At 37.5% G+C, this 288,358-nt stretch overlaps 1 protein-coding gene across 4 annotated transcripts; it reads right to left on the minus strand.

Annotated features, from left to right (window-relative positions):
* Nucleotides 1–24,456: 24,456 nt before the first annotated feature.
* Nucleotides 24,457–189,602, minus strand: LOC150091771 (uncharacterized). 4 transcript variants are annotated; one of them, XM_090376864.1, is made up of 7 exons: nucleotides 189,470–189,590; nucleotides 116,179–116,342; nucleotides 90,875–91,048; nucleotides 78,187–78,236; nucleotides 63,192–63,236; nucleotides 40,108–40,257; nucleotides 24,457–24,924 (listed from the first exon to the last, which is right to left on the minus strand). In XM_090376864.1, the coding sequence occupies exons 2-7, from the start codon at nucleotides 116,186–116,188 to the stop codon at nucleotides 24,796–24,798; spliced, it is 558 nt and encodes a 185-aa protein (XP_090232990.1). In that variant the 5' UTR covers nucleotides 116,189–116,342; nucleotides 189,470–189,590; the 3' UTR covers nucleotides 24,457–24,795. The 4 variants fall into 4 exon arrangements, with proteins under 4 accessions (XP_090232990.1, XP_090233000.1, XP_090233008.1 ...); XM_090376874.1 differs by having other exon boundaries at nucleotides 116,179–116,306; nucleotides 189,470–189,585; XM_090376882.1 differs by lacking the exon at nucleotides 116,179–116,342 and having other exon boundaries at nucleotides 90,887–91,048; nucleotides 189,470–189,602.
* Between the last annotated feature and the right edge of the window lie 98,756 nt (nucleotides 189,603–288,358).

The following is a 288,358-nucleotide window of genomic DNA, read 5'->3' on the forward strand; positions in this document are numbered from 1 at the left end:
TAAAATAATTTTATTTTTAGAAGCTCTAAATAAATTGATTCTAAAAAATTTAACTTTTAGAAATTTTTTAGAATCTAGACAAGAATCTTATTGCTGCACTCAGTTATATACAAGGTGTGTCAATTAAGTTCCCGAACTGGTGCAATAAAAAGAACACAAAGTGAAGGAGCTCAAAAATGGTTTTATTTTTTTTAAAGTAATTACTATCTGATTAAATGGTGTTTAGTAGAGTGGTTATGTTTTCTTTATGTCCTCAACACATCCCGAAATCTCTTTCCTTTAAGGGCAGTTTTCACCTTGGATAAGAGGAAGAAGTTTGTTAGTGATTGGTCAGAAGAGAAGGGTGGATAGTTGATCTGTACGATGCCATGTTCCTCAGAAATGTCTTCACAAGTGCAGAATGGGTAGGGGCATTGTTGTGTAACAAGAACCAGCTGCCTTTGTCTCGAAATTGGCTCACCTGGGAAATGCACTTCAATAGCCTTTGAAGCACTTGTATGTAGAATACAGCATTGGCTCTCTCTCCTCTTCAGGCACAAATTCCTTGTGAATCACACAATCAAAAAACATGATCAGCATCATCCTGATCTTGGACTTCTTGTAAATGAAACCTTTTGGGCTTTAGTGATGATTTTAAAGTCCACTGCATGTTCTGGGGTTTCATCTCTAGGTTGTACAGAAACACCCAATGCTCATAAAATTAGGATTGTCGTAACAAGTCTGGATGAAGTCTTTGCCTGATGACACCCTTTGTTGCTTCTGTTCATCCACGAGGCTGTGCAGCACAAATTTTGCACAGAGCTTCCTTTTCCCCAAATCTTCATATAGAATTTGATGAATCATCTTATTCATATCCAACTCATCAGCCGTCATTCTGAGGGTCAAACAACAATCTCTTGTCACTGTTTCCTGAACTTTTGCAACTGTCCACATTTTGAGAGGTTGATGATTCCCACTTCTTGGGTCACTGCAAACATCTTCACATCCACATTTGAACCACTTTATACCATTCACACACACACACACACACACACACACACACACACACACACACACACACACACACACACACACACACACACACACACACACACACACACACACACACACACACACAGGTATGACTTAATGCCTCATCACCATAAACAATTTTTAACATGTCATTTTTTTTTTTTTTTTTCATGTCATGTTTTTTTTTAACATGTCATATGTTTCTGTTACAGATTTTCTAATTTAAAGATCAAAATTTAATATTCATTTGTTGTCCTCATTGAAAAATCGTGACACAGAACATTAATGCTGCTAATGAAACTAGTTGTTACTTGCAACTTGTCAGCCTACTGGACAATCTGTACCATCTTTTGGAGGAAGTTTGAATTACGTATTACTTCCATTTATTTTCAGTCACTGAACAAAACTGCAACAGCACCAGTCAGGGAACTTTATTGCCACACCTCATATATTCCTTCTAAAAAAAATTCTTTTGACTATTCACAGAATTATCCTTCAATTTCAATGGTTGTTTAGACTTCAGTATCTAAATTTAATGTACTTTATTAAGACTTTTTTTTTTTTTTTTTAAATGGACCAGAAACGACTCACATGGTGACAAATCTGGATGATATGTAAGATATCTGAGTTAACATTGGTCAGGTTCTATCAAGTTTAACAGCAAAAGCTCACAGTGGTCAAAGAAACCATGGCATACCATAGCTTTTCCTGCGCAGATATGGATTCGGCTTTATTTTTGCTCTTGCAGTGAAGATGCTTCTACTGTAAACGGAAAACTTTCTTAACAAGTCATATGTTTTCACCAGCTTTTTAATTCTTCATTCTACTGCCTTCATTATACTGTTATGAAATTGTTAATTTTTTGTTGTTTGTATCTTTCATGTTAAAGTTTACACTGTATATTTATCTGTTTTAGATGCGTCATCTGTGTGAAATGCCATGCAAAAGTTTGCACACACAAAGTCATGATACATGGCAAATGAAATAAAGGAAGCAGAAGCAGGTCTCATTAATCTGTTACTTTAATCCATTCAGTAGAGTTAAAATGTGTGTAAAGTTTTTTTTTCATAGAATTTTCAAATTTTTTAAATTTTTTTATGAAAACTTATTTTGACTTGATTACCTAACAGAATGAAATTATTGGCAAACAAAATGAACCAGAATTTTTAAAAAATTATAAAACAGATTTGTATAAAAAAAACTCACCATCACTTTTTTTTGATATAATGTCCACCACATCTGTTTATCACTTGATTCAATGTCATCAACTTCTGCTTCTAAATTACAGAGAATTTCGGTTTTATAAATTCCAAATTAGATGACTGAGGTGATCTCTTCCTCTTATTTTCAGTTATTTTTGTGCTGCCATCTATTAGAACTGTATCCACTATTAGTTCAAAACAGATATAAGAGATAGCAGTATAGAGCACATAAAAAATGCAAATATACATACTCTCGAAAGGGTTTGTTGCATACGTGCATCCCCCAACTTTCCGAGAGCTGCTATGTGCCAAACATAGTAATATGAAATATTTTAAATAATCTTCTTCTATGACTTTGGTTTGGCACATTATAGCCTTAGTTGCTAATATGCCAATAAAACCTAAACTGAAACTAAGAGCAAAGCAGCAGTCATCATAACAATCCATTTGAGTCCTTGTAGGTGAAACTGTGATAAGATATTTTTAACAGCAGTCTGTAAGAAGCATTCAAGTGTTAAAGGATATTTTTGCCTAGACTGTGAAGGCATTGTAACATATGAGTTAGAGCAATTTGCATCATTTTAATTATATCTTATATTGTAAATACCTTTGCAAGTTCCCATGGTATTGTACTACCTTAAATAAGTAATGCTTCACCAATGGAAAAGACTATTGTTACTTATTCTTGGTGGATACCACCACCCAAATGGCACTGTTTCAAGGCTTTTTGCCTTCTTGGTGGGTGGGCAGGTACCCTGGTGTTGCAATAGTGACAACCCAGTTATGAAGTCTAACTCCACAATATGAGATGCCTGATGGTGTGCACTGATTTAGACCAGTTTACTGACATATGGGTTAGTGCAATTTGCATAATTTTTATATGTGTAGGTATAAAATTATCATCTACCTGGGTAGATGAATTGGCATCATTTTAGTTAATTATAACTTTTTTTAAAAGTAATTACCTGACTGAATGGTGTCTGCTATTATAATTGTTTAATCATATCTAAAAAAAAAATCTAAAGGAGTCTAAATCAGTGCACACCATCAGGCGTCTCTCATATTGTAGTTATACTTCATAACTGGCTTGTCACTATTGCAACACCAGTGTACCTGCCCACCCACCCACCGACGAGGAGCCAAGAAGCTCCAAAACGGTGCCATCTGGGGGGATTTGATGGGCCCTCATTACCACGAATAGGTAACAAGTCTTCCCTAATGGGGAAGCGTTGCCTATTCAGGAGATTTATGAGTGGTTTAGTTCAGTGAGTTGAGGAGTAACTGTCCCTTTCCTCTTTCGACAGCATTTCTTCTTCTTCCTCTCCTAATATCACGTTCCTATGCCTTTTTGCTTTCCTAAGTCTAAAAGGGACTGTATGTGGATAACACAGTGTTTTATCCCATACCATATTTCAAATGGTGCCATCTGGGTTGTGGCACCATTTGAAATATGGTATGGTGATATCCACTGAGAATAAGTAACCATAGTCTTCTCCAGTGGTGAAGCGTTTTTGTGAAATTTTACCAGGATTCAAACAATATTTTCAGCCAGTCAGTGACCATAAATGAAACTTGGATTTCTTAAGATGATTCAGAAGTAGACAACAGTATGGCATGGTTATCACAAAGGATGTCCTTTTCACAAGAAATGTCAGAGGGTTCCATCAGCTATTAAGGTGATTTTTTGGGACAGAGGAGTGACATTCATTATCTTCAAAAGGATTAATTTATTAGTATAAATGTTATTTTTTCTTGCTATGGGAATTTCATCAGGAATAAAAGGCCAGAAGTCATGGGAAAACTCTCCAGAGGAATCTTCTTCCTGCATAACTTGCTCCCAGTAACAAGGCTCAGATGACCATGGACAGTTATTTAGGTTATGGATTGTCACATCCACCTTATTCTTCAGAAATACTCCCTTTGGATTACTATTCCTGTACTGAAAAAAATATTTTAAAGATGACATTTAGGGATAAATGGTATTATTCATGTGGTCAAGGAGTGGGTAGAAGACTTAAGATAGTGGGGGGGGGGTATACATAAAGGGTCTAGAAAATATGAGGGAACATTTCATCTAATATGTAGCCCTTACAGGTCAATATGTGGAATAAAAGTTGATTATTTTCTAGATTGCCTCATTCTTTAGTATAAACACTTCAAATACATTCCATACGTACAAGGTTTAAAGGTTAAGGCAACCAATCTTGTTGACTTGCTCATAAGAATCCAGCATTTTGAAGAACTATTGATATTTGGTAACATATTTTTGTATGTGAAAGATTCAGTTCTGTAATTTTAACAAATTACAGAATTGAATTCTTTAACTTGTGATGTGTACAATCAAGAGATTGTAATCAATTCATTTTAATGATGTGTAATGTTCTTGTTTATACTTCAGCATGTCAGAGAAATTTACAATAAATTATCAATACAAACATTAATTGTATTCAGTGGTCACGGGCCTGAACCCTGGTCCACTTAAAGAGTGCGTGCTATTGCACTCTCGCTCCTGACCACTCAGCTACGTCATACAGTTCAATGATTAATAGTTACAGTAAATTACATCTAATGAAGTAATTTATTTACTAAGTATTCGACAGAATACTTAGTATTCCCTTGCTAAGAACATTCTGAATGACCGTTAGTATTTCTTCATGTTTTGGGGGATTTTTTTGAATAATTTGATTATTTTTGCTCCCTTTCATAATTTATTTATGATTATTTCATAATCATGATTATCTTTGCTCCCTTTCTTTTAAATGTTTTTATTGTGACATTTTATTATACTGCACAGTACCTGTAAAGAGAGCAGTTATTCCTTGTAACTCTTTAGTAGCAAGTCACAAAACTAAATATGGAGGCACAGATAATGTGGCATTGCTCTTATTGATGCTGTATATATGTGTACATGAGAGGCTTTGATGTAGTTGAGACATTCCTTGTTATCCATTTAGTACTGTACTGCCTAATCGGTCTCTCTGTAAAAAAAAAAAATGCCTCAATACGAAAGCTTTGCTTCTATAATAACTGCTCAGTATGAGCAGAGTTAATTTTTTTGTTTTATTTTTAAAAACTCTTATTCTATACTGATATTAATTTTAAAGAATTTATTCACACTAAGAATTGCTTAACAAATTAAGGTACAGCACTAAACAAACTGCACACACAAAACACTTCCACCCTGATGCTTAGATATTCATCACCGATGAATATATATGAACAAAATATGAGGGTTGCACTTAAACTTAAAAATATTCATAGTTCCTGGCACACTGAAGACATTTATGAAATCAAATCAATGGGCATTTCCACACATAATGTCCACACTGCACCCCTTAATCTTCCTGATCATCTGCAAAAACCATGTTTTTGCTGGAGTAGAAAACATTCCAATTCGCTGTTTATCCTTGATGCTTGTTTCTCTTTGTTTAAATTTCTTCATCACCCATATTTGGATATCATTGATATCAACTAACTTTGCTGTACGTTATAGTAAAAATCCAAATTGTATAGTAAATCCTATGATTTACCAGTTTGTTTTGGTAAAAGCCAGAAATTCTGACTTTCAAAGGTAAAAGTCCAAAATATCAAAATATGTTCCAAATCATTGGCTTAGTCCATTCACTTTTCTGATTTGTAAATAAGAGCACGGGGGATATATCTTCTACCCCTGTAAAGTTGCCCAGGAAACATATACACTATATTTGGAATGGTAATGATCTGAAATATTAAAAATGTTCCACATCAAATTCATTCTCTTCTGATTTTTAAACAAGGGCATGGGAGTGGTAGAATGATGAATCTCCACAAAGTTGTTTGGGTAACATATTCACAAAATAAACATATTTAATACAGTGAATATGTAAATACAGACAACCTTGTGGGAATAGATGTTTAAAAATCATTGCTAATATCTAATAATTATTGTTTCCCATTTTTGCACCATTGCCAACAATCTTTCAGGGATAGGGAATATGTATTCTCCCACTACCCTTGTTTAAAAATTGGTACAACAAAAAGGTAAAGTGATAATCACAGAGTGTGTATAAAGTGAAGCAATGGTAATTTCCTTATTCACTTTTTGATTTTTAAACAAGGGTATATCTTCTTCCCCTCTATTGCTGCCAAGCAAAATCTCTTTTGCAGCATCTCGAGTGTACCTTCTGCTCTCTTTAAAAGTCACGAACTGCACTCTTCAAAGTCACACAATTATTTTTTATGGTCTCAAACAAGCACAAGTTCAATAGCACAGAACCTAACCCAGGAATCTCCCAACAACATATCATGGACCCCTGCTTTAAATGATACGTGAAAATCGGAAGAATATTTTACAGATAGCAAATTAAAAATAAATTTATGCTTACATACATTAGTATGTATATACTAATTGATATTTCTGTTCACTTGACGTTTTTTTTTTGGTTGTAAAATTTAAAAGAGTAAAAATGATAAGCAATTAATAACAAAGAACATGGCATGCACAAGTTGCAACAAACAGAATACTGAGTAATGAGTTTATGAAAATTTGTTTTTTTATATGATTGAATATTTCATTGAAGGGGAAACACATTTCACCATAATAATGTGAAAAACTCACAGAATTCCAGCTATTGGTACTATAGCAAATGCAAGATCAGGTTTACTACCTGTTTATAATTGATTACACTAACAGAAAAGACCAATAAACTGGAAACTGCAAATTGTTTTATGGTAGCGACCTCCAGAAATGTGCTTTAGAAAAATATCACAAAGGTGATAACAACTAGTGAGTCCACAGCAGGGATTCACAAAATAGAATGGAAACATTGACAATTACATCTAACATAATAGCAGGGTTTCCACGGCACAAAAATACCGTGTTATGTGAGATTTCCAATTCTCAAACTGTGTTAGAGCGAAACTTTGTTGTAGAAGTACCATGTTATACTTGGATTGTCTGTACAATATTTCAGTTGGATGATGGAAATTTCAGACTATTACCAAAGTGTATTTGTAAATGTCTAAATTTTGGGCTTTTACAGCAACATACATGTTACTCAGCCTGTTACAGTATCAATAGTAGCACATTCTTCCTCTAAATGTGCCACCATTGCCTGTTATTAAATCCTCCTTGGAATTCAGTAGCAGTTTGTTTAGTTTAATATCCATGGTTAGTTTTCAAATTGTTTGCAAATCTGCAAATAAAAATACACATTATAAAGAAAGACTAATTTTTATGTACTCAAATGCATGGGTTGCACTGAAAGTAATGCATGTTAGCTCATTAATAAAATAATGATTTTCATAAAAAAAAAAAATCATTAATGTATGATTAATAAATAAATGTTCTTGTTTATACTCCGACACAACCGCCAGGTCAGTGGAGTTTACAATAAATCAATCAATACAAATGTTAATCGTATTTAGCAGTCACAGGCTTGAACCCCGGTCCATTCAAAGAGCGTGTACTACTGCACTCCCACTCCTGACCACTCAGCTACGAGAGACAGGCATTTTCAATACAACTCCTGTATTGCACTCACCAAAACAATTGTTATAATATGTTGGTTTAATAAAATATGGGCTTAACGTTTAAAATAATTGAAAACATTACCACAGGATTTCAACAGTATGCTTTTAAGAAGCATAAGTGAATGGTTATGGTCCCCTAAATTACTATTAAGGCACTGTAAATGTATCAAGCCATTGATTAATTAAAAATGCAATCATTGCTTTTTACATTTTGAATTTAAAAATTCATAAAATATTTTTATTTACATAATATAAGGCGGATGTCTTGTAATTTGTTTGGAAAACCAATGTTTGTAGCTGATATTTATCATACTTATTACCAAACAACAAGGAATAATAATAATAACTGAAATCATAAAATTTTTGCTCGCCAGAACATTTTAAAGATATAACGGGAAACAGAAATCTATGTTAAAATGACACTGCATTAATTTGTTTGAATATGTGTTAATAAAATGTTTAAAAATTTCTTCTAAATATTGAAATTTTTATCACAGAATAAAAAAAAAAAAAAAAAGCATTGAACCAACTTTTCTTCTTCTTCCTCATTTATTCATTCATCTTCCATTTTCTGGAACAACTTCCCTTCATACATATTTCTTGAAAATTACAATCTACAGAAATTATCCCCTCCAACGTACCTGGTTGCCATGCTCCATACCCCCACATATTCAAAGTACTGGGTCATCAAAAAGGGTGTCCATGATTTCATGATAAAATAACAATGCAAATACTTACATCAATCGATTTATTTGTTAATATCTACAGGAATATCTCAAGTTTTACCTCATACCTTAGTATGTTTCAATATGAGCATCATTTGTAGCTCAGCAAATATCTAAGCGACAGTCGATCTCTGTCCATGTATGTGTGCTCAATCATTTCCGGCGTAACAGTTGCTATTGCAGCTGTGATCCTCTCTCTTAAATGGTGCAGATCGCGAATCTTTTCTGCGTAGATGATGTTCTTTAGGTAGCCCCACAAGAAAAAGTCTAATTGGGTCAGGTCAGGACTTCTTGGTGGCCATCTTACTGACACTGACTGAGGCGGCACATAGGAGTCATTCTGCACACTCAGGTGCAGTCAAGATCATTGTTGAGGTGTTTGTTTGTTTCTTATTTGGTTTTTAGGAGTATTAGCAACTAAGGCCATATTGCTCCGGGGATATGCGGCGGTCATTCCTTGATCTTTCAGCATCCTTTGTATTTGGTGGTCACGGGCTTGAACCCCGTTCTAATCAAGAAGCGTGTGCTACGCACTGCTGCTCCTGCCCACCTGGCCATGGAGGCACCTTGTTGAGATGTCAAATAAAACTTAGTGAGTTTCCACGCTGTTTGCTACTATGATCACAGCAATCAATCAAATATTTTGAAAGAAAATTAAAAGGGAAATCACGGACACCTTTTTTGCTGACCCTGTATTTCATATGAGCACTCTTCTGCAGATTTCACAAGCAGGTTGCCCATATTTGGATCCCCACTTGTATATACTGCAATCCCACTTTCTTCCTCTATTGTTTTTAATTATAACTCATAATCTTGTATTTTGCTGCATTAAAACACTGCTGCCACTTTACTGACCATCAAAGAGAAGCCTATCCAAATCATCTTTGAGAGATCGCTACTTGTTGCTGATAATTAATTACATCTCCTCCAAATTTTGATATCACACCATCTATCCTTTTGTTAATGTCATTTAAGAAAATTGGAAACAGTGGTCCCAGAAACAATCCTTGGGAGATTAATGTTAGTCCAATTCGAAACGTAACTATTAATCACAACATTCTACCTCCTGCCTTGTGATCCATCTTAGAATATGACCCATGATCTCAACATATTCTAGCTTATGCAATGGCCTCTTGTGATGGACAAAATGAAAGCTTTGCTAAAATCAAAAAACTATGTTGTGATATATCATAATTTAAACCATTACTGTATCCAAAATTATCCAAGCTTTGTGACTGTCATACAGGAAGAGGATATCTATGGATTACTTGAATATTCCAGATAGTAAAATGCCAGCTAACCAAGCTCTTTCTGTTTGGTAATAAACCAATCTTCAGATAAATGTGTAGTTTACCTGAGGATTGGTTTATTTTCTGTGGGTATTATTTTCTTAAAATATATCAAGTGTTAAGCACCTATTCTGAAATAAAAAAAAAATTGTCAATTTGATATGTGAAAAAGGTGTTACTTATGTTTTAATCAGTGTTCTTCACAACATAATGACCTACAAATTATTCTTTAGCATTTTTGTGTGTGATTGGTAGCAATTCTCTTGAAATCGGTGATAATGAAGTTGTTTAATGTGAGTTACCATGCTAGTCTGAAGTCAGAACTTCAAAACAGCTAATGTTCTTTTTAATGTTCGAAACAGCTAATGTTCTTCAAAACAGCTAATGGTTTTCAGGAAATGGGACATCATGTCTCAAGTTCAAATAATGGCAGATTAACTTTATGGTTAATCTGCTACCTATTTACAGGCTGACACTGCTACAACAGTTTATTTAAAAGGTTTTTTTTTTTTTTTTTTATAACAATTCTATAAATGGAACTTGTTTTGTATATACTGTATGTATGTATGTGTATAGTACACCCTTGCTAATCTGGTTACAGTTAATCTGCATGTCGGACAATCTAGATCGAAATATGAAAAATTCAGTTCACAGTCGAACAGAATTTTTCAAATTCTGGAAAGACATACAGGATTTAGAAAGGTAGACGAGTCACTGACTACGCAGAGAGAGATGGAACGTACATCACATTGTCTTGGGTGTTGTTCAATCTTCTTCTTGACTCCAAGTCAGGTGGGTTATTGGTTATATCACTTCATTTGCATTCTTCTTTATATGCATATATGTACATAAGTTAACATATTTTAGATATTACAGATTTATATAATTGTTGGCTAAACCACAACACCATTACCTTGTATGTAGATTGTTTCCTCATTTTTCGGATAGTAATGCCTTTAACACTATTAGATGTGCCCACAAAATCTAAGTTTCCCTTTTATTTTTTACGATGTCATTTATGGTCTGGTTACCAACATTATAATGTTTCATTAAAGGTTTAACGGATGTGCTGTTTTCAAACTTAAATAATCTCAAATTTTTGTTCAATTAAAAACAACTCTTGCGTTTACCCATCATTTTCGCGATTTGAAACAAACAAACAAAAAAAAACACACTCAACATAAGGAAACAAAATTTTTCTTTTTTACGGTGCAATGGAACAATCCACACGACAAACTAAACATTTCTCTTTCCATTTGTTTTTTGAGTGGCAGATGTGAAGACAGCGGGGGTTGTGGGATAATAAGAACATTCATCTCCCAATCAGGACTTATGCCACTTGTTATCGCCTATTTACGACTTGAAAAACAACTGTTTATATCCATTCTATTTATCACTTGAATTTTATGATTTCCGGTGGATATATATATTTTTACTTTGGAGTCTAAGTGTCCCAGTAAATTGAGAGTTTGCTGTACAACTTCTGAGTCTTCTATTGACAGATAAATGTATTGTCTTTTTATAGTTATTTATTTTCTTCAGCATTACCTATATCATTAAATTTTCTATTTATTCGTGTTCTAAGTTTTTTTTTTGTCTTTTAGGGATAGCTTTTGCTTCACTAATCTGGATTATCACCTAACCAGATGACCTCTCCCCCAATTAATACAGATTATCAATAATTTACTGTGTGTATATATATATATATATATATATATAGCGACAAACAACTGATTAAAATGTTTTGTTAAAAATGTAGTGAAAAATCTGCATTAAAAAAATAAATTTGGATAAATTTACATTGTACTGAAAATTTAAATAGCCACATTTCAAGGCAAATTTTTTTGCACTTGCTTAGCTTTTTAATAAATCATTTACATAATTATCACATTTACATTTATTTCAGTTTTGATACTAGAGAGCTATTACGTGCTCGATAATTCCTATATTCTATTATATTATGAATCAACAGGGCTTACCTTTATTTTTTGATATAGGAAGCTTCTTTGCCAACTCTCCTTGTCCAACTCGCTAATAATTCATGGGGAAGGCGATGTCAATTTTGCAAAACATTGTCATAAAGTTAGATTTTGGAGGTCTAAACGGGCTAATAATTAAGGATCGATTTTACTTTTTGGTCCTGTGGCTGGAATTTTGAGTTAAATTTAGGGGTCTAATAATTGGGTAAGGGGCGGGGGTGGGGGTAGGGTTTGGGGTTATTCTCTACATTCCTTAAGTTGGACTAGAACTTTTCGGGGCATCATGTTCACAGGAAGAGAGTTACTCACAATTAATCCGAAACTTTTTTTCTTTCCTTATGTTGTAGTATTTGTTCTTCACGCATGCGTATAAGTGACCAATCGTTGGACAATAGGAATGGCCTACGGATATTGATTGAAGTTTCATGTAGTTTCATTTCTAAGGTTTCTGCAATGAGTAGTTTGTAGTAGTTGTGTTGAATATTTATAATTTTTGTTTCCGTAAAGCCGAAAGTATGTCTTTCATTTATTGCGTGGAACGAAAGTTCCGATGCATTTGAACCACCCGCCCGCACCGAAGCTTCGTGTTGTTTTGCTCGAAGCTGTGCCACTCCCATGGTGGATCCTACGTAGACAGTGTCACAATTTTTGCATGGTATACTGTATACGAGGTCATGCTGTGATTGGAATGTGGTGTTTGAAGGCCGATTTCTGAAGAATGTGTATAGTTTGTTCATGGGTTTTGCTATGATTTTCATGTCGGTTCCCTTGCATATTTGGTTAAGTTTATTGTACCAGTGCTCGATATATGGGACGGTGATGAAATATATTTTTTTTGGTCTTGTCGGATTTTTTTGCTATGTTTGTTGCGAGGTTGTTGTTATTTATTTTATCACGGGCTATTTTTTTGACTTTGTTTATATAGGTTAGAGGGTAACCCCTATTTGAGAATCTTCTTGTTAGTTCATTTATTTCAGTGGTTAGAGAAATCTGGGTGGAAGAATATTTATAGGCATTTTGAAATTGGTTCAGCATGACCGATTTTTTGTATGGTTGGGGGTGGTAACTGTGGAAATGTAGAAGCATCCCTTTATTAGTGGGATTAATTCTAATTCTATTCAGAATTAGAATTAGAAATTCTAATTCTGAATTAGAATTTCTAATTCTGAATTAGAAACTGAAGCAGAATCCCACTCCATAAATTTCCTTAATTTTACCATACACAGATTAGACCAAAACTAAATTTCAGCATATACAGAAAACCCACTAATAAAGGGATGCTTCTACATTTCCACAGTTACCACCCCCAACCATACAAAAAATCGGTCATGCTGAACCAATTTCAAAATGCCTATAAATATTCTTCCACCCAGATTTCTCTAACCACTGAAATAAATGAACTAACAAGAAGATTCTCAAATAGGGGTTACCCTCTAACCTATATAAACAAAGTCAAAAAAATAGCCCGTGATAAAATAAATAACAACAACCTCGCAACAAACATAGCAAAAAAATCCGACAAGACCAAAAAAAATATATTTCATCACCGTCCCATATATCGAGCACTGGTACAATAAACTTAACCAAATATGCAAGGGAACCGACATGAAAATCATAGCAAAACCCATGAACAAACTATACACATTCTTCAGAAATCGGCCTTCAAACACCACATTCCAATCACAGCATGACCTCGTATACAGTATACCATGCAAAAATTGTGACACTGTCTACGTAGGATCCACCATGGGAGTGGCACAGCTTCGAGCAAAACAACACGAAGCTTCGGTGCGGGCGGGTCGTTCAAATGCATCGGAACTTTCGTTCCACGCAATAAATGAAAGACATACTTTCAGCTTTACGGAAACAAAAATTATAAATATTCAACACAACTACTACAAACTACTCACTGCAGAAACCTTAGAAATGAAACTACATGAAACTTCAATCAATATCCGTAGGCCATTCCTATTGTCCGACGATTGGTCACTTATACGCATGCGTGAAGAACAAATACTACAACATAAGGAAAGAAAAAAAGTTTCGGATTAATTGTGAGTAACTCTCTTCCTGTGAACATGATGCCCCGAAAAGTTCTAGTCCAACTTAAGGAATGTAGAGAATAACCCCAAACCCTACCCCCACCCCCGCCCCTTACCCAATTATTAGACCCCTAAATTTAACTCAAAATTCCAGCCACAGGACCAAAAAGTAAAATCGATCCTTAATTATTAGCCCGTTTAGACCTCCAAAATCTAACTTTATGACAATGTTTTGCAAAATTGACATCGCCTTCCCCATGAATTATTAGCGAGTTGGACAAGGAGAGTTGGCAAAGAAGCTTCCTATATCAAAAAATAAAGGTAAGCCCTGTTGATTCATAATTTATTTCAGTAAATCCTCTATTTCAAGTATCTTGTACTATGCTTTCTTTACTGAAAAATATAATGGTGCACTTTCAAGTTTTATTCTGACACTATACTAGATAATAAGGAATAAATATTTTTAGTAACAGCAGCAAGTCTTCCTATGCAAAAATAATATTTCCAGGCTGCATTATACAGCTAAACTCAGGCCTTAACAATTTTGTAGTTTTACTCCAATGAAAAAATGACAGATCATATTGGAGGAATACTTATTCACTACAGTACATTTGGCAAAAGATGAAAAGCACATGATATCTAAAAACACTAAAGAGGGATCATGCCATGCTGATTGATTAGTTCAGTTAGGTCAAGTTCATATGATTTACATTTGGTCAAGTTGCAATTTGTATCAACAGTAACACTATAATTATATCGCCCTCATTAACATCTATGTGGTAGAGCTCATACATATATTACTGAAAAGTAATTAATGACTTTTCTGGTTAAGTAATATCTTGATTTAGTGAGAGAGGCATTTGCCACTCTACCCATGTGATAATTCTCCAAACTGTTGACGCAAAAGTGCCTGATATTTTGGCTGTTAAAGTCCATAAAAATTCCATTTCAATTTCTGAATCGCTTGCTTTTAAACAGTAAAAGTTTTACCTTGTATACCAACATTTGACAGAGTAATATTCTTCTTTCTCTAAGCCAAAAACTGTAAGCAGTCAGCTTTCCCATATAAGGAATATACCTCTTTCATCTTTTGCTAAACAAAGTTATGGAATAGATGATTAAAGTTCATGTTAAAATTAACTGCTAATAAAATATCACAATATGCAGAGCTTGTTTCTGGGTTGGAAATTCCAGGCCGGCGTTATCATTTATACTTGTCGTGCTTATATGATTGATTACACCCTCAGTTTTTTGAAACCAACTAATTTCTTTTAAATATATGTGTTTTGAATGCTATTTTTATTTATTATTTAATTTATTTTTTCTTCATTTTATATGCCTAAACCTATATGTTAGATTTATATAATAATCATTATTATTGTCCTAGTGTACCTTAGCCTATCCTAAGGTACACACTCTTATACTGTACTTTTTATACTGTATGTTTGTTTTATATGTGACTATGTTGTAGTTTTTGGCCAATTAAAGTGCCAACTGGGGTTAAAATCACAGCTCAACTAAGCATGCTCTTAAATAGTCTTTTAGTGACATGGTGCACGGGTATATCAAGAGAGGAAATTGGTGAAATAATGAGCACTTCAACCTGTGTGGAGTGTAATTTCCATTAATTTCTTAAAGAATTACAGGTTATTCTCACATGTTTTGTGGTACTTCCTGTACCACTTCTTCAGTGATTGAAGAAAGCAGAACTGATAAATTATGGTGACTTCATTTACACAGAGCTATTAATTTGATTACAATTCTTACTTGCTAATATATTAGCCTTTTGTAATTATATGCATAATAGATCCTAAATTAGGCAACAGACAGCTATTAGTAAAGATTAATTTTAGTCATTGAAATAATTTTTAATTCAGTTAAGAATTAAATTTAATAAAATTAAACCTTTAAGTAAAGAGAGACAGCCATGAATATATACATTCCTGTAATGCTGTCCTTATGGCATCAGCTTCACATAACAAGATGTATACATTAACCACATGCATATTTGCAAAAGAGTATTAGAACACATTGAAAAAAAAAAAATAAATAATAATAATAATAAATAAAAACAGAAACCACAATAATTATACCTTGAAAAAAGAATCTCCTGTTACCTTCTAACATAATTTTGAATCCACCCACACAATTAAGATGCTCACAAAGATTAGCCACCAAATAGATGACTACATCATCCAAGCCCCTATTATCTCTGAATATCCTCATCCCCAGTTAAACTACGAGTGGCTCAAGGAGACCTTAATTTGAGTTTTGATTCCGAAATTCTCAGTTTGAGAGTACAGAACGTAAATATAACTGTAAACCACTGTCTCAGTATGTGAGGTTGATGACATTGTAAGGATAGCATTACAAGAATGTAAGTATTCATTGCTATCTATTTATTTAATTTTAATTTTATTAAATTTAATTTTTATTCACTAAATTATTAACTGATTTAAAAATTATTTAAACTGCTAAAATTAATCTTTACCTGTCATCACAAATCATGTACAGGGTTTCTGGGACCGTAAATGGCTTGAGAGCTTACGTATTGGGGCAGCTAGCAATACTATTAATAGGGATAAGGGTGTACGTCTACACCCCCTCCTGGAAACCGTCGTTCTTGGACGTGATGAACGGTTTCAGCTAGTGCGCTCCCGAGCCATTTCCGGTTCGGGTGCGCAAATGGGGAAAAAAAAAAAAAAATCCAACCGTGGAACCACATGACATGGATCTGCTATTTAAGGATGTGCCGCACAGTAGACATATGCTGCTGAGGAAGGAGACTGCTGCCTCCGAAAGCTACAGCAAATTTTATTGCTTTTAATTTCTAGGTTTTTAGTATATTTTATCAGTGTCGGCTGGTGTGAAGTTTAATCATCAACATGAATGGTCCCAGCCTTTTAGGCTTATTTAGCGATAATCTTTACCTGATGTTTACTAATAGCTGTCTGTTGACTTATTCAGGATTTATCTATGGTGCAAGAGTTTTTGCCAGTATTATTGAGGATGCCTTAAAGGTTCAGGGGAAACTGCTAGTTTGTGGGGGGGGGGGCAAGGGTAATATAGATATGCATTTACCTGATAATATTGGTCAAAGCAATGCTTGCACATATCTCAAGAGTTGTCTGTTACCACAACAGAACATACTAAAAAGATGTTATGAGAGCAGAAATGTTTCAAATAAGCAGGTAATAAATTCCAGGAAAGCGAGCTTAAATAGGTTTAAGGGGTGTGTCAGGGTAGTTAACTATAATAAGAACACTAAGTCTTAATTGTTTATACAGTAATGTCAGAAGTGTTGTCGATAAAATGAGTGAATTCGAACTGCTGGTTAGGAAAAGTAACACTGACATAATAGGGCTTACAGAAATATGGTGCCACCCAGAGATAGGGGATGATGAGTTTAAGTACAGTATATATGATATATTTAGGAAGGATAGGGAAAATAGAAGGGGAGGTGGGGTCATGCTTCTTATCAAAAGCAGCCTGGGTGCAATGAAAGCTTTCCAGGATTCAGACGTTTCACACACTAGTATAGAATCTGTATGGTGTGAGGTATTGGAAGCAAAGGTGCAATGAGAGTGGGAGTAATCTACAGGCCAGGTGATTGTGAAGATTATGATGAAAGCCTCTACATGCAAATGGAATGGGTGAGTAAGCGTGAATGTCTTATTATGAGTGATTTTAATTGGGGCAAATGGGAGGGAAACTCCACATGGGGGACAAAATTTTTAAATCAACTAGATGATTGTTATTTGTATCAACATGTCAGGGAAAGTACTAGGGAAAAGAATACTCTAGACCTCATCACCACCCACAATAGGGGCTGACAGTACAGGAACCAGTAGCAGGAAGTGATCATAGAGTTCTATGGTGGATGATGAAGAGAGAGGTAGCAGTAGTTAAAGGCAAAAGAATGGGTTATAATTTCAGGAAAGGAAATTTCAGAGAGATGTTTAGACTGGATTGCAGGAAGTTTTATTTTAGCCAGAAAGTTATAAATTACTGGAATAATTTACCTACATGGGTGGTAGAGGTTGACAGTTTAGGGAAATTTAAAGGTCAGCTGGATTACCTAAGGGAGGAGGGAAATGCATAGGTCGTCTATCTCCTTTACTCATTAATTATTATTATTTTCATTTATTTTTAAAATTTTCTTATTATGATAAATTTTTTTTTTTTTTGGCTGTTGCAGCATAAGCCATAGGCTTCCTTGCATCATGTGGCCATTGCCAATACTAATAATGCATATAATTACAAAATCTAAATATTAACAAGAAATGTGTATTAAAATTAACAACTATGTAAATGAAGTCGCCATAATTTACTAGTTCTGCTGTCGTTACAGCCACTGAAGTAGTAAGAAACTACTTCATGGATTGAATGGATTATTCTTAGACATTTCTTAGTAACTACTAAGAAATGTCTAAGAATAATCCATAATTCTTTAAGGAATTAAATTTAATAAAAAAATATAATTTTTAATTATAATTATTAAAATTCATAAAAAATTAACTTTTAATAAATATTAAATAAAAATTAAATTCTTTAAGAAATTCCATGCAGGTTGAAGCGCTCATTATTTCATCAATTTCCATAAGCATGCTCATCCATTCAACTTTACATAGTAGTGAAATTATTAACGAAGTGTTGAACAACACAGTACAATGAGCACAATTTTTAGACAAATATTTAATTTGTCTGACACGAACAGGTATTCCGTGTGTTATCAGACACTCAGTCTAAAACATTGATGGATCCAATATCTTTCTATGATGGTAAGATGGTAAGCCCTGTTACGTTACTTAGGTGGCAATGAACGTGTAGAGTAGTTCTCTTCAAGACGCTTGGTCAGTGTGAAGAGGAAAAGACCAAACCCTCCAGCATATGACAGCACGATGAAACAAATGGCCCTCAGTCCCCAGCAGCTTTTACTCCCCCTCTTACAGCAGCGAGAGGATCAGAGTGGAAGCAGAGGGTGCTAAGAATCTCTGGGTATGACCAGGCTGCCATGCACAGAAACTGAGCTTGGCCTGTTACAACGTAAGATCGCTCATCGGTGAAGACAGGATATTAGAGCTGGAAAAGGAATTAGAAAATGTGAATTGGAATATCATCGGTTTGGCTGAAAGAAGAAGAAATGAATAACTTATAAGTTTATCAAGTGGAAATCTGCTGTACACCAATGGAAACAGTGAAAGGAGCGAAGGTGAAGTTGGGTTTCTGGTCCATAAAGATATAAAAAACAATATTTTGGAATTCAAAAGTACATCGCCAAGGGTGTCAAGACTAATACTGAAGATTTCTAAGAGGATGAAGAAATGTACACCAAAATTGAGTCATCTAGATGAGCAGAAAACCCACTACACTATTATTATGGGGGACTTCAATGCTAAGGTTGGAAAAAGACAAAACAGCGCAGAAAGGGGAATTATAGGAAATTTTGGAATTGGTGAAAGAAATGAAAGAGGTGAAAGACTTGTGGAATTTGCAGAATCTCAAGGATTGTCAGTAATGAACGCTTTTTTCAAGAAAAGGGTGAACAGAAAGTGGAACAGACCAAATGGATTAACAACTAATGAAATCGACTTCATCCCCACTAACAGAAGATATATCGTGAATGATGTTACTGTCTTGAATAAAGTAAATGTTGGAAGTGATCACAGAATGGTAAGATGTACACTTGATATAGATGTAGGAAAGGAAAGGGAAGGGAAAAACTGACTTCGAGTAAATAATACAAAGGTCTTTGAGATAACAGAAGAGGAGAAAAAGCAGTATGTACTGGAACTTAACAAGTTTGAGCTTTTGCAGACTGCTCAGGACCAAGATATCGACGAGGAATATTACAACTTTCTGAAAGTCACAAAGCCCAAGAAACCTATAGGGAAAAAGAAATCCAAAGAAGAAAAAACTAGTCAAGAAACACTAACGATGAACCGAAGGCGACAAATGAAGAGCAAGATAAACATTGAAAAGGGGAAAATTGAGTTATGCAAAGACATTAGAAAGAGATTCGGAGAGGACATAAGAAAAGTAGAACAAGCATTAAGGGAAAACAAAGGACTTAAATCAACAGCCATGAGCAGTAATACAGAAAGACAAATGATACTGAAACTGAAGAATGGTGTATTTATAAATAGCAGAGAAGGCATAATTCAAATAGCAGAAGACTAATATAGAGAATTATACAAGGAGCGAGGGAATGATGCCAGCAGCGGGGAAGATGGATCGCAAATTAATAACACATATGACATACCCAATATCCTTCCTGATGAGGTAGAACATGCGTTGAAGAAAATGAAGAATCAGAAAGCCCCGGGGGAAAGATGAAGTTCCTGTAGAGTTGTTAAAATTGGGAGGAAGAGACATGACACAAAAACTGGCAAGACTATTCACAAAATGCATTAGAAAAGGTGTGATGCCTAAGGAGTGAAATGATGCAATCATAGTTTTGCTCCGTGACAAAGGAGATAAATCAGAAACTGGAAATTATAGACCAATTAGCTTGTTATCCGACATCTAAAAGATGTTCACAAGGATCATTACTAGCAGATTAGAAAGAATAGTTGATGAGAATCAACTGAAAGAGCAAGCTGGCTTTAGGACAGGATTCTCAACTATGGATCACCTTCATGTAATATCACAGCTAATGGAGAAAGCAAATGAATATAAAACACCATTATGTCTTGCATTTGCAGATTATGAAAAGGCATTTGACTCCATACAGCATAAAGCAATGTTTCGGACACTGGAAAGACAAGACATAGATACCCCATATATTATGATTTAAGAAAATATATGAGAATGATATCTACTTTATTAGACTAGACAAAGACCGTAGGAAATTTAAAATCGAGGAGTTCGACAAGGAGACAATATCTCCGAAGCCGTTTACTGCTGCCCTTGAGGAAGCTTTCAGAAGATTAGACTGGTCGCAGAAAGGAGTCAATGTGAACGGAGAGTACCTAAACCATTTACGATTTGCAGATGACATTGTGGTCATAAGCCACGATCCCAAAGAATTAGAGGAAAATCTTAATCAGTTATGCAGAGTTAGTAAGGATTTTGGACTAAAGAAGAATATGGCTAAAACAAAAGTAATGATGAACAAGTATGCGACAGAAAGGGACATAATGATTGAAGGAGCAGTAACTGAAAAGGTGGAGTCATACTTATCTGGGACAAGTTATTAGCTGTAATAATGATAAATGGCTGGAAGTCAAAGAGAAGAATAAATTTCGGATAGATAGCATTCAGGAAATATAGTCACATACTGAAGAGCAATATCCCAGTTTGTCTGAAACGTAAAATAATGAACCAATGTATACTCCCCACCATGACTTATGGAAGTGAAACTTGGGCACTCACCAAAAGAATGGAAGAGAAGCCGAGAACTCCACAGCAAAGAATGGAACGGATTATATTGGGAATCAGACTGTTAGATAAGAAGAGAAACACATGGATTAGGCAGCAAACTCAAGTAAAGGACATTCTTATCAAAACTAAAGAACTAAAATGGTCTTGGACAGGACACATAGCTTGAAGACATGATGAAAGATGGACTAAGAAAATAACAGAATGGTACTCAAGAGGAGCTAGAAGAAAATCTGGAAGACAATGGCAGAGATGGACAGATGAAATTCATGAGTTTGTGGGTAGTAAATGGATGGCCATGGCACAAAACAGAAGGAACTGGAAAGTTGCTGGAGTGGCCTTCATCCTGCATTGGAATTGAAAATGGCTGATGATGATGATGCAGCTAACAGGTAAAGAGTGAATAAAATACTAATAAAATCAATGTGAATACACTAAATTAAAGCGTCATACCTTCTTTCTAGAAAGTTATGTAATTAAGAAAGGTAATTTAAAAAAGCACTTCAAATGTCTGTTATAAAAAATACTTCTTCGTAATTTGTAACCATATATATATATATACCCCCCCCCCCCTTTTAATACATATGTGGAGTTCTAGGTTGTCCAAGAACCTATTTTATTAGGACAATATCCACAAGCACATTTAGCTTATGGGATGGTTTCAGTAATATTATAAAAATTGCTAGTAAATGAATCAACACTATACAAAATAGCATATTATAATATACAGGTCAGAACAGTTTTAAAAGTAACTTCTTATTGGTTATCTGACCCCAATTTAAATCAAATTACTGGAATTATAAACTTTGCTGCTGCTTGACCAAGACTTGATACTCTGATTTTGCTATTTGAAAGATATCCATTTTTAAGTTGTATTAAAAGTGGAAAATATTTAACAGTTCAGATAAGATCTATACTACAATCAAATTCCTGTTGAGCCAGGAATTTAATTAACTATTCTACAATAGAACTTGTACTGATCAAGGGATTGCCAAAAGCAGAAAATAGATTTTAAGTACAGGGAAATTCAAAATTCATGCAACCGTTAATAAACTGCAAGTGTTAATTTATCATTAACAACTTAATGGAAGTTGATTATAGAAACCAGTGTTTTCCCCAGAAAATTTTGCCAGCTGGGTGGCATTATGAAGTAGCCAGGTGGGGAAGTGTAATACTTTGCAATATTATAAAATTTTCTGTTATTTATAAATGTGACTTAAGTGATACAGGGCAAAAATTAATTGCATAATTTAACATTATATGATCCTGTCGCATTGACCTCGATCGCATAGTATGTTCGAATTGCTTAAATTTTAGCTGGGCAGTGGGCCCATTCAATAGGTCCTGGGGAAAACATTGGGCACATGTCATGACCTGATATCCAGCATTTTTTGCCACTATTATATGTTAGATTTCAGTCATTAACCAATAGTGTTTTGTTTACAACAAAAGCAGCACTTCATTTTCCCAGGCACAGCGTATGTTCATAAATGAACATCAGAAATCCTCAGATTTCTATTTTTTTTTCTGGATTACTTAAAGGAAGTGGGCCTGTATACAAACAACTTTCATGTACTGGAAGAATTCAGTCAATGTTGAATCAGAAATTTCAACAATAACTGTTCAAACACAATTTCAAGTCTTTTCTAACACAGCAAAAAAAAAAAAAAAAAAAAAAAAGTGTGCTTGCATTTGGGAAGGACATTTTTTGTTTGCTTTATTGCAATTTCTATTATAACTGAAATAACTCTGTATTTAGTAGTAACATGATTTAATTTGACCAGCATATTGTTATTACAAAAAAAAGAAAGAAAAAAAAAAAAAAAAAAGGAACCTGTTATACAATTTTTAAAGTTTAGCAGAATATTGCAAACATTTTTATATGAATTAGCACATTTTCCCTTATGATTGCTTATATCACCCATTTATATACTCTCCATTACTGCTGTCAGAACTATACAGAATGGGATCTTGGAACATGGGTGCAATTAATAATTTAAACTGGAAGTTTAAGCTTCCCCTTATATGACGAGATCCAATAGTTTTGACTATTTAATAATGGTTCTTTTTACACATTATTAAATAATCAAGTTTAAATATTTGCACACCTTTTTCCAAGCCCTAACTGCTGTTCTGTTATTTATGTTAGTGCTATGTAGTATTAAATTGTAGTTGATACACTGCTAATTAGCTATTTATGATTTTTGTATGCATAAAGATTTGTATTGATTGATGATGAGAAAACTACCACACTTAGTTAAATGGAGTGTCTCCTCCAAACAATGATCCAGAACGGTTCCAAGTTTTGACATGTATTGTGTTTTTCTTGTATTCCAGCAAAACAAATCTTGCCCCACTGATTGTCAGTGTAATATTAGCTGATCCAAATTTGAGTAGTTAGATTTTTTTCACTCTAAAATAATTTATTTCAGAATAAAGTACAATTTTATTAAATTATCCAGATTTTTATTAAAAAAAAAAAAAAAACTTGTTTTGTTCATGCAGGCTTAATAATGAATGCTTAAGAATACACAGTAGTGTTTTTACATTTGCACTTGAATTTTCAAAAATGAGACTATTTTGTATTATTTCATTTGAAACAATTAAATGGAGTGGAAAAATTAAATAGTATAAAAAATACAAAAGGATACATCAGATTTTAGTACTGAATTCCTTTAATCACCTTTCTATGTTTATTTTTTTGCCATCTAAAATGCAGTTTCACTCAAAGTTTTCAAGTTTTAACAGAAAAGATGCGTTAATTTTTACATTACAATTTACAAATTTTTGTTGAAGTGTTTTACATCCTTATGCAGTATATCATTTTAAAAGTTTTAATTAAAACTTTTGCCTATTAACCAATTAACAATTACAGCCTGAATGAATAATAAAAAAAAGTTTTTCTAATGGCACATGCATTTTGTAAAAATACCTCCACTTTAAATGCTTGTATAATTTGCTAATTACAAGCTTTCAGAAAATTTTTTACTTCAAAATCAGTACTGTTTTGTAGTTTTTTAAAATCATTATTTACAGTACTTATATTCTCTAAGATAAAAAGAACAACTTAATAAAGTAGTCGAAAACTTAATTAAACCATGATTTTTTTTTTTTTAAATTTTTATTTTTTACAGAGCAACAAACTACATATTATATGCTAAAAACTTCCATTCAATATGATTAATAAATTAAATTAACAAATTCTTGTCTTTGGGCAACATGGTTTAAATGGTCTGTACGAATTTTTCTGTGGTATACGAAATGAAGATTATGTGCAACTCTTAATGCTTATGTACAATTATTAAAACACTACAACCTTTTAACTACACTTTACATATTTTATTGTTTAGCCCTTTCCTGCATATCCTTTACAATGTAAATAAAAATGTTCCAAAGTATATACTTTAAGCCTCTACAGAGTATATGTTTACAGGTATCACCAGTTCTGTTCACAATTAAAACAGGGGGGGTCAATGAGACAAAAGAAAATCAAGGTTCTAGTCTCCGGACAGATCTTAGATTTAAAATAAAAAAGGCTTTGCATAAGTGCATGCCTCAGGCTCCACAAGTGAACCATCTTCTCATCATGAATGGAAAAAAATGAGCTCTCAGCTTGATGTGTTCATAGCTGAAGCACTTTCCATTACTCCTCCATCCTACCAGAAGGTATAGCCTCCACTACTGCCCCCAGACAGAAAGCTGGACTTCTGCTGGCCTAGAACCACAGAATTCCCCTGCATCATGGCAAGCTGAGCTGCATTTGGTGCAACACCAGGTGGTGGTGGCTAGAATAAATATATTTATCAGTTACAAACTTTGAAAATCTGAAGTTTACTCTGAACAATGTCACAATAATTATAATAATGTTAAAATAACTTTAGCTATCACAGACTGTCATGTTAATATTATTAAGGTCAAATTAATGCGAATAAGCTAGGTTTATTTGGCATTAGCCTTAAAAAAATAACCCGGTTTCATCTCTACTCCTACAAGATAATTTATAATTTGTTCAAACAGCTTTTGGTCCTTTGACTAAAAGAAATTTCTTATATCCAGTTTATAACTATCCTATTTTAATTTAAATACTCTAAAGACACATGGTTATGTCTCCAAGATCACTGCAGAAAAAAAAGAACACTAATATACCACAAAACTAATGTGGTTGGCCCTGGAAGTGATCACTGTCTGGTCAAGTCCCAACCCTGTCAATGAGCCATGTCACTTAACTAGAACTTGAACTAATAAATATTAACAGTAGTCTTGGCAACAAAGCAAGATTAATATGCTTTCCATCAAAAATTGTAACTACTACTATGAAATGACCATCTTAAGTTTTTCAAAACTTTTTTCCGGGATGTCGAACAACCAGGTTCTTTTCCCTTAATTTCAAAAAAAAAAAAAAAAAAAAAAAAAACTTACCAACTGGTGCATTTAAAACTGTTTTTAAATGGTTTTATTAAATGCTGTAAAATAATAAAAGTACAACTTTATTAATTTAGTGACAGCTATATACTGTATATTTTATACACACAGCTGTATTTGTACTAAATTTTATTTAATAAAAACTTTTTTAAAATTGTGGTTATGTAAATAATAAATATTAACTACCTGAGTAGTGTAAAGGCATCTGATTTTATCTCATATGGTGGCTAACATCATGAGATACCAGGTATTACACTACTTTGAATAAATAACGCTTCTCCAGTAGAGGAGACTTATTTATTCTCAGTAGGCACTCCCACCACCCAGATGGCACCGTTTTGGAGCTTGTTGGCTCATTCATCGGGAGGCAGGTAGGTACTCCGATAATGGAAACATGGCATTGCAGTTGTGAAGTTAATTCCACAATATGAGATGCCAAATGGTGAAGATAATATTTTGAAGACTAAATGCACAAGGCATAATGCATTATGGGTTAAAATCAACTATATAATATCGGTGTAAATACACCACAGTTTTACCCACAAATTTAACTACCCGAATAGTGTAAAGGCATTGTTTGATTTCATCTCATATTGTGGCTATCTTCATGAGGTACCAGGTATTGCACTACTTTGAATGAATAATGCTTCTCTAGTAGAGGAGACTACTAGTATTTATTCCCACTATGGGTAAACTATGGTGTATTTACACCAATATTATATAATATTTATGGGTGCAAATACACTATAGTTTACCCATAGTGCAAATACACTATGGGTAAACTATAGTGTATTTGCACCAATATTATATAGTTAATTTCAACCCATAACACATTATGCCTTGTGCATTTGGTCTTCAAAATATTATCGAATTTTGCATCTCTCATTGTGGAATTAACTTCACAACCGCAATGGCATGTTTGCATTATCAGGGTACCTGCCAGCCCACCGAGGATAAATAACAGTAGTCTCCTCTACTAGAAGCGTTATTTATTCAAAATAGTGCAATACCTGGTATCTTGTTGTGAAGGTAGACAGAATATGAGATAAAATCAAACAATGTTTACACTACTCAGTTAAATTTATGGGTAAACTATGGTATATTTACACCAATATTATATAGTTAATTTCAACCCATAACACATTATGCCTTGTGCATTTAGTCTTCAAAATAATAAATATTGTACACATACAAGATATACAATAAACAAATCTCAAACCTATGAAACAAGTTGATTTTTATTATCCAAGGTTTCCATTATTTAAGCTAGTCTCAGTTCCATTCACCTCAGATATATGACATCCTGCTGTATACTCAGTCTGATATGAAATTCTACAATGTTCTTTAGAATTTTGTGGTATACAGTTTTCATAATACTCTTGTTCACTGACAAAAAAAAAAAAAAAAATCCTTGGGGGGGAGGGGGGCTGCTTCCCCTGCCTGACATCAGCTAATTGCAGCCTTGATTGAAGAGATTCAAGAATCCTCCAGATGTCTCATATAAGAGGAATTCCTAAGGCCTTGAATTTTGCGATTCTGTAATGTGACCAATGTATTCCCATTACTATGCACACTATTATGCAGTAATGTTGCAAGTGAAATGGACATTGCATGAAATACAAGTAATATTACAAAGTATGACCCAAAAGTTCTAGAACCAACCTTTTATGTGAAGTTGATTCAGTTCCCTACCTCAACATAATTCTTGTTCATTCCTCAAGGAATGCTCAGCACACTTTCCTATTGAAGTCTTCATGCCAGCTTGTTTTAGTCAGTATTAGTTTAATACTGTGCCGAGATAGAAAAGCACGAGTGGACATCTGCTTTTGCTTAACACTGGGTAAAAGTGCCATACTAACAAAAATCGTTAGAAGAAGCTTACAGTGACAAAGCTCTATCATGTTCTCATGTTTTTGAGTGTTATGTAAGAGTTACAGTATGAAATTTTTTTTTGAAATTTGAACTGAGAATATTGATTGTATCATAATTCTGTAAACTGGAAAAAAACAACGAAAAGAATTAAACCAGGGAGGGAGGGATGGAAGAACATGTTTGTATTATGATTATAATTCATTAATTTATTTTTAAACTTTTGTAATTTAAAGCAAGGTTTTCAAAATGTGCAGGTACTAGGGCTTACAAAACAGAGATCCTGGTAATTTTTTTTTACAGTATTTAAATACTGGTATTGATACAAAAATAACAGTTTCTCAGTACTGATTTAAAAAAATATTGGTTATGATTTAATCATATAAAGCATTTGGTTTGTGGTTATAAAGGTGATTTTATAACCACCAACCAAAAATGATAATTATTTACACAAAAGTAAACTGCAACAGAATTTGGCAAATAAATTGTCATGCAATTAGATTCCAAAGCTCATTGGAACAGGTTATCATCCATGCTTGAAAGCTTTATGAGTTGAGAGATATTGTGTGCAGAAAGCTTTAATTGATTTAGATTCAAGCACTTATTTTTGTGATTATTTATAAAATAAATAATTAATAAAAAAAAGAAAGAAAATCAAACAGACAACCTATGCATTTCAAAGGTCATCCAGCTGACCTTTGAATTTCCCCAAATTGTCAGCCTCAACCACCGACATAGGTAACTTATTCGAGTAATTTATAACTCGCTGGTTAAAATAAAACCTCATGCAATCCAGTCTAAACTTCTTCTCCCCCCACCCTAATAACTTAATTTATGGCTCCTAGTTCTAGAATCATTTATAACTGAAAATTTCGTGCTCATTCACTTTTAATTTTTCCAATCAGAGACTTAATACCTCAATCAAGTCTCCTCTAAGGTGCCCAGTTTCCAAGTGTGAAACCCACATATTCGAAGTCTTTTCTCATATGGTCGTCCCTTTTCCAATCTCATCAGGCGAGTTACCAGTTCTTTGGACCCTTTCAAGAAGCTTGATGGCAGTCTCCATACTTGAACACATTATTCCAAGTGTGGTGTAACAATAGCCTTACATGATGAGATTATGACGTCCTTATCTCTACTAGCAAACGTTCGTAAATCATCGATAAGACACCATGTACCTTCCTTGCAACCTGCCCACAATGCTCTGAGAACTACATGTCTTTCTGTATCGTAAACTCCCAAGTCCCTTTCTTCCACTACTCACTTTAATTCAACTCCACCAAATGTAAAAGATATTTTGGGGTTGCTCTTCCCTAGGTGTAAGACCTCGTATTTTGCTGAATCAAATCATAGCTGCCACTTTTCTGACCATTCCTGAAGTCTATCTAGGTCACTCTGAAGAAGCTCTGCTTGGCGATGATCATTAACTACTCTACCAATCTTTATATCATCTGCATATTTAGCATCACCGCCTCTATCCCTTCATCGATGTCATTTAAGAAAATCAAAAACAACACTGGTCCCAATACTGTTGTTGTTGTTATTTGGTTTTTAGGAGCATTAGCAACTAAGGCCATATTGCTCCGGGAATAGGCGGTGGTCATTCCCTGACCTTTCCGCATCCTCTGTATTTGGTGGTGACGGGCTCGAGCCCCGGTCTAATCAAGAAGCGTGTGCTACGCACTGCTGCTCCTTCCCACCTGGCTACGGAGATGCCGTCCCAATACTGATGGGACCATATTCCTCAGATTGGGTTAATATAAGTGGGGTCCTTGGGGAATTCCCAATCTGAGGAATAACCATTTATCTCAACCCTCTGCCTGATGCCATCCATCTAAGGATTTTTCCTGTGATTCCAACGTCTTCCAGTTTATAAAGTAACCGCTCATGTGGGACTGAGTCAAATGCTTTGCTGAAATCTAAATACACAAGGTTGAAATTATTCCCTAACTCTAGCTCACGAGTGATTAACCTTCCAAAATAGCTAACCAGATTAGTTAAACATGATTTTTCCCTTTACAAAACCATGCTGTGTATCCTTCAAAATTCCATTTCTATCTAAATGACCCCGAATTCCACCCTTGATCATAGACTCCATGATTTTCCATACTACTGAAGTTAGATTGGCTGGTCGGTAATTTTCCACTTCACTCTTAGAGCCACCTTTATGTATTGGCAATACATTCGCAGCTTTCCAATCCAATGGAATCTCTCTGAGCCCAAGGATGCTCTCATTATTAGTCTTAATGGTTCAATACCCACTTGCCACCTCCCTTAAGATTATAGGGTATATGTCATCAACCCCAGGAGCCTTACTCGCCTGTAGGCATGAAAGGTTTTTCATTAAATAATCATGTGAAATTTCAATATCATTAATTACATATTTTTCCACTTCATTCCCATATGTGATCATTGACATAAAGGCTTTTTCTTCTGTAAATATGGATGCGAAGTAACTGTTGAGTTCATCTGCAATGTAAGTTGTAGTATCTAATACTACCCCATGCAACTACATAGGACTGATCTAATTTGTCCTTCTCTTCTTTACATTTATATATATGAAGAATTCCTTAACAGCACTTTTTGCTCTCTCCCAGACTCAGTAAAGATACTACAGTGAAAATTATACTTTGCTTAATAAAACGTATTTCTCTTTCAGAAAATGACGAACAGAATTCAACCTTGGAAGTCCAACAATACACTAATAGTTCAATACCCACTTGCCGCCTCCCTTAAAATTAGAGGGTATATGCCATCAACCCCAGGAGCCAGTAAGGCTCCTGGGGTTGATGGCATATGATGGTGAAACACTGATGGAACAGAACATCAGTGTTTCGCAAATTCTTTCCAATATAAGAAATTGCTCGACTCTAATGAAATTTTAAAACAAACTGGAGTCAGTAATTAATGAAATACTTTTAACTATTCCTGCTAAAAAAGGTCAAAGCCTAGAAAATATGGACTGAGATTGTCTACAACTATTTCAGTACATCATCCAGCATAGAACCCGAAAGGGTGTTTTCTGCCGCTAATGACATATGTATCAAAATTAGACCCAGTTTAAATGATAACTCTACTGATTGCTTGTTTCTTAAGAGCTCACTTTATTCGGACTGATAGTATGGATGCTTAAACATAACAAAACTTTGTAGTATCAAAATGTATTTTTGATGTGTAAACATATTTGGCAGCACCTACTAAATTTTGGACGGTAGTAAAATCAATTTGTCACGATTTTGCAATGCAGAAATGACGTCATTTCCGTTTCAAAACAAAGAAAAACTGAGTTGGGGGAAAGGCAATCGTGCAAAGGATCATGGGAGGTGATTTTGAATGTTCTCAGAACTGGCATAAACCAGCTGGTTGTGGAAAAACGTTTATGATTTGGGGCATACAACTTAGGTGGCTTTGGGCTAACCATTGCTACCCATGGCAGAAACCTTTTGGTAACCAGAGAAATGGATATCTTGAGGGCAGTGATCTTTGATCATGAACTAGCAGTGAGCTAGTTCATGCCAACTCTGAGCACATCCAAGATCATTACATTACATGCGCTTCAGCTTTACCAGTTGAAGCGCATGTAATGTAGATGTTACAGTACCAGTCTGTATTATTGAAGCGGTTGTAAAGTTTGAGGCGAAAACGTTTTTCTGCAACCAGCTGGGTCGGTCAAGAATATTTTAATCAGTTCGCAATTGAGAGATAACAGACTCCAAATTACATGTATGAGTAGAATCTTTTGTTTCAAGTAACTGTTTATCATTGACCATTCTCATTAAGTTGCAGAAGTCCTTGTTGGTCATCAAGTTTTCGCCTTTCTTTGCAATTGATTTGAGCATGGCAAGCTTTAGATCCTCATTCATCTCGCTGTTTGGGTGATTTTTAGTTTTGAAAGGGTTTTTCTTCTCGCAGTTGCTTTACAAGGCTATGCAAGTCATTACTGCATGTTTTGGCAGGGTCACCTGACATTGTCTTGATATGTTATCTTAGATATTTCAATCGTTTTGCGAATGTCCAAGTTCGATTCATGCAATTTACGATCTAGTATGAGCTCTTCATTGTCGTCGTAGATCTTGACATATTTCATCTCTGACAGATCTCTGTTTCCTTGCTGCGAAATGGAATGTGCAGAGTTACCATCTCGCACTTGTGCTCGTTGAGATCCTGAGCAAAGTCAGACTTGATAGCGTATTATGCGTGGATACTGTTGTTCCTTGTAGTGCTGCATGTGTAATTTGCAACAAAGCATGACAAAGTAACATGATAGTATGATTGTAACAATACAAATACTTGTATTGTTGCAATCATACTATTCAACAAATGGCTACAACCAAATGGGTAATTAGGCTACTGGCCTAATCCCTTCCAAACGTTGAATCAGTAGAGTAAGCAGCAGGCGTGTGTATCCTATTTATCACTAACATTGATTCGGTAGAGTAAGTAGCGGGTGTGAGCATAAATTGCATTGTTCATGATTTCAGTTCTAGCTGTTCAAAATTTAGTGGTGTCGTCAAAGATGTTTTACCCGTACAACACCATTCGTGTGTATAGGGTACACATGCGATTTTTTTTGTTTTTAGATTGACTGTTTTTAATAATTTTTTTCAGAATATTTATTATTGTAATAAAAGTTTTAAATAAATATGAATTCAAGTAATTACAGTACTTGTTTTTTTTTTCACACTTTATTGCACCTAACTCATCAAAATTTACGGAGAAAAATGTTTGTCTTTGGAATACCAGTATTGTAAGCCCTAGCAGGTACTGAAGCTCATATTTCAGCCCCTGACTACTATCCAGCCAAATTTCAATGGATGTCCCAATAAGATCTGAACACAGAAAGAAACTAACAACCTTCTTGGATTTCTCCGTTGTATTAACAGTTATATATATATATATATATATATAAGTTTAGATCTAGGATAATTTAATTTTTTCCCTCTACTCTTTTCTGTCCTCCCAGTCTCCATTCTTCAATTTCCTCTTTTCCATAGCTGCTCTCAGTCCCTCCATCCATGTGCTTCTAGGTCTTTCTCTCCTTTTCCTTCTAAAGGGGAGGTGTACATTCCATTCTTTTTTTTTTTTTTTTTTTTTAAGGTAATCTCTCTCGTCCCCCATTCTCATAACATGTCCATACCATTCTAATCTTTTTTGTTCTTTCTAGTTTAGGTCTTCGGGCTCATCTTCTACAAAAATCCATCTCGACAGCTAGCAATTTCTTCCTTTGCCTTTCCTTTATAGTCCAAATCTTAGATCCATATTTTTTTTTTTTTTTATGAAAACCCCAAACACGAAAGGTATCAAAACCTATAGTACTTAGTACTGTGCATGGGTTGAAGGAGAAGTATGGGGGGAGGGGGATGCTGGAAACTTTGCTCTAGAGACTGAACATGGGTTTCACCACTTCAAGCCTCCAATAAGCAAAGTGGTGGTATTTCACCGGTTGATGAAGATACTCTGAAAAATTGCATTATATAGTAATCGTTTGGTATTTGGGAGAATGTTATTGTTCCATATGGATTCAACATTCCCAAGACCTTTCTTTCCTCATTAATTCTCCTTGTAACCTCACCTTCAGATGAACCATCCATCTGCACCAATAGCTCCCAGATATTTAAAATGCTTCACATTCTTTATCTCTGCTCCATTTGCCTTCTGATGTTTTGATTTTCCTTGATATTCCTGACCCAATTTTAATGCCACAAGTGTTATTTTTGTATATTTTTCTAATTATATTGATCAGTGGTTGCTGTATTGATATTTTTTCTATGGCACTCCACTACATCTTCCTTGGGACACTGTCATAAGCTTTTTCCAAGTCAATAAACATTAATCCTATATCCTGTCCAGTAGCTTGGCATTTTTACAGAATCTGCTTGACCATGAATAAATGGTCAATACAGGACAGTCTAGCTGTAAATTCACACTGCTCGTCCGAAATCCTTATTTCTTTCTCTAGTTTAGTTTAGTTTTCAGTATCCCATTAAAAAGCTTTGCAATTGGGTTTAAAACACAGATTCCTCTGTAGTTTGAGCAATTTCTTCTATCCCCTTTCTTAAACACAGAAGTGACGTATCCCAGCGTCATCTCTGATGGTATTTCTTCTTCTTTACATATTTTGTTAAATATTATTATTAGCCATATGGTGCAAGGAAGCCTGAGGCTTATGCTGTACCAGCCAAAAAAAAGATTTACCCTAGGACAGAGAGAGAGAGAGAGAAGTAGAAGGAAATCACCAAGAAATATGTCTTGTGAGCAGTGAGATGATTTTTCCTCCTCCATATTTTAGCAGCTCCATGTTCATTCCTCCAGTTCCAGATGCCTTTCCATTTTTTCCTTCTATTTCCCCCCTCCTCAAAGCTAATCCTTACTTCTGTCCAGGAAGTTTCAACTTAGTTATCTCTAAATTCCTCTCTGTTTTCACTCAGTAGTTCTCCATAATATCTATACCATTCTTCTAATTTTATTACACCCAGATTAGCCTTTTGTTTATGTGACTGTCACAAGCTATTTAGTACCTTCCATGCTGCAGCAGATCTCTCACATTCTATCTTGCTGTTTGCTTTCACGCAGGTTCTCTCCTTTGCCTCATTTTTTGCTTTATCACTTTTAGTCCTCACTTCTTTATTTTTCTCCCTATAGATGCTCCTATGTTCATTGCTTTTAGAGCTAAGCCATCTGAGGTATTCATCTTTTTTTCCTTTATCAATTCTTTTAACTCTGAATTCATCCAGGTACTTGGTGTCTTTTTATCCATTCTGTGATCTTCATTACTGTTGTTTTTAAGTGCTCATAAATGTCACTGGTATTCTTTCCGTAGCTGTCCTAATTCATGGTTTAGTCTTCTTCTGTAGAGAACCTGCAATACTCTATTCCTCCTTTAGGGATTCAACATTAAACATATCATTTCTTTCCTTTCTGGTAAATCCATGGGAACGCCAATGTGGCCTTCACCAAAAAGTGATCCGACTTGCAGTTTGCTCCTCTTTGGAATCTAACATCTTTAACCTGGATTGTACTTCGCTGCTTAAAAATTACGAAGTCTATCATCGATTTCAGTTTCCCTGTTTCTTGTATCCATGTATACTTATGTATCTCTCGGTGTTGGAAAAAGCATTACCAATCTTCAGTTTGAGCTGTTCACACAATTCAATCAACCTCTCTCCATTGTCGTTCTTTACATTTTCTCCAAATCTTCCTACAACTTTTACTATCTTCGGCCTCTCCGACTCTTGAGTTCAGGTCTCCCATCAGAAAGATTTCTCTAGTGCTTGGTATGTATTCCATTACTTCTCTCAGTTCTTTCCAAAACCCTTCTTTACACTCTGTAGGGATGTCATTGGCAGGCATGTAAACTCCAACAATCGTGATTCCTCTTCCAAATATCTTGAATTCCACAGTTAAAATTAGTGTATCAAAAAGATCCTGTTTTGTCATAAATTTTCTGATTCTTTTATGTATGAGTATGAAAACTCCTGCCTTGGCTCTCCTATGTCTATCAATACCACTCCACAGATGGATGTACTCTCCGATCATTTCGTCACCCTTTCCTTTCTTCTTTGTTTCCAACAAAACAATCGCATCCATTTCCTCATTCATTTGATTCCGATAAAATTGACAAACTAAACTCAAAATTGTAGGGTATGCCACAGCCACACCACCCTCTACACATTAAATAAACAAACAAAATGTAAACAAGTATGTTGACTCAGCCAGCCGGCAGGTTTAAAACAAATGAAAATTAACACTGAGAATTAAATCATAATAAACAGAATTAACATAAATCAATTACAGGTAGTTCCCAATTTTACAAGTTAATTCGTTCCTCTTGACATGGGAATTTATTTCCCATAGACAATGTTCAAAACAGGGGTTACATTCACAACAATGAGATTTCACCATAGTATCGTTAAATAAAGGACAACAAAACAATGGTTTATGCATAAACAATGACTTATTTATCAAAAGAAATGAAAACATAGCTTTTAAAATCAAGCAAATTATAATAATAAAGAAATTATTTATATCACGCAAATGTTAAAGAATGTTTATTCTTCATCATCATTGACTAAATGCACACTCATTGATGGTCGAGCACTTGGTTTGTTAGAAGTGCAAGGAGTCTTCATCTTCTTCAGAAATGCTTCATGAGTTGCTTGCTTCCTAGACAGTCTTCTCTTTTCTTTTTAAATTTCAAGATAGCATACATAAGCATTTTTAAAATCTGTAGCAACTATTCTAGTGCTCTCGAAATTTGTATATGTTAGTTTATAGATTATATATATGTTATTATTTCTTAAGAAAAACAGTAATTTTTATCCTCCAATTTGAAAATATTTTATGTGAAGTACATTCACTGATATTCTCTCTGATACTACTGCATATAAAACTGACAATATGATACACAAAAAAACATTTACTGTGACTTTATTGGTTTTTTTTTTTATTTTATTTACATTTAACAATATGAACTTTTATGTTTGTAACCACTAACACTACTTTTTAGTCATTATAAATGTTTACAGATAAGCTTTTTTAGTGCTTAATATTTGCTGCAATGTGCTTTTCCTAAACAGTTCAACTACAGTATCTCTCTGTATCTTTCCTACAGTATCTTTCCTAAACAGTTCAACTACAGTATCTACAGTATCTAAGAGAATTATACAAGGAGCGAGGGAATGATACCAGCAGTGGGGAAGATGGATTGCAAAGTAGCAACACATACGACATACCCGATATTCTTCCTGATGAAGTAGAACATGCATTGAAGAAAATGAAGAATCGGAAAGCCCCGGGGGAAGATGAAGTTACTGTAGAGTTGTTAAAATTGGGAGGAAGAGAGACATAACACAAAAACTGGCAAGGCTCTTCACAAAGTGCATTAGAAAAGGTGTGATGCCTAAGCAGTGGAATAATGCAATCATAGTTTTGCTGCATAAGAAAGGAGATAAATCAGAAATTGGAAATTATAGACCAATTAGCTTGTTATCCCATACCTACAAGTTGTTCACAAGGGTCATTACTAACAGATTAGAAAGAATACTTGATGAGAATCAACCGAAAGAGCAAGCTGGCTTTAGGACAGGATTCTCAACTATGGATCACCTTCACGTAATATCACAGCTAATGGAGAAAGCAAATGAATATAAAACACCATTATGCCTGGCATTTGTGGATTATGAAAAGGCATTTGACTCCATACAGCATAAGGCAATGTTTCGGGCACTGGAAAGACAAGGCATAGATACTCCATATATTATGATTTTGAAGAAAATATATGAGAGTGCTACATCCTTTATTAGACTAGACAAAGACAGTAGCAAATTTAAAATCGAGAAAGGAGTTCGACAAGGAGACACAATATCTCTGAAGCTGTTTACTGCTGCCCTTGAGGAAGCTTTCAGAAGATTAGACTGGTCGCAGAAAGGAGTCAATGTGAATGGAGAGTACCTAAACCATTTACGATTTGCAGATGACATTGTGGTCATAAGCCACGATCCCAAAGAATTAGAGGAAAATCTTAATCAGTTATGCACAGTTAGTAAGGATTTTGGACTAAAGATGAATATGTCTAAAACAAAAGTAATGATGAACAAGTATGCCACGGAAAGGGAAATAACGATTGAAGGAGCAGTAATTGAAAAGGTGGAGTCATATACTTATCTGGGACAAGTTATTAGCTGTAATAATGATAAATGGCTGGAAGTCAAGAGAAGAATAAATTTTGGATGGATAGCATTCAGGAAATATAGTCACATACTGAAGAGCAATATCCCAGTTTGTCTGAAACGTAAAATAATGAATCAATGTATACTCCCCACCATGACTTATGGAAGTGAAACTTGGGCACTCACCAAAAGAATGGAAGAGAAGCTAAGAACTACACAGCGAAGAATGGAACGAATTATATTGGGAATCAGACTGTTAGATAAGAAGAGAAACACATGGATTAGGCAGCAAACTCAAGTAAAGGACATTCTTATCAAAACTAAAGAACTAAAATGGTCTTGGGCAGGACACATAGCTCGAAGACATGATGACAGATGGACTAAGAAAATAACAGAATGGTACCCAAGAGGAGCTAGAAGAAAACCTGGAAGACAAAGGCGGAGATGGATAGATGAAATTCATGAGTTTTTGAGTAGTAAATGGATGGCCAGTGCTCAAAACAGAAGGAACTGGAAAGTTGCTGGAGAGGCCTTCATCCTGCAGTGGATTGAAAATGGCTGATGATGATGATTTCTCTCTCTCTTTCTCTCTCAAGTCCAGAAAATTTTAAATCTGCCATTTCCAAATCCTTGAGGGTGTCAGATTTTAAAAAGATTGTCTTTATTTCTTCTCGGCTAATGAGATGAATTTAGTCCCCCAACGCTGTTGGTTATTTTCATAATGGAAGAGATCATAGTTAAATCTTTTTTACATGAAAGTTATCACTCAATGTAATACAGTAAACCCACGCTATTAGCGGGGGTTACGTTCCTGAGAAATTCCGCGAATACGGAAAACGCGAATACTGAGTTATGGCTCCCATAGTAATAAAGGGGTTCCGTTCCAAAGTATGAAATATATAAGAAAAACTAGTCTAAAATTTGGTCTATGTATGTATTATATGTACCTTCATAATATGACTATGTACATAGACAGTACATAGTAATGTTTATTTTCATTTCGATGCCATATGCAAGCATATGGCATCGAAATGAAAATAAAAAACAATTTAATATTAAATGTAATATTTATTAGAAATTTCAAACAAATCTTTCAAACCAGCGTCTTTGCTAGCAAAAAAACTTATCCCACCAGTGCTATCACCAGTTTCGCTAAAGTGTTGATAAAGGAGTTTTGCCTTTTCACGAATGATGAGTGAACTTAACGGAATTATATTTTGAGTTCAGTCTTCTATCCACAGATTTAAAGCCTTTTCCATATTTTCTAATTTAACTTCACGAGTTACAGAGCAAATTTTTGAAGCAATTAGCGCGTTTTCACGGACACTACGGCGGATTTTTCCTTCCGATTTTTGGATTGATCGTACCATTGACTCAGTGATTTTATAATGTTTTGCTACTGAGGAGACACTTTCACCATTAGAAATTTTGTCTAATAACTCAATTTTATTCGCTAATGTCATCGCCTTCTTTGATCTTTTAACACTTCCCTTGTTATTCGTAGCCATATTTTTTATGGATTAGAAAGAACTTGTCCACAATAAAGTCACTTTCTTCCGTTAACACACTCGAAAAAGTCTGTTTTACACTGCAAATGGTAGATTTAACACTTTTGCAAGCATATCAATTTATAAATTGATAAATTTATTCAATTTATAAACATATAAATTAAAAGCAAACACGAAACCTTCCATGACAAGCGCATAACACATACTGAACAAGGATTAGCGAGAAACATCCACGCTCGCGATTTTGGCACCCCTCTCCCCCCACCCACCGAGCGCTGTTTTGACCGGGAAAGATAATTTTAGCCATGACCATGTTTTTTTATGGTGGAAAATGTTCACGGCGCTTTAAAATTCACATTTTTTTAGGCTTCATTTTATATTAAATCAGCGACCGCGAATACAGATACCGCAAATAGCGGGGGGTTACTGTATTTGTGGTTCTTAAAAGAATTAGTTTGTTGAGCTAAAGGCCTGAGATCATGAATATTTCTGAAGCACACATCTGAAGATGTTCACAACAATCTGTAATAAACTGATAATCCACTGGCAATTTTTAGGAAGCAGATCTAATCCTAGTCAACAATCACTTTGTATGTTGTAAGGCAATACCAATTATAGTCACTAAGTGTTAGAACCATTTGGAATTTTTTTACATTTCAGTGGTGTCCAACCTATGGCCCACATGGAAAGTGAACTAAAACGGCATTCTAAATTTTATTAATTATCAAAAATTTTTTTTCTCATTAAATGTTTTGTTCAGTAAATGTAATTGTGTATTGTACTTAATAAAATTTTTGAATATTTTCAATTTTAGGTGTATTGTTATTTTTTATTCATTCACCTTAATACTGAAAAGCATTGATTGATCCTTTTCAGGTTGTAAATTTTCTTAAGTTAACATTTAAAAGCAAAAGTAAGGTTTTTTTTTAAAAAAATAAGTCATATTTTTATAATTTTAATAAAATCTAAAAAAATAAATCATTGACATAGATTTGTTGCACATAAAAGTGATGGGAATTTGCATTTTTTATATATAGCCTGAAAATTAAAAATGTGCAAACAAACATCCTTTTACATGTAACAAGATATGGAAAATGTAATGCACTAATTTTTCTGAAATCAGTCAGTGCGGCCTGTGAAACAAATCTAACTTTGAATATGGCCCCTGTATGGGAAAAGGCTGGACACCACTGCCACATTTAATAAAATAACGTGGGCTTGTTACATTATAACGGGCCTCATTTATGAGAATGCTTACTTCTGTATAGTGAGAACATTTTCCTACTTTTCAAAATAAGTTAAAAATTAATAAGCAACACAAAAAGTATTTTTTTTTTTTTAAATATCATTAATAGAATTGTGAAAAAATGCTATCTGACATAAAATTCTGCAACAATAAGGTGCAATATCTTTCTCATAATACAATAAAACATTTTCTCAATTCAAATTTTGCAAAAAGTAATTATCAGCAATTAAAAATGGTAAAAGAAAATCAACTTACTGGGACAACTGACATAGCATGACCATCAAAGCGAGCACCTGCATCATAACCTGCAGGTAAATAGACAGTGGCAGGTCGAGGAGAATACATAGGAGTGACAGGTGGTAGGTATGTAGGTGGAACACCATATGCAGTAACACTTGGAGTTACCTGTAATAATGAAATATCATTCCAAAAAAATCAAATCAAATAAATCAAATTCAAAGTTGATCTTTGAATTTATTCAAACTGTCAGCCTCAAGGGCAACTTGTTCCAGCAATCAATGACTCGACTCACAGGCTAAAAGAAAAATTCCTACAATCTAATTTAAACCCTAACCCCTGTAATTTGAATTTATAACTCCCTAGTTTTGGAATTCTTTATAACAGTGAGAATTCTATCTTCATTCATTTTACTAATCCCTCTCAGAGCCTTATAAACCTCAATCAGGTTACCTCTGAAGTGCCGTTTCCAAGCTCTGTACCCCACATAATCGTAGTCTTTTCTCATATGGTTGTTCTTTTTGCCAATTTCGCCATTCAAGTTGCCTGTCTTTGGACTCTTTTGAAAAAAGCTCAATGTCTTTTTTCAGATGAGTCTCCATACCTCAGCACAGTATTCCAATTGTGGTCTTACAATTGTCTTATACAGTGGGATTATGACCTCCCATCTCTATTGGATACTGTTCGATAAATCAATTGGACACCATTGGCTTTCTTGGCTGCCTGTTTGCACTGTTCAGAAAACTTCATATCTGCCCATATTGTAACTCCCAGATCCCTTTCCTCTTCCACTGTTTTTAATTCAATCCCATCAAGTGTATAATTTATTTGGGGGGTTGCTATTTCCCAAGTGTAAGACCTTGCATTTAGCAGCATTAAAACATAACTGCCACTTCTCTGACCATTTTTGAAGCCTGTCCAAGTCATCCTGAAGGAGCAATGCTTGGCACTGATCATTAACGACTCTGCCAACCTTTTACGTCATCTACAAATTGACATAAAGCCTTCTACTCCTTCGTTGATGTAATTTATGAAAATGAGAAACAACAGTGGTCCAAGAACCAATACTTGAGGGGACCCCACTCCTGACATTACATCAATTTGAACATCCATTAATCACAACCCTCTGCCTTCTTTCCTGCAGCCACCCAGCAATCATCTTAGAATCTTACCAGTAATCCCAACCCGTTCAAGCTATACAGTAACCTCTCATGATGGACAGAGTCAAATGCTTTGCTAAAATCCAAATAAACTGTCGAAATTGTTTCCTAAATTCAGCTCAGGCATAACTGTGTCAAAATAGCCTACTAAGTTAGTTAAGCATGATTTACCCTCAACAAAATCATGTTGTGTGTCCTTTAGAATGCCACATGTATCCAAATGTCTCTGGATTGCATTCTTAATCACTGCCTCTAAGATTCTGCCTGCCAATATAGTCAGCTAACCGGTCTGTAGTTAACAAATTCACTCTATAGCCGCTTTTATGTATTGGTGATACACTGGCACTTCTCCAATCCAAAGATGCCCTCATAATTAACCTCAATGGTTTAATACACTCCCTCAAATCTCCAGGGTATATGCCATCAACTACTTGCTTTCTTGTTCAAGGGTTCTTCTAATAAACAATCATTTATAATTATGACCACTAATTTCATATGGCTCAGCCTCACTCGCAAAGCCTCTTCTCACCATAAAGGGTCTTTCATCAGTAAAGACAGATGCAAAGTACCTGTTCAATTCATCTGCAACATAAGCTGGGTTGTCTAAGACTTTCCCACACCCAGTGCACAAGGGTCCAAACAGATTTGATTTTTCTTCCTTGTATTCACATACATGAAAAATTCTGTACCCATTCTTTGCTCTTTTAACCAATGCTTTCTCATACACAGCCTTGGCCTCGACCTTATTTGTGGTACTATTACAGCCCAACTTGTACCAGTACTTTTCATCACTCTGTAACTGTCCCATGCTATACTTTTCTGCTCTATTTGACCAGCCAGATCTGTTGTCATTCATTTCAGCATCCTCCTCCTGCAATATTTTCTTAAAGATATGTATGCATTCATGGCTTCTGTGATTTTTGCTTTAAAAACACTGCCTGACTTATGTAAGGGTTGGGTTCCACGGAACTCTGAGTAAGTCAAATTTTATAAATTGGAATTTCCCTAAAGGCTTATGCAGCACTTACAACTATGCTTGCTGAATTTGATTGAAGCAAAAAATGTTCGACAAACATTGTAAATAGAATTATTTGTTCAATTTTTTTTTTATCTCATGCGTAGAAAAAATGACAAAAATTTCAAAATTATAAAATTACAAAAAAGGGAGGGGACAAGCATAATGTCACCAAGTTTTACCTTTCAAGCATTGTTGCCAGAATCAATGTCTCCAGCTGATAAGTACGCCACTGCAGAGGTTGAGGGCTGTAGAAATTTAGAAGGGGTTTTTTCGAACACATCACAAAATTTCTCTGCTGCTGCAGAATCAGCACTGGCAACTTCACTGCATACTTTAACGTTGTGGAAACCAGTGCGATGCTTGAACCTACTAAACCATTCATTGCTTGCCACAAACTTGGCTTGGAGTTTGCTGTACTTATCCTTAATATCTTCATAAATACTTGTTGTTTTTGCATGAATGGTCATTAGACTCAGGGGCACTCACTTCTGAATCTGATTTTCCATCCATATTATCAATAGCTTTTCCATCTTTGATATAACACCTGAACGCTGTTTTGTGATCACTATTGATCTTAAATGCATCGATCCTTTAACATGTTCTTTTATACGTGCACCATCGTTTAAAATAGTATTCAGTGTTGAAGCAACGAGACCAAATTCCCATGCAATAGATGACAAACTTTGTCCTGCTTCGTACTTCTTAATCATCTTCATTTCTAAATCAATTTTGTTTCGTTTCCGAGCACTGCCACCACTTGCACTTTACGTTGGTTGCTTTCCTTTAATCATTGTAATAAGTAAATAGGTATGACTGTTTATTGGTACATTAGCTGCTATGGCTATAGAAAATAGGAATGAAGAGAAGATTCTGTGTTATTGGGTTCACATTGCAATGTTTTCACAATACCTCCATTTCCAAACTTCTCTCTTGTGTGGCATGGGCATGCCACACTGCCTAGCAGGGGTCATCTCCTCTATCGACCCCCCTACTTCTACCACCCAGTCTTCAGCCTCCCCCTCCCACTATCCTTCATCCAGCGTATAACCCACATGTCTAAATTTAATAACAACAAAATTTTGCCTGACCTATTAGGCCTTTTAACACATCTCTGTAGCATTCAACCCCAACCAGCGATTTCCTAACAGCAATCTCATTAAGAATTAACGTCAAACTCGTGGATTTTTTTTTTTTTTTTTTTTAGGTCCTAGCCACTGAAATTCCAGCAAACTAGGTGGCAGTACCTGCCAGAGCAACCTGTCATGATTCTAGACATGCTCAGCTTGCCGTGGCCAATAAGCCAGACAAACAATGGGCACAACAAATCACACTGCACAGACATGGCCCACACACTCGAGTCTCTGGCTTGAGAGTGTACTGTCCTCGATACAGTGAACACACATGGAGATGGGAGAAATCCCATGTGCTGTCTGACACGAACATACCTTATACCTTATATAATACCTCCATTTATTCCTATGGGATGCAAAATAAGGTTCCACAATTTTTTAAAGGGCCAGCAAAACACTGGCCAGGAAAAACTTACGTAAAGTCAAATTTACGGAAGTTGGGGAGTGCCTGTATTCTATAATTCAAATGTATTTGCCATCCCTTGGCAATCCATCCAATTCAGAGATGCTATATAGTGCCTTAAACTGTCAAAGTCCCCTCTTCAACATTAAGCAACCCGCTACAATTTGATAACCTTCTGGCATTTTCAATCCTTAATAACTCCTCATGTGTGAATTTAGATGCAAAATACTCATTCAGTTTGTTTGCTATCTGAGCAGGATCATCAACAGTCGAACCATTGATATCAAGTGGACCAATCAGATTCATCCCCTTCCTTTTAGAGTTTATATAAGTAAAGAAATCCTCGCTGTTTTTCTTAGCATCCTCTGCCAAAGATTTCTCGTAATCTGCCTTCACCTGCCTAACCTTCTTTGTGACTTGATTACAGACTAGCTTATATCTGCCATAGGCTTCTGTTTCACCTGATAATTTATATGCATCCCATGTATTTTTCTTCTCTATCCTGAGTCTCAGTTCATTTGACAACCATTTAGGCCTAAAATTTGAAGAATATTTTATTAATAGGTATGAAACATTTAGTAGCTTCCATGATTAATTCCTTGAATGTTTCCCACTTAGAATTTTCTGTTAGGAACATCATCAGTTGATCCCATTGTACAGAATTTAAACTGTCTGAGATGCTCCTGCTTACCGCTCTCTCCCTGTTAGCATTCTTTTCTTCTAGGCCCATAGTTAGTCTGATTAAGTACCATGCATTTCCTAACATCTAAGAGTATTATAATTTAAAATGCTTTCCTACATATACCACTTTAAAGTACCAAGAAGGAATACCAGAGACTAATTTTTAGGAAAATTTACAGTGTAATTGTTTATTTCACATTTAACTTGAAGCTCTGAGGACAGGAAGCTACTCTTTACAACTCAATCTAGCCATTTATCACTGAATTCAAATGTTCTCCCAATTCCCCCCCCCCCCCCTTTCCTTTTATTAATTCAAAACATCTGCTTTTTCTTGCTGGTACAGTAATTACCGTTTTTGTGTGGGTTCAACATGACTTAAATAAATTTTTAATGAAAGTGTCACCATTATGTTAATAATAATGATAAAACACCTATCATGTACAGGGTTGTTTAAATTAAAGTATCCCTATGTAGAGGGTTCTGGAGCGAGTTCTAAGGCTCGTACTGAAGAGAAATTTGGACAACAGGTACAATAAAGAATGCGTTCGCTATTTATTGGAAAAGAAAATTAGTTACAAAATTTTTCACTATATGGCATTGTCGTAATGCAAATCACTTGAATATCATCATCATCAGCCATTTTCAATCCACTGCAGGATGAAGGCCTCTCCAGCAATTTTCCAGTTCCTTCTGTTTTGAGCACTGGCCATCCATCTACTACCCACAAATTCATGAATTTCATCTATCCATCTCTACCTTTGTCTTCCAGGTTTTCTTCTAGCTCCTCTTGGATACCATTCTGTTATTTTCTTAGTCCATCTGTCATCATGTCTTCGAGCTGTGTGTCCTGCCCAAGACCATTTTAGTTCTTTAGTTTTGATAAGAATGTCCTTTACTTTTTGCTGCCTAATCCATGTGTTTCTCTTCTTATCTAACAGTCTGATTCCCAATATAATTCTTTCCATTCTTCGCTGTGTAGTTCTCAGCTTCTCTTCCATTCTTTTCGTGAGTGTCCAAGTTTCACTTGCATAAGTCATGGTGGGGAGTATACATTGGTTCATTATTTTACGTTTCAGACAAACTGGGATATTGCTCTTCAGTATGTGACTATTTCCTGAATGCTATCCATCCAAAATTTATTCTTCTCTTGACTTCCAGCCATTTATCATTATTACAGCTAATAACTTGTCCCAGATAAGTATATGACTCCACCTTTTCAATTACTGCTCCTTCAATCATTATTTCCCTTTCCGTGGCATACTTGTTCATCATTACTTTTGTTTTAGCCATATTCATCTTTAGTCCAAAATCCTTACTAGCTGTGCATAACTGATTAAGATTTTCCTCTAATTCTTTGGGATCGTGGCTTATGACCACAATGTCATCTGCAAATCGTAAATGGTTTAGGTACTCTCCGCTCACATTGACTCCTTTCTGCGACCAGTCTAATCTTCTGAAAGCTTCCTCAAGGGCAGCAGTAAACAGCTTCGGAGATATTGTGTCTCCTTGTCGAACTCCTTTCTCAATTTTAAATTTCCTACTGTCTTTGTCTAGTCTAATAAAGGAGGTAGCACTTATATATTTTCTTCAAAATCATAATATATGGGGTATCTATGCCTTGTCTTTCCAGTGCCCGAAACATTGCCTTATGCTGTATGGAGTCAAATGCCTTTTCATAATCCGCAAATGCCAGGCATAATGGTGTTTTATATTCATTTGCTTTCTCCATTAGCTCTGATATTACGTGAAGGAGATCCACAGTTGAGAATCCTGTCCTAAAGCCAGCTTGCTCTTTCGGTTGATTCTCATCAAGTATTCTTTCTAATCTGTTAGTAATGACCGTTGTGAACAACTTGTAGATGTGGGATAACAAGCTAATTGGTCTATAATTTCCAATTTCTGATTTATCTCCTTTCTTATGCAGCAAAACTATGATTGCATTATTCCACTGCTTGGGCGTCACACCTTTTCTAATGCACTTTGTGAAGAACCTTGCCAGTTTTTGTGTTATGTCTCTTCCTTCCAATTTTAATAACTCTACAGTAACTTCATCTTCCCCCGGGGCTTTCTGATTCTTCATTTTCTTCAATACATGTTCTACCTCATCAGGAAGAATATCGGGTATGTCGTATGTGTTGCTACTTTGCAATCCATCTTCCCCACTGCTGGCATCATTCCCTCGCTCCTTGTATAATTCTCTATAGTAGTCTTCTGCGATTTGAATTATGCCTTCTCTGCTGTTTATAAGTACACCATCGCTATTCTTCAGTTTCAGTATCATTTGTCTTTCTGTATTACTGCTCATGGCTGCTGATTTAAATCCTTTGTTTTCCCTTAATGCTTGTTCTATTTTTCTTGTGTTAAATCTTCTTATGTCCTCTCTGAGTCTCTTTCTAATAGCTTTGCATAACTCAGTATACTCAATTTTCTCCCTGTCAGTGTTTTTCTTGCTCTTCATTTGTCGTCTTCGGTTCATCATGACAAGTGTATCTTGACTAATTTTTTCTTCTTTGGATTTCTTTTTCCCTGTAGGTTCCTTGGGCTTTATCACTTTCAGAAAGTTGTAATATTCCTTGTCGATATCTTGGTCCTGAGCAGTCTGCAGAAGCTCAAACTTGTTCTTAAGTTCTAGTACATACGGCTTTTTCTCCTCCTCTGTTATCTCAAAGACCTTTGTATTATTTACTCGAGTCAGTTTTTTCCTTTCCTACATTTATATCAAGTGTACATCTTACCATTCTGTGATCACTTCCAACATTTACCTTATTCAGGACGGTAACATCATTCACAATATATCTTCTGTTAGTGAGGATGAAGTCTATTTCATCAGTTATTAATCCATTTGGACTCTTCCATGTACACTTTCTGTTCACCCTTTTCTTGAAAAAAGTGTTCATTACTGACAGTCCTTGAGATTCTGCAAATTCCACAAGTCTTTCACCTCTTTTATTTCTTTCACCAATTCCAAAATTTCCTATAGTTCCTTTTTCTGCGCTGTTTTGCCCTTTTCCAACCTTAGCATTGAAGTCCCCCATAATAATAGTGTAGTGGGTTTTCTGCTCATCTAGAAGACTCTCAATTTCGGTGTACATTTCTTCAACCTCTTCATCATCATGGCTTGATGTTGGTGCATAAATCGTTATAATCTTTAGCTTGTACCTCTTAGAAATCTTGAGTATTAGTCTTGACACCCTTGGTGATGTACTTTTGAATTCCAAAATGTTGTTTTTAAAATCTTTATGGACCAGAAACCCAACTCCACCTTCACTCCTTTCACTGTTTCCATTGGTGTACAGCAGATTTTCACTTGATAAACTTATAAGTGATTTATTTCTTCTTCTTGTTTCAGCCAAACTGATGATATTCCAATTCACATTTTCTAATTCCTTTTCCAGCTCTAATATCCTGTCTTCACCGATGAGTGATCGTACGTTATAACAGGCCAAGTTCAGTTTCCGTGCATGGCAGCCTGGTCGTACCCAGAGATTCATAGCACCCTCTGCTTCCACTCTGATCCTCTTGCTGCCGTAAGAGGGAGAGTGAAAGCTGCTGGGGACTGAGGGCCATTTGTATTGTTGTGCTCTCATATGCTGGAGGGTTTGGTCTTTTCCTCTTCACGCTGACCAGGCGTCTTGAAGAGAACCACTCTACACGTTCGTTGCCACCTAAGTGACGTAACAGGGCTTACCGTCGAGAAGGTGTGCATGAGTGGATTTTAGGGAGGCAGGCCAACCGGACTTCTTCTAAATCTTCTGTAATAGAGAGATATTGGATCCATCACTGTTTTAGGCTGAGTGTCTGATAACACTCAGGATACCTGTTCCCCTCTAAGCCCCTGTTTATAAGTACACCATCGCTATTCTTCAGTTTCAGTATCATTTGTCTTTCTGTATTGCTGCTGATTTAAATCCTTTGTTTTCCCTTAATGCTTGTTCTACTTTTCTTGTGTTAAATCTTCTTATGTTCTCTCTGAGTCTCTTTCTAATGGCTTTGCATAACTCACTATACTCAATTTTCTCCCTGTCAGTGTTTTTCTTGCTCTTCATTTGTCGTCTTCGGTTCATCATGACAAGTGTTTCTTGACTAATTTTTTCTTCTTTGGATTTCTTTTTCCCTATTGGTTTCTTGGGCTTTATCACTTTCAAAAAGTTGCTTTTTTTTCCCCCCCTTTGGTAGTTATTGGCGCATCGGCTTCTGTGGCCATAATGCACCTCCCAAGGTTTTTGCAGTACTTTGATCCAAGCCCGAGGCGGGATTCGAACCCGAGACCTTTGGGTTGCCAGGCAGGCACTTTACTCACCCGGCTAGCCCGGTTGGCACAAAAAGTTGTAATATTCCTCGTTGATATCTTGGTCCTGAGCAGTCTGCAGAAGCTCAAACTTGTTCTTAAGTTCCAGTACATACTGCTTTTTCTCCTCTTCTGTTATCTCAAAGACCTTTGTATTATTTATTCGAGTCAGTTTTTTCCTTTCCTTTCCTACATCTATATCAAGTGTACATCTTACCATTCTGTGATCACTTCCAACATTTACCTTATTCAGGATGGTAACATCATTCACAATATATCTTCTTAGTGAGGATGAAGTCAATTTCATTAGTTGTTAATCCATTTGGACTCTTCCATGTCCACTTTCTGTTCACCCTTTTCTTGAAAAAAAAAGTGTTCATTACTGACAGTCCTTGAGATTCTGCAAATTCCATAAGTCTTTCACCTCTTTCATTTCTTTCACCAATTCGAAAATTTCTTATAGTTCCCCTTTCTGCACTGTTTTGTCTTTTTCCAACCTTAGCATTGAAGTCTCCCATAATAATAGTGTAGTGGGTTTTCTGCTCATCTAGAAGACTCAATTTCAGTGTACAATTCTTCAACCTCTTCATCATCATGGCTCAATGTTGGTGCATAAATCATTATAATCTTTAGCTTGTACCTCTTAGAAATCTTGAGTATTAGTCTTGACACCCTTGGTGATGTACTTTTGAATTCCAAAATGTTGTTTTTAAAATCTTTATGGACCAGAAAGATTAATCAGGTCCATAAAGAAAAATCTTTATGCACCAGAACAAATTGTTCAATGTGTCTTCCTTTTTAGTCAACAACAGTTTCCATTTGAAGAATGGCATTTTCTATAGCAAGACGTAACATGTAAACTGGAATAGCCAGCACATGACGTCTAATGCTGTCCTTCAGATTTGCCAGAATTTGACATCCTTCCAGATACACCTGGTTCTTCGAAAAACCCCACAACCAGAAGTCGCATGGGGTGAGGTCCGGTGATTGGGGTGGCCAAGATGTCTGGAAATAACGGACGATGACCCGTTCGTCTGTAAAGTGTTGCCTTATCAATCTTTGGACACAATGGTGGATGGTGCACGAATATGGCATCCCGAAGGCACCCACATTGCTGCAGCTCTGGCATTGCGAAATTTGCCAACATTTCATAATACCAGTGACAGGACAGGTGTGGGATCCAGTCGGTGTTACCTGTTCAAAAAAAATGTGGTGTGGATTTATGTTGCCATAAATCCACACCACACTGTCACTTTTGGAGAATGCAACGGGACAGTTGTGTGTATTCACTTGTCCATTTAAGCAGAAGTGGGCTTCATCACTCCAAAGGATGTTCCATGGCCAAGTGATATCCACTGTCATTTGTGCCAGAAACTGAAGTGTGTATGTGAAAAGAATATCTGCATCACCATGGTTTACCTGCTGTAGCATGTGCATCTTGTAAGGATAGTACTGCAACACCTGACACATTACTATTCCCTCACAGTGGAATAAGGCATGTCCACTTCACGAGAAACAGCTGGCACACTTGTGCTACCACATGGAGATTGACTTGATAAATCCAATGACAGTCATAGCCGCATTTTCAACACGAGATCCACTCGTTTTCGACCTCTACCTGGTCGAACACCAAGATGTCCTGTCACTTCAAATTTCGCAGTCATTTTGGGGACAGCACAAACAGTCATAGGTCCATGCCTTATGTGCTTCTGATGCCAGAATTCTCTGATAGCCACAGCTGCATTGTTGCTGTTCTGATAGTACAGCTTCACTAATAGCACCATTTCCTGCAACATTGTTGGCATTGCTGCTGTAGTGCAGGCAAACATCTACTGTATGATTTTGAAGAGACTGCTTTGCTTTTAAACAGTACAGTAGAGCTGAGTAGTGATACTGTGGCAATAAGTGACGATTATGTAAATAACTTACTTTATTTGCATAATCGTAACTAAGATAGTTACGTGGCATACAGTGACAAATTTTGTAATTAATTTTTTTCCCAATAAATGGTGAGCACATTCTTCACTGTACCTGTTGTCCAAAAATCTCTACAGTACGAGTCTTAGAACATGCCCCAGAGCCCTCTACATAGGGATTCTTTAATTTTAACAATCCTGTATATAATAATGATATGTTAACTTCACAAATTATTATTATTTTTTAAATTTTCCTTCTTTTTAATATCATAAAAAAACATTAAAATGCCAGAAAAGCACATGTATCACATCAAGTGTGCAGGTTTCACTTGCATATTAACCATTACTTCATAAACACTGCAAAAAAAAAAAATTAAAAAAAAATTGGAGCACATTAAGGGCAAGTTGCTACAATGGATAAAGGTACAGTTAAGTGGGAGAAGACAGAGTGGTAATCAATGGAAACACCCCTTCATGGACTAATGTTATTAGTGGAGTCCCCCAGGGTTCAGTGTTGGGCCCATTATTGTTTTGTATATTTATCAATGAGCTTGATGAAGGTACCTCAGGCTTAATATCCAAGTTTGCAGATGATACAATGGTTGGCAAGGTTGTTAATGACAGTATTCTACTGCAACACAATCTAGAAAAGTTGGGCAGATGGGCTGTGAAGTGGCAACTGAAGTTTAACCTTGACAAATGCAAAGTACTGCACATAGATAGCAGTAACTCCACAGCAACATACCGACTGTGTGGTACTACACTGAGGATAGCGGAGAATGAAAAAGACCTGGGGATAATTGTGCAGTCAGATATGAAGTTTACTGAGCAGTGCAGACACGCTGCCAGAGCAGGTCATGGTGTCTTGTCAGTGATATACAGGAATTTTGCTAGCAAGGATAAGAGGTGATTATCACTTTTTGCATAAGGCAATGGTCAGGCCACACCTTGAGTACTGCATACAGGTCAGGAGGGCCTCATTTCAGAAAGGATACAGAGTTGCTAGAACGAGTACAGAGAAGGGCAACAAGATTGGTGAGGGGAACAAATGGGTGCTCTTACCAAGAAAGGCTTAAGTTCTGCAAACTGCAGCATCTGGAGACTAGACACCTGTTAGGTGATCTGATTGAGGTGTATAAGGCTTTGAATGGTTTGAGCAGGTACAACGCTGATGAGATTCTTCCTCTTGCTCATATTAAGAACCTGACAGTTGTGGAAGCTGATAGCTTAAATAAATTGAAGGAAAACTGGACAAACCTTTGGAGTGAATGGTGAAATGGGATTTTTTTTTTGGCCGAGGCCGTATAAGTTGCTTTCTTGTATCATATGCTTCTGTTAATGCTAAAGGTGCAGATGTTCAGGCTCATGGGATGAAGCTTCCTGCACCCAAATGCACCTCCATATAAATATCACAAGTATGCTTGCCACTCCTGTCCTTCTGTAACTTGAACCAATGGGGGAGAGAGGGGTATCTTTCTTGCAAGTTGTCTAACCAAGTAAAACTATACCAAGTTACTCCAACAGTGCTACAACCAATGGATCAAGGTATGATCAAAAGTTTCAAGCTCATGTTAATCGCAACTTGGTCCTTTTGCTCATTGACAGAATAGACAAGGGAATTGAAATTAAAATCTCAGTTCTAAATGCTATACACTTTATGAGTGATGTGTGGGAATGCATTTCACAAAGTTGCATTCAAAACTATTTCAAGAAGGCTGAATTTCAGTCAAAGCAAGATAACGTTACTGGCGAGGCAGATCACATTCCATTATCTGAGTGGTTGCAAAAAAGGGAGTCCAGAGTATTTTAATCAACTTCCAAACATCAACAGTTGGGAGCCCTTACAACAGAAGACATCATAGAAACTGAGTAGCAGGTGAAGTAGTAGTAGATGAAGAAAACTGCACTATAGCCATAGCAGCTAATGAGCCAATAAACAACCATACCACATGAAGAAAACTCCATTCAGTTTCCATCATATGGAGCAGCTATTGACAGTGTAGAGAACCTTCAGTGTTTTTTCAAAGCTACAGACAATACTGATGCAGAGGTGTTCAGTGCCTTAAGTCTGATCAGAAGAAAGTTGAGACAAAAGCAGAAGACCAATCAAATGACCCTACATTCATTCTTGAAAATTGGACCCTACATTCATTCCTGAAAATTGGATAATCACTTTTTGAAACAATCAATCCTTTTTAGGGCAATAAATAATTTCCATATGTAGGTTAACCTTTTACAGTTTGCAATTCACGTTTGCCTCTGGTTCCTACACTTCTATTGTTCAGAATCACCTGACCCGGGTATAACGAGCACTCGGATACAGCGAGCACATCTTGTGTGTCTATTTTTCCACAGTGTTGAAACAGTAGACAAAGAAAGTCCATACTTCTTGCATATCTCTATGTTCTTCTGACCAGTCTGCAGTTCTTCAATAATTTCAGTGTTTTCCTTCACCACTGCTTTACTCTTCGGGCTCTGAGATTGGAACCAAGTTCCTCTTACTGTCCTTTAGAAGTGAGAATAGAGTTAGTTGTTAAAAGAGCAGTTTATAAAATTTTCTGCGAAATCCACTATCCGAAACGATCAGCTTCAAAGCAGAGAATGCACCTAAGCTCTCCGGAGGTCTTCTGCTTTTATCTATTCAGCAGCAGCCAGCGATTGGCCATTGGAAAAGGAGTGGGGTGTGTTTTACAGCTCGCTGCTGCAGAGTAGGTAAAAGCAGACCTCTAGAGAGCTTAGAAGCATTCGCTGCTTTGACATTGATCGTTCAAGATAGCAGCTTTCACAGGCAATTTTATAAAATTTCTTTTGGAGGACAAGTAGGAACTTTCTTCTCATTTGTAAAGGATGACAAGCACTTCGTTTGCTGTACATGGCGGTATGTTCCCTCGTTATATCCGAACTGAATGCTGTTTTTAAATGAAACCAAACAAAATATCTCAGTTTACTCGTTGTAAGAGGGCTCGCTATAAACGAGTTCAACTATATTTATTTATTTATTTATTTTCATCATTTCTTACCCAGCTCTTTGCTCCACATGTTAAACTAGCCTAAAACTGTTATAAACAAATTGTCTTTTAGTTAATTTCCCTTTTATTCTGAAAAATAATTTACTTAAATATTTTTTTTCTAATTTCCATGGCTAATCTTCCAACTTCATTAAAGACTGTTCCTACATACACAAAATCACAAACTCATTCTAATTTTTGATTATTCTACTCTAAATTTTACTTCTCTTCCAACTTTCATAATGCTTGTTTTTGTAATCAATTTTCGTGTAAAATACAACCGTTACCTAATTTATTCAAAGATTCTTGAAGATCTTGCAAACTACCACAGTAAACTGTCGAAATATTGGCACCCCAAATAATGGAACATTCGCGCTAACAGCACATTGAGATCGGATGTTTACATACAGCGCAGATGCCTTGCAGTGCCGGAAAAAGAAAACAGCAAGTCACGTGATAAGTGAACTTTGTACTGATATCACAGATTATATCACTGTTTTACATTTATTTTAAATTAAAAAACCCTCATCATGGCTCCTAAAGTTAATTAACCTCATACATAGAAGAAAAGAAGAACAACATTAAAGCTTAGTGACAAACCTGATATAATCCAAACTATTACAGGTTAATTCATATACCCATGTGTATTGTGTCTGCATATTGTGTGCTCCCTGGACGAAAAACTCCAGTTTCTGTGGGGGGGGGGGGCCTGCTACCTATGCCTGAGACTGATTAACTCAGCCAACGGAATGAAAAAATCCCATAAAAGTTCATAGACGGGATTCGAATCAGGGCCTCGTCAACCAGATATGGGGAGGACGCCGATGATGCCACTGTGCCACCTGCGCAGACTAAACTTGATATAATAGAGAAAACAGAACAGGCGTAAGCAGGAATGTATTAATGGCAGAATATAACATTGAATCGTCAACATGTTTATGCTTTTTATATGCAGTTAATAAAATTGCATTCTTAATCTCTTTATTTCTTATTTAGCCTGATTATTTCTGCATTAAATGCACTTTCTATCTAGATCCCAGGTTCCCAACTTGTGGGTCACAACCCTCAAGGGGGTTGCAAAGTGTTTTCTGGGGGGTCGCCACGGTTATTTTTAGTTGCAATTATTTTTATAAGAAATTTCACCACAAAGATTTTCAACACTTATTTATTTCTATATGGCTACACTGCAATATTCTACTAGTGGTTGTAACACTGATTTTTGATAAACGAAAGAAAGTGACTTAAGGACCACCGCAGCAGAAACTTAAAAAATATTAAAAGCCCACCATATTAAACATTTTATATTATTTTTAATGTGGCAGGCCTTGAATATTTTTTCAAATTTCTGCTGCGGCAGACCTTGATTCACTCCCTAAAAATAAAATATACAAATGCAGTGTTATCATTAGAATAAAATTCTATGTTACAAATAGTAAACTGAAAAAAAAAAAAAAATATATATATATATATATATATATATATATATATATATATATATATATATTCACTATGATGCAAAATTCAATATCAAAATTCATTTTTAATCAGTGTCTTGATGTGTGAATAACAGACTGCCGAATACGGACCATTGAATAAAGGTGAGTTTCTCTCTTAACGTAGTTGAAGATCACCCTGTATGTTTTGCTGTCGCCATTATATTTGCAACGATGTAATTCAATAATGTCCACGATGGGCCGTCTAATGCAAACCGGCACAAACTTAGTTCACCAATAGTCAACCACCTTTAGTTGGCACCATGATAGAAACCAGCCACTTGCTGTCAAGTGTGGGTTAGCTAATGCTTGCACTTTCTAAAATCTAAAGAATGTCAATAGGTCGTCATCAGTCTGTGCTAAATCCCTACCCATGGAGAAAAAAACTTAAATATTCAGAAGGCTTATCTAAAATTTGGCTTTACCACCTTGATCAGTAATGGCATAGAGAAGCCACAATGCGTTTTGTGCAATGTCGCTCTCAGTGCTGAATCTACGAAACCTTCAAAACTGAAACGTCACTTAGAGACAAAGCATTCAGAACATAATAAAAAGGATTTGGAGTTCTTTCGACACCATGAAACTGGTCTCAGAGACTTGATCCTACAGGAAGTTTTCAGCAACAGAGCACAGCAGCAGTGCAAGCATCATATGAAGTTGCATTGGAAATTGCCAAACAAAAAAAAAAAAAAAAAAACCCTTACATGACGGTGAAGTTAATTCTTGGGGAAGCTAGCGAGATGAAGATGCGACAAATCTGTCCAATAACACTATTCAGAGGCGCATTTCAGATATGTCCGTAGATGTGAAAGAGCATGTTTTGAATGAAATCAAAGTTTCTCCATTGTTTTCTTTTCAAGTTGACGAATCAACAGACATAAGTTCATGTTCTCAGTTGCTTGTCTTCGTGAAATATATTCATTCAGATGACAAAGAAGATTTCGTTTTGTAGTGCACTTGAAACTACTACAAAAGGTGAAGATATAATGGAGAAGATAAATACCTTTTCTGAAACTGGAGGACTACAGTGGTAAAACTGTCTGTGGGGTTTGTACAGATAGAGCACCAGATTTGCTAGGGTCAAAGTCGAGCTTTCAGACAAAAGTGAAAGAACTTGCTCCCCACGCAAAGGGCATTCACTGCATGATTTACCGATATGCTCTTGCCAGTAAGACTCTTCCAGCTCCTCTGCACAAGGTACTTAATTCTCTGATGAAAATTGTGATTTACATCAAATCTGGAGCCCTCAACACATCTGTTTAAAGAACTTTGTAAACACATGAATTCTGATCACAAGGTTCTTTTCTACACTGCTGTAAGCTGGTTGTCGAAAGGAAATGCTGTCAATCATTCCTGAGTTGAAAGATGAAATCGAGTTGTTCCTGGAAGTGCAAGGAAAACATGACCTTGTGGCTTACTTTAACGATGAAGCTTGGAAGAAAAGAGTTGCTTACTTAGCAGACATTTTAGACCAGCTAAATAAGCTGATCTAAACCTGAAACTTCAGGGAAAGGAAACATTTTATCCAATTTCAAGGTAATCTTCAGGCATTTGTATCCAAGCTGCAAAACTGGCATTGGAATGTAAATCTTGGAAACTCTGCAGTGTGGTAGAAGAATCTGAAGGCGAATTGGATGAGAATCTGAAGGAGGAGATTAATGGACACCTTGAATTCCTTGAAAAGGAATTTCAGCAGTACTTCCCTGAGCTTACAGAAGAAGCCGCACTGGTACGAAACCCATTCTCTGCTTCCCTGAATGTAGCCAGCATTCCCGAAGAAGTACAGGATGAATTCTTGGATCTGCAGAACAATTCCTCGGCACGTAATTTGTTTTATGAAAAATTGCTGACTCAGTTCTGGTGTGCTATGTACCAGTCATATCCAAATGTCACCATGCTTGCCTTTCGAGTTTTACTTCCATTTGCCTCTACATATCTCTGCGAGAGTGGATTTTCAATGCTTCTTCATATCAAAACAAAGGCAAGAAACAGACTGAACGGCAAGGATGACACGAGGTTGGCTTTAACAAACACTCAGCTGCAAATTTTTAAGCTGGTTTCTCAGATACAACCATCACATTAAATATTGGTTAGAATTATATTCTGAAAAATCTATTTTTAATGTGTTTTCTTTACCCTATTAAAAATGCCTTACTATGCTAATGTGGCGGGTGTCGCAACTTGAAAAAGGTTGGGGAACACATCTAGATAATGGAAAAATTTAAATAATGGTACCTTGAATCCCCGAAGATGGGTTATTCTTCTGTATTTAGCTTGTAAATTACTAATAAATTTTATCATTTTTATATATAAACTTTTTATTCACCTTAAAAGATTACCTTTATGCCAAATTTTTTTAAAAATTCAAAGTAAGCAGATTTCTAGCAAATATACAGGTGTGGTAAAGTACCTGGACTAGTGATGTTGCAACTATGTTCTATGAGTTTGAAAATAAACAGAAGTAGCATTGTAATTCCAACTTCCTCCAATAGATGGTGATACAGATTGTTCAGTAGGCTAACAGGTTGCAAGTAACAATGGGTACTGTTAATGTAATGTTCCATGTCATGATTTTGCAATGGAGTGACAAATGAATAACAAATTTTGCTTTAAACTGGGAAAAATTTTAAAAGTATTTATGGTGATAAAATGTTAAGTTGTACCAGTGTTTCAATAGTATAAGCAGTTCAAAGATGGATGTCTGTCAACCTCTTGAAATGAGGATAGATTTGCAAAAGTTTGGGAAATTGTGGCAAGAGATCATTGTTTAACTCTCAGAATGATGGCTGATGAGTTGGATATAAATAAGGAAAGTGTGTGCAAAATTTGTGTAGCACAACTTGCAGATGTGCAGAAGCAATGAAGAGTGTCGTCATGCAAAGCCTTTATCAAGACTTATGAAGGCAATCCAATTTCCTCAACTGTATTTTCACTGGAGATGTTTTAGTGTGACCCAAGATAAAGTGCCAGAGCACACAGTGGATTTCAAAATCATCATCGAAGCCCAAAAGGTTTCATTTACACAAGTCCAGGATCAAGATGACGTTGTTTGTGTTTTTTGACAAATGATGTGATTCACAAAGAATTTATAACTGAAGGGAGAGAGTCAATGTTATGTTCTACATAGAGGAGCTTCAAAGACTACTGAAGTGTATTTCCTGAGTGAGACAGCAATTACAAGAGAAAGGCAGCTTATTCTTGTTGCACAAAAAAGCCCCCGCCCATTCCACACTTGTTGTGAAGATATTTCTAACAAAACATAGCATCGTATAGATCAGCGGATCCCAATGTGGTTTGCGAACCCCTGGGGATTCACAATAAAAATTCTGTAATGGTGTCTGCATAGATTTACATAGGTATATTATTGTAAACTACAAAATATAACTAATAATAAACAATAAAATTAAATAAAAAGTAAAAATTGCCAAAGAAAGAAACCACATCTCCCATAATAATTAGTTTACTATCTTACAGTATATCATATTAAATAAATGTTTTCCATACTAAATTTTTTTTTTTTTTGTTCTCAAGGATCATTGTTGTGTATAGGAACTTTTTTTTTTTTTTTTTACAGTCTATGAGACAGAGTGGAGAGACTGTTAGAGATGAGACATCAATTAGCCTAACTGCCCTCTTTTGAATGGAATCTAGAAGCCTGAGAAAGGTTTTGGAGGCACTGCCCCAGATGCGGGAACAATATTCCATGGTAGGGTAGATTTGTGATTTCTACAGAGTCAACAACAGTTGGAAGAAAAGTAAAGCTGAGAGCGAAAGAGAAAACTCAGTTTATTAGATGCAGAGGAAGCAATATTTGTAATGTTGCTTTATGCCAAAAGAGATTAGTCGGGGTAATCCCCAAGCTCTTGCCTAGAAATCGGAGCGTCATCGAAGATAAGCATAGGAGCAGAAGAATCCTTTTTGCGAGATATAAGACAGGACTGAGTTTTAGATGGATTGAAATTAAGCTATCTTTGCCCACTAGAGAATTATCTGGAGATCAGCATTTAAGGATTTGGCAGTGGATATTCGAGAAGTTGAAGCTTTTTGAGCAGGGCAAGATTTCTCAAACTGGAAGGAATGCAATGTACTATCGTCAGCAAAACTATGGATAGGATTTCCAGTCAATGGAAGGTCATTAATATACAAGAGGAAAAGAGTGGGAGAAAGAACGGAACCTTGGCAAACATCAGTATTAGTGGACAAGTTAGAAGACAGAGCTGTCTACCATCACCTGCAGTGAGTGGTTAGAGAGAAAACTGGATACACCGTTACAAAGAACAGCTGGCAAAACATAGGATGAAAGCTTATTTAGAAGACCTTTATGCCAAACACGACCAAAAGCCTTTGAAATGTCAGGAGAAATGGCTTGAGTTTCACCAAACTTTTCCATTGAATTTGTCTATAGATGGGTAACATAAGCCAGAATATCACCAATGCAATGACACTGACGGAATCCATATTGGCAATCACTGATCAGATGAAAGATTTTCAGATAGTTTTAAGAGTTGGCAGTTAATTTATTTCTCCATTACTTTGGATAGAGTAGAAGTAATCGCAATGGAACAATAATTGGATGGAAGGGATTTGTCACCCCTTTCAGGAACTGGCTGGATATGAGCAAATTTCCAAGCAGAAGAAAAAACACCTTTGGAATAAGAAAGTGAAAAAAGATGACAAAAACAGGAGTAGGCTCAGGAGTGCAGGCTTAGAGAACAAGTGGAGAAATACCATCAGGACCTGGAGTTTCCTTAGCATCAGATTCATCAAAATCCTGACATTCTTTTGATAGAAGTCCACGGGAGGCTTTGAATGGAGTGTGCTGGGAATGGTTTGAGGTGATTTACCAAGATCGATATATGAGTTGGAAGCAAAATAGGATGCTAGCAGGTCAGCTTTATCTTTGACTGATGTGGCAACAGAACCATCTGGTTTTGTTAGAGGTGGGAACAGAGATGAGCAAAAATTGCGGCCAATAGCTCTGGCAAGAGACCAGAATGCTCATCTATCATTTGGACTAAAAGCTAGTTTTCTACTCTAAGCCTGTTTGAAATCTAGTTTGGATTTATTAATAACTGCTTTACAAAGTATAAATAATACTTAATAATAAAAATTATTATTATGCAATGTCGCTTATAAAAACATAGTACTGGAAGTATTTTATAATAAAAATTCAGAAATATATGATTCCAGAGAATATAGGCTTAGTGGTTCGCATTAAAAATATTATGTTGAAAGGGGTTTGAGATAAAAAATATTACACTGAAAGGGGTTCGCTAGACAAAAAAGGTTGGGAACCGCTGGTATAGATTAACCATCCACCTTTCCCTCCCAATCTAGTGGAATTCTTTCCCAAGGTGAAAACTGCCCTGAAATGAAAGAGATTTGGCATATTAGGAAAACCATAACTGCCAAACTGAACATCATCTCTTTGGATGCCTACTAATTTCTAAAACTTTTAGAATGGTGCAATAAGTGCATTTAATCAGGTCGTGATTACTTTGGAAAAAAAAAATAAATAAAATAAACAAATAAAAAATAAATAAAACAATTTCGAACTCCTTCACTTTGTGTCCTTTTTATTGCACCAGAAACTTTACTGCCACATCTTTATCACATGCTTCACAAGATTAACAAATTCTTAATACAAGCAACTCTCGGTTTACAAAAGAGTTCCGTTCCAAGAGGTTCGTTATAAGTTCTGTTCGGTATGTGTATCTTGCATTCCTGAGCTTTTATGATATGTATCGTATAAATCAGCAGCCATTTTAAAGCATTAAAACCATGAACTAAACATCAAATGGTCTATACAATGTTTTATTATAATGTATGTATGCAATATGGTTCATCGTATATGATACATAAAATAAAATAAAAAATAATAAAAAAAGCAAGATATCATACTTGCTAATTTTAATTAAAAACAAAGAGTTACAAAATAGAAAAAAAGAAAATGAGTGTAAATAGTTCTCGACTTTATGAGTTAATTCGTTCCAAGCGTGCGCTTGTAAAGCGGGAATTTATTTCCTATAGACAAGGTTAAAAATAGGGGTTACATTCTCAACAATGAAATTAGTTAGCTAATTAGTTTATGTTTAAACAATGATTGATTTATCCAAAGAAATGAAAACATAGCCTGTAAAATCAAGCAAATTATAATAGAGAAATTATTTGACTTACAAATGTTAAAGAATGTTTATTCTTCATCATCATCGACTAAATGCACACTCGTTGATCACTCATTATTGGCTCGTTTGTTTGTTGCACAAGGAGTCGTCTTCTTCAGAAATGGTTCAAGATGCATTTGTTTCCAAGATAATCTTCTCTTTTAATTATAAATTTCATGCATAAACATTTTTTAACGGCACAAATTACAACTAACACAATTCGCATGGAGTAACAAGTTTACGAAGCTTTAAAAAAAAAAAGGAACGAAGAGAAGATTCTGAAAATTCGTGTTTTTTATGCGATTGGAGATTTCAATAAAAGGGAAACATATTTCACCATAATAACGTAAACAACCACACAATTCCAGCTATTGGCATTTTCGCAAACGCAAGATCGAGTTTACTACCCGTTTATAATTGTTTGCACTAACAGAAAAACCCAATGAACCGGAAAGTGCAAATTGTTTTTGTTTTATGGTCGTGACGTCCAGAAATTTTCTTTAGAAAAATGTCACAAAGCCGTTCAAAATTGGTTCTTATAACGGAACATATGATAACGATGAAAGTGTAGTACCTTTTAGTGATTTGAATTGGTAACTATCATAATTTACAAACCATGCTCATGACCTTTTAAATGACATAAATAGCTTAGTTATACAGCGAAAATTTCAACTTCCGAGATACTGAAACGAATTACCAAAAAAAAAAAAAAAAAAAAAAAAAAACCAATGTGTTATTGGGTTCAGTTCACGATATTCTGACGATACGACGGAACTGATTAATATCGTAAAGTGGGGTACACTTTATTGTATAGCTATGCACGTGGTTTGGAATGCAGTATTTATGAATGTTTAACATTCGTTTTTTGCAATTAATATTCATATTTGTTGATACATGGGGGGAGGGGAACTCGTAAAGCAAGAACTGCCTGTACTTGCTTTTATTTTTTTGTAGTAATATATGTACTGTACATATTTATTCAACTTTTATTCGTCAATATCTTCATCAGAATTTAATATCTTCCACATAAGTGACACTAGGTGCAGATGAGGTAGATGGAAGGGCATCTGATAATGAAGAAACAGCTGGGTTTTCACTTTTTAAAAAAATGTTTTTATAGAAGATTGCACAGTTAGATTCTTTTTTTTTTTTTTTTTTTTTTTTTCCTTCAAAAATCTCATTGTAGCATTCTAGACAGTCAAATTTCTCTTTTCACTTTTGCAATTCTTTCCATATTTGTGTCTTTTCAATGATTGCCAACCCTTCAGAAGTTGATTTAAAAGCTGCAGCCATTTTCTGCCTTATAAATGATCTGCGAGGCTGTGGAATATCAGATTCTTCTGTTACTTCAAAATTTAGATGGATCTCTATTTCAAATTATTTCATTGGTTGTTAATTCCTCAAAATGTGAGTCCAAAAGCTCTCCCACGTCACTCACATCAAGGTCCATTTTATTGCCCAGTTCAACAATTTTCTGATAATTATAATAATAAATACATTTTTTTAAAGTTTATTTATTTAAATCTTACAATTATGTTCACCATATGTTTGGCTTTTTTTTTTAAAAAGGAAATTTTTTTTTTTTTTTTTTTATGAAAACTCCAAACAAGAGAGGTTTTAGAACCTATTAGTACTTGGTACCGTGCTTGGGTTGGATGTTGAGAAGACGAAAGAAGATATTTATTGACATTAGACTTGAACTTCTGTAGACTGTAATTTTCAGGAAATACGTACGAAGAAAGATTGTTCCAGAAAACAGCATGGAAGTGAATAAATGAGGAAGATGAAAAGAAATAACTGCAGCTGTCAACTCTAATGTAAACAATAAAGTTGTAACTTACCTGATAGCCAGCATTTTTCCAGTAGTCCTCAGAAGCCTTGAAAATCTATAAATAATTTAAGAACAAGATATTTCAATCATGATAATTTTAGCACAGAAAATTCACACAATTGCAGTAAAATACCAAAGATGATAATATAAATGAAATGGATATATTTATATACTTGTGAAGAAATCTAGCTACTCATTTCTGGATAATCAGCAGTTTATATGAATGTATGTCTAACACAAATAAAGGAGGTGTAATTTTCCTCTGACCCTTTGCTTGACTATTTATTTATATTATAAAAAATCCTTCAAGTTTTGCTCAAAACAATCTCAAATTTCAATATTAGTTACTAATTAATAATTTTATTGAACGAAATGTGTAATGTCACTTACCCGAGTACTGAAGAACTATAGATTTCCCAGAGGGAATATTTCTCTGTAAATGAGTATTTGCAGTGATGGTTAACACACTGATAGTGAGAGTATGTGCGTTATGATAAAATATACTAATAGGAAGGGAACTTGAAGTTTCTTACCTACATTATTTGATTAAATTACACAATTATATGTATAGAAATAAACTATCTTAAATTATTAATTTTTTTAGGTTTAAAAAAAGTCATTCATTAAAACCAAAAAAATTTGAAAAGGAAAAGAGTTATGCATTAATGAAATCCCTTTTCTAAAGGATTTTATGGAAAGTAAATCCATGAGAACAGGAAGATATTATACACAATGAATGTGCTTCAGATAGTACCATTAAGAACCCAGAGTTAATCAAACACACAGATCCAAAAAAGCAGATGAAATATAACATGTTCCAAATTTACCCTTGATACTTTTTCTTTTGAAAGGACTACTGATTTGATATGCAAATCCACTAGGATATGATACAGACATTACACAGTGATTATCCATTGTATAGTACCATTAAGAACTGCAATTCTGAATTCAAATGGGGGTGTTCACCAAAGAAATTCACTGGATGACCAGTGACTGTAACAAACATAAAAAAACAATGATGCTGTTCATCACCCAATTTTGAAAGATCATCAGATCAGGTTACAATATACACGGCAATGAGTCCCATCATACTGCCTGCAAAAAAAAAAAATTTAGCTTGAAAGAAATATAGGCAAAATGGGTGCCAAAAGAATCAAATGCAGAACAGAATGAAATGTCCAAAGAAAATTCTAGCAAAATTTGTACAGAATTCATAACTATGAGTCAGAAACCAGACAACAATCAGAGAATTTCTTCCCCAAAAGAAATTTCAATGAAAGAATTTTTTTAGGACCACAAAGCAGAGATATTTATTGATTACCTGCAAGAGGATAAAAGCTATAAGTAAACAGTATTCTTTCTTGTTACTGAAATTTCATGGGCCATTAAAGGCAAGGTGCAGTAGGAAATTCTCTGGACAAATTCTCTTCCTGCATAACACTGCTCCAAGTCACAAGGCTTGGATGACCATGGAAACAAATCAGCAATTTTGGTTATGAATTGTTGTTATCCAACTTATCTTACAGAAATGACACCTTCATATTGCTACTATGATATGTTCCAAATAACATATCTAGACCCCCCCCCCAAGTATGTTGGAGGTCTAGAAAAGACAAGGGAATGTTCCATCAAGTGTGTAGCTTTTAGAGGTAACTATGCTGAATAAAAGTCGATTCATTTTCAAACTGCTTCATTTTTTTAATGGGGGGTCAGAAACATTTCAAATACTCTTCATGTTAAGCAATGGATGGTGATATAAAATAAAAGTAAGAAAACATGCTGTTAGCTACATAAACACAGAATAAATTTTTTTACAAATAGATTTGACAAAATTTTAACAATCATAGGAATAAATGACCAACCCACCATAAAATATGGACTCTACAATATTCATATTATATAAATGGCAATTTTCAAAATATAATAGAAATGGCTTATACTACTATGGCTTTACAGTGCAGAGATATAATTACTTACAGAAAAATTCTCCATTTCCTATGCTTGAGCAATAAACTTTCTGATATTCATCTTTGGGATACGACGAGTAAAGACAGATTGGGGATGGGGGGTCAGATACACACACGAGTCTACTATGTGTAAGGTGGGGGTTGAGCTGTTCAGAACAAGTGTCAGGGCAACTGAATCCATGGCAGTTTTTCAAGAGAAAAGCTATGCAGTTCTCACTGCAGACTAATTCACCATGCATTAAAAAAAAAAAAAAAAAAATCCACAAATGCATGCCTTTTCCACATTGTGGAAGAAAAGCAGTATGCAGTAAGCACTATGCTAATTTCAAGCAGCATTTGTGCAAGACTGCTATATAATAAGTACAGTAAACCCCCGCTATTCGCGGGGGTTACGTTCCTGAGAAATACCGCGAATACCGAAAACGCAAATACTGAGTTATGGCTCTCATAGTAATAAAGGGGTTCCGTTCCAAAATATGAAATATATAAAAAAACTAGTCTAAAATTTTGTCTATGTATGTATGTATTATATGTACCTTCATAATATGACCATTAGAAATGCAAGTATAAGGCATCGAAATGAAAATAAGAAACAATTTAATATTAAATGTAATATTTATTAGAAATTTCAAACAAATCTTTCAATCCAGCGCCTTTGTTATAGCTAAAAAATTTATCTCGTCAGTGCTATCACCAGTTTCACTAAAGTGTTGATAAAGGAGTTTTGCCTTTTCACGAATGATGAGTGAACTTAACGGAATTTTATTTTGAGTTCGGTCTTCTATCCACAGATTTAAAGCCTTTTCCATTTTTTTCTAATTTAACATCACGAGTTAAGAGAGCAAATTTTTGAAGCAATTAGCGTGTTTTCACGGATACTACGGCGGATTTTTTCTTCCGATTTTTTGACTGATTGTACCCTTGACTCATTGATTTTATAATGTTTTGCCACTGAGGAGACACTTTCACCATTAGAAATTTTGTCTAATAACTCAATTTTATTTGCTAATGTCATCACCTTTGATCTTTTCACATTTCCCTTGTTATTCGTAGCCATATTTTTGTACTGGTTAGAAAGAACTTGTCCACAATAAAGTCACTTTCTTCCGCTAACACACTCGAAAAAGTCTGTTTTACACTGCGAAACAGTAGATTTATCACTTTTGTAAGCATATCAATTTATAAATATCCCCCCACTGAGCACTGTATTGATCGGGAAAGATAATTTTAGCCACGTCCATGTTTTTTATGCCGGAAAATGTTCACGGTGCTTTAAAATTCACATTTTTTTAGGTTTCATTTTATATTAAATCAGCGACCGCGAATAGCGGGGGTTTACTGTATATAGTATTCTAGTTAATTTGGAATCATACAGGGTGTGCATGCTGCTTTTTTATTATTATTGTTATTAACAATTGTGTGCTTTGTAATAATATATCTCCAGAAATTCATAATATTATGTGTTTTTCCACTACAGGCATCATTCCATTCGCCCAGAAAGCAAGAAATATTGAAATAACCAGTTTTTTGAATAATAAAGGCAATTCTCACTTAAAATGAGAGATGAGTTTCCTTAGTGTTATGTTATGTAAAATTGTGCAAATACCAAAATTCCAAACAAAACCATGTAAAAGGTGATAGATGTGTGTAAAATAATAAGAGATGAGTTGTAACAATTGTACACTATACTGTATTTTATGCTGAATTATTTTTTATTTTTATTACAGCATATAATCAATGATCATACTGTATACTATACAAATGCTGTATATGCATGCCAATGAACTTCGCAAGCAAGTGCACTTGAAATTAACATACGCTACATGTCTTTAAGGCTGAAAGGTTACTCTCTCCCCCCATTCAAGAGATTGCTTCTCTGATTCATTATATTTCTCTTCATAAATATGACTCTAGCAACCCAAGACATCACTTGCCTCTCAACATTCCAGAGCTGCATAATTGATCAAAATTCTTTCAACAATCATTCAGAATGTTAACACGCAGAGTTCAATCTGTTGGGTTTCCTTTAACAGAATTTGTTCCACTTTCTCATTGCTTATCTAATTAGACAAGTTCTTCACTACTTATTTCTTAGTAGGAATCAAACAATTTCATAATATTATTCTTATCCTTGTTTGTCTTCAAAGTTGATAAAGTGATGATTTTATTTCCCAAAAAGGACATTTCATCCACCTCAATCTTTTTTATTTCACCTGGCTGAATATTCTCTCATACTGGGCACTGCTATGTGCAATTATTAAAATATGCCAAGCATGATTTGAGATAATCTGTATTCACGATTCCCTGTACACTTGACATTTCCCGGAATTTAACCCACTGTACACCAATTCTTCCTTCTTTCATAATAAGGTATGGTAGGTTCTCACACTATAACTGAAAGAACTGATATTAAAAAATATCTATTTCTTTATCTTCAGTGATAATGAGAAGTAACTTCATACCATTTTCATTCTGCAAAATCGATTCATTTGAATCTGATTCAAAAAAACTTGTTCATCAAACAGTGCTATTCAATGATGAACTGGTTCCCCAATAAGTTTATAATTTACATTAAAGTTAAATACCATTTAATATGATGCTTCGGAAAACTCAGCTGGCAACTTGCTATCCATGAATTCTGTTTGAACATAGCAGATAATGATATAAGGAAACATGCTTTAGTCTTATGTCATGGCTTCATAAAATCATAAAAACTCCTCCTGGAATAAACATATGGGATAAACTCATCAAACTCAATGTGAGTTTGATGAGTTTATCCCATATGTTTATCATATTTTAAAATAAATCTTTAATGATATTAGTTTTTATAAACTTTCAATTTTATTAATCTTTATTGTTTTCTAAATTGTGAGAGGATATTATCACTGGGTTGTACCGTATGTGACACTGTATGGGACTAGGGCCACTGAAAGTTAGAAAGAACCCAATGACCATAATGAATAATTTCAGAGTTAAGTAATTAAATGAGGAGATACAGAAAAAGAGAGCAAGAAATATATATATATAAAGGAGTAAAGGAATGTAAGGAATCAAGGTGTGTGCGCGTAAATAAAATTACAAATAGATAAGTACATCATCATAAAACAACTCTGGGGTTGTTATCAAGAGTCAGAATATTTGTATTCTCCCCACATATATCTTTAAGTCCAAAAGATATATGTGGGGAGAATACAAATAGGCATGTGGTTTACAGTTAACTCAACAGAGAAACAAAAAAGCACAAAGGAAGGAAGGAAGGAAGGAGAGTAGTGAAAGAACTCATCACAACTGACTGTAATTAAAACTAAACCAAAAATAAACAGTAATACAATGGAAACATCTGGAACTTAAAAGACAAAGAAAGACCGCAAGTAGGGAGGGGATAAAAAAAAATTGAAAGTGTGTAGTTAAACTTGTGATAAATACAGCCAAGAATAGCAAAGGAAGTATATAACTCCTAAAGTAGCAAGAAAAGGGTCTGAAACTTTGAGAGGGAGTAAAAGTGGTAAGTACAGGAAGAATAGTTTTTGCTACATGTTCAGTAAACTAATGGCTCGCAAGAAATAAATAACGGGACAGCTCAGGCATTCAGGGTTGCAAATTCCATTCAGAAAAGGTGGTGAAGGGGAAAGGTCACAACTCCTGTTTCTTTAGATAGGAACTTTAAGGTCCTATCTAAAGAAATGAGATTTGTGACCCCAAAATACCTGACCTGTACTATGTTTTCAACATTTCCTTTACCTTTTACTTTTCTGTATTCTTATATCTTGTGATCCATTAGTTCTATCAATGCATAGTGAAAAACTATATTCTTCCTATATTGCCCTTTTTTTTTCTCTCATTCTCAAGGTTTTAACATCCTTTTCTATTCTGGGCTGTATTTATCACAAATTTAACTATACACTTTCAACCTCCTCCCTCACTGAGGTCTCTATTGTCTTCATCGTTTACATTCCTTATATTTATTTTGTATTATTGTTTGTTTTGGTTTCATTTTAGTTGCAGTCAATTGTGAATTCCTTTACTACTTTCCTTTTGTGTTTTTTAGTCCCTTTGTCGAGGCAACTGTAAACTACATGCCTATTTGTACTCTTCTCCACATACATATTTCTTTTGGCTTTAACCACATAAATTTTAATATCTTTAAAAATTCATTAAAAATTAACTAATTTCTTAATTATTTCCTGGCATGTGCTTTGTGTCAGAAACAGACTGTCTTTTCATGAAAGTTAGTGTCATGCAGTTTTGGTGGTTAACCCTTGATAATGACACCAGGTTTGTCCTTTATACGACAATATACTTATCTATTTTTATATGCAATTTATATATATATATATATATACACCATGATTTCGTTTGTTGCTTTACTTCTTTCTATATATTTCTTTAGTCTCATTTCTACATATCTTCACTCTAGTGGAACAGTCAGTCCTCAAAGACAAATGTGTGACTATAAATTTTATAACAGATGAAGTGAATATTAGCCATGTTTATACTGTAATGCACGAGTTCCTGCACGTCTAAGGTAGCAGCGTGACTGGTTCTGCGATTGACACCTCCTCAAAAGCTCCACAGGAGAATGTTCCCTTGTATAAGGCAATGGTAAGGCCACATCTTGAGTACTGTATACAGGTCTGGAGGCCTCATTTCAAGAAGGATGTAGAGCTGCTGGAACGGGTACAGAGAAGGGCAACAAGATTAGTAAATGGAACAAAGGGTTGCTCTTACGAAGAAAGGCTTAAGTTTTGCAAATTACAGAGTCTGGAGACTAGGCACCGGCGAGGTGATCTGATAGAGGTGTATAAGGCTTTGAATGGTTTGAGCATGCTCAATGCCAATGGGATTCTTCATCTTTCTCAGAATAATCACCTCAGAGGGCATAAATTCAAATTGAGGAAGGACGGATGTCGGATAGATGTGCGGAAATTTGCCTTTGGCCAGCGGGTGGTTGGTTGGTGGAACCGACTTCCATCACTTGTTGTTGAAGTTGATAGCCTAAACAAATTTAAAGCTCAACTGGACAGGTATTTCGAACGAACGGAGGGGTGAAATGGGAGTGGGTTTTTTTTTTTTTTTTTTTTTTGGCTGATGCTGAATAAGCTTGCTTTCTTGCATCATATGCCTCTGCTAATGCTAATGCTCCAAACAATTTGTGGAAAATACAGAGAAAATATGGATGATTATTTTTGACTGAATTGTGATGATGGATGAATGCTGTGATATATCACCACGACCCAGAAATAAAACAGAACAGCAAACTATGAAAACATTCATCTTCACCAACCCCTAAAAAAAAATCTAAGGTTCAACTGACTGCCACTAAGACCATGTTTTTAGACTTCTGTCTAAAAACATGGTCTAGATTACAGATTACATCCCAAAGGCAACAGCATCATCAGGGAGTAATACAGAAGCCTCTGGGGAAAGTTGAGAGGCTAACTAATTTAAGAGTTGTTGTTATTTGGTTTTTAGGAGCATTAGCAACTAAGACCATATTGCTCCGAGGATATGCAGTGGTCATTCACTGATCTTTCTGCATCCTCCATATTTGGTGGTCATGGGCTCGAGCCCCGGTCTAATCAAGAAGCGTGTGCTATGCACAGCCGCTCCTGGCCACCTGGCTACGGAGGCGCCCTAATTTAAGAGATGCAGGAAGCTAGTCAAAGGTGTCCACTTCAAAGCTGACAATGCTCCTGCTCATAAGGCTGCACTCGTAGTGGACTTTTCAATCAGGTGTGGCTTTGAAAATCTGCAGTACCCACTTTATTCTCTTGATATTTCACCTTCAGAATGATTAGGAGGTAATTAATGAAGTGGAAAGCTGGTTTTCTGCTGAAAGCTGAAAGTGGAGTTCTATTTAAAAGGCACGAATGAGTTTATTCACATTTGGGAAAAATATTATTTTTCTATGAAAAGGAGAGAGAAAAACCACATTATTGCAAAAAAGATGGAAAAAAATATATTATGCTAACACAGAGTTGGCAGCTATGTAACACAAAGTTCTTTCGTATTAGCAAATTATTTAAATGGCTAGCATAGCAAACTTGCATATTTACAGCAACAAATTTCTCTATAATTGCAATGTTTCATATCATATATGATGAGTTAGGTCTAGGAACCATCCTATATTTTTTGATAAACAAATTTTAAATCTAGATCTTTTCTACTAAATCCCATAGCATTCTCTAATTTCTTTAAATTCCAACAACTGATTCTAATTTGAATTCCTATAAATTTCTTTTACAAAGGAAATAAAATTTTTAAATGTTGAACTTTTGTATTCACAAATACAGAAATAGCCATGCATAAAAATTTAATGAATACTGTTTGTACTTATCCAAATGGACTCATCTATTACTGAGAAAACAATATTTTAAATTAATATTTTAATACATTTAATCCGTAAATTTCAAATTTTTTTCTGCTCGGGGATTAATACACCTTGCAGGAAAGGGGGGAAAAATTTATATATACAGTGGAACTTCTCTATTACGAACTTCTATTTAATGAATTTCTCTATATTACGAATTTTTTCGAAAAACATTGCACCTTGAAACAAAATTACATGTAAAATTAACCCCATATAACAGTGTTTAGTCTCTCTATAACGAATTTAAAAAAAAAATAAATAAAAGCATTTTTGAAGCATTTACAAGTACTTTCAAGCCTCCTTCCTTCAGAAATTGCACATTAGCATCTGGAATTAAATAATCATCCTTTTAGTGAACACTTGTGGCCCGTAGGAGGGTCTTTGTTTCATTTTTGTTACAGTTATTAAACCAAATGGGTTTTCTTAAAAGTGGTCGTAAACTTTACAATAAATAGGGTAGATTTGTAAATTGATGTTGGCTCAGGGGGAAAACGAAATTCACTGCAGTAAACCTTTAGCATGCTGCAGCGGCAATACATAAAATGCTACCATAGTCGGTTTTTAATAATGCCTACTGAGTGACATTCGCTTCTCACCTCAATTGTACCACATGACCATGTCAATCATTATATATGTCCGTTCTCGACTAACTGGACTCCTAGTAGATGGTTTTCATGAATTTTTATTTTTTTTTTGATTTCGTTCGTTATCAATCACATAGGCTATATGCCCTTGTTTTGTTTTGTTTTTCTGAAAAGTAACATACAGCATACGTTAATCATAAATTTTCTTTCGTGTATATATGAATGAAAGCGGAATAAAAGAAATTCACAAAGTCGTATATTTCTTCAAAGGGAGTGATACTGTTGAATTGGCAAGCGAACATCATTGAATAGGCAGTACCTGTACTAACAATTCACTATATGGCCAGCGCAGCAAAGTTTGCGGTGTATGTATCGGCAAGAGCTGCAGCTCAGTAATTTTTACAATTGCGAAAACAATGTCGAAGAGAAAGTGTTTAAGTATTAATGATAAAGCAAAGATTGTTATTATATTGACCAGGGTTTTAAGAAAAAAAGATGTTGCAGAGAAATATGGCATATCTGCAAGCAGTTTATCTATGATTTAAAAAAAAAACCGAGAATTAATTTTAAATGCAATTGAAGGAGGAGCAGACAAGAAGCGAATTAAGTTGTGTATATACGAAGATGTTGATAAAGCTGTTCTAAAATGGGTGCAAATGATACGTGAAAAGAATATCCCAATATCAGGTCTAATAATTAAGCAACAAGCTCTGAAATTTGCACAGTCCCTTGGACAAGAATTTAATGTGAGCACTGGATGGCTAGATAAATTTAAGAAGCGCCACAGAATTGTGGAAAAGGTTATTTGTAGAGAAAGTGTTAATGTAAGCGAAGAAGATTGCAACAGTTGGAGGAACAATACCTTAAAGAAGATTTTGGAAGAATATGAGAGTAAGGATGTTTTTAATGCTGACAAAATGGGTTTATTCTTTAAATGTTTACCGAATAGAACACTTGCTTTTAAGGATGATAAATGTTTTGGCGGAAAACAAAGCAAAGAAAGAATCACTGTGCTAGTTGGAGCAAATATAACAGGAAGTGAAAAATTAAGACTTTTAGTCATCGGAATATAAAAAAAAACAAAAAAAAACCAAGATGTTTTAGAGGCACAAAATCTTTGGAAGTTGACTACACCTTTTAATAAAAAAGCATGGATGACAAGTGATATTTTTGAAGAATGGATATTAAAACCAGACAAGCGTATAACAAAAGAAATAAGGAAAATCGTGTTGGTAACTGACAACTGTCCGGCACATCCTGCCAGTATTTCTGCCAAACTTAAAAGTGTGAAGTTGTTTTTACCACCAAACATAACGTCAAAACTCCAGCCAATGGACCAAGGCATTATTAAAAATTTTAAATTTCATTATCGAAAGAGAATAATAATGAAGATTGTTTTGCGTTATCTGAAAATAGAAACTTGGAGGTTACAATTAACCTTAGAGATTTCTCTGAACTGGCAAAAGTTTGGACAAATGATGTCACTGAATACACTATTCAAAATTGTTTTTCAAAAGCGGAATTTGCAGTGAATACAGAAGTCGAACAACGACTGGACGAACAAGATGAATTGCCCCTTTCACAACTGAAAAACTTTTGGACATTATTAGAATCGCCTGGAAACATCAAAAATGAAATAACACTGGATAGTTATGTTTATGGAGATCACAGCAGAACATCCAAATGAAGATGAAATACTGCTGAACAGTGTTAGATGCGACCATGATTACGAAGAAATTAACGATGACGCTGAAGACGCATCAGAACAACCCGTAGAAAAGCCAACTCGTGAAGAAATGATTAACGCTTTTAAAACGGTTCGTATGGGTCTACAGTTTTGTGAAAATGTTCCTGATAATGTTTTTAATGCTCTGAATAAATGTGAGGTTTTCTTTGAGAATCAGACAATTTTTTAATTGTACTGTGGAAACAAAAATTACAGATTTTTTTTTAATGCGTGATACTTACCGGCGAAAATAGTGTAAACTTAATTTAAATAAGTATGTTTTTGAAATAAAATACATTAAAAATAAATGTAGATTCGTTTTAATTTTCTAATTAGATAACGATTTCTAATAAAAAAAAGATATTCTCTGTATAACGAAATTTCTCTGTAACGAATTTTTTCGCCGGATTTATCGAATTCGTTATAGGGAAGTTCAACTGTATATATATATATATATATATATATATATATAATATATATATATATATAAGTAATGGCCGCATGGTGCAAGAAAGCCTATGGCTAATGCTGCACCAGCCAAAAAAAAAAAAAAAACCCAACCCAATAATTGATAAAAGAAAAGGAAATTAAACCTATCATCCTATGTGTTTCCCTCACCCGAAGGTACTATCCAGATGACCTTTGAATTTCCCCAAACTGTCAGCCTCTACCACCCACGTAGACAACTTATTCCTGTAATTTATAACTCACTAGCTAAAATAAGTGTTAATCTAAACATCTCCACCCCCCCGTAACTTGAATTCATGCCCCCCTAGTTCAAGCATCATTTATAATCTTGAAAATTTCGTCCTCATTCATTTTACTGATGCCTCTCAGAGCCTTAAACACCTCAATCAAATCTCCTCTAAGGTGTCTAGTTTCCAAACTCTGCAACCCACATATTCGAAGTCTTTCTTCATAAGGACGCCCTTTTGCCAATCTCAACAGGCAAGTTACCCGTCTTTGCACCCTTTCAAGAAGCTCGATGTCTTTCTTTAGGTGCGGTCTCTATACCTGAGCACAGTATTCCAAGTGTGGTCTAACAAAAGCCTTATATAATGGGATTATCACATCCCTACCTCTACTTGCAAAAGTTCGATAGATCATCGACAGGACACCATGGGCCTTCCTTGCAACCTGTTTAAAATGCTCAGAGAATTTCATGTCTGACTGTATCGTAACACCCAGTACTGGAGGAAACGTATCGTTTCCTCCAGTACTGGGTTTAGTTGAACTCCACCAAGTTAAGTTATTTTGGGATTACTGTTTCCCAGGTGTAATACCTTACACTTTGTTGGATTAAAGCATAGCTGTCATTTTTCTGACCATTCCATTAACTACTCTACCAATTTTAACATCATGTCTACCAATTTAGACATCACGCCCTCTATCCCTTCATCAATGTCATTTATGAAAATTAAAAACAACAGTGGTCCTACCGATCCTTGGGGAACTCCACTTCTTACATCAACCCAATCTGAGGAATAGCCATTTATCACAACCCTCAGCCTCCTGCCCTGAACCATCCTGCTATCCATCTATGGATTTTCCCAGTGATTCCAACCTGTTCCAGCTTATAAAGCAACCGCTCATGTGGGACTGAGTCAAAAGCTTTGCTGAAATCTAAATAAACAATTTCGAAATTATTCCCTAAATCCAGCTCATGAGTGACCCTTTCAAAATAGCGAACCAGATTTGTTAAACATGATTTTCCCTTTACAAAACCATGCTGAGTATCCTTGAGAATTTCAATTCTATCCAAATGATCCTGAATTCCACCCTTGATCATTGTCTCCATGCCTCCCTACCACTGAAGTCAGACTGACAGGCCAATAATTTTCCACTTCACTCTTAGAACCACCCTTATGTATGGGAGATACATTGGCACTTTTCCAATCCAACGGAATTTCCCCAGAGTCTAGTGATGCTCACATAATTAGCCTTAATGGTTCAATGCACTCACTCACTTGCCACCTCCCTTAAGATTATAGGGTATATTCCATCAACTTCAGGAGCCTTACTGGCCTGTAGGCTCGAAACTTTTTTCATTAAATAATTTTGTGAAATTTCGATATCATTAATTACATATTTTTCAACTTTGCTTCCACAATTTCCCATTGCCACAAAAGGTTTTTCATTTTTAAATATCGATGCAAAATAACTGTTGAGTTCATCTGCAACAGCAGCTGGTGTATTTAATACTATCCCCTTTCCCTTACCTAAAGGTCCGATCTGGTTTGTCCTGCTCTTCTTAGCATTTAAGAAGAATTCCTTATTCCCCCTCTTTGCTCTGTTTGCCAGCGATTTCTCATAAACTGCCTTTGTCTGCCGAACCTTTTCTGTGACTCTATTACAGATCATCTTGTAGCTGTTATAGGCTTCAGTACTTTTTATTGCTCTAACTTTTCTATACCACCTTTTTCTGCTCAAGTAATGGGGCAACTTCACTATTCATCCAACTTGGAACCCTCCTTGTGGAGTATTTTTTAATGGTAAATACGCATTCAAGGCATCTGTGATTAATGTTTTAAAAGCATACCAATTATTTCAAATTAAATATATTTATTTTATAAATAAATATATTTTCACATTAAATAAAATATATTTCAAATTAAAAGAATTTTTTTAGATCCTCCAGTACTCTTTAGTACCTATCAAGAAAACTAAAGGATAGGCTAGATTTCACTCCATGCCATCACTTCTCAGAGTGATGGGAGCTGTGTGTAGGGCTGCAGAAGATGCAAAACCAAGATTTCTTGTGGCTGTGAAATGCTATACTTTGGTAATATACAAAAAGCTGTTTTAAATTAACGCCCTCTCTCTCTCTCTCTCTCTCCTAATTTAATTACCGTAGCCAAGAAGATGACAATTTATTTTTAAAGAAATCACAATATTATTGGTGGTCAGAAAAAATTTTCTGAAACATTCATACACAGTTTATATCCTTGGAAAATGTGCAAAGAGAAATTAGTAATGAGGTTATGGAAAAAATAAAAAAATAAAATAAAACAGTACTAATATAATTAATGATATTTATTTCTAAATTAATACAGTGGATTCTGATTATTTGAAACACCAGTTAATCGAGGCAGCCATCTATTTGGGACAAATCTTAAAGAACAGAACCAAATCGAGAAAACAGCTAGGGTTTTCTTTGCTTAATTGGGGCAGGCGATTGCAGCACTCAAGATTTCCCTACAATTGTTTCCGACCATATCAAGTGGTCGGGTCTGATTTCCGAAGGTCACAACCATAAAACAATAAAAACAATTAGCAGGTTCTGGTTTATTGGGCTTTTCTGTTAGTGCAATCTACTATAAACAGATATTAAACTCGATCTTATTGAATTTGCAATTATACCGATGGTGCTGGAATTCTATTGGTTTTTACATTAAGGTGAAATGTGTTTCCCCTTCCATGAAACCTTCCATCATATAAAAAACAAATTTTCAGATTCTTCTCTTCATTCCTATATTTTAAGCTTCTTAATTTTTACTCTGTATCTCACTTGCACATATCGTGTTAGTTGCAATTTGTGCGTGCCGTGTTCTTTCTTACTGACTGCTTATCTTTTTTACTGTTTTAAATTTTAAACTCCAAATGTCAGTGAACAGAAATATCAACTAGTTAGTATGTACATATTACAGTACGTATTAATTAAGCTATGCATGTAAGAGTAAATTTATTTTTATTTTGCTAACCTGTGAAAAATATTCTTCCGATTTTCAAGTATCATTTAATATTTTAATTGGTAAGATAATAAAGTGTAAATTTGTGCTTAATATATCTTTACTTTTATAGCCTGGATAATATTCCTCCTATTTTCGCTTATTAGAATCGCTGTTTAATAGAATTAAAATTCAATTCACAAACATGAATCACAATAACCGGCACTTACTACATATCGTATAGTAAACTGTATGGTGAGTCCATCGTAACTTAATTTGATTGCACAGTGAATCAATCATTATCACTGATACTGTATTTTTAACCGTTACGTGAAACTTCACATAATTGGGGCAGCTGCTCGATTGGGCCAAAATGCATTAGTCCTAATGTGTCGCAAATCACTGGAATCCACTGAATATTAACTTTATAGGAGGGATAAAGAGGGAGCAAGATTTCTAAGCTGCCTGCATTATAAGCATTTTAAGATTTGGGAAGAGGGAGCAACACTGACTGGTCAAAGGTGTAGACATATTTGCATAGGCAAAAATGTCTCAATTACTTCAATGGAAGCAGTTTATTATTAAAAAAGAATTGTCTTGAATCATTAATGGTTCTAACAGGAACTACTAAATTTACCAAATAAATTATTTAAAAACCTATAAAATGAGTAAAAAATATATAATACTTACACTAACTGCACCATATGGAAGTGGTGGTGCCAGTGGTGTTCCATATGAAGCTAAAAGGAACAAAACAATTGTAACTATAAACTCTTGAAAATCTAAAGATTAATATTGTGAACAAGAAAATATTCCACAAAGATAAAATAAAGGAATAAAATTACACACTAATTTTTATTGATGATCAAAATCCACCCTGTTAGCCAGTGAGTTTGTCCTAATTTCATAACTGCTTTCATTTTATTTTAACTGTAATTTATAACTTTTTTAAAAAGTATTTCAGGAAAAATGTTGTTACCCAATGTTCTTTGTAAATATAATTCTATACCAATACTTGAAAATTCAGTAAATTTAGCCAGCAAGTGTCAGAGTGTGGGAGTGAAAACTCCCAGAGAGAGAAGGGGGGGGGGGGGATAAAATGAAACTAATTCTGGAGTATCCAAAAACTTATTATGAATAACCAACATCAGTACCACTGTAATTAATTTTTTACCAGTGGCAGATTAAATTAATTACTATATTTAAATTTTGCCTTTATTCCTTTTGTTCTGAATAATGCTGCACAAACCAACTTATGGGGTAGGCTTCCTAACCTTGGAGACCTCCAAGGTATGTACCTACTGTGCCTATTGGGTAATCCAGCACTGATGATTATACTTTACAGAACAAATATTTAAAGTTTGATGTCATACCCTTGTGAAAGAGCTACTGATCTGGATATCAAAATATCAACATCAGTCTCTTAATCAAGCACTGCTAGAGGTGTGCATGTAGCATGATGTGCAGGCTGAAAAAACTGGAATAGCTCAAAAGAAAGCTCACTGCTTGAGATTGAATAACTACAGCCATTGTGAGTTTGAATTCAGATTTCCAGAAATAAGTAATTGGCAAAACCATTACATACTGTCACAAAGGACAGTTTACATGTCATTGCAAGTCAGAAGTGAAATATTTCTTTGCTTGACACTTTGGAAACCTGGTTTCATGCTTGGGGGGGGGGGGAAGCTGTGACTTTTTTTGTGTACATTTCATCTGAAATCCAGAAAGCAAACCCCAGGATAATTCTTGCTAGACCCTGGAAATTTCAGGTGGTTATATTATTGTCCTGAAAAAAAAGCTGCAAAAAATAGTGAATTTCTATACAATACCTCATAATTGAAGTGTAACCTTTTTATCTTTTTTTTGAGAGAGAAATTATTCCAGGACCAATCAACAAGTTCTTGTGACTGAAGTAACCTTTTGTGATAGTGATATTGGAAAGACAACTGGTTAGTTATTTACTTCCTTAAAACAAAATTCTTCCAATTAGATCTAAGTTTGATTTATAAAAATTTTTAAGAATTCCATAGTAAATACCACAAAATGTTTTGATTCGGAAATAACTATGCCACCTGATTCTTGTGGTCATGCTCTTGAAAGATTTATATTTCAACAGACTGTTGTCAGTAGACTTGACATGTTTTTCACCTTTTCTAATTTTAAAGGGCAATCAAATATAGATGTTACCATTTCTTCTCCCTCTATTGCCACTTTTTCCTTCTTAAGATGTGTACATTCACTGGACCACCTCAGATCACAGAGCAATAATTTTGACAACTGCTGTGACAGTTCCATGTCCACATGACATAATTATATCCTTGCTTTATTTGATGACTTAAACACCTCAAACTTTGCTGCTCATGTGCAAAATATGCTTATTAAAGAAGCCAGCATTTTGACCGAGAGAGAGAGAGAGAGAGAGAGAGAGAGAGAGAGAGAGAGAGAGAGAGAGAGAGAGAGAGAGAGAGAGAGAGAGAGAGCGCACACAACTTATTAGATCTACCTTTTGGTGGAGCAAGATTCCACTGTAGTTTTAAATGTTAAAACTACAGTGGAAACATGGCAAACATTTGTTCACGATACTGATAATAGAGACCAATCAATTGGTCAATTGGAAAAATTTATGCCTAAATTTACATTTTGCCTGTTATGTTTCGTTATTTATTCCGTAGAGGGGATTGGGCAGAGCATATTGGGATGCCCACTGACATTTGTCTGTGATAGCAATCAATGATTGAAATACAACTCCTTTTTGGAGTTCACAAGTGATGATGCCCTTTTAAAGAAGGCATCTGTATGCTCCCTGTTTCTATTTTGTGATATTTTATGTTATTTTTTCTTCTTTGGTGATGCCAATATATGTCTCTCTGGGTAAGGAGCTGAGCATTCATTCCCTTCTTGGTCAGGTGTTGCTTTGGTCTTATTTATTAATTTTATTTTGAAACTGGTATGGTTAGGTCTACAGGAGCAAAATGGCACCATGCCTTACAAAAACCCTAATAAGCAGCATAAATTTGCTGTAGTTATTTCATGGTTAGTGTTCTCTGTATATTTTTAATAGCTTTAGCAGTATAACCACATTTATACACTACAGTAAGTGTTAGAACATTGATTACTGTTAAAATTCCCATATCATACAATATGATGCCATATATGATACAAGGCATCATATGCCACAAGGAGGCCAAAGAAATTTCATTAAAAAAAACTACTTCAGTCACATATGCAAGAGCATGCACACTCACATACAAATAAAGTAACAAAACTGTAAATATTACAACCTTGGAAAATTTAGTAGAAGTAGTAGTAGTAGTAGTAGTGGCATGTGATGCAAGAAAGCAAATGTATGAGCTTATGCAGCATCAGCCAATAAAAAAAAAAAAAAAAATCACACCATTCCCTCCAAATGCCTGTCCAGTTCCTCCTTAAATTTATTCAAGCTACCAACTTCCACAACGACAGATGGAAGTTTGTTCCAGCAATTAACCACCCGCTGGCTAAGGGCAAATTTCCGCACATCTATTCTACATCTGTCTTTTCTTAATTTGAATTTATGCCCCCTTAGGTTCGTAATCTGAACAAGTGGAAGGATCCCATCAGAATTCAGCGTGCTCAATCCATTCAAGGCCTTATATACCTCAATCAGATCACTGTGCAGGTGCCTAGTCTCCAGCCACTGCAATTTGCAGAACTTAAGCCTCTCTGGTAAGAGGATCCCTTCATTCCCCTCACCAATCTTGTTGCCCTTCTCTGTAACCGCTCAAGTAAATCTACATCCTTCCTAAAATGAGGCCTCCAGACCTGTACGCAGTACTCAAGGCGTGGCCTGACCATTGCCTTATACAGAGGGATAATCACCTCCTTTTCCCTGCTAGCAAAATTCCTATATATCATTGACAAAACCCCATGGCCTGCCCTGGCAGCCTGTCTGCATTGCTCAGAGAACTTCATATCTGACTGCACAATTACTCCCAGGTCTTTTTCATTTTCTACCACCTTAAGTGTAATACCACACAGTTGGTACGTTTCTCTGGGGTTATTTCTACCCATATGCAGTATGCATTTGTCAAGGTTAAACTTCAGTTGTCACTTCTTAGCCCATCTGCCCAAATTATCTAGATCCTGTTGCAGTAGCAGACTGCCATTACTGTCATTAACAACCCTGCCAACTTTGTATCATCTGCAAACTTCGACATTAAGCCTGATATACCTTCATCAATATCATTGATAAATATACAAAACAACAGTGGACCTAACACCGAACCCTGTGGGACTCCACTAATAACATTAGTCCAAGAAGAGCAGCACCCATTGATTACCACCCTCTGTCTTCTCCCACTTAACCATCCTTTTATCCATTGTAGCAACTTACCCTTAATACCATTCTGCTCCAATTTGTACAATAGTCTTCCATGTGCAACAGTGTCAAAAGCTTTCCTGAAATCCAAATATATGATATCAAAATTGTTTTTTGCATCCAGTTCCTTTGTAACCACATCATAATATCCTATCAAATTTGTCAGACAAGACTTTCCCTTAACAAACCCATGCTGTGTCTGAATTATTGCTGCAGTCTTGTCTAGATGATCCTGCAATGCAGCTTTAACCAGCAACTCCATTATTTTACCTGGAACAGAAGTTAAACTAACTGGTCTGTAATTACTCGTGTCACCCTTCGATCCCCCTTTGTGAATTGGGGATACATTTGCACATCTCCAGTCTGTGGGAACCTCCCCTGAGTCCAAGGATGCTCTCATAATTATGGCTAAGGGTTTGCTTAGTTGCCTTGCCGCCTCCTTTAATATAACTGGATAGATCCCATCCACCCCAGGTGCTTTTCTTACGTTTAACTTCAACAATTTCTCTTCCAGTTTGCTCTCAGTTATTACAAGATCATTAAGCACCCTGCTACAATTTGATAACCTTCTGCCATTTTCAAACCTTAATAATTCCTCACGTGTGAATGTAGATGCAAAATACTCATTCAGTTTGTTTGCTAAAACTAATTTCATACTGAGCCAGAAACCAAATGATCTTATACTTAAATAGTCAAACATAAGCTAACAGAGTTTTAACTGTACAGAACACCTTTCCTTTAGTTGTACTATGAAAATTTAATTAGTGATTTTAAAGTTCACACCTCCAGCCACAAAGAGAAACTTCATATCGTGTAACCTATTTTCCCTGAAAGCATTATTAGAATAATAATAAAAAAAATTTCCTCATATTTACTTCTTGCTTTTTTTCACGATAAAGTTCACTATTGCAATGCTGACAAGTGCACATAGACAAATTGTCTATAGCTGAATTTGCTATAGCCAAAGGCTGAATTCACCATTACACTGGCCATCATCTGTTGTTTTACTTGCGTAACTTCAGAAAAATGAACTCAATTGTATTCCATTTTTCTCAAGTGATTGTTGCTCATCCATACCAGCAATCACACACTTGTCAGTTTCAGAGATATCTGTGTTCGTAGTAAGTGGGAAATGTGGGAAGAATTAGCCGGCATATGGTACATGTCTGTGCAAGTGTTACAAAAAGTTGGTTACTTTACCATGAGAAATGGGAATCCACTCATATTAGACGTGGACTAATCCGAATGGAACTTTTGGTTATAATTATATTACAATGATTTTAAAAACTGAGCCTCTTTGCATAAACTATGGCTTTGGGGTGGATTACTGCACCACTGTGTTACAAGGCAATGTTAGGTGGTATATAACTCTCATCAACTGGTGCAATACCATGAATTGTCAAACTAATGAAACACTTTGCATATTGGAGGCTTGATGTGATGGAATCCATATTTAGTCTCCAGAGCAAATCTCCAGCAGCCCCATCTCTTCCTCATACAGTATGAGTGATGTCTTTTGAGGTTATGTTGAACATAATGGCAAGATCCAATCTTTCTTACATTTTGAGGGTACAGCTCTAAAATGGTGTTCACGGGCCAGCCACTAAATTTTCCACAAGATCGAACCTATTGGTAACTCTCTAGGAGGCTTCCAGATCAGCTAGTGTATAATATTGCCTCTATTCTGCTAGATAGTGATTGGAGGAAGCCCAAGTAGTGTGCATGTGAGGAGCATTGTTGTAAAAAAGTAAAAAGTAAATTGCAGCCATTATCAACCCACTGCAGGATGGAAGCCTCCTCAACAATTCATGCTGAGGGAAATGGACCATAATCTGCCACGCTGGTCCAGTGCGGGTTGGCAGATCGATCGTATTCAGCCGTCAGGGGCTTGAACCCCGGTCTACTCAAAGAGCGTGTGCTACTGCACTCCCGCTCCTGACCACTAGGCTACGGAAAAGCATTGTTGAGGCCACATTATATCAAGGACCTGGGTATATTCTTGGCATGTGTACACCATATCCAAAAACTTCACTTCATCACCTCCCTCACCTTTCTTACTACTGAATACGCCATGAATTATGAAACTAATGAAACAAACTTATCTCTGAAAAGATCTAAACCTCTCAAACATTTCCTCATTCATTTTAAAAATATACATGGTCTCAGTTCCAATCTCAATAATGTCCATTTCCACTTAGTCTGCCAAATTCTACATACTTTTTCTGACAGAATCCCAATTATCAGGTGAATCGACCACTGCTCATCTCAGTTCTAATTATTTGCTGTTTGATTCCTTTAATTTCAAAGGTGATACTTGCGGCTATGTCCACTCTGATATTCCCTATCAGAGACGTGGTAATTTAGAATCACCTATTTTTGATCTTCTCTGGCTTAAAATCTCTCTGCCTCATTCAGCCAATTCATCTGTTGCCTCTATCGTTCTCACAACTCCACTAATCACTTGTAACTCTTTGAAATTTGGCTTTCTCCAGTCCAACTTTCCCAACAGTGAGGTAATTCTTGGTGATTTTAAAGTTCACAACTCCAGCTGGCTTCCATTTTTTAGTCACATGCACACAGCGGGTCAAGATGTGGAGACCAATTACTAATGACCTTGCACAGATTGTTCATTTCCCTATCAGAATACCGAACAATCCTAGCCACACAGCTGAAACTACTGATCATTTTCTAACAAACAATCCTCCTAATTACATGGTCAAGGCACCTCAATTATAACTTGTTCATGGTCTCTTCTCCAATGGATCCTTTCTCCCTTAGCCATTCCCAACCTCATGTTGTTTGGCATTAAAAGAATACAAAATGGGATGATCTGCGAGATTCCTTCTTTTCCTTGGTCGGATTACTGTTTCAAATCTTCTGATGTCAATGTTTTCTCAGATTATGTCAGTGAAATTATTCTTGTAGGGATAAAATCTTTCATTCTACACTGCATCTTAAAATCTCATCCTTTATCTAAACTTTGGTTTTCCAAAAAGTATGCTAAAGCTGTTCAAGATAATGTTGCATATCGTAATTGGCTTGCATCCAAATCTCCAGGTTCATTTTCTGCTTACACCAAAGCTTGCAACAATTTTAAGGCAGTTATTAATCAGTCCAAACTAGATTTAGAACTGGCTAAAAGTAAAAAATTCGCTTCTTGTCCAAATGGTAGTCAGGCATTCTGGTCTCTTGCCAAAGCTATTAGTTGCAACTTTTTTACATCTCTATTCCCAACTATGTCAAAACCAGATGGTTCTACTGGCACCTCGGCTAAAGATAAAGCTCACCTGATAACATCTTACTCTTCTTCTAACATGTATTGATGATATTGGCAAACAACCTCTTACCATTCCCAGTACATTCCATTCAATGCTTACTGTGGTATTCCATCAAAAGGAAGTAAGAAGAATTTTGAACAATCTTCATATCAAGAAAGCACCAGGTCCTGATGGTATTTCTCCACTTGTTTTCTAAAAAAACTGTGCTCCTGAGCTTATTCCAGTTCTGTGTCACCTTTTTACACTTTCTTATTCTACAGGTGTTTTCCCTGCTGCTTGGAAATTTGCTCATATCCAGCCAGTTACTAAAAAGGGTGATAAATCCCTCCCATCCAATTATCATCTCATTGCACTCATTTCTACTCTTTCCCAAAGTAATGGATAAATCTATTAATGCCAATTTCTAAACTACCTAGAAACCTCAGTCCTATCAATGATCACCAGCATGGATTCATTCCCCATCAGTGTCAATCCACTGGTGATATACTGGCTGATGTTAACCCATCTATGGATAATTCAATGGAAAAGTTTGGTGAAACTCAAGCAGTTGCTCTTGACATTTCAAAGGCTTTTGATTGTGTTTGGCAAAGAGGTCTCCTAAATAAGCTTCCATCTTATGGTTTGCAACTGTTTTTTGTAATTGGGTATCCAGTTCTCTCTCTGACTGCTTCACTGAGGGTAATGGTATACAGCTCTCTGTCTTTTAACTTCACTAATGCAGGTGTTCCCCAAGGTTCAGTTCTTTCTTCCACTCTTTTCCTCTTGTATATTAATGATCTTATCCCATTGAATGGCAATCCTATTTATAGTTTTGACAATGACAGCACATTGCATTCTACCTTCAGTTTGAGAAACCTGCTCAAACAGCCGTTTCAACTTCTCGAATATCCACCACCAATTCCATAAATGCTGATCTCCAGTGGAGGAGGGGAGGCAACTTGGTAGATTTCAATCCTTCTAACACTCAGTCCTATCTTATATCTCGCAAAAATGATTCTTCTGCCCTTATTTTTATCTTTAGTAGCACTCAGCTTTCAAGACAATCACATATCTCTACTAGGGATTACCTTAACTTCTAGTCTCTCCTAGCATAAATACATCACAAATATTGCTTCCTCTGCATCTAAAAAACTAAGTTTTCTCTTTCACTATTGGCATTACTTTTCTTCAAAAACTGCTGCTCACTCTGTAAAAATTGCAAATCCACCCTTACCATGGAATGTTGTTCCCACGTAGGACTTACAATACCAAGATCCTGAATACCGGCAAATACAAAAAAAAAAAAAAAAAAAAAAAAATACTGGTTTTTCGACACTTGCTATCATATTTTATGCCTCTACGAAATACAGTTTCAGTACCATATGCAATTCTCTAGCTATTTCAGAATTTTGATTGCCAAGAGTGTTCATAAATTTTATGGCAGCATCTGCAGTCATCTTTATGTGATTTTATAACTACTAACCAAAAATGATAAATATTTATAAAAGTATATTGCAGCACAATTTGGCAAAGAAATCATCATGCAATTAGATTCCAAGACTCATTGGAACAGTTTATTGTTCATGCTTGAAAGCATTTTTTGAGATGAGATATTGTGTGCAGAAAGCTTTAATTGATTTAGATTCAAGTATTCATTTCTGTAAGGATGAATTTAATTTATTAGCTGTAGCTATATCTACACTAATGCCTATAAAGTTAGTGGTAGAGTGGCTATGCTGAAAGAAGCAAATCTTTTAACTGTAGATGCTGCCATAAAATTTATGATGAACACTCTTGGCAATCAAAATTCTGAAATAGCTAGAGAATTGCATATAGTACTGAAACTTCATATTTCACAGAGGCACACAAATATGATAGCAAATTATCTTCCAGACTCAGTAAACATACTATAATGAAAATTATACTTCACTTAAGAAAACATCTTTCTCCTTCAGAAAATGAACAAAATCCAACCATAGAAGAACAACATGAAACAGAACAGTGTTCTGCAAATTCTTTCCAAAATAAGAAATTTCCTGACTCTAATGAGATTTTAAAAGATAAACTTGAGTCGGCAATTAATGAAATACTTTTAACTGTTCCTATTAAAAAAGTTTAAAGCCTAGAAAATATGGTTAAAAAGGAAATAACATTTTTTAAAGATGAGGGAATAAGGGGGATAAATCTGCATCTGTATCTACAACTATGCTGTTGTAGATGTACTACAACTGTTGTACATCTACAACAGCATCATCCAGCATAGAATCCGAAAGGGCATTTGCTGCCGATAATCAAATATGTACCAAAATTAGACCCAGTTTAAATGATAACACTATTTATTGCTTATGTTTCTTAAGAGCTCACTTTATTCAGACAGGTAGTATGGATGCTTAAATATAACTAAAATTTGCAGTATCGATATATATATATATTTTTTTTTTTAGAATTGTATTTTTAAGAATTTTTGTTTTTGGAATACCAGTATTCTGGTTTCATAAATTAAAAATACAGAAATACCAGTATTGAGCCCTATTCCCACATCTGGGGCACTGCCCCTAAAACCTCTCTCAGGCTACAAGATTCCATTCAGAGGAGGGCAGTTAGGTTAATTAATGACCCATCTCTAACAAAGTCTCTCTCTCATAGATGATCTGTTTCTACTGCATGCCTTTTTGATAGATACTTCCATGGGCATTATTCTGAATTGGCTTTATAATTCCCACTCACTTTCAAACCAGTACAAACATATACCACAATCAGTCAACATCCTTTTTACTGTTCCAATTTCAAACTCACAGAACCAACTTTTCTTCTTCCTCATTTATTTCTTCAACTTCTGTTCTCTGGAACATCCTTCATACATATTTCCTGAAAATTACAACCTACAGAAATTCAAGTCTAGTGTCAACAAGTATCTTTTATCATCATGTCAGCCTTCAACCCATGCACAGTACAGTTAGTTCTGCTATAACTGTGCATTTTCAGAACACAAATTTGCTCCAACACAACTGATATATTAGGGAACAATGCAAGTATAATTCAATTTTTGTGTTTGCTCATGCGCGATTTTATCTACAAGTAACACTAGGTGAATGCAAAACCCAGCACCAAGCTGAACGTGCCGACCTGCGCAGCAATATATACACATTTACAAAGCTTAAAAAATGTCAAACGACAAATGTGTGAGAGCTATATTTTCCATTTACTGTAGTTGCACTGGTCGGAGACACACTGTTGTCATTCGCTGTATTCACAAGATAACGTGATATTGTAGGCTGACATGTTTTCAGGAGCTCACATTTTTCTGTTCGAACAGAAATTTCGTGAGGTGCGAGCAGAGGAGCACATTTCTGGAGGTCACTACCATAAAATAATAAAAAATATTTGCAGTTTCCAGTTTATTGGGCTTTTCAGTTAGTGCAATCTAATTATAAGCAGGTAGTAAACTCGATCTTACTACATTTGCCATAATACTGATAGCTAGAATTCTGTGGGTTTTTATTATTAATGTGAAACGTGTTTCCCCTTCCATGAAATCTTCAGTCATTAAAAACATAAATAAATTTTCAGAATCTTCTCTTCACTCCTATTTTTTTAGCTTAATAAATTTGTCTCACTTGTGCAATTTCTGCATCCCGTGTTCGTCGTTTTGATTGCTTATCTTTTTTACTGTTTTAAATTTTACAATAAAAAAAAAAAAAAAAAGACAGTGAACAGATATCAATCAAACAAACTTCATATCTTGCCAAGGTAAAGTGCTATATTTATTGTAATATTTATTTATTAGCAATTTAAAATGTTTAAACCTGTTAGCAATTTTATTGGGTTTCTAACTTTTTTAGTGTTTTACTTACCTGACTGAACATTTTTTTCAGTGCTCTGCCCCATCCCTAATTTTCCCATAAGCCCTGTTGTTTTTAATATGCAAACCATAATGCGGAGATTTTTGGGAAAAAATGTACTGCATTATAGCAGAACTGACTGTACTGAGTACTATAGGTTGTAATATCTCATGTTTGGAGTTTCCATAAAAAAAATTTTTTTTTTTTTTTTTGTTGCTACCTACCACATGCACTAAGCTGCTACACTAAGTATCAAATTAAAGTTAATATACCATACTGGGTGGTTATAAATTAAGTTTCCCTATTCAGGAGACCCTAGTGCCAAAACGGTTAGAGTTAGCACTGTGAAAATCGGTGAGTATGTCATTTAGGTTATGGGGAAGCGATTTATAGAAGGAAAAAAAAAATTAGTTCAGATGTTTCAATTAGTTCACCAGGGGGAAAAACGGTGCTGCACATATGTAAAAGTTATCATTTACTTTAAGACACGCTGCTTACACAAATGACATCCTGTTAGATAAAAGCAGAAAGGCCAACACCACCTTCAATAACCATTATGGTTCATAAAAAAAAGGAACGTGTTTTTAGTAAAATTGTTCTATCAGAATAATAGTAACGCTAATGAAGCACTATGCAAATTTCGGAAATTTAAAGGTTTGTGTAAAGAACCTTTGACATAAGTAGGGCTTCGAAAACTAATAAAGAAATTTGAAGCGACCAGAGAGTTAGGTGTAATTCCAGGCAAAGGATGACCACGTACCAGAATGAAGGTAATGGATGAAGTGGTGGTTGCAATGGCCTCCAAGTCAGAATGCAAAACACTACCAACCAGTAGTGGCAGAGGTGTTGTCAAGAGACTTGAACCTTCCCTGGTCTACTGTACGTAAAGTGCTTTGAATAATTTTACACTGGTTCCCGTACAAGATTCACGTAGTGCAAGAACTAAAGTCTTGTGATCAGCAACAACGAATAGACACTGCTCTATGATTTCTGGCTTGTATGCAACTTGAAGATACATGGGCTTGAATTATCTTGCAGTCTGACGAGGCACATTTCACTCTTTCTTCATGGAGCTGTAAATGCACAAAACTGCCGAATATGGGGAACTTCTCATCCATCTGCTGTGCATTCACAGCAGAGTTTATAACACCTCATGGCCCCGTAAGGTGTACGGTAACTAGTACACAGCACTGCACTCTTCTAAGAGATCACCTTATTCCTCCTCTGCAAGAAATGCAATGCTTGGAGACCGTAGTGTTCATGCAAGATGGTGCTCCTCCCCATGTTGGTCGACAAGTGAAGGGTCTGCTGCAACATTTGGAAATGATCACATCATTTCTAGAGACTTTCCACAGTTCTGGCCAGCCCGATCAACAGCTCTCAATCCCTGTGATTTCTGGCTATGGGGATATGGCGGAAATTTGAACTAATTTTTTTTCCCTTCTACAAATCACTTCCCCATATCCTAAATGACATACCCACCAATTTTCACAGCACTATCTCTAACCCGTTTTCACACTAGAGTCTCCTGAATAGGGAAGCTTATTTTATAACCACCCAGTATTACAGATCAAAAAAAATTTAGCTAAAAATTGCTTGTAAATAACAGAAATCACAAGCAGGAACTACAAGAGAATAGCAGCCTCAGATAGTGCCTACTCATGATTTATAGGATGCTTCCATCCCCACCGCTCTCCCTGCTCCAATGGAAAAAAAAAAAAAAAAAGTGAAATCTAGAAAGTATGTTTTGGATGTAATATATAATGGAAAACACTTCTCCATTAGGCCTCAATTTTGGCTAGTTTAATATTACGGATAACAATATGTAGTGGACACGTCAAAGACTAGCATTCACATATCAAAGGAAAGAAATGTAACGTTTTGATTATATTTTCACATATCAACTGTAGAGGGTTATATACCTATATACATACCTGGCAGGTATGTGGGAGCTGTTGAAGGAAGATATCCTGGAGAAGTAAATGCCGTGGTAGGGTAGGCAGGATATGGTGCAGTCATAGTAGCAGGGTGGGCAGCAGCTGCCACCCCAGGATAGGTGGGAGTAGATGGAGTCCCAACCCCTACTCCTTGATAATCTGTAAATATAAATAAAATATCAAAAATATACAATATCATCACAATCTCTGACGATACTAAATTTATGCATTTACGCTAATAAATCTGAATAAGCACAAGGAGGAGACCAGATCTGTAGTTATACTACTGGTCCTCATCCAATTTCTTTAGTGCATATGCTGAATGCTAGCTGACATTTGCACTTATACCATGTAGTCTAAGTTCTGAAGATGACTTTCTTCGGGAATCTCAGTAACTACACATGGTCACATGTCTGGTGTACCAACAGTTAGTGATAGTAATTCATTCAAAAAGGAGAAGGATGGGTATCCTCCTCCAAATTTCAAAATACCAAGAATACATACTCTCCATAAAGCCTGCTGCCATCAGAAATTCACCACTAGGAGACTACATTTGGCAAACCAACAAACTGAATCATGAAAGGAATTAGTACTTTAATATGTAATTCAATGAACCAATGTATACTTCCCATGACTTATGGAAGTGAAACTTGGGCACTCACCAAAAGAATGGAAGTGAAGCTGAAAACTATGCAGCGAAGAATGGAACAAACCATATTAGGAATGACTGTTGGATAAGAAGAGAAACACATGGATTAGGCAGCAAACACAAGTAAAGGCATTCTTATCAAAACTAAAGAACTGAAATGGACTTGGGCAGGACTATAGCTCGAAGACATGACAGGTGGACTAAGAAAATAACAGAATGGTATTTAAGAGGAGCTAAAAGTAAACCTGGAAGACAACAATGGAGATGGGCAGATGAAATTCAAGAGTTCACGGGCATTAAAAAGATGGCCATTATCCTGCAGTGGATTGAAAATGGCCGATGATGATGTAGTTCTATATAAATCTTGCTATTAGAACTGACTTCATGACAGTTAAGACTGCATCCCACCTTAATTATGGAGATACTACACTTGTTAAAAAGTTGCAAGTTTTTTGTCATAATTTGCTGTAAAAAGGTGACACTACCTTCAGATGAGTAACATTCCATTAAAAAAAAAAGTGCTGTTCTCTAATCATGACTTGAAACAAGTTGTAACCTTTGTGGATTACTGCCATTAAGAGAACTACAATATAAACTATGGTTACTCCACGATAATTAAACTTTATCAAGAGCATCATGTTCTGGAATCTCTACTGTTCCCTCGGTCATGCACAATAACTCTTGGCAGTCAGGATGTACAGGCAAGTAAGAGAAGAGAGATGACATCATAAGAGAATGACCCCCAAATGGGAGGAGTTGTGCATGTGACCAAGGAAATGGGAAGAGTTTTGGAGCATAATGCTCTTCATAAAAATAATTATTATGGAATAACAGTGGTTTAAATTGTAGTTTTCTTAATCAAGTGCTATTGATCAGAAAATTGCATAAACTCCTAAATGCAAGACTTTCTCTTTGGGCTACTGGTTGATTGTCCATGCTCTGCCTGCAGATCTTCAGTAATTTTGTTAGGCATAATTTTCTCGACTGCAAGCTACTTGTTACCAAATTTTAATTAATGGCCCAAGGCTACACAAAAATGTGTAATTTATTACTTTTATGTATTAGATTGCAGTGATGTGAAATAGAGAACAATTTTATTTATACAAATACCCTTGGTACTGATCAAAGCAGTGCCGAGGGTGAGGTGAACGAAGCTCTTGCCTTAGGTTAAAAGCTGAAAGGGGCTCCAAAAAAAAAAAAAAAAAGGATTAAATAATTGCCAAATGTTTTTGATTATTCCAATCCATTTATCCTGGGATACTTGTTGTCTACCATCAACAAGTATCTTTCTTGCTTTTGCAAGATGAAAATCTTTATCACGCCACTGTACAGATACCAAGCTCTGCATGCCAGTACTATCTGGGGCACCACCATGGTTGTCACCCCACGGGTTGCCATTTTTATAACCTCAATTTTAATTCGGCATGGACCTGGTACTGATATACCAATTTTGCATTTGTATTTTGCACAAATGAATAATTTATATTAACTACAAGTTTGGCTTATTGCAGAGCTGTATGTGATCAGTGAGGTTTAATTTTTGTCTTTTAGCTGTAAATAAGAAATAAAAACTTAAAAAAAGCTTATCCCAAATGACATTTTGTGCAATTGCATCATTACTACATCGCTGAATTTTAAAATAAACCAAGTTTGTATATCCTTCATGAGTTACCTTCCCCTTATTCTTAGAATATGTAATACTTTCCCATTAGAGACGTCTACTGTTAGTTATCCTGAGATGAGTACCACCACCAGCACCTAGATGGCACCATTTTGAAGCTTTTTTGTCCTAAAATTTTATTAGGTGGCTAGACCCAGTCCATCAACAGGCCAATTGCAAGCTGAAACTGAAGAAATTCTTTGGAATTTGAATCCAGAAGTTGACGACATTTTGAAATTTTAAGACATTTCTAACCTTAATCTTAAGTCTTGCAGTTTTTATTAAAAACTTCATATCTAACCGGTCATCCTAAGTTCATGTGGTGATCCCCCCCCCCCCTCTCTCTCTCTCTTGGCTCTTTTGCCAAGAAAAGGAAATCCCCAGGATCAGTCCTAAGTGCAGTGCTTTTTGTTGTGAAAGTTATTTGTATTCAATAAGAAATTGACATTCCTCCAATATCAGCTGCTGAAAAAATACATAAGGGGTCTGAAACTCCTATTTGCTATCTCATTCAGCAACTGGGAACTAGACTGCTACACCTTACTGCATCTGTATTGTGCATGTGTGATGGAAATGAACTATTGGTTCCAGTACATGCATTAACTAAAATTTGGTGGTTAAACCCAGCTTGGGGCTTTCCAAAATTCCCCTGTTCAGAGTTTACATGCCGAATCAAATGAACCAACTCTTTAATGGTGAAAGTAACTGTTGCTACATTTAAACTAACATCCCTGATACAGACTACTCACACAGAAATCTGTTTTTGAGCCGTGCTGGTAAAGTCTTTATAACAGACTGTCAACTGGCACAATGACATCAGTGTCCAAGATCTTAAAATCTTGGCAGATAATGTTGTGAAGTCACAATGACAACCCCTTCCACTCTAGCATGTTAATTTCCCATCATGCAATTCTCCATTTATAATGTGGGAAAGGCCAACACACCACATTCTGCCTACTTGCAACTCTATGCAGCACGTCAAGCCATTAATGACTTCTAGCCGATGGCTCGAAGTCAGAATATTCCACGGACAGGGGATTCTTACATGGGTTTGCTGCAGTCTTCTCAGAACTATATCTGAGATGATTCCTCACAACAGCAGCATCCACACAGCAGAGTTGTACGTTATTAAGTTTGCTTTAGGCCACATTAAAACTCAATTATCAAAGGTGTATGGTTTGTACAGATTCCTTAACTGCATTATAGGGCTTACTGGCAATGAGATATAATTGACGTCCATTCCTGCCTGGTGGGTTCAGCAGATGCTACATTCACTTTCTGCCTGAATGCTTATTTAACATCCACTTCTGCATCAAGTCATACTACGATGAAGGGTCATGATCTGATGGTTGCTGCCTTTAGATAACTACAACCTAAGGACAACCACAGCCTGCTAGTCCTCTATACACATGACATATATTGGTTTAGAATCACAATGGCAACAATCATGGCACAGACAAGTTGCAAACAAGCACCATCAGATTAAGCCTGTAATCAAACTTTGGCAGTCTAATCAGGACAAAAACCATAAGGAGGAAGTCGTCCTTGCATGCCTCCACATTGTGGTACCATTCTATCATATTTTGTCCTGATGCCTAATATAAATGAATGCAGTTTGTTTTACAAGTTTCAGTCATCTGAAAGCCTTATACGCTCAGTCAGACTTAATCTGACAATGCCCATGTAATAGCCATTTTTTGTTATTTAAAATCGAACTTGTTTTCACTCATTTACCATGTACCTTTCATAATATTTACCTGTTGTTATTCTTTTTCACCTATGGCCATTTTTATACAATTTTACCTAGTGATCTAAATCTGTACTTAATTTATATGACCCGGTTTTGGCATATTATAGCCTGTCTTGCTGATGCACTACCAAAATCTAAACCAACCAACCAACAAACCCACCATCAGTTTTCTCTACCTGATATTGATATTTCAATTTTACTCATTGCTTGGCAAACTTTACTGAAGTGAATGATATGCTATATCACATAAGTCTTATAGCAGCAACTTTGTTTCACTGTCCCACTGGAATATTGCATAATCTTTTGGAAATTGTCCAACTTTACTATTCACAGTTCTCTGCAATATTAGCATTTAAAAATCCTACGAGAGCCAAGTCACAATATTGCTGGATTTATGAGAGTTCACCATATATTAACCAATTAGCAATCGCAAAAGGGACTGTTTGGAATCCAAGTGTGCAGAGGTAACTTCAATTCTATGTACTTACATTTGAAAAATCAGCAAAAAAAATAATTCAAAATTATTCACTTTTTTTTATGAAAAACATTTTTTAAAATTAATTTTTGAAATCAAAACTCTTTAGACCCGTCAGCGAACAAAATGCAAATTGAAAAACCCACCCACTCAACGAATGCAAGAAACTGGATGCCAGCTTGTCAATAACAGAACAGTTTTAGTTTCTTGCCTGCTGCAAGAAACTAAAACAAGCAATCAACAGTCCGATTCCAGTTACGCTTCAGTGTCATAAAGACAGAGAGCATTAGAGCTAGCATGCAAAGGTGACTTGTTGGCTGCGTAATCATTGTGGTGTTTTAACTGCCTTAACAGAACAAATTAACACGTGTGAATGAGTGGTCAAACAACCACTTAAGCAGTACATTACTGCACTGGATTGCTTAGCTCGGCAGTATGATAAGATTTTAAATATAAAACTAGTGTAACATTGGATTTGCAATATAAGTTGGTCAATAAAGCAGTTCCTGGAATTATCCGTACATATATACAGTGCTTTTTTTTTGTAAAAAAAAAAAGAAAAAGAAGTGCCAGTACTCATTCTTTGCTATCAGGAAAAATTGAAAATTAAAAGGGTATGAAAAGTACTTTAAAAAAATTTATTTTTTTGGATATTGTTACTTTAGTAGTAATGTTTTTAGAAGAAAAACAAATTAAGTATATTAGCACAGTTTATTAAGCGTAGATTTATTATTCAAGTATATAAAAAAAAGTAAAATGTGAGTAAAATAAGTAAAAAATATTAACATAAGTAAAAATAATTTCATAATAAAGTTTTTGTAGAATATCCCAAATTTTTATGAAGTTCTCATCCAACGCCCCATGCCAGGGTTGGCAATCTCTTTTGATCTAATTAAAAAAAAAAAAAAACAGAGAGAATCCAAAGAGCCACACCTCAGCTCAAGCTGGGAGGAGGGATGGAAAGGAGAGTTTTTTAAGAAATGGAATAGAGTGAGAAGGTGTTTATTAAAAAAAAAAAAAATACATTTTGAAATATTATTTATTAATACTGAAAAAATGTAACAAACATCCAATTAGGTACAAATTGTGACTTTTGCTGATGAACTTCTTGAGCGAGGCTCTCAACATCATGCGAGTATGTCGTAATTAAACATGCTTGCATTGTTCAGACGACGGATTCTTGATTTATTTTTAATATAGTTCATGTTCGAAAACATTTGCCAGCAGAAATACGTCGAACAAAAAACAGAGAAGTTCAAACACAAATATTTTCAAATTTATATACTTGTCTGGTAACTTGCTACTCCATGCATCGAATGCAATTTTGTCTTGCATTTTCAACTCATGTATCGCCATCTATTTGTGCAGAATTACAAGGGCAGCCTTTTGCCTTTCTAAATCCTCAATTTCAGTTTTAAGGCATTTTAGTGTTGCACTCCACATGTCCTTGATTTTGAAGTCCTCTAACTCCATTTTAAATTGTGCTTTATGTGAGCTGTAAAGTTAAAGAGCTGCATGGGGCTCGTGAGCCACAGGTTGCCGGCTTCTGTCCTATGCCGACTTCTTTTCTTCCTCTGTGTGTCGGCTGCGGCCACGAATTGACATATTTTGCTGGATTGAAGCGGGTCAGCGGCGGGCCTACAATTTTAAGAAACAGTAGTGAAGAAACTGTTATTGTCATAAACGAAGCACTGGTTGGGCTGGTGATCAGATTCATTTGTGAAAATCCTCGTTCACATTCACTCGATGAAATTGGTATCGTACTCAGAGCATTCATCAAATTCTTCCGAAACCTTTTTTTCAATTAGGTATCCCGGAAATCCACGAATTGTATCTCCTTCATTTAACCGTAACCTAATTGACAATTTTCTAACTTCACTTTCACTAAATGCCAACAATTCATGTTTAGAAGGTTTAATATCTTCGTTGTCCTCGTTTTCCTTCTGTTGCCATCGGTGTTGTCACTAGTTCTTAAATTTGAATTTTATTTTATTTTGAAACTGTACAAAATGTCGGTGTCATTCGGATATTCAGCTACTGTGACCATGTAAACAGAGATAGGGAAAATTTACGGAAAATGTGGTTTCCGTACAAATGACTATTTGTCGGGGTAAAAGAAAATCACTTTTCTAATTCTCAAACGGGGCACTTACAGTTGATTCCAAGCGGTGTCCAACCTACGGCCAGCAAGGAAAATGAACTAAAATAGCATTTTAAATTTTGTTAATTATCAAAAAAACTTCTCATTAAATGTTTTGTTCAGTAAATATAATTGTGTATTGTACTCAATAAAATTTTTGGATATTTTCAATTTTACTTTTGCGTTATTAAAATGTAACACACTAAAGAAATCTGACTTTTTTTTGAATAAGGCCCCTGTATGGGAAAAGGTTGGACACCACTGCAGTAGAAGGTGGGCCAGAGCCCACTGGGAATACACCTTGATCTGCTCACTTTTGAACAGTGCAACTTCTCCATATGTGGGACAGGTGGTTGGATAGGTTTTACCAAGTACCATTAAGTTGTAGAATGGTAATCCCTTTAGCTCTTTTAATTCGTGCAGCAGGACTAATTGCCAAATTGCCTGAAGTCCAGAAATGCAAATAGTGCGTACAGAGTTAATTCTCTCCTAAACCGTTCGTTATATGAAAATTTTCTTCGCTCAACGGAAAATATTTTAAATATAACTTGCAAAGGGAATTCAAAATAATTTGCTATAAAAGGACTTCGTTAAACAGAGGTCCGATTGAGTAATTTAGAATTATAAAAATGGTTATACAGTTTTATATAGAAAATATCTTAACAATAGACAGTAAAAAATGCAAATTTATTAAATAATTTTAAGCTTATTTGAATAGTAAGTAAACACGTGAAAAAAATTTACGGAATATTACAAATTTCAAAGTGCACTGCATCCAAATGTCACACGTCACTGTTAATATAGGTGCCGGTACACCGTCCCGTCCCAAAAAAAAGCACTGCATATATATAATACATAAATAGAAACCATTCTTGAATAAAGTTTTTTAAATGATATACAAATTTTATTATCTTTTGTACCTCTTCAATCTGGTTCCAACTAACACCAGTTTCGTACAACTGCCTCACTACACCTCATCCACAGCTTCTTTTGCATTTGTTCCTATATTCAGATATGTTTTTGTTATAAACTATGGGTCTTTTTTCCAACTTTGATAATTTTTCACTATCAAAACAACCAGAATCAAGAGTCACTGTAAAAATATTTTACTCGGTGACTGGTTTGTGCAGTACTGCTCAAGTACTGTTTGATCACTAATCTGCACGTGTACATGTTTACAAGTGTGTAAGTGTTTCATATGCCAATGTGGCACGGCACCGCTGCAAAAATGGAACAAGCTGCATTATTAAAACTGTCACGATAAAGTATTCACTAGTGTATTTACATCAATTTACAATAACATGTTTTATCAAGCAGCCAAGAAGTCAACCCATGTGCTAGCATAATACCAACTGCAGGAAAGTAAATGCCAGAATAGCCAGCTTGCTATCAATAACCCTATTCTGACAGATGCTAATCAACAACTAACCAACAAGTTTGGTCCTTGAGATTGTCACAGACATTCTCTCAGATAAGCCAGACAAGCTGTACTTGCTATCTGGGAATCTAAAACGCTGATGGAACTGATATTCGGGTGACACTCAAGTCAAGTGGGCCCAATTTCGGCGAAGTCCGGATGGTCTGTGACAGCCAAATCCTCTGCTTGTACCTTCACGATGGTGGGACTGTTAGTAATCCTGGGTATAACCTCCATGCACAAGTACATGGTGGGTGACGACGCAGGTGTAAACCAATGTAAGCAGGGGTCGAGGTGTGGTGCCCACATCACATGGAGGAATGCCGCCCCTCTGTGTTACCAGGCATTACTAGGTGGTAGATGGCTCTCATCAACTGGTGCAATACCACCACTTTGCTTATTGGAGGCTTGAAGTGGTGGAACCTATGTTTAGTCTCCAGAGCTAAGTTCCGATCAACCCTTCCCCATCTCTTCCATCATGCAGTATGATTGATGACTTTTGAGGTTATGATGAACATCGTGGTGAGATCCAATATTCCTTACATTTTGAGAGTACAGTTCTAAAACAGAGTTCGCAGGGCGGCAGCTAATTAGTACATCGGACTGAACCTATTGGTAACTCTCTAGGAGGCTTCCGGATCAGCTAGTGTATAATCTTGCTACCTTTACCCTGCCAGATAGTGACTGGAGGAAGTCCGAGTAGTGTGTATGCAGGGGGGATTGTTGAGGCCACGTTATGTCAAGGATCTGGGTATATTCTTACCACGTGTACGCCATATCCAAAAATTTCATTACTTCATACAGCATGTCCCACCCATTTTTTTTTATTATTGCATACACCACGGATTATCAAACTAATAGAGCAAGCTTATCTGCGAAAAGACCTAAACCTCCCAAACACTTCCTAATTCATTTCACAAATATACGTGGTCTCAATTCTAATCTCAACAATGTCCATTTCCACTTGCAGTCTGCCAAACCTCATTTACTTTTTAATGACAGAATCTCAGTTATCGAAACTATTCGCTGTATGATTCCTTTCGCCTCAAGGTGGTACTTGTGCATATGTCAATTCTGATATTCCCTGTCAAAGACTTGGTAATTTGGAATCTCCTCTTTTCGATCTTCTCTGGTTTAAAATCTCTACCTCATCGTGTCAAATTCATCTGTTGTACCGTTCTCTCAACTCCACTAATCACTTGGAGCTCTTTGACTTCCTCTCTTTGCAACTTGACTTTCTCCAGTCCAACTTTCCTAACAGTGAGGTAATTTTCCTTGGTGATTTTAATGTTCACAACTCCAGCTGGCTTCCGTTTTCTAGTCACACCGACCCAGCTGGTTGAGATGCTGAGGCTTTTGCAATTACTAATGACCTTGCACAGATTGTTCATTTACCTACAAGAATACCGGACAATCCTAACCATACAGCCAACACGCTTGATCTTTTTCTCACAAACAACCCTTCTAAGTACACAATCGAAATGAGAGGTCCTTTAGGCACCTCAGATTACAACTTGGTGATTGTCTCTTCTCCAATGGAGCCTCTATCTCATGGCTATTCCCAACCTAGTGTGGTTTGGCATTACAAGAATGCAAAATGGAATGACCTGCAAGATTTCTTTTCTTTTTCTTGGTCAAATTACTGTTTCAAAACTTCTGATGTCAACTTTGCTCAGATCGTGTCAGTGAAATTATTCTTGTAGGAATGGAATCCTTTATCCCACACTCCACTTTAAAATCTCGTCCTTTATCTAAACCTTGGTTTTCCAATAAATGTGCTAAGGCTGTTCAAGAGAAGAATGTTGCAAATCATAATTGGCTAGTTTCTAATTCTTCAGTTTCATTTTCTGCCTACACCAAAGCTCGCAACAATTGTAAAGCAGTTATTATTATTAGCCATATGGTGAAAGGAAGCCTGAGGCTTATGCTGCACTAGCCAAAAAAAAATTCCCGTGTTACCCTGAGAGAGAGAGAGAGAGGCAGAAAGGAATCACCAAGAAAGAGAAGAATGGTGAGCCAAGCCCATACTCACCAGATGTGAGCCCCTGGGGTTGAATCAGTCCAAACTAGAGTTTGAACAAGCTAAGAGTAGAAAACTTGCTTCTTGCCCTAATGGTAGCCAAGCATTCTGGTCTCTTGCTGAAGCTATTGGCCGCAACTTTTGCCCACATCTGCTCCCACCTGAGTCCAAACCAGATGATTCTGTTGTCACTTCAGTCAAGGATAAAGCTGACCTGCTAGCATCCCATTTTTCTTCCAACTCATGTATTAATGATCTTGGTAAAACACCTCCCACCATTCCCAACACGCTCCATTCAATGCCTCCTGTGTCTTCCGTCAAAAGGATGTCAGGATTTTTACGAATCTTGATGTTAAGAAAGCTCCAGGTCCCGATGGTATTTCTCCACTTGTTCTGAAAACCGGTGCTCCTGAACTTACTCCTGTTCTTTGTCACTTTTTTCACTTTCTTATTCCAAAGGGGTTTTTACTTCTGCTTGGAAATTTGGTCATATCCAGCCAGTTCCTAAAAAGGTTGACAAATTCCTTCAATCCAATTATCGTCCCATTGCAATTACTTCTACCCTTTCTAAAGTAATGGAGAAATCAATTAACTGCCAACTCTTAAACTACCTAGAAACCTTCCTTCTGATCAACGATCGCCAGCATGGATTCCGTCAGTGTTGATCCACTGGTGATATTCTGGCTTATGTTACCCATTTATGGACTAATTCAATGAAAAAGTTCGGTGAAACACAAGTAGTTGCTCTAGACTTCTCAAAGGCTCTCAATCGTGTGTGTGGCATAAAGGTCTTCTAAACAAGCTTCCATCTTATGGTTTGCCAACTGTTTTTTGTAATTGGTTATCCTGTTTTCTCTCTGATTGCTCACCGAAAGTGATGGTAGATGGCTCTGTCTTCTAACTTCTCCACTAATGCCGATGTCCCCCCAATTCAGTTCTTTCCCCCACTCTTTTTCTCTTGTATATTAATGACCTTCTGCCATTGACTGGAAATCCTATCCATAGTTTTGCTGATGATAGCACATGGCATTCCACTTTCCATTTTGAGAAACCTTGCCCTGCTGAATCAGCCTCAACTTCTTGAAAATCTGCTACCAATTCCTTAAATACCAATCTCCAGGTAATTCTCCAGTGGGTCAAAGACACCTTACTTGATTTAAATCCGTCTAAAACCCAGCCTTGTCTTATATCTCACAAAAAGGATTCTTCTGATCCCATGCTTATCTTTGCTGACGCTCCGATTTCTAGGCAAAATGATATATCTCGGTTTTCTCTTTCGCTCTGGGAGTTACTTTTCTTCCAAACAGCTGCTCACTCTGTACAAATCCGCCCTACCATGGAATATTGTTCCCACATATGGGGTAATGCCCCCAAAACCCTCTCTGGCTTCTTGATTCCATTCAGAAGAGGGCAGTTAGGTTAATTAATTATCATCTCTAAACAGAGTTCCTCAACTTGCTGTCTCATAGATGTACTGTTTCTGCTGCATGCCTCTTCTACAGATATTTCCATGGGCACTGTTCTTCTGAATTGGCTTCTATAATTCCAACTCTCTTTCAAAACAGTCTGAACATGTGCTGCCACCAGCCAACATCCATTTACTGTCCAACTTCAAACTCACAGAACCAACTTTTCATCTTCGTTTATTCATTCAACTGATGTTTTCTGGAACAACCTTCCTTCATACATATTTCCTGAAAATTACAGTCTACAGAAGTTCAAGTCCAATGTCAACAAATATCTTCTTTCGTCTTCCCAACTTTCCAACCCAAGCACGGTACTAAGTACTATAAGGTTCTAATACCTCTCGTGTTTGGGGTCTACACAAAAAAATAAAATAATAAGGTTTAACTTTAACTTAATAATATTTAAAATTTCAACTTAATTCGAAATTTGTAACTGAAACTTATGGGTAGGTGGCAGCGATCACGGTGTACTGATGTGGGATTTACTTAATTATTGTAACTGTCATCAGGGTTACCCCTGATGGCAGTTACAATAATTAAGGAAAGGGCTTTTGCTTTCATAGAGGTGATTACAGTGGTCTCAGAGTTTTTAAATTCTTTACAGTGGGACCAACTGATGATGTTACCAACAGCAAATTCTAAATTGGATGCATTCAAGGAATTAATTGCAGAAGCTACTAGGCTTTTCATACCAACTAAGAAAAACTGTTCAAGGTTTAGGCCCAAATGGATGTCAGATGAAATAATGAAAACTCGTGGCAGAAAAGAAAAATGCATGGGATGCATATAAATTTTCAGGTGAGACAGAAGCCTATGGCAGATATAAGTCTTTAATGAAATCACGAAGGGCATTAAGCAAGCAAAGGCAGTTTACGAGAAATCTTTGGCAAAGGATGCAAAGAAAAACAGCAAAGACTTCATTACTTACATAAACCATAGAAGGAAGGGGATGGATCAGATTGGTCCACTTGATATCAACGGTTTGACTGTTCATGATCCTACCCAGGTAGTTGACAAATTGAATGAGTATTTTGCATCTACATTTACCCAAGAGGAACTCAGTGGGGAATTCAATGCCAGAAGTATATCAAACTCTAATAGGAAGTTAAATGATTTGTAATATCAGAGATCAAAGTGGAAGAAAAATTGTTGAAGTTACATAAGGCATCTGGGGTGGATGGAATCTATTCAATTATATTAAAGGAGGCAGGAAAGGCAGTAAGCAAACCCCTAGTCATAATTATGAGAGCATCCTCGGATTCAGGGGATGGTCCCAACGGACTGGAGATGTGCAAATGTATCTCCAAATCACAAAGGTGGATCGAAGGGTGATACGAGTAATTATAGACCTGTTAGTTTAACTTCTGTTTCGAGGTAAAATAATGGAGCCACTCGTCAAACAAGCATTGCAGAATCAAAAGGAAATGCAATGTTTGTTTAGCGAGTTGTTTAAAGGACAAAAGGATCATAATTCAGACACAGCATGGGTTTGTTAAGGGGAAGCTTTGTCTGACCAATCTGATTGGATATTATGATGTAGTCACAAAGGAACTGGATGCAAAACATAATTTTGATATCATATACTTGTATTTTAGGTAAGCTTCTGATACTGTTATTGCACGTGGAAGACTAGTGTCCAAATTGGAGCAGTATGACATTAAGGGCAAGTTGCTACAATGGATAAAAGGGTGGTTGAGTGGGAGAAGACAGAGTGGTAATCAATGGACACTGCTCTTTGTGGAGTAATGTTATTAGTGGAGTGCCCCAGGTTTTGGTATTGGACCCATTATTGTTTTGTATATTTACCCATGATACTGATGATGGTATATCAGGTTTAATGATTTTGATTGATTTGGTAGTTGTTGGCGCATCGGCTTCTGTGGCCATATTGCACCTCCCAGGGTTTTTGCAGTACTTTGATCCAAGCCCGAGGCGGGAATCGAACCCGCGACCTTTGGGTTGCCGGGCAGGTACTTTACCCACTCGGCTAGCCCGGTCAGCCATATCAGGTTTAATGTCCAAGTCTACTGCAATAGGATCTAGGGCAGATGGGCTGAGAAGTGGCAACTGAAGTTTAATATTGAAAAATGCAAAGTACTGCACATGGGTAGCAGTAATCCCAGAGAAATGTACCAACTGTGTGGTAATACTCAAAGTGGTAGGGAATAAAAAGGACTCGGGGATAATTGTGTAGTCAGCAATGAAGTTTTCTGAGCAGTGCAGACAGGCTTCCAGAGCAGGTCATGGGGTCTTGTCAATGATAATCCCCTTGTCTAAGGCAATGGTCAAACTACACCTTGAGTAGCTGTGTAGAGGTCTGGAGGCCTCATTTTAGGAAGGATGTAGAGTTGCTAGAATGAGTACAGAGAAGGGCAACAATTCCAACAGGGGCTCACATTTGGTGAGTATGGGCTTGGCACACCTAGGGCCTTAAGCTGGATATCATCATTCTTCTCTTTCTTGGTGATCCTCTCTCTCTCTCTCTCTCTCTCTCTCTCTCTCTCTCTCTCTCTCTCTCTCTCTCTCTCTCTCTCTCTCTCTCTCTCTCAGGGTAATAGGGAAATTTTTTTTGGCCAGTGCAGCATAAGCCTCGGGCTTCCTTGCACCATATGGCTATTAATAATAATAATTTTAGTGAAAGGAACAAAAGGGGTGCTCTTAACAAGAAAGGCTTAAGTTTTGTTGCAGCATCTAGACTCTAGAGAGTATGCACATGCAAGGTGATCTGATTGAGGTGTGTACAGCTTGAATGGTTTGAGCAGGCTCGATGCTGATGGGATTATTCCTCTTGCTCAGATTACGAACCTGAGGGGGCATAAACTCAAATTGAGGAAAGACAGTTGTAGAATAGATTTGCAGAAATTTGCCTTTAGTCAGCAGGTAGTTTATTGATAGAAGAAAATTCCATCCAACCCCCCCCCAACACATCCCTTTTTCAATTTCACTCCATCCATTTGCTTCAAAAAGTTTGTTCAATTCAAGGAAGAAGTGAACAAACTTTTGTAGCAAATGGATGGAGTGAAATTGAAAAAAAAAATTTTTTGGCTGATACTGTATAAGCTTGCTTTCTTGCATCATATGCCTCTGCTAATGCTAATTAAGTGATTTCTGTAATTTCAGTGGAGAAATCAAAGAAAAATATTTCAAAAACAGTTATTAGCAGTTTCTGTTGTGTGGATGAAGTTATGAAAGCATGGTGAAATTTTGTCTGGGATCTTGTCAACCTTGCATGGCTGATTCAGGGTTAAATTTATTGTTTTTAAGAAAGCAGACCAACAGTTTGAAGAATATGGACCTATGATTTTATAACTCTTTATTACTTACATTTTCAATCCACTGCAGGATGAAGGCCTCTCCAGCAACTTTCCATTTCCTTCTATTTTGAGCACTGGCCATCCATTTACTACCCACAAACTCACGAATTTCATCTATCCATCTCATGCTTTGTCTTCCAGGTTTTCTGCTAGCTCCTCTTGGATACCATTCTGTTATTTTCTTAGTCCATCTGTCATCATGTCTTCGAGCTGTGTGTCCTGCCCAAGACCATTTCAGTTTTTTAGTTTTGATAAGAATGTCCTTTACTTGAGTTTGCTGCCTAATCCATGTTTTTCTCTTCTTATCTAACAGTCTGATTCCCAATATAATTCTTTCCATTCTTCGCTGTGTAGTTCTCAGCTTCTCTTCCATTCTTTTCGTGAGTGCCCAAGTTTCACTTCCATAAGTCATGGTGGGGAGTATACATTGGTTCATTATTTTACGTTTCAGACAAACTGGGATATTGCACTTCAGTATGCGACTATTTCCTGAATGCTATCCATCCAAAATTTATTCTTCTCTTGACTTCCAGCCATTTATCATTATTACAGCTAATAACTTGTCCCAGATAAGTATGACTCCACCTTTTCAATTACTGCTCCTTCAATCATTATTTCCCTTTCTGTGGCATACTTGTTCATCATTACTTTTGTTTTAGCCATATTCATCTTTAGTCCAAAATCCTTACTAGCTGTGCATAACTGATTAAGATTTTCCTCTAATTCTTTGGGATTGTGGTTTATGACCACAATGTCATCTGCAAATCGTAAATGGTTTAGGTACTCTCCGTTCACATTGACTCCTTTCTGCGACCAGTTTAATCTTCTGAAAGCTTCCTCAAGGGCAGCAGTAAACAGCTTCGGAGATATTGTGTCTCCTTGTCGAACTCCTTTCTCAATTTTAAATTTCCTACTGTCTTTGTCTAGTCTAATAAAGGAGGTAGCACTCTCATATATTTTCTTCAAAATCATAATATATGGGGTATCTATGCCTTGTCTTTGCAGTGCCCGAAATATTGCCGTATGCTGTATGGAGTCAAATGCCTTTTCATAATCCACAAATGCCAGGTATAATGGTGTTTTATGTTCATTTGCTTTCTCCATTAGCTGTGATATTACGTGAAGGTGATCCATAGTTGAAAATCCTGTCCTAAAGCCAGCTTGCTCTTTCGGTTGATTCTCATCAAGTATTCTTTCTAATCTGTTAGTAATGACCCTTGTGAAGAACTTGTAGATGTGCGATAACATCTTTTCAAATACACTTTGTGAAGAGCCTTGCCAGTTTTTGTGTTATGTCTCTTCCTCCCAATTTTAACAACTCTACAGTAACTTCATCTCCCCCCCCCCCCGGGGCTTTCTGATTCTTCATTTTCTTCAATACATGTTCTACCTCATCAGGAAGAATATCGGGTATGTCGTATGTGTTGCTACTTTGCAATCCACCTTCCCCACTGCTGGCATCATTCCCTCGCTCCTTGTATAATTCTCTATAGTAGTCTTCTGCTATTTGAATTATGCCTTCTCTGCTGTTTATAAGTACACCATCGTTATTCTTCAGTTTCAGTATCATTTGTCTTTCTGTATTACTGCTCATGGCTGCTGATTTAAATCCTTTGTTTTCCCTTAATGCTTGTTCTACTTTTCTTGTGTTAAATCTTCTTATGTCCTCTCTGAGTCTCTTTCTAATAGCTTTGCATAACTCAGTATACTTAATTTTCTCCCTCTCAGTGTTTTTCTTGCTTTTCATTTGTCATCTTCGGTTCATCATGACAAGTGTTTCTTGACTAATTTTTTCTTCTTTGGATTTCTATTTCCCTATAGGTTTCTTGGGCTTTATCACTTTCAGAGAGTTGTAATATTCCTCGTCGATATCTTGGTCCTGAGCTGTCTGCAGAAGCCCAAACTTGTTCTTAAGTTCCAGTACATACTGCTTTTTCTCCTCTTCTGTTATCTCAAAGACCTTTGTATTATTTACTCGAGTCAGTTTTTTCCTTTCCTACATCTATATCAAGTGTACATGTTACCATTTTGTGATCACTTCCAACATTTACCTTATTCAGGATGGTAACATCATTCACAATATATCTTCTGTTAGTGAGAATGAAGTCGATTTCATTAGTAGTTAATCCATTTGGACTCTTCCATGTCCACTTTCTGTTCACTCTTTTCTTGAAAAAAAAGTGCTCATTACTGACAGTCCTTGAGATTCTGCAAATTCCACAAGTCTTTCACCTCTTTCACCAATTCAAAAATTTCCTATAGTTCCCCTTTCTGCACTGTTTTGTCTTTTTCCAACCTTAGCATTGAAGTCTCCCATAATAATAGTGTAGTGGGTTTTCTGCTCATTTAGAAGACTCAATTTCGGTGTACATTTCTTCAACCTCTTCATCATCATCATGGCTCGATGTTGGTGCATAAATCATTATAATCTTTAGCTTGTGCCTCTTAGAAATCTTGAGTATTAGTCTTGACACCCTTGGTGATGTACTTTTGAATTCCAAAATGTTGTTTTTAAAATCTTTATGGACCAGAAACCCAACTCCACCTTCACTCCTTTCACTGTTTCCATTGGTGTACAGCAGATTTCCACTTGATAAACGTATAAGTGATTCATTTCTTCTTCTCATCAACATCACATCAACACTGTTCAAATTATATTCAAGGTATGGGTTTGTCAAAGAATCCTTAGGGATTAAGAATCCCTGCTTCCAGGCAGCGAAACTAATTCTCTTTCCCAAATTACACGCAGTAACCATTAAAAAAAAAAAAAAATAATCCATGTATACACAAACCTCTAAATAGGAAGGTGAACTGTGAGAATGTACTCCACTTCTACACAATTCACAGTCCTAGTACATTTGCATCAGCTATATGTTATGTTAATCTTTTATCTAAATAATGATCATTCATATTCCATTTGACATATTTAAACTGGTGATCACAAGGAGTGGATTTTAGTATTAATAATGGAAAATGGTGCAAGAAAGCAATTTTATGCACCTCCAGCAAAAAAAAAAAAAAAAAACCTCAAACACATCCCATATCACCTGTCTATCCCTTCTGTCTTTTTTTTTTTTTAATGAAAACTCCAAACACGAAAGGTATCAAAACCTATAGTACGTAGTACCATGCATGGGTTGAAGGAGAAGTATGGGGGGAGGGGGATGCCGGAAACTTTGCTCTAAAGACTAAACATGGGTTTCACCACTTCAAGCCTCCAATAAGCAAAGTGGTAGTATTTCACCGGTTGATGAAAGTCATCTACCACCTGGCTTTCAATTTATTCAAACTATCCACATCTACAACCATTTACCACATTTACCTCTGTTTAAATTTATGGCCCTATGTGAGTAAGAGAGATGATTTCGTCAGTACTGAGCTTATTTAACCCATTCAAAATCTTCTCCCATTTACCTAGTCTCCAGGCACTGCAGTTCACAGACCTAAAGCTTTACAGGTAAGAGGGTTATCCTTTTCTTCCTATCACTGATCTCGTTGCTCTTCTCTGCCCCTGGTTCAACAGATCCACATCCTTCCTAAAATGAGGCCTGACCATTGTCTTATACAATGGTATAACCACCTCCTTATCCCTGCTGACAAAATGTCTGTATATCACTGACAAAACCCTGTCCTGGCAGCCTGTCTGCACTGCTCAGAGAACTTTATATCTGACTGCCCAATTATCCCCAGGTCATTTTTTACTTCAATGAGTGTCACTGCATAGTTGGTACATTAATCTGGGATTATTGTTCCCCATATAAAGTACCTTGCATTTTTCGAACTGTCACTTCTCGGCCAGTCTACCTAATTTGTCTAGATCTTGTTGCAGTAGCATTCCCTCATTACTGTGATTAACCACCCCGCCAACTTTAGTCTCATCTGCAAACTTAGACGTTAAGCATAATATGCCTTCATCAATACCATTGATAAACACAAAACAAGGATGGGCCCGACACTGGATCCTGAAGTCTCTGCTAATAACATTAGTCCAAGAAGAGCAGTGCCTACTGATAAACACTCTTTCTTCTCCCACTAAACCCTTTTATCCATAGCAGTAACTTGCTCTTAACACCACACCGCTCTACTTTTTATACCAGTGTTATGTGCAACAGTATCAACGGCTTTTCCAAAATCTAAGTATTAAAATATCAAAATCATTTTTGCATCCAGTTCCATCATTACTGTGTCATGTCATAGTATTCAATCAGATTGGTCAGACAAGATTGTTCCTTAACAAATCCATGCTGTGACTGCAGTATAACTGCATTTCTGTCTAGATGGTCCTGCATTACTTCTTTAACCAGTGATTAATAAATTATTTTCTCTGGAACAGAAGTCAAGCTGACAGGTCTGTAATTACACATATCACCCTTTTATCCCTCTTCATAAATTAAAGACACATTCAAACATCTGCAGTCCACACAGACTTTCCATGAAACCAAGGCTATCTCATAATCATGACTAATGGTTTGCTTACTTCTTTTGTTGCCTCAATTGGATAGATTTTTGTTGCAACTGGATAGATCTCATTCCCCAAGTGCCTTTTTTTGTTTGTGGAAGGTAAACAGAAAAGGCTGAAAGTGCCAAAAAAATGAAAAAAAAAAAAAAAAAATCAATTTTTGGTGGAATATGCTGCATATGCCATCACAGAGAATGTAGGCAACATTGTAAGTGTCCGAAAAATCTGAATTAGTTACTATAGCTGCTACAAGATGGCACAAATGCTGAATGTCCTGAACAAATTTTGTGGAGAATGATGAAAGTGCCACCTGCTATTTTAGATCATTGTTTACATGCATTGTAGGCTATTGTGAAGTTATAATAGCATTTTGCATTGTTTACTAGCGGTTTTGATTACTTTGTAGATTGTTTCAGTTTTAATTGTTTTAAGTTTCTTTAAAATTTGTGTTGACTGTGTAATATGCAAAAATGGATGGCGAGAAAGCCATGACAAAATGAAGAATTTAAGAATACTCTAATGCATTAGGGCTTAAAGCCTCAAGCTGCAAAAGAGATTAGACTATTTTTGTGCAATTGAGTCATTTATACACTGGCAACTCGTCATGAAGGTATTCACAATATGAGATGTAACTTAAACGATGTTGCTATTGCAAATTTGCTAATTATATTTAGCTGTGTATAAATGATGCAATTGCACAAAATACACATAGAATTTAAGAATAAAACTAGTTTTATGTTCTCTAAACTTAGCCATTCAGTTTGATTACAACCGTACAATAATTATTACTCTTCTCCCACATACTTTTTAGGCACATTTGCCTACTGTCTTCACCATGATCTGAAAGTAACAACTACTTCCAGTGGATGGATTTTCATTAAATTTTATATTTGGACCTTTTAAAAAGATTTGTAGAACCATTCCAAATTTCATTAAAATTAAAAAATAAATAAATAAAATAATAGAATCCAGAAATTATTATTTCCCCCCCCCCCAAACAATTTGTATGTAAGAAAGGAATTCATAGATTAAATAAAGTTTTAATACAGTATTGTTAGCTTTAGACATTTTGTGTACACTTCTTGTGTATTAGGTAAAACACTTGAATGTGGAAAATATTATACAGTTACAATTAAACTGAACAGCCAAGTTTTTTAAGTTTAGAAAACAAAACTATTATTAAGTGTTCTATAAAGTTATAATCTTAGTAATTAATTGATAAGGAGATAACTATCACTTTTCATTTCTATTAATCACAGAGAAAGAAAAAATTATTCAATTTAAGAAAAAAAAAAAATTGAATGCATCTGTAATGTATTGCCTACATGTATGTATATGTATCTTTTCACAAGTGACACCACATTCATGAGTCTTACATAACAATGCATGTAAAATATGCACAGACTAAAGCTAACAGTACTTGCATTAAACTACATTTAATCTATAAATTTCGTTTTACATATATTTGTATAGGAAAAAAAAATAAATAAATAACTGCCAGATTTCTATTTGTCCAATTTTAATGAAATTTGGGATAGCCTGACAAATTAAAGGAACTAAATATAAAATCTCATGAATACTGCATTAAACTACATTTAATCTATAAATTTCGTTTTACATACATTTGTATAGGGAAAAAAAAAATAAATAACTGCCAGATTTCTATTTGTCCAATTTTAATGAAATTTGGGATAGCCTGACAAATTAAAGGAACTAAATATAAAATCTCATGAATACTGCATTAAACTACATTTAATCTATAAATTTCGTTTTACATACATTTGTATAGGGAAAAAAAAAATAAATAACTGCCAGATTTCTATTTGTCCAATTTTAATGAAATTTGGGATAGCATGACAAATTGTTCCTAAAGGAACTAAATATAAAATCTCATGAAAATCCATCCATGGGAGGCAAGTATTGTTACATACGGACAGACAGATGACAAACAGACAGGGTAAAGACAGTAGTTGCTTAGCATATAAATATAATTTAGTAATCACTGAATTATGACCACCTACCTAATACCACATTGAGCCACTTTTTGTACAGATAACAACCACTATTTGTCTAAGCACTGACTCCACTAGATGTCTGAAGACGTTTGTAGTGATCTGCAAGGCATAGATGACAATTGCATATCCATAAGCCTCACTTCTCATTCCAAAATATCCCACATCAATTGGAGTGAGGTCAGACAAATTTGTAGGCCAATCAAGATGGTGATATCTTCACTGTGTTCCTGGAACCACTTGTGCACAGTGCTGCTCAATGACATGGTGTATTACTGGTTTAGAAGACCCCAATTCTGCCCAAAAAAAAAAAAAAAAGCAACATGGCAGGGTCAACATGGTCTCCTAAGAGCTGCTGGCAGACCTCACCAGTAAAACACTAATGTATACACACCAGGGGGGGGGGTTCCTAGTTCTTGCCAGCAAAACATGCCTCATATTAAGCAACCACAGCCAACTGCCTGGATAGTGGGCACCATGCATAATGTTGATTATCGCTAATCAACACTATGAAGACAGCATCCCTGTGGAACCATATATGTGTGTGTGTGTGTGTGTGTGTGTGTGTGTGTGTGTGTGTGTGTCACATCATTTGAGATATTCTTTTATTTCCCATACTACATACTGCATATCAACTGTCACACAGTGACTGCCATTGAGCCCATACAACACACTGCACCATTTGCTCACCACAAACATCCACTGTGTAATCCTTTACAGTTCTGTCGGCAGGAGGTGGTTTGTCCTGTTCAACATTCTTTGTACACTTTAATCACAGTGGGCCATGAACAACCAACAAAATGTGCTGTTTCCAACATGAAGCACCTGACGCATGAGCTCCCACAATCATGTCCTTTTGAAACTCTGCAATATCTTCACTATGTCCTATAACTGCTTTGATCTACACAACTAGATGCAAATTACCACTACTGCAGCATATAAAGCTGTTTGTCTTTGTATACTGTGAGCCATGCATCATAGTCCACCATTACAGATGGTGTGATCATAATTCAGCGATCACTGAGTGTATATATGTGTGAATTCACCAAAAAAAGGAAAGTTGGATGTGTGTGTTGTGGCAATCAGCACATATCTGGCACAATGTTTATTAATTATAATTTATGCAGTGAAAGTAGTAATATATTAAATATTATTTATCAGTATTTTAATAAATATAACAAATATGGATATAATAACAAATATATTTTTGTGACCTGTAGGAAAACTACCAGCAACCCATGTTTGGATTGGGTCCTACAGGTTGGGAATGACTGCACTACAAAAAAAAAAAAAAAACCAGTTTCCAAGCCCAATTTATTAGTCTCCATAGTGACTGTAGTGTGTTTGTCAAGCCCTAGTTACTTAATATTTTGCCTGTGTTGTATTTATTTCCCACCCAGTTTAGCAAATAAACTCACCTCCATTTGAAAAAATGGTCAAAAGTTTTTCCCCATCAGCAGTAGGATTCAAAACTTGACCTTTTCCAAAACAGGTAGCAAGTTGGAAACTCAATATATTGTAGAGACCACTCAAGGTTTTTATTTGTGTATAAAAATGCATACAGTAATACCCCGAAGTTACGCGATAGGTGGGTCCGACGAAAATCGCTTAAGTCGAATTCGCGTAAGTCGGGGTATAACTTTGCATATAAATACATATATATTTTGTTTAGTTGGGAACAAGGACTAACAAAAACACTAGTTTAGAAGAAAAATATTTAATAAAATTGCAGTTCTTTATACATATTAATACAAAATGTATTAAAAAAATAAATGAGTTACATAAAAAAGTTATTTCGATGTCGATAGCTTCATAAAATCTAACAAATTCGTCTGACGACACAGCGCCTTTTTTTCACGCAGAATTTCTTCGTAGCAAGCTAATAATTTTTTTATTCCTTGCTTTGTAGCTATAATGCGTTCTTCGTTGGAGTCTGTTTTCTAAAATTTTTAAGCCCTTTTCAATTGAGCTGAGACCTTCTGTCAAGCTTGCAATTGTCATGTGCTTTTCTGGTGGAACTGAGTCTGAAGTGTTGGATACTTCAGTGACGTTTTGCTCATGCATCTCTATGAGCTCATTCATTGTCAGCTCCTGACTATGTGAATCCAACAGCTCGTTGACATCATCACCATTGCCTTCCAAATCTAATTGCCTTGCAAGATTAACAACTTCTTCTATCACATGAGCGACATGATCAGTTTTTGGCATTGTTTTCATCTCGGTTTTGAAAAAAAATGGACAAAGTTACTTCCAGACACCATTCAATGTTTTTTTTGTGAATTTCATCCCAAGATTCTTCAATGATTCTTACAGCATCGAAAACATTGAATTGTTTCCAAAAGTCTTTAACAGATATCTCACTATCTTGTCTCATAGCTTCATTCAGACGTGCAAACGAACGCCTCGTGTAGTAAGCCTCGAATGTTTCGATGACTCCCTGGTCCATCGGTTGAAGCAAGCTGGTTGTGTTTGGAGGCAAAAACACAACTTTCACACGTGGGTCGAAATTAATTAGGGTGGTAGGAGGGTGACCGGGTGCATTGTCAATACGAAGCATCACTTTAAATGGAATCTGTTTAGACTTGCAATAACGTTCGACTTCGGATATGAAGTGGTGATATACCAAATATTTGGATATACCAAACCAGTCCTCAAAAACGGAAGCTGCCACCCAAGCTTTATGATTTGACTTCCAAATCCTGGTAAGCTAATTTCAGATATACACCAATTGAAAAAAATCAAGAACCGTGTAACTCCGAGTTCGCATAAGTCGGGGTATTACTGTATAGTGTTATGTAAATGAGTGGTAAAGTGAGAGAGTATGTACAGAAGCATGCACATTTAAGTGGACCATGGTTCAAGTCCACATACTGCTAAACTCAGTTAATCACTGTATTCACTTTTGAAATAATTAACTGTAAACTCCTCTGACCTAGCAGAGTATAAACAATATTAAGATTATCAGAATATAAAGCTAACATGCTTAGGGAATTTACATTCATTAGTGTAACAGATCTGCCACTTGCAACATGACAAGTCTATTACATCTAACACATGCAACGGTACATGCAGATTTCATGTAGCAAAACAAGTAAATAGTAAATTCTAATTAATGGAATGCAAAAATGTTAACTTAATTTGCATAAAACAATCCCTTACATAGCATGTGGGCTAGATAATAAAGACCAACACTTTTTATAACACATTGTGATATTCTCACAATTCTCTAAACCAAGGGCCAAATCACTTATCTGATGCAAAATAAGTTAGTATGTTTAAACAGATTAAATTTTAGCACTAAATGATAATTCTTATTGACATCAAAACTGCAAAATTGTACTATGCCGAAATTGCATATCAAAAAATTTCAACACTATTCTTAGAACACGTTTCCAACAAAAATTAAAAATTAAGGAAAAACAAATTTTTTATCATGCATTTCAGAATTTACATAATTAACTTTCAAATATGTAGAAAGTATTCTTCATTTTTATTACACGATCACATAAGTTCTGTAACAGTATGGCTTACTGGCTGTATACCACAATGTTACATGTACATTATCTTCTGATACTGATGATTTTATCAAGAAATTTTTAAAAAATTTCAAATCTTTCAAAATAGAATTAACTTCTAAAATACTGAAAGTACAAACTACATTTAAAAACCAAACCAAATTTTTGGGGAGAAAAAAAAAAAAAAAAAAGTAAATAAATAAAAAAAATTCAATAACTTTCTTTAATCTTAGAAGTAACTGAGATTAAAGAAATCCAGTTCAGCAGACCAATTAAGGTGAATCAATTATAAAGGTGGAGGGGGGAAGAGAAGAACACCTATCACATAATTTATCTGATCCACACTAATTCTAGTTTTCCAACAAAAAATAAAAGCCTAATATGAACTTTGCTTCAACAGCTTAAGACTTACAGTTAGCCATCAATGGCTCTTCACTTGCAAGCCAACAGATGCAAACAGTACAGAAGTAATTCTACATTCTGTTGTTCTGCTGATTCTTAAATACCTTTGCCTAGCAGCCACTCCATGGTTCCCAGTTGCTGCAAAACAAGTTGTGGCTGATGACTTATTTTAAACTGTAAAACAAAGTATTTTCAAATGGTTATATTTATTACTGATATAGGGGTTAAGCAAAAAAAAAACTAAGAAACACCTGTAAAATAGCACACCTATCTTTTCCTAAGCATGTAAAAATGAACCACTTCATCTGGCTGGTTTTTTTTACAAAAAAAAAATCCTGGACTTGATGGTGTCATACAACCTAGCAAAAGACCTAATTTATTTCAAACACAAACCATAAAGAGATTATGTGAATAATACCATGTAATTATGGACCACAAAAACTCAGATAAATAGTGAAACATGGACCTTTTCTAATTGAAAACACATATGCAGCTTTACACAGCCAATTACAAAATTACAACAATTCTAATAAAAGCTACAGTAGTTAATTCATAGAAGAGCCATGCAAGGCAGCACTAGTTACCAAAATTTCGGTGATAACTGTGTCCGGCATAAATTATTCTCAGGCACATTACATAGCTTTTATATTTCAAGTTATTTTGCATAAATAAATGAGATTATAGATTTTTGAATTTGAAAAATTAAAATTAAATATTCAGTTTTACAAAATTGCATGGCAAGTAATTCGAAGATTCATTTTAAAACCTTCCAAAGACCTAAAATACATTTTTTTGGCATTAAACAAGCTATTTATTAACCTACTGGTGTAGGCTCATTTTGACCTTCATTTTAATTATTATTTTTTTCCCCATAACACAAACTAAGCACGTTTGAACTCGAAAATCACCCTATTCACTCAACTATACCTCAAAGCACTCACTCAACTGTAACTCACAGTACCTTTTCAAGAAAAGTTTTCCTTTGTTTCTGCTATTAATTACAGCAGCCATATCCATAAAAGGAACACATTGTGTGTGTTATGACTATTAGAATAAAATTGATTTTATTATAAAAAAACAATTAAACTTTTTTGTTAGATTGAAAGTGGTATTTTATTATTACACAGACAAAAAAAAAAAAAAAAAAAAGTTGCAGTTTTAAAGGGATTTAGACTGCAAGCTGACTGCAAAAATACCAAAATGTCTCTATCATGTCTTCTTTTTAAGGCTAAAATTTTAGTAACTTAACGAATGACCACTTTAAATATCATACAATAATACATATGCTATTCTTAAAATGAGTCATTCATTTCAAAATACTTTAATCAAATATATATATATATAATGTACATGTATTTATTTTCCTTTGAAATGTCTGCCATTCAGACAGTTTTTTTTTTTTTTTATAGCCCACTCTGCTTTCCCTCTTAACACATTCTCTGCTGGCTTCACCTAAATGAACCAATTTCAAAAATCACAGGATTGAGTCAATCTGGTTTGGGGAGGGCACATATTTTTGGGCTTTCTTCTGACTATGGCTGAATTAATCTGTCACTGGTGAAGGCTGCTTGACAAAAATATCCAGTTTTTCTTTATGAAAATTGAAAGAAAATAGTCTTAAAGTCTCAACACACTACTAGGTAGGTGTACCTAATAAAGTGGCAGCACAGTATCTTCTTTCCTTCTTCAAGGTATCCATGCACAATTGCTTTAAATGATAGCAAAGCTGCTAGTTCAATACCCTGTAGCTATGTTTCAACTCATTCTGCTTAATATGCTTAATGTTAATGCTAATAGTCAGCATGGCTTTCACCAAAACAGGTCCTCCTTTGATCTGAGGATCAAAGCTGAATCTGAAATTTGCAATGCCTTTGTGAAAAACAAACACCTAGTTATTGTCTCCATAGATATAGAGAAGGCATATGATACTACCTGGCATTATGGCATTCTCCATGACTCCATAATCATGGTCTACAAGGCATCGATATCGAAATTCCCTTTCTATTACATTCCCACAGGAAGAAGGAGTACCTCAAGGGTCAGTATTGAGTGCAAAAAAGTGGGCTGAGCCCAATGGATATAGTCTTTCCCAACAGAAAACAGTTGCGATCCACTTTTGCAGTCAACACAAATTGCATACAGATCTCGAACTTTGGATATTAAATTCCACCATTCCGATTGCCAGCAATATCAGATTCTTGAGACTAATCCTGGAAAAAGTAAGCTAAACTTCTTTGAGCATATTAAATTAATACGTACTACTTGTCTTAAAAAGATCAATATGCTAAGAGCTTTATCTGCCCTGTCTTGGGGAGCAGATCGTATGACTTTGCTGCTCTTATATAGAGCATTGATTAGATACCATTTGGATTATGGTGCTCCAATCTATGATTCTGCCTGAAGGAGTGTACTAAGCTGGCTGGATCCTATTCAACATAATGCACTGCAGATTGCACTTGGTGCATATAGGACATCTCCAACTTAGTCTATACATTGAAGCTTATGAGGCCCCTCTGCATCTCTGCAGAAAAATGCTATTACTTAAATATGCAGCCAAAATACAGACTTTCTCTTTGCATCCTATTCAGCCATACCTTTTTAATCAACTACTACTCAATCTCTATAGAAATAAACCAAGTGAAATACGACCAGCAGGCCTACAGCTCCTTGAAACATCACAGAATTGGAATGTTCCTCTCCACAATAGGCAACAGATAAAGAATTACTCTCATACACCATGAACCATCTTTCCTCAACTGGCCTGTGATACTTATTTTCTCCAATGGGGAAAGAATCGTCTACCAACACTGAATGTTCAATAACACTATGCTAGCCATATTCAGAACTGTGCGGACTTCTTGCCGATATATATGGATGGTTCCAAATCTCATTCAACTGTTGGTGCAGCAGCGTTTCCCTCTGCTATCATATCAGCTTCTCTTCCGCCAGAGTACAGCAACTTTTCAGCAGAACTATATGCAATATAATTAGCTCTAGAAAATTGGACTCTACACCCATCTGCAAAATATATAGAATTTTAATTAAATTCTGATTTTAATTTTAAATATGGCGAATAATTTAATTAAATTTAATTAAAATATGGCGAATCTCAAAAGAATCGCCATATTTTAATTAAAATCAGGAGTTTGCTATTGCAAATCGAAGATTGTCAACCCCAGGGGCTCACATCTGGTGAGTATGGGCTTGGCACACCCAGCGCACTATCATTCTTCTCTTACTTGGCGATCCTCTTCTACTTTTGACTCTCTCTCTCTCTCTCTCTCTCTCTCTCTCTCTCTCTCTCTCTCTCTCAGGGTAACTCGGGGAATTTTTTTGGCTGGTGCAGCATAAGCTTCAGGCTTCCTTGCACCATGTAGCTAATAATAATAAGTGTGGTACAATAAAATTTTCTGGTTGGTAAGCCAAATTCCAAATCTGTTGAAGCAGACAGTCCAGTAAAATCTACAATACAAAGAATCCTTTGTCCCACAATTTTGGGGATCTGGTATCAGTAGGTCTTCATTATGTGGAACAAACCTTATTGTAAATACATTACGATATTTGATACTGTGCTTGCTTTTTCTGGACATGCTTAATGTTTTTGTCATGCAAAAATTGCAATAATCAATGTTGCTGCACAGTTCTCACCACAGCAATGGAATAACAAAAGGTGGTACCTTTTAATTTTTCTATTCAGCCAAATCCTCAAATTTCTTGTGCAGGTATACAGCAAATATCGAGCCCAAGTTTTGTTCTAATCACCAATCTTGCAAGCAAAATACGAAGAGTATGCATGTTTAGAATAGAAAAAATGTCTAAACTGAAAAACTGATGTAAATACCAAATATTCCTTGAACTTATAAACACCGACTGGCTTAAAGTACAAAATTAATTAATCATCAATGTTCAAAGATCTTATGCTATCATATCAGCTTCTCTTCCGCCAGAGTACAGCAACTTTTCAGCAGAACTATATGCAATATAATTAGCTCTAGAAAATTGGACTCTACACCCATCTGCAAAATATATAGAATTTTAATTAAATTCTGATTTTAATTTTAAATATGGCGAATAATTTAATTAAATTTAATTAAAATATGGCGAATCTCAAAAGAATCGCCATATTTTAATTAAAATCAGGAGTTTGCTATTGCAAATCGAAGATTGTCAACCCCAGGGGCTCACATCTGGTGAGTATGGGCTTGGCACACCCAGCGCACTATCATTCTTCTCTTACTTGGCGATCCTCTTCTACTTTTGACTCTCTCTCTCTCTCTCTCTCTCTCTCTCTCTCTCTCTCTCTCTCTCTCTCTCTCTCTCAGGGTAACTCGGGGAATTTTTTTGGCTGGTGCAGCATAAGCTTCAGGCTTCCTTGCACCATGTAGCTAATAATAATAAGTGTGGTACAATAAAATTTTCTGGTTGGTAAGCCAAATTCCAAATCTGTTGAAGCAGACAGTCCAGTAAAATCTACAATACAAAGAATCCTTTGTCCCACAATTTTGGGGATCTGGTATCAGTAGGTCTTCATTATGTGGAACAAACCTTATTGTAAATACATTACGATATTTGATACTGTGCTTGCTTTTTCTGGACATGCTTAATGTTTTTGTCATGCAAAAATTGCAATAATCAATGTTGCTGCACAGTTCTCACCACAGCAATGGAATAACAAAAGGTGGTACCTTTTAATTTTTCTATTCAGCCAAATCCTCAAATTTCTTGTGCAGGTATACAGCAAATATCGAGCCCAAGTTTTGTTCTAATCACCAATCTTGCAAGCAAAATACGAAGAGTATGCATGTTTAGAATAGAAAAAATGTCTAAACTGAAAAACTGATGTAAATACCAAATATTCCTTGAACTTATAAACACCGACTGGCTTAAAGTACAAAATTAATTAATCATCAATGTTCAAAGATCTGTGGGGTGTGACACAAACTTTGAAAGCTTCTAATTTTCTCAAAAACAAACTATATAAGCTTATTGTCCCAATAAGCACAGCAGTAATAAACAATCAGTAGTTCTGTGCAGCTACTGAATTCACTGCCAATTTCAAGAATCATGTTAAAGAATTACTGCACTTATAAAAACCTTGGTGCGTGACAACCTCACCACAATAACACGGGGTGCAGGTACACACCTTTTTGCTACAGCATATTTGTGTGAAGAGACGTTTGGTGCAGTGGTGGAAATTAAGTTCCAATATCTATCAATTTTTCCATTGACCTTTTCTCAGAAACATGCAGCATACTTTCACTACACTGCCAAACTTTGACCAGTCATGCTACAAGGGAGCTGAATCAGTCAAGCAATAAAGTAACAGTTACTAAACATAAAAGCGGGTTTTATTTTTTACTTTAAACACTTGGAAACGTGGAAATTTTTCAAGTGCCTTTGTGTATAGTCAAAAGTGGCATAAAAGAAAAAACAGCGTATTTCTCACAAGGAAAGACTAACAATCTGGAAACGTGAGATAGGCTTTGTTTCACAACCAGAGGTAAGAGGTTGAAGCACAAGTATGCGAAATAGCTGTACTATTTAAATTAATAATAAATGATAGCTTAAACAAATTCAAGGCAGAACTTGACAAACATTTGGAGCAAGTGAAATAAGGTGTTTTTTTTTTTTTGCTGATGCTATATAAGCTTGCTTTCTTACACCATGTGCCCTTCCTACTGCTAATCACATATTTAGCAATAGCAGAGGCATATGATGCAAGAAAGCAAGCTTATATAGCATCATCCAAAAAAAAAAAAAAAAAAAAAAAACCCCTTGCCATTTCAACCATACATTCCCTCAAAATGTTTGTCTAGTTTTGCCTTGAACTTATTTAAGTTGTTGACATCCAACTACAACAGATGGAAGTTTGTTCCAACTATCGACCATCAATTAGATCACCTTGCAGGTGCCTCTCAAGAAGCTGCAATTTGCAGAACTTAAGCCTTTCTTCATATGAGCACCCCTTTGTTCCCCTCACCAGACTTGTTGTCCTCTATACTCATTTTAACAAACCCACATCCTTCCTAAAATGAGGCTTCCAGCCTTTGAGAACGAGTGTAGCCTGTGCGGACGTAGCCTTTTGCCACTCCTGGAACAGAGAAGTTTTTTCTGATTTATTTTCTGTTTTATTAGCTTAAATTGGCATATTAACTTATTTTCTAGAGTAGCTTTATATTCCTATTTACGATACTTAGTTTAAAGTAACTTAGAGATTTTGTAGGTATTACTTAGTATCGGTAAGGGTATCAAATCCACGTGTTTACCGTTGGAAAATTTCCACCATTGTTACGCGATACAAAATATCTCAAACTAGATAGCATAAGCTTAGTATAGTATAGCATATTACATAATATTGTAAATTAATCAGTAAATCTATTAATCTTCTTGAACTTCATTGTCAATTAAATTGTACTTTTAACTACACATATAACGACTTAGATTACGTAACATAAATAATTAGTAAAAATAAATAATTAATACTTAACTTGATATGGAAGTTATATAAAGGGATTTCGTAGATCACACTCGATACTGAAACATAAATATAGCGTTATAACTGTGTTGGGATAAAAGTTTAGGGTTTTAATTTTGTACTGAAATTGAAATTTCATTGAAATTAAATCGAAATCATGACTCAGACCAGAGCAGCAAAGCAAAAGGCTCAAGCTAATGGGAGTGCTGTGGCTCAGGGGAGAACTGAGGGGGGCAGTTGCCCTCTGAATCACAGCCTTTTAAATGCACTACTTGCTTGATGTTTGTGGATCAGTCGGGTACGGGACATGATACTGCTATGGGGGATGTCTTTGTGTGTGCGCAATGCAAGGAGTGTAAGGAAATCGGGCAACAACTCAGCGTTCTTGTGGGCCTATATGAGAGCTTGAAGGACAGGGTGGATGCCCTCGAAGTATTAAGAGTGAGGGCCCATCAAGCTCTCAGCTGCCCACACCAATGCCAGAGCTTGAACTTGGTCATCATGCAACACAGCGGCAGGCCCCAAGGCAGAATGCACTGGTCCCAAAGGAACTAGTAGTTGTTGGTGACTATTGTCAGGGAAACGGGAAACATGCTTTGTAAAAAGAATAGGTGGAACAGGACCAGGGTATGTCTGCCAGGGGCAAAGGTTGATGACGTTGTAGAGCGGATATCATCTTTTAAGGGCACAAAAGGTGATATAGTTGTACACGTTGGTACTAATGATATTAAGAGTAGGAGACTGGTGGAATTACTTAACAAGTACAGGTCACTGTTGAAAAAAAGCCGTGAATTAGGGTTGAATTTGAAAGTGTCTGCAATTCTGCCCAGACACGATAGGAGGGAGTATATGATGAGAGCCGTATCGATCAATTCGGCCCTGGAAAGATTGTGCAAGGCTCAAGGGGTAGAATTTTTTTCAGCCTGGTCTGTACTTGTTAAGAGGAGAGACTGCTTCTACAGGGATGGGATACACTTAAATAGAAAGGGTGCAAGAATGTTTGCTGATGTTATCGAGGCAGTGTTAGGTGGGTCGGAAAACTGCTAGATTGGGGGGGATACAAGGAATAATAGATTAACAGTAGCCATTGGCAGAGGTGAAAGTGATTCTTGCACTGCTTCTATTGGAATGAGCAGCAGCCTGGAAAATAAGATGCAGGATATTTCAGAGACTGCTGGGAATCATTGGGGTACAAGTAAACACATGGGTTGTGTTAGGGTAGCTAAGAAAAAGAACAGGTGCATGTATACTTGCGTGTACACCAATGCTAGGAGTTTAGTAAATAAAATTGATGAATTTGAGGTATTGCTCAAAACATCAAAGGCAGATATTGTTGGGATTTCAGAGACGTGGTGTCACACAGATATAAGGAATGCAGAACTGGAATTTGGGGAGTACAATGTCTACAGAAAGGATAGACAGGATAGGAAGGGAGGAGGGGTTATGCTATTAGTTAAGAAATACAAAATTCAAGGAAGTGAAGCCAGTCGACATCGCTGGACAGTGCAGTGTCGAGTCAGTTTGGTGTGACATAAGCATTGGAAGATCAAAATTGAGAGTAGTAGTCTGCTATAGGCCTAATGACTCTGATGAGTATAATATGAAACTGTACAGGGAAATAGAGTGGGCCAATAAATCAGAGAGTCTTATAATGGGGGATTTTAATTTCCCAGATATTGACTGGAATTTCGGGGATGGTCACTCACACACTGGCAGGGCTTTTGTGGATTTATTGGATGATTGTTTTCTACATCAGCATGTTCAGGTGGCAACTAGAGGGAGTAATACTCTTGATTTCATTATCAGTAGTGATTCTTCATGCATTAAGAATCTGCAGATAAAGGAACCACTAGGTGGCAGTGATCACAGTGTGCTGAAGTGGGATTTACTCAAAGAGGTAACTACCATTAGGGGTAAAGGGAAGGGTTATTGCTTTCGTAAAGGCGACTACGATGGACTGAGACAGTATTTAAATTCTACACAGTGGGACCAACTGATGATGTTACCAACAGCAAATTCAAAATGGGAAGCATTCAAAGAACTTATCTTGGAAGTTACTAGGCTTTACATTCCAACTAAGAAATATTTTTCAAGGTTTAGGCCTAAATGGATGTCAGATGAACTAATGAGACATGGCAGAGAAGAAAAATGCATGGGATACATACAAATTAACACGTGACACAGAAGCCTATGATAGATACAAGTTGATCTGTAACCAAGTTACAAAGGAGGTTAGGCAGGCGAAGGCAGATTACGAGAAATCTTTGGCAAGGGATGCAAAGAAAAACAGCAAAGAATTCTTTACTTATGTAAACTCTAGAAGGAAGGGGATGAATCAGATTGGTCCACTTGATATTGATGGGTCAACTGTTGATGATCCTGCTCAGGTAGCTAACAAACTGAATGAATATTTTGCATCGACATTCACACATGAGGAGTTATTCAGCGAGGGGAATGCCAGAGGTGTATTCAACTCTGGCAGTAAGCTAGAGAATCTTGTAATAACTGAAAGTAAAGTGGAGGAGAAATTGTTGAAGATAAAGACAAGGAAGGCACCTGGGATAGATGGGATCTATCCAGTTATATTAAAGGAGGCAGCAAAGGAAGTAAGCAAACACTTAGCCATAATTATGAGAGCTTCCTTGGACTCAGGGGAGGTACCCATGGACTGGAGATGTGCAAATGTGACCCCAATTCACAAAGGAGGATCAAAGGCTGACACAAATAATTATAGACCTGTTAGTTTAACTCTTTGCTGTTTTTCTTTGCATCCTTTGTCACAGATTTCTCGCAATCTGCCTCTGCTTGCCTAACGTCCTTTGTAATTTGATTACAGACTATCTTATATCTACCATAGGCATCTGTGTCTCCTGATAATTTATTATGCATCCCATGCATTTTTGTTCTCTGCCACGAGTCTCACTAGATCATCTGACATCCATTTAGGCCTAAACCTTGAACAGTATTTCTTAATTGGTATGAAAAGTCTAGTAGTTTCCAAGCGTAATTCTTTGAATTCTTCCCATTTAGAATTTGCTGTTGGTAGCATCATCAGTTTGTACCATTGTACAGAATTTAAAAAATCTCTGAGACTACTGTAGTCACCTTTACGAAAGCAAAAACCATTCTCTTTACCCCGATGGTAGTTATTTCTTTAAGTAAATCCCACATCAGTACACTGTGATCACTGCCACCAAGTGGTTCCTTTATCTGCAGATTCTCAATGCATGAAGAATGCTCTCAAACATGCTGCTGTAGAAAACAACCATACAATAAATCCACAAATGTCTTGCTGGTGTGTGAGTGACCAACCCACAAGTTCGTCTATATCTGGAAAGTTAAATTTCACCATTATAAGAGACAATTCTGTTTACTGTTCACTATTTCTCTGTACAATTGTTCATTGTACTCATCAGAGGCATTAGGCCTATAACACACTACTCCTCTCAGTTTGGTTTTCACAGTGCTTATGTCACACCAAACTGACTCAACACTGCACTGTCAACCCATGTCAACTGGATGCACTTCCTCAGATTTTGTGTTTCTTAACTAACAGCATCACCCCTCCCCCTTCTATCTTGTCTATCCTTTCTGTACACGTTGTACTCCCCAAATACTAATTCTGCATTTCTTATCTCTGTGCGACACCAAATCTCTGATATCTCAACAACATCAGCATCTCAAATTCATCAGCTTCACCAGCACCTCAAATTTATTTACTATACTCCTAGCATTGGTGTACATGCAAGTATACATGCACCTGTTCTTTACTCTTAGTTACCCTAACAAAACCCATGTATTTACTTGTTTCATGACTCCGAGCAGCCCTTGAAATCCCCAGTAGTACCTCACTTTCCAGGCTGCTGCTCATTCCAATAGCAGTGCAAGAATCACTTTCGCCTCTGCCTGTGGCCACTGTTAAACTTTTAATCCACGAATCCCTCCTCCCAAGCTAGCTGTTTTATGACCTACCTAACACAGCCTCGATGGCATCAGCAAATATCCTTGCATCCTTTCTTTTTAAGTGTACCCCATCCCTGTAGAAGCAATATCTCCTGTTAACAAGCACAGACCATGCTGAAAAAAATTCTATCCCAGGAGCCTTGCCCAAACTCTCCAGGGCCGAATTGATTGACAAGGCTCTCATCATATAGTCCTTTCTATTGTCTGGGCAGAATTGCAGACACTTTCAAATTTCAACTTTTTTTCAACCTTGCCCTGTACTTGTTTAAGTATGTCTGCAGATCTCCTACTCTTAAAGTCATTAGTGCAGTGTACAACAATATCACCCTTTGTGCCCTTGAAAGATGATATCTGCTCTACAATGTCATCAACTTTTGCCCTGGCAGACATACCTTGGTCCTATTCCACTTATCCTTTTTGCACAATATATTCCCCATCTCCGGGACAATAGTCACAGACAATCATGTCCTGCTCCAGAAAGTCCGCAAACATTTCACAATTTGCACATTTTTTAAGGCTGTGATGCATTGGAGAATCATCACCTTTGGTTCTGCACCGAGCCACAGAACTCCCGCCACTTTGTACACGTTGCTTTGCTGCTCTAGTCTGGGGCATGATTTCCGCTTAAATACGATGAAATTAACTAACAATGAAAATTAACAGGGTTAATAAATTTAATTGATTAATCTACTATACTATACTTGGCTATAGAATACTATGCTAAACCAATGCAGTAATATGTATTCCGCTATATAGTTTTACCTTATACCTTAGCTATCAAGTTCGAGATATACACTATACCATACCATAACAATCAATGTTAAATATTTATATCCTTAGCTAAAATACAAAGATGTATGCCAAAAAGTGATTGAAATCTTATCTTCAGAATACTTATTTTTTACAATTAAAACCCTACTATTCTTCTGCGCTACTGGTGAAGCTACAATATTCCCATCAAAACACCGACACGAAGCTGTACGAGTTGTAACTTACAAAGTCAATAGCTAAATTTAAAAAAAATATGCTAACGAGCATTACTAACTCTTTGTTGGACGCACCAGCAAAACGAACATAGTTGGTTGCAATGTATCTCTCTCTCTCTCTGATATATATATACCAGGTTTCATATTGAAAAATTAAAGACTATGTTAAAAAAGACACTCTAGTTTATTCAAAAATAACATATACAAGTGTTTCAAATGTTTATTTATTAATAAATTTTTATTTTTACATAATTTTTTTTAAAAAAAAAATTATTTTTTATCTCGTTCATTGAATGTTGCTTTTGCCGTATTGTTCTGTTCAATCCCATGGATAGTATCTGCCAGTCTTTTGACAACATCGGCTGATCTATTGCTGATTTTTTTTTTTTTTTTTTAATGAAAACCCAAAACGATAGGCATTAGAACCAATAGGACTTAGTACCATGTTTGGGTTGGACGTTGAGAACATGAAAGAAGATATTGTTGACATTAGACTTGAATTTCTGTAGACTAATTTTCAGGAAATACGTATGAAATACATTGTTCCAGAAAACGGCAGTTGAATGAATAAATGAGTAAGATGAAAAATTGGTTCTGTGAGTTTGAAGTTGGACAGTAAATGGATGTTGGCTGGTGGCGGCATGTGCTCAGACTGTTTTGAAAGAGACAGCAGGAATTATAGAAGCCAATTCAGAAGAACAGTGTCCGTGGAAGTATCTGTAGAAAAGGCATGCAGCAGAAACAGTGTCTATGAGACGAGTGGGGAGGCTCTGTTAGCAATGAGTCATCAAATAACCTAACTGCCCTCTTCTGAATGGAATCTAGAAGCCTGAGAGAGGTTTTGGGGGCATTGCCCCAGATGGGGGAACAATATTCCATGGTAGGGCGGATTTGTGATTTGTACAGAATGAACAGTAACACCAGAAGAAAATTAACGTTGAGAACGAAAGAGGAAACCAAGTTTTTAAGATATAGAGGAAGCAATATATGTAATGTGCTTGTACACACACACAGAGAGAGAGAGAGAGAGAGAGAGAGAGAGAGAGAGAGAGAGAGAGAGAGAGAGAGAGAGATTAGAAGTCAGGGTAATCCCCAAACGAGATGTATCATTTTGCCTAGAAATCGGAGTTACCAAAGATAAGCATAGGAGCAGTAGAATCCTTTTTGCGAGATATAAGAAAAGACTCAGTTTTAGAAGGCCTGAAATCAACTAAGTTGCCTTTGCCCCACTGGAGAATTACCTGTTGATCGACATTTAAGGATTTGGTAGCAGATATTCGAGAATTAAGCTGATTTGAGCAGAGCAAGGTTTCTCAAAATGGAAAGTGGAATGCAATGTGCTATCATCAGAAAACTATGGACAGGATTTCCAGTCAATGGAAGGTCATTAATAAACAAGAAGAAAAGAGGGGAGGAAAGAATTGAACCTTGGGGACACCAGCATTACTGGAGAAGTTAGAAGACAGAGAGCAATCTACCATCACCCTCAGTGAGCAATTAGAGAGAAAACTGGATAACCAATTACAAAAAACAGTTGGCAAACCATAAGATGGAAGCTTGTTTAGAAGACCTTTATGCCAAACACAATCGAAAGCCTTTGAGATGTCAAGAGCAACTGCTTGTGTTTCACCAAACTTTCCATTGAATTTGTCCATAAATGAGTAACATAGGCCAGAATATCACCAGTGGATTGACACTGACGGAATCCATCCTGGCGATCGTTGTTCAGACAGGATGTTTCTAGGTAGTTTAAGAGTTAGCGGTTAACTGATTTCTCCATTACTTTAGAAAGAGGAGAAGTAATTGCAATAGGATGATAATGGGATGGGAGGAATTTGTCACCGTTTTTAGGAACTGGCTGGATATGAGCAAATTTCCAAGCAGAAGGAAAAACACCTTTAGAATAAGAAAGTGAAAAAAGGCGGCAAAGAACGGGAGTAAGTTCAGGAGCACAGGGTTCGAGAACAAGTGGAGAAATACCATCAGGACCTGGAGCTTTCTTTGCATAAAGATTCGTCAAAATCCTTCTGACATCCTTTTGACTGAAGGCGACAGGAGACATTGAATGGAGAGTGTTGGAAATGGTGGGAGGTGTTTTACCAAGATCATTAATACATAATTTGACAGAAATATGGGATGCTACCAGGTCAGCTTTATCCTTGGCTGAAGTGACAACAGAACCATCTGGTTTTGACAGAGGTAGGAGCAGAGATGGGCAAAAGTTGCGGCCAATAGCTTTGACAAGAGACCAGAATGCTTGGCTACCATAAAGACAAGAAGCAAGTTTTATACTCTTAGTCTGTTCAAAATCTAGTTTGGACTGATCAATAACTGCTTTACAATTGTTCCAAGCTTTGGTGTAGGCAGAAAATGAAACTGAAGAATTGGAAACATATCAATTACGATATGCAATGTTCTTCTCTTGAACAGCCTTAGCACATTTATTGGAAAACCAAGGTTTAGATAAAGGATGAGATTTTAAAGTGGAGTGTGGAATAAAGGATTCCATTCCTAAAAGAATAATTTCACTGACACGACTCACTTTGACCGTGTACTTAGAAGGGTTGTTTGTGAGAAAAAGATCAAGCGTATTGGCTGTATGATTAGGATTGTCCGGTATTCTTGTAGGTAAATGAACAATCTGTGCTAGGTCATTAGTAATTGCAAAAGCCTCAGCATCTCGACCTGCTGGGTCGGTGTGACTAGAAAACGGAAGCCAGCTGGAGTTGTGTACATTAAAATCACCAAGGAAAATTACCTCACTGTTTAGAAAGTTGGACTGGAGAAAGTCAAGTTGCAAAGAGAGGAAGTCAAAGAGCTCCAAGTGATCAGTGGAGTTGGGAGAACGGTAGAGACAACAGATGAATTTGACACAATGAGGTAGAGAGATTTTAAGCCAGAGAAGATCAAAGAGAGGAGATTCCAAATTGCCAAGTCTCTGACAGGGAATATCAGAACAGACATATGCACAAGTACCACCTTTGAGGCGAAAGGAATCATACAGCGTATAATTTGGGCAACCGAGATAAGCAGTAGTTGAATCAACCGATAACTGAGATTCTGTCAGAAAAAGTACATGGGGTTTGGCAGACTGCAAATGGAAATGGACGTCGTTGAGATTAGAATTAAGACCACATATATTTGTGAAATGAACTAGGAAGTGTTTGGGAGGTTTAGATCATTTCTATATTAGTTAATCTTTACTATATTAATTCTTTTAGATCTTTACTCTATTAGTTTGACAATTCATGGTGAATTCAATAGTAAGAAAAAGTGGGGGATGACATGCTGTATGAAGTAATAAAATTTTTGGATAAGGCGTACACATGGTAAGAATATACCCAGATCCCTGACATAACGTGGCCTCCAGCTAAATAAAAAAGGCGAATAAAAGCTTTTATCTCAATTTTGTCTGTAAATTTGGCATCTCTTAGCATTAGCAGAGGCATATGATGCAAGAAAGCAAGCTTATTCAGCATCAGCCAAAAAAAAAAAAAAAAAACACACACAACCACTACTCCCATTTCACTCCTCCGTTCGTTCGAAATACCTGTCCAGCTGAGCCTTAAATTTGTTTAGGCTATCAACTTCAACAACAAGTGATGGAAGTCTATTCCACAAACCGACTGCCCGCTGGCTAAAGGCAAATTTCCGCACATCTATCCGACATCCATCCTTCCTCAATTTGAATTTATGCCCTCTCAGGCAATTATTCTGAGCAAGAGGAAGAATCCCATCGGAATTGAGCATGCTCAAGCCATTCAAAGCCTTATACACCTCTATCAGATCACCTTGCCGATGCCTAGTCTCCAGACTCTGTAATTTGCAAAACTTAAGCCTTTCTTCGTAAGAGCAACCCTTTGTTCCATTCACTAATCTTGTTGCCCTTCTCTGTACTCGTTCCAGCAGCTCTACATCCTTCTTGAAATGAGGCCTCCAGACCTGTATACAGTACTCAAGGTGTGGCCTGACCAATGCCTTATACAATGGAATAATCACATCCCTATCCCTGCTAGAAAAATTCCTGTATATCATTGACAACACACCATGAGCTACTCTTGCAGCTTGTCTGCACTGCTCAGAGAACTTCATATCTGCCTGCACAATTACCCCCAGGTCCTTTTCATTCTCTACCACTGTCAGTCTCTTTCACTTTCAGTCTCTACCACTCTTTCATGACTATAGTTTGACTGAACAGTTTGAATATGTATTAAACAATTTTATCTAACGTTTTATCAGTAATAAGCGAGTTCCATGCTTTGGAGGGCATGCTGGCATTTCTTGCTTGACCAATAACTCCAGGCAATTTTGTTAGATTTTGAGATCTGCACGGAATTTTTGTTGATCCATTAACTTTCCTCCACTTTGTCAATTTATCTTTTCCTATGAAAAAACTGTCAGTGTTGTCCTCTTCGTTGCAACTTTCCTCCTCTGATTTAGCATCTTATGCACTCTCCGAGTTGTCTTCTCTTGTTTCAACGTAATCCTCATTGGATTCTGTCCCGTCATCAATGCTTTTGTCATTTACTTCCTCAGAAAACAGCAAGGCAAGAATAATTTCAGCATCATTTGTATTACTTGGGTATAAGAGATCCATCCCAGCCATCAAAAGCAACCAGCATCACTTACGCGGACAGACACACTGTATCTCACAGATAAAACAGCACACCAAATCGAAACCAAAAGGCTTGGGAAAATTAAATCAATACAAATGGTTTCCAAGAAGCAACGTAAGAAGCTACTGAGAAGCACACCTGCACAGCGACATCTTGTTCCCAAAAATAAAGAAAGATATGATGTATGCATCTGAGAGATACATAGTGACTGATGAAGGGCTAAGCCTATTTAATCTAATTGTAAAACCTTATGTTCCACAAATTAATATGTTAACTAATCTAAAATAAAATAAAATAAACCTTCAAAATACTTATTTATTACAATTTAAACCCTACTATTCTTCTGTGCTAATGGTTACGCTACGATATTTTGACTTTTAAAGTGGTAGAGTAGGCATTTGTAAACAGCAGAAAACAGAAGATTATACAGAAAAAGCAGGTGTCTTTTAAAGTCCACGCTTGCTATAAATTAAATTTCACTGGCAAAATACACATTTTATATAAAAATACAGTCACAGAATTGTGTAGCAATACATATGACTTTAAACATTATTTACCTATCATTTTTGTTTGTGGATTTCTGTTTGGATATTCTATTAGGCATCAACTGATTTTGCTTGCTTCAAGGAAGGCACTGTTGCCAATTTCACTCTCTTCAGAAATGCTGAGTCAAAATTTTGTTCATAATAAAGGCCCTGCTTTCTAGATTTGGCTATCATGAGCATTTCAAATGCTTCACCAGAAACAGATCTGAACTCAGTTTTTTCTTCCCACCTGGCTGAATATTCTCTCATATTGCTATGAGAAATTGTTAAAAATGCCAAGCATCATCAATTCTTTCTTCTTTCATAAAAGTACCTTGTAGGTTCTCAAGCTGAAACTGATAGAAACGATGTTGCAAAACATTTCTTTAATTGTAATGACACCAAAAAGTGCTAGAAACTAATTCACATAATACTTCAAATTTGAAAATGATGCACTGCAAACTAATTAAGTCTGTGCTGCCTCAGCATTTATAAGAACATTTTTCAATGGGAACTTGGGCACCATGTAGTTGCATACAACAATAAAGTACTTCCTCACTTGGCAAAGCATAAAAAAACAATCATTTCACCTATGCGTCAACTCCAATGATTTGGCTAGTTCCTCCATGAATTTATTCAAACTGTCCACTTCCACAATTGACGAAGCTTTCAGTAATCAACCACCCATTGGCTGAAGGCAAACTTCTGCAACTATTCTTCCTCAATTGGAATATGTCCCCTATTGCGCACAGTCTGAGAAAGAATCCCCATCCCATCTGCACCGAGCTTGCTGAAGCCATTCAAAGCCTTAAACACTTCAATCAGACCACCTTTTAGGCATTTGCTCTTCTTTTTACCCATTCCAGCAGCTCTACATCCTTCCTGAAATGAGGCCTCCAGACCTGTATGCAGTACTCAAGATGTGGCCTGACCATTGCCTTATATAACAGGATAATCACCACCTAATTCCCTGCTAGAAAAATTCCTGTATATCACTGAAAAAACCCCATTAGCTGTCCCGGTAACTTGTCTACACTACTCAGAAAACTTCATATCTGACTGCACAATTACTCCCAGGTCTTTTTCATTTTCAACTATCCTGCATGTAGTACCATACATTGGTATGGTACTCTGGAATTATTGCTACCCCTATGAAGTACTTTGCAGTTACCAATGTTAAACTTCAATTGCCATTTCTCAGTCCACCTGCCTAATTTTTCTAGATCCTGTTGCAGTGGCAAACCAATTACTGTCATTAACCACCCTGCCAACCTTTGTATGACCTGCAACTTACACATTAAGCTCGATATACCTCATCAATATCATTAATAAATAAAGAAAACAACAATGGTTCCAGCACTGAGCCCTGGGGTATGCCACTAATAACATTAGTCCATTGATAACCACTCTGTCTTTTCCAACTCAAACATCCCTTTATCTACAGCAGTAACTTGCCCTCAACGCCACACTGCTCTGATTTGTATAACAAGTCTTATGCGTAACAGTATCGAAAGCTTTCCAGAAATCCAAGTACTGTATATGATATCAAAAGTATTTTTTGCGTCCAGTTCCTTTGTGACCATATTGTATTATTCAATAAAATTGGTCAGGCAAGATTTCCCTTTAACAAACCCATGCTGTGTCTCAACCATAACTGTAGTCTTGTCTAGATGATCCTGCATTGCTTCTTTAAACTGTGACTCCATTACTTTCCTAGAACAGAAGTTAAACTAACAAGTTTATAATTACTCATCATGTCACGCTTTGTAGAGATACATTTGCACATCAAGTTCACAGGGACTTATCATCTTGAATCCAAGGATGCTCTCAATCGTGGCTAAGGGTTTGCTCACTCTTACCTGGATGTGAGTTATGTTGAACTGAAGAGCTATCAGATTTTCAAATGTTGCCATAACATTTAAAATAAATAAGCAAACTGTTTACAGACTTTCTGCATAAGTGAGGATAACATGTCTTGAATTATTGGCTTGTTTAAGATTGCTTTTAGAAGTTTACAATTCGGAAGTTTTTTTTCCCTAGAGTTAATCAAAACTATCTTCTTTCAAAACTTGTGGATCATGAATTGGGTTTGAATGTAAGTCAGTGCCACTCACTGTTTAAAGTGGTTAAGAATGGTGAGAAAAGCAATGAGTATATGTGGGCTGGTTGGATGGTTACTGTTTTTCTGGTACAAAAGCAACTGAGGCTATAGTGCGCCATAGCCAGCACTTCTGGGTGACACTCAAAGTTCTCATTTTGCTTTTCTTACCACTTCTAACTTCTTTAAATTAATTCAAAGGTTTCTACTATTCTACCAGTCTGATTACACATTTAACCAAAGGCAGCCAAAGTGTAAACATGTTTCAAAGTCTTGTTTACTTCAGTAGCATGCATCAGCTGCAACTGCTTTTCACAAGAAAGTGTACAATTCCCTTTTCGGCACAAATTAATAACAAGGGCAGCCTATTATTGCCAATGCTCAATTTTCTCTTTTAATGCCTTTACTACTCCAGATTTTAGGGCTACTATAATAGCTACATTATTAGAGGCATATGATGCAAGACAGCAAGCTCAAGCAGCATCAGCCTAAAAAAAAAAAAAAAACCGCTCCCATTTCACCCCTCCTTTCTTTCCAAATACCTGTCCAGCTCAGCCTTAAATTTATTTTCGCTATCAACTTCCACAACAAAGGATGGAAGTCTGTTCCACCAACCAACTACCCACTGGCTAAAGGCAAACTTCCACACAACTAACCTACATCTACCTTTCCTCAATTTGAATTTATTCCCCCTCAGGTGATTATTCTGAACGAGAGGAAGAATCCCATCAACACTGAGCATGCTCAAACCATTCAAGGCTTTATACACCTCAATCAGATCACCTCACAGGTGCATCTACAGACACTGTAATTTGCAAAATTTAAGCCTTTCTTCATAAGAACAACCCGTTGTTCCATTCACTAATCTTGTTGCTGTTCCAACAGCTCTAATCCTTCTTAAAATGAGGCCTCCAGACCTGTATACAGTACTCAAGGTGTGGCCTGCCCATTGCCTTATACAAGGGGATAATCACCTTAACCCTGCTAGAAAAATTCCTGTATATCATTCACAAGAAACTATGAACTACTCTTGCAGACGGCCTGCACTGCTCAGAAAACTTCATATCTGCCTGCACAATTATCCCCAGGTCCTTTTCGTTCTCTACCACTGTCAGTATAGTACCACAGAATTGATACCTCACTCTGGGGTTACTGATTTCCACATTTAGTACTTTACATTTGTCAATGTTAAACTTCATTTGCCACCTCTCAGCCCATCTGCTCAACTTTTCTAGATCCTATTGAAGCAGCGTACTGTCATTAGTGTCATTTAAAAACCCCGTCAACCTTCGTATCGTCTGAAAACTTGAACATTAAGCTTAATATACCATCATCAATATCGTTTTTAAATACAGAAAACAACAATGGACCCAACACTGAAGCCTGAGGAAATCCACTAATAACATTATTCCACGTTGAGCAGTGTCCATTGATTACCACTCTCTGTCTTCTGCCACTCAACCATCCCTTTATCCATAGCAGCAATTTGCCTCCAATGCCACACTGCTCCAATTTGTTCAGCAGTCTTCCATGTGCAACAGTATCAAAAGCTTTTCTAAGGTCCAAATATATGATAAAGTTATTCCCTGCATCCAGTTTCTTTGTGACCACATCATAGTATCCAATCAAATTGGTCGGGCAAGACTTTCCCTTAACAAAACCATGCTGTGTCCGAGCTATAACTGAAGTCTTGTCTAGATGATCCTGCAGTGCTTCTTTAACCAGTGCCTCCATTAATTTTCCTAGAACAGAAGTTAAACTCACAGGTCTATAATTACTTTTGTCACCCTTTGATCCTCCTTAGTGAATTGGAGTCACATTTGCACGTCTCCAGTCCATGGGTACATGACCTGAGTCCAAAGAAGCTCTCATAATTATGGCTAATAGTTTGCTTACTTCATTTGCTACCTCCTTTAATATAACTGGATAGATCCCATCCGCCGCAGGTACCTTTTTTTATGTTTATCTTCAACAATTACTCCTCCACTTTCCTCTCTGTTATTACAAAATCATCTATCTCACTGTCAAAGTTTAACTCACCTCTCGCATTCCCCTCCCTGAATAACTCCTCATGGGCGAATGTAGATGCAAAATACTCATTTAGTTTGTTAGCCACCTGAGCAGGATCATCAACAGTTGAACCATCAATATCCAGTGGACCAATCTGATCCATCCCTTTCCTTCTAGAGTTTACATAGGTAAAGAACTCTGTTGTTTTTCTTTGCATCCTTTGCCAAAGATTTCTCATAATCTGCCCTTACCTGCCTAATCTCCTTTGTGACTTGGTTACAGACCAGCTTATATCTATCATAGGTTTCCATGTCACGCATTAATTTATATGTATCCCATGCATTTTTCTTTTCTGCCATATGTCTCATTAGTTCATCTGACATCCATTTAGGTCTAAACTTTTTTTTTTTTTTTTTTTTTGGTAGTTGTTGGCGCATCGCCTTCTGTGGCGATAATGCACCTCCCAAGGTTTTTGCAGTACTTTGATTCAAGCCCGAGGCGGGATTCGAACTTGCGATCTTTGTGTTGCCAGACAAGCATTTACTGACCCGGCTAGCCCGGTCGGCTTAGGTCTAAACCTTGAACAATATTTCTTAGTTGGTATGTAAAGCCCAGTAGCTTCCGAGATAAATTCTTTGAATGCTTCCCATTTTGAATTTGCTGTTGGTAACATCATCAGTTGGTCCCACCGTATAGAATTTAAATACTGTCTCAGACCACCGTAGTCGCCTTTACGAAAGCAAAAACCCTTCCCTTTATCCCCGACGGTAGTTACCTCTTTGAGTAAATCCCACTTCAGCACACTATGATCACTTCCACCTAGCAGTTCCTTTATCTGCAGATTCTTTATACACGAAGAATCACTACTGATAATCAAATCAAGAGTATTGATCCCTCTAGTTGTCTCCCGAACATGCTAATGTAGAAAACAATCATCCAATAAATCCACAAAAGCCTTGCTAGTGTGTGAGTGACCAACCCACAAATTCCAGTCAATATCTAGGAAATAAAATCCCCCATTATAAGACACTCTGATTTACTGGCCCACTATTTCTCTGTACAGTTTCTTATTATACTCATCAGAGTCATTAGGCCTATAACACACTCCTCTCAATTTTTATCTCCCAATGCTTATGTCACACCAAACTGACTCGACACTGCACTGTCCAGCGATGTCGACTGGCTTCACTTCCTTCTTTTGTTTCTTAACTAATAACATAACCCCTCCTCCCTTCCTATCCTGCTATCCTTCCTGTACACATTGTACTCCCCAAATTCCAGTCTGCATTCCTTATATCTGTGTGACACCACGTATTTGATATCCCAACAATATCTGCCTTTGATGTTTTGAGCAATACCTCAACTTCATCAAATTTATTTACCAAACTCCTAGCATTGGTGTACATGCAAATACACATGCACCTGTTCCTATTCTTAGCTACCTTAACACAACCCATGTGTTACTTGTACTGAAATGACTCCCAGCAGTCTCTGAAATACCCTACATCTTGTTTTCCATGCTGCTCATTCCAATAGAAGCAGTGCAAGAATCACTTTCACACCTCTGCCAGTGGCTACTGTTAATCTATTAGTCCTTGTATCCCCCCAAGCTGGCAGTTTTTCGACCCACCTAACACTGCCTCGATAGCATCAGCAAATATTCTTGCACCTTTTCTATTTAAGTGTATCCCATCCCTGTAAAAGCAGTCTTCTCCTGTTAACAAATACAGACCAGGCTGAAAAAAATTCTACCCCTTGAACCTTGCACAATCTTTCCAGGGCCGAATTGATCGACAAGGCTCTCATCATATACTCCCACCTATCATGTCTGGGCAGAATTGCAGACACTTTCAAATTCAACCCTAATTCACGGCCTTCTTTCAACAGTGACCTGTACTTAAGTGTAGACAGTTTTTTTTGAAGGAATCTCATACACTTTCAAGAAGAATGTTGAATGCCGTACTCAGCAGAGTCACATTCCAATTTCGGCACCTCTTCTTTTCCCCATCTGTGCAATTTCACTAATAATGCCTATTGTTCTTCCCATAACGACAATTTTTTTTCTTCCTATTTTACTATCTGGAAACATTTCTATCAAAGTGCGCAAGTTACTTACCACACCCAGATGACTTTTTAAACTGACACTGTAGCTGTATCCAGTTTCCCAACAGACACCCAAATTTGACTAAACTGGATTGACTAGGGCCCCCCCAGGATTACCCTGTCCCTAATGGAGTACCTGGGGCCTCACACCAAATAAGTAAAGATGTGGGGGGTGCAGATATACAGGCAGCCAGGGAAACAGTTTAGCTAAAAAATATTAGTAAGCAAGCAGCAAGGGGATGGGATGTAGAATGAAAGCAGAATGAATGAAAGGAACAAAAGAAAGTGTGAAAGACAGAGAATGGGCTGGGCACTGAATGATATAGGAATTGTGGAATGAATGTTAGTTTTGGTGGAAAAGAGTGACCCAACAAGGGAGCAAGAGAGAGTGAATGAGTGTTATGGTAAATTGGAGTGAGTGAAGGAATGAAAGAAATTGACTGCAAGAACACATAATATATTTATTAGAAATACTAACACAATCTCGACTATATACTAACAACAACAACAAACAATGCTCCACCTTGCAAGATCTGCAGTCAGGGCTGCACTTTAGCTGAAAAGTATTAGTAAGTTGAAGTGCCTGGAAGAGCAGTACAGTAAGAAAGAATAGAGTAAATGAGACAAATGCCAGCAGAATAAATGAGCTATGTCTGTGAAATGGCACAAACCATATATTGATTAATTTAAGTATTTACTAACCCTTAGCCTCTAGCCACTAAATTTTAACTATTAGATGTTTAGTATAGACTACATGCCACTGCATCCCCCCCCCCGGTATGAGAAAGAAGATGGATGTTTAGGGGAGGGGGAAAAAATTGTATAACCTAACAAAATGTAAGAAAAAAGCACAAACAGTATAAAATGTAAGAAAAACTTAAAACCAGAATTAGAGCAGAGAGAGAGAGAGAGAGAGAGTGAACGAGGATGAGTGGATAAAAATTGCCTGCTTTTCCCCATTCACAATGCCAGATGGATAACTAGCAACAGCACCATGCCATTACTAGTTAGATGGCATGGTGTGGGATGCTGACACTGACCAACAGGGCTTGCCCCTTGGCCAGTGTGGGATAGAGTGACAATGCAGGTGCTCCAACATAAGGACCCTTTTCCCTATGATCCTTTATTCCTACCACCTGGGTTGGTTGCTCTCTCCCCCTCTGCCTGGTGGGTAACCCCACTGCCACCTGTCAACTCCCATCCCACGGGGCAGTATGGGCATTATGCATTGGGGCCCATATTCTGCCCCCCCCCATTCCTCTCTACCACCTTAATCCCTATGATCCTTTATTCCTACCACCTGGGTTGGTTGCTCTCTCCCCCTCATCCCCCTCCACCTGGTGGGTAAACCCACTGCCATCTGTCAACTCCCATCCCACGGGGCAGGATGGGCATTATGCATTGGGGACCTGTTATGCACCCTTCCTATCTACCACTTTAATCCCCTCCTATTTCCTGTCTTCCCATTATCACCTTCAACCTTTCTTTTTTTTTTTTTTTTTTTTTTTTTACTGGGCTCTTCCTATTTGTAGCCTTGGCTACCACAGGGTTTGCCCCACCAGTGCTTTACACTTCTTACTGCCCAGTCTGCCTCCTCATGGCACTGGACACAGGCTCCTAGGCCAAATGAACAACACAACCGAAATAATCCCACATTAATACTACACAAACACTCACTAACCTACATAAATCTAGCCTTTACTGAGCTTTGTATTCGTCACATTGCCTGACGCGCCGAGTTGGGGGAACCCCCCAGAGAAGCATTACAATTAACACTATACAGCGTATAGTATATACTATATATTAGTATATACTATATATATATATATATATATATATATATATATATATATTAATTATTTATTCATTTTATTATAATTTAACTTTATTCAATATAATTCAATGATAGTATATATTAGTATAGTATATACAGTATAAACTATACAGTGTACAGTATACACTATATCTGGAAACATTTCTGAACAACTTGTCTGTATGATCAGCACAATGAGGAAGGTTATGTACTATGATAAAAGTTAAATTAAAAATTTAGCACATATGACATCACCATAAAATGCAACATTATTTTTGCATTTCTTTCTATGTACTGCATGCTATGAAGTGCATAGAAATTAAGCATTATGAGTTATCTTTGCATAACGTGTTAATGTACTGCCTTTTTCAGATTTTATATTATGTAGAAAATCTTGTGTATATATCTTTTTAAATTTTGTTGCATTTTTCTGGCATCTCACTGAAAGACTTAATTAGCTTCACACTACACAAGTACAATAAAATTATTGCACATAACACAGAACTACACAAGGTATTCAATCAGCAGCATGATATTATTATTATTAGCCATATGGTGCAAGGAAGCCTGAGGCTTGTGCTACACCAGCCAAAAAAAAAAAATTTCCCGAGTTACCCTGAGAGAGAGAGACAGTCAGTCAATCAGAAATAGAAGGGAATCACCAAGAACGAGAAGAATGGTGTGTAGGTAAACTGTGCTGTTTGATGATAATAAAGTACCCAAACCAATGTTGGTATAATTATGTTTATTTCTGAATTGGAAATATGTACATAATGGAGTCAAATGCTTCGTGACATTTTCATATAATTTTTTCAGTGACAGCTATCTTTGAAATATCACATTCAAAAAGTTACTTCGGTTACAAGAACTTGTTAAGTTCTTTTTTATCTTCAGATAACACAGAACTACACTATTATTGTGCATTTTTATTTTGCAAGACCAACACAGCATGCCTAATGGACAAAAAATAAGCAGAAATTTGAAAAAGACTGAGAAACTCTTTGTAATCAAATGTATTATGATGGTGAAAAAGAGAGGCCAAATCAAGGGGAAAAAAAAGACAGATTCCCAGTTGTAAATCAAGAGAGAACAGTTATGTAATCACCGTTTGAAAATGTCTGTACAAAAGACTGCTGGGTACTTTAACTTTGGTTCTTTATGACTTCTACTTCTGTTCTTCAGAATAACCTTACTTCTTGTTTATAACCCAAAAATTACCACGAATTCATGTCTTATACCAACACCTATCTTCTTCTGTCTCTTTAACCTATATGGAAGTGCTATAGGATGTAATACCTTCTATGTTTGGGTTCTCATTAAAATAAAATAATGTGTGATCCAGCAGTTTTCATGCTGTAAAGTCACTGAAAGGACTTTACTGAAAGGACTTTAAAAGGCAACAGAACACTTGTTCTATATGGGGTGATACACGATGTTTTTCTTTTTATATTAAGATAAAATGCTCAGAGTGAGTGAGACTTAAAAATACCAGTGAGTACTGCAACAAAATCACTATGAATTGCTTCATCACATCTTGGAATTGTTTTCAAGCCGATGTTCAACATATTGTAAAAATCTATTATTCCAGGGCAAATAACTAGTAGCTTGCCAAGCAATATCAAAGAATCAGTATTTGGGAGAGCATGAACTTAAATAATGAAGATTCTGTTGTGCAGGTTCTGAGTATGATCACCAATGTATCTAATGTATTTTCAAGGCATCTTACAAATTATTTGCATTGACAAAAGAATTTACAGTGAGTGAACGATCACGTTTTTTGGTGGTGATATGACACAGTCTTTTTCAGAAGGTAAACTTGCATCCATATACCCAGATTATAACTGCCATGCCACTCTTGTGGGTGGCATAGCAGTTATAATCATCATTCTCTCTCTCTCTCTCTCTCTCTGTATAGAAAAAGTCTGAATATTGTTGATGACAAATTTTTTACATGGCCGGGCCAGGATACTTTTAGGTTTTCTCATCCATAAAAGAATTTCATTCATTCCAACCGATGATCACCTTTTAAGGTTGACATCGAACTGTTTGTAATACTTTCACATAACAAATTTTCCTTAAAAAGAGCACAGATTGGATTCTGAATATACCAGGTGTGGCAAAAATTTCTTACACTGGTACAATAAAAAGAACCTAAAGTGAAGGAGTTCAAAAATGATTTTTTTTTTTTCCAAAGTAATCACTACCTGATTGAATGCATTAATTATGTTCTAAAAGAGTCAGCAAAGACATCCAAAGAGATGATGTTCAGTTTTACAGTTATGTTTCTCTTTATGTTGTTAACATGGGGAATTTGTTATACGCCAAATGACTCTGATAATTGAACAGCTGTACAGAGAAATAGTGGGTCAGTAAATCAGATTGTCTTATAATGGAGAATTTTAACTTCCAGGTATAGACTGGAACTTGTGGCTTGATCACTTACACACTAGAAAGACTTTTGTGGATTTATTGGATGACTGTTTTCTACAGCAGCATGTCTGAGAGGCAACCAGAGAGAGAGTAATATTCTTGATCTGATTATCAGCAGTGATTATTCATGCATTAAAAATCTGCAGATAAAGGAACCACTAGGTAGCAGTGATCACAGTGGGATTTACTCAAAGAGGTAACTACCATCAGGGGTAAAGAGAAGGGTTTTTGCTTTCATAAAGGTGACTACGGTGGTCTGAGCCAGTTTTTAAATTCTATACAGTGGGACCAACTGATGATGTCACCAATGGCAAATTCTAAATGGGAAGCATTCAAGGAAGTAATTGTGGAAGCTACTAAGTTTATTGTTCCAACTAAGAAATACTGTTCATGGTTTAGACCTAAATGGAAGTCAGATGAACCAATGAGACTCGTGCCAGAGAACAAAAATGCATGGGATGCATATAAATTATCAGGAAACAGAATACTATGGTAGATATAAGATAGTCTATAATCAAGTTACAAAGAAGATTAGGAAAGCGAAGGCAGATTAGGAGAATCTTTGGCAAAGAACGCAAAGAAAAACAACAAAGACTTCTTTACTGATGTAAACTCTAGAAGGAAGGGGATGAATCAGATTGGTCCAATTGATAGATAGTTTGTTGATGATTCTGCATAGGTCAGGTAGCTGACAAACTGAATAAGTATTTTGCATCTACATTCACACATGGGGAATTGTGTAGTGGAGGCCAGAAGCTTATCAAACTAACAGGGAGCTAAATGATTTTGTAATAACTGAAAGCAAAGTGGAGGAGAAATTGTTGAAGTTAAATATAAGAAAGGCACCTGGGTTGGGTGGGATCTAACCAATTATATTAAAGGAGGCAGCAAAGGAAGTGAGCAAACCCTTATCCACGATTATGAGAACATCCTTGGTCTCAGGGTAGGTCCCCATGGACTGGAAACGAGCAAATTATCTCCAATTCATAAAGGGGGATCAAAGAGTGACACGAGCAATTACAGACCTGTTAGTTTAACTTCTGTTCCGGGGAAAATAATGGAGCCACTCATTAAACAAGCATTGCAGGATCATATACAGAGGACTGCAGTAATAATTCAGACAGCATGGGTTTATCAATGGGAAGTCTTTTCTGACCAATTTGATTGGATACTACGATGTGGTCACAAAGGAACTGGATGCAAAAAATATTTTTTGATATCATATACTTGGATTTCAGGAAAGTTTTTAATACTGTTGAACATGGAAGAATATTATACAAATTGGAGCAGTATGGCATTAAGGGAAAGTTGCTGCTATGGATAAAGGGATGGTTGAGTGGGAGAAGACAGAGTGGTAACCAACGGACACTGGTCTTCATGGACTAACGTTATCTTGGAGTCCCCCTGGGTTCTGTGTTAGGCCCATCTTTGTTTTCTGTATTTCCCAATGATATTAGTGAAGGTATATCAGGCTTAATGTCCAAGTTTGCAAATAATACAAAGGTTGGCAGGGTTGTTAATGACAGTATGCTACTGCAACAGAATCTAGAAAAGTTGAGCAGATGGGCTGAGGGGTGGCATCTGAAGTTTAACACTGACAATTGCAAAGTACTGTATGGGTAGCAGTACCCCAGAGTAATGTACCAACTAAGCAGTACTGCACTCAATGCAGCGGAGAATGAAAAAGACCTGGTGATAATTGTGAAGTCAGATATGAAGTTTTCTGAGCAGTGCAGAAGGGCTGCAAGAGTAGCTCATAGGGTCTTGTTAATGATATACAGGAATTTTGCTAGAAGGGTTAAGGAGGTGATTATTCTTTTGTATAAGGCAATCGTCAGGCCACACCTTGAGTACTTCATACAGGTCTGGAGTAGGAAAGATGTAGAGCTGCTGGAATGAGTACAGAGAAGGGCAATGAGATTGTTGAGTGCACAAAGTGTTGCAAACCAACTACTGAGAATGCAATGCTTAATTCGCCTCCCACTCTGCAGGGCTTGCCAAACAACTTCCACAATAGCTCTCCAGGTGATCACAGGAAAGCTTTCCCTGCAACTTCATGTGGCATACTGTGGATTTGCTTACTTCATCAGGACCAACCAAGTAGCCAACCACTTTGGAATCTGCACACAGAGAAAACGTAGACCTGGAACACCCTTACATCTCAGTGACAAGAGTGGTGGACAGCCTGAAAAAATAACAAAAGGCAAAATAACCTGGAAATCTATCCCCAAAGTATCCTCTGGTTCCTCCTAGTCCCCTGACATGTCTCATCTCCAACTCTGCTATCAATACCTCAGCTCCTTTCAGTCATGGGACAACTTTTTCAGCTATTCAGACACTACTGCTTTTCCACCGTGGGATCTGGTAATTGTATGAGCTCTCTTTTGCTGAAGGCGTGGGGGCTTCTCACCATGAGATGCCTTTAATGACTCCTGCATGCTCAGGATTAAGATTTCTGGGGATGCCAGGATTACCAGTATCAGATTGTGTTGAGTGCCCTTGCAGGTAAATCTGATCCTCAACTTCTCATCTTTATTCCTTTGGCCCTCTGAATGCCACTCCATCCTACCTACCATTCTATAGGGCCCTTAACCTCCTCCATCCCCCTTCTGTCTTCCCTGCTCTTAACTATTTTGCACTATCCACTCCATCTTCTGACCACCTTTGCTCTTGTTCTGGCCAGAGAGTTGGTGGCCTAGTAAGTGTTCCTATCTACTGTGCTTGGTCTGGTCCCCTGTGCTGTGGACGGATTCTTTTTAGTGATCATATCCCCAGGGACTCATATCTGGTGAGTATGGGCTTGGCACACACAGGGTCCTGAGCTGGATATCATCATTCTTCTATTTCTTGGTGATTTCCTTCTAATTTTGACTCTCTCTCTCTCTCTCTCTCTCTCTCTCTCTCTCTCTCTCTCTCTCTCTCTCTCTCAGGAATTTTTTTTTTTTTTTTCGGCTGGTGCAGCATAAGCTTCAGGCTTCCTTGCATCATGTAGCTAATAATAATAATGTCTCCTGGTAACTATAAGTGACCAGTTGAACAACACTATTCTGTGTTTGGCATAAAAGTCTTCTAAATAAGCTTCCATATTATGTATTCCTGACTGATTTTTGAAAATAGGTATTGAATTTTCTCTCCGACTGCTCAATGTGGGTAATGTTAGACGATTCTGTTTTCTAACTTTTCCACTAATGCTGGTGTTTCTCCAGGTTCACTTCTTTCTCCCACTCTTTTCTTCTTGTATATTAATGACCTTCTTCCACTGACTGAAAATCCTATGCATAGTTTTACTGATGATAGCACACTGCATTCTACCTTCCAATTTGAGAAATCTTGTTCTGCACAAACAGCTTTATCTTCTCCAATATTCTTTAATTCGGCAAAAATTACTTAGTTAATTTCCATCCTATGATCATTTCTAGTGATACCTCACAGCTCTAGACAAGATCACATCTCTATTAGGAATTAACCCGACTTCTAATGTCTCTTTGCATAAGCACATCATAAATATTTCCTCCTTTGCATCTAAAAAACTGGGTTTTTTCCCTTTTGTTTTCAGCATTACTTTTCTTCTAAACAAACTTTTCACTGTATAAATCTGCCTACCATGGAATATTATTCCCACATCTGGTGGGGTGCACCAAAAACCTCTCCGGTTTCTAGACTCCATGCAAGGAAGGCAGTCAGGTTAACAACCCATCTCTTGCAGTCTCTTCACTGTGACTCAATACATTGTTTCTTCTGAATTGGCATCTATAATTTCCCTCCCTTTTCCAAACAAGTCAGCACTCATTTACTGCCTAACTTCAAACTCACAGAAACAACTTCTCTTCTTCTTCAATTATACTTTCAATTTAATTTTTTTGGAACAACCTTCCATCACAAATATTTCCTGAAAATTACAATCTACAGAAATTAAAGTGTAATGTCAACAAAATCTTCTGTCTTCTCAAACTGCAATTGTAATTAACATGCATGCCACTAAGTAGTATGGGTTCTAATACCTTTCTATCAACAATATACAAGGGAGTAATTGTGCAGGCAGATATGAAGTTTTCTGAGCAATGCAGACAGGCTGTCAGGGCAGGTCATGGGGTTTCGTCAATGATATATAGGAATTTTGCTAGCAGGGAAAAGGAGGTGATTATCCCTCTGTATAAGGCAATGGTCAGGCCACGGCTTGAGTACTGCGTACAGGTCTGGAGGCCTCATTTTAGTTAGTTAGTTATTTGGTTTTTAGGAGCATTAGCAACTAAGGCCATATTGCTCCGGGATATGCGGTGGTCATTCCCTGACCTTTCCGCATCCTCCGTATTTGGTGGTGACGGGCTTGAACCCCGGTCTAATCAAGAAGCGTGTGCTACGCACTGCTGCTCTTTCCCACCTGGCTACGGAGGCGCCTCCTCATTTTAGGAAGGATGTAGATTTACTTGAGCGTGTACAGAAAAGGGCAACAAGACTGGAGAGGGGAATGAAGGGATCATCTTACCAAGAGAGGCTTAAGTTCTGCAAATTGCAGTGGCTGGAGACTAGGCACCTGCATGGTGATCTGATTGAGGTGTATAAGACCTTGAATGGGTTGAGCACGCTGAATTCTGATGGGATCCTTCCACTTGTTCAGATTACGAACCTAAGGGGGCATAAATTCACATTAAGAAAACACAGATGTAGAATAGATGTGCGTAAATTTGCCTTTAGCCAGCAGGTGGTTAATTGCTGTAACAAACTTCTATCTGTCGTTGTGGAAGTTGATAGGTTGAATAAATTTAAGGAGGAACTGGACAGGCATTTGGAGGGAATGGTGTGATATTATTATTTTTTTTTTTTTGGCTGATGCTGCATAAGCTCATAACACATGCTTTCTTGCATCACATGCCACCACTACTACTACTACTAATTTTGCCACAAGGTACAAGGACATGATATTCCTTATACAATGGAATCTAATGTATAAAGAATAATCAGGCCACCTCTCGATTACTGCACACATGGCTGAAAGCCTCATGATATGGATCTATTATAACGGGTGCAGAGAACAGCAACAAGATTAGTCAAGGACACAAAAGGATACTCTTACCATAAAAGACCAGTTCTGAAAATTACAGTGCTTAGAAAGTAGGCATCTCTGGGGAGATCTGATTAAATTTTTTAAGGCTTTAAATGGACCGAGTAAACTAAATGTTAATGGCAATCTTTCTTGGAGGGGACCAGTTTAAATTAAAAACTGATGGCTATAGAATAGATGTGTTAAAATTTGCTTTCTACCAGGAAGCAAGCGATTTTCAGAATAAACTTCCATCTTATGTTGTGGGAAATTGGGTAGTTTAAATAAATTTAAGTTAAGAAGGAATTAAACAAATTATTAGAGGGGATGGAAAGATGAGGTAGTGTGTTTTTTTGTTTTTTTTTAACTAATACTCTATAAACTTGCTTCTTTCCATTTTTTTTACTATCCTGTGCTTTTTTCTTTTCCTCAATAACCCTTAATCTCTCTTTATCCACTTTGACATATTTCTTTTGTCAAACTTCATTGTGGCATTTAGAATAAATCCCTTTAATACTTTCCACAATCAATTTGTATCCAACAAGTGTATAGTTGTCCCTCCCATTTACAAGGCTCAACAAATAACTTCAATTTACTATAGCAATCTCCCAAAATTAAAGACCTCATAATTGGTCCAAAGCAACTGCAGGATATTGAGCCTCTTGTACTTTCTCTAACATGTTAGAATAAATAACAATCATCTAAAGGACTCAAAAATCTGTTTCCCCACAGTGTATTGCCAATCCACAATTTTCTGGTTGAAGTTGTTCATAATGAGGCAAATCAGCCTAAACTGCCAATTCAAGTTGCTTAAAGAGATTTTTTTTTTATGCTCCTCAAACTGTTTGGTTTGTAATATACTCAAAGTATCATCATCTCTTTACCACAAGTCATCTTGCACCACAAAAACTAAACTTTACAGAACTTGATCTGACTTTTGATGTGAAAACATCTAGCACTGGAGTAAAACCGATTGGTAATGAAATTTTCTTATGAAGGTGACGTCACTTCCTGAATGGCTTCCTAAAACCATTAAAAAATTTAAATGGTTTTGATTCAAGAACGCAACAATAAAACAATCACTTTTTGCAGTAGTTTTTGGTTATGACGTCATTACTAACCTACAAATGAATTTTGCTAACTATTGAATTGTAAAAATACCAAATCTAATATCAGTTGACAACCTATAAGAGTATTTTGAAGATGGCTAAAACTCCAGCTGAGCAAAATTGAGAGAAGTGTGCAAGAATAGAAGCCCCAACCCTCAAGCCACTGAAGAAGCCTCCCATATCGACAAAAAAAAAAAAAAAAAAATGCAGAGTTTAATAAAATCTGCTCCTCAAGATTTTGAGAAGTAGATTTTATTAAACTCTCAAAAATACATTTGGAGCCCATTACTCTACCGAATCAACATTAGTGACAGCATTGACTTAATTTAGGAAGTGACGTAATTTACACCACTTCCGTTTAACATTTTTGTCAAAGATGTTTTCACATAAAATCTCTTTTGTGTGTACACACGGGCTTTTTTGTATAGTCTGATCATTTTCAGAGAGCCTTTGATGAGAAGCATAACACCTTTCTATCACTCGTGAACACATCCTTATGTAACCCCTGTAACTTCTTCATCATGTTTTACCTGGTGGTATGTAAATGCTGTGATTTTTGCATTTATTTCAGTGTTTCTGTATATAAATTAATTACAAGTCAAACAAGGCATTCACAGGGAAGGTGCAAGTGTAATTTTGGCACATGTCAGTAATCTGCACCATTCTGATGACTCCTTAACCCCCCCTCCAAAGTTAGCATTTCCCCTGAACTTCCGAGGTTGCCTTAATGACATTATCAATCCCCCTTCCCAGCCTCCGTTAGATAAACTCCATTTGATGAAACAAATTTCTTCTATTAACTAGAAGCCATGCCGATAAAAATTCTCCAACCATAAGCCTTGCAGAGTACAAGTCTAGAATTAATCCCCAAGGCTTTCATCATATATTCACCCCCCCCAGTCATGTCTGGTTAGAATTGCAGACAAAAAACATTTTGTCCCTTCTTGTGACATTCTTCCAGCATGACCTTATATTTCTTGGCAAAGTCATCATTTCATTTTTTTTTTTTTGTAGTGCTGACATGGATCACTATACACCCTTTGGTATTTTTTAAAAGTGCCACTTTGCCACATCAATTTTTGCAATAGGCAGGAACACTCTCCAAACAAACAAGTGGCAACACCAATATACTGTCATGGAATCATTGAAGACACTGTCCAGCACAGAATCAGACATTTGGCTTTCTGTTGAGTCTCCAGTTCGATTGTGAACTACCAGCCATCCCTAACAGAACACCAAATTGAAATTTAAGGTCATTGTATGCACTACATCTAGAGCACAGAAAAAAAAAACTGGCATAAGCTTAAGGAAGTTATGCATACATGTGACAGTGATTACAAAAGGTCATTAACTCACAGTGAATAGTCAGTGACAATTCCTTTGTCATCATGACATCCTGTGATGTTTGATGAGCATCTTTTCCAATTGAAACAACAATTACATTTACTTAAAGATTTAAATAAAAAAGTATCAAAGTGAAAAAAATTTTATTACTCTGAACTACAGGGTACAAAGATACACCTTTGTTTCTAACCAACACACTCACATTGCATCTGAGAGGTGCCCAACCTTATTTATAGATTTTTTTAAAAATTTGTTTCACATATGCCAGTGTTGTCCTTTAACTAATTGACTGCAATACTTATTAAATGTGCACTCTTATTTTCTTAATAAAAATTTAAAAATGTCCTTTTAATAACAACTTTGTTGCTATTATTTTCAACAACAGCAGCGAAAAAAAAAAAAGAAAAAGAAAAAAATCAAATCATAAGATACATAAAATATGGTCAAACAAATAAAGGAATAACAGATTAATATTAATAATTGAAACAAGAAACCATTTTATGTTAAATAATAACAGTCAAGACAAAAAACATTCTGTATAATAACTAAACATAAAACAAAGGGCAAAAAAAAAAAAAAAAAAAAAAAATCAAAATTCAGTACACTTTACCTGTGGTCAATTTGAACCATGAAGAAATATTCTGCTCTCACTGAGGACCAAGCACCACAAAGTTCTTGGCAATAAGGAATGGACTTAACTTAGAAACAAATACCATCATCCATGGTCCTGCCAAAGTGCTAAAATCTTTTTAAATTATACAGCATCACCTGAATAGGTGAATCTGTTATACATTTAAAATCTATGACACTCCAAGGACAGCTGTTTATAAGCTTACATATGCATATTTAGTTTAAGTGAGCAGTCAAGCAGTGTATAGGAAAAAACCTTTCATTTAAAAATCCAACCGTTATGTTTACCATTAAACTCTAAAATTGGGCAGCATTTTCCCTAAGCAGTACTAATACTACATCAATTGCACGGGATGCATTTATATCTATGTTTGATTTCAATCACAGACGTTCTGCTCTTGCTCATGATCAAGCACTGGGTTCTGCAATAAGGCTTGGGCTTATGTTCAACTTAGAAACAATTACCATTATCCTTGGTTCTGCAAAGTTGATTGAACGGCCTCAGTAACCGAGTGGTCAGGAGCGCAGTAGCACACGCTCTTTGAGTAGACCGGGGTTCAAGCCCCTGACTGCTGAATATGGTCGATCTGCCAACCCACACCGGACCAGCGTGGCAGATTATGGTCCATTTCCCTCAGTATGAATTGTTGAGGAGGCTTCCATCCTGCAGTCGGTTGATAATGGCCGCAGTTTTCACTGCAAAGTTGCTAATATCTTTTTAAATTATATAGTATCACCTTTTCAGGTGGCATACATTTAAAAATGTGAGACATTGCCAGGATAGTTGTCTCAAAGCTTAATGGCTTCAAAAACAGCTCAATTCAAGGGGTTTAAGATAAACATAACCATTGTTTTTAAATTTCACTTCTATACACCACTCGAATTAAAAGCTAACATTGATTTTTTTTTTTTTTCAGCTAAAATAAGTCTGACTATATTTAAAGCACAAAAGTTACAACTTTCAGCAGAAAATCAATAACCAATGAGCAGTTATTTTGTAAAGGAACTTCTCATAATGTAAAGGAACCAATCAGATTCCGTGGGAATGCACATAGTAATCTAAGTAATTCAGAAACCCCACTTACTTTCATCAAAGAATTTTTAAAGAAAAACCTGAAACCAAAAGGCAGCACACGAGTTGTGGAAAACCCATATTGGCATTAGTTGAGGCATACAATGCAAGAATACAAGTTTATGCAGTATGAGCCAAAAAAAAAACTATTTCGCCCATCCATTTACAACAAATACCAGTCTGGCTCAGCCTTAAATTTATTTAAGCTATCAACTTCCACAACAAAAGATGGAGGTCTACTCCAGAAATCAACTAACTGCTGGCTAAAGGCAAATTTCCACACATCTATTCTACAACTGTCTTTCCTCAATTTGAATCTATGTCCCATCAGGGGAAGTTCTTAGAATTTCATATCTGACTGATATGAAATTCTTAGAATTTCATATCTGATTGCACAACTACACCCAGGTCTTTTACAATCTCCACTTCCTTGAGTGTAGTGGTCCTTGAGGTTGTCACAGACATTCTCTCAGATATGCCACACAAGCTGTACTTGCTACCTGGGAGTCTAAAACGCTGATGGAACTGATATTCGGGTGACACTCAAGTCAAGTGGACCCAATTTCGACGAAGTCCAGACGGTCTATGACAGCCAAATCCTCTGCTTGCACCTTCATGATGATGGTGGGACTGTTAGTAATCCTGGGTATAACCTCCATGCACAAGTACATGGTGGGTGACCACCCAGGTGTGAACCAACGTAAGCAGGGGTCGAGGTGTGGCACCCACACCATAGAGGAACGCCGCCCCTCTATGTTACCAGGCAGTACTAGGTGGTAGATGACTCTCATAAACCGGTGAAATACCACCACTTTGCTTATTGGAGGCTTGAAGTGGTGGAACCCATGTTTAGTCTCTAGAGCTAAGGTCCGGTCAACCCTTCCCTATCTCTTCCATCATACAGTATGATTGATGATTTTTGAGGTTATGATGAATGTCGTGGCGAGATCCAATATTCCTTACATTTCGAGGGTACAGCTCTAAAACGGTGTTCGCAGGCCGGCCGCTAGTTAGTACACCGGACCAAACCCATTGGTAACTCTCTAGGAGGCTTCCGGATCAGCTAGTGTATAATCTTGCTACCTCTACTCTGCCAGATAGTGACTGGAGGGAGTCCGAGTAGTGTGTATGTGGGGAGCATTGTCGAGGCCACGTTATGTTAAGGATCTGGGTATATTCTTACCACATGTACGCCATATCCAAAAATTTCATTACTTCATACAGCATGTCCCACCCACTTTTTCTTACTATTGAATACACCATGAATTGTCAAAATAATAGAGCAAGCTTATCTGCGAAAAGATCTAAACCTCCCAAGGACTTCCTAATTCATTTCCCAAATATACGTGGTCTCAATTCTAATCTCAACGATGTCCATTTCCACTTGCAGTCTGCCAAACCCCATGTACTTTTTCTGACAGAATCTCAGTTATCGGTTGATTCAACTACTGCTTATCTCGGTTGCCCAAATTATACGCTGTATGATTCCTTTCGCCTCAAAGGTGGTACTTGTGCATATGTCCGTTCTGATATTCCCTGTCAGAGACTTGGCAATTTGGAATCTCCTCTCTTTGATCTTCTCTGGCTTAAAATCTCTCTACCTCTTTGTGTCAAATTCATCTGTTGTCTCTACCGTTCACCCAACTCCACTAATCACTTGGAGCTCTTTGACTTCCTCTCTTTGCAACTTGACTTTCTCCAGTCCAACTTTCTAAACAGTGAAGTAATTTTCCTTGGTGATTTTAATGTTCACAACTCCAGCTGGCTTCCGTTTTCTAGTCACACCGACCCAGCAGGTCGAGATGCTGAGGCTTTTGCAATTACTAATGACCTAGCACAGATTGTTCATTTACCTACAAGAATACCGGACAATCCTAATCATACAGCCAATACGCTTGATCTTTTTCTCACAAACAACCCTTCTAAGTACAAGGTCGAAGTGAGAGGTCCTTTAGGCACTTCAGATCACAACTTGGTGATTGTCCCTTCTCCAAAGGAACCTTTATCTCATGGCTATTCCCAACCTCGTATTGTTTGGCATTACAAGAATGCAAAATGGGATGACCTGCGAGACTTCTTTTCTTCTTTTCCTTGGTCTGATTACTGTTTCAAAACTTCTGATGTCAACGTTGGCTCAGATCGTGTCAGTGAAATTATTCTTGCAGGAATGGAATCCTTTATCCCACACTCCACTTTAAAATCTTGTCCTTTATCTAAACCTTGGTTTTCCAGTAAATGTGCTAAGGCTGTCCAAGAGAAGAATGTTGCATATCGTAACTGGCTTGTTTCTAATTCTTCAGTTTCATTTTCTGCCTACACCAAAGCTCGCAACAATTGTAAAGCAGTTATTAATCAGTCCAAACTAGAGTTTGAACAGCCTAAGAGTAGAAAACTTGCTTCTTGCCCTAATGGTAGCCGAGCATTCTGGTCTCTTGTCAAAGCTATTGGCCGCAACTTTTGCCCATCTCTGCTCCCACCTCTGTCCAAACTAGATGGTTCTGTTGTCACTTCAGCCAAGGATAAAGCTGACCTGCTAGCATCCCATTTTTCTTCCAGCTCATGTATTAATGATCTTGGTAATACACCTCCCACCATTCCTAACACGCTCCATTCAATGCCTCCTGTGGTCTTCCGGCAAAAGGATATCAGAAGGATTTTGATGAATCTTGATGCTAAGAAAGCTCCAGGTCCTGATGGTATTTCTCCACTTGTTCTCAAAACCTGTGCTCCTGAACTTACTCCTATTCTTTGCCGCCCTTTTTCACTTTCTTATTCCAAAGGTGTTTTTCCTTCTGCTTGGAAATTTGCTCATATCCAGCCAGTTCCTAAAAAGGGTGACAAATCCCTCCCATCCAATTATCGTCCCATTGCACTTACTTCTACTCTTTCTAAAGTAATGGAGAAATCAATTAACCGCCAACTCTTAAACTACCTAGAAACCTTCCGTCTGATCAACGATTGCCAGTATGGATTCCGTCAGTGTCGATCCACTGGTGATATTCTGGCTTATGTTACCCATTTATGGACTAATTCAATGGAAAGGTTCTGTGAAACACAAGTAGTTCCTCTTGACATCTCAAAGGCTTTTGATCGTGTTTGGCATAAAGGTCTTCTAAACAAGATTCCATCTTATGGTTTGCCAACTGTTTTTAGTAATTGGTTATCCAGTTTTCTCTCTGATCGCTCACTGAGGTTGATGGTAGATGGCGCTCTGTCTTCTAACTTCTCCACTAATGCCGGTGTCCCCCAAAGTTCAGTTCTTTCCCCCACTCTTTTCCTCTTGTATATCAATGACCTTCTTCCATTGACTGGAAATCCTATCCATAGTTTTGCCGATGATAGCACATTGCATTCAACTTTCCATTTGAGAAACGTCCTACTCAATCAGCTTCAAATTCTCGAAAATCTGCTGCCAATTCCTTAAATGCCGATCTTCAGGTAATTCTCCAGTGGGGCAAAGACAACTTAGTTGATTTCAACCCTTCTAAAACTCAGTCTTGTGTTATATCTCGCAAAAAGGATTCTTCTGCTCCTATGCTTATCTTTAGTGACACTCCGATTTCTAGGCAAAATGATATATCTCTTTTGGGGATTACCCTGACTTCTAATCTCTCTTGGCACAAGCACATTACAAATATTGCTTCCTCTGCATCTAAAAAACTTGGTTTTCTCTTTCGCTCTCGGCGTTACTTTTCTTCCAAACAGCTGCTCACTCTGTATAAATCGCAAATCCGCCCTGCCATGGAATATTGTTCCCACAGCCGGGGTGGTGCACCCAAAACCTCTCTCAGGCTTCTTGATTCCATTCAGAAGAGGGCAGTTAGGTTAATTAATGATTCATCTCTAACAGAGTCTCTCCACTCACTTTCTCATAGACGCACTGTTTCTGCTGCATGCCTCTTCTACAGATACTTCCATGGGCACTGTTCTTCTGAATTGGCTTCTATAATTCCCGCTCTCTCTTTCAAAACGTACCACCACCAGCCAACATCCATTTACTGTCCAACTTCAAACCCACAGAACCAACTTTTCATCTTCCTCATTTATTCATTCAACTGCCGTTTTCTGGAACAACCTTCCTTCATACGTATTTCCTGAAAATTACAATCTACAGAAGTTCAAGTCCAATGTCAACAAATATCTTCTTTCATCTTCTCAACCTCCAACCCAAGCACGGTACTAAGTACTATAGGTTCTAATACCTCTCGTGTTTGGGGTTCACATAAAAAAAAAAAAAAAAAAAAAAAAAACACAGTTGGTACATTTCTCTTGGAGTACTGCTAATCATGTGCTGCTAATCACTTTGCATTTGTCAATGTTAAACTTCAGTTGCCACTTCTCAGCCCATTTGCCCAACTTATCTAGATCCTGTTCCAGTAGCATACTGTCTTTACTGTCGTTAACAACCCTGCCAACCTTTGTATCACCTGCAAACTTGAACGTCAGATGTCTGCTGACGAGGCTACTAGTGACGGTCGTGTTCAAAGCCGCTAAGTGGATTTTTCTTATTTATTGATTTGAAATTATTGTTTTTCTTAAACTTTTGATTTAAATGTAGTAGTATAACATTATTTTGTGATTTTTTGATTAATTTGGTGTATTTATTCTTTACTCAGCCTTGTAAAAGTATCGGTAAGGGTTTCCATGTGTTCGTAACTACCGCTACCGTTAGTAACTTTCCCGCCATTGTGATACCGTACTAGATATACCGTAGGTTATATACCGTACTAGATAGCATTAGTTGAACTTCGTTAGCAGTTAAATTGTACGTTTAAATAAATACATATAACGACTTAGATTACAAACGTAATATAATTAATAACATAACATAATTAATTAATAAATTAATAGAATCATGACTCATACCAGAGCAGCAAAGCAAAAGGCTCAAGCTAATGGAAGTGCTGTGGCTCAGAGCAGAACTGAGGGGGGCAGTTGTCCTCTGACTCACAGCCTTATAAAATGCACTGTTTGCTTGATGTTTGCAGAGCAATCGGGTACGGGACATGATACTGCCAAGGGGGATGTCTTTGTGTATGCGCGATGCAAGGAGTGTATCGATATCAGGCAACAACTCAGCGTTCTTGTGGGCCTATATGAGAGCTTGAAGGACAGGGTGGATGCCCTCGAAGAAACTAAACTGAGGGGCCCATCAAGCTCTCAGCTGCCCACATCAACGCCAGAGCTTGCACTTGGGCATCGCGTGACACAGAGACAACCCCTAAGGCAGAATGCGCTGGTCCCGAAGGAAGTAGTAGTTGTTGGTGACTCTATTGTCAGGGAAACGGGGAACATGCTTTGTAAAAAAGATAGGTGGAACAGGACCAGGGTATGTCTGCCAGGGGCAGAGGTTGATGACGTTGTAGAGCAGATATCATCTTTTAAGGGCACAAAAGGTGATATAGTTGTACACGTTGGCACTAATAATATTAAGAGTAGGAGACCGGCAGAATTACTTAACAAGTACAGGTCACTGTTGAACAAAAGCCGAGAATTAGGGTTGAATTTGAAAGTGTCTGCAATTCTGCCCAGACACGATAGGAGGGAGTATATGATGAGAGCCTTGTCGATCAATTCGGCCCTGGAAAGATTGTGCAAGGCTCAAGGGGTAGAATTTTTTTCAGCCTGGACTGTACTTGTTAACAGGAGAGATTGCTTCTACAGGGATGGGATACACTTAAATAGAAAGAGTGCAAGAATATTTGCTGATGCTATCGAGGCAGTGTTAGGTGGGTCGGAAAACTGCTAGCTTGGGGGGAGACAAAGACCAATAGATTGACAGTAGCCACTGGCAGAGGTGAAAGAGATTCTTGCACTGCTTCTATTAGAATGAGCAGAAGCCTGAAAAACAAGATGCATGGTATTTCAGAGACTGCTGGGAGCCATTGCGGTACAAGTAAACACATGGGTTGTGTTAGGGTAGCTAAGAATAGAAACAGGTGCAGGTATACTTGCGTGTACACCAATGCTAGGTGTTCAGTAAATAAATTTGATGAATTTGAGGTATTGCTCAAAACATCAAAGGCAGATATTGTTGGGATATCAGAGACGTGGTGTCACACAGATATAAGGGATGCAGAACTGCAATTTGGGGAGTACAACGTCTACAGAAAGGATAGACAGGATAGGAAGGGGGGAGGGGTTATGTTATTAGTTAAGAAACACATAAAAACCAAGGAAGTGAAGCCAGTCGACATCGCTGGACAGTGCAGTGTGAAGTCAGTTTGGTGTGACATAAACATTGGGAGATCAAAATTGAGAGTAGGAGTGTGCTATAGGCCTAATGACTCTGATGAGTATAATAAGGAACTGTACAGGGAAATAGAGTGAGCCAGTAAATCAGAGTGTCTTATAATGGGAGATTTTAATTTCCCAGATATTGACCGGAATTTGGGGGCTGGTTACTCACACACTAGCAGGGCTTTTGTGGATTTATTGGATGATTGTTTTCTACATCAGCATGTTCGGGAGGCAATTAGAGGGAGTAATACTCTTGATTTGATTATCAGCAGTGATTCTTCATGCATTAAGAATCTGCAGATAAATGAACCACTAGGTGGCAGTGATCACAGTGTGCTGAAGTGGAATTTACTCAAAGAGGTAACTACAATTAGGGGTAAAGGGAAGGGTTATTGCTTCCGTAAAGGTGACTACGATGGACTGAGACAGTATTTAAATTCTATACAGTGGGACCAACTGATGATGTTACCAACAGCAAATTCAAAATGGGAAGCATTCAAAGAACTTATCTTGGAAGCTACTAGGCTTTACATACCAACTAAGAAATACTGTTCAAGGTTTAGGCCAAAATGGATGTCAGATGAACTAATGAGGCATATGGCAGAGAAGAAAAATGCATGGGATACATACAAATTAACACATGACACAGAAGCCTATGATAGATACAAGTTGATATGCAACCAAGTAACAAAGGAGGTTAGGCAGGCGAAGGCAGATTACGAGAAATCCTTGGCAAGGGGTGCAAAGAAAAACAGCAAAGAGTTCTTTACTTATGTAAACTCTAGAAGGAAGGGGATGAATCAGATTGGTCCACTTGATATTGATGGGTCAACTGTTGATGATCCTGCTCAGGTAGCTAACAAACTGAATGAATATTTTGCATCGACATTCACACATGAGGAGTTATTCAGCGAGGGGAATGCCAGAGGTGTATTCAACTCTAGCAGTAAGCTACAGAATCTTGAAATAACTGGGAGTAAAGTGGAGGAGAAACTGTTGAAGATAAACACAAGAAAGGCACCCGGGGTGGATGGGATCTATCCAGTTATATTAAAGGAGGCAGCAAGGAAGTAAGCAAACCCTTAGCCATAATTATGAGAGCTTCCTTGGACTCAGGGGAGGTACCCATAGACTGGAAATGTGCAAATGTGACCCCAATTCACAAAGGAGGTTCAAAGGCTGACACAAGTAATTATAGACCTGTGACCTTAACTTCTGTTCCAGGAAAATTAATGGAGGCACTGGTTAAAGAAGCACTGCAGGATCATTTAGACAAGACTTCAGCTATAGCTCAGACACAGCATGGTTTTGTTAAGGGGAAGTCTTGCTTGACCAACTTGATTGGATACTATGATGCAGTCACAAAAGAACTGGATGCAGGGAATAACTTTGATATTATATACTTGGATCTTAGAAAGGCTTTTGATACTGTTGCACATGGAAGACTGCTACACAAATTGGAGCAGTGTGACATTGGAGGCAAATTGCTGCTATGGATAAAGGGGTGGTTGAGGGGGAGAAGACAGAGTGGTAATCAATGGACACTGCTCATCGTGGACTGATGTTATTAGTGGAGTCCCTCAGGGCTCAGTGTTGGGTCCATTATTGTTTTCTGTATTTATAAATGATATTGATGATGGTATATCCGGCTTAATGTCCAAGTTTGCAGACGATACAAAGGTTGGCAGGGTTGTCAAGGACACTACGGACACTATGCTGCTGCAACAGGATCTGGAAAGGTTGAGCAGATGGGCTGAGAGGTGGCAAATGAAGTTTAACATTGACAAATGTAAAGTACTACACATGGGAAACAGCAACCCCAGAGCAACGTATCAACTCTGTGGTACTACACTGACAGTGGTAGAGAATGAAAGGGACTTAGGGGTGGTTGTGCAGGCAGATATGAAGTTCTCTGAGCAGTGCAGACGGGTTGCAAGAGTAGCTCATGGAGTATTGTCAATGATATACAGGAATTTTTCCAGCAGGGATAAGGAGGTGATTATTCCATTGTATAAGGCAATGGTCAGGCCACACCTAGAGTACTGTATACAGGTCTGGAGGCCTCATTTCAAGAAGGATGTAGAGCTGCTGGAACGAGTACAGAGAAGGGCAACAAAATTAGTGAATGGAACAAAGGGGTGCTCTTACGAAGAAAGGCTTAAGTTTTGCAAATTACAGTGTCTGGAGACTAGGCACCAGCGAGGTGATCTGATAGAGGTGTATAAAGCCTTGAATGGTTTAAGCATGCTCAATGCTGATGGGATTCTTCCTCTAGCTCAGAAAAATCACCTGAGAGGGCATAAATTCAAATTGAGGAAAGACAGATGTAGGATAGACATGCGGAAATTTGCCTTTAGCCAGCGGGTGGTTGGTTGGTGGAACAGACTTCCATCCCTTGTGGTGGTGGTTGATAGCCTAAATAAGTTTAAGGCTCAGCTGGACAGGTATTTTGAACGAACAGAGGGGTGAAGTGGAAGTGGGTTTTTTTTTTTTTTTTTTGGCTGATGCTGCATAAGCTTGCTTTCTTGCATCAAATGCCTCTACTAATGCTAATGAAGCCTGATATACTTCATCAATATCACTGATGAATACACAAAACAACAAGCCCAGCACCGAACCCGAGGGAAATCCACTAATAATGTTAGTCCACCAAGAGCAGTGTCCATTGATTACCACTCTCTATCGTCTCCCACTCAACCATCCCTTTATCCATTGTAGTAACTTACCCTTAATGCCATACCTCTGCTTAATGCAGTCTTCCATGTGCAACAGTATCAAAAGCTTTCCTGAAATCCAAGTATATGATATCAAAATTATTATAGGCATTGAGTTCCTTTGTGACCACATCATAGTATCCAATCAAATTGGTCAGACAAGACCTCCTTTTTAACAAACCCATGTTGTGTCTTAACTATTACTGCAGTCTTGTCTAGACGATCCTGCAATGCTTCTTTATCCAGTGACTCCATTATTTTCCCCGAAACACAAGTTAAACAAGCAGGTCTACAGTTACTTGTGTCACCTTTTGAACCCCTTTGTGAATTGGGGATACATTTACACATCTCAGGTCCATGGAAACCTCCCTTGACTCTAAGGAAGCTCTCATAATTATAGCTAAGGGTATGCTTACATCCTTGATATAACTGGATAGTTATATTAAGGATGTAAGCATAATATAATATAACTAATATAACTGGATAGATCCCATCCACGGGATAGAAGTCCAGGTGCCTTCCTTATAATTAACTTAAACAATTTCATCTCCACTTTGCTCTCAGTTATTACAAAATCACTTAGTTCCCTGTTAGAATTTGATACACTTCTAGCATTCCCCCTCCTTGAATAACTCCTCATGTGTGAATGTAGATGAAAAATACTCCTTCAGTTTTATCAGCTACCTGAGCAGTATCATCAATAGTCAAACCATCAATGTTAAGTGGACCAATCTGATTCATTCCTTCCTTCTAGAGTTTACTTAAGTAAAGAAGTCTTTGCTTTTTTTCTTTGCATCCTTTGCCAAAGATTTCTCATAATCTGCCTTTGCTTGCCTAAGTTCTCCTTTGTGACTTGATTACAGACTATCTTATATCTATCACAGGCTTCTATGTTACCTGATAATTTATATGCACCCTATGCATTTTACTTCTGTCATGAGCCTCATTAATTCATCTGACATCCATTTAGGTCTAAACCTTGAACAGTATTTCTTAGTTGGTATGAAAAGCCTAGTAGCCTCCAAGATTAAGTCCCTAAATGCTTCCCATTTTGAATTCACTGTTGGTAACGTCATCAGTTGATTGCACTGTTGGGAATTAACTATCTGAGGCCACTGTAACCACCTTTACGAAAGTAAAATCGCTTCTCTTTACCCTTGATGGCAGTTACATCTTTAAGTAAATCCCACATCAAACTGGATGCAAAAAAATAATTCTGATATCATATACTAGGATTTCAGGAAAGCTTTTGACACTGTTGCATATGGAAGACTACAGTAAAAATCTGAGCAGTATGGTATTAAGGGTAAGTTGCTGCAATGGATAAAAGGATGGTTGTGTGGAAGATAGAGAGTGGTAATCAATGGGCACTGCTCTTAGTGGACTAATGTTATTAGTGGGGCCCCCCCTCCAGGATCCGGTGTTGGACACTGTTGTTTTGTATATTTATCAATGATATTGATGAAGGTATATCAGGGTTGTTAATGACAGTAATGGCAGTGTGCTACTGCAACAGGATCTAGAAAATTTCGGCAGATGGGCTGAGAGCAGACAACTGAAATTTAACATTGACAAATGCAAAGTATTGCATATGGGTAGAATAAACCCCAGAGAAACATACCAACTGTGTGAAATGTGGTGGTAGAAAATGAAAAAGACCTGGGAGTAATTGTGTAGTGAGATATGAAGTTTTTCTGAGCAATGCAGACAGGCTGCCAGAGCAGATCATGGGATATTGTCAATGATATACAGACATTTTGCTAGTAGGAAAAAGGAGGTGATTATCCCTTTGTTTAAGGCAATGGCCAGGCCATGCCTTGAGTAACGTGTACAGGTCTGAAGGCCTCATTTTAGGAAGGATGTAGAGTTGCTTCAGCGTGTATAGAGAAAGGCAAAAAGACTGGCGAGGGGAACGAAGCAGTCTTCTAACCAAGAAAGGCTTAAGTTCTGCAAATTGCAGTGGCTGGAGACTAGCCAACTGTGAGGTGATCTGATTGAGGTGTATAAGGTCTTGAATGGGTTGAGCACGTTGAATTCTAATGGGATTTGTCCGTTTGCTCAGATTAAAAACCTGAGGGAGCATAAATTCAAATTGAAGAAAGACAGTTATGCAATATATGTGCAGAAATTTGCCTTTAGCCAGCAGGTGGTTAATTGCAGGAACAAACTTCCATCGGTTGTGGAAGTTGATAGCTTAAATAAATTCAAGGAGGACTGGACAAACTTTTAGAGGGAATGGATGTGGGAAAAGGGGTTTTTTTTTTTTTTTTTTTGGCTGATGCTACATAAGCTCATACACTTGCTTCCTTGCATCACACGTCTCCATTACTATTACTATCAGAACGCTGGTCACTGTCACCCAGTCGTTCCTTTACCTGCAAATTTTTAATGCATGAATAATGACTGTTGATAATCAGATCAAGTGTATTACTTCCTCTGGTTGCCTATTGAACATGTTGCTGTAGAAAACAGCCATCCAGTAAATCCACAAAAATATTTCTGGTGTGTGAGTGACCAAACCAAAAGTTCCACTCAATATCTGGAAAGTTAAACTCCCCATTATAAGACATTCTGATTTACAGGCCCACTCTCTTTCTCTGCACAATTGTTCATTATACTCATTACAGTCATTAGGCCTATAACACACACTTACTCTCATTTTCCCTTTCCCAGTGCTTATGTCAACACCACACTGACTCAACATTGCATTGTCCACCAACGTCAATTGGATGCACTTCCTTAGATTTTGTTTCTTAACTAACAGCATAACCCCTCCTCCCTTCCTGTCCTGTCTATCCTTTCTGAACGCACTGTACCCCCTATATTCCAATTCTGTACTGCTTATATCTGTTTAATACCACGTCTCTGATAATCTAACAATATCCGCCTTTGAAGTCTTGACCAGCACTTCAAATTCATCAAATTTATTAATTATACTTCTAGCATTGGTGTACATGCAAGTATACCTGCATCTGTTCCTATTCTTAGTTACTCTAACACAGCCCATGTATTCACTTGTTCCACAACAACTCCCATCACCTTGCTTTCCAGGCTGCTGCTCATTCTAATAGAAGCAGTGCAAGAATCACTTCTCTGCCTGTGGCCACTGTTAAACTTTTATTCTGTGAATCCCCACCCAAGCTAGCTGTTTTCTGACCCACCTAACACTTCCTCAATACCATCAGCAAATACTACTTAGTAGAAGCAGTCTCTCCTGTTAACAAGCACAGACCATGCTGAAAAAAATTATACCCCACGAGCCTTGTACAATCTCTCCAAGGTTGAATTGATTGACAAAGCTCTCATCATATACTCCCTCCTATTGTATCTGGGCAGAATTGCAGACACTTTCAAATTTAACCCTAACTTGCAAAATTTTTTTAACATTGACCTATATATATTGACTAACATACTTTCTGTAAATTGTGTATGCCAGGCTAGTATGCATGTGTGGCCAGAAAAGACAAACTACACATCTAAGTCAGAAAAGAATCTATAAATTTCTTTTGATAAAAAACTAATGAAACCTTTGATCCTTTCCCAAATGATTAATGAGGGTTTTTTTTTTTTTTTTTTTGGGTGGGGGAGGAACTCCAGAGGCAGCTGAAAGCTTTGCTTAAATATCCTGCTATATGCATTGAAAGGGCAGTGCCTTCTAAGACCTCCCCCCCCAGGACAATTCCTGGCAAAGCTGCAAATGCATTAGGACAGGAAAGATTTTTTTCCTATTGCATTCTTAAAATTCTGCATTCCATCTTAAAACTGTTTTTTTGGGCTATTTAACTTCATTAAGATATGGCTTCACTATAAAAGACAGTTTTAAGCTTGCAACCTACTGAGTTGTACAAATACTTCTTGGAATCAAACTGACATCTGTGAGCATCTGAGTACGCATAGGATATGGCACAAATCTTAAATCAATAAAAATGAAATGATACAGACCTCATTAACTTCGAAATATATAATTAAAAGGATATACAAAAATTTTTCATAGCCAAGAAACATTTCTAGATAGCCATATTTAGCAAATGTGCTTAAAATAAAGCATATATCAAAATGGAGGCACAAAATGCTCTTTAAAAATACTACTCTATACCCACTGTCCCATTAATGCTTGCACGCCGATGACATTCCTCTATGAATCTGTTAAACTTTGTCTATGCACAGCAGAGATATAAACAATCAATGTTTTTGACACCAATTCTTCTCTGTTTCCCTAGATAATTATTTCATTTAAGTTTTTTTTTGGGTTTTAGTTATTAATTTTGCAAATATTTTATTATATTTTTTTAAAATTAAGTGCTCTTGTTAATTTATTATAATATGGATCTTTGGAGAAATATTTCTATGCTCTATAACGATCACAAATGTCTTTTTCTTTCTTTCCTTTTTTCCTTTTTTTTTTTGCAAGATGAAAAGATCATTGATCAAGTAGTTTAGCTCTATGTAAATATATTGTAAACAATATATATTTTTTTTTTATAAAAACCCCAAACACAACAGGTATTAGAACCTATAGTACTGTACTTAGTACGGTGCATGGGTTAAAGGTTGAGAAGACGAAAGAAGATATTTGTTGACATTAGACTTGAACTTCTGTAGACTGTAATTTTCAGGAAATACATATGACGGTTGTTCCAGAAAATGGCAGCTGAATAAATAAACGAGGAAGATGAAAAGTTGGTTCTGTGAGTTTGAAGTTGGACAGTAAATGGATGTTGGCCGGTGACAGCATAGGTTCGGACTGTTTTGAAAGAGAGAGCAGGAATCATAGAAGACAATTCAGAAGAACAGTGCTGGTGGAAGTATCTGTAGAAAAGGCAAGCAGCAGAAACAATGTCTACGAGAGAGTGAGAGCCTGTTAGAGACTAGTCATTAATTAACCTAACTGCCCTCTTCTGAATGGAATCTAGAAGCCTGAGAGAGGTTTTGGGGGCACCGTCCCAGATGTGGGAACAATATTCCATGGTAGGCCGGATTTGCGATTTCTACAGAGTGAACAGCTGTTGGGAAGAAAAGTAATGCTGAGAGCGAAAGAGAAAACCAAGTTTTTTTTAGATGCAGAGGAAGCAATATTTGTAATGTGCTTGGACCAAGAGAGATCAGAAGTCAGGGATATCATCTTGCCTAGAAATTAGAGTGTTACCAAAGATAAGCATAGGAGCAGAAGAATCCTTTTGGTGAGATATAAGACAGGACTGAGTTTTAGAAGGATTGAAATCAACTAAGATGTCTTTGCCCCACTGGAGAATTATCTGGAGATGGGAATTTAAGGAATTGGTAGCGGATATTCGATAAGTTGATTGAGCAGGGCTAGGTTTCTCAAACCAGAAAGTGCAATGCAATGTTCTATCATCAGCAAAACTATGGATAGGATTTCCAATCAACGGAAGAAGAAATTAATATATAAAAGGGGGAAAGAACTGAACCTTGGGGGCCAGCAGCATTAGTGGAGAAGTTAGAAAGCCATCTACCATCACCCTTAGTGAGCGAACAGAGAGAAAACTGGATAACCAATTACTAAAAACAGTTGGCAAACTATAAGATGAAAGCTTGTTAATAAGATTTTTATGCCAAACACGATCGAAGGCCTTTGAGATGTTAAGAGCAACTTCTTGTGTTTCACCGAACTTTTCCATTTAATTTGTCCATAAATGGATATCTTAAGCGCCGGATTCCGTCAGTGCGATCCACACGTGACCGCACTGACGGAATCCATATTGGCAATCGTTGATCAGATGGAAGGTTTCTAGATAGTTTAAGAGTTTGTGGTTAATTGGTTTCTGCATTACTTTAAAAAGAGTAGAAGTAATTGCAATGGGATGATAATTGGATGGGAGAGATGTGTCACCCTTTTTTTGGAACTTGTGGATATGAGCAAATTTCCAAGCAGAAGGAAAAACACCTTGGAATAAGAAAGTGAAAAAAAGGCAGCAAACAACAGGAGTAAGTTCAAGAGCACAGGTTTTGAGAACAGGTGGAGAAATACCATCAGGACCTGGAGCTTTCTTAGCATCAAGATTCGTCAAAATCCTTCTGACATCCTTATGATGGAAGACCACACGAGGCATTGAATGGAGCATGCTGGGATTGGTGGGAGGTGTTTTATCAAGATCACTAATACATGAGTTGGAGGGAAAATGGGATGCTAGCAGGTCAGCTTTATCTTTGGCTCAAGTGACAACAGAACCATCTGGTTTTGACAGAGGTGGGAGCAGAGATGGACAAAAGTTGCGGCCAACAGCTTTGGCAAGACCAGAATGCTCAGCTACCATTAGGGCAAGAAGCAAGTTTTCTTCTCTTAGCCTGTTCAAAATCTAGATTGGACTGAATAATAACTGCTTTATAATTGTTGCGAGCTCTGGTGTAGCCAGAAAATGAAACTGAAGAATTGGAAACAAGCCAATTACGATATGCAACATTCTTTTCTTGTACAGTCTTAGCACATTTACTGGAAAACTAAGGTTTAGATAAAGGACGAGATTTTAAGGTGGTGCGTGGAATAAAGCATTCCATTCCTACAAGAATAATTTCACTGACACGATCTGAGCAAACGCTGACATCAGGAGTTTTGAAACAGTAATCCGACCAAGGAAAAGAAGTCTCACAGGTCATCCCATTTTGCATTCTTGTAATGCCAGACAACATGAGGTTGGGAATAGCCATGAGATAAAAGTTCCACTGGAGAAGAGACAATCACCAAGTTGTGATCCGAGGTGCCTAAAGGACCACTCACTTCGACCGTGTACTTAGAAGGGTCGTTTGTGAGAAAAAAATCAAGCATGTTGGCTGTATGGTTAGGATTGTCCGGTATTCTGGTAGGTATATGAACAATCTGTGCGAGGTCATTAGCAATTGCAAAAGCCTCAGCATCACGACCAGCTGGTTCAGCGTGACTAGAAAACGGAAGCCAGCTGGAGTTGTGAACATTAAAATCACCAAAGAAAATTACCTCACTGTTAAGTTGGACTGGAGAAAGTCCAGTTGCAAAGAGAGGAAGTGAAAGAGTTCCAAATGATTAGTGGAGTTGGGAGAGCAGTAGAGACAACAGATGAATCTGACAGAATGAGGTAGAGTGATTTTAAACCAAAGAAGATCGGAATGGATATATTCACAAGTACCACCTTTGAGGTGAAAGACATCATACAATGAATAATTTGGGCAATTGAGATGAGCAGTGGTTGAATCAACCAATAACTGAGATTGTGTGAGAAAAAAGTACATGGGGTTTGGCAGACTAAGTAGAAATGGACATCATTAAAGCTGATGTGCCAACAACTAACAAAAAAAAAAAAAAAAAAGCTAAGAATATACCTAGATCCTTGACCTAACCTGGCCTCGACAATGCCCCCCCCCCCACGCATACACACTACTCAGACTCCCTCCAGTCACTATCTTGCAGAGTAGAGGCAGCAAGATCATACACTAGCTGATCCGGAAGCCTCCCAGAGAGTTTACCTTGACCACTTACATTGGTTCACACCTGGGTAGTCGCCCACAGTGCACAGGGGTTATACCCAGGATTACAGACAGTCCCATCATTGTGAAGGTGCAAGAAGAGGATTTAGCTGTCACAGACTATCCAGACTTCGCCAAAATTAGGTCCACTTGACTTGAGTGTCACCAGAATATCAGTTCCATCAGCGTTTTAGACTCCCATGTAGCAAGCACAGCTTGCCTGGCATATCTAAGAGAATGTCTGTAACAGCCTCAAGGACCAAGTTTAACACTATGTAAGTATATATACTGTTGTAGCAGCAAAGGTAATTGGCCAGGCTTTAATTGGCAATGTTCAGAGGAGCGTGCACACACACACACACACTGCAGAAAAGCAAGCAAGCAACCTTGAAGCTGCAAAACTTTATCACTCCCATGATTTGGTTTTTTGAGACATTTTTTACTGGGAGATTAACACTTGCCTACAATAGAGCATTTGGATATTTCAGCTGGTAACTAAGTGGAGAACACCACCATATCACTTTAAAGAAAAGAGAAAAATCTGATTTAATAGTGCTGTTAGAGAAATGGAAGGTGGTTCACAGTAGCATAGAAAACTCTTGTGGGCCTGCAGTGCAAAATTTGATTTTAGGCACCAAGATTATAATCCTTTATTAGCCCAAGAAAAGAAAACTTGGTATTGCCCCTAATCCAGTTTAGTAGAAAATTTTTTCGTCTTTGTGGCCTAGAAAAGGTCACAATGAATTTCTGAGTATGTGATTACTGGGAACACAAAGAACAATATAGTATCCATAAAAACCATTTGCAAAAATCTGTCAAATCTCATTTAAGGCACATTTAAAGACAAGATGGGCCTTCAGAAGAACGATGCATTCCACATTTTTGTTTCCACTATTTCTTCAGTTCAGTATAAGAATGTCAGAGATGTTTAGGTTATTGTTGTTGTTGTTGTTATTTGGTTTTTAGGAGCATTAGCAACTAAGGCCATATTGCTCGGGGATATGCGGTGGTCATTCCCTGACCTTTCCGCATCCTCCGTATTTGGTGGTGACGGGCTCGAACCCCGGTCTAATCAAGAAGCGTGTGCTACGCACTGCTGCTCCTTCCCACCTGGCTACGGAGGCGCCTAAGAGAGATGTTTAGGGGTCACATTGTTTGCACTGGTTTGTTACATATATGCCATGCTTCTGGGAACATGGTCTTAATACTAGAGTGGTCAGGTGCATAAGTACAAGTGCTTTGAGTGAGCATGGTTCAAGCCTGCTTAACTATTAAATATGGTGCTATTTCTTGTATTCTCTCTATCTTGTAAGCTCCTCTGATAGTGTGGTCATCCCAGAGTATAAACAGAAAATTATTTATCTGGTGAAGACAAACACCATCGAGGAAGAATTTTAAAAAAAAGTAAAAGTTGCCTACATCAGATTTGTTCCTAAAAGAGATACTGCCACATTTGATAGAGATAATGCCAGTAATCTATAATGGCATGAAAAGAACAACCCAACCATAATTTTTGATGAGTGCACCATATATGCCAGCATATTAAATGTAACCAGAAAGACTATAATTATTAATAATATTGATGGTCAGGCTTAATGTCTAAGTTTGCAGATGATAAAAACATTGGCAGTGTGGTTAATTACAGATATCAGGGCAAGCCACTACAATGTGATCTAGATAAATTAGGCAGACGTGCTGAGAAGTGATAATTTAAGTTTAATATCGACAAATGCAAGGTACTGCATATGAGTAGCAGCGACCCCAGAAAATATACCATGCAGTAACATATTCAGAGTAATGGAGAATGTAAAAGACCTGGGGGTAATTGTGCAGCCAGACATGAAGTTCTCTGAGCAGTGCAGATGGGTGCTAGGGTAGCTCATAAGGTTTTGTCAATGATATACAGTACAGAAATTTAGCCAGCAGGGAGAAGGAGATAATTATTCTGCTGTGTAAGGTCACATCTTAAGTACTTCATACAGGTCTGGAAGCCTCGTTTTAGGAAAGATGTGGACCTATTAAAACAAGTGCAAAAAAGAGCAACGAGACTAGCAAGGGGAACAAAAGGATACCAAGAAAGATTAGTTCTGCAAATTACAGCATCTGGAAACCAAGCACCTACAAGATTTAACTGAGTAGTGGAGAATGTAAAAGACCTGGGGGTAATTGTGCAACCAGACATGAAGTTCTCTGAGCAGTGCAGATGGGTGCTAGGGTTGTTGTTGTTATTTGTTTTTTTTTAGGAGCATTAGCAACTAAGGCCATATTGCTCCGAGGATATGCGGCGGTCAATCCCTGATCTTCCCGCAGCCTCCGTATTTAGTGGTGACGGGCTCGAACCCCGGTCTAATCAAGAAGCCTGTGCTACGCACTTTTGCTCCTTCCCACCTGGCTATGGAGGCGCCTAGAGGTGCTAGGGTAGATCATAAGGTTTTGTCAATGATATACAGTACAGAAATTTAGCAAGATTTGACTGAGGATTTTAAAGCTCTGAATGGACTGAGTAGCTAAATATTGACGTCATCCTTACTCTAGCTCAGACAGCACCCGAGAGGGGGGACACCAATTTAAAAATGAGGAAGGATAGTTGCAGGATAGATGTACAGAAATTTCTTTTCAGCCTGTGGGTAGTTTGAATAAATTCAAGAAAAAACTAAAAGTGTTAGAGGGAGTGGGCAGGTGATATGGAAAGTTTTGTTTTTTGCAGATGTTGTATTGCTACTTCTAATACTTCCAACAGAATGTAAATCATGGAGCAAATGAACATATTTAATAATTTACTTTTCATGGATAATAAAAAAATAATAATAAAAGGAGTTAGGTAAATTCTCAAAAGTATTTCTTATTTATTCCCTTAATATATATGTCATTTTAGATCAGTGGTTTCTAACCAGGGTGCCGCGTAATTTGGGTTTAAAGTTACTTAAACTTATTATTATTTTTGTAATTTATATATTTCATTATAAAAAGATGTATGGTATCTTTTCAATTTTGTGGTGATCTATAATTGATGTTTATTTAGTACCTATATATAAAGAATAAAATTATATACATATATATATATAATTTGTAATAGCTATCGTATAACATTTTTTAAAATATTAACTAAAACAGAGAGAGAGAGAGAGAGTGAGAGTGTGTGTGTGTGTGTGTGTGTGTGTGTGTGTGTGTGTGTGTGTGTGTGTGTGTGTGTGTGTGTGTGTGTGTGTGTGTGTGTGTGTGTGTGTGTGTGTGTCAGATCTAACAGGCAAAAAATTGAGTAGGGGTGCCACAAAATAAAATAAATTACTTTGGGGTGCCGGTATTAAAAAAAGGTTGAAAACCACTGTTTTAGATAATGGTATGCATACAGAGATATCACTTATTTCAATAAAATCATTCGTGATTTTATTTCCTTGAGCAAAGCATTAGCATTAGTAGAGGCATTTGATGCAAGAAAGCAAGCTTATGCAGCATCAGCCAAAAAAAAACAAAAAAAAACCCACTTCCACTTCACCCCTCTGTTCGTTCAAAAAATCTGTCCAGCTGAGCCTTAAACTTATTTAGGCTATCAACCTCCACCACAAGGGATGGAAGTCTGTTCCACCAACCACCACCCGCTGGCTAAAGGCAAATTTCCGCACGTCTATCCTACATCTGTCTTTCCTCAATTTGAATTTATGCCCTCTCAGGTGATTTTTCTGAGCTAGAGGAAGAATCCCATCAGCATTGATGCATGCTTAAACCATTCAAGGCTTTATACACCTCTATCAGATCACCTCGCTGGTGCCTAGTCTCCAGACACTGTAATTTGCAAAACTTAAGCCTTTCTTCGTAAGAGCACCCCTTTGTTCCATTCACTAATCTTGTTGCCCTTCTCTGTACTCGTTCCAGCAGCTCTACATCCTTCTTGAAATGAGGCCTCCAGACCTGTATACAGTACTCTAGGTGTGGCCTGACCATTGCCTTATACAATGGAATAATCACCTCCTTATCCCTGCTGGAAAAATTCCTGTATATCATTGACAATACTCCATGAGCTACCCTTGCAGCCCGTCTGCACTGCTCAGAGAACTTCATATCTGCCTGCACAACCACCCCCAAGTCCCTTTCATTCTCTACCACTGTCAGTGTAGTACCACAGAGTTGATACGTTGCTCTGGGGTTGCTGTTTCCCATGTGTAGTACTTTACATTTGTCAATGTTAAACTTCATTTGCCACCTCTCAGCCCATCTGCTCAACCTTTCCAGATCCTGTTGCAGCAGCATAGTGTCAGTAGTGTCCTTGACAACCCTGCCAACCTTTGTATCGTCTGCAAACTTGGACATTAAGCTTGATATACCATCATCAATATCATTTATAAATACAGAAAACAATAATGGACCCAACACTGAGCCCTGAGGGACTCCACTAATAACATTAGCTATATGTAAATGGTGGGGTGAGGGAAATTATCCAATTAAAATGTTTATTCAGTTGCAAAACAAAAATGAATACAGAATTTAAAACTGTTACTGCAGGATGGTCAATCCTTTCCTGAAACATCTCACATATTACATTGGAAATGTATCAGATACAACCTAGAGGTAAATCCACATCAGGCACAATGCTACTAAAATCAACACCCCCCCCCCCCCCGATCAACATATAGCACTAACAAATGATTTTTGCTAGGTAAAGGAAATTTATGCTAACCTCTTATATAATAAATGTTTGTCCTCAGATAAATGATGTCATGAGAACCTTATAGCACCCCTACTTACTATACTAAGAAAAAGACTAAAAGGAAGTATACAGTAGCCAGGACATAAGGATACCCTAATTTTGGAACCTGGGTTACAATTTTTGGCAAAAAAAAAAGTGGAATTCACTATACGTCAGTGCTTTCCAAGCATTTTTGATATCAACACATTATGCATGTACAAAAACTAATTCAACACTCCTTTTTTTTTGTTCCTTATCTTTAAGTTGATGGTAAATGCAATGGAATGTGACTTCCTTTGTTTTTTGTAAATTTAATGTATTACTCAATAATTTTAATCAACCAAATACATCAATATATGCAGTGGAACGAAATCAGAGTGAAAACAATGCTGACATAGCGGCAAAGTATGGCAACATCTGAAAATATAACAACATCCACTGTGGATAGCTTCATCTCTGATTTTTCTAATTGGTATTTTTTATTTTTTTATATTTTTCACATCAGAAGACACCACAAACAAGAGCTGCATAGGCCACAAGTGGCAGGTGTGCAGTTGGTCGGCCACCTGACCAACTGCAAAGTACTGCATATGGGTAGAAGTAACCCCAGAGAAAAGTACCAACTGTGTGGTACTACACTTAAGGTGGTAGAAAATGAAAAAGACCTTGGAGTAATTGTGCAGGCAGATATGAAGTTTTCTGAGCAATGCAGATAGGCTGCCAGGGCAGGTCACGGGGTTTTGTCAATGATATATAGGAATTTTGCTAGCAGGGAAAAGGAGGTGATTATCCCTCTGTATAAGGCAATGGTCAGGCCACGCCTTGAGTACCGCATACAGGTCTGGAGGCCTCATTTTAGGAAGGATGTAGATTTACTTGAGCGTGTACAGAGAAGGGCAACAAGATTAGTGAGGGGAATGAAGGGATCCTCTTATCAAGAGAGGCTTAAGTTCTGCAAATTGCAGTGGCTGGAGACTAGGCACCTGTGCGGTGATCTGATTGAGGTGTATAAGGCCTTGAATGGGTTGAGCACGCTGAATTCTGATGGGATCCTTCCACTTGTTCAGATTACGAACCTAAGGGGGCATAAATTCAAATTAAGAAAAGACAGATGTAGATTGGATGTGCGGAAATTTGCCTTTAGCCAGCGGGTGGTTAATTGCTGGAACAAACTTCCATCTGTCGTTGTGGAAGTTGATAGGTTGAATAAATTTAAGGAGGAACTGGACAGGCATTTGGAGGGAATGGTGTGATTTTTTTTTTTTTTTTTACTGATGCTGCATAAGCTCATACATTTGCTTTCTTGCATCACATGCCACTACTACTACTACCCGTATTACAGCACGTAATTGTTCTGAGTAGGGGGGGTGGAGAGCTATCCAATTAAAATGCTACCTAGTTTGCAATACAACAAAATTTCATAAAAAACAAATACAGAATTTAAAGCTGTTACAGAAGATGCTGGAAGTGCCGAGCCTGCTCATGTAGACATGTCATCACTCTTTCTAGCATGTTTGATGCAACTCTACAAAGAATATGTAGAGCTGCCTCACATTTAACCATCAATGGCACAAATGCAATTCTGAAATGTTTTGCTTCAATCTTATTTGATATCTGTTTAGATATTTATTACTGGATGTCTCTTGGCATTGCAAAAAGATTTGGATGCAAAGCAATGTTTCAAAATAAACACATTTTCTGAGGAAAAAAAAAAAAAAAACAATTACACACCTCACTAATAAATACTGTACTAATACTAAAATACTACAGTTCTCAAAATGAAACTGCCTTCTCCCATACATCTAAAAATATCTTGCTCCATATCCAGTGGCACTATGTGCTCTGTTGCAATAGTTACAAATCATTACCTATTAAACTCACCCCCTCACTAATCTGATCTATATCTAGAATCCACAAGAGAGGTTTTCAAATGTGTTCTGTAAAACCACTGTGTTATATAAAGGGATTAAAGGTTCTACAAATGTTTTGTTTCTAAATATACTGGAGTTTCACAAAAAAAGTGGATTTGCAAAAGGACCATGCCTGAAAATAACTGTAGGCACTGGTCTAGATTAGTGCTGCTCAAAAGTGTGGTCTGCAGACCAGTGCCGATCCGCAAACTGTTTGCTACTGGTTTGCGAGATTTGTATTTTACAAAAGTACCGGTCCGGGACAGATTGGAAATAAAAGAAACTGGTCCTTCACTGCAGTTAGTTTGAGAAGCACTGGTCTTAGCATTAGCAGAGGCACATGATGCAAGAAAGCAAGCTTATGCAGCATCAGCCAAAAAAAAAAAAAAAAAAACCCTTCCACTTCACCCCTCCGTTCATTCGAAATACCTATCCAGCTGAGCCTTAAATTTATTTAGGCTATCACTTCCACAACAAGGGATGGAAGTCTGTTCCACCAACCAACTACCCGCTGGCTAAAGGCAAATTTCCACACAATCTATCCCACATGTCTTTCCTCAATTTGAATTTATGCCCTCTCAGGTGATTATTCTCAGCAAGCGGTAGTATCCCATCAGCATTGAGCATGCTCAAACCATTCAAGGCTTTGTATACCTCTATCAGATCACCTCGCCGGTGCCTAGTCACCAGACACTGTAATTTGCAAAACTTAAGCCTTTCTTCGTAAGAGCAACCCTTCGTTCCGTTCACTAACCTTGTTGCCCTTCTCTGTACTCGTTCCAGCAGCTCTACATCCTTCTTGAAATGAGGCCTCCAGACCTGTATACAGTACTCAAGGTGCGGCCTGACCATTGCCTTATACAAGGGAATAATCACCCCCCTATCCCTGCTAGAAAAATTCCTGTATATCATTGATAAGCACCATGAGCTACTCTTGCAGCCCGTCTACACTGCTCAGAAAACTTCATATCTGCCTGCACAAATACCCCCAGGTCCTTTTCATTCTCTACCACTGTCAGTGTAGTACCACAGAGTTGATATGTTGCTCCGGGGTTGCTGTTTCCCATATATAGTACTTTACACTTGTCAATGTTAAACTTCATTTGCCACCTCTCAGTCCATCTGCTCAACTTTTCCAGATCCTGTTGCAGCAGCATAGCGTCAGTAGCGTCCTTAACAACCCTGCCAACCTTTGTATCGTCTGCAAACTTGGACATTAAACTTGATATACCATCATCAATATTATTTATAAATACAGAAAACAACAATGGACCCAACACTGAACCCTGAGGGACTCCACTAATAACATTAGTCCACAATGAGCAGTGTCCATTAATTACCAACCTCTGTCTTCTGCCACTCAACCATCCCTTTATCCATAGCAACAATTTGCCACCAATGCCACACTGCTCCAATTTATGCAGCAGTCTTCCATGTGCAACAGTATCAAAAGCCTTTCTAAGATCCAAATATATAATATCAAAGTTATTCCCTGCATCCAATTCTTCTGTGACTACATTATAATATCCAATCAAATTGGTCAGGCAAGACCTTCCCTTAACAAAACCATGCTGTGTCAGAGCTATAACTGAATTCTTGTCAAGATGATCCTGCAGTGCTTTTTTAACCAGTGCTTCCATTAATTTTCCCGGAACAGAAGTTAAACTCACAGGTCCATAATTACTTGTGTCAGCCTTTGATCCTCCTTTGTGAATTGGGTTACATTTACACATCTCCAGTCTGTGGGTTACATTTGCACATCTCCTACCTCCCCTGAGTCCAAGGAAGCTCTCATAATTATGGCTAACGGTTTGCTTACTTCCTTTGCTGCCTCCTTTAATATAACTGGATAGATCCCATCCACCACAGGTGCCTTTTTTGTATTTACCTTCAACAATTTCTCCTCCACTTTAATCTCAATTATTACAAGATCATCTAGCTCACTGCCAGTGTTTACTTCATCTATGGCATTCCCCTTCCTGATTAACTCCTCACGTGTGAATGTAGATGCAAAATATTCATTTAGTTTGTTAGCTACCTGAGCAGGATCATGAACAGTTGAACCATTGATATCAAGCGGACCAATCTGATTCATCCCCTTCCTTCTAGAGTTTACATAAGTAAAGAACTCCTTGCTGTTTTTCTTTGCATCCCTTGCTAAAGATTTCTCATTATCTGCCTTCGCCTGCCTAACCTCCTTTGTAACTTGATTACAGATCAACTTATATCTATCGTAGGCTTCTGTGTCACATGTTAATTTATATGTATCCCATGCATTTTTCTTCTCTGCCATATGTCTCATTAGTTCATCTGACATCCATTTAGGCCTGAACCTTGAACAATATTTCTTAGTTGGTATGTAAAGCCTAGTAGCTTCCAAGATAAGTTCTTTGAATGCTTCCCATTTTGAGTTTGCTGTTGGTAACATCATCAGTTGGTCCCACTGTATAGAATTTAAATACTGTCTCAGACCATCGAAAACCTTTACGAAAGCAATAACCCTTCCCTTTACCCCTGATGGTAGTTACCTCCTTGAGTAAATCCCACTTCAGCACACTGTGATCCCTGCCACCTAGTGGTTCCTGTATTTACAGATTCTTAATGCATGAAGAATCACTACTGATAATCAAATCACGAGTAATGCTCCCTCTAGTTGCCTCCCGAACATGCTGATTTAGAAAACAATCATCCAATAAATCCACAAAAGCCTTGCTAGTGTGCGAGTGACCAACCCCCAAATTCCAGTCAATATCTGGGAAATTAAAATCCCCCATTATAAGACTCTGATTTACTCGCCCACTATTTCCCTGTACAGTTTCTTATTATACTCATCAGAGTCATTAGGCCTATAGCACAATCCTACTCTCAATTTTGATCTCCCAATGCTTATGTCACACCAAACTGACTCGACACTGCACCATCCAGCGATGTCGACTGGCTTCACTTCCTTGGATTTTGTGTTTCTTAACTAATAGCATAACCCCTCCTCCCTTCCTATCCTGTCTATCCTTTCTGTAGACGTTGTACTCCCCAAATCCCAATTCTGCATTACTTATATCTCTGTGACACCACGTCTCTGATATCCCAACAATATCCGCCTTTGATGTCTTGATGACTGTCAATACCTCTGTGGCAGTCCAGTCCTTGTAAGTTAATTATCAAAACAGATTAGGCTCCCTATGAGCAACTTAGCAATTCTCATAGGAGTCATGGTACAGAATTCAATTTTTTACCCCTAGATTTCTGATCCTGTTGTCAGACTGCCAAAGGAAACTTTATTGCCCTCATTTATGAAAGGTATATTTTCAACTTTTTAGTCCTGGAAAAGGTCAAAATGAATTTGAGGATGTGATTAGAAGCAACATGAATAGCAATATAATGATATAAAAGCTGCTTGTAGCAATCTGCTATATCTCATTTAGAGTACATTTTAAAGAAGGGGGGGGGGGATCTTAAAAGTGTAAGCAATAGTGCATTCCACACTTTTTTCATCTTCATTCTTTCTTGAGTTTGATAAAACGAATGTCAGGGGTATCTAGAGAAATCTGCATTTCAGGAAGCCCCATAGAGATGGTCAGTTGCTAGACTTTGAAACCTATCTACACAGATCAGCCCATGTTCTAAGCAATTATCTGTTAGGTAATTGCACATCCAGGCCAAACCAGCATGTAAAACCCTTTCCCCAACAAAAAAAAAAAAAAAAAAAAGAGAGAAATCCAGTAATAAATATCTAGACTTTTGAGTTTTGGTTCAGACAAATACTGACTTACAGTAACAGTATTCACCCTATCCAAGGAAAGCCGTACGGAGTAACTTTAATAACTATTCCAAAATATTATTACTGGTTATAAAAGAATTATAGCTCAAGAGACAAAGCTTGGCCATCTAAAATAGTAGTAGTAATGGCAACTGATGCAAGAAAGCAAGCTTATATAGCATCAGCCCCCCCCACCAAAAAACCATCTCACCCATCTGTACCTTCAAAATATTTTACTAGTTCTCACTTGAATTTATTCAATGCATTCACTTGCACAACAGATGGAAGCCTGTTCCAACAATCAACAACCTGCTGGCTGAATGCAAACTCCTGAACATCTACCCTGCAAGCATCCTTCCTCAATTTGAATTTATGCTTCCTCGTGTGTGTGTGTAGTCTCAGCAAGTAGAACAACACCACTAACATTCAGCTTACTCAATGCAGTAAAGGTTTTAAACACCTCCATTATCTCCCCACAGGTGCATAGTTTTGAGGTACCGAAATTTGCAAAATCAAGCCTTTCTAGGTAAGAGCACTCTTTTGTTCCCTTCGCCAATCTTGTTGCCATTCTAGCCACTCATTCCAGCAAATTTACATCCTTCCAGACCTGCATACATTACTAAAGATGTGGCATAATTCTGGCATTATACAAAGGTATAATCACGTCCTTATTCTTGCTAGCAAAGTTTCTGCAAATATACAAGACCCCATGAGCTGCTCTGATCAGAGCATTTGATATTTGACTGCACAATTATCCCTAGATCTTTTTCATTTTCTACTGCTCTGAGTGCAGTATCACACAGTTGATAAGTTATTCTGGGGTAACTGCTGCCCAGATGCAGTAACTTGTATTTGTCAATGTTAAACTTCAAGTGCCATTTCTCAGCCCATTAAAGCAATTTTTTAAAAATCTTGTTGCAGTAGCTAATCCTGATGACTGCCATTAACCACTGTGCCATCCTTTGTATCAAATAACAGTGAGACAAAGACAATATGACAGGAGGGAGTATATGATGAGAGCTTTGTCTATCAATTCGGCCCTGGAGAGATTGTGCAAGGCTCAAGGGGTAGAATTTTTCTCGGCCCTGTCTGTGCTTGTTAACAGGAGAGTTCTTCTACAGTGATGGGATACGCTTAAATAGAAAGGGTGCCAGAATATTTGCTGATGCCAGAGGCAGTGTTAGGTGGGTTGGAAAACTGCTAGCTTGGGGGAGGGATATACAGACTAACAGATTAACAGTAGCCGCTGGCAGAGGTGAAATGATTCTTGCACTGCGTCTATTGGAAAGGGCAGCCTGGAAAACAGGGTGTAGTGGATTCCAGAGACTGCTAAGAGTCATTGCAGAAAAAGTAAATACATGAGCTGTGTTAGGGTAGCTAAGAATAGGAACAGGTGAATGTATACTTGCATGTACACCAATGCTAGGAGTTTGGAAAATAAATTTGATGAATTTGAGATGTTGGTCAAAATATCAAAGGCAGATATTGTTAAGATATCAGAGACATGGTGTCACACAGATATAAGGAATGCAGAACTGGAATTTGGGGAGTACAATGTGTGCAGGAAGGATAGACAAGATAGGAAGGGAGGAGGAGTTACGCTATTGGTAAAGAAACACAAAATCCAAGGAAGTATAGCCAGTCGACATGGCTGGACAGTGCAATGTCGAGTCAGTTTGATGTGACATAAGCACTGGGAAAGCAAAATTGAGAGTAGGAGTGTGTTATAGGCCTAATGACTCTGATGAGTATAATAAACAGATGTATAGAGAAATAGAGTGGGCCAGTAAATCAGTGTCTTATAATGGGGGATTTAATTTCCCAGATACTGACTGGAAATTTGTGGGTTGGTCACTCACATACTAGTAGGCTTTTGTGGATTTTCTGGATTGTGGTTTTCTACAGCAGCATGTTCGGTAGGCAACTAGAGAGAGTAATACCCTTGATCTGATTATCAGCAGTGATTATTCATGCATTAAGGATCTGCAGATAAAGGACACACCAGGTGGCAATGATCACAGCGTGCTGAAGTGAGATTTACTTAAAGAGGAAATTACCATCAGGGGTAAAGGGAAGGGTTTTTGTTTTCGTAAAGGTTTTCGATGGTCTGAGACAGTATTTAAATTCTATACAGTGGGACCACCTAATAATGTTACCAACAGCAAATTCAAAATGGGAAGCATTCAAAGAATTAATCTTGGAGCTACTAGGCTTTTCATACCAATTAAGAAATATTGTTCAAGGTTTAGGCCTAAATGAATGTCAGATGAACTAATGAGACATGTGGCATAGAAGAAAAATGCATGGGATACATATAAATTAACAGGTGACACGGAAGGCCTATGACAGATATAAGCTGGTCTGTAACCAAGTCACAAAGGAGGTTAGGCAGGAAAAGACAGATTACGAGAAATCTTTGGCAAAGGATGAAAAGAAAAATAGCAGAGGGTTCTTTACTTATGTAATCTAGGAGGAAGGGGATGAATCAGATTTGTCCACTTGATATCGATGGTTCAACTGTTGATGATCCTGCTCAAGAATCTAACAAACGAAATGAGTATTTTGCATCTACATTCACACATGAGTCATTCAGGGAGAGGAATGCCAGAGGTGAATTAAACTCTGGCAGTGAGCTAGATGATTTTGTAATAACTGAGAGCAAAGTGGAGAAGAAATTGTTGAAGATAGAATGGCATCTGGGGTGGATGGAATCTATCCAGTTATATTAAAAGTGGCAGCAAAGGAAGTAAGCAAACCATTAGCCATAATTATGAGAGCTTTCTTGGACTCAGGGAAGGTACCCAGGACTGGAGATGTGCAAATGTGACCCCAATTCACAAATGAGGATCAAAGGGCGACAAGTAATTACAGACCCTGTTAGTTTAACTTCTGTTCCAGGGAAATTAATGGAGGCACTGGTTAAAGAAGCACTGCGGATCATCTAGACAAAACTTCAGTTACCGCACAGACACAGCATGGGTTTGTTAAGAGGAAGTCTTGTCTTACCCATTTGATTGGATACTATGATATGGTCACAAAGGAACTGGATGTAAAGAATAATTTTGATATCATATATTTGGATCTTAGAAAAGCTTCTGTTGGACATGGAAGACTGCTGCACAAATTGGAGCAGTGTGGCATTGAAGGCAATCTGCTGCTATGGAGAAAGGGATGGTTGAGTGGGGGAAGACATAGTGGTAATCAATGGACACTGTTCTTCGTGGACTGTTATTAGTGGAGTCCCCCAAGGTTCAATGTTGGGTCCATTGTTGTTTTCCAATATCAATATCAATTTATTAATGATATTGATGATGGTATATGAGGTTTAATGTCCAACTTTGCAGATTATACAAAGGTTGGCAGAGTTGTTAATGACAGTACACTGCCGCAACAAGAACTAGAAAAGTTGAGCAGATGGGATGAGAGGTAACAACTGAAGTTTAACACTGACAAATGTAAAGTACTGCATATGGGAAGCAGTAACCCCAAAGTAATGTATCAACTGTGCAGTACTACACTGACAGTGCTAGAGAATGAAAAGGACCTACAGATAATTGTGCAGGCAGATATGAAGTTTTCTGAGCAGTGCAGATGGTCTGCAAGAGTAGCTCATGGTGTCTTGTCAATGATATACAGGAATTTTTCTAGCAGGGATAAGGAGGTGATTATCCTCTTGTATAAGGCAATGGTCGGGCCACACCTCGAGTACTGCATACAGATCTGGAGGATTCATTTTAAGGAGGATGTAGAGCTGCTGGAACGAGTACAGAGAAGGGCAATAAGATTAGTGAATGGAACAAAGGATTGCTCTTACGAAGAAAGGCTTACGGTTTTTCAAATTACAGTGTCTGGAGACTAGGCCCCCGTGAAGTGATCTGATTGAGGTGTATATAGCCTTGAATGGTTTGAGCATGCTCAATGCCAATGGGATTCTTCCTCTTACTCAGAATAATCGCCTGAGAGGGCATAAAGACAGTTATAGATTAGATGTGTGGGAATTTGCCTTTAGCCAGCAGATGGTTGATTGGTAGTTTTTATTTGGTTTTTAGGAGCATTAGCAACTAAGGCTGGTTGGTTGGTTGGGTTTTATTGGCGCATTAGCAACTAAGGTTATAATGCGCCAAAACCTGGTGGCAACTAGGGCCATACTGCTCCGGGAATATGTGGTGGTCATTCCCTGATCTTTCTGAATCCTCCGTATTTGGTAGTCACGGGCTCAAACCCCGGACTAATTAAGAAGCATGTGCTACGCACTGCAGCTCCTGCCCACCTGGCTACGGAGGCGCTAAGGTTGATTGGTGGAACAAACTTCCATCTGTAAATAGATTCAAGGCAGAACTAGACAAACATTTGGAGCATGTGGATGAGTGAAATGAGAAGTTTTTTTTTTTTTTGACTGATGCTATATAAGCTTGCTTTCTTGCATCATGAGCCTTTACTAATGCTAAAGACAATAACAATTTGAGGAAAAAAAAAAAAAAACACATTACATTGCATTTTATGATAAAAATTTAACTAGTTAAAAATGGAATAACCTCAATTCGATACAGTAATTATTATTATTAAATTGTTTAGCAATGGCTTATTGTCGCAGTACTGACCTGAACATCCATAATTAATTTGAATTCATATAAGGCAAAAAGAATTAAGATTAAACTATTTAAAAACATGCCCTAAAGAGAAAATAGAGCATAACGTTTTTCTAGGTCGTAGTCTATAAAAGAATTCATTTGGAATTGTGCATTTAAAACCAAGAGACCTGATGTATGATTTTCAACATTATCATCATCAGTCGGTTATCATGGTAATAAAAGAATGTAATACAGTAATCCCTTTAATGCAGTACTGATGAAATCTTTTACAACAAAAAAAATGAAAAATAACATGATTAAAATAAAACTTAAAAAAAAAAAAAAAAAAAACAGCCAAAAAAGTATGTGCACATTATTTGGAACATTCTGCTTACATAAAATATAATGGCCATTAAAAATGTTGGCAACACCATTAGTTTTCGGGATAAGCAATATCTGCCAAAATATGAATTAAAAGAAAAATAAAAGTGGGGAGGTTTTATATAATGGAGGCACACATCAGTTCGAATGGTCATGTAATTCAGTGATCATGATTCAAATGAGAAAAACAAATTTAAATGAGGCACCATATTTTCGAAATTTCCAATACAACATACTCTCAAATTCTATATGAAGAAAATGTTAAAGTGATGTCAAGGTTCTGAATAACCACTTATAACTGATGAGAAAAGTTACAGTCCAAAGGTATGGTGACCTGAAAATTATTTTGCTGAAGTTCATATATAGGATAATAATCTGGGCATTGTTAATACAATTCTCAGATGTCTTAATGAAATCTGATGGTATCATGAATCATGGTACCAGGATATTTACATTTTAGATGTATTTTTTTTTTCTCCCCTTCTTTTCAGATGTGCTTCATTCTACAAAACTGATTGGTTTATTTTGTAATCAGAATGCGAATAAAAATCCTTAATCCTAATATCACTAATTTAATTTATTTAAAGTACTGCATTAAATAACCATACATTTTGGTGAACCATGCCATCTCCTCCTGTGGTAAAAAAAAAAACAAAAAAAAAACCTAAAAATAAAATTACTACATAGCAGCTGTTACATTTCCATCCTGGACAGATGCATTATAGCCAAAGCAGCTTATACGCCATCAAACCCCCCATGACAATAGCAACCATCCTAGACAGCACAAAGAACTGGTACCATATGAGATGAGGTATTGAAATAATCAGAATAACTGACACATCATTCATTTAGAGCAGCAGAACTAAATTGCAATGCTGTTTCTCACATGACTTTAATTTCCAGGTTTTTATACCTCACTTTTTCTCTAGTTCTTTGTTTCTTGTGCTATCTAGGATAAAAATATAAGGCTGTATGCCATGATTTTATCATCAATGCTTTTTAGCACAGAAGGAGACATAGTCTTCTGAAATGTTTGGTTATTTAATGTACACGTTATATTTATTAAATTATCTGATGTGTAATCTGAATGACATCAATGACATTTTTTCAGGTTTGAAAAAATAAAATGTAGTGCAATGCACTTCATCAAAGATTGTTCACCTGGTCATGGTGAATTCGAAGAACCTTGCATATTTAATTTCTGAATAGGTTTATATTATTACTACTTGAATTCTGTGGAATTATATCTGGAATCTACATTAAAGAACTCATATTGTTAGGCTGTAGGTGAGTAATTCTATCAAGTTTTTATGCTTAAACTGGAGGACCCAATTGTAATGAGAGGTCTACAGATGGGCAATCTGGCAAGGGATTTTGTTTTATTCAGATTTTTATTGGATTTTAAGCATATCAGCAACTTAGACCATACTGTACTGTATATATTGTCTGTACAAGTGTGTGTTTAGGCCAATCTGCATACTGTGCAGGCTGAAAAACCTGGAATAACTTACAGGAGAACCGTACTCCCTCTGCCTAAGACCGGCTAACTACAGCCCTGACCTGAGAAGCCTTGAGAAATTCCTCTAGTCCAGTCTATGATGGGTCTGAAACCCAGATCCCTTTAAATGAGTGACAAGTTGTGACATCACTATTCTGTCATGACCTGAGAAGCCTTGAGAAATTCCTCTAGTCCAGTCTATGATGGGTCTGAAACCCAGATCCCTTTAAATGAGTGACAAGTTGTGACATCACTATTCGGTCAGAAGCCTTGAGAAATTCCTCTAGTCCAGTCTATGATGGGTCTGAAACCCAGATCCCTTTAAATGAGTGACAAGTTGTGACATCACTATTCTGTCATGACCTGAGAAGCCTTGAGAAATTCCTCTAGTCCAGTCTATGATGGGTCTGAAACCCAGATCCCTTTAAATGAGTGACAAGTTGTGACATCACTATTCTGTCATGACCTGAGAAGCCTTGAGAAATTCCTCTAGTCCAGTCTATGATGGGTCTGAAACCCAGATCCCTTTAAATGAGTGACAAGTTGTGACATCACTATTCTGTCATGGATGCCTTTTATTCAGCAAGTCCAAATCCAATACTGTATCCTGTGAAAGGGTCATACATTGGATTTGATTTTTATAAAAATCAAATCTTAATTATTTTTGGCTATTTTTATAAAAATAGTCAAGATCAGAGGCAGATAACCAGCAACCAACATGCTTCTTCCCAGCCTAATCTGGTGCAGCCCAAAAGTGAATTCCACTAACTAAAAATTTTAAAAATTAGAAAACTTTTTAAATTTTAACAAAATAACTTTCTTTAAAGGGGGGGAAAAAACACATTTAAAAAAAAAAATAGAACAAAACCTTAGGCCTTTAAAGATAATTTTATTTTTATGCAGCAATATATTTTGAAAAATATAATTCCAAATATTACATACTTAGTTAGCAAATACTTTGCTTTTTAATACTTAGTGAATTTAAAAAAAAAAAAAAACACATAATAGTATGATAAAAAAAAAAAAAGAAAAGTACTTTGAAATATGAAAAAGAGGAAATGATAGATCCTGCTAACCTGAAATAAAATATTTATATTTCAACTCAGATTTCTAAAAGATATATCTGCGTTACATGCACCTCGAGATCTCCAGCAGCCCACTATCAAAATGTGCTTTCATCATTGGGCCAGCTTATATTAAAAAAAGAAAATTACAAAGCAAATATTTCTTTTGAAACCTCTTACTGATAATGACTATGAATCCCTTGATTTCATTTCTGCTGGCCCGTCAAAGCTACAAGTCATCTATTAGCAAGCCAATTAAAGTATATAACACACTTGATCCTTCCAGACTATTTCAAAATGTTCAGCCTAAATAGATTTTCAATGTCATTAATAATTTCTTATTTCAAGATCCATTAACATACTGGTTGGAATTATGGTTAAGCTTTTAAACTTGTGTCATAGCTATGACAAAAAACACAAACAGGGTAAACTGAGTTTGCAATTTGAAACAAAAAAATTAAAGCTGGAGGTAGGATTTATGAAACTGCAGATGCAGACCACACACAAATAAAAATTTAAAGTTAGCAGAGGCAGTATGTCTATCTGCAAGCTCAGAGTTTTGAGGATATAAAATTTTTACTATAAATTTGAGAAAACTAACATTATAACTTTCAGTATACAAAACTAATTTCTTATTTACCAATAACTTTTCTGAATCCACTTCAGGATTCGATTATCAAGAATTTCCCATTTTAATTAATTTAATCTAATTGTAGTCCTGGGGTAATGTATGCAGACACCATTGCACGATTCTCTAGCCTGTACACTGCCACAAAAAGTGTACAGTCCATTGTTGTTCCTGTGCTACAAATTGTATGCAATAAAACACTTACAATGAAGCTGTAAATTTTTGGCCATCCAAGTACAAACAATTATTTATCACTTTTTAATCCTTACATCATGCCTTTCACCCAACATATCAGATCAAGATAAAATTTTATTTTATTTTCTCAAATATGGCATTGCTATTGTTGATAAATTCTGAGCTGGCAAGTAGAAACGTACCATCTCGGTTGTTTTTTTTTTAAGTTTTGTTTCTTCCAATAAGGGAAGGCAAAAAAGACAATGCAACAATCCTAAAAGATTACACCAGTTAAAGATCAAGAAGTAAGGCCAAACACTACTCATTCTAATCTTAAAGACATATACAGAATTATCAGTTAGGAAATTTAAAATTTTACAAATAATTACAATAAACTCTCCAATGGTATCTTAAAATGGTACCATTGGTATCTCCAATGGTAATCTTAAAAACATATACAGAATTATCAGTTAGGAAATTTTAAATTTTACAAATAATCACAATAAACTCTCCAATGGTATAGAGAACCTTACTTCATAATTCCATGAGTTAGTAGATGAACTGATAATGTCAATAAAATAAAACTAATAGGCTCTAATGGAAAAAAAAAAAAAAGTCATAGTTGGACCTGAAACCTGTAATTTACTTTAAATCCGTCAGCAGACATGTGAGAATTATTTTGCTTCTATAAAATGGAGTGTCCAATTTTTAATTGTTAACTAAGGGGAAAAACTTTTCTCAGGAAGTATTAAGAGTTACAGCTTATGAACACTGTGGTTTTAGATCCCTGAAGCATTAAAAGGTAAATATATAAATAAAGGAATAGTAGGTCAAAATGATCCCATGCACTTGCTAATGTGTTAATTCTGAAAAATTATTTTTATTAATTACTAAATTTAAAAAAGTGAAATATTTATAATATTTTGAATTTACTATTTATATGTTGGAATACACTAAGAATGCAAGCAGTTAAAGTACTGAAATAAGCATTTTGCTGCATTCTATTTCACTCATCAATAAAATATAAAACAAGATGAGTTCCAATTATCTCTTTCCAGACATAACATCCGATGAAATCGTATCAATGGTGTATCTATATGCATATTTTCAGCAGGTTTTAAAATGTCTGAAATTGAACAGGCAATGAGTGAACAAATCAACTACATTTTATCATATCTTGAAAATGCTAATGCGTAGCTGAGGGCCAAGACGAACGGAATTAAATACTTGGGTTACGCATTAAGATTAAAAATCGCCTGTGGTAAATACTATCCAATTGCTTAATTCGCCTCGGGTAAAAGGAGAGAATTAATTGTAAATGCAAATTAATGACCATAAAGTTAAGTGCAATTCATAGTAAATACATCTCGTTTGACAAATCTGAATTTTATTTTAGTTGTGCATTCATTTTCTGAATCTCACCTCCCTCCCTTCTAATATAAAAAAAAAAACAAACAAAAAAAAAAAAAAAAAAACACCGTCACGTAACTAGGTCTTGCCATCACTGATGACGACTCCTTGTGAAAATTTTAACCTAACTTTTTTTGAGGATTAATAAATAAAATGAAAGGAAATGTGCCCAATAATACAACTTTCCAAGTACTGATTTCACAATTACTTATTTACAATTTTATTCCTATTTCAATTCTTTAGGCTTAGTTAACGTTACGCCTACTTCTTTCGGAGCGTAGGCTTTTATGTTAAACATTACTTTCAAGTTCCATCTTTCAGTCTCCTTTTCTAGCCAATCAATATCTTACTTAATTACATTAATTCGCCTAAATCGATTCCTTAAACATGAAATTCGCTTCTTTTCGATAGATTTGCTTAAAAAAGTGAACATGATGTAAACTGTCAATTTACAAGATTCAATGGTAGCACCCAAATTTGCTGGACGTCTCTTTCCCAGTTGGAAATCACTTTTCATTATATCAATATCTGAGACATTTACGATTAAACGTAATAACAAATCAATTAATTAATAATATGAGCAAAATAAAGAGCTTACCTTTCTTATCGGTTGACATTAATCACATTAATTTAAAGGTTTCTCGCATAGGTTTCCTGCTCTCTGAATCGTCTGCAAGAAGCAATTCACAACGAACTACTCTATTTCGTGACGTCACAAGCAAAAACACCAGAGGGAAGGATGATTGGATGGATGGAAGGATGTACACAGAAATTTTTGTCTCATCCAGTGATTATACTTTATAAAAAATACTTAACAGCAAGAATTTTACAATGAAAATTTAATAACAATAAACGATATTTTGTTTATGCATATACATTTTAGATAATAAAAATTGAACTAACGTAAAAGAAAATCGGGAATTTCTTTTACGTTGGTTTTAATTTTCTCTTATGATGAACAGGAAAATCCCCAAAATTTATTGCCATTTCCAGCAAAATATATTTGAAGAGGAAATACCATTACTACGTAAATTTATATATAAATTTCAGTTTACTGAAGCACTTTAGAGATGTAAACCATCTTCAACACTAAAACGTAAATTAGGTTGGTCACCCTTCCGGATTCTATCCACTGACAAATATGATGAGGAGAAGATCAAAGTGTACCAAGTCCCATGGAAAGCCTGAGTACCATATCGATCTAAATGTCGATATGGAACATTTTACGAAATGGAACACTCGTCAATAAAATATCTTATTTTTAATAATCAAGTATGAACGTGACATTTGTCGATGCATGCAGTGCCGGATTAAGGTACGGGCTAGCAGTCCTTGCCCGGTGCGCCAAAAAGAGAAGAACAATGAAGCAAAAATATCTATATTATCCTTAGCAAAGGTCGCCGAAAAATCATTTTGCCCAGGGCAGGGAAATGGTCCGGGAGTGGATGCATGTGACAAATCGGTACCCCGTTCCAGTACTACGGTTCATTTCGAGTTGTGTATTGGCTTGAACATTAAATGAGCTGACAACATACACATGCGGTTTTCCTAAAAGCTTTAATATTTTTGTCAACCAGGCATTCTTAATTTTCTCTCTACATTGGTTATTGTTGTTGGGTTTTAGGCGCAAAAGCAACTTAGGCCATATTGCGCCGTATATAATGTCGGTGGTCGATTCGTTATTTGGTGAATTTCAGGTAGAAAAAACCATGCTACCCTCGCCTAAGACCGACTAACTCAAAAGTTCCGAAATGGCCTATAAAAATTCCTCACGTCATTTACGGGATTCGAACTCAGATCTTTACCACTAGTGTGGGTAGACGGTAATTATGCCAAATGCTGTCCCCGAGGAACCCAAGCTATGCTATTTTTTTTTCTTAAAATGTAATTATAAGAAAAAATATTTGTCTTTAATATTGTTTCCTGATTTCCTTAGTTTTAACTATATACCTTAAGGTTTTATTTTTTATTTTTTTTTTTTTTTATGTGAACCCCAAACACGAGAGGTATTAGAACCTATAGTACTTAGTACCGTGCATGGGTTGGAGGTTGAGAAGACGAAAGAAGATATTTGTTGACATTGGACTTGAACTTCTGTAGATTGTAATTTTCAGGAAATACGTATGAAGGAAGGTTGTTCCAGAAAACGGCAGTTGAATGAATAAATGAGGAAGATGAAAAGTTGGTTCTGTGGGTTTGAAGTTGGACAGTAAATGGATGTTGGCTGGTGGCGGCACGTGTTCGGACTGTTTTGAAAGAGAGAGCGGGAATTATAGAAGCCAATTCAGAAGAACAGTGCCCATGGAAATATCTGTAGAAGAGGCATGCAGCAGAAACAGTACGTCTATGAGAAAGCGAGTGGAGAGACTCTGTTAGAGATGAATCATTAATTAACCTAACTGCCCTCTTCTGAATGGAATCAAGAAGCCTGAGAGAGGTTTTGGGGGCACCACCCCAAATGTGGGAACAATATTCCATGGCAGGGCGGATTTGCGATTTATACAGAGTGAGCAGCTGTTTGGAAGAAAAGTAACGCCGAGAGCGAAAGAGAAAACCAAGTTTTTTAGATGCAGAGGAAGCAATATTTGTAATGTGCTTGTGCCAAGAGAGATTAGAAGTCAGGGTAATCCCCAAAAGAGATATATCCTTTTGCCTAGAAATTGGAGTGTCACTAAAGATAAGCATAGGAGCAGAAGAATCCTTTTTGCGAGATATAAGACAAGACTGAGTTTTAGAAGGGTTGAAATCAACTAAGTTGTCTTTGCCCCACTGGAGAATTACCTGAAGATCGGCATTTAAGGAATTGGTAGCAGATTTTCGAGAAGTTGAAGCTGATTGAGCAGGGCAAGGTTTCTCAAAATGGAAAGTTGAATGCAATGTGCTATCATCGGCAAAACTATGGATAGGATTTCCAGTCAATGGAAGAAGGTCATTGATATACAAGAGGAAAAGAGTGGGGGAAAGAACTGAACCTTGGGGGACACCGGCATTAGTGGAGAAGTTAGAAGACAGAGAGCCATCTACCATCACCCTCAGTGAGCGATCAGAGAGAAAACTGGATAACCAATTACTAAAAACAGTTGGCAAACCATAAGATGGAAGCTTGTTTAGAAGACCTTTATGCCAAACACGATCGAAAGCCTTTGAGATGTCAAGAGCAACTGCTTGTGTTTCACCGAACCTTTCCATTGAAGTAGTCCATAAATGGGTAACATAAGCCAGAATATCACCAGTGGATCGACACCGACGGAATCCATACTGGCGATCGTTGATCAGACGGAAGGTTTCTAGGTAGTTTAAGAGTTGGCGGTTAATTGATTTCTCCATTACTTTAGAAAGAGTAGAAGTAATTGCAATGGGACGATAATTGGATGGGAGGGATTTGTCACCCTTTTTAGGAACTGGCTGGATATGAGCAAATTTCCAAGCAGAAGGAAAAACACCTTTGGAATAAGAAAGTGAAAAAAGGCGGCAAAGAATAGGAGTAAGTTCAGAAGCACAGATTTTGAGAACAAGTGGAGAAATACCATCAGGACCTGGAGCTTTCTTAGCATCAAGATTCATCAAAATCCTTCTGATATCCTTTTGACGGAAGACCACAGGAGGCATTGAATGGACCGTGTTGGGAATGGTGGGAGGTGTTTTACCAAGTTCATTAATACATGAGCTGGAAGAAAAATGGGATGCTAGCAGGTCAGCTTTATCCTTGGCTGAAGTGACAACAGAACCATCTGGTTTGGACAGAGGTGGGAGCAGAGATGGGCAAAAGTTGCGGCCAATAGCTTTGGCAAGAGACCAGAATGCTCGGCTACCATTAGGGCAAGAAGCAAGTTTTCTACTCTTAGCCTGTTCAAACTCTAGTTTGGACTGATTAATAACTGCTTTACAATTGTTGCGAGCTTTGGTGTAGGCAGAAAATGAAACTGAAGAATTAGAAAGAAGCCAATTACGATAGGCAACATTCTTCTCTTGAACAGCCTTAGCACATTTATTGGAAAACCAAGGTTTAGATAAAGGACGAGATTTTAAAGTGGAGTGTGGGATAAAGGATTCCATTCCTGCAAGAATAATTTCACTGACACGATCTGAGCAAACGTTGACATCAGGAGTTTTGAAACAGTAATCCGACCAAGGAAAAGAAGAAAAGAAGTCTCGCAGGTCATCCCATTTTGCATTCTTGTAATGCCAAACAACACGAGGTTGGGAATAGCCATGAGATAAAGGTTCCATTGGAGAAGAGACAATCACCAAGTTGTGATCTGAAGTGCCTAAAGGACCTCTCACTTCGACCGTGTACTTAGAAGGGTTGTTTGTGAGAAAAAGATCAAGCGTATTGGCTGTATGATTCGGATTGTCCGGTATTCTTGTAGGTAAATGAACAATCTGTGCTAGGTCATTAGTAATTGCAAAAGCCTCAGCATCTCGACCTGCTGGGTCGGTGTGACTAGAAAACGGAAGCCAGCTGGAGTTGTGAACATTAAAATCACCAAGGAAAATTACCTCACTGTTAGGAAAGTTGGACTGGAGAAAGTCAAGTTGCAACGAGAGGAAGTCAAAGAGCTCCAAGTGATTAGTGGAGTTGGGAGAACGGTAGAGACAACAGATGAATTTGACACAATGAGGTAGAGAGATTTTAAGCCAGAGAAGATCAAAGAGAGGAGATTCCAAATTGCCAAGTCTCTGACAGGGAATAACAGAACGGACATATGCACAAGTACCACCTTTGAGGCGAAAGGAATCATACAGCGAATAATTTGGGCATCTGAGATGAACAGTAGTTGAATCAACCGATAACTGAGATTCTGTCAGAAAAAGTACATGGGGTTTGGCAGACTGCAAGTGGAAATGGACATCGTTGAGATTAGAATTGAGACCACGTATATTTGTGAAATGAATTAGGAAATCCTTGGGAGGTTTAGATCTTTTCGCAGATAAGCTTGTTCTATTAGTTTGACAATTCATGGTGTATTCAATAGTAAGAAAAAGTGGGTGGGACATGCTGTATGAAGTAATGAAATTTTTGGATATGGCGTACATGTGGGAAGAATATACCCAGATCCTTGACATAACGTGGCCTCGACAATGCTCCCCGCATACACACTACTCGGACTCCCTCCAGTCACTATCTGGCAGAGTAGAGGTAGCAAGATTATACACTAGCTGATCCGGAAGCCTCCTAGAGAGTTACCAATAGGTTCGGTCCGGTGTACTAACTAGCGGCCGGCCTGCGAAAACCGTTTTAGAGCTGTACCCTCGAAATGTAAGGAATATTGGATCTCGCCACAACGTTCATCATAACCTCAAAAGTCATCAATCATACTGCATGATGGAAGAGATAGGGAAGGGTTGACCGGAACTTAGCTCTAGAGACTAAACATGGGTTCCACCACTTCAAGCCTCCAATAAGCAAAGTGGTGGTATTTCGCCGGTTGATGAGAGTCATCTACCACCTAGTACTGCCTGGTAACATAGAGGGGCGGCATTCCTCCATGTGGTGTGGGCACCACACCTCGACCCCTGCTTACGTTGGTTCACACCTGGGTGGTCACCCACCATGTGCTTGTGCATGGAGGTTATACCCAGGATTACTAACAGTCCCACCATCGTGAAGGTGCAAGCAGAGGATTTGGTTGTCACAGACCGTCCGGACTTCGCCGAAATTGGGTCCACTTGACTTGAGTGTCACCCGAATATCAGTTCCATCAGCGTTTTAGACTCCCAGGTAGCAAGTACAGCTTGTCTGGCATATCTGAGAGAATGTCTGTGACAACCTCAAGGACCAAATTAGTTACTTTTAGTTACTTATTAGTTACTTTTCTAAATGTTTTCATTTATTTGTTTTATTATTGCTGCTGTGCTTCCTGTTTCAACAGGGCACATTATTATAGGTATTACCAATCAGTTTTATGTATAAGTATAGTGCGAAAGCATCAATAATATATAGCCAAATCTGAATGAACAGAATATTAGCAAAGCGGCATCGTTTTAAGTTATATCTCATATTGTGAATACTTTCACAACGAGTTGCCATGATATTGCACTATTTCGAATAAATAAGGCTTCGCCTGAGGAGAAGACTAATGTTTCTTATTCTCAGATGGATACCACCGCCCAGACGGCACCGTTCCAGGGCTATTTGGCCCTTCTTCGGTGGGCGGGTAGGTACCCGAGTGATGCAATTATGGCAAAACAGTTATGAAGTATAACTCCTCATATTGTGGATTCGAACCCGGGCCTTTTCCACCCAGTGTGGAGAGAACGAAATTATAATCTATAAATTATATGTATGTATATCACAAAAATCATACTTTGCACATGTTCTTTAGTTTAGATAACAGAGAGCTGCTGGAAGTAGCAACCGATTAGAGATTACAATGATCAACCCCTGTGGTTCACATCTGTTGATATGGGCTTGGCACACCCAGGGTCCTGAGCTGGACGTCATCATTCTTCTCTTTCTTGGTAATTCCCTTCTTCTTTTGACTCTCTCTCTCTCTCTCTCAGGGTTACTCGTGAACTTTTTTTTTTTCCTGGTGCAGCATAAGCCTCAGGCCTCCTTGCACCATATGGCTATTAATAATAATAATAATAATAATAATAGTTAGAACAAATAATAGTTTTGGCCTTCTAGTTATTAATAACAACTAGAAGGCCAAAGTTCATAACAAATCATACAGTGTAATTTTATACGATATATGCGGTTCACCTGTGTTGTTGTTGTTATTTGTTTTTTTAGGAGCATTAGCAACTAAGGCCATATTGCTCCGGGAATATGCAGTGGTTATTCCCTGACCTTTCTGCATCCTCTGTATTTGGTGGTGACGGGCTCTAACCCCGTTCTAATCAAGAAGCGTATGCTATGCACTGCTGCTCCTTCCCACCTGGCTACGGAGGCGCCGGTTCACCTGTGACAGTATTAAAAAAAAAAAAAAAAAGATGTTTTTTAAGATGGAACGAGACTTCTTGTACTGCGAGGCTTCGCATTACGAATTAATTTGATCGAATTAATTCTGCTATTAACTTTTCTATATATAATATTGGTGTATATACACCATAGAAAACTTTTAAACGAAAAACTACGTTTTTGTGAAAGGGCATTATTTTATATGTACCTTTTAAGAGTTTTCTATGGTGCATTCATATAGATTATTTATACTCTTAAACATATGATGCCTTGTTGCATTTACTTTGACTTAAACATTATTATGTACACCTTTTGGCATTTCTCATATCGTGGAATTATCTTCACTACTGGATTGTCAAGTCTGCAATACTAGGGTACCTGCCCACCCAACGATGACAGGCCAATAGCTTTGAAACGGTGCCGTCAGGGTACCTGCCCACCTACCGAAGAGAAGCCAACAAGCTTGGAAACGGTGTCGTCTGGAGGGGGGGGAGGCCTGATGGCCACTGAGTTTCTTCGAATAGGTAACAACAATCTTCTCTACTGGGGAAGCGTTGCCTATTCGAGGAATATATCAGCTTTGTGTGAGTCGAAGGAGCTGGGTTTCCTCGAATAGGTAACAACAGTCTTCTCTACCGGGGTAGCGTTGCCTATTCGACGAATATATGAGCTTTGAGTGTGAGTTGAAGGAGCAATTGTCCCTTTCTTCCTTCTACGGCATTTCCTTCCTCTACTTCTCCTACTATCTATCACCTTCCTACATCTTTATCTCTTTTCTAAGTCTAATAGGGATAGTATGAGGATAACCAAGAACTTTATCCCATACCATATTTCAAAACGGTGCCGTCAGGGGGAGTCTGATATTCACGGAGTTTCCGAGAATAGGTAACAACAATCTTCTCTAATGGGGAAGCGTTGCCTATTCGAGGAATTTATGAGCTTTTGAATAGTGCGAGTTAAAGGAGTAACTGTCCCTTTCTTCCTTCTACGGCATTCCTTCCTCTACTTCTCCTACTATTATCTTCCTACCTCTTTTTTTTGCTTTCCTGAGTCTAATAGGGATAGTATGAGGATAACAGAGATCTTTATCCCATACCATATTTCAAACGGTGCCATCTGGGTGCCCACTGAGAATAAGTAACAATAGTCTTCTCTTTTAGTGAAGCGTTACTTATTCGAGGTAGTGCAATACATAGCAACTCGTTGTGAAGGATGAGCACAATATAAGATACAGATAAAATGATGCCCTTTCACACTACAAACGTAGTTTTTTTGTATAAGAGTTTTCTATGGTGTATTTACACCAATATTATATAGATTATTTATACTCTTGAACATATGATGCCTTGTTGCATTTACTTTGATTTAAAAGGTATTAACTTTGCATACAATTTCAATGTCATTTTTAATAAATTAATACCCCTTTACTTTTTTTAGGTAGTGGCGGTGGCGCGTTATAACTTCATGGGCCCAAAGGCAAAGTGAATTTGGGGGCCCCATATATATCTTCATGGGGCCCATGGTAAAATGGAATTTGAGGGCCTCATCTAAAAAAAAAACTAAACTAATAAAGAACATTGTCAATTTCATTTTATTGTGACAACAAAATAAACAAATTATATTACATAAGAACTAAATATAAAATTTCATCAAAATTGGTAAAATCATTTTTGAAAAAAAAACGTAATTTTCAAATTAATCTTCAAGTAAAGTTCATTGACCTTGGCAGGTGGAAAGTTCAGTTTCAGATAAAAATCACTTAGAAAATGTTAGTAAAAAACAGCAATGAGCTTTTGAAACAGTGCTTTTACCCCCCCCCCCTCTGATTGGGAGCCGTAGCAGATGTCTTTTTTGCCTATAGGATAACGCAACACTGGGTAGTTGCTAATCTCCTTTTAGGCGCGCTAGAATATATTCATAATATGCCTATTGTCTTCACCTTGTCCTGCGGTCAGCATGTAACAACTCGATTCCCAGATTTATCGAGCCTTTACAAATTTCAGAATCGGAAGAATAGAAATCTATTTTTGCTTTGTCCGTCCGTCTGTATGCAAACACGCAACTTCCAACTGGATGAATTTTCATGAAATTTTATATTTCGCTGTTTTAGAAGGATTTTTCGAGTATTTCCAAATTCTATTAAAATTAGAATAATTATTACTTATTTTTTCTTGCATATCACACAGGCTATCCATATCCGGTACTGTATATTGTAGCTAAAGCACTAGAAATTATTCCTTGCCATTCGTCGGTTGTAGCATTGAATGAAAAATGTGGGATGAGGGTAGAAACGAAATTTTCTCGGTTCGCGAATATAAGTCGTTGCTTTTTTTTTTGTTTTAAATCATGAATTATCACTATTTACTAAAGACCCAAAATGTAACGCTATATGCACATTAAGGAATTTGTTTACTATATATTTGTATGGCCATGTTTTTATTCCCATCACTTGCCATTTTGTTTAAAAATTTGCTTCTATATTTCTATTAATTCTGTAGTCAGCCCTTCTCCAAATTTTAGTAATGCATCCCCCCCCTTTTATTCCTTATTATTATTTCGTTAATTTCTTCAGCATTTGATCCTGTTTTTTTTTTTTTAATCGTGCATTTAATCCTCTTCGTTCGTTAATCTTGTTTTCTTTGCTTTCTAATAGTTTCTGCCCTTCGCTTGTATATATTTTTAAAAATAATTTACCCGTGCAACTGAACCGATGTTTATTATTTCAGCATATTAATTTCATTATTTTCTTTGAATAATTATTATTCACCAAAATATTCTTTGTGCTCCATACAAATCACTTTCTATTTCTCTTGAAAAGTTTCCTCAATGCTTTTGTTTTATTTTTTGTATCTGACATCTCCGCATTGCTGCTATTTCGAACTTCCTAATAATCTGTGTATCTGCTATATTTGATAAATAATTCTGAAATGACTTTGCATTTATCTTAATCAAATATTTTACTTCTTTTACTTTTGTATATCATGATGATATACAAAAGTAAAAGATTTCTGTATAGATTTATTATGCTTTCATCTTGTGATAATTTTTACTTTTTTTCTTTTTCTTAAGGTATTCTTTAAATCAACATATTCCCGCTGTTAATTTAATTTATGATCGCTTTGCTTTCCATATCTAATGATACTATTAGTTTTACATCCTTTCTATTTTTCAATTTTGATATTTCTATTTAGCAGGACTGTGCAAACAAAGGGTGAGTTGGATGCGGCGCACTAGAACCCCCGATCTAGGGTACCCCAATCGAGGGAGCCATCAAAGTCTCAACACAAATAAACGAGGCCCCTTAAGCCTTTTTGCATCCGGGCCCCCAGTACCTTTGCAATGAGTGATTTATTATCTCTATGTATTCCATGTTATTTTAGTAAAAGTAATGGAGGAATGTGATGCAAGAAAGCAAGCGTATAAGCTTATGTGCCACAGCCAAAAAAAAAAAAAAAAAAAAATTCACACATCCATTCCCTCTAAAAGTTTGTACAGTTCCTCCTTCAATTTATTTAAGCTATCAACATGCACAACTTCAGATGGAAGTTTATTCCAGCAATTAACCACCCGCTGGCTAAAGACAAATTTCTGCACAACTATTGTAAAACTATCTTCCTCAATTTGAATCTATGCCCCTTCAGGTTCGTAATCTGAGTAAGCGGAAGAATCCCATCAGAATTCATGCGCAACCCATTCAACGCCTTATACACCTCACTCAGATCACCTCGCAGGTGCTAGTCTCCAGCCGCTACCATTTGTAGAACTTAAGCCTTTCTTGGTAAGAGGGCACCTTAGTTTCCCTCACCAATCTTGTTGCCCTTCCCTGTACACGCTCAAGCACCTCTACTTCCTTACTAAAATGAAGCCTCCAGACCTGTACGCATTACTCAAGGTGTGGTCTGACCACTGCCTTATAAAAAGGGATAATCACCTTCTATTCCCCACTAGCAAAAGTCCTGTATATCATTGACCATACCCCATGACCTGCTCTGGCAGCCTGTCTGCACCGCTCAGAAAACTTCCTATATGACTGCACAAATACCTCCAGGTCTTTTTCATTCTCCAGTACCCTGAGTGTAGCACCGCACAACTGGTACGTTTCTCTGGGACTACTTCTACCCATATGAAGTACTTTGCATTTGTCAATGTTAAACTTCAGTTGCCACTTCTCAGCCCACTGCCCAACTTTTCCACATCCTGTTGCAACAGCATACTGTCATTAACAACCCCTCCCAACCTATGTATCATCTGCAAACTTCGACATTAAGTCTGATATATCTTCATCAATATCATTGATAAGTATACAAAACAACTGTGGGCGCAACATCGAACCCTGGGGGACTCCACTAACAACATTAGTCCACGAAGCGCAGCGCAGCGCCCATTGATTACCACTCTCTGTCTTCTTCCACTCAACCATCCCTTTCTCCATTGCAGCAACTTACCCTTAATACCATACTGTTCCAATTTGTACAGTAGTCTTTCATATGCAACAGTGTCAAAAGCTTTCTTGAAATCCAAGAACATGATATAAAAATTATTTTTTGCATCCAGTTCATTTGTAACCACATCATAGTATCCAATCAACTTTGCCAGACAAGACTATCCCTTGACAAACCCATGCTATGTCTGAATTATTACTGCAGTCTTGTCTAGATGATCCTGCAATACTTTTTTAACCAGTGACTCCATTATTTTCTCCAGAACAGAAGTTAAAATAACTGGTCTGTAATTACTCGTGTCATCCAAAATCCCCCTTTTATGTTTAAAAAAAATGTGTTAATTCTATATTCACAATTTGTACAAAATTGTAATAATTGCCACACTCCACTCCGTGAAGGCATACCAGCTACACCAGTATTATAGTTATTTACTCTGGCAGGTTTTGCCACCTAATTTCCTGAGATTTTATTGGCTAGGACCTAAAAAAAAAAAAAACCGCTATAGATAGGGGACAGACAAAAGGAGTACTAGTTATGCGATTTGAGGTTATTAAGTTTTTGGGTGTAGGGCTCAAGCAATTTAGATATAACAGGGGCGGCTCGTTGATATGCACTACGGAACTGTAGCACCCTCATCCTTTTAAATCTAAATATACAGTCAATAGAGTTATATGAAATTTTGTGAAGAACAGTGGAAGGCAAAGAATCTTTTTATTAGCAGGTGCTGCATGTAGTATACTCATTCTCTATTTCGAATAATCATTTCAATAATAAACGAATAAAAACACGAAATCATTTTCAACTTTGAAGTTTAACTGTAGGTGGAACTGTATGCATTTTTATTCCAGTGGTTTGAGTCAATGCTTAGTTGTTAGGTTGCCAATACGCATTTTTTAGAGGTGATAAAACGAGTCAGAGGAACTGCGGAGCTAGCAGTGCTGATTTGAACAGTGAACCAAACTTAAATGAAAAAGTTATTAATCTGCTTTCAACAAATAAGAACCGAAGAATAGATTTTAGTTTTAAATAAAATTTCGAGATTACCCAAGTCTGTTAATGGTTAATGGTCCAGTTAATGTTTTGTAGTATTTTTAACTTGCTTATTATTATTACTATCTATGTCTACATGTCTTATACCAATGTACTTTAATGTAACTTTAAGAAGCGGCACTCTATACATTACAGTCACAAGCCGCCACTGGAGATGATTTGGACACTAGTTGTAAGTTAGAGAGGGGGAGACTGAAGGCTGGGGGAAAAGACAGAGATACGGATCCATAGAGAATATGACCCTTAGATTAGCGGAGCGGGCCCATGCCTCACCAGAGGGAAAAGAGGGCGGCGAGGGGGATGAGACCAGGTGTCACCCCCCTCCCGCCCGGGTAGTGGACGCAAAGGACCACGCAAGGGAGCGTGGCTTGGAAGGCCTAATGGCAGCAGCTGAGCTGTGTTGGTGGTTGCGTCACACCTAGGACGAAGGTCCTGTCCTGTCCTGGTTGTCAGTCTGGTGAGTCTCATATCTCAGTTCTTGGGACTATACATCGTGCTTCCTGTCCGATATATACTGGTCGCTTCAATTTAACAGCTTTCAGGTCTGATCGTTAGGTGTGGTTACTACTGGCCTGTGTCACTAGTAGGGGTCTCTCCTGGGATTCAATTGCCGTTTGGTAAGTCACGGTTAGGGATGTACGTTCAGTGCAGTCTGACATTAGGAGCAAATTTCAGGGCTCTCGTCCCTTTAGTCGTTGGGTCAGCAGAGTAGTGAAGATATTCACTACTCTGCTGACCCAACCAGTGAAGATATTCACTACTCTGCTGACATATTATCAGAGCAGTGAAGAGTCTAAATCAGGAAGGTTCAAAACGGTATTAAGTCATTCATGGGACAGAGGTCCCGTCCAAATAATGATGGTAGTCAGGTTGACCGTCCTGCTTGAATTTGGGCAAGACGAGTTAGTCTGGTTTATGTTGTCATTCCAGTGGTAGGGATCTTCTTGTGAAGAGCTCCTGGCAGTATTGCGAGAAGGCCTTGTACTCTATGTCGCTGTCCAACTAGTGCTACTGGTGTTTTGGATTGAAGTCAATTCATTCTGGTAATCAGGATGCAGCGAGGGTCCTCGTACAAAGAGCAGTCATACATTAGGTTGTTAATAGGTGACTAAAGCTCTCCGCAGTAACAGAGGGGGTTATCAATTATTCCAAGACTTGAGAGCTTGGCTCTGATGGATCCGTGTCCTGTAAGCATGAAAGTTGCGTGCAGGCTATGGGAGAACCATGAAAGAGACTTGGGATATAACTTGGTATATCCCAAGCTCACAGGGATTGGTCAATGATACATAGCAATTTTATCAGCAAGGACGCGTAGGTAATTATTTTGCTGTATCAATAAGTGTTATCACTTTTGCTGTATCAATCAGTTGGCACTCGTGGATAGTACAGTTGGTATTATCCCCATCCGCCCTACACCGGGTGGAAAAGATCTGCGTTAGAGTCGCGTTGATCACTCGACGAATTTTTATGGGCCCTTTTCATGCCTGGGCTGAGTTAGTCGGTCCCAGGCGAGGGAAGCATGGTTTTTCCCTTTCAGAAATTTGGGTTGTTTGTCCCGCAAACAGAAAATCGACCACAGAACACATGCAATTTACAGATAGTATTTTTTTTCTTTCTCAGAAACTTGGGTTTTTTATCCAACGAACAGAAAATCGACCATAGAACACATGCAATTTATAGACAGTATATATATATATATATATATATATATATATATATATATATATATACAGGGTGTTTCAGTTAAACGTTTCAGAACTTCTAAGAGGGGTAGGGTACATCCTGACAACTCGAAATCATATAGCAATGTGGGGTCGGAAATGCTTTCCTGAAGCGGTGTTGTACACAGAAGCACCATAAAGAAAAGAGACCGTAAGTGAGATATCGTTTTAATAATACATGAAAAGAAGCAAAAGGTACATGGATTAAAGTAAGTGTTCGAAGTTTCTTCCACGGGCTACAATGCACGCCTCACATCTCCGACGCATGGACATCCGAACATTCTGGAATACTCCAGGCAGCGTGTCCAGACACAGCAACCGGAGGATTATGCACCTCGTATTGTTTCGCACAGTGGTACCTTGTAAAATGTGCTACAAATCCCCTTTTTCCTGCTGAAGTGTTGTTTTCCGATGAGGCATCCTTCACAAGGGAAGGAATTTTCAACACGCATAACGACCATATCTGGGCGGTCGAGAACCCGCATGCAATACGACGTCGTGCAGCACAGATTCGACTTTCGGTCAATGTATGGGCCGGTATTATGGAAGATCACCTCATCGGACCTTACCTGTTACCGTGTCGTCTAACCGGACCTATCTACTTGATCTTTCTGCAGCAAGTATTGCCACAACTTTTGAGAGATGAACAGATTTCTGCATCGACGCAACAGACAATGTGGTTCCAACACGATGGAGCCCCTGCCCATTATAGCGGAGATGTTCGTAACTACCTGGATGTCACATTTGGTCAACAGTGGATCGGACGTGGTGGTCCCGTGCGTTGGCCTGCTCGGTCACCCGACCTATCATGTCTTGATTTTTATTTCTGGGGTCATATGAAATCGCTAGTTTATGACACCCCTGTTGACAATGCTGAGGAGCTGGTTGCAAGAATCGCAGTAGCTGCCGAAGAAATTCGAAATTCGCCTGGAGTATTCCAGAATGTTCGGATGTCCATGCGTCGGAGATGTGAGGCGTGCATTGTAGCCCGTGGAAGAAACTTCGAACACTTACTTTAATCCATGTACCTTTTGCTTCTTTTCATGTATTATTAAAACGATTTCTCACTTACGGTCTCTTTTCTTTATGGTGCTTCTGTGTACAACACCGCTTCACGAAAGCATTTCCGACCCCACATTGCTATACGATTTCGAGTTGTCAGGATGTACCCTACCCCTCTTAGAAGTTCTGAAACGTTTAACTGAAACACCCTGTATATGGAACAATATAGGCCTCAGTCGCTGATGCTCCCAAAACCCTATTACAACAACAACAGTAGTGTGGCTTCACCTTGTTTACTGAACAGGCTTAGGTCTCTTATTTTAGGAAGGATGTGGATCTATTGTCTCTTATTTTAGGATGTGGATCTATTGTCTCTTATTTTAGGATGTGGATCTATTGTCTCTTATTTTAGGAAGGATGTGGATCTATTGAAACGGGTGTCAGAAGAGTAACGCGATTCTTGAGGAAAAGAAATGAGTGCTATTACATTGAAAGACTTAATTTCTGCAACGTGCAATGTCTGGAGACCTGATTCCTGCGAGGATATCTTATTGAAATATTTAAGAGTCTCAATGAATTGAGTAAGCTAAATGGTAATCTCTTCTTTAATCTAGCTGCGACAACTCATATAAGAGGGCATAAATTTAAATTGAGGAAAGTTGGTTGTAGGATAGGTTTGTGAAAATTTGCTTTCATCCAGATTGTTGAAAGATATCTCTGTTTGATGTTGTGGACGTGGTTCATTATTTATTTTAGAATCTATTTTAGACCAAATTAGACAGTGGGATGGACAGATGATGTGCTAAAGTTTTTTTTTTTTTTTTTTTTTCAGGCTAATTGTGTGCAAACTTGCTTCCTCCGTTATTTTTCAATGGCGTTTATTACTATCTGATCGGTTCTTGGGATCTATATGATCTCTACATTCATTTCCATTTGGTTTTTGCATCTCAAAATGTGAACATGAGAATGCGTTGGTTCTTAAACATGCCATGGCCTGACATTGTTCAGAATTTCCTTTTCCTCTTGAAACTCATTCCAACTGGATTCGATTTAATCACTGATCACGTCTATAAACGAAAATATTTGCAGATTGTATCATTACGCCCGATTTATTGCAATCAAAGGATTAAGTTGGATGGCCAAAAGCAACTAAGATTATGTGGTGCCAGTATATTTTTTCTGTAACTGCATCTATCATTAAGTCGGGTCGATGGGTTTTTTTTTTTTTTTTGGACAATAATTCCTAATTTTAGAGTGAAAAACCAATGCACTCCTAGCCTGTGACATATTAACAAAAATGCCCATAAAATTTCTTTCTGTCATTGACGCAATTCAACTACCTTTTTTCCACCTGTTGTCGGAGAATACACTTATAACCACTCCCCCATAAAGGAAGACAATTAACGGAGTCGTTCCACAACTTTTAGCATGCAAATCTATTTAGCTCAGCGGTTGGTAAGCTGTCGTATTAGGTTATCCCAACGAGCTATCTTATCTGTCCACGCTTATCTGAGCAGATAGCGCAGTGATTATAAACGCCGTCCTCCACACGCCCAATGGAAAAGCCCCGGCTTCGAATGCTATCAATGACGCGAGGAACTTTAACCGTTTTTTTTTTTTTTTTTTTTTTTTTTTTACGCCATGGCTGAGTTAGCCGATTTTAGGTGCCGATTGCAAGGTCTCACTCCCCTCATTTTCCCCAGAACTGAACTCGGGTTATTCGTACAGCAAAACAGGCAAATTGACCAATGAAGCATATGTAGTTTATGGACATAATACACATGGGCAGATGGACACGTTCTCCGTTGGTGCTGATGTATAGTTTATTTTTGCGTATATGCCTTGTCTCTGTGGGTGGCGCAGTGGTTATAATCACCGACACCTCGTGGAAGAGGCCTGTGACGGAATCTGTCAATGACGCGAGGAACTTTTACGGGCTGTTTTAAGTCTGTGGCTGAGATAGCCGGTCTTAAGCATGAACAGCAAAGTTTATCTCCTCTGGAAACTAGGGTTTTCGTCTAGAAAAAAAAAACAGGAAAAACGACCAGCGGACATACGCAAATTATAGACATAATTGAGGTTCGAACCAGGCAATGACCTGAGGAATTTAATGGGCCATTTTCACTCATTGGCTGAGTTAGTCGGCTTACGGTGTCGATAGCAAGGTCCCAGGTAGACGGGACCTTGGACCTTGTGGCTGAGACAGAGTTACCCGGGTAACTCGAGTTTTTTGTCCAGGAAAACCGACCGAAGAACACTTGCAATTTATGGGCATAATAGACACAAGGCAGATAACATAGTTCTTGGGTGGCCCTAATGACAGTTTTTCACACTTTTGTTTTTTTTTCTTTTGCAATTCTATGCATTATGTGTATAAGTTGCATGTGTTCTCTGGTCGATTTGCCTGTTTTGTGGGCGAAAAACCAGAGCTTCGGACATAAAATACCTTGTTGTGCACGCTTGAGCCCGAGTGAAAATAACCCACAACATTTCCTCGTCTTAGTAACGACACTTAAACAAGGGCCCCTAACTGCAGGTATTGGGATGAGCCGCTAATAACCACTGTGCTGCATATTGCAAAAAAAAAAAAATAAAAATAAATAAATAAATAAAAAATATATCGTATGTTAATATCTTTTTTTTTTTTTTGTTTAGCCCTCTATCTATAGTAGTCTAATCTGAATTATACACCTTCCTCTACCATTTGTTTGAAGATGGTCAGCATTCGATTCCGTCGATGGCTGGAGAAATTTCTAAATTTCTTTTCTTTCCTGGCTATGCTTAGTTGATGTTATACGGAGGGTGCGGGGCTGTGCAAATAACCGAAGTAGATGAAATCTACTTCGGTTATTTGCATTTTGCAGAGCCCCACACTCTCCACATAAGATCACCCATGTAGAGCCTAAGTTTTACCTACTTCAATGATTTTCTACGAACTAAAATGTGTTTTGCACTAACTTGTTCATCCAGTAAATTTCACTGGTCTGAGGGTTTCAGCCCTAAACCTTTTTTAGTCTTTATATCGCACACTGTCTGTCCTCTCTCATATTGTGCAGTTATACTTCCCGACTGTGTTGTTACTCATTGTATCACCAGAGTACCTACCCGCCAACCGAGGAGGGGCCAACAAACCTTGAAACGGTTCCCTCCTGGTGGGAGGGAGAGCTTGATGCTGCCCGAGTTACCCAGAATGGGTAACAACAGTTCTCCCTAATGGGTAAGCATAGCCACTCGAGGGATTTATGAGTGAGAAGTAACTTCCTCTTTTGTTCCATACCCTTTTGCAAACGGTGCCGGGTGGGTGGTGGTTTCCGCTGAGAATAAGTAACATTAGTCTTCTCTACTGGCGGACCGTTTTTTATTCGAGCAATATCACGGCAACTCGTTGTGAAGGCATTCACAATATGATATGCAACAAAAACGATGCATTTCACCTACTTTGGTGATGTACTATGAACTAAAATGATTCTTTGCAATAACTTGTTCATTATTTATTTATAAATATTACCTGTATAAATGTAAGTGATATCTTATTTAGTTAAATTTTTAGATTTTTTTTACGCTAATGTAATATTTTTATACAAGACCAACTTAAGGCTATATAATTTCCCCTAGGCAAAACACTGACTGATAGCTCCCCCCTCCTGCCGATGCAAAGATTTTCATTTTTTGGAATGATATATTTTATCAATTTTTGCCAACGATTAAGTTGTTGGCGCCCCCTAAACCTTGGCGCCCCTAGACCAGTGCCTACTAGCTTTACCATAAACCCGGCCTTGTTTTTATACTGTAAATAAATAAATAAATATATATATATATATAGTGTGTATGTTCTGGTGCTCAGCATAACTTAGGGAATACTTTGTGGGTTCCGCAATTTATTAAGGTTGAGAAACATTGATATAATGTGATCCCATGTAAATGTGACGTTGCAAGAATGACGTACGGCGCATTGATACACCCCAGTTACAACAAGTATGCTGGCGTTTATTTAATCACGTATTAATTTATTCTTAATTTACGTATTAGCTTTTAATTCTTTTTTTTTTTTTTTTTTTGGAATCTGTATCTTTTGATAGATTTTTTTATACCATTTTGTTTGTTGCTGTTGAATAAAGAAATAATAACTGAATGTTTTGTGTGTTCTCAAATTTTGCGTTAAAAGAGAGTGACTGATAAAAATCACAGTATCTTGTACTCTGCGGATAAACTATTATTGTGTGTTATTTCTTGGGGTAGGGGGGACACAAATACTAGAAACGAAATTTCCATAAAATATGAGTAATGTGAAGAATTGGAATGGTTAGTTACATAATAGTGGGGATGGGGGATCAAATTTGTTAACCACCATGTTATACTGGGAAAGTGATGTTGGAAAAAAGAACGTTACATTATTTGTATACGACCTTTTTTTTTATTGTTTGGCATTGATAAAGTTTCAAAAGGCTACACCTTTACGTTAAATCTACAAGGAGCTTAAAAAATATTACCGCTGTGATAATTTTTTTTACAACGAAATAATAGTTTCATTAATTTAAAAATTAGTATTATGGCGATTTTTAAAAATAATATTTTAATCAGGTGTTTTTGAAATTAACATATTTTAAAAATTTGTAATAGAATGTTGTAAACTTTTCTGATTATTTGATAAGGAAACAACTGAATTGCCGAATTACTAAAACATTACCAGTTATCAAAATTTAATGAATTTTACAACCCACTCTAGATATTTGCATAACTTTTTCAGGTGCTGGGCTGGCTTGATGGTGTGGATGTGCCAAAATATTTTGATGTAATCACACTGACATATTGCATGTTAAAACTTAACTTACTATTAAAAATATTTGAATGATAAAGGCCTTGCATGTACAGTTAAAATTTGCTCACAATGCACATAATTTAAGCCTCTTCTGTATAGGAAATACAGACCTAAAGACTTGTATTGCACAAGAAGTTTACTCATCTGGAATGAATAGGAATATGAAACAGTATATGTTGAGTCTTGTGTCTTGTTATGAAACAGTTTTCAAAGATGTACATAATCAGTCTTCCTTGATGGATCAGTCCTTATATTCATTTCTTCAGAGAACAACTTTTATATTGTATAGAGGGCCTGTGGGTAGGCATTACCCAGAAAAGCAGTCTATACACTGATGGAGAATAGCTGGTGTTGTGTTGTATCACTTATCAAATGCAAGTTTTGTTATGTACTAGTGTAAAAATGATGGAAGCTTAGGATTTCATTTGACATAAAGCATACTTTTTGAACACATGCTTTGGAAACCTGGATTTGTGGAACATGCAAAGCAATCACTGGACAATGGACTGTCAGTTGGCAGCAGGGATGTGCTGCCAATTTGTTAACAAGGAGCTTGCTTGAGAAGAATTTAAGTTTAGGGTCATCTCTAGGTAAAATACTCTTAAATTTATTTAATAATCCTCAAAAATTTAGCAAGGAGTGTGCCTATCCCCCACCATGCATTACCTCCAGCACATTCCTAGCTGGCAGGAATGTTTGCTTCTTACACGCATAAAGGCAAAGATGATTCTCATGCAAGATCCACCATTCAAGCTTGAAACATGCCAATGCACACTGATTCATGGCATAAATGTTCATTTTCTGTGTCTTTTTGTGATGTGGATGCTACATCTTGAGTCCTGCTTACATTGGCTCACCTCTGGGTGGCCACCTCCAATATAGTATGAGCAGTGTTTTTGACCTTGCACATGGGGATATACCCAGGGTTACTAAAAGCCCCAAAGATGCAGGTAGTAAATTTGGTTGCCATAGAACAACTAGAAGTTGCTGAAATTGAGCCCACCAAACTCGCATATACCTGAATATCATTTCATCAGTGTTTTATACTCCTAAGTAGCAGCCCTAGTTGGCAGACTCTGTGACAAAATTCCAGGGGCATATAAAAAAACATGTTTGTTACTTAACAAAACATGTTACCCCATCCACAACAAACATGTTTGTTGTAGATGGGGTTGTTACTTAGATTTTGTTGTGGATGGGGAGGGTGACTATTTTTAACTACTGCAACGTCATCAGAATATTGTGTTCTGAGTTTGGTTAATTTGCCTATAGTTCATGAAAGAGGATACTAGCAGTTTACAAATCTATTTTTTCTTTTCTAGGGATGGAGGTTAGGTCAAAAATTCCCCCAAGCATGTCTCCTGTAGCCAATGGCAAAGTGTGCTCAGGGTCCTCAGATTTTATGGACTTCTCAAATGTGAGCATTAGTACTATAATACATTTAGATCAGGGTGGTTGTGGGGAACACAAATGGACACCATCCCTCACTTCCACAGGTTTTTTTTTTTTTTTTTTTTTGTTTTGTTTTAAATAACCTATTTCCAGTGTTCAGAACTATTCCCAACAATGAAACGTATAGGAATGGATCTCATGTATTTAATGACAAAAAATAGATACATTTTTCATATGGTAACATGAAAAATGAAAATTTTTTGACAACTTTCAATGAATTAGAAAGAAAGCAAGCAAGCTTATTAGCATTAGTAGAGGCATACGATGCAAGAAAGCAAGCTTATTAGCATTAGTAGAGACATATGATGCAATAAAGCAAGCTTATTCAGTATCAGCCAAACCCCCCCCTCCATTCGTTCCAAAATTCCTGTCCAGCTAAGCCTTAAATTTATTTAGGCTACTAGCTTCCACAAAAAAAGATGGAAGCCTGTTCCACCAATCAACTACTTGCTGGCTAAAGGCAAATTTCCACACATCTATTCTACAACTATCTTTCCACAATTTGAAACTGTGTCCCCTCAGGTTCTTAGTCTGAGCAAGAGGAAGAATCCCATCAGCATTCAGCTTGCTCAACCCATTCAAGGTCTTATACACATCAATCAGATCACCTCACAGATGTCTACTCTCCAGGTGCTGAAATTTGCAGAACTTAAGCCTTTTAGCATTAGCATTAGTAGAGACATTTGATGCAAGAAAGAAAGCTTATGCAGCATCAGCCAAAAAAAAAAAAAAAAAAAAAATAAAATAAAATAAATAAATAAACAAATAAAAAAATAAATAAATAACCACTTCCACTTCACCCCTCTGTTCTTTCGAAATACCTGTCCAGCTGAGCCTTAAACTTATTTAGGCGATCAACTTCCACGAAAAGGGATGGAAGTCTGTTCCACCAACCAACCACCCGCTGGCTAAAGGCAAATTTCCGCACGTCTATCCTAAATATGTCTTTCCTCAATTTGAATTTATGCCCTCTCAGGTGATTATTCTGAGCAAGAGGGAGAATCCCATCAGCATTGAGCATGCTTAAACCATTCAAGGCTTTATACAACTCTATCAGATCACCTCGCTGGTGCTTAGTCTCCGGACACTGTAATTTGCAAAACTTAAGCCTTTCTTCGTAAGAGCACCCCTTTGTTCCATTCACTACTCTTGTTGCCCTTCTCTGTACTCGTTCCAGCAGATCTACATCCTTCTTGAAATGAGTCCTATAGGCCTGTATACAGTACTCTAGGTGTGGTCTGACCATTGCTATACAAGAGAATAATCACCTCCTTATACCTGCTAGAAAAATTCCTATATATCATTGACAATACACCATGAGCTACTCTTGCAGCCCATCTGCACTGCTCAGAGAACTTCATATCTGCCTGCACAACCACCCCCAGGTCCTTTTCATTCTCTACCACTGTCAGTGTAGTACCACAGAGTTGATATGTTGCTCTGGGGTTGCTGTTTCCCATATGTAGTACTTTATATTTGTCAATGTTAAACTTCATTTGCCACCTCTCAGCCCATCTGCTCAATCTTTCCAGATCCTGTTGCAGCAGCATAGTGTCAGTAGTGTCCTTGACGACCCTGCCAACCTTCGTATCGTCTGCAAACTTGGACATTAAGCTTGATATACCATCATCAATATCATTTATAAATACAGAAAACAATAATGGACCCAATACTGAACCCTGAGGGACTCCACTAATAACATTAGTCCACGATGAGCAGTGTCCATTGATTACCACTCTCTGTCTTCTCCCCCCTCAACCACCCCTTTATCCATAGCAGCAATTTGCCTCCAATGCTACACTGCTCCAATTTGTGCAGCAGTCTTCCATGTGCAACAGTATCAAAAGCCTTTCTAAGATCCAAGTATATAATATCAAAGTTATTCCCTGCATCTAGTTCTTTTGTGACTGCATCATAGTATCCAATCAAATTGGTCAGGCAAGACTTTCCCTTAACAAAACCATGCTGTGTCCGAGCTATAACTGAAGTCTTGTCTAGATGATCCTGCAGTGCTTCTTTAACCAGTGCCTCCATTAATTTTCCGGGAACAGAAGTTAAACTCACAGGTCTATAATTACTTGTGTCAGTCTTTGATCCTCCTTTCTGAATTGGGGTTGCATTTGCACATCTCCAGTCCATGGGTACCTACCCTGAGGGCGCCTCCGTAGCCAGGTGGGAAGGAGCAGCAATGCGTAGCACACGCTTCTTGATTAGACCGGGGTTCGAGCCTGTTACCACCAAATATGAAGGATGCGGAAAGGTCAGGGAATGACCACCGCATATCCCGGAGCAATATGGCCTTAGTTGCTAATGCTCCTAAAAACCAAATAACAAACAATAACAAACCTACACTGAGTCCAAGGAAGCTATCATAATTATGGCTAAGGGTTTGCTTATTTCCTTTGCTGCCTCCTTTAATATAACTGGATAGATCCCATCCACCCTAGGTGCCTTTCTTGTGTTTATCTTGAACAATTTCTCCTCCACTTTACTCTCAGAGATTACAAGATTCTCTAGCTTACTGCCAGAGTGAATACACCTCTGGCATTCCCCTCGCTGAATAACTCCTCATGTGTGAATGTCGATGCAAAATATTCATTTAGTTTGTTAGCTACCTGAGCAGGATCATCAACAGTTGACCCATCAATATGAAGTGGACCAATCTGATTCATCCCCTTCCTTCTAGAGTTTACATAAGTAAAGAACTCTTTGCTGTTTTTCTTGTCATCCCTTGCCAAATATATCTTGTAATCTGCCTTCGCCTGCCTAACCTCCTTTGTAACTTGGTTACAGATCAACTTGTATCTATCATAGGCTTCTGTCACGTGTTAATTTATATGCATCCCATGCATTTTTCTTCTCTGCCATATGTCTCATTAGTTCATCCGACATCCATTTAGGCCTAAACCTTGAACAATATTTCTTAGTTGGTATGTAAAGCCTAGTAGCTTCCAAGATAAGTTCTTTGAATGCTTCCCATTTTGAATTTGCTGTTGGTAACATCGTCAGTTGGTCCCACTGTATAGAATTTAAATATTGTCTCAGTCCATCGTAGTCGCCTTTACGAAAGCAATAACCCTTCCCTTTACCCCTAATGGTAGTTACCTCTTTGAGTAAATCCCGCTTCAGCACACTGTGATCACTGCCACCTAGTGGTTCATTTACCTGCAGATTCTTAATGCATGAAGAATCACTACTGATAATCAAATCAAGAGTATCACTCCCTCTATTTGCCTCCCGGACATGTTGATGTAGAAAACAATCATCCAATAAATCCACAAAGCCTTGCTAGTGTGTGAGTGACCAGCCCCCAAATTCCAGTCAATATCTGGGAAATTAAAATCCCCCATTATAAGACTCTCTAATTTACTGGCCCAGTCTATTTCCCTGTACAGTTTCTTGTTATACTCATCAGAGTCATTAGGCCTATAGCACACTCATACTCTCAATTTTGATCTCCCAATGCTTATGTCACAACAAACTGACTCGGCACTGCACTGTCCATCGATGTCGACTGGCTTCACTTCCTTGGATTTTATGTATTTCTTAACTAATAGCATAACCCCTCCTCCCTTCCTATCCTGTCTATCCTTTCTGTAGACATTGTACTCCCCAAATTCCAGTTCTGCATTCCTTATATCTGTGTGACACCACGTCTCTGAAATCCCAACAATATCTGCCTTTGATGTTTTGAGCAATACCTCAACTTCATGAAATTTATTTACTAAACTCCTAGCATTGGTGTACACGCAAGTATACATGCACCTGTTCTTTTTCTTAGCTACCCTAACACAACCCATGTGTTTACTTGTACCCCAATGAATCCCAGCAGTCTCTGAAATATCCTGCATCTTATTTTCCAGGCTGCGGCTCATTCCAATAGAAGCAGTGCAAGAATCACTTTCACCTCTGCCAGTGGCTACTGTTAATCTATTAGTCCTTGTATCCCCCCAATCTAGCAGTTTTCCGACCCACCTAACACTGCCTCGATAGCATCAGCAAACATTCTTGCACCCTTTCTATTTAAGTGTATCCCATCCCTGTAGAAGCAGGCTCTCCTGTTAACAAGTACAGACCAGGCTGAAAAAAATTCTACCCCTTGAGCCTTGCACAATCTTTCCAGGGCCAAATTGATCGACAGGGCTCTCATCATATACTCATTCCTATCGTGTCTGGGCAGAATTGCAGTCACTTTCAAATTCAACCCTAATTTACTGCTTTTTTTCAACACTTTCTTGCTAAGAGCACCCCTTTGTTCCCCTCACCAATCTTGTTGCTCTTCTTTGTACTCGTTCCTAAAATGAGACCTGTACACAGTACTCTAGGTGTGGCCTGACCATTGCCTTGTATAATGGGATAATCACCTTATTTTCCCTGCTAGCAAAATTCCAATATATCATTGACAAGACTCGATGACCTGCCCTGGCAGCCCATCTGCACTGCTCAGCAAACTTCATATTTGACTGCACAATTATCCCCAGGTCTTTTTCACTTTCCACTCCCCTGAGTGTAGTACCACACGTTACGTTTCTCTTCAGTTATTGCTACCCATATGCAGTACTTTTCAGTTATTGCTACCCATATGCAGTACTTTGCATTTTTCAATGTTAAACTTCAGTTGCCACTTCTCAGCCCATTTTCCCAAGTTATCTAGATCCAGTGGGTGTAGCTTACAGTCGTTAACAACCCTGCCAACCTTTGTATCATCTGCAAAGTTGGACATTAAACCCGATATACCTTCATCAGTATCATTGGCAAATATACAAAACAACAATGGGCCCAACACCAAACCCTGGGGAACTCCACTAATAACATTTGTCCAAGAAGAGCAGTGTCCATTGATTACCACTCTCTGACGTCTCCCACTCAACCATCCCTTTATCCATTCTAGCAACTTACCCTTAATGCCATACCTCTCCAATCTGTACAGCAGTCTTCCATGTGCAACAGTATCAAAAGCTCTCCTGAAATCCAAGTATAAGAAATCAAAATTATTACTGGCATTCAGTTCCTTTGTGACGACATCATAGTATCCAATCAAATTGGTCAGAGAATACCTCCCTTTAACAGACCCATGCCATGTCTTAACTATTACTGCAGTCTTGTCTAGATGATCCTGTAATGCTTTTTTAACCAGTGATTCCATTATTTTTCTCGGAACACAAGTTAAACTAACAGGTCTATAGTTACTTGTGTTACCTTTTGAACCCCCTTTGTGAATTGGTGATACATTTGCACTCCTGCAGTCCATGGGGACCTCCCCTGAGTTCAAGGAAGCTCTCATAATTATGGCTAAGATTTTGCTTACTTCTTTTTCTGCCTCCTTTAATATAACTGGATAGATCCCATCCACTCCAGGTACCTTCCTTATGTTTAACTTCAAAAATTTCTCCTCCACTTTGCTCTCAGTTATTACAAAATCACTTAGCTCCCTGTTAGTGTTTGATAAACGTCTGGCACTCCCTTCATTGAATAACTCCTCATGTGTGAATTTAGATGCAAAATACTCATTCAGTTTATCAGCTAAATGAGCATGATCATCAATAGTCAACTCATCTATGTTAAATGGTCCAATCTGATTCATTATTTTCCTTCTATAGTTTACATAAGGAAAGAACTCTTTGCTGTTTTTCTTTGTATCCTTTGCCAAAGATTTTTCGTAATCTGCCTTCGCCTGCCTAACCTCCTTTGTGACTTGATTACAGAATAGTTTATACCTGCCATAGGCTTCTGTGTCACCTGATATTTTATATGCATCTCATACATTTTTCTTCTCTACCACAAGCCTTATTAATTCATCTGACATCCATTTAGGCCTAAATCTTGAACAGTATTTCTTAGTTGGAATGAAAAGCTTAGTAGCATCCAAAATTAAGTCCCTAAAGGCTTCCCATTTAGAATTCAACATTGGTAACATCATCAGTTGATCCCACTGTACAGAATTTAAAAACTGTCCGAGACCTCTGTAGTCACCTTTACGAAAGCAAAAGCCCTTCCCTTTAGCCTTGATGGTAGTTACATCTTTAAGTAATTCCCACATTAGTACATTTTGATCACTGTTACTGAGTGGTTATTTTATCTGCAAATTCTTAATGCATGAATAATCACTGCTGATAATCAGATCAAGAGTATTACTCCCTCTGGTTGCCTCTTGAACATGTTGCTGTAGAAAACAATCATCCAATAAATCCACAAAAGTCTTGCTAGTGTGCGAGTGATCATTCCATTATAAGACATTCTGATTTACTGGCCTACTCTATTTCTCTGCACAATTGCTCATTATACTCATCAGATTCATTAGGCCTATAACACACACCTACTCTCATTTTTCCTTTCCCAATGCTTATTTCACACCAAACAGACTCGACACTGCATTGTCCACCAACATTAATTGGATGCACTTTCTTTGATTTTATGTGTTTCTTAACTAACAGCATAACTCCTCCTCCCTTCCTGTCCTGTCTATCCTTTCTGTACACATTCTATTCCCCAAATTCCAATTCTGCACCGCTTATATCTGTGTGACACAACATCTCTGATATAGTAGTAGTAGTGGCATGTGATGCAAGAAAGCAATATCCCAACAATATCTGCCTTTGATGTCTTGACTAGCACTTCAAGCTCATCAGATTTATTAACTATACTCCTAGCACTGGTATACATGCAAGTATACATGCACCTGTTCCTTCTTTTGGTTACCCTAATACAGCCCATGTATTTACTTTTTCCACTATGACTCCCAACAGTTTTGGAAATCTCCATTACCTTGCTTTCCAGACTGCTGCTCATTCTAATAGAAGCAGTGCAAGAATCACTTTTGCCTCTGTCTGCGGCCACTGTTAACCGCTTAGTCTGTGTATCCCTCCAAGCTAGCAGTTTTCCGACCCACCTAACACTACCTCGATAGTATCAGCAAATATTCTTGAACCCTTTCTATTTAAGTGTACCCAATCCCTGTAGAAGCAGTCTCTCCTGTCAACAACCACAGACTAGGCTGAAATAAATTCTACCCCTTGAGCCTTACACAAACTCCCCAGGGCCAAATTGATAGACAAGGCTATCATCATATACTCCCTCCTATTGTGTCTGGGCAGAATTGCAGACAGTTTTAATATTCCACCACGACTCGTGACTTTTGTTGAGTAAATCTGCAGATCTCTTACTCTTAATGTTATTAGTTCCAACTTTGTACAACAACATCACCTTTTGTGCCCTTAAAAGATGATATCTTATTGATGATATATTATATATCAACAGTCAAAAAAAAAAAAAAAAAAATCCAATTTCACACATCCATTCGCTCTAAAAGATTGTCCACTTCTTCCTTAAATTTATTTCAGCTATCAACTTCCACAATGACAGATGAACGTTTGTTCTAGTAATCAATTACCCACTAGCTAAAGTCAAATTTTCACACATCTATGCAACAACTGTCTTTTCTCAATTTGAGTTTATGCCCACTCGCATTTGTAATCTGAGCAAGAGGAAGAATCTCATCAGCATTGAGCTTGCTCAAACCATTCAAGGTCGTATACAACTCAAGTACATCACTTCGCAGGTGCCTAGTCTTGAGAAGCTGCAATTTGCTGAACTTAAACCTTTCTTGATAAGTGGACCCCTTCATTTCCCTTACCAATCTTTTTATCCTTCTCACTATTCCTTCTAGCAACTGTACATCCTTCCTAGGAACCCCTTAGGTTCCTAATCTGAGCAAGCGGAAGTATCCCGTCAGCATTGAGCCTGCTCAAACCATTCAAAGCCTTATACACTTCAATCAGATCATCTTGCAGGTGCCTAGTCTCTAGATGTTGCAACTTGCAGAACTTAAGACTTTCTTCATAAGCACACCTTTTTGTTCCTCTCACCAATCTTGTTGCCCTTCTCTGTACTTGTTCTAGCAACTCTACATCCTTCCTAAAATGAAGCCTCTAGACCTGCATACAGTACTCAAGGTGTGGCTTGACCATTGCCTTATACAAAGGGATAATCACCTCCTTGTCTCTGCTAGAAAAATTCCTATATATCATTGACAAAACTCCATGACCTGCTCTGGCAGCCCGTCTGCAATGCTCAGAGAACTTCATATCTGACTGCACAATTACCCCCAGCTCTTTTTCATTCTCCACCTCCCTCAGTGTATTACCACAGAGTTGGTATGTTTCTTTCGGGTTACTGCTACCCATATTCAGTACTTTGCATTTGTCAATGTTAAACTTCAGTTGCCACATCTCAGCCCATTTGCCCAACTTATCTAGATCCTGTTCCAGTAGTATACTGTCATTAACAACCCTCCCAACCTTTGTATCATCTGCAAACTTTATACAGATTAAGCCTGATATACCTTCATCGATATCATTGATAAATACACAAAAAAACAATGGGGACTCCGGTAATAACATTATTCCATGTAGAGCAGTGTCTGTTTATTACCACTCTCTGCCATCTCTCCACAGAACCATCCCTTTATCCTTTGCAGTAACTTGCCCTTAATGCCATATTGCTCCAATTTTTACGGCAGTCTTCCATGTGCGACAGTATCAAAAGCTTTCCTGAAATCCAAGTATATGATATCAAAATTATTTTTAGTATCCAGTTCCTTTGTGACCACATTGTAGTATCCAATCAAATTGGTTAGACAAGACTTCCCCCCTAACAAACCCATGCTGTGTCTGAACTATTGCTGCTGTCTTGTCTTGGTGATCCTGTATACCTCTTTACCAGTGACTCCATTATTTTCCCCGGAACAGAAGTTAAACTAACAGGTCTATAATTATTTGCGTCACCCTTTGAACCCCCTTTGTGAATTGGGGATAGGTTTGCACATCTTCAGTCATTGGGATCCTCCCCCGTGTCTAAGGATACTCTCATAATTATGGCTAAGGATTTGCTTATTTCCTTTGCTGCCTCCTTAATTATAACTGGAAAGATTCCATATGCCCCAGGTGGCTGTATTGTGGTTAACTTCAATAATTTCTCCTCCACTTTGCTCTCAGTTATCACAAAATCACTTAGCTCCCTGTTTGAGTTTGATAAACTTCTGGCATTCCCCTCCTTGAATAACTCCTCATGTGTGAATGTAGATGGAAAATACTCATTCAATTTATCAGCTACTTGAGCGGGATCATCAATAGTCAAACCATCAATGTTAAGTGGACCAATTTGATTCTTCCACTTTCTTCTAGCGTTTTCATAAGTAAAGAACTCTGCTGTTTTTCTTTTTCATCTTTTGCCAAAGATTTCTCATAATCTGCCTTCACCTGTCTCGCCTCCTTTGCAACTAGATTACAGACTAACTTATATCTATCGTAGGCTTCTGTGTCATCTGATAATTTATATGCATTTTTCTTCATTGCCACAAGCCTCATTAATTCGTCTGACATCCATTTAGGCCTAAACCATGAACAGTATTTCTTAGTTGGAATGAAAAGCCTAGTAGCCTCCAAAATTAAGTCCCTGAAGGCTTTCCATTTAGAATATCAGTTGATCTGTAACCAAGTTACAAAGGAGGTTAGGCAGGCGAAGGCAGATTATGAGAAATCTTTGGCGATGGATGCAAAGAAAAACAGCAAAGAGTTCTTTACTTATGTAATCTCTAGAAGGAAGGGGATGAATCCGATTGGTCCACTCGATATCGATGGTTCAACTGTTGATGATCCTGCTCAGGTAACTAGCAAACTAAATGGATATTTTGCATCGACATTCACACACGAGGAGTTATTCAGCGAGGTGAATGCCAGAGGTGTATTCAACTCTGGCAGTAAGCTAGATAATCTTGTAATAACTGAGAGTAAAGTGGAGGAGAAATTGTTGAAGATAAACACAAGAAAAGCACATGGGGTGGATGGGATCTATCCAGTTATATCAAAGGAGGCAGCAAAGAAAGTAAGCAAACCCTTAGGCCATAATTATGAGAGCTTCTTTGAACTCAGGGGAGGTACCCATAGACTGGAGATGTGCAAATGTGATCTCAATTCACAAAGGAGGTTCAAAGGCTGACACAAGTAATTATAGACCTGTGAATTTAACTTCTGTTCCAGGAAAATTAATGGAGGCACTGGTTAAAGAAGCACTGCAGGATCATCTAGACAAGACTTCAGTTATAGCTTGGACACAGCATTGTTTTGTTAAGGGGAAGTCTTGCCTGACCAATTTGATTAGATACTATGATGTAGTCACAAAAGAACTGTATGTAGGGAATAACTTTGATATTATATACTTGGATCTTAGAAAGGCTTTTGATACCGTTGCACAATGAAGACTGCTGCACAAATTGGAGCAGTGTGGCACTGGAGGCAAATTGCTGCTATGAATAAAGGGGTGCTTGAGGGGGAGAAGACAGAGAGTGGTAATCAATGGACACTGCTCATTGTGGACTAATGTTATTAGTGGAGTCCCTCAGGGTTCAGTGTTGGGTCCATTATTGTTTTCTGTATTTATAAATAATATTGATAATGGTATATCAAGCTTAATGTCCAAGTTTGCAGACGATACAAATACAAATGTTGGCAGGGTTGTTAAGGAATCTACTGATGCTGCAACAGGATCTGGAAAGTTTGAGCAGATGGGCTGAGAGGTGACAAATGTAAAATACTACATATGGGAAACAGCAACCCCAGAGCAACGTATCAACTCCGTGGTACTACACTGACAGTGGTAGAGAATGAAAGGGACCTGGGGGTGGTTGTGCAGGCAGATATGAAGTTCTCTGAGCAGTGCAGACGGGCTGCAAGAGTAGCTCACGGTGTCTTATCAATGATATACAGGAATTTTTCTAGCAGGGATAAGGAAGTTATTATTCCCTTGTATAATGCAATGGTCAGGCCACCTTGAGTACTGTATACAGGTCTGGAGGCCTCATTTCAAGAAGGATGTAGAGCTGCTGGAACGAGTACAGAGATGGGCAACAAGATTAGTGAATGGAACAAAGTGTTGCTCTTACGAAGAAAGGCTTAAGTTTTTCAAATTACAGTGTCTGGAGACTAGGCACCAAAGAGGTGATCTGATAGAGGTGTATAAAGCCTTGAATGGTTTGAGCATGCTCAATGCTGATGGGATTCTTCTTCTTGCTCAGAATAATCACCTGAGAAGGCATAAATTCAGATTGAGGAAAGACAGATGTAGGATAGATGTGTGGAAATTTGCCTTTAGCCAGCAGGTGGTTGGTGGAACAGACTTCCATCCTTTGTTGTGGAAGTTGATAGCCTAAATAAATTTAAGGCTCAGCTGGACAGGTATTTTGAATGAACGGAGGGGTGAAGTGGAAGTTTTTTTTTTTTTTTGGCTGATGCTGCATAAGCTTGCTTTCTTGCATCCTATGCCTCTACTAATGCTAATGCTAATTCAACATTGGTAACAATATCAGTTGATCCCGCTCTATCGAATTTTAAAACTGTCTCTGTAGTCACCTTTACTAAAACAAAAACCCTTCCCTTTACCCTTAATCGTAGTTACATCTTTAAGTGATTGATTTGGTAGTTATTGGCGCATCGGCTTCTGTGGCCATATTGCACCTCCCAAGGTTTTTGCAGTACTTTGATCCAAGCCCGAGGCGGGAATCGAACCCGCGACCTTTGGGTTGCCGGGTAGGTACTTTACCCACTCGGCTAGCCCGGTCGGCCACACCTTTAAGTAAATCCCACATCAGTACACTGTGGTCAGTGTCACCTAGTGGTTCCTTTATCTGCAAATTCCTAATGCATGCATCAATACTGCTGATAATCAGATCAAGGGTATTACTCATTCTGGTTGCCCCTCGAACATGTTGCTGTAGAGAACAGTCCTCCAATAAATCCACAAAAGTCTTGCTAGTATGTGAGTGACCAACCCACAAGTTTCTGTCAATATCTGGAAAGTTATAATCCCCCATTACAAGACATTCTGAATTACTGGCACATTCTATTTCTCTGCACAAATGTTTATTGTACTCATCAGAGTTATTAGGCCTATAACGTACTCCTACTCTCATTTTCCCTTTTCCAGTGTTTGTCACACCAAACAGGCTCAACATTGCACTGTCCACCCCTGTCAACTGGATGCACTTCCTTATATTTTATGTGTTTCTTAACTAATGTCATAACCCCTCCTCCCTTCTTATCCTGACTGACCTTTCTGTAGAAATTGTACTCTCCAAATTCCATTTCTGCACTGGTTATATCTGTGTGACACCATGTCTCTGATATCCCAACAGTATCTGCCTTTGATGTCTTGATCAGCACTTCAAATTCATCAATTTTATTTACTGTACTTCTAACATTAGTGCACATGCAAGTATACATGCACTTGTCCTTAGTCTTAGTTACTCTAACACAGCCCGTGTATTTACTTGTTTCATGATGACTCCCAGCAGCTTTTGAAATCCACAGCAACTTGCTTTCTAGGCTGCTGCTCATTACGATAGAAGTAGTGCAAGAATCACTTTCACTTCTGACTGTGGCTACCATTAATCTTTTAGTCTGTGAATTCTCCCAAACTAGCAGTTTTCCAACCTACCTGACACTGCCTCGATAGCATCAGCAAATATTCTTGCACCCTTTCTATTTAAGTGTATCCCATCCCTGTAGAAACACTCTCTCCTGTTAGCAAGTACAGACCACACTGAAAAAAATTCTACCCCATGAGCCTTGCACAGTCTCTCCTAGGCTGAATTGATTGACAAGGCTCTCATCATATACTCCCTCCTATCGTGTCTGAGCAGAATTGCAGACACTTTCAAATTTAACTCTAACTCATGACTTGTTTTCAGCATTGACCTGTACCTGTTAAGTAAATCTGCAGATCTGTTACTCTTAAGGTCATTAGTGCCAACGTGTACAACAATATCACCTTTTCTGCCCTTAAAAGATGATATCTGCTCTACAACGTCATCAACTTTTGCCCCTGGCAGACATACCCTGGTCCTGTTCCACCTATTCTTTTTACATAGTATATTTCCCATATCTCTGACAATAGAGTCAAAGACAATAACTGGTTCCTGTGTGACCAGCACATTCTACCTTGGAGATTGCCACTGTGTTGCCTGATGCACAGGAGTGAGCTCTGGCATTGAGTTGGGCAGCTGAGAGCTTGCTGGGCCCCTCATATTAATTTATTCGAGGACATTTACTCTACACCTCAAACTCTCATAGATGCTCATCAGAATGCTGAGTGGCACCTAATTTCTTTACAGTCTCTGCACCTAGAACACACAATGACATCCTCCTTGGCTAGATCATGTCCTGTTCTAGACAGGTCTGCAAACATTTCATGTTTTGCGCATTGTTTTAGATTCTGATGCGTGGGAGAATTGCTCCCTTCGGTTCTCCTGTGAGCCACAGCACTCTGGCTATTCTGTGAACCCTGCTTTGCTGCTCTAGTCTGTGTCATGATCCCATTTAAATGGAATGTAATTAACAATTAAATTTAATAAGTTTAATAAATTTTATTGATAATACTATACTAATCTAACAGATTTCTAATACACTGCTACGTATTTTGACATCTACTTTTATCTTATACAAAGGGATAATCACCTTTTTATTCCTACTAGCAAAATTCCTGTATATTATTATTATTATTATTATTATTATTAGCCATATGGTGCAAGGAAGTCTGAAGCTTATGCTGCACCAGCCAAAAAAAAAATTTAATGAATTACCACAAGAAAGAGAGAGACGAAATTAATCACCAAGAAAAAAAATGATGATGATATCCAGCTCAGGACCCTGGGTGTGCCAAGCCCATACTCACAAGATGTGAGCCTCTGGGGTAAATATATCATTAACAAGACCCATGACCTGCTCTGACTGCTTGTCTGATTGCTCAGAAAACTTCACATTGTATACATTTGCCCAACTTATCTAGATCATGTTCCAGTAGTATACTGTCGTTAAAAACCCTCCCAACCTTTGTATCATCTGCAAACTTTATACAGATTAAGCCTGATATATCTTCATCGATATCATTGATAAATACACAAAAAAACAATGGGGACTCCGGTAATAACATTATTCTATGTAGAGCAGTGTCCGTTTATTACCACTCTCTGCCATCACTCCACAGAACCATCCCTTTATTCTTTGCAGTAACTTGCCCTTAATGCCATACTGCTCCAATTTTTACAGCAGTCTTCCATGTGCGACAGTATCAAACGTTTCCTGAAATCCAAGTATATGATATCAAAATTATTTTTAGTATCCAGTTCCTTTGTGACCACATCATAGTACCCAATGAAATTTGTCAGACAAGACATCCCCTTAACAAACCCAAGCTGTGTCTGAACCATAACTGCAGTCTTGTCTAGATGATCCTGCAATGCTTCTTTAAATTAGTGACTCTATTATTTTCCCTGAAACAGAAGTGAAACTAACAGGTCTGTGATTACTCCTGTCACCCTTTGATCCCCCCATTGTGAATTGGAGATACATTTGCACATCTCCAGCCCCTGGGCATCCTTTGCCAAAGATTTCTCGTAATCTGCCTTTGTTTGCTTAACCTCATTTGTGACTTGATTACAAATTATCTTCCATTTAGGCCTAAATCTTGAAGGGTATTTCTTAGTTGGTATGAAAAGCCTAATAACCTCCAAGGTTAATTCCTTGAATGCTTCCCATTTAGAATATGCTGTTGGTAACATCATTAGTTGGTCCCACTGTACAGAATTTAAAAACTGTCTCATACCATTGTAGTCACCTTTACAAAAGCAAAAACCCTTCCCTTTACTCCTGACACACATTGTATTCCCCATATTTCACATTGTATTCTTCTGTACACATTGTATTCCCCATCTTTAAGTAAATCCCACATCAGTACACTGTTATCATTGCCACCTAATGGTTCCCTTATCTGCAAATTCTTAATGCATGAATAATCACTACTGATAATCAGAGCAAGAGTATTACTCCCTCTGATTGTCACTCGAACATGCTGCTGCAGAAAACAACCATCCAGTAAATCTGTAAATTCTTGCTATTGTGCAAGTGACCAACCACAATTTCCATTCAGTATCTGGGAAGATAAATTCTCTAATTATATGACATTCTGATTTACTGGTCTATCCTATTTCTCTGTACAATTGTTCGTTGTACTCATCAGAGTCACTAGGCTTATAACACATTCATCCTTCCTATCCTGTCTATTGTTTTTGTACACATTGTATTCCCCATATTCCAATTCTGCATTGCTTATATCTGTGTGAAACCATGTCTCTGATTTCCCAACAATTCCCCATTTGATGTCTTGACCAGCACTTCAAATTCATCAAATTTATTTACTCTACTTCTAGCATTGGTGTACATGCAAATATACATGCACTTGTTCTTAAAGCCGACTGGGCTAGCCGGGTGGGTAAAGCGCTTGCCTGGCAACCCAAAGGTCGTGGGTTCGAATCCCGGCTCGGGCTTGGATCAAAGTACTGCAAAAACCTTGGGAGGTGCATTATGGCCACAGAAGCCAATGCGCCAATAACTACCAAAGAAAAAAAAAAAAAACTTGCTATTGCTCTTGGTTACCCTAACACAGCCCATGTATTTACTTGTTCCATGATGACTCCCACCAATCCCTGAAATCCCCAGCACCATGCTTTCTAGGCTGCTACTCATTCTAATAAAAGCAGTGCAAGAATCGCTTTGACGTCTGCCTGTGGCTACTGTTAATCTTTTAGTCTGTGAATCCCCCAGGCTAGCAGTTTACCTACCCATCTAACACTGCTTGGATAGCCTCAGCAAATATTGTTGCATCCTTTCTATTGAAGTGTATTCCATCCCTGTAGAAGCAATCTCTTGTGTTAACAAGCACAGACCACACTGAGAAAAATTCTACCCCATGAGCCCTGCACAGTCTTTCCAGGGCTGAATTGATTGACAAAGCTCTCATCATATACTCCCTCTTATCGTGTCTGGGCAGAATTGCAGACACTTTGAAATTTAATCCTAACTCATGACTTTTTTTCAATATTGACCTGTACTTGTTAAAATAAATCTGCAGTTCTACTGGGAAGGTGGGATTTTTTTTGAGGTTACATATCCCCATCTGAATTGCCCACATATTTGAAGCTGAAGTACCACTTGGTATGGATGCACTTCTTTTGACTGTCAACACCAGACTTGTTCCCAGGCTTTGAACACGCTGGGAACATGTCTGGTGTTGGTTTGTGAAACCATACTTCCAAGTATGGTTTCAAAATTACCATCTGTAATGGAATTATAATTGCCATATATCTGTAAGTAATTGTTCTATAAATAATTGACAGAAATTATGTTCTCCTCCTTGCCACTTGTTTGCACTGCATAGAGAACTTCACTTCTGTTTATAATTTTAACTTCCCAGATATAGACTGGAATTTGTGGGTTGGTCACACACTAGCAGGACTTTTGTGTTATTGGATGATTGTTTTCTATAGCAGCATGTTTGATAGGCAACCAGAGGGAGTAATACCCTTGATCTCTATTATCAGCAGTGATTATTCATGCATTAAGAATCTGCAGAGAACCGCTAGGTAGAAGTGATCACAATGTACTAATGTGGGATTTACTCAAAGATGTAACTACCATCAGGGGTAAAGAGAAGGGTTTTTTCTTTCGTAAAGGTGACTACAGTGATCTCAGACAGTTTTTAAATTCTGTACAGTTGGTCCAACTGGTGATATTACCAACAGCAAATTCCAAATGGGAAGCATTCAAGGAATTAATCTTGGAAGCTACTAGGCTTTTCATACAACTAAGAAATACTGTTCAAGGTTGAGGCCTAAATGGATGTCAGATGAACTAATGAGCCTTGTGACAAAGAAGAAAAATGCATGGGATGCATATAATTTATCTGGAAATACAGAAGCCTATGGTAGATATAAGCTAATTTGTAATCAAGTCACAAAGGAAGTTAGGCAAGCAAAGGCAGATTATTAGAAATCTTTGGCAAAGGATGCAAAGAAAAACAGTAAAGATTTCTTTACTTATGTAAACTCTAGAAGGCAGGGTCAGATTGGTCTGCTTGATATCAATGTTTTGATTGTTGATGATTCTGCTCAGATATTTGATAAACCGAATGAGTATTTTGCATCTACATTCACACATGAGTAATTCTGTAAGGAAGTGGAGGCCAGAAGCTTATCAAACTCTAACAGGGAATTAAATGATTTTATAACTGAGAGCAAAGTCAAGGAGAAATTGTTGAAGTTAAACATAAGGAAGGCACCTGGGGTGGATGGGATTTATCCAGTTATATTAAAGGAGGCAGTAAAGGAAATAAGCAGGCTCTTAGCCATGGTAATGAGGGATCCTTGGACTCAGGGGAGGTCCCTACAGATGGGAAATGTGCAAATGTATCCCCAGTTCACAAAGATGGATCGAAAGGTGACATAAATAATTACAGACCTGTTATTTTAACTTCTGTTCCTGAGAAAATAATGGAGTGCCTGGTTGAAGAAGCACTGCAGGATTATCTAGACAAGACTGCAGTCTAGTTCTGACACAGCATGGGTTTGTCAATGGGAATTCTTGTGACCAAATTTGATTGAATGCTATGATGTGGTCACAAAAGAACTGGATGCAAAAAATAATTTTGATATCATATACTTGGATTGTAGGAAAGCTTTTGATACTGTTGCACATGGAAGACTACTGTACAAGCTGGAGCAGTATGGCATTAAGGGCAAGTTGCTACAATGGATAAAAGGGTTCTTGAGTAGGAGAAGACAGAGAGTGGCAATCAATGGACACTGCTCTTCATGGACTAATGTTATTAGTGGACTTCCTCAGGGGTCTGTGTTGGGCTTTGTATATTTATCAGTAATATTGATGAAGGCTTAACGTCCAAGTTTTCAGACGATACGAAGGTTGGTAGGGATATTAATGATAGTAAGGATGGTATGCTACTGCAACAGGATCTAGAAAAGTTTAGCAGATAGGCTGAGAGGTGGCAACTGAAGTTTAAAATTGACAAATGCAAAGTACTGCATATGGGCAGCAGTAACCCCAGAGTTATATACCAACTGTGTGGTACTACACTCAGGGTGGCGGAGAATGAAAAAATCCTGGGGGTAATTGTACAGTCAGATGTGAAGTTTTCTGAGCAGCACAGACAGGCAAGAGTAGCTCATGAGATCTTGTCAATGATATATAGGAATGTTTATAGAGGTGATAAGGAGGTGAGAATCCCTTTGTAAAGGCAATGGTCAGGCCACACCTCGAGTACTGCATACAGGTCTGGAGGCTTTATTTTATTAAACATGTTGAGCTACTAGCAGAAGTACAGAGAATGGCAACGAGTTAGTGAGTGGAACAAACGGTTGCTGTTAATAAGATAGGCTTAATTTCTGCAAATTTCAGCATCTGGAGACTAGGCACCTGCAAGGTTATCTGATTGAGGTGTATGAGGATTTGAATAGTTTTAGCAGTTCAGTGCTGATAGGATTCTTTCTCTTGTTCAGATTGTGCACCTGAGGGGACAGAAATTCAAATTCAGGAAGGACAGTTGTAGAATAAATGTGCAGCAATTTGCCTTTAGCCAGTGGATGTTTGATTGCTGGAACAAACTTTCTTTCTCTTGTTGTGGAAGTTGACAGTTTAAATAAATTGAAGGCCCAACTAGACAAATTTTTTTTTTTTTTTTTTTTTGGCTGATGCTAATATAAGCTTGCTTTCTTGCTTGTTATTTGGTTTTTTTTTTTTTTTTAGGAGCATTAGCAACTAAGGTCATATTGCTCGGGGAATATGCAGTGGTCATTCCCTGACCTTTCCGCATCCTCTGTATTTGGTGGTGATGGGATCGAGCCCCGGTCTAATCAAGAAGCATGCGTTATGCACTGCTGCTCCTTCCCATCTGGCTACAGAGGTGCCTTGCTTTCTTGTATCATATGCCCTGCTAATGCTAAATGGGAAGAGAAATTGTTGAATTTAAAAGTAAATAGAAAGTTGATGTAATTTATCCAGTTACATCAAAAGAAGCCAGAAAAGAGGTGAGCAAACATTTAGATGTGAGTATCAGTGGATTCAAGTTGAGGATCTACAGAATGGAGATGAGAAAGTGTCTCTCCCATTCCCAAAGGGTGATGAAAGAGTGAAGTGAGAAATTAGACCTGTATGCTTGACTCCAGGGAAAATAATGGAGCCTTTGGTTAAAGCAGTAATGTAGGATCATATTTATTCTCTATGGACTGATGTAATTAGTGAAGTTTTTGGTTAAGTGCTGAGCGCGCCTCCGTAGCCAGGTGGGAAGGAGCAGCAGTGCGTAGCACACGCTTCTTGATTAGACCGGGGTTCGAGCCCGTCACCACCAAATATGGATGATGCGGAAAGGTCAGGGAATGACCACCGCATATCCGGAGCAATATGGCCTTAGTTGCTAATGCTCCTAAAAACCAAATAACTAACTAACTAACTAAGTGCTGAGCTCCTTATTGTTTCCAATGTTTATTAATGATATTGATGAAGGTATATAAATTTTAATGTTTTTTTAAGTTTGCTGGTTAATGAGAGAAATCACTGTATGCTGTTTCAGCAAGACCTAGAGAAATTAGGGCTGAAACATGCAAGTGTGGTTTAACATTGATAAATGTAAGATACTGCATTTGGGTAGCAGTATTCTCAAAATGTGTGGCCTGTGTAGCTGAGTGATCAGGACCGGGAGTGCAGTAGCACACATTCTTTGAGTAGACCGAGTATCAAGCCTCTGACTGCTAAATATGGTCAATCTGCCAACCCAAAGTGGACCAGCATGGCAGATTATGGTCCAGTTCCATCAACATGAATTGTTGAGGAGGCTTCCATCCTGTAGTGGGTTGATTATGGTAGCAGTTAACCCTTTTGTTTACCTTATCCCCAAAATAACATGCTAGTTGGGTTGTTGTTGTTGTTATTTGGTTTTTAGAAGCATTAGCAACTAAGGCCATATTGCTCCGTGGATATGTGGTGGTCATTCCCTGACCTTTCCGCATCCTCCATATTTGGTGGGCATGGGTTCAAACTCCAGTCTAATCAAGAAGTGTGCGCTGCGCACTACTGCTCCTACCCACCTTGCTACGGAGGTGCCGCTAGTTGGTTGCTACCACACTCAAGGTGGTGGAGAACTAAAAAGATTTTGGAGTAATTGACAGTCTGATATGTTCTCTGGGTATTGCTGGCAGACTGATAGGACTGCTCATGGGGCTCTATTGATGATATGCACAAACTTTGCCAGAAGGGGCAAGGCTCCATAGCCAGGTGGGAAGGAGCAGCAGTGCGTAGCATATGCTTCTTGATTAGACCGGGGTTCGAGCCCGTCACCACCAAATACGGAGTATGCGGAAAGGTCAAGGAATGACCACCGCATATCCCGGAGCAATATGGCCTTAGTTGCTAATGCTCCTAAAAAAAACCAAATAACAAACAATAACAATAACAAGGGGCAAGGAGTTGTTTATCCTATTGTATAAGGTTAGGGTGCATCTTTAGTAAGAGTACTCAAGAAACACTAACATTATATACTCTAATCCTAAGCATATGGGGTCTGGAAGACTCATTTTAGGAAGAATGAGGATATTTTGGAATGGGTGCAGAGAAGAGAAACAAGATTAATTTGGGAACCAAAAGGGTACTCACATCAAGAAAGACTTCAGTTCTGTAAATTTCAGCATCTGGAAATTAGACATTTCTTTGGAGACCTGATTGAAATGTTTAAAGCTTTAAATTTAAGTACTGAGTAAACTAAATGTAAATAGCTTCTTTTCTGTTTCTTGAATGATGCATATATGGGGTATATTTAAATTAAAAAAAGGATGGTTGCAGAATCGATGTGCAAAAATTTGCTTTCAGGAAGAAAATAATTAACTGTTGGAGAACAAATTTTCACCTGATATATGGAAGTGGGTTGTTTGAATAAATGTAAAAGAGGGATAGCCAGATTATTAAACTGGATGCAAAAATGGAAAAATGATGTAAGTTTTTTTTTTGGCTGATATATAAGCTTTTTGCATGGCATCATTTTTGTTAATACTGTACATGTACTAATGTTTATTAATGATATTGATGATTAACCCCGGGGGCTCAACCCATACTCACATCTGGTGAGTATGGGCTTGGCACACCCAGGGTCCTGAGCTGGATATCATCATTCTTTTCTTTCTTGGTGACTCGCTTCTAGTTCTCTCTCTCTCCCTCTCTCCCAGGGTAACTCGGGGATTTTTTTTTTTTTTTTTTTTTTTTGGCTGGGCAGCATAAGCCTCAGGCTTCCTTGCACCATATAGCTAATAATAATAATAAGAATAATAATAATAATAATAATATTTTGTGTCTGTGACAGAACCCTATGAATTGTGTTCTAGCAGCCTGTCTGTATTTCTCAGAGATCTTCATGTTGAACTGTATAATTACCCCTATGTTTTTTTAATTTTTCACCAACTTGAATTTGATGACACCCAAATTAGTGCCACTCAAATGTAGTACCTTGCATTTATCAGTGTTAAATTGCCAGTTGCCTCTTTCAACCCAGATAAGCTACCCCAATGTATCCCTCTCTTGTTGGAGTAACAAACCCTGATCACAGTCATTAATCATCCTACCCACCTTTGTATATCAGAAAACTTACATTACACTTTATATGCTTAAACTAAGATCATTAATAAATATTAAAACCAGTAAGGACCCTGCACTGTCCCCTGTGGAATACACACATAACTGTGAACACAAGAAGTCCATGAAGAGCACGCACCATTAATAATCACTCTCTTTTGCCTACCATTGAGATCTCCCTTTGTCCATAGCAGTAACTTTTCCCCAGCGCTGCACTGCTTCCATTTGTATGGCAACCTTTCATGTGGAGCAGTATCAAAAGCATTACTAAAATCTAAGTAGAAGATATGAAAATTATATTCATATCTTCTACCTAGATTTTAGTAATGGTCTGTAATAACAAAAGAAACTGGATACAGTTTATTTTGTGATTACCTCATAGTAGCTAATCAGATTGACTAGAGAAGACCCATCTCTTAACAAATTGATACTGTTTGCTGTATAGTTTATGTTCCTGTCAAGAATTCTTACTTGAATTAATAGTAATAATAATAATAATGTTAATTCTGGGTTACTCCTTTAAGTATTGCCTCCATTATTTTTCCTGCCATAGAAGTCAAAGTTACAGGTCTGTAATTACTTAGTCACCTTTTAATTCCCCTTTATTAATTAGGGGAGACATTTGCCCATCTCTTTTCTTTAGGATCCTCTGCTGGATCAAAAAATGTTCTCATAATTATGGCTATAGTTTTGCTTATGCCTTAGATAAGCAAACCTTTGCTGCCATACTGTAGATTGCATATGTTAACTCATTTACTGAATTCATAAGATTGGAGGTCCTGCTTGATTTGGAAGAGTTTGATATGGATTTGATTCTGCAGTATCTGCTGTCATTCTTTGAATTTAAATGCTGTGTTTGTAATTTATTAGCAGTATCATTAGTAGTGGCAAATGATGCAGGAAAGCAACTAGGAATAATTCTGCAGTCAGATATGAAGTTTTCTGAGCAGTGCAGATAGGCTGCCAGAGCAGCTAATGGGGGTCTTGTCAATGTTATACAGAAAATTTGCTAGTAGGGATAAGGAGGTGATAAGGAGGATCTCATTGTATAAGGCAGTAGTTTTCAACTGGGGTGCAGCAACAATATTCTAGGGATACCACATAATTTGGGTTTAAGTTACTTAAAACTTATTTTTTTAAAAATTTATATATTTATTTCATTATAAAAAGGTGCATGGTATCTTTTTAATTTTGTGGTGATCTATAATTGATGTTTGTTTAGTACTTCTATATAAAGAATAAAATTATTATATATATATAGGTTATTTGTATTATGAATTGTAATTTTGTTTATAGCTATATTATTTTAATAACTATCATATAACGTATTTTTTTAATATTATATATATATATATATATATATAAAGAGAGAGAGAGAGAATTGGATCTAATAGGCAAAAAATTGAGTAGGGGTACCAAAAAATAAAATAAATTACTTAGGGGCACTGTTATTAAAAAAGTCAAAAGCCATTGGTCAGGCCACACCTTGAGTACTGCATACAGGTTTGGAGGCCTCATTTTAGAGAGGATGTATAGCTGCTGGAATGAGTACAGAGAAGGGCAGCAAGATTGGTGAGGAGATCAAAGGGTGCTGTTACCAAGGAAGGCTTCAGTTCTGCATATTGCAGTGTCTGGAGACTAAGCACCTGCGAGGTGATCTGATCGAGATGAATAAGTCCTTGAATGGTATGAGCAAGCTCAATGCTAATGGGATTCTTCCCCTTCCCTAGATTAATTGCCTGAGGGGACATAGATCGAAATTGAGGAAAGACAGTTGTAGAATAGATGTGCGGAAATTTGCCTTTAGCCAGTGGGTGGTTGATTGTTCGAACAAACTATGTTGTTGTGGAAGAAGTTGATAGTAACAAATAAATAAATTCAAGGACGAACTGCATAAATTTTTTGAATGGACAGATGGGTGAAATGGGCAGTTTTCTTTTTTTTTTTTGGATGATGCTGTATAAGCTTGTTTTCTTGTATCATATGCCTCTACTAATGCTAATACTAATGCTATACAGCATCAGCAAAAAAAAAATGCACATCCAATTTCACCTATTCATTCTCTCCTATAGTTTGTCTAGTTCTTCCTTGAATTTATTTAAGCTATCAAGTTCCACAACAACAGATGGCAGTTTGTTAAAGCAATCAACCACTCATCGGCTAATGTAAAGTTCCACACATCTATTCTGCAACCATCCTTCCTCAATTTGAATTTGTGCGCTTTCATGTGTGTGGTCTGAGCAAGAGGTAGAATCCCATCAGCATTGAGTTTGCTCAATCCATTCGAATCCTTAAACACCTCAATCAGACCACCTTGCAGGTGCCTAGTTTCCAAATGCTGCAATTTGCAGAACTGAAGCCTTTCTTGGCAAGAGCACCTCCTTGCCTTGTTTGCAAATCTCATTGCCCTTTTTTTGTACTCATTCCAGCAGCTCTACATCCTTCTTAAAATTGAGGCATCAGACCTAGCATTTTAGCATTAGTAGAGGCATATGATGCAAGAAAGCAAGCTTATTCAGCATCAGCCAAAAAAAAAAAAAAACCCCACTCCCATTTCACCCCTCTGTTCGTTCGAAATACCTGTCCAGTTGAGCTTTAAATTTGTTCAGGCTATTAACTTCAACAACAAGTGATGGAAGTCGGTTCCACCAACCAACCACCCGCTGGCCAAAGGCAAATTTCCGCACATCTATCCGACATCCGTCCTTCCTCAATTTGAATTTATGCCCTCTGAGGTGATTATTCTGAGCAAGATGAAGAATCCCATTGGCATTGAGCATGCTCAAACCATTCAAAGCCTTATACACCTCTATCAGATCACCTCGCCGGTGCCTAGTCTCCAGACTCTGTAATTTGCAAAACTTAAGCCTTTCTTTGTAAGAGCAACCCTTTGTGCCATTCACTAATCTTGTTGCCCTTCTCTGTACCCATTCCAGCAGTTCTACATCCTTCTTGAAATGAGGCCTCCAGACCTGTATACAGTACTCAAGATGTGGCCTTACCATTGCCTTATACAAGGGAATAATCACCTCCTTATCCCTGCTAGAAACATTCCTGTATATCATTGACAAGACACCATGAGCTACTCTTGCAGCTCGTCTGCACTGCTCAGAGAACTTCATATCTGCCTGCACAATTACCCCCAGGTCCTTTTCATTCTCCACCACTGTCAGTGTAGTACCGCAGAGTTGATACGTTGCTCTGGGTTTACTGTTTCCCATATGCAGCACTTTACATTTGTCGATGTTAAACCTCATTTGCCACCTCTCAGCCCATCTGTTCAACCTTTCCAGATCCTGTTGCAGCAGCATACCGTCAGTATTGTCCTTAACGACCTTGCCAACCTTTGTATCATCTGCAAACTTGGACATTAAACTTGATATCCCATCATCAATATCATTCATAAACACCGAAAACAACAAAGGACCCAACACTGAACCCTGAGGAACTCCACTAATAACATTAGTCCACGTTGAGCAGTGTCCTTGATTACCACTCTCTGTCTTCTGCCACTCAACCATCCCCTTATCCATAGCAGCAATTTGCCTGCAATGCCACACTGCTCCAATTTGTGCAGCAGTCTTCCATGTGCAACAGTATCAAAAGCCTTTCTAAGATCCAAATATATAATATCAAAGTTATTCCCTGCATCCAGTTCTTTTGTGACTACATCATAGTATCCAATCAAATTGGTCAGGCAAGACCTGCCCTTAACAAAACCATGCTGTGTCTGAGCTATAACTGAATTCTTGTCTAGATGATCCTGCAGTGCTTCTTTAACCAGTGCCTCCATTAATTTACCTGGAACAGAAGTTAAACTAACAGGTCTGTAATTACTTGTGTCAGCCTTTGATCCTCCTTTGTGAATTGGGGTTACATTTGCACATCTCCAGTCACCTCCCTTGAGTCCAAAGAAGCTCTCATAATTATGGCTAGGGGTTTGCATACTTCCTTTGCCGCCTCCTTTAATATAACTGGATAGATCCCATCCACCCCAGGTGCCTTTTTTATGTTTATCCTCAACAATCTCTCCTCCACTTTCCTCTCAGTTATTACAAAATCATCCAGCTCACTGCCAATGTTTACTTTACCTACATCATTCTCCTTCCTGAATAACTCCTCATGCGTGAATGTAGATGCAAAATACTCATTTAGATTGTTAGCCACCTGAGCAGGATCCTCAACTGTTGAACCATCAATATCCAGTGGACCAATCTGATTCATTCCTTTCCTTCTCGAGTTCAAATATGTAAAGAACTCTTTTCTGTTTTTCTTTGCATCCTTTGCCAAGGATTTTTCGTAGTCTGCCTTTGCCTGCCTAATCTCCTTTGTGACTTGGTTACAGACCAACTTATATCTATCATAGGCTTCCATGTCACCCATTAATTTGTATGTATCCCATGCATTTTTCTTCTCTGCCACATGTCTCATTAATTCATCTGACAACCATTTAGGCCTAAACCTTGAACGATATTTCTTAGTTGGTATGTAAAGTCTGGTAGCCTCCAAGATTAGTTCCTTGAATGCTTCCCATTTTGAGTTTGCTGTTGGTAACATCATCAGTTGGTCCCACTGTATAGAATTTAAATACTGTCTCAGACCATCATAGTCGCCTTTACGAAAACAAAAACCCTTCCCTTTACCTCTGATGGTAGTTACCTCCTTGAGTAAATCCCACTTCATCACGCTGTGATCACTGCCACCTAGTGGTTCATTTATCTGCAGATTCTTAATGCATGAAGAATCACTACTGATAATCAGATCAAGAGTATTGCTCCTTCTTGTTGCCTCACGAACATGCTGATGTAGAAAACAATCATCCAATAAATCCACAAAAGCCTTGCTAGTGTGCGAGTGACGAACCCACAATTTCCAGTCAATATCTGGGAAATTAAAATCCCCCATTATAAGACTCTCTGATTTACTGGCCCACTCTATTTCCCTGTACAATATCTTATTATACTCATCAGAGTCATTAGGCCTATAGCACACTCCTACTCTCAATTTTGATTTCCCTATGCTTATGTCACACCAAACTGACTCGACACTGCCCTGTCCATCGATGTCGACTGGCTTCACTTCCTTGGACTTTATGTGTTTCTTAATTAATAGCATAACCCCTCCTCCCCTTCTGTCCTGTCTATCCTTCCTATACACATTGTATTCCCCAAATTCCAGTTCCGCATTACTTATATCTGTGTGACACCACGTCTCTGATATCCCAACAATATCTGCCTTTGATGTTTTGAGCAATACCTCAAATTCATCAAATTTATTTACCAAACTCCTAGCATTGGTGTACACGCAAGTATACATGCACCTGTTTCTATTCTTAGCTACCCTAACACAACCCATGTGTTTACTTGTACCGCAATGACTACCAGCAGTCTCTGAAATATCCTGCATCTTGTTTTCCAGGCTTCTGCTCATTTCAATAAAAGCAGTGCAAGAATCACTTTCACCTCTGCCAGTGGCTACTGTTAATCTATTAGTCCTTGTATCCCCCCCAACTAGCAGTTTTCCGACCCACCTAACACTGCCTCGACAGCATCAGCAAAAATTCTTGCACCCTTTCTATTTAAGTGTATCCCATCCCTGTAGAAGCAATCTCTCCTGTTAACAAGTACAGTCCAGGCTGAAAAAAATTCTACCCCTTGAGCCCTGCACAATCCCTCCAGGGCCGAATTGATCGACAAGGCTCTCATCATATACTCCCTCCTATCGTGTCTGGGCAGAATTGCAGACACTTTCAAGTTCAACCCTAATTCACGGCTTTTTTTCAACAGTGACCTGTACTTGCTAAGTAATTCCGCTGGTCTCCTACTCTTAATTTCATTAGTGCCAACGTGTACAATGTATACGTGTACGTTAATGCCAACGTGTACAGTGTACAATTGCCTTATACAATGGGATAATCAGCTGTTTATCCCTGCTAGCAAAATGCGTGTATACTATTGATGAAACCCCATGGGCTGCTGCCCTGGTAGCCTGTCTGCATTGTTCAGAGAACTTCATACCTGACTGCACAATTACCCCCATGTCTTTTTCATTTTCCATTACTTGAGTGTAGTACTACACAGTTGGTATGTCACTCTGGGGTTACTGCTACCCTTATGTAGTACTTTGAATTTATCAATTTAAACTTCAACTGCCATTTCTTAGCTTATCTGCCAAACCTTTCTAGATGCTGTTATAGCAGCTTATTGTTATTACTGTCATTAACCACCCTGTCAACCTTTGTATCGTCTGTAAACTTGGACATTAAGCCCAATATATATACCTTCGTCTATTTTATTGATAAATATAGAAAACAACAATGGGCCCAACACTAAACCCATAGGGACTCCACTAATAACATTAGTCCATGAAGAACTGTGTCCAGTGATTACTACTCTGTCTTCTTCCACCCAGCCATCACCTTTTCCATAGCAGCAACTAGCTTGTAACTTGTTCAGTTTGTACAGCAGTCTTCTATGTGCAACAGTATCAAAAGCTTTCCTGAAATCCAAGTATATGATATCAAAATTATTTTTTGCATCCAGTTCCCTTGTGACTATTGTAGTATTCAATCAAATTGGTCAAACGTGATTTCCCTATAATAAACCCATGCTGTGTCTGTGGTATAATTGCGGCATTATCTTTTGATGATCCGGCATTACTTTTTTTTACCAGTGACTCCATTATTTTACTTAGAACAGAAGTTAAACTAACAGGTCTGTAATTACTTGTGTCATGCTTTGACCCTCCTTTGTGAATTTGGGAAACATGTGCACAACTCCAGTACGTGCAGACTTTCCCTTAATCCAAGGATGGTCTCATAATTATGGCTAAGGTTTGCTTTCTTCACTGTCTCCCTTAATATAATTTTTATGCTAATGAACAATTATACAGAGAAAAAGAGTGGGCCAGTAAATCAGAGTGTCTTATAATGGGGGATTTTAACTTCCCAGATATAGACCGGAACTTGTGGGTTGGTCACTCGCACACTAGCAAAGCTTTTGTGGATTTATTGGATGATTGTTTTCTACAGCAACATGTTAGAGAGGCAAGAAAAGGGGTAGCACTCTTGGTCTGATTACAAGTAGTGATTATTCTTGCATTAAAAATTTGCAGATAAAGGAACCACTGGGTGGCAGTGATCACAGTGTATTGATGTGGGATTTACTTAAAGATGTAACTACCATCAGGGGTAAAGGGAAGGGTGTTTGCTTTCGTAAAAGTGACTGCAGTGGTCTCAGGGATTTTTTAGGTTCTATACAGTGGGACCAACTGATGATGTTACCAACAGCAAATTCTAAATGGGAAGCATTCAAGGAAGTAATCTTGGAAGCTACTAGGCTTTTTGTTCCAACTAAGAAATACGGCCCAAATGGACGTCAGATGAACTAATGAGACTCGCAGCAGAGAAGAAAAATGCATGGGATGCACATAAATTGTTAGGCAACACAGAAGCCTATGGTAGATACAAGCTAGTTTGTAATCAACTCACAAAGGAGGTTAGGCAAGCGAAGGCAGATTATGAAAAATCTTTAGCAAAGGATGCAAAGAAAAACAGCAAAGACTTCTTTACTTATATAAACTCTAAAAGGAAGGGGATGAATCAGATTGGTCCACTTGATATCAATGGTTTCACTGTAGATGATCATTTTCAGATGGCTGCCGAACTAAATGAGTATTTTGCATCTACATTCACACATGAGGAATTCTGTAGGGAAGTGGAGGCCAGATGCTTATCAAACTCTAACAGGGAGTTAAATGATTTTATAAATGAGAGCAAAGTGGAAGAGAAATTGTTGAAGTTAAGAATAAGAAAGGCACATGGGGGGGATCTATCCAGTTATATTAAAGGAGGCAGCAAAGGAACTAAGCAAACTCTTAGCCATAATTATGAGTGCATCCTTGGATTCATGTGGAAGTCCCTACGGACTGGAGATGCACAAATGGGGATCGAAGGATAACACAAGTATTTACAGACCTGTTAGTTTGACTTGTGTTCCAGGGAAAATAATGGAGTCACTGTATTAAAAAAGCATTGTAGGATCATCTAGTCAAGACTGCAGTATGGTTCAGACACAGCATGGGTTTGCCAAACGGAAGTCTTGTCTGACCAATTTGATTGGATACTATGATGTGGTCACAAAGGTACTGGATGCAAAAAATAATTTTGATATCATATACTTGTATTTCAGGAAAGCTTTTGATACTGTTGCACATGGAAGACTACTGTACAAATTGGAGCAGTATAGCATTAAGGGCAAGTTGCTACAATGGATAAAAGGATGGTTGAGTGGGAGAAGACAGTGGTGATCAATGGGTGCTACTCTATGTGGACTAATGTTATTAGTAGTGGCCTTCAGGATTTGGTGTTGGGCCCATTGTTGTTTTGTATATTTATAAATAATACTGATGAAGGTATATCAAGTGTAATGTCAAAGTTGGCAGATGATACAAAGGTTTGTAGGGTTGTTAATGACAGTATGCTGCAGCAACAGGATGTGGAAATATTGGGCAGATCGGCTGAGAAGTGGCAACTGAAGTTTAATATTGACAAATGGGTAGCAATAACCCCAGAGCAATGTACCAACCATGTGGTGTTACACTCTGGGTAGTGGAGAATGAAAGAGACCTGGGAGTAATTGTACAGTCAGATATGAAGTTTTCTGAACAGTGCAGACAGGCTGCCACAGTACGTCATGGGGTCTTGTCAATGATATACAGGAATTTTGTGAGCAGGGATAAGGAGGGGATCCCCTTGTATAAGGCAATGGTAAGGCCACACCTTGAGTACTGCGTACAGGTCGGGAAGGCTCATTTTAGGAAGGATGTAGGGTTGCTAGAACGAGCATAGAGAAGGGCAACAAGACTAGCGAAGTCAACAAAGGGGTGCTCTTATGAAGAAAGGTTCAAGTTTTGCAAATTGCAGCTTCTCGAGACCATGCACCTGCGAGGTGATCTGATTGAGGTGTATATGACCTTCAATGGATTGATCAGGCTTAATGCTGATGGGATTCTTCCTCTTGCTTAGATTACAAACCTGAGGGGGGGCATAGATTCAAACTGAGGAAAGACAGTTGTAGAATAGATGTGCGCAAAGTTGCCTTTAGCCAGCGGGTAGTTTATTGTTGTGACAAACTTCCATTTGTTGTTGTGGAAGTTGATAGCTTAAGGAAATTCAAGGCAGAACTAGACAAACATTTGAATTGAATGGATCGGTGAAATGGGAATGTTTTTTTTTTTTTTTTTGGGTATTTTCTGGCTGATGCTGTATAAGTTTGCTTTCTTGCACATGTGCCTCTACTAATGCTAATAATTGGAAAGAACCCATCTACCCCAGGTGGCTTTCATATACAGGGTGATTCACTACCAGTGCGACAAACTTTCAGGAGGTGTAGGGGGCACAAAGACGAATTGGAATCACATAGCATTGCAGGGTCCGAAATGCTTTCATCATGCGGTAGAGGATGTTGAACGGGAGGTTGCGTGAACAGCGATCCCGATGGAAGTCAGCATTTGCGAACCGGTTCCCGAGGCAGTAGGATGGACGAGTATTCAAACGTTGAACTGGTCGACATGCACCTCGCGTATGGAGCTGCGGACTGTAACGGGTGCGCCGCTCTGCGCTTGTACCAGGAACATTTCCCTCATCATACGATTTTTGCACGTGTGCACAGAAGGTTACGTGAGACTGGTTGTTTCGTGAGAGGTACCATGAATCGAGAGCAAATGACGAGGATGCCAGACAATGAGGAGAATGTCCTACGTCTTGCAGAAGGCAATCGAGCGATAGGCCAACGATTAGGTATTTCCCAATCCACTGTATGGAGGATACTGTCAACAAACCAAATGAGTTCATACCATGTGCAACGCGTCCAATGATTGGACGTGTTGGAGCCTGCGGATTATCCACTCTGGAGGACTTTTGCTACTTGGTTTCTTCAACAGAAACGGTTTGCAAATGCTGACTTCCAACGGGATCGCTGTTCACGTGACCTCCCATTCAATGTCCTCTACTGCATGACGAAGGAATTTCGGATTCTGCAATTCTATGTGATTCCGATTCGTCTTTGTGCCCTGCAAGTTTGTCACACTGGTAGTGAATCACTCTGTATTTAACTTCAACAATTTCTCTTCCACTTTACTCTCAGTTATCACAAAATGATTTAGCTCCTTGTTAGAGTTTTATAAACTTCTGGCCTCCACTTTCCTAGAGAATTCCTCGTGTGAATGTAGACACAAAATACTCATTCAGTTTGTCAGCAACCTGAAACTGTAGACCAATTTGATTTATCTCCCTTCCTTCTAGTGTTTACGTAAGTAAAAAAGTCTTTGTTGTTTTTTTTTGCATCCTTAGCCTGCCTGACCTCCTTTGTGACTTGATTACAGACTAGTTTGTACCTACCATAGGCTTCTGTTTAACCTGATAATTTATATGCTCTTCATGCATTTTTCTTCCCTGCCACGTATCTCAATGGTTCATATGATGCCTATTTAGGTCTAAGCCTTGAGTAGTATTTCTTACCCACCTAGGTGCTTCTGTGATTAATTCCTTTATTTTTCTCATTTAGAATTTGATGTTGTGACAACATCATCAGTTGGTCCCACTGTATAGAATTTAACAATTGTCAGGATATGCCTTGAGTATTGTGTACAGGTCTGGAGTCCTCATTTTAGGAAGGATGTAGAGTTGCTTGAGTGAGTACAGAGAAGTGCAACAAGATTGGTGAGGGGAATGAAGGGGGTCTTCTTACCAAGAAAGGCTTAAGTTCTGCAAATTGCAGCTTCTGGAGACTAGGAACTTGTGAGGTGATCTGATTGGCCTTGAATTAGTTGAGCAGGCTCAATTCTGTTGGGATTCTTCCTCTTACTCAGATTACAAACCCGAGGGGACATAAATTCAAATTGAGGAAAGACAGTTGTAGAATAGATGTGTGGAAATTTGCCTTTAGCCAGCAAGTAGTTGATTGCCGGAACAAACTTCTAAACTGTTGTTGTGGAAGTTGATAGCTTAAATAAATTCAAGGAGGAACTGGACAAACTTTTAGATGGAATGGATGCGTGAAATGGTTTTTTTTTTTGTTTTTCTTTGGATGATGCTATATAAACTTGCTTTCTAGCATCACATTCCTCTACTACTACTACTGCATTGTCTGGGATCACTGTAGTTGCCTTTACAAAAGCAAAATCCCCTCCCTTTTCCCTTGATGGTAGTTACATCTTTTAAGTAAATCTCAAATCAATACATTGTGGTCACGGGCACTTAGTGGTTCTTTTTTCTGCAGATTCTTAATTCATAAATAAATTGCAGAAGGTCGTGTTTGCTGCATGATCAGGTCATTCATTTCCACTGATTTACAGGTGCCCAGGTCGAACAAAACCTGATGAACTAGCTTGAAATTATATTGTGCGAAGCACATGGCTTGAGTTCTGCAGTAGTAGAAATATTGTCAGGTTAATAAACTCAGATTATTTTCCTGTTAAAATTCCCTGAAGATTTTCTGTGTAGTTTTGTGTTTTCTTTTAAGTTATGGTTTGGCTTATTTTAAATTATGGTCTTCATTTGTCTGAGAAGAAGGTGAACGGTACTGGTTCCTTTCCTTAAAGCTCACATCACACCGAGAGAATTAGAATATGTAAGGTTGTTTGGCAAAGGGTCAAGCCAAATTTGATTAAGGGCATCTCCCTTGCATATAGTTCAGTGATATAAGTGCTACATTAGGATTATGAGATGTCTCTGGGGACCTGAATGACTACCTCTCCCCTAATGAATACCCGTTCCTGAAATGTACTCAGTTTTTAGAATATGTCCCTGAAAAGGTGACTTGCAAGAACTGAAAATCATCAAGTACTTGAGCCTACTCTTTTCAGATCAATATTCTGCATATTACAAAGCGGGCTCTCTTGAAATGGGCAAGGCTGATATATCCCTTACCACTATATCCTTATCATATTAATGGATACTATGGCTTTATTAATGTGAATATAAGTGGCATAAGTAGGGTATAACAAATATTAGCATTAGCATTAGTAGAGGCATTTGATGCAAGAAAGCAAGCTTATGCAGCATCAGCCAAAAAAAAAAAAAAAAAAACCACTCCCACTTCACCCCTCTGTTCGTTCAAAATACCTGTCCAGCTGAGCCTTAAACTTATTTAGGCTATCAACTTCCACGACAAGGGATGGAAGTCTGTTCCACCAAACAACCACTCGCTGGCTAAAGGCAAATTTCCGCACGTCTATCCTACATCTGTCTTTCCTCAATTTGAATTTATGCCCTCTCAGGTGATTATTCTGAGTGAGAGGAAGAATCCCATCAGCATTGAGCATGCTCAAACCATTCAATGCTTTATACACCTCTATCAGATCACCTCGCTGGTGCCTAGTCTCCAGACACTGTAATTTGCAACTCTTAAGCCTTTCTTCGTAAGAGCACCCCTTTGTTCCATTCACTAATCTTGTTGCCCTTCTCTGTACTCGTTCCAGCAGCTCTACATCCTTCTTGAAATGAGGCCTCCAGGCCTGACCATTGCCTTATACAAGGGAATAATCACCTCCTTATCCCTGCTAGAAAAATTCCTATATATCATTGACAATACACCATGAGCTACTCTTGCAGCCCGTCTGCACTGCTCAGAGAACTTCATATCTGCCTGCACAACCACCCCCAGGTCCCTTTCATTCTCTACCACTGACAGTGTAATACCACAGAGTTGATACGTTGCTCTGGGGTTGCTGTTTCCCATGTGTAGTACTTTACATTTGTCAATGTTAAACTTCATTTGCCACCTCTCAGCCCATCTGCTCAACCTTTCTAGATCCTGTTGCAGCAGCATAGTGTCAGTAGTGTCCTTGACAACCCTGCCTACCTTTGTATCGTCTGCAAACTTCGACATTAAGCTTGATATACCATCATCAATATCATTTATGAATACAGAAAACAATAATGGACCCAACACTGAGCCCTGAGGGACTCCACTAATAACATTAGTCCACGACGAGCAGTGTCCATTGATTACCACTCTCTGTCTTCTCCCCCTCAGTCACCCCTTTACCCACAGCAGCAATTTGCCTCTAACGTTACACTGCTCCAATTTGTGCAGCAGTCTTCCATGTGCAACAGTATCAAAAGCTTTTCTAAGATCCAAGTATATAATATCAAAGTTATTCCCTCATCCAGTTCCTTTGTGACTGCATCGTAGTATCCAATCAAATTGGTCAGGCAAGACTTCCCCTTAACAAAACCATGCTGTGTCCGAGCTATAACTGAAGTCTTGTCTAAATGATCCTGCAGTGCTTCTTTAACTAGTGCCTCCATTAATTTTCCTGGAACAGAAGTTAAACTCACAGGTCTATAATTGCTTGTGTCAGCTTTTGATCCTCCTTTGTGAATTGGGGTCACATTTGCACATCTCCAGTCTATGGGTACCTCCCCTGAGTCCAAGGAAGCTCTCATAATTATGGCTAAGGGTTTGCTTACTTCCTTTGCTGCCTCCTTTAATATAACTGGATAGATCCCATCCACCCCAGGTGCCTTTCTTGTGTTTATCTTCATCAATTTCTCCTCCACTTTACTCTCAGTTTTTACAAGATTCTCTAGCTTACTGCTAGAGTTGAATACACCTCTGGCTTTCCCCTCGCTAAATAACTCCTCATGTGTGAATGTCGATGCAAAATATTCATTTAGTTTGTTAGCTACCTGAGCAGGATCATCAACAGTTGACCCATCGATATCAAGTGGACCAATCTGATTCATCCCCTTCCTTCTAGAGTTTACATAAGTAAAGAACTCTTTGCTGTTTTTATTTGCATCCCTTGCTAAAGATTTCTCGTAATCTGCCTTCGCCTGCCTAACCTCCTTTGTAACTTGGTTACAGATCAACTTGTATCTATCATAGGCTTCTGTGTCATGTGTTAATTTGTATGTATCCCATGCATGTTTCTTCTCTGCCATATGCCTCATCAGTTCATCTGACATCCATTTAGGCCTAAACCTTGAACAATATTTCTTAGTTGGTATGTAAAGTCTAGTAGCTTCCAAGATAAGTTCTTTGAATGCTTCCCATTTTGCATTTACTGTTGGTAACATCATCAGTTGGTCCCACTGTATAGAATTTAAATACTGTCTCAGTCCATCGTAGTCGCCTTTACGGAAGCAATAACCCTTCCCTTTACCCCTAATGGTAGTTACCTCTTTGAGTAAATCCCACTTCAGCACACTGTGATCACTGCCACCTAGTGGTTCATTTATCTGCAGAGTCTTAATGCATGAAGAATCACTGCTGATAATCAAATCAAGAGTATTCCTCCCTCTAGTTGCCTCCCGAACATGCTGATGTAGAAAACGATGTAGAAAAAGATGATATGGCTGCAAAATGCACAACAGATTTTGCCTTCATAATGAGTTGCCTTGATATTGCATTATTTTTGGACATAGTGCAAGTGGCAAATTAACTTGTTATAGATGAAATTACATCGGCCAAAATTTGATCAGCTATTTAGTCATTCTCCCATTTCTTAAATAAACACCAGATTAACCTTTAAAAACAAAAGAAGTGACATCACAGTAAGCACATCATTTGTTTGAAATGTTAAGACCATTGCATTAACTAGTACCATATTTTCTAGATAATAAAACACACCCACATATTAGGAGGTAAATTTTGGGAAAAAGTATTTTATTGCATTTATTTGAAACACACATTCACAAGCTTCATAAACAAAATGTCATTGTGAAACATAGCTTTTACTCATTGTATAATGCCACTAACATGTTTTTGCTCTTGTCATTACTGCTGTTATCGTCTGAACTTTCACCTTTTTCAAAGAGTGGATTATCTTCAGGGCCACCAAGGTTAGTGAAACTTGTATTTCAGAGAACGTCATGTTAGACAGTACAATTACCCTTAAGTCTTTTTTGTTCTCCGAAAATTCAAGTTTCTTAAGACAGTTTATTTTTAGATATTTTAAGTGATCTTAGGAGTTAGTTTGCTATCTAATGTATATTTGAGAAACAAATGGTGGAAACAGCGCACTGATTTTTCTATTTCACAAGTGTAGACTAAACAACATTCATGCTTGAAGGCCAATGATATTGTCAGAAAAATGCTAACATCGTATGAATATTATATATATATATATATATATATATATATATATATATATATATATATATATATAGAGAGAGAGAGAGAGAGAGAGATGAGTGTTTTGTGTGTTGATTTTTTTCACTGAAAATTGACAAACTGTCAATATAACTTTCTTTGCTGTTGCTCTTGAAATATCTTAAAGTGAGAACACAAAAGACTGATTCATAAATTTGGTGCAAAGATGGGTGTATCAGTGAAAGCTATTAGGTCTAATAAGCATTTTGCAAGAAACTTTGATGTTGAAGGCATGTAGTGGTACTGAACCTTTGGAGTTTTACTGATGTTTTTGTGGAATGTTCATCTGCTGACTCAGCACACATATTGTATATTTACTTTAATTTCCATTTTTCTCTAACTTCAAATCATATACAACAAATTTTAGCATTAGCATTAGTAGAGGCACATGATGCAAGAAAGCAAGCTTATACAGCGTCAGCCAGAAAAAAAAAAAAAACCCTTCCCATTTCACTGATCCATTCATTCCAAATGTTTGTCTAGTTCCGTCTTGAATTTATATAATCTATCAACTTCCACAGCAGATGAAAGTTTGTTTCAGCAATCACCTACCCACTGGCTAAAGGCAAACTTCCACTCATCTATTCTACAACTGTCTTTCCTCAGTTTGAATCTATGCCCCCTTAAGTTTGTAATTTGAGCAAGAGAAAGAATCCCATCAGCATTGAGCTTGCTCAATTCATTCAAGGCCTTATACACCTCAATCAGATCGTTTCACAGGTGCATGGTCACCTGCAATTTGCATAACTTAAGCCTTTCTTCATAAGAGCACCCCTTTGTTCCATTCACCAGTCTTGTTGCCCTTCTCTGTACTCGTTCTAGCAACTTTACATCCCTCCTAAGATAAGGCCTGTATGCAGTACTGAAGGTGTGGCCTGACTATTGCCTTAGAGAAGGGAATAATCACCTCCTTATCCCTGCTCACAAAATTCCTGTGTATCATTGACAAGACCCCATGACCTACTCTGGCAGCCTGTCTGCACTGCTCAGAAAACGTCATATCTGATTGTACAATTACCCCCAGGTCTCTTTCATTCTCCACTACCCTGAGTGCTTTGCAAAGTACGCAGTACTTTGCATTTGTCAACATTAAACTTCAGTTGCCACTTCTCAGCCCATCTGCCCAACTTTTCCACATCCTATTGTGGCGCCTCCGTAGCCAGGTGGGAAGGAGCAGCAGTGCGTAGCACACACTTCTTGATTAGACCAGGGTTCGAGCCCGTCACCACCAAATACGGAGGATGCGGAAAGGTCAGGGAATGACCACCGCATATTCCCGGAGCAATATGGCCTTAGTTGCTAATGCTCCTAAAAAAAAAAACCAAACACCAAATAACATTCTATTGCAGCAGCATACTGTTATTATTATTATTATTATTATTAGCCATATGGTGCAAGGAAACCTGAGGCTTATGCTTCACCAGCCAAAAAAAAATCCCGAGTTACCCTGAGAGAGAGAGAGAGAGAGATAGAAAGAGAGAGAAGTAGAAAGGAATCACCAAGAAAGAGAAGAATGATGATATCCAGCTCAGGACCCTGGGTGTGCCAAGCCCAAACTCACCAGATGTAACCACCCTGCCAACCTTTGTATCATCTGCAAACTTTGACATTAAGCTTGATATACCTTCATCAATATTTTTTATAAATATACAAAACAACAATGGGCCCAACACCAAACCCTGAAGGACACTACTAATAACATTAGTTCACATAGAGTGGTATCCATTGATTACCACTCTCTGTGTTCTTTTATCTGTCTGTCTTTTATCCATTGTAGAAACTTGCCCTTAATGCCATACTGCTCCAATTGGTACAGTAGATTTCCATGTGCAACAGCATCAAAAGCTTTCCTGAAATCCAAGTATATGATATCAAAATTATTTTTTGCATCCAGTTCCTTTGTGACCATGTTATATTATCCAATCAAATTGGTCAGACAAGAGTTCTCCTTGACAAACCCATGCTGTGCCTGAATTATTACTGCTGTCTTGTCTAGATAATCCTGAAATGCTTCTTTAACCAATGACTCCATTATTTTACCTGGAACAGATCAAACTAACAGATCTGTAATTACTTGTGTCATCCTTTGATCCCCCTTTGTAAATTGGAGATACATTTGCACATTTCCAGTCCGTAGGGACTTCCCCAGAGTCCAAGGATGCTCTCATAATTATGGCTAATGGTTTGCTTACTTCATTTGCCACCTCCTTTAATATAACTGGATAGATCCCATCCACCCCAAGTCCCTTTCTTATGTTTAACTTCAACAATTTCTCCTCCACTTTGCTCTCAGTTATTACAAAATCATTTTTTTTTTTTATGAAAACCCCAAACATGAGAGGTACTAGAACCTATAGTACTCAGTACCGTGCATGGACTGGAGATTGAGAAGATGAAAGAAAATATTTTTTGACATTAGACTTGAACTTCTGTAGAGCGTAATTTTCAGGAAACATGTATGAAGGGAGGTTGTTCCAGAAAATGGCAGTTGAATGAATAAACGAGGAATATGAAAAGTTTGTTCTGTGAGTTTGGAGACTATCATTTAGTATTTGCATTTGTAGAAGCAAATACTTGCAAGAAAGCAATCTTATGCAGCATCAGCGAAAAAAAACAAAAAAAAACAAGAACTCCCATTTCACCCCTTCGTTCGTTCGAAATAGCTGTCCAGCTGAGCCTTAAATTTATTTAGGCTATTAACTTCCACAACAAGGGATGGAAGTCTCTTCCACCAACCAACTACCTGCTGGCTAAAGGCAAAGTTCTGCACATCTATCCTACATCTGTCTTTCCTCAATTTGAATTTATGCCTTCTCAGGTGATTATTCTGAGCAAGAGGAAGAGTACCATCATCATTGAGCATGCTTAAACCATTCAAAGCTTTATACACCTCTATTAGATCACCTCGCTGGTGCCTAATCTCCAGACACTGTAATTTGCAAAACTTAAGCCTTTCTTCGTAAGAGCAACCCTTTGTTCCATTCACTAATTTTGTTGCCCTTCTCTGTACTTGTTCCAGCAGCTCTACATCCTTCTTGAAATGAGGCCTCCAGACCTGTATACAGTACTCAAGGTGTGGCCTGACCACTGCCTTATACAAGTGAATAATCACCTCCTCATCCCTGCTAAAAAAATTCCTGTATATCATTGACAAGACACCAGGAGCTACTCTTGTAGCCCGTCTGTACTGGTCAGAAAACTTCATATCTGCCTGCACAATTACTCCCAGGCCCTTTTTATTCTCTACCACTGTCAGTGTAGTACCACTGAATTGATACGTTGCTCTGGGGTTATTGTTTCCCATATGTAGTACTTTACATTTGTCAATGTTAAACTTCATTTGCCACCTCTTAGCCCATCTGCTCAACCTTTCCCAATCCTGTTGCAGCAGCATACTGTCAGTAGTGTTATTTATCAGCCCTGCCAACCTTTTTATAGTCTGCAAACTTGGCCATTAAGCTTGATATACCATCATCAATATCATTTATAAATAAAGAAAACAACAATGGACCTAACACCGAACTCTGAGAGACACCACTAATAACATTAGTCCACGATGAGCAGTGCCCATTGATTGCCACTCTCTGTCTTCTCCCCCTCAACCATTCCTTTAACCTTAGCAGCAATTTTCCTCCAGTGCCAAACTGCTCCAATTTGTGCAGCAGTCTTCATTGTGCAACAGTATCAAAAGCCTTTCTAAGATCCAAATATATAATATCAAAGTATTCCCTGCATCCAGTTCTTTTGTGACTGCATCATAGTATCCAATGAAATTGGTCAGGCAAGACTTTCCCTTAACAAAACCATGTTGTGTCCGAGCTATAACTGAAGTCTTGTCTAGATGATCCTGCAGTGCTTCTTTAACCAGTGCCTCCATTAATTTTCCGGGAACAGAAGTTAAACTCACAGGTCTGTAATTACTTGCGTCAGCCTTTGATCCTCCTTTGTGAATTGGGGACACATCTGCACATCTCCAGTCTATGGGTACCTCCCATGAGTCCAAAGGAAGCTCTCACAATTATGGCTAATGGTTTGCTTACTTCCTTTGCTGCCTCCTTTAATATAACTGGATAGATCTCATCCACCCCAGGTGCCTTTTTTATGTTCATCCTCAACAATTTCTCCTCTACTTTCCTCTTATTATAAAATCATCTAGCTTACTGCCAGAGTTGAATACACCTCTGGCATGCCCCTTCCTGAATAACTCCTCATGTGAATGTAGATGCAAAATACCTGTTTAGTTTGTTAGCCAACTGAGCAGGATCATCAACAGTTGAACCATCAATATCGAATGGACCAATCTGATTCATCCCTTTCCTTCTAGAGTTTATATAGGTAAAGAATTCTTTTCTGTTTTTCTTTGCATCCTTTGCCAAAGATTTCTCATAATCTGCCTTTGCCTGCCTAATCTCCTTTGTGACTTGGTTACTGACCAGCTTATATCCATCATAGGCTTCCATGTCACCCATTAATTTATATGTATCCCATGCATTTTTCTTCTCTGCTATATGTCTCATTAGTTCATCTGATATCTATTTAGCCCTAAACCTTGAACAATATTTCTTAGTTGGTATGTAAAGCTAGTAGCTTCCAAGATACATTCTTTGCATGCTTCCATTTTGAATTTGCTGTTGGTAACATCATCAGTTCGTCCCACTGTATAGAATTTAAATACTGTCTCAGACCATCGTAGTCACTTTTATGAAAGCAAAAACGCTTCCCTTTACCTCTGTTGGTAGTTACCTCTTTGAGTAAATCCCACTTGAGCACACCGTGATCACTGCCACCAACTGGTTCCTTTATCTGCAGATTCTTAATGCATGAAGAATCACTACTGATAATGAGATCAAGAGTATTACTGCCTCTAGTTGCCTCCCGAACATGCTGAGTAGAAAACAGTCATCCAATAAATCCACAAAAGCCTTGCTAGTGTGTCAGTGACCAACCCACAAATTCCAGTCAGTATCTGGGAAATTAAAATCCCCCATTATAAGACTGATTTACTGGCCAACTCTATTTCCCTGTAGAGTTGCTTATTATACTCATCAGAGTGATTAGGCGTATAGCACACTCCTACTCTTAATTTTGATATGGCAATGCTTATATCACACCAAACTGACTCGACACTGCACTGTCTAGCGATGTCGACTGGCTTCGCATCCTGCGATTTTAGGTGTTTCTTAACTAATAGCATAACCTCTCCTCCCTTCCTATCCTTTCTGTACACATTGTACTCCCCAAATTCCAGTTCTGCATTTCTTATATCTGTGTGACACGTCTCTGATATCCCGACAATATCTGCCTTTGATGTTTTGAGCAATACCTCAAATTCATCAAATTTATTTACCACACTCCTAGCATTGGTGTACACACAAGTATACATGCACTTGTTCCAGTTCTTTGCTATCCTAACACAACCCATCTGTTTACTTGTATCGCAATGACTCCCAGCAGTCTCTGAAATATCCTGCATCTTGTTTTCCAGGCTGCTGCTCATTCCAATAGAAACAGTGCAAGAATCACTTTCACCTCTACCAGTGGCTACTGTTAATCTATTAGTCCTTGTATCCCCCCAAGCTAGCAGTTTTCCGACCCACTTTACACTGCCTCGATAGCATCAGCAAATATTCTTGCACTCTTCCTATTTGTGTATCCCATCCCTGTAGAAGCAATCTCTCCTGTTAACAAGTACAGACCAGGCTGAAAAAAATTCTACCCCTTGTGCCTTGCAGAATATTCCAGGGCCGAATTGATCGACAAGGCTGTCATCATATAGTCCCTCCTATCGTGTCTAGGCAGAATTGCAGACACTTTCAAATTCAACCCTAATTCACGGCTTTTTTTCAACAGTGACATGTACTTGTTAAGTAATTCATACGGTCTGGTAAGATGGACAGGAAATGGATGTTGGCTGGTGGCAGAACTTGTTTGAACTGTTTAGAAAGAGAGAGTGGGAATTATAGAAGCCAATTCACAATAACAGTTCCCGTGGAGGTATCTGTAGAAAAGGCATGCAGCACAAACAATGTATATGAGAAAGCAAGAGTCTGTTAGAGACTAGTCATTAATTAACCTAACTGCCCTCTTCTGAATGGAATCTAGAAGCCTGAGAGAGGTCTTGGGGGCACCGCCCCAGATGTGGGAACAATATTCCATGGTAGGTTGGATTTGCGATTTGTACAGAGTGAACAGCTGTTTGGAAGAAAAGTAACGCTGAGAGCGAAAGAGAAAAGCAAGTTTTTTAGATGCAGAGGAAGCAATATTTGTTATGTGCTTGTGCCAAGAAAGATTAGAAGTCAGGGTAATCCCCAAAAGAGAGATATCATCTTTCCTAGAAATCAGTGTGTCACCAAAGATAAGCATAGGAGCAGAAGAATCCTTTTTGCGAGATATAAGACAGGACAGAGTTTTAGAAGGGATTGAAATCAACTAAGTTGTCTTTGCCCCACTGTAGTAATTCCTGGAGATTGCCATTTAAGGAATTGGTAGCACATATTCGAGAAGTTTAAGCTGATTGAGCGGGGCAAGGTTTCTCAAACTGGAAATTGGAATGCAGTGTTCTATCATCAGCAAAACTATTTATAGGATTTCCGGTCAGTGTAAGAAGGTCATTAATATACAAGAGGAAAAGAGTGGGAGAAAGAACTGAACCTTGGGGGATACCAGCATTAGTGGAGAAGTTAGAAGACAGAGAGCCATCTACTATCACCCTTAATGAGCGGTCAGAGAGAAAACCGGATAACCAATTAAAAAAAAGAGTTGGCAGACTTTAAGATGGAAACTTGTTTGGAAGACCTTTATGCCGAACGTTTCCATTCAATTTGCGCATAAATGGGTAACATAAGCCAAAATATCACCATAAATGGGTAACATAAGCCAGAATGTCACCAGTGGATCGACATTGATGGAATCCATACTGGTGATCATTTATGAGATGGAAGGTTTCTGTATGGTTTAAGAGTTGGTGGTTAATTGATTACTCCATTACTTTAGAAAGAGTAGAAGTAATTGCAATGGGACAATAATTGGATGGGAGGAATTTGTCACCCTTTTTAGGAACTGGCTGGATATGAGCAAATTTCCAAGCAGAAGGAAAAACACCTTTGGAATAAGAAAGTGAAAAAAAGGCAGTAGAGAACTGGTAAGTTCAGGAGTAAGGTAAGTAGAGTAAGTTCAGGAGTGCAGGTTTTGAGAACAATTGGAGAATTACCATCAGGATCTGGAGCTTTCTTAGTATCATGATTTGTCAAAATCTTTCTGACATACTTTTGATGGAAGACCACAGGAGGCATTGAATGGGGTGTGCTTGGAATGGTGGGAGGTGTTTTACGAAGATCATTAATACATGAGTTGGAAGAAAAATGGAATGCTAGCAGATCAGCTTTATCATTGGCTGAAGTGACAATAGTTCCATTTTGTTTTGACAGAGGTGGGAGCAGAGATGGACAAAAGTTGCAGCCAATAGCTTTGGCAAGAGATCAGATTGCTAGGCTACCATTAGGGCAAGAAGCAAGTTTTCTACTCATACCCTGTTCAAAATCTAGTTTGGACTGATTAATAACTGCTTTACATTTGTTGCGAGCTCTGATGTAGGCAGAAAATATAACTGAAGAATTGAAAACAAGCCAATTACGATATGCAACATTCTTCTCTTGAACAGCCTTAGCACATTTATTGGAAAACTAAGGTTTAGATAAAGGACAAGATTTTAAGTGGGAATGTGGAATAAAGGATTCTATTCCTACAAGAATAATTTCACTCACACGATCTGAGCAAATGTTGACATCAGAAGTTTTGAAATAGTAATCTGACCAAGGAAAAGTTCCATGTTAGAGTTTGATAAACATCTGGCCCTCTTCTTCTTGAATAACTCCTCTTGTGAATGTAGATGTAAAATGCTCATTTATTTTGGCAGCTATCTGAGAATAGCTGCCAATCTACAGTCAAACCATTGATATCAAGTGGACCAACCTGATTCATCCCCATCCCTTTTAGAGTTTATATAAGTAAAGAAGTCTTTGCTGTTTTTTATTGCATCCTTTGCCAAAGATTTTTCATAATCTGCCTTCACTTGCCTAACCTCCTGACTTGATTACAGACTATCTTGTATCTATCATAGGCTTCTGTGTCGCCTGAAAAGTGCATCCCATGCATTTTTCTTCTCTGCCACAATTCTCATTAGTTCATCTGACATTTATTTGGGCCTAAATCTAGAGCAGTATCAGTTGGTCCCATTTAGCTGGAACAAAAAGCCTAGTAGCTTCGAAACTTACTTCCTTGAATGCTTCCCATTTAGAATTTGCTGTTGGTAACATCATTAGTTGGTCCCACTGTATAGAATTTAAATACTGTCTCAGACCAACATAGTCACCTTTACGAAAACAAAAACCCTTCCCTTTACCTCTGATGGTAGTTACATATTTAAGTAAATCCCACATCAGTACACTATGATCACTGCTTCCTAGTGGTTGCTTTACCTGTATTTATTTATTTATCTGTATCTGTATTTATATATTTATTTATATGTATCTGTATTAATACATTGATTGGAAAATTTGAAAAGTAACTAGTTAATAGAATACATTTGGATTCCATACAAATCAGCAGTTTGATTTCTGTCATCGTTGCCATTAGAGTGTTCCCACTCACTGCAGGACCACATGAAATCTTGCAATCAACAGTACCAGATTGTTCTGTGGAATTTTACGGTAATGACTGAGCATGCACTTTCTCTGCATTTTGCTGTAGTGAATACAGTGTAATACCAGTATTGTCACCATACAGTATTCATATTGAATTCTCCAAGATATTAACTTAATGATTTATCAATGAGCAGGTAGTGGGAAAGCTGGTTGGTAGGGTTGCAAAATTCAAACCACATTTGCTACAAAATACATCAATTTTAATATTGCAAATCAGGAGTGGCAGCTAGATGTGCCTGCTTACCCAAATGAAATAACTGTACTGGTAACAGCATGCATTTCACATAGTTCATTACATATTTACATACATATGTCATTACATATGTCTCCTTGGGGAGCAGTACTGAGGCAATGACATGTTCATGGTGACTTGCTTTCAATGCTAAATTTAGATATTCTGGGACCCTGGAATATATATTATTATGGACTCTAAAAAATAAGTTTGGGAGGACCAATATTAATTGCTTGCTTTTCAACATGAGATTGATACATTTTGTAGCAAATTTAGTTTGCTACATACATAACTCAGGCTTGTTTTTTTTTTTTTTTTTGAACCCACACATAATAAAAGTGGCAAGAGATGACTAAATGAATTTTTTAATATTACAGGAATCTTTTCCTGTAACTTTCATGTGATAGGTTAATGGCTTGAAAATTGCTGTATGGCATTTGTTTCTCACTTTAGTCATCATGACTGGCAGAGTGCATAATGATTAATCAAATTATCAATCAAATTAATGTCAAAAACATATCACTACAATGCAAAGTGAATATCATGTGAAAGTTATAACCTATTAAATGTCTAACCTTATTAAATGAAATTAGGTTACCTAAAATGTGATAATTAGTAGTTTGTTGTTAACTGAGCATTTAGGAAATTTAATGTTATTAAATAAGAATAGGTTACCTGAAATGGATTAAGAAAAAAACTTTTGTCATGTAAAATTTTGTTTGCAATAGCTGTCAGTAGTGACAATTTTATTGACCACAGTTAGTATTAGTATTAGCACAGGCTGTAAGATGCAAGGAAGATAGGCTTTTGCTGCATCAGCCAAAACACAAAAACCCTTTATTTTATAGCCCGTATAGTTTATCATACTCTTCCCACTGCCAGAAGGTACTTGTCCAGCTGTCCCTTAAACTTTACCAAACTATCAACTTAAACTGTTCAAGAAGGTAGTTTACTGTTGTTATTCATGATCAGTGGAAACCAATGAGAGATAAACATCACAGTGAGATTGCCAAGCTGTCGACCTATCATATGGAAGTTATGGAAAATTTTTCCATTGTGTTAGAAGGTTCATTTAGTTGATTCTTACCTAAACAGTTATGTAACACTATATACAAAATAAAAAACTGTCTTACAAGTGTAGAGATTTAACAATCAGTGAGAGGCCACTGTCATCTAGCAGAGAGCTTCCCAAAGTGTAGGGGTGCAATCCCCTGATGAGAGAGGGGTTCACTTGATTTTTGGGGGTTATGCATTGTTAGTATGAAGCATTTTTTTAACAAAATATGGACAAACATTTTTTTAAAAAAATCCTTTGCTTTGTTAACATAATTTAGTTATCACCCAGTACTGTTGAATTCAAACTGAGAGCCTTTGTGGTTTTAGGAATTTTACATTAAAACTGTTTATGTGCACTTGTTTTGAAAGGCGGGGGACACGAGCCATAAAGTTTGGGAACCATTTCAGTCCATTTTTTGAATAGGTTAATCCATGACTTGCTAACTGAATAAGCCCTACTTTTTATTAAAATTATTATGTAAACTTTGGATGAGAAAATTTTGTTTAAATTTCTTATGATGAAACACTCTGTAAGCATTGAGAATTTTGAGGTTTCGAAAGCTAATGTCATAGTTGATACGGTGAAAACTGTGAAGTTTTTTATTCGCAGGTTTGACATTTTAAATTCTTTAAGTCTGGTGACAAGTGTTTTTTTTTCCAATTCTCTAATGTAATTTTTTTTTTCACACTAGCAATCAAGTTAGTAGATAGAACTGGCACTGGTGGTTGGGTGAAGCTTTTTTTTTTTTTTTTTTGTGAAGGGTGGATTTTAGGGTTTGGGGAACCACTAAAAATGCACTTATAATGGTATCTTCTAGCAGTTTATAGTATTCCAATTACATCTTCTATCAGTTTTCCAAACACAACATTACTATCACTTTGGAAAGTAGTATTATCAATAGTTCCCCCTCCCTTCCCCCAAGTATGAAAACAAGAACTATCAGGAGTTATATGCTCAGGGCTTGCATTTGCTCTAGAAAATTATCACAATTTAGAATTTTGAGAACCATTAATAAAGGGACCACCACTGAGATCCATGATCCTCCCCAGTAACTTGAAGAGATACTCCATACCTATCTAATTTGTCAGGGGATTAGATCAAAAATAGTGAAACTGCAGACATCAGCTCCTCATACATATATTTTAAATTAATACAGTACTGTATATTTATTCCTTTGGGGTAGGATGACTAAGAAGCAAGTCCACTGAGAGGGGGAAATAAGGAGACCTTAATTTCAGTAATTAAGTTAATTTTTAATAATCAGCAAAAAATTCTACAAACTTAAAATGTTTTTATTTTATTTTTTATTTTTTTACCATATTGATTTATTATATGTTAGAACTGACACATTGCATTTTAACCCTCACATCTACTGGACACATACAAACATAAGGGAGCCCTCATGCACTTTTTTTACTGGGATCCATATTAGCACTTGAAGCCCCCGTCCAGAGGATAAATCTGGTTGAAATTCCAAAAAAAAAAAAAAAAACCATTCATTATAGCAGCACAAAGTTACTCATATAGACAGAAAGAGCTGTCAGTGTTGTTTATCGTTCCCTTTCTGTATTTTTTCATGAAGAATAGGGAAATGGAAAGATATGAAGTGATGCATTCCAAAAGTATCTTATATGCATTTCTTCGTGGGATAATGTAGCCAAGTAGTTTATGCACAAGTATCCAAAGTCAGCATATATACCAAACTTTAATTTATTTTTGTGGTTTTTAACCATATGTGAGAACTGTCAGATTTGCCAGTTTTGATATTGCAGTTATCTACATATGCAGGAGTGACTGGGAGGATCTCAAATCGAGTGCAGGATGATCAAAGAACAGCCTATGGCACGTCAGTATATATCTGTTTGTGTCACATGACACCACCAGCAATTATCAGTCAACATATGGGCCAGCAGTGAGTGATGCTTCCTTTTTTTCCACTATTCCAGGATCTTAAAAGGTACCTTGAATGTGGTTCATGCATGGTTTCCACCACAGTTTCTGCATTAAGAATTGGATGCTGGGAAATAGTGGGTTGGCACATTAACTTGAGCTAAAGCTAAAGATGTTGATCTGTGATCATTATACGAGGTCTGTTCAAAAAATATCTGGATCATGCTTGTTCCAGGTTAGCCAACAGAGCATATTTGTGATAAAAAAAAACATGATGTTGTTTAGATATGTTTCATCTTTACCTCCACCATGCAGTTCACTCACTTATGGCAGTTTATTATTATCAGTTGATAATGACGATATGTTTTCTCATATTGTATTTCAAAATTTCAGAGGGCATTGAACAATACATTGTGCATGTGTATGTGTGTTAAATTTTGTTTTAAATCTGAAAAAAACCACAGGTGAAACATTTGATCTTCCTAAAATAGCATATGGGACTGTGAAATGGGCAATACACAAGTTTTTGACCAGCACCACCCTTTTAAAAATGGGTAGAGAGTCTGTCAAATGTGATGTGAACTGAATAGCCTCCACTTTCAACAAATGATGAAATCGTATCCCAAGTGCAAACTTTGGTATGAAATGACTGAAAATTAATTGCTCATGAAATCATTGAAGAAACTTAGTACAGTATCTCTGTTGGAGTATGTCATTCCATTTTATTGAAAACTTTGAACCTGAGGTATTGGTATTAGTAATGGCCGTGTGATGCAAGGAAGCCTAAGGCTTATGCTGCACCAGCCAAAAAAAAACAGCAAAATAATAAAATTAAATAAAACAAGAAAAGGAAATAGACAACCTATGCATTTCTCTCCTTCGATATGTTGCCATTCTCTGCAACCGTTCCAGCCGAATCACACCTTCCCGAAATGAGACCTGTATGCAGTACTCAAGATGTAACCTAACCCCAGGGGTTCACATCTGGTGAGTATGGACTTGGCACACCTAGGGTCCTGAGCTGGATATTGTCATTCTTCTTTTTCTTGGAGATTCCCTTCTACTTCTCTCTCTCTTTTGGGGTAATTCAGAAAATTTTTTTTTTGGCTGGTGCAGCATAAGCCTCAGGCTTCATGCACCATATGGCTAATAATAATAATAATAATGTCACTATCCAGCTGATCGTTGAGTTTCCACAAACTGTCAGCCTCTACCACCCATGTAGATAACTTATTCCAGTAATTTATAACTCGCTGGCTAAAATAGAACTTCCTGTAACTTGAATTTATGGCCCCTAGTTTTAGATCATTTATAACTGTGAAAATTTTGTTCATTTTGTCCTCATTCACTTTACTTTTGCCTCTCAGAGCTTTAAATACTTCAATCAAGTCTCCTCCAAGGTGCCTAGTTTCCAAGCTGTGCAACTTATATATTTGAAGTCTTTTCTCATATGGATGCCCTTTTGCCAATCTCACCAGGCAAGCTACCCATTTTTGGACCCTTTCAAAAAGCTCAATGTCCTTTTTTTAGGTGCAGTCTCTACACTTGAACACAGTATTCCAAGTGTGGTCTAACAATAGCCTCATATAGGGGGATTATGATATCCTTATCTCTACTAGCAAATGTTCAATAAATCATTGACAGGAAGACACATGGGCCCTCCTTGCAACCTGTCTACAATGCTTGGAGAACTTCATGTTTGGTCTGACTGTATTGTAAATCCCAAGCCCCTTTCTCCCACTACAGACTTTAGTTCAACTCCACGTATTGTGTAAGTTATTTTGGGGTGGTGTTCCTCAGGTGTAATGGTGTAATACCCTCAACTTTGCTGGACTAAAGCATAGCTGCCACTTCTCTGACCGTCCCTGGTTCATCTAGGTCACTCTGAAAAAGCTCTGCTTGGCAGTGATCATTAACTACTCTACCGATCTTTACATTTGCAAATTTAGACATCACACCCCCTATCCTTTCATCAATGTCATTTAATAATATAAAAAACAACAGTAGTCCCAATGCTGATCCTTGGGGAACCCCACTTCGTACATTAACCCAATCTGAGAAACAACCATTTATCACAACCCTCTGCCTCCTTCCCTGAAGAAATCCTGCTATCCAAGGATTTTCCTTGTGATTCTAACCTGTTCCAGCTTATAAAGTAACTGCTCATGTGGGACTAAGTCAAATGCTTTGCTGAAATCCAAATAAACAATGTCAAAATTATTCTCTAAATCCAGCTCGTGAGTGACCCTGTCGAAATAGCTAACCAGATTTGTTAAACATGATTTTCACTTTACAAAATCGTGCTGTGTATCTTTCAGATTTCCATTTCTAGCTAAATGATCCTGAATTCCACTCTTGATCATTGCCTCCATGATTTTTCCTACTACTGAAGTTAGACTGACCGGTCGGTAATTCCCCACTACACTCTTAGGCAGTCTACAAACATAAAACTGCCTTTATGTATTGGTGTTACATTGACATTTTTCCAATCCAACAGAATCTCTCCTGCATCCAGTGATGCTCTCATAATTAGCCTTAATGGTATAATGAACTCACTTGCCATCCCCCTTAAAATTATAGGGTATATGCCATCAACCCCTGGAGCCTTACTTGCCTGTGTAGGCTTGAAAGTTTTTTCATTAAACAATTATGTGAAATTTCAATATTATTGATTATGTATTTTTGAACTTCACTCCCATAATTTCTCCTTGACATAAAGGATTTTTCTTCTGTAAATATTGATGCAAAGTAACTGTTGAATTCATCTGCAACATCATCTCAGGTAACTAATACTATCCCACTTCCATTACATTAGGGTCTGATCTGTCCTTCCCTTCTTTGCATTTATACATGTGAAGAATTCCTTATCCCCACTCTTTTCCTGTGATTTCTCATAATCTGCCTTTGCCAGCCTAACCTTTTCTGTGGCACTATTACAGATCAATTTGTAGTTGTTATAGGCGTCAGTACTTTTTACTGCCCTGTAACTTTTCCATGGCGTCTTTTTCTGCTCTAGTAATCTGGAAACTTCATTCATTATTCATATCCAACTTGGAATCCTCCTCGTGGAGTATTTTTTAATGGTATATATAAGCATTCAAGGCTTCTATGATTAAAGCTATACATACGATCGAGGTATACATACCATAATTCAGTTGTATTCACTTTCTGTGAGATATCTACCCAGTTAAAAGAGGCCATGTAGCACCTTTAGTTGTTGTAATTTCCTGAAATTATAACCTTTTCTTTTTCTTTTAACTATTGTTACCTCTCTCTTCATCATCCACAATATAACACCATGATCACTTCCTTCTATTGGTTCCTGTACTGTCAGTCCTATTATGTCATCAAGTTCATGGGTGATGACCAGGTCTAGAATATTCTTTTCCTTAGTACTTTCCCAGACATGTTGATACAAATAACAATCAACTAGTTGATTTTAAAATTTTGTCCCCCACGTTGAGTTTCTTTCCCATTTCCATCAATCAATTAGAGGCAAATTGGGTTGAATTTGAAAGTGTCTGCAATTCTGCTCAGACACAATAGGAGGGAGTATATGATGAGAGCCCTGTCGATCAATTCGGCCCTGGAAAGATTGTGCAAGGCTCAAGGGGTAGAATTTTTTTCAGCCTGGTCTGTACTTGTTAACAGGAGAGACTGCTTCTACAGGGATGGTATACACTTAAATAGGAAGGGTGCAAGAATATTTGCTGATGCTATCGAGGCAGTGTAAAGCGGGTCGGAAAACTGCTAGCTTGGGGGGGGGATACAAGCACTAATAGATTAACAGTAGCCACTGGCAGAGGTGAAAGTGATTCTTGCACTGCTTCTATTGGAATGAGCAGCAGCCTGAAAAACAAGATGCAGGATATTTCAGAAAAAGCTGGGAGTCGTTGCGGTACAAGTAAACACATGGGATGTGTTACGGTAGCTAATAAAAAGAACAGGTGCATGTATACTTACGTGTACACCAATGCTAGGAGTTTAGAAAATAAATTTGATGAATTTGAGGTATTGCTCAAAACATCAAAGGCAGATATTGTTGGGATATCAGAGACGTGGTGTCACACATATATAAGGAATGCAGAACTGGAATTTGGGGAGTACAATGTGTACAGAAAGGATAGACAGGATAGGAAAGGAGGAGGGGTTATGCGCTATTAGTTAAGAAACACATAAAATTCAAGGAAGTGAAGCCAGTCGACATCGCTGGACAGGGCATTGTCGAGTCAGTTTGGTGTGACATAAGCATTGGGAGATCAAAACTGAGAGTAGGAGTGTGATATAGGTGTGATGAGTATAATAAGAAACGGTACAGGGAAATAGAAAGGGCCAGTAAATCAGAGAGTCTTATAATGGGGGATTTTAATTTCCCAGATATTGACTGGAATTTGTGGATTGGTCACTCACACACTAGCAAGACTCTTGTGGATTTATTGGATGATTGTTTTCTACATCAGCATAATAATCAGGATCTGATTATCAGTAGTGATTCTTATTGCATTAAGAATCTGCAGATAAAGGAACCACTAGGTGGGAGTGATCACAGTGTGCTGAAGTGGGATTTACTGAAAGAGGTAACTACCATCAGGGGTAAAGGGAAGGGTTTTTGCTTTTGTAAAGGCGACTATAATGGACTGAGACAGTATTTAAATTCTATACAGTGGGACCAACTGATGATGTTACCAACAGCAAATTCAAAATGGGAAGCATTCAAAGAACTTATCTTAAAAGCTACTAGACTTTACATACTAACTAAGAAATATTGTTCAAGGTTTAGGCCTAAATGGATGTCAGATGAACTAATGAGACATATGGCAGGGAAGAAAAATGCATGGGATACATGTAAATTAATGGGTGACATGGAAGCCTATGATAGATATAAGCTGGTCTGTAACCAAGTTACAAAGGAGGTTAGGCAGGCGAAGGCAGATTATGAGAAATCTTTGGCAAAGGATGCAAAGAAAAACAGAAAAAAGTTCTTTACCTATGTAAACTCTAGAAGGAAAGGGATGAATAAGATTGGTCCACTGGATATTGATGGTTCAACAGTTGAGGATCCTGCTCAGGTGGCTAACAAACTAAACGAGTATTTTGCATCTAGGTTCACACATGAGAAGTTATTCAGGAAGGGGAATGCCAGAGGTGAAGTAAACTCTGGAATTGAGCTAGATGATTTTATAATAACTGAGAGGAAAGTGGAGGAGAAATTGTTGAGGATAAACATAAAAAAGGCACCTGTGATAGATGGGATCTATACAGTTATATTAAAGGAGGCGGCAAAGGAAGTAAGCAAACCTTTAGCCATAATTATTAGAGCTTCTTTGGACTCAGGGGAGGTACCCATAGACTGGAGATGTGCAAATGTGATCCCAATTCACAAAGTAGGATCAAAGGCTGACACAAGTAATTATAGACCTGTGAGTTTTTCTGTTCCAGGAAAATTAATGGAGACACTGGTTAAAGAAGCACTGCAGGATCATCTAGATAAGACTTCAGCTATAACTCGGACACAGCATGGTTTTGTTAAGGGAAAGTCTTGCCTGACCAATTTGATTGGATACTATGATGTAGTCACAAAAGAACTGGATGCAGGGAATAACTTTGATATTATATATTTGGATCTTATAAAGGCTTTTGATACTGTTGCACATGGAAGACTGCTGCACAAATTGGAACAGTGTGGCATTGGAAGCAAATTGCTGCTATGGATAAAGGGATGGTTGAGGAAGAGAAGACAGAGGGTGGTAATCAATGGACACTGCCCATTGTGAACTAATGTTATTAGTGGAGTCCCTCAGGGTTCAGTGTTAGGTCCATTGTTGTTTTCTTTTTTTATAAATGATATTGATGATGGTATATCAAGCTTAATGTCCAAGTTTGCAGACGATACAAAGGTTGGCAGGGTTTTTAAGGACACTACTGATGCTATGCTGCTGCAACAGGATCTGGAAATGTTGAACAGATGGGCTGAGAAGTGGCAAATGAAGTTTAACATTGACAAATGAAAAATACTACATATGGGAAACAGCAACCCCAGAGCAACGTATCAACGCTGTGGTACTACACTGATAGTGGTAGAGAATTAGTATTAGCATTAGCATTATTAGAGGCATTTGATGCAAGAAAGCCAGCTTATGCAGCATCAGCCAAAAAAAAAAAAATAAAAATAAATAAAAAATAACCACTTCCACTTCACCCCTCTGTTCGTTCGAAATACCTGTCCAGCTGAGCCTTAAACTTATTTAGGCTATCAACTTCCACAAGGGATGGAAGTCTGTTCCACCAACCAACCACCCGCTGGCTAAAGGCAAATTTCCTCACGACTATCCTACATCCGTATTTCCTCAATTTGAATTTATTCCCTCTCAGGTGATTATTCTGAGCAAGAGGAAGGATCCCATCAGCACTGAGCATGCTCAAACCATTCAAGGCTCTATACACCTCTATCAGATCACCTCGCTGGTGCCTAGTCTCCAGACACTGTAATTTGCAAAACTTAAGCCTTTCTTCGTAAGAGCACCCCTTTGTTCCATTCACTAATCTTGTTGCCCCTCTCTGTACTCGTTCCAGCAGCTCTACATCCTTCTTGAAATGAGGCCTCCAGACCTGTATACAGTACTCTAGGTGTGGCCTGACCATTGCCTTATACAAGGGAATAATCACCTCCTTATCCCAACTAGAAAAATTCCTATATATCATCGACAATACACCATGAGCTACTCTTGCAGCCCGTCTGCACTGGGTGCCTCCGTAGCCAGGTGGGAAGGAGCAGCGGTGCGTTAGCACACGCTTCTTGATTAGATCGGGGTACGAGCCCGTCACCACCAAATATGGAGGATGCGGAAAGGTCAGGGAATGACCACCTCATATCCCGGAGCAATATGGCCTTAGTTGCTAATGCTCCTAAAAACCAAATAACAACAACAACAACCGTCTGCACTGCTCAGAAAACTTCATATCTGCCTGCACAACCACCCCCAGGTCCCTTTCATTCTCTACCACTGTCAGTGTAGTACCACAGAGTTGATACGTTGCTCTGGGGTTGCTGTTTCCCATATATAGTACTTTACATTTGTCAATGATAAACTTCATTTGCCACCTCTCAGCCATCGGCTGAACCTTTCCAGATCCTGTTGCAGTAGCATAGTGTCAGCAGTGTCCTTGACAACCCTGTCAACCTTCGTATCGTCTGCAAACTTGGACATTAAGCTTGATATACCATCATCAATATCATTTATAAATACAGAAAACAATAATGGACCCAATACTGAACCCTGAGGGACTCCACTAATAACATTAGTCCACGATGAGCAGTGTCCATTGATTACCACTCTCTGTCTTCTCCCCCTCAACCACCCCTTTATCTATAGCAGCAATTTGCCTCCAATGCCACACTGCTCCAATTTGTGCAGCAGTCTTCCATGTGCAACAGTATCAAATGCCTTTCTAAGATCCAAGTATATAATATCAAAGTTATTTCCTGTATCCAGTTCTTTTGTGACTGCATCATACTATCCAATCAAATTGGTCAGGCAAGATTTCCCCTTAACAAAACCATGCTCTGTCTGAGCTATAACTGAAGTCTTGTCTAGATGATCCTGCAGTGCTTCTTTAACCAGTGCCTCCATTAATTTTCTGGGGACAGAAGTTAAACTCACAGGTCTATAATTACTTGTGTCGCCCTTTGATCCTCCTTTGTGAATTGGGGTCACATACGCACATCTCCAGTCCATGGGTACTTCCCCTGAGTCCAAGGAAGCTCTCATAATTATGGCTAAGGGTTTGCTTACTTCGTTTGCTGCCTCCTTTAATATAACTGGATACATTCCATCCACCCCAGGTGCCTTTCTTGTATTTATCTTCAACAATTTCTCCTCCACTTTACTCTCAGTTATTACAAGATTCTCTAGCTTACTGCTAGAGTTGAATACACCTCTGGCATCCCCTCGCTGAATAACTCCTCATGTGTGAATGTCGATGCAAAATATTCATTTAGTTTGTTAGTTACCTGAGCAGGATCATCAACAGTTGACCTATCGATATCAAGTTGGCCAATCAGTTTCATCCCCTTCCTTCTAGAGTTTACATAAGTAAAGAACTCTTTGCTGTTTTTCTTTGCATCCCTTGCCAAAGATTTCTCATAATCTGCCTTCGCCTGCCTAACCTCCTTTGTAACTTGGTTACATATCAACTTGTATCTGTCATAGGCTTCTGTGTCACGTGTTAATTTGTATGTATCCCATGCATTTTTCTTCTCTGCCATATGTCTCATTAGTTCATCCGACATCCACTTAGGCCTAAACCTTGAACAATATTTCTTAGTTGGTATGTAAAGCCTAGTAGCTTCCAAGATAAGTTCTTTGAATGCTTCCCATTTTGAATTTGCTGTTGGTAACATCATCAGTTGGTCCCACTGTATAGAATTTAAATACTGTCTCAGTCGCCTTTACGAAAGGAATAACCCTTCCCTTTACCCCTAATGGTAGTTACTTCTTTGAGTAAATCCCACTTCAGCACACTGTGATCACTGCCACCTAGTGGTTCATTTACCTGCAGATTCTTAATGCATGAAGAATCACTACTGATAATCAAATCAAGAACATTACTCCCTCTAGTTGCCTCCCGAACATGCTGATGTAGAAAACAATCATCCAATAAATCCACAAAAGCCTTGCTAATGTGCGAGTGCCCAGCCCCCAAATTCCAGTCAATTTCTGGGAAATTAAAATCCCCCATTATAAGACTCTCTGATTTACTGGCCCACTCTATTTCTCTGTACAGTTTCTTATTATACTCATCAGAGTCATTAGGCCTATAGCACATTCCTACTCTCAATTTTGATCTCCCAAACTGACTCGACACTGCACTTTCCAGCAATGTCGACCGGCTTCACTTCCTTGGATTTTATGTATTTCTTAACTAATAGCATAACCCCTCCTCCCTTCCTATCCTGTCTATCCTTTCTGTAGATATTGTACTCCCCAAATTCCAGTTCTGCATTCCTTATATCTGTGTGACACCACGTCTCTGAAATCCCCACAATATCTGCCTTTGATGTTTTGAGCAATACCTCAAATTCATCAAATTTATTTTCTAAACTCCTAGCATTGGTGTATACGTAAATATACATGCACCTGTTCTTTTTCTTAGCTACCCTAACAACCCATTTGTTTACTTGTACCCCAATGATTCCCAGCAGTGTCTGATATATCCTGCATCATATTTTCCAGGCTGCGGCTCATTCCAATAGAAGCAGTGCAAAAATCACTTTCACCTCTGCCAGTGGCTACTGTTAATCTAATAGTCCTTGTATCCCCCCAATCTAGCAGTTTTCCGACCCACCTAACACTGCCTCGATAGCATCAGCAACATTCTTGCACCCTTTCTATTTAAGTGTATCCCATCCCTGTAGAAGCAGTCTCTCCTGTTAACAAGTACAGACCAGGCTGAAAAAAATTCTACCCCTTGAGCCTTGCACAATCTTTCCAGGGCCGAATTGATCGACAGGGCTCTCATCATATACTCTCTCCTATCGTGTCTGGGTAGAATTGCAGACACTTTCAAATTCAACCCTAATTCATGGCTTTTTTTTCAACAGTGACCTGTACTTGTTAAGTAATTCTGCCGGTCTCCTACTCTTAATATCATTAGTGCTAACGTGTATAACTATATCACCTTTTGTGCCCTTAAAAGATGATATCCGCTCTACGACGTCATCAACCTTTGCCCCTGGCAGACTTACCCTGGTCCTGTTCCACCTATCCTTTTTACAAAGCATGTTTCCCGTTTCCCTGACAAATAAGAGTCACCAACAACTACTAGTTCCTTTGGGATCAGCGCATTCTGTCTTGGGGGCTGCTGTTGTGTCACGTGATGACCAAGTGCAAGCTCTGGCATTGGTGTGGGCAGCTGAGAGCTTGATTTTCCCCTCACTTTTAATCCTTCGAGGGCATCCACCATGTCCTTCAAGCTCTCATATAGGCCCTGGGGTAATTGTGCAGGCAGATATGAAGTTCTCTGAGCAGTGCAGACGGGCTGCAAGAGTAGCTCATGGTGTCTTGTCAATGATATACAGGAATTTTTTTAGCAGGGATAAGGAGGTGATTATTCCCATGTATAAGGCAATGGTCAGGCCACACCTTGAGTACTGTATACAGGTCTGGAGGCCTCATTTCAAGAAGGATGTAGAGCTGTTGGAACGAGTACAGAGAAGGGCAACAAGATTAGTGAATGGAATAAAGGGTTGCTCTTATAAAGAAAGGCTTAAGTTTTGCAAATTACAATGTCTGGAGACTATGCACCGGCGAGGTGATCTGATAGAGGTGTATGGTGTGAGCATGCTCAATGCCGATGGGATTCTTTCTCTTGCTCAGAATAATCGCTTGAGAGGGCATAAATTCCGATTGAGGAAAGACAGATGTAGGATAGATGTGCAGAAATTTGCCTTTAGCCAGCATGTAGTTGGTTGGTGGAACAGACTTCCATCCCTTGTTGTGGAAGTTGATAGCCTAAATAAATTTAAGGCTCAGCTGGACAGGTATTTCGAATGAACAGAGGGGTGAAATGGAAGTGGCTTTTTTTTTTTTCTTTCTTTTTTGGCTGATGCTGCATAAGCTTGCTTTCTTGCATCATATGCCTATGCTAAAGCTAAAATCACCCATAATAAGACACTGATGCTTACCTGCCAATTCCATTTGCATGTAGAGGCACTTGTCGTAATCTTTACAATCACTTGGCCTGTAGACTAAAAAATGCACCTCCTTGTTTATTTACTCATGGTGCATTTACTCAACTTTCCTGCTTTGGCTGTGAACAGAGGAATGGTAGCTATAACCACCAGCAAGTTGCTTCTGATTTGTTTGATCGATCCACGATAGGAGGGAGTATATGATGAGAGCCCTGTCAATCAATTCGGCCCTGGAAAGATTGTGCAGGGCTCAAGGGGTAGAATTTTTTTCAGCCTGGTCTGTACTTGTTAACAGGAGAGACTGCTTCTACAGGGATGGGATACACTTAAATAGAAAGGGTGCAAGAATGTTTGCTGATGCTATCGAGGCAATGTTAGGTGGGTCGGAAAACTGCTAGATGGGGGGATACAAGGACTAATAGATTAACAGTAGCCACTGGCAGAGGTGAAAGTGATTCTTGCACTGCTTCTATTGGAATGAGCCGCAGCCTGGAAAATAAGATGCAGGATATTTCAGAGACTGCTGGGAATCATTGGGGTACAAGTAAACACATGGGTTGTGTTAGGGTAGCTAAGAAAAAGAACAGGTGCATGTATACTTGTGTGTACACCAATGCTAGGAGTTTGGTAAATAAATTTGATGAATTTGAGGTATTGCTCAAAACATCAAAGGCAGATATTGTGGGGATTTCAGAGACGTGGTGTCACACAGATATAAGAAATGCAGAACTGGAATTTGGGGAGTACAATGTCTACAGAAAGGATAGACAGGATAGGAAGGGAGGAGGGGTTATGCTATTAGTTAAAAAACACATAAAATCCAAGGAAGTGAAGCCAGTCGACATCGCTGGACAGTGCAGTGTTGAGTCAGTTTGGTGTGACATAAGCATTGGGAGATCAAAATTGAGAGTAGGAGTGTGCTATAGGCCTAATGACTCTGATGAGTATAATAAGAAACTGTTCGGAGAAATAGAGTGGGCCAGTAAATCAGAGAGTCTTATAATGGGGGATTTTAATTTCCCAGATATTGACTGGAATTTGGGGGCTGGTCACTCACACAGTAGCAAGGCTTTTGTGGATTTATTGGATGATTGTTTTCTACATCAGCATGTTCGGGAGGCAACTAGAGGGAGTAATACTCTTGATTTGATTATCAGTAGTGATTCTTCATGCATTAAGAATCTGCAGATAAATGAACCACTTGGTGGCAGTGATCACAGTGTGCTGAAGTGGGAGTTACTCAAAGAGGTAACTACCATTAGGGGTAAAGGGAAGGGGTATTGCTTTCGTAAAGGCGACTACAATGGACTGAGACAGTATTTAAATTCTATACAGTGGGATCAACTGATGATATTGCCAACAGCAAATTCAAAATGGGAAGCATTCAAAGAACTTATCGTGGAAGCTACTAGGCTTTACATACCAACTAAGAAATATTGTTCAAGGTTTAGGCCTAAATGGTTGTCAGATGAACTAATGAGGCATATGGCAGAGAAGAAAAATGCATGGGATACATACAAATTAACACGTGACACGGACGCCTATGATAGATACAAGTTGATCTGTAACCAAGTTACAAAGGAGGTTAGGCAGGCGAAGGCAGATTACGAGAGATCCTTGGCAAGGGATGCGAAGAAAAACAGCAAAGAGTTCTTTACTTATGTAAACTCTAGAAGGAAGGGGATGAATCAGATTGGTCCACTTGAGATCGATGGGTCAACTGTTGATGACCCTGCTTGGGTAGCTAACGAACTAAATGAATATTTTGCATCGACATTCACACATGAGGAGTTATTCAGCGAGGGGAATGCCAGAGGTGTATTCAACTCTAGCAGTAAGCTAGAGAATCTTGTAATAACTGAGAGCAAAGTGGAGGAGAAATTGTTGAAGATAAACACAAGAAAGGCACCTGGGGTGGATGGGATCTATCCAGTTATATTAAAGGAGGCAGCAAAGGAGGTAAGCAAACCCTTAGCCATAATTATGAGAGCTTCCTTGGACTCAGGGGAGGTACCCATTGACTGGAGATGTGCAAATGTGACCCCAATTCACAAAGGGGGATCAAAGGCTGACACAAGTAATTATAGACCTGTGAGTTTAACTTCTGTTCCCGGAAAATTAATGGAGGCACCGGTGAAAGAAGCACTGCAGGATCATCTAGACAAGACTTCAGTTATAGCTAGGACACAGCATGGTTTTGTTAAGGGGAAGTCTTGCCTGACCAATTTGATTGGATACTATGATGCAGTCACAAAAGAACTGGATGCAGGGAATAACTTTGATATTATATACTTGGATCTTAGAAAGGCTTTTGATACTGTTGCACATGGAAGACTGCTGCACAAATTGGAGCAGTGTGGCATTGGAGGCAAGTTGCTGCTATGGATAAAGGGGTGGTTGAGGGGGAGAAGACAGAGAGTGGTAATCAATGGACACTGCTCATCGTGGACTAATGTTATTAGTGGAGTCCCTCAGGGTTCAGTATTGGGGCCTTTATTGTTTTCTGTATTTATAAATGATATTGATGATGGTATATCAGGCTTAATGTCCAAGTTTGCAGACGATACGAAGGCTGGCAGGGTTGTCAAGGACACTACTGACACTATGCTGCTGCAACAGGATTTGGAAAGGTTGAGCAGATGGGCTTCGAGGTGGCAAATGAAGTTTAACATTGACAAATGTAAAGTACTACATATGGGAAACAGCAACCCCAGAGCAACGTATCAACTCTGTGGTACTACACTGACAGTGGTAGAGAATGAAAGGGACCTGGGGGTGGTGGTGCAGGCAGATATGAAGTTCTCTGAGCAGTGCAGACGAGCTGCAAGAGTAGCTCATGGTGTATTGTCAATGATATATAGGAATTTTTCTAGCAGGGATAAGGAGGTGATTATTCCCTTGTATAAGGCAATGGTCAGGCCACACCTAGAGTACTGTATACAGGCCTGGAGGCCTCATTTCAGGAAGGATGTAGAGCTGCTGGAACGAGTACAGAGAAGGGCAACTAGATTGGTGAATGGGACAAAGGGGTTCTCTTACGAAGAAAGGCTTAAGTTTTGCAAATTACAGTGTCTGGAAACTAGGCACCAGCGGGGTGATCTGATAGAGGTGTACAAAGCCTTGAATGGTTTGAGCATGCTCAATGCTGATGGGATTCTTCCTCTAGCTCAGAAAAATCACCTGAGAGGGCATAAATTCAAATTGAGGAAAGACAGATGTAGGATAGATGTGCGGAAATTTGCCTTTAGCCAGCGGGTGGTTGGTGGGTGGAACAGACTTCCATCCCTTGTCGTGGAAGTTGATAGCCTAAATAAGTTTAAGGCTCAGCTGGACAGGTATTTCGAACGAACAGAGGGGTGAAGTGGAAGTGGTTATTTTTATTTATTTATGTTACTTTTTTTTTTTTTTTTTTTTTTTTTTTTTGGCTGATGCTGCATAAGCTTGCTTTCTTGCATCAAATGCCTCTACTAATGCTAATGCTAATGCTAATGATGAGACATTTTTGAAATGTATAATAACCAGAGATAAAAATGCTGGTTTATGGGTACAATCCCAAAATCAAACAGCAGTTATTCCTGTGGAAGACTCCTTCCTCTGACCCAAAAAAGCATGGCAAGTGTGAGGAAAAACAAAGGCTCTATTTTGCTAGCATTCTTTGGCTCTGAGGGTGTTATCCACCATGAATACACTCCAGAGGAACATACAATAAAGAGGTTCTACGTTGAAGTTCTGAGATGCCTTCATGATGCTGCTCAAAGAAAAAATATGGGAAAAGTGGAACTCCAAAGACATTGCTTTGCCATGATAATGTGTCATCATATTCATTGCTACTTGTAGAATTTTTGATAAAACACAGAATCGCTCAAGTCTAGCAACTCTTGTATTCACAGATATGGCTCCGTGCAATTTTTTTTTCCTTTGCTGAAAAAAAAAAGCTCCAAAAGGATGTTGATTTGATGACATATAAACAGAGTAATACAGTGGTTCAGCTTTCCAGAAGTTGGAAGATCATGGTAAGTGCATTGCTTCAGAAGGATCCTATCTCATCATCATCCATTTTCAATTCACTGCAGGATGAAGGCCTCTCCAGCAACTTTCTAGTTCCTTCTGTTTTGTGCAATGGCCATCCATTTACTGCCCACAAACTCTAATTTCATCTGTCCATCTCTGTTGTTGTTTTCCAGGTTTTATTTTAGCCCCTCTTGGGACCATTCTGTTATTTTCTTAGTCTATCTGTCATCATGTCTTTGAGCTGTGTCCTGCCCAAGTCTATCAGTTCTTTAGTTTCGATAAAAATGTCCCTTATTTTGCTCCCTAATCCATGTGTTTCTCTTCTTATCCAACAGTCCTAATATAATTTGTTCCATTCTTTGCTGTGCAGTTTTCAGCTTCTCTTCCAAAAGAATGGAAGAGAATATCCTATATCATAGGTGACTAATCCCATCAGCATGCTTATTGTTGCTGTACTGTATCAGCCACAATAAGCATGCTGGATACATTTTTAACAGACCACATATATAGAGATGGACTTGTGATTACAAGATTGCATGTGCAGTCCCAAACAAAAAAAGAAAGTTGAATTTAATTTTATAAATTGTACTGTTTCATATGAAAATAAATTTTTACACACACATATATATATATATATAATTTTTTTTTGCTGCACCACTGCAAACATTATAGTAGGGGTATCTGAAAGCAAAAAGTTTTAGTATAAAAAAAGGATGGGTATCTTGTGAAAGACACAAGTAATGCATGACTCTTGATATCCACAGAATCAGAAGACTTTAATAAGCTGGCAGATATGGCTCATTGCACAGACTGGAATAAAAACCCAGTGCAATGGGGCAATCACTGATGCAGACCTGCATACAAGTTCCCTACAGAGCATAATTTGCTTGAAATTGGAGTGTTCCAAACAAATGATGTTATGTTAATGTTAGTAATTTGATTAGTTTCCCTTACAAAATCCAAACGATGCAGCAGTTAACTTCAGATGAGAAGCATTTGACAGGGATGAATTACCTAGTTAATGAATGTGGCCTTACATATTTTAGAAATAAAAACAGTATTCAATTCTGTATGATATAGCACTGAGAATTTTTAGTTTCTTGTTATGGAGAAACTTTCAAAAATTATTGCAGTCCAAAACTTTATTTATTAAAATGTATTATATAAAAAAAATTGCCAAATTTCATAAACCACTAATATTAGATAAATTTTTATGACTCAGCATGTAGGAATAAATCTCTTGTGATACTTGTACATAGTTTTATTGCAACTAACAATTAGTTACCACTTTTTGTGGGCTTGTTCTTGCAATGTGTGAATTTGCATCCATGTACATTTACTAAAATAATTCTAAATGATCTCAAAGCAATGATGGATATGGCAAAACATCAGGAACTGATTGCTTAAGTCATTACCATTTAGAAATGTCATAATTAAGGAAATGAAGATGATTTGAACAAAATGAAATGACTGGAATGCGTTTTGGCATTGGCACAGTTCGCATTGTGTTTTTGTATAATCCACAGTAATAAATGTTCAAAATTGCCATCTCAAGCTTTGATACACATCTATATACTATTTGACCTGGCATGTGTGACCATACAAAGAACTTTAGAGTTATACACTCATCTAGCTGTATCAAAAATTTGATGCAGTAGCCCATCTCACCAATGTGGCCTGTGTGGAATATGGAAGTGGGTGAATTCTTTGGCTACTGCATTGCACCATTTGAATGATATTTTCTTCCTCATTCATTGTATAGAATATTCAGTAGGCATCAACATACCAGAAAATTAGTCACTTTCTCACAGAGGCCAGTACACAATACAAAATATACAGCAACCTGAATCTGAAATTCTTTATATTGGAAACAGCCAGTATTCTTCAATTCGAGCATGTGTTTCCATTTCAAAACCCATAACACAGATCCATGTATTCTTCCTTTGAAAATAAATAAATAAATTTTTTATTTATACTCTAAAATGATCACATAAGGTCAGAGGAGTTCAAAAGATCGACAGATGCAAGAACATTATTGTATTTAATAGTTATGCAAACTTGAACTACAATCACTGAAAGTGTGTATGCTTCTGTACTCTGGCAATTGACCACTTGGGTATGGTATATTCAAACTACTTAAACTGATGATGTAACATTTTGATGTGACAAAAACGCATAATCTGACTGCATTCTTTGCTGGCTTAAGTGGTGTCCTGTTTTGCATTTGTAGAAATAAAAAAACAGAAGGTAGAAATAAAATAATGCAGTGTCAGTACACATTCTTGCAAATGTGTACTGACACTGCATTTCCTGTGTCCAATGCTAGATTTAGGTAGCCTGAGTTCTTGGCACAGAGATTTGTAGAGGCTTTAAAATGAAAATTTGGTTTTCTGGCATATAATGGTGTATGGGTAACTAAGGTCATACTGCACCACCTAAAATGAAGGTAATGAGGATCCCTGGAACAACTGTGCCACTGCATCTTGGTAAATTCAAACTTGTGTAGCTCTACAACCATTGAGAATTGAATCCATACATAAGAGTGATACCGTGTTTCTGTTATTATAGGTGGCAGGCTGCTATTGGTAATACTTCAGGAGTCAGCCCCCAAAGTTTTAACATAAAGCTACAATACAGAGATGGAAGATATTAAGATGCTGCTGTAGATGAGCAGACACATAAGATTCTTTTTTGAGGAGAATAAGATTTTTGATAGAGTGAGTCAGTTGTTCTCTGTGGTGGATATTCCATTACTTTTGAATGTTTGGCGCTTAAGTTTTACCAATTTAAAAAGTGAAATCTTGTATACTATGAGTATCATCTGTGTAAAACTACAGATAGGATATCCAGCCAATGGGATGTCACTGATATATGAGAGAGAGAGAAAATGGACAGAGAAAGAACAGAATCTCAAAATACTCCAGCACTGGTAGAGAAGTTCACCATACATAGTAAACAGCGAGAGAGAGAGCTGCCAACTGCAAAACCAGACCACAGATCAGGGAATTTGTTTAGAAGTCCATTTTGGCAAAACAAGATAAAATGATTTGAAATATCCATAAAAACAGTTTGAAACTTTTGTACAGAATCAATCTCTCTGCACTGATAGTGTGATTATGTGGAAATTACTGAAATAATGTTACAGCTTTTAGAGGATTTCTTCACTGTTTTAGAAACAGTTGAAGTGAGGACAACATTTTCTTTTGTAGTTATCTCAACATGAAATCTACTGGAACCTTTTGTACTTTTTTGTGCCATATGTGGGTTGAAGGCACAAGATAGTTGACATTGAGCTTGAATTTTTGTAATTATAATTTCCAGAAAATCAAGGAAGGTTATTTCCAAGAACAAAAGTACAAGGGATAAATGAGGAAAAGTATAACTAGAAAAGGATAATCAGATCAAGAATATTGCTTTGTCTTGTTGCCTTTCTAACATGGTGTAGAAAGCAGTAATCCAGCAAATCGAGTAATGTTTTGCTGCCAACTCACAATTGAAACTGGAAATTTTAATTTCCAGACATCAATTAGAATATGGGGAATTCTAATTGGCTTGCCCAATCTGTTTGTCTGTATAGCTGTTCATGTTACCCATCACAGTCATTTGGCTTATAACAGAATTCAGCTCTTAATTTTGTTTTCCCAGTGTTTATGTCACACCAGACTGACTCAATATTACAAAATCAATCTGTGTCTACTGATTGTCAGTGCATTTTCTAACCATATTTTTGATACTAGAGAGCTATTAAGTGCTCGATATTTCCTATATTCTATTATATTATGAATCAACAGGGCTTACCTTTATTTTATATATAGGAAGCTTCTTTTCCAACTCTCCTTGTCCAACTCGCTAATAATTCATGGGGAAGGCGATATCAATTTTGCAAGACATTGTCATAAAGTTAGATTTTGGAGGTCTAAACTGGCTAATAATTAAGGATCGATTTTTTCTTTTTGGTGCTGTGGCAGGAATTTTGAGTTAAATTTAGGGGTCTAATAATTGGATATGGGGTGGGGGTTATTCTCTACATTCCTTAAGTCGGACTAGAACTTTCCGGGGTGTCATGTTCACAGGAAGAGAGCTACTCACCTTGGACATAATGGACATAATAAAAGGTAAAAATAAATGTTAAGGTGAGTAGCTCTCTTCCTGTGAACATGAACAATGTAGTTATTCTCTACATTCCTTAAGTCGGACTAGAACTTTCCAGGGTGTCATGTTCACAGGAAGAGAGCTACTCACCTTGGACATAATAAAAGGTAAAAATAAATGTTAAGGTGAGTAGCTCTCTTCCTGTGAACATGACATCCCAGAAAGTTCTAGTCCGACTTAAGGAATGTAGAGAATGACCCCCAAATTTAACTCAAAATTCCTGCCACAGCACCAAAAAGAAAAAAATCGATCCTTAATTATTAGCCAAGTTTAGACCTCCAAAATCTAACTTTATGACAATGTCTTGCAAAATTGATATCGCCTTCCCCATGAATTATTTGCGAGTTGGACAAGGAGAGTTGGAAAAGAAGCTTCCTATATATAAAATAAAGGTAAGCCCTGTTGATTCATAATAATTACCATATTTTGTATGAATTTCTTAACTAAAAGCATCACTCCTCTCCATTTTATACACATTATTATTATTATAATTATTATTATTATCATCACCATATTCAAATTTTGCAAAGTGACAATGTTTCTGTTATACTTATAATTATAGGTGACAAGCTGCTACTTTTTGACCAATAGATTCACTGATTTTGGAAAAAGAAGGTAAAAAAAAAACTTGGCAAGAGAAGGAAAAACACCTTGGCAAGAGAAAGCAAAAAACCAAAAAAAAATGCAAATTATTTGTTTTTTAATTTCTCTTCCTAACGAAACAATGAATCTGACATTGGATCAATGGGTTTTCCAAATCCAGAATTTCCTATCAATGTTAGCATTTGATGACTTAACCAATACTTCAAACTCATCAAATTTGTTTACTATAATACTCCTTGTACACTGACATTAGGAGCATTATAGTATTTGTTTACTATAATACTCCTAGTGTCAGTGTACAAGCAAGTAAGCATATGCCTGTTTGTGTTTTTAAACAACCTTACATTTGTATAAATGGAAAATTTAATTTTCCACTAAAAAATAAGAACAAGGTGATGGACATAATAAAAGGTAAAAATAAATGTTAATTTACATTACTGCTGCAGTAATCTTCAAAATGAAAATGAAAATCTTCAATACAGGGTGTTTCAAAAATGATGGTCAATAATTTAAAGGTGAAAAGTACAAACTAAAATACGCAAAAAACTTCCGTGAACATCAGGCCGCAAATGAACCATTTTCGAGATAATGCACATTTTCTGTTAAGATCTGCCACTGACTATGGGAGCACTAGTTTAGGAAAAAGCTGTGAATCCTTTGCTAAGGGTGGTTTTATTAAAACATAAGATAATACATTTTTAATTTTTGGTTTCAACACCACAGGATTTTACAGATGTTTACATGTTAAAGGATGTTACAAAAGGTGTTCAAAATGCTGTCCTTGCATCCACATGCAGCTTTGTAGTCTTCTCTGCATTGAGTTGCGAATCCTCTCAGGCAGTCCTGGGTCATTTCTGATTTGCTGAAAGGCTCCTTCAACCCGACACTGCATTAATGTCAGAAGTGTACACCAAGCTGTTTACATGACCCAAGATACAAAAATCCATAGAATTTAAGTCTGATGATCTGGGAGGCCACATTACAAGCCCACCTCTACCTATCCACCGTTGACCATACCTTCTAGTTAGATACTGAGTCACAGCTCGAGCAAATGTGCCAGTGCACCATCATGCATAAACCACATGTTCTGGCGTTGCTGAAGTGGAACATTATCATCATTACGGTCTGGAAGAACATTCTGCAGGAACTGAAGGTACAGCTCTCCTGTTAGCCTGTTTGGCAGAAAGTGTGGTTGAATTAGACTGTCTCCTAGTTGTCGTGCCCAGACAATCGACGAGAAACGTTGCCGATGTCATGACTTGTGAACTGCATTAGGATTTTCATTGGACTAAATGTGACAGTTATGAAAATTAAAAATACCATCACGAGTAAACCCAGTTTCGTCAGTGAACAAATTGTTTAAAAATTGGGGGTTCAGGACACACCGTTGTTGCATCCACTGGCAGAAGTTCACTCTGGGAGGGTAGTCTGTATTGCTGAGACCTTGTACATGCTGGATATGGTAGGGGTACAGTAATTGGCGATGCAAAATTTGCCACACACTGCTATGACTCAGTACAGTCATTTTTGACAAAGAGGGTTGGCTTTACCATACATGAAGTGCATGTCCGCATACTCTTTGTTGCTGTAACCGCTTTCCATGTTGACTATTCTTTGACAAGTACTAGTATGCCTGCTACATCTCAGGGCATTGAGAGAGAGGGGAAAGGGAGAGAATGAGCATAACCTAGCCTAAACAAACAAGTCAGTGGTGGATCCCAACCCTGTACAGTTCACCTTGTCAATGGTGGATCATCCCAACTAGAAATGTGCAATATCTCGAAAACGATTCACTTAAGGACACATGTTTACTAGGCTTTTTTTGTATATTGTAGTCTGTACAGTTCACCTTTAAATTATTGACCATCACTTTTGAAACACCCTTCATATGACCGAGAAAAATGTAAATGTGAGTTAAAAACACAGAGGTGGCAAAACAATCATGTGCAACACTATATATCAGGGATCACCAATTGACTGATTGAGGTCTGTGCTCAGAATGCTAGTGATTTTTAACAGACCACAAGGGATCTGAACTGGCAATAATTTGTGCATAAAGTAATTATTTAGTTTTGTATTTTTGTAAAGTTCCTTAATTTGAAGTGGAGCATTTAAAAACCAACATTGAATACATCTTTCTTTGTGTTTTGTAATAAAAGCCTGGGGTTTCCTTGCATCGTCTGGCTAATAGGAAATAAAAATGTGTAATCGTAATATTTATTTGTTTTATCAATTTTATACCAAAAACTGCATCTGGACCATGATGAGTTAAATTTTTATTAATACAGACCAAATGAGTTACATATTTTGTAATATAAACTGAAAATGAAATTAATTGGTAACCCTGGTTTATATGGTACTGACAAGTGCATTATTGTGAGAATAGAATGTAAACAAATCCACTTCCTCTACTATGTACTGATTGACTGTTGTGTTTCAGACACATCAGTGACTTAGACTATATTGCACTATTGTATATTATATCTATACAAGCTGCACCACACACACCATCAAGGCAGATTTACCTACGGTGCAGGCACAGTAACTCCAGAATATTCCAAAATTTTTGGGACCTGAAACAATACAATTAACGTTGGTCTAGTGCTCCCAAATTTTTTGGGAGCACTAGACCAACATTAATTAACATTAATCTTATTTAAAAATAAGATTTAAAATGATAATTAAAATAAGATTTAAAAATTGGCATTTTTAAATCTTTGTTTATAAAAAAGATTATTTCTTTGTAAAAAATAATCTCATTAGAAAAAGACACATTTCTTTGTAAGAGCAACTAAAAAATTATCACAGTTCACAATCTTTTTGAGAATGTGATGCATTTTGACAATTCAGCAATACTATGTGACCCAAATCAAAGGGAGGCCTTCACCAGAAAAATTTTCCTGGCGAAGGCCTCCCTATGATTTGGTTGACATCAAATGAAGGTTTTTTCATATTACATTAAAGAAAAAAGAATACATATCACTTCTTAAATGGATTTTATTTAAGATGTATTTAAATGATTTTGCAATTTATTTGGTTTTAGTGATTTATTGGAAAGAGTTTACACACATTCTAAGTAAATCTATGCATATTGGTTATTTGTCAGCATACCTTTTTTTTTTTCACTAAAGTTGTTTTTCAAATAAAGGGCAAAATAAAATTTACAGTACATTACTGTACTAATAACAAAAATGTGTATAATTGAAACTGCATGATGCAAATCAGATCCTGAACTGATGAGATTTTTGGCAGAGAAGAAAAATGCATGAGAATATAAATTATTCTCAGAGCCTATGGTAGATATAAACTAGTCTGTAAATACATAAGTCACAAAGGAGGTTAGGCAAGCTAAGGCAGATTACAAAGAGTCTCTAGAAAACAATACTAAGAAAAGCAGCAAAGACTTCTTTACTTATGTAAAAACACTAGAAGGAAGGAGAAGAATCAAATTGGTCCACTCGATATCAATAGTTGTTGATGATCCAGCTCAGGTTGCTGACAAACTGAATATGAATTTTGCATCTATATTAACACATGAAGAGTTCTTTAGGGAGGGGAATTCCAGAAGCTCATCAAAATCTAACAGGCAGTTAAACAATTTTTTAATAACCGAAAGTGGAAGAGAAATTGTTGAAACTTAACATAAAAAAAGTGCCTCGGGTGAATGGGATATACTGAACTGTATTAAGGGAGGCAGCAAAGTAGATAAGCGAACCCTTAGCCATAATTATGAGAGCATTTTTGGATTCAGAAGAAGTCTCTATGGACTGAAGAGGTGGAAATGTATTCCCAATTCACAATGGGGATCAAAAGGTGACATGAATTATTTCTGACCTGTTAGCTTATTTTCTGTTTGTGGGAAAACAATGAGGGGCTCTGATTAAAGAAGCAATGCAGGATAATCTAGACAGAGTGTACTTATCTGGCAGTCACACTTATCCAGCAGTCAGAGCATGGATTTGTTAAGGGGCGAATTTCACCAATCTGATTGGATATCAGGAGAGCTTTTGATATTATTGCACATAAACACTGCTGTACAAATTGCAGCAGTGTGCTCTGGATAAAGGGATGGTTGAGTGGGAGAAGACAGGGATTGGTTATCAATGGACATTGTTGCTCTTTATGGACAAATGTTATTAGCATTAGTAGAGGCATACGATGCTTATACATCAACCAAAAAAAAAAAAAAAAAAATTCCCATTTCACCCATCAATTCACTCCAACATTTGTCTAGTTCTGCCTTGAATTTATTTAAGCTATCAACTTCTATGACAGATGGAAGTTTCTTCAAGCAATCAACCACCCTCTGGCTAAAGGAAAATTTCCCCACATTTATTCCACAATTTATTCCACACCTGAGGGAGATAAATTCAACTTGAATTTATCCCTCTCAGGTGTGGAATCTCAACAAAAGGAAGAATCTCATCACCATTGGGCTTGTTCAAACCAGGCCTTATACACCTCAATGAGATCACCTCACAGGTGCCTAGTTTCCAGAAGCTGCATTTTGCAGAACTTAACCGTTCTTAGTAAGAGCAACCCTTTGTTCCTCTCACTAGTCTTGTTGCCCTTCTCTGCACTTGTTCCAGCAGCTCCACATCCTTCCTACAATGAGGCTCCCAGACCTGAATGCAGTACTCGAGGGTGGCCTGATCATTGCCTCACAGGAAGGGATAATTACTTCCTTATCCGTGCTAGCTAAATTCCTGTATTAGTATAGGCATATAATGCAAGAATGTGAGCTTATATAGCATCAGCCAAAAAAAAAAAAAAAAAAAAAATTTCTCATTTCACCCATCCATTAACCCCAAATGTTTGTCTAGTTCTGCCTTGAGCTTATTTAAGCTGTCAACTTCTAAGATGGAAGTTTGTTCCGGCAATCAACCACCTGCTGGCTAAAGGCACATCTATTCTACAACTGTCTTACTTCAATTTGAATTTATGTCCTCTCAGGCGACTAATCTGGGCAAGAGGAAGAATCCCATCAGCATTGAGCTTGCTCAAACCATTCAAAGTTTGAGTTGCCTAGTCTCCAGACAGTGCAATTTGCAGAACTTAAGTCTTTCTTTGTAAGAGCAACCCTTTGTTCCATTCATCAATCTCATTGTCCTTCTCTGTACTTGTTTGAGTAGCTCTACATCCTTCCTAAAATGAGGCCTCCAGACCTGTATACAGTACTCAAGGTGAGGTCTGACCATTGCCTTATACAAGGGGATAATCACCTCCTTATCCCTGCTAGAAAAATTTCTGTATATATCATTGACAAGACACCATGAGCTTGTTGACTGTCTGCAATGCTCAGAAAACTTCATATCTGACTGCACAATTACCCCCAGGTCTTTTTTATTCTCTAACATCCTGAGTGTAGTACCACACAGTTGATATGTTACTCTGGAGTTACTGCTACCCATATGCAGTACTTTACATTTGTCAATGTCAAACTTCAGTTGCCACTTCTCAGCCCATCTGTGTAACTTTTCTAAATCCTGTTTCAGTAGTGTACTGTCATTAACAACCCCGTCAACCTTTGTATCGTCTGCAAACTTGGACATTAAGCCCGATACACCTTCATCAATATCATTGATAAATACAGAAAACAACGAGTCCGACATGGAACCCTGGGGGTCACCACTAACAACATTAGTCCACGAAGAGCAGTGTCCATTGATTTACACTCTCTGTCTTCTATTGAACCATCCTTTTGTCCATAGCAGCAACTTGCCTTTAATGCCATACTGCTCCAACTTTTACAGTAGTTTTCCATGTGCAACAGTATCAAAAACCTTCCTGAAATCCAAGTATATGACATCAAAATCACTCCTTGCATCCAGTTCCTTTGTGACCTCATTGTAGTATCGAATCAAATTGGTGAGATAAAACTTCCCCTTAAACCCATGCTGTGTCTGAACCATAAATGCAGTCTTGTCTAGATGATCCTGTAGTGCTTCTTTAACCAGTGCCTCCATTAATTTCCCCGGAACAGAAGTTAAACTAACAGGTAATTACTTGTGTCACCGGTTGTGAAATGGGGTTACATTTGCACATTTCCAGTCCATGGGGACCTCCTGAGTCCAAGGAAGCACTCATAATTATGGCCAAGGGTTTGCTTACTTCCTTTGCTGCCTCCTTTAATATAACTGGGTAGATCCCATCCACCCTAGGAGCCTTTCTTATGTTTGACTTGAACAATTTCTCCTCCACTTTGCTCTGTTATTACAAAACCATTTAGTTCCCTGCCAGAATTTGATAAACCTCTGGCATTCCCCTCCCTGAATAACTCCTCATGTGTGAATTTAGATAAAAATACTCTTTGAGTTTGTCAGCTACCTGAGCAGGATCATCAACAGTTGAACCATTGATATCAAGTGGACCAATCTGATTCATCTCTTTCCTTCTGGAGTTTATATAAGTAAAGAACTCTTTGCTGTTTTTCTTTGCAAAAGATTTCTTGTAATCTGCCTTCGTCTGCCTAACATTCTTTGTGACTTGATTACACACCAGCTTATATCTACTATAGACTTCTGTGTCACCTGATGATTTATATGCATTCCATGCATTTTTCTTCTCTGCCATGAGCCTCATTAGTTCACCCAACATCCATTTAGGCCTGAACCTTGAACAGTATTTCTTAGTTGAGACGGCAAGCCTAGTAGCTTCCAAGATTGCTTCCTATTTAGAATTTGCTGTTGGTAACATCATCAGTTGGTTCCACTGTATTAGTGAAGTCCTTCAGGGTTTGCTGTTCAGCCCACTGTTGTTTTCTATATTTATTAGTGATAATGATAAAGGTATATCAGGCTTAATGTCTTAAGTTTGCAGATGATACAAAAGTTGGCAGGGTGATTAATGACAGCAATCAGTGTGCACTACTGCAGCAAGATCTAGGAAAATTGAGTCAAAGTTGAAATTTAATATTCACAACTGCAAGGTACTAAGGTACTACATATTAGTAGCAGTAATCCCTGGGGGTAATTGTGCAGTCAGATATGAAGTTTTGAGTAATGGAGATGGGTTACCAGGATAGCTTAGCATATTTTTGTCTATGATATACAGAAACTTTGCTAGTAGGGATAAGGAAGTGATTATCCTGTTGCATAAGGACATGGTTAGGCTGCATCTTGAGTACTGCATACAGGTCTGGTGGCCTCATTTTAGGATGTTGATCTGATGGAACGGGTGCAGAGAAGGGCAGCAAGATTGGTTATGGGAACAAATGGGTGACCTTACCAAGGCAGGCTTCAGTTCTGCAAATTGCATCTGAAGACTAGGCATCTGCAAGGTGATCTGACTGAGGTGTTTAGGACTTTGAAAATTTCAAAATAAATTCAAATTGAGGAAGGATGGTTGCAGATAGATATGTGTAGGTTTGCCTTCAGGCAGCAAGTGGCTGATTGTTCGTACAAACTTCCACCTGGTGTTGTGGAAGTGGGCAGTTTGACTTAATTTAAGGAAGAACTAAAATTATTTCAGGGGATGTACAGGTGATGGAGATTTTTTTTTTTTTTTTGCCTGATGCTTTCTTGCATTATTGTATTTCTTTGATTCTAAGACACTTTTTTCCCCCTATAAACATCTCTAAAAACGGAGTGCATCTTAGAATCAATGGCGTCTTACAATCGCAGTTTTTTTTTTAATTTTTCTGCGCTTTGCACATGGCACCACACATTTTTTTACCTGGAAACTGCCTCCAAGTTTGAACATTATCGCATTCTCCAATTCCATTGGAGAATAAAGTGGCGTGGGTGATTTCACGCACTTTCAAAATGTGAAGCCACCGTTATTTCGTTATAGTGGAGTTTACTCAGCGAAAACTAGGAAGTTTTGTTTGCATCTTCGAAAGTACGTAAGACGTGAGGTTACTATATTTTGTTAATTTTGATCCCTTATTGCACATTAAAATGTCAAAAAGATTGCACTATGAAGCCACATTGAAACGAAAAGTTATTGGTATGCAAAAGAACATGGAAATAGAGCTGCAGATCGACATTTTGACATTAGTGAAGTAAATGTTTGTTGTTGGAGAAATGATCGCAATTCCATATTTTTGTGCAAAGCAACAACCAAGTGCTTTACAGGGCCTGAGAAAGGAAGATTTCCACAAGCCGATGAAGCTGTGATACGTTTTGTAATGGAGATGCACACAAAAGGATTACCCATCACTCGACAATCCATGCAGTTGAAAGATGGAGAAATTGCCAAGTCCCTCGGAATAGAGAAAATAATTTTTAAAGACAGTCGTGGCTGGTGCGACAGATTCATGCATCATAGTGGATTATCGTTAAGGCGCCGAACATCTATCTCTCAAAAAATTTCTGCAGACTTTCAACAGAAGCTGATTAACGTTTGGCGACGGGTGATGAAATTAAGGAAAAAAAGAAACTATGAGTTTAGTCAAATTGGAAATGCTGATGAAACCCCGGTCTTCTTCGATATGCCTCGAAATTACACTGTTTTTCCTGTGCTTTGCTAAAGGTGCTAAAGAAATCAAGATTATAAGCATGGACTACGAAAAGCAGCGTATCACTGTGATGCTATGCATCACTGCAGTTGGCTAGTCATGCCACCAGGAATGACTAGTCGTGGCTGCAGTTGGCTAGTCATTCCTGGTGGCATGACTAGCCAACTGCAGCCACGATGTTTTAGTCAACAAACCATTTAAAGATTACTTGAGAAAGGAATATGAATTCTGGCTGTTGACCGACAACCTTCCGCTGACACCTTCTGGAAAAATTAAGAAAGCACCGGCATCAAAATTGGCAGAATGGATATCAGCAGCTTGGAAGCTTATCCCAGAAAGAATAGTCAAGCACTCATTTAAAAAATGTTGCATCACCAATGCTCTCAATGGCTCAGATGATATATTATGGGATAATGAAGATAATGATGGTTCAGAAGAATCTGACCCTGAATGTGAAGAAGACTCTGATATTGATTCAGATGCAGATATCGATGGCTCAGAAGATTCAGAAGGAAGTGATGAATAACATACCTACTGATAAATACCGGTACTATTCTTGTTAGTAAATTGAATTCAATTATAATAAAAATATTTGTTAGATTTATTTTAGTGTGTTTTATTTTATATATCTTTTTTTTTTAGAATCAGAGCTTTTTTCTGAAATTAAGGTGCGTCTTACAATCGATGGCGTCTTAGAATTGAAGAAATACGGTATATGCCACCACTCTAATAATAGTGATTATGGTTCTGATGAATGCATAATTCAGGAATCAGTGCTTTATGTACCTAATGAAAGATAAATTATAATATTAATGAACAGTTACACAAAACAAACAAAAATGCATAATTTACTCATACTTTACCTCTACAGCAAGTTATATAATGAGAAGTGTTTCAAGATTTTTTCATATGTAAATGGGCATATTTATATATGAATGGCACACCAATGATTTTTTTTTTTTTTTTCTGACATGATCACTCACTTAACAGGGTAAAAAGTTATTCCATTTTAAAAATTATTCATTTTTGATGCTGCCCTTATTTTCAATATTTTCTAAACAAAACTGAAAATTTTTAACATTTTTTAATCTTATTTGAATATTATCTTTGACTGAGAGAGTGACATGTCAAAAAGGAAGGGAGGAGGTGTTATGCTGTTAATTAAGAAAAACAAAATCAAAAGAAGTGCATCCAATTGATATAGATGAACAGTGCACTGTTGAGTCAGTTTGGTGTGACATAAGCACTGCGAAAGCAAAAATAAGTGTGTTATAGGCCTAATGACTCAAATGAGTACAATGAACAATTGTACAGAGAAATAGAGTGGGCTAGTAAATCAGAATGTCTTATAATGGGGGATTTTAACTTCCCAGATATTGACTGGAACTTGTGGATTTGTCACTCGCACACTAGTAAGACTTTTGTGGATTTACTGGATGATTGTTTTCTGCAACAGCTCGTTTGAGAGGGAACTAGAGAGAGTAATACTCTTGATCTGGTTATCAGCAGTGATCATTCGTGTATTAAGAATTTGCAGATAAAGGAACCACTAGGAACCAGTGATTACAGTGTACTGATGTGGGATTTACTTAAAGATATAATTACCATCAGGGGTAAAGGAAAGGG

The sequence above is a fragment of the Mastigoproctus giganteus genome, chromosome 1 (genome assembly GCF_048544385.1).
Source record: "Mastigoproctus giganteus isolate SK-2022 chromosome 1, ASM4854438v1, whole genome shotgun sequence".
Taxonomy (NCBI): domain Eukaryota; kingdom Metazoa; phylum Arthropoda; class Arachnida; order Uropygi; family Thelyphonidae; genus Mastigoproctus; species Mastigoproctus giganteus.

Coding starts and splice junctions, on each gene's coding strand:
- LOC150091771 (XM_090376855.1), bottom strand. Junction 78,237..90,874: donor CCTGCCAGGTATGTATATAG/GTATATAACCCT, acceptor TGTTCCTTTTAG/CTTCATATGGAACACCACTG. Junction 63,237..78,186: donor TTCCATATGGTGCAGTTAGT/GTAAGTATTATA, acceptor AATTATTTATAG/ATTTTCAAGGCTTCTGAGGA.